Source organism: Vulpes vulpes, unplaced genomic scaffold (assembly GCF_048418805.1).
Source record: "Vulpes vulpes isolate BD-2025 unplaced genomic scaffold, VulVul3 u000000899, whole genome shotgun sequence".
NCBI lineage: Eukaryota > Metazoa > Chordata > Mammalia > Carnivora > Canidae > Vulpes > Vulpes vulpes.
Window position 1 is genome coordinate 3,213,604 of NW_027325780.1, and position 288,358 is coordinate 3,501,961.

Consider the following 288,358-nt stretch of genomic DNA (forward strand, 5'->3'; position numbering starts at 1 on the left):
ATAAATAAAAAAAATAAAAAAAAAAGATTTTATTTATTTATTCATGAGAGACACAGAGACAGAGAGAGACAGAGACAAGGCAGAGAGAAAAGCAGGCTCCATGCAGGGAGCCCAATGTGCGATTCCATCCAGGGACCCCAGGATCACACTCTGGGCCAAAGGGAGATGCTCAACCGCTGAGCCACCCAGGTGTCCCTAAATCCTAACTTTTTATATAATGAATATATACTAGATGCCAGGCATGATACTAGGCCTCAGGGATACAAAAATAGGTAAATAAAACACAGTCTCAGAATATGTCCTGGTACATCTGAGGTGTTAGGGCAAAAGCTGACTTTGAGTCCCAGCTTTCTTACTTACTAGAAATAGCACCTAAAATACCTTGAAATATGTGAATTGTCCTGAACCTCAGTTTTCTAATCCAAAAAACAAATGGGAGGTGATAATCACCAGGAGATCATTGTTTCTTCTTCATATGCAAAGATTAAATATAAACATTTGTGGGCAGCCCCAGTGGTTTAGCGGTTTAGCGCCGCCTTCAGCCCGGGGTGATTGGTCCCGTGTCTGGTTGCCTGCATGGATCCTGCTTCTCCCTCTGCCTCTCTCCTCTCTCTCTCTCTTCCTGTGTCTCTAATTAATAAATAAAATCTTTTAAAAAATTAAATATAAACATTTGTTAAAGCACTTTTACTATTTATACCTTTGCTTTTAGGACTTGCATAATGCTGTGACTTCTTGAGGAAAAAGAAGGGACCATCTCTAACTTTATCAAAGGAATTTGGTAGAGTGCAGCCCTGAAAGGAAAGAACCTGAGGATCAGGACTGGTAAAGCTGACATAATGCTACATTCCCTCTTCCCCTCCATTCACTATCTGGCTCCATGCCTTGGTTATTTTCCATCATTGAGGTGTTTTGCAGACCGAAGTTTGTTTAGATTAACCTTGCTAGCAGAACCTGGCAAAGGGGACAGGAATGCTTGCTGGAGGGAAAGGAACAGGGCGAGCATAAACTAACCTGGATGCCATCTTGAAGTGATTCAGCTTTTTAATTTTTTTTTTCTGAACTTGAAAGAATGAGATGATTTATATGCAGACAATTAATCCTTTTCTTCAAGCAATCAGCAGAATAAATGAGTGAACATTTTCTATATTCTGCTTTGTGACTTTCTCATGGACAAACTCCAAATCTGAAATTAGCAAATTCAACATTTACAATCTATTTACTATATAGATAGCTTGTTATTGGTGTTGTCAATGATGAAGTATGTTGTATCTTTCCAAGGGAGTGTTTATCTGTGCAAGGGCTAGTGATCTTCATAACACAATTAATTCCCAGATAGTGATGTGCTTCGCCTTGTAATTGTGGGACTTACCCAGAGAGACCTTCTGAATGAGCACAGCAGGTTTTCCAGCCAGCCAGGTTAGGCCCTCCCAGTTCTATTAGCCTGCAAGTGAGTTAGCCTTATACAAACTATCTCTGAAACCCTTGAACTTAGTGCATTTGACATCAGTGTTCCAATTCATTACTTTAGAATTGACAACTCTTTCTGTTATGCTAAAACTTAACTGAAATAAATGGAGTAACTTTGACATGGCATCAAGAGGCTGCTAAAGGAATATGCAACAGATAATATGACAGTTCTTGAAATCAGAGCCAATTATCTCAAAATGGTGGGTCTGTCCCAAAGCAAATAAATTTTAAGTGACCCAGGCTGCATTTTGAGACATTGTACATGGTTATTTACATAACACATTCTTCTTTTATGATATGTTCTGAGAACCATTAACCTAAGTCAGATATTTCCTGTCTTTTCTTGCCATCACGGTGCTATGGGAAGAATCATTTAGGAGACATCTGCTGAATATATCATTTTAATCCTAAAGGAAGTTTTCATTTTCTGTGAAAGTAATTATCTCTTGTTTTGATCTCCAATGAAAAGGCAATTGGCATTTAAAGTGAGATGAATAAGTAATATAAGCTTAAATTTTTCTTTTGTTAATATTTTAAAGTGTCTTCAAAATGAAGGGCTTTTTTCAATTTCTAAAAAGAAAGATTGCATTATTTCAAAGATCCGTGGGTCTGCCTAATTGCATTTATTAGTATGCTATTTAACCACATTCTGAATAAGAAATTCTGGCTACGTGCAAGAACAGAACCAGATTTTTAAGGAGGGGTTAAAGCTTTATAATTGAGAGGAGTTTTCTCTAGCAAAAAGAGTAGAATTAACAAATATGAAATTAGATAGGAAAGTGAATATTTATTTAACATGAAGCAAAACAAGAAAAATTGTAAATTTTTAAAAGTTGACATATACTGTTCCAATTATTTATCACTGTGAGGTAAATCACCCTAAAACTTAGTGACTTAAAATGACAATCATTTTATTATCATTACTCACAGCTCTAGGATTGGCTGAGCTCAGCAAGGCAGTCCTTTCTCAGGGTCTTTCATGAAGTTGCATTGAGATGGCACCTGGGGTGGAGTCATCTTGTGGCTTGCTTACTCACATGTCTGGAGTTGGTGCTGACTGTGGGCTGGGACCTCAGCTGACGCTGGTGGCCAGAAGGCCCATGCATGTGATCTCTCTATGTGGTCTTTCTACTTCCTCATGGCATGATGACAAAGTTTGAAGAAATCTAGGTAAACACTGCATCTCCTTTCATGAACTATCCTTGGCAATCACATAATTTCTATACTAGTTTCAAACTGCTACTATAACAAATTACCACAAATTTAGTGGCTCAAAACAACACAGATTTATTATCTTATATTTCTAGGGGCCAAAATTTTGAAATGGGTCCTACTAGGCTCAAATCAAAGTGTTGGCAGGGCTACATTCCTTCTGGATATTCTATGGAAGATACATTTCCTTGCATTTTCCAGCTTCTTGAGAACACCACATTCCTTGGCTCAGGGCCCCTTTCTTTATCTTCAAAGCCAGCATCGTAGAATTTTCAAATCTTTTTCAACTCTGACTCTTCTACCTTCCTTTTCCACTTAAAAAGATCTTTGTGATCTTTCTCATTCATAGTATGAGCTGTAAAACGACATCATTGGAAACTGGCCATACTCCTTAATTAGCTTGTCTGTTTCCTTATTTCAGAAGCATATTTGAGTTTTATGTTGTCTTTGTTAAGGTCAATATTTTATATCAAATAAGCAAGAAATTTTTATTAATAAACTTAATGCATGGTTATAAAATTTTTTGCCGAAGTTAATGGCTTTAAATTCTCTGATTATGTCCTCACAAGATTACAATATTGTAATATAATTTCCTATATAATTTCTTAAAATGTAGTCTTTCCTTTAGCATGGCTTATTTTAAAAAATTGTTGGTACCTTAAAACATTTCTTTCAGTTTTACAACTCATTATGGGTATCATAATATATGAAAAGATTGGATAAAGCTTTTCTTAAGTAAGACATCAATCCTAATGTATAATATTTGCATGTTTCCAAATTTCAATTAAAATGGTATGTCCCCAGATCAATTTCCCCTTAGCCAGATCTCAGAATATGGGTAGATAGATACTCAAGTACTTCCAAATACAGTAGAAAATGGTAGAGTAGAATTTGACATGGAGAGAGACGGCAGCCTCAACTGACTACAGTTAAAATATCTACTTTTGCAAATCTAAAAAATAATGTATGTGAACATTCTGCTACAGCCCATCTTGAGACCTCAGAAAGAGCCTGTGCAAGTGAGATACCCTAAAGCTACATTTCATTAGCTTCACAATAAATCCACACTTGGTAACCCATAATTACCTGTCAAGCATTATACTAAGTGACTTATATATATTTACATAATTTTAATGCCTATAACACACTCAGATGCAGAGATAGAGAGTAATTTGATCCCAAGCTAGACAGTGGTAGATTCAGTGTTTACTAGCAAGCAATCTGAATCCATGACCCACGCTCTTTTTTTTTAAGATTTTATTTATTTATTTATGTATTTATTTATTTGCTTATTTATTTGCTTATTTGTTTATTTATTTAAGACATAGAGAGGCAGAGACATAGGCAGAGGGAGAAGCAGGCTCCCTGCAGGCAGCCAGATGCAAGACATTATCCTGGGACTCCAGGGTCATGCCCTGAGCTGAAGCCAGATGTTCAACCACTGAGCTACCTAGGCATCCCCATGACCCACGTTCTTTTTTTTTTTTTTTTTAAGATTTTATTTATTTATTCATGAGCAACACAGAGAGAGGCAGGGACATGGGCAGAGGGAGGATAAGCAGGGTCCATGCAGGAGCCCAACGTGGGACTCGATCCCGGAACTCTGGAACTACATCCTGAGCCGAAGGCAGATGCCCAATCGCTGAGCCACCCAGGCATTCCTATGACCCACAAGCTCTTAGTATATGTGTTGCTGAAGTGAGCACTCTGTGACCCATACTCTTAACCACTATTCTACATAGTGATTCTGGTATCAGGAAAATGGACTAAAACTCCCAAATTGGACATAAGCTTGCTCCATTTACTGTATTTCCTTCTTTAAAAAAATATTTTATTTATTTATTTATGTATTTGAGAGAGAGAGATAGAACATGAGTGGTATTGAGGGGCAGAGAGAGAGGGAGAAGCAGGGAGCCTGACACAGGACCTTGGGATCATGACCTGAGCCGAAGGCTGACGTTTAACCAACTAAGCCACCCAGGCACCCTATTTAGTGTATTGCTTGTTAAATTCATAAATAATGGTTGCATCAGTAGCTTAGGTTAGCCTAAACCAAGGCATTTTGGATTTGGATGTTTTATTAGGATAATTAATCAGTAAATTATTCACCTGCATACTTACATAATATGTTTCTCTTTTGTTGATGTCTTTTTTCGTAAATAGCAAGAGAAATCTGATATTTCTTTACCAAACTAATCTGAAAAGAAATTGTCCAAATAGAGACCAGGCCTACCAGGATTAACCCTCTACCCTGGAGTTTTGGATTAATGTGTTTCTAACAAAGCAGGCCAACTGTTTTGAGTACAGTCCTTACCACTCAAATCCCAGGAAAGCTAATAAGAGAAGAAAAAAGGTGTTCTTTTTTTTCTGCCTTTCTTTAGACATTGCAGGGAGATGTCTGAAAGACTTGAGACATCATATTAGTATGTCATATCAATAGTTGGCAAATGCTTAGGTGCTAGAGGGACATTACTGCTGTATTTCTATTGGTCCTAATAAGGGGCTATTTGCAGACATTTGGGCTGTTTTCCATCTTATAACATATAAGTATTTTTTTGTCTTTATAACAATAGATTGTAATCAGCAAATACTCTGATTACCCTACCGTGGTTGGTTATGCTTGCCTATTTTCAGAATCTGTATATGGAAGTTAAGCTCTCTGATCGTTAATTGCTAAAAATAGCAGTTTTGAGCCTTATAGCCTGTGCAGGACAGAAGGAAGGTGGAGACAGGAAAGGGTAGCACAAATACAATATGTGGAAGATACTCCTTTTGACCTGAACCCAGAGGTTACCAATTTATTGTGCTTATTGTATTGTGCAATGTTTGTAAGTTTTATGATAGGCATAATAATATTATCTATAGATCTTATATTTAAACTTTATGGAAATTTATCAACTCATCCTGCATGAAAATTAGCTTACTAGAATGTTCAGGTTTGTAGCCATGTGTTTTATAAATGCAGTCCACATTGCATTTTAAATTTTTGCTGCTTCTTTGTTCATTTTAATAAACATCAATCAGGCAGCTGCTCTATTGGAGGCAGAGTGGTGGAAATAAAAGATAAAAAGTGACTATGATTAGACACTTCTCACAAGAAGGTCAGAGCCTAGGAGGGGAAAGCCAAGTCTATAAAGAACAATATTACTATGTGATTTGTACAACTCTAGGACTATGTACAAAGTATAACAGCAAGACCTAGAAAGAAGTTGTATCAGGAGGAAGAAGGGAGATTAGATAAATCTGTACAGAGGAGGGGCTATTTGGTTGCTTCCAAAAAAGTTGCATCTGCTATGTGACTATATCTTCTTCCTTCACCCCAAAATGTTACATTCATTTTAAAAACCAAGCTGTGGGATCCCTGGGTGGTGCAGCGGTTTAGTGCCTGCCTTTGGCCCAGGGCGCGATTCTGGAGACCCGGGATCAAATCCCACATCGGGCTCCCGGTGCATAGAGCCTGCTTCTCCCTCTGCCTATGTCTCTCTCTCTCTGTCTCTCTCTGTGACTATCATAAATAAATAAAAATTAAAAAAAAAATAAAAACTGAGCTGCTTTTTTCTTAAGAACAGATTAGCAGCAGCCGAACTACCCAAGTGTACATGTTAGTAGAAATTCCACCTTCAGGGTGGAATTTTAACACTGATGTTTCTCAAATATTTGTGAAATTCATTATCTTAATTAAAACTACTTCAAGTTGCATTTTATGATTTATTTAGGCTAAGTCAGAATACTGCCATTTGCCTATAAATGGATTCCTTTAATGTATTTTAATTATGAAGATAACAAAAACACAATTCAGAAAGTGTAGAAAAAGGGATCACCTATACCAACATAACTAATGTTACTGTGGTGACATAAAATCTGTTAGTTTCTTTTCTGACATTTTTTTAATTGTACTGTGAAATAAACATACAAGAAAGAATATATAGTTTACACACAATTAAGACCATTGATAAAACAAGTAATTATATATCCACCACTCAAATTTATAAATATAGAATATAAGCACCCCCATCTGGCTCCATGCTCAGTGGGGGAATTTGCTTAAAGATTCTCTCTCTCTGCCTCTCCTCTGATATGTACACGTGTGCACACATCTCTCTCTCTCTCTCTCTCAAATAAATAAATCCAAAACAAAGAGAGAAAGAGAAAGAAAGATTCTGAAACCTGGAACCAGCACACTTAGCTTTGTATATTGTCCTTGACACCAACTAGCTAAGTTCCCTCTCAAAGTCTCCATTCCCACATTTGTAAAAATAAAATAACTCCTGACTATCTCCCTGTCTGGGGAGATTAGGTGAAAGAATAGATATAAATGCCTTAGTAAACATAAAATGCCAAACAAATGTAAGTTATTATTATTATTATTATTATTATTATTTTGGCCTCAAACCCCAGCTTTATTGTTTATTATCTCTATGACTTATACAGCAAGTGACTTAACTTTTAAAGCCTTTTTTCTTATTTGAAAAATCAGTTTTATGAAGATTAAATGAGATAACGCATTGGAAAGCTTAAGCGCAGAGTGGATGGTGAGAACTTAGCAAGGGTAACTATTATTTCTTATTGTAACATATTACCCAATCAGGAGAAAAATTGCTTTGAGTCATTCTTCCAATAATTGCAATAGATTATACTGAACTGTCCACATGATCAATGACCTGCACTTGAAAGAGACCTAAATTGGACAGCACCCAAGCTATAGCAAAGGAATAGATCCTTTCTCTCTATAGCACTAACTAGCCATATGAAAACTGACCTTTGCTCTTATTAGTTAACTGGGTGAAGCAGCCGGGACACAAACTATATAAACAAATTTCATGTGCAAAGAATATTGTTGCAAAGCCCAAGGATCAACATCACTATAATTGATGACCATTATACTCATAAAATGTTTGGATAAGAATTAATATTGCTTGCTTATTTCATATAAGGACAATTCAATCATGACCTATTTCTTTCTTATTCAGGATACAAATCTGTACTCTGTCCTTCCTTATTGCCCATTTCTACAACCAAATGGCCTGGGCTGTCTCCACCCAGCTGTCATTTTTTCATGTTTTTTGAGAGGTGGACAAAGTGGATAACCATGGAGAAAAGCCATGTGCTACTTCTCACAGGCTTAATTCACTTTCCCCTACAGCCCTTGAGGTCAGATATCTCCAAGAAGATTATGACCCAAATTCAGATTAGCAATGTGCTAGGGAAAGCAGACAGTTGTAGGGGACAATTCTGCTTCCAAATGATGCTAAACTTTTATGTGATTCCATTAAAAACAAAACCAGAAACAACCCCTAAAGTGATATACAATTAAAAAGTATAAAACTTTGGATGTATTGTGCTATGCAGCATATAGAATAACATCAATATACCCAAGTAGATATTGTTTTATTTCTCCATAGATATATAGCATGGTGTGTTCCCAGAAGCCACTGAATCATGGTCACTTCTGATCTTATCTCAACCAGTTGTACAGGTACCGGGAAACAAACACCTGTTTATTTGTTAATGCAACTGAAGGAACTTGATCTTTGGGTTTCAATGACTCTAAAGTATACATACGCATTCCATTCCAGACCAAACACCATATTTCCTTTCTTTTTTATTTTATTTTATTTATGATAGTCACACACAGAGAGAGAGAGAGAGGCAGAGACATAGGCAGAGGGAGAAGCAGGCTCCATGCACCGGGAGCCCGACATGGGATTCGATCCCGGGTCTCCAGGATCGCGCCCTGGGCCAAAGGCAGGCGCTAAACCGCTGCACCACCCAGGGATCCCCTTTCTTTCTTTCTTTCTTTCTTTCTTTCTTTCTTTCTTTTTTTTATTTATGATAGTCACACAGAGAGAGAGAAAGAGGCAGAGACATAGGTAGAGGGCCATATTTCCTTTCATATAAGGGTTTGTTACGATAATTTATTTGAAAAAAAATAGTGTGATTCATATATTTGCCTCACTGCTGATGATAACTCATTGTTTTTGTTCTCAGGAAACAATAATTTTTTATGAATATTATCGGCCAGTTTTTAAGAATTGTATATGGGGGGAGCACCTGGGTGGCTCAGCTGATTAAGAATCTGCCTTCAGCTCAGGTCATAATCCCAGAGTCTTGGAATGGAGCCCTGCATCAGGCTCCCTGCTGAACCTGCTTCTTCCTCTCCCTCTCCCTCTCCCTCTCGCTGCCTCTCTGCCTACTTGTGCTCTCTCTCTTTCTGCCAAATAAATAAATACAATCTTAAAAAAATTGTATATGGTGTCAATAAATGACTTAGCATGATTTTGGGGTGCAAAACAATCAATTAAATGCACTTATATCACATCATATCCTAATATTGGAAATATATTAGCATACACACTATAAATTAGTTATAGACTCTGACCACTTCAATTTTCTTTCAGAAGAAGGTTTTCTCCATTGCCCAAAGAGAACTTGACTAGAACCTGCTAGGAATGGTACCAGTATCCAAAATGCACTTGATATTCTCTTGGTTATATACTAGTTGCTATTCTGCTACTTCTGGAAGAGTTTTCTAAAATAGCACAAAAAAAATTGATGAGGAAAACATTCAACTCCAGCTCAGTGAGTACTTAATGAGCAACTACTGTGCACCAGGTACCACAAAAGGCACTAGAAAAAAAAGAGATACACCCTTCATAGTTTGGTCAAAAGGCAGGCACATAGATAGGCCATTCAAATAAAATATAGTAAATGCTATAATACAGGTGAGCACAGGACCACGGAAGCACAGAGAAGGAGCTAAAATCTTCTTCTCTGAATTTCTGATTCACTAATCCAACAGCCTACTGGATATCATTAATTTCTCAACATGTTCAAAACAGAACTCAGAGATTGTCCCATTCAAGTAACTTTCAAGTAGCAACTCAGACAACTCAGAGATTGTCCCATTCAAGTAGCAGAAGCTGCAGGTGCCCTGTTCATTTTCTTTGGCCTTCAGAGTTGGCTCAGGCTGTACGGAAGAACAACCCTCAACCAATGACTGAGCAGGTGGATACATAACACAGGTAGGATAGCTCAGAGATGGGATATTTCTCAATGGTCCCATTGAATCTCTACACAGTGAGGACGATTATGGTAAAAATGAATCAAGTGGAAGGCCCTGAAAATTCCCATCCTTAGTGGGATTGTAATCTAAAAGCAATGCCTCATCCTTGATGAAACTTCAGAGATTAGCTTACTATCAAAGATCTGACAAAGAGTAGGTGTAATGGGACCTATAGAATCCCCATGTACTATACCTTGTTTGACCTATAGGGAAGTTGGATGGATGCCTGCAGATGACTGTGCAGTATGGCAGACTTAGGGACCTTCAATTGCAGCTGCTATGTAAATGAGTCTCCGGCACCTGGTGTGTAGCTATTGATTTGAAAATACTTCTTTTCCCATATCAATTTGTACCAGCCACCAGAAGCTGTTTGCTTTTACCTGATGTTGCCTCAGTACTATATCAACTTTCCTGCTCTCTGCCATAATATAGTCAGCAAAGATTGTGATTATCTTGACAGTCCACATGAAATTGTACTGGTCTACTGCATTGACGGCATTATATTGGTTGCACCTGATCAGGATCTGAAGAGGAAGTAGCAGGGGATCCCTGGGTGGCTCAGCAGTTTAGTGCCTGCCTTTGGCCCAGCGTGTGATCCTGGAGTCCTGGGATCGAGTCCCACATCGGGCTCCCTGCATGGAGCCTGCTTCTCTCTCTGCTCTGTGCCTCTGCCTTTCTCTCTCTCTCTGTCTTTCATGAATAAGTAAATAAAAATCTTTTTAAAAAATGAAGAGGAAGTAGCAGTTATTTTCTATGATTTAGACAGACATAGGTGGGTCAGAGAATTGGAGATAAACCCCACAAAAAGTCAGGGGCTCACTACATATGAGAAGTTCCTGGGAATCAAATGGTACAGAACATCTCAATATATACTTCAAAGTAGAAGATAACTGCTGCATCTTGCACAGTCTATCTCTAAAGAAGAGGCACAAGGTAGACTTTTTTGGATTTCAGAGGTAATATATGCCATATTGGAGTGGGCTGGTTAGGTCCTACTTACAAGTAATCTGCAAAGCTTCCAGTTCTGAGGGAGACCAGAGCAACTAACTGCAGGCTGAGGAGAAGAGGCTCTTCTTTGTAAGCCAGCAGACTCAATGATACTTGGACTGTCTGTGGCAGATGGAAGGTGAATGAAGTCTCTGTCAAGCAATAATTGGAGAATCAAGTGTAGAACAAAGGTTTGGAAGCAAATCCATACCACTTCTGCAGATAAAAGTCTTTAGAAACAGCTTCTAGTGTGATATTGTTACTGAATGTCTTACATATATTCTCCATTTCCTATTATGAACTAGGTGACCTTCCTAGCCATAAGGTTAGGTATACACTGAAGCAATCATCATCAAATGGAAATAGTATAGAAGAGATTGAGCCCAAGCAGATCCAGAGAAGCACAATTAAGTTGCCTAAGCAGTTGGCTTCTATTCTTTCAATATCGACTTCTGGCTCTTCCTCAATCCATATCTATAGCCACATAGGGGAGTTTCTTATCACCAGTTGAATGAGGAGGAAGAAGCTCAGTCCTGATTTACAGATAGCAAGACAATATAATGGGACAAACTGGAATAGACAATTGCAGCATTATATTCTACTCAGGGGTAAAGAAAAATGCACTCCAAAGGTGGAACTTCGAATAATACATTTGGTTGTCCACTTTTTCTGAACAGAGAGATGGCCAGAAGTATGGATTTAGCTTAGTTCATGAGTGATTGATAACAGTTTGGTTAGATGTTTAGGGTGTTGGTTAAAAAAAAATTGGAATAATGACAAGAAGGGGTCTGTGGAAAAGATGTGTGAATGGATCTCTCCTAATAGGCCCAGAGTATGAGGTTATTTGTGAATACCCTCCAAAGAGTATCCATCACAGAAGAGGCTTTCAGTAATCAAGTAGGTAGGAAAAAATAACAGTCTGTATATATCCATCAGCTTCTTTCACCAGCCATTGCAGGGCTTGCTCACTGGGCCCATGTAGAACATGGTCACAGAGGTAAGAATGGAGGCTATTTGTGGACTTAACAACATGGACTGATCTAGCCACTGTTAATGACGAGTGTGTAATTGGCCGATATAAGGGATGAACACTGAGTGCCCAATACAGCACCATTCCCCAGGAGACCAGCCAGCTACCAGATGCAGACTAATTACAGTGGTTTCTTACATTATGGAAGAGGCAGAGATTTGTTCCCACTAAAATAGACATGTATTTTGGATATAGATTTGCCTTCCCTGGTTGTAATGATTTTGCAAGTATTACCATACTTTCTGAATGTTTTGGACTTTCTGATCTTTTCTGATTTTTTCAGATCTGGACTTTCTGAATGTTTTATTCGCCATCATGGCATTCTGTACAATGTTGCTCTTGGTCAAAGAATTCATTTCACAACCAAAGAAGTCCAGCAATGGGTTTGCCCATGGAATTCACTGGTCTTACCACACAATTACCACTCAGAAGCAATTAGCTTCCAGGAATGATGGAATAGCCTCCTGCATTCACGATGTCTACTAAGGGATGGGGCTCTAGCATACAAGATAAAAAAATACCTTAAATCAGCAACTAGTACATAGTGCTGTCCTTCCCATAACCAAAATACATAGGTTCAGGAATCAAGGAGGAAGTGAAAATGCACCCCCTCAATATTACAATTAAAGACCACTCCCAGAAGTTCTGCTACCCCTCTTTGTAATTTTCAGTTCTGTTGCTTTGGAGATCTTGGTTGCAAAGGACAGAATATTTTTGCCAGAAGATACAACAATGATTCCAGTGAATCAGAAGTTGAGATAGACATCTGACTCTTTGGGACTCTTTTTACTACTGGCTGAATGTATACTTTAGACTATTGGAATGATACATTCTGAGTACTGAGGTACAACTGAATTGCTGGTTGCACAATGGACATGGGGAGGTGGGTACTGTGTCTAGAACCCAGGGAGTTCTTTGAGGAGCCTCTCACTGCTTCAAATTAATGGAAAATGTCAGCCATAAAACAAAGTCAGGACAATATTCCTGATGCTTCAGTACTAGAAGTTTAGATTATACTATCAAGCAAAGAAGTCACATCAGCTGAGGTCCTACCTGAGGACAAATGAAAAATAGAAAGGAAGAGAGAAATTATTAAAACCAACTATGGTCCTGTGATCAGTTTTAGAAATAAAGACTGTGGCAGCTTTGTACATTTTCTGCCTTGCTTATTATGAATGTGTGCATATGTGTATATACAGAGAGAGAAAAAAAATCAGTTTCATTCTCTGTCCTTCTTACCCTTACTATTTTACACAAGTCTTGCTGGAGGTTAACTCTACAAGTTAGTCTTCGGTAGAACATTCAGGTGAGACTTTTACTGAATTTGAGGAAAACTTGACATGTTCCAGGCATAGGTGGTTGACCAACTCCCAGAAACTGATTCAATGATTATTAGTACTGTGTGTCTCCTCAATTTGACAAGAAGGGAAAAGTGTCTTCATTCATGCAAAGAATAGTTGAGTCTTGCTAAGTGGAAATCCTTCTTTTCACTGTCAGATGGAGTACCAAGGTAAGTATGGATGCTGTGTAGCCAAGGATAAACTGTGTCAGTCAGCAAGCTATTCTATCTCAGCTGCAAATGTACCCATCCATACTCTGTTTCATGATGCTGGTACGGGAACTCCCACATTTCTGCTTTGCCAGCTGGCTTCCTATTAGCCTCAGCCAATGAGGTATTCTAGGACACGGCAAAGCTGGAGGAGGATGAGGGGAATTGCTACATGATTACTTTCTGCCTGCTTTCTGTGCCTGGAAACATTACCCTAGCATCATTTCTTCACATTAGCAGCACCATTTCTTTTCCTCCTAGATCAGCAGCTTAACTCCATTTGCAATTTTTCCTATACTTGTAGAAACATCCTCATTTTGCTCTACTTAGAGACAATAGCAGTCAGTGGGCATCTCTTCCTCAGAGATCTGGCTTCCAGCCCAAAGGACTCCTCTTCTAAACTTGAGAGCTACCAGCACCCACTGAGCAATACCTCAGGGTCTGATATCTAAATTTCAGCATCATGGGGCCCCACCCAATCTCCTAAGTGTTAATAATTCTAATGTCTCTATTCCATCATCTTTGGAGTGGTAGCTGCTCCCAGCAATAGTCGCTTCCCTTATAATTTAGTGTTTTCCTTCTGTCTTTTTGGTTCCCTAGTTAACAATTGTGTACCTGGTTAATGATTCCTTGTGTTAAATTTTGGTGTGGTTTTTATCTTCTGACTGGAAGCTGACTCATACAGACACCTTCCCAGGATTCCCTCACCTCCTCCCATCCCCTACTCTAGGCCGGAAATTTCCCTCATTGTACTACCATTAACAACTCCTGGCACAATAATTGTCATATAATTTTGTGGATATCTGTTTTCTTATATCCCTCCTAATGGGGAACTCTATATTTCAAATTATTCATCTTAGCATCTCCATTTCTCAAGACAATGCCTAGAAAATAGGGATATTCTATGAATATTTATTAAATGAGTAAAAGAATAAAGTAGAACGTTTCCCCATAGGAAGATGACAAAGGAGAGAGAGAGTAACCACCAGACCAGTAGCTCACTAAGATTTTGATCTCAGGATTCATTTGGAGAGTAATATACTAGTAAATGTTGAATAAATGGTGTTTAAAAAAAAAAAGAAAGAAAGAAATGCTCTTTTGTAGCATTTGCTAATTTTTGTTTTATAAACACTTCCTCCATGGCCAATTTCAAGCTATCAACATGATGTCATTGAACACAGAGCTGGAAGGAGATCCACACAACAGGTTCTCATGAGCCAGTGCCAGCCAGCTCCAACACACTTTTAAATGTATTGAGGACCTTAAAGAACTTTGGTTCATGTAAATTATATCTACAAATATTTATTTTGTTTAGAAATTAGAACTGAGAAATTCTTAAAATTTTTATTTCTTAGCTCTATTAAAAATAACAATAATCCCACTACTTGTTAACATGAATAACATTTTTATGAAATATAACTATACTTTTCAAAGCAAAAAACAATTAGAAGATGATCAAATTGTTTTGCATTTTAGCAAATCTCTTAATGTAAGAATTATGAGACGATAACTGGATTCTCACATCTCCTTCAACACTCATTCTGTTGTGATTATGTTTTTTTAAATATATGAAGAAAATATAGTACCACACATATGTTATTTGAAAAAGGAGGAAGAGTGCATATTTTAATAGCCGTTTCAGATAACTGAGGACATTATTCTTTGATAATATACTAAGACTCAAAAAGTGGCAGTTTCTTTGAGGTTAGTTATAATGCGGAATCTGAAACCACACAACAAATTTTTAAACTCTATTACAAGAATATCCATTGGTCTATCTTGCATGTTGAGTGAATCTTTTACCCAGCATAATTTTGTAAAATAAAACATTGGTTATTTGAAAAGTATTGCTTCCCTGAGTTATGCTGATCTTCCAAATGTTGACATGTTTCATTATATAATGTCAAAAATTATTTTCACTAATCTCATTAGTAAAGTTTTTACATACTGGGAAACTATCAAGCTCACTGTGGTAGAGACAAGTTTCCCAAAATTCTAATTTTCACTCCTGTTTTTCTCATTGGCAAAAAGCACCATCGGTTGTTTTTCTGTAAGTGACAGCTTCACTTCCTGCATTTTTTAAATAAAATGTCTGCCAATGCCCAAGTCTAAATAACCATCGTTTTCTGTCAGCCATTTTTTTCAAGAGCAACTAGTTCAGGTTGCACCTCAAATAGTTGCACAAGTGCTTTTACTCAAGACAACTATTGTACTCTTCTCTGTACAGAAATGCTTTATGCATATTTCCCATTTTTTACATAGCCAAGTGCCAAGATTAAATACAATTTATTTTACTATTCCATCAAGGACATTCTTAAGGAAGACTGGCTCACTTGCTTGCTTGCTTGTTTGTTTTGCTTTCTTTCTTTCTCTCTTTTTTTGTTTCTTTCTTTCATTCTTTGGTTTTTTACTTTGAGTGCATGGCAGTGAGAAAATACAATGACTCCTAGTACAATTTGGTGCCGCTGCCTTTGGTGAGATGCTAGCAGTTTTAACCACCATTGCTTTATATCATTAGTGTTAATGCTGACACAGAGAAACAGTATTATAAGATTGTACCATCTTAATATTATGATAAAGATAATTTAGACCTTACGGACTCCAGAGAGGATCTCCCCAGAGATTGATCACATTGACCACACTTTGAGAAGTATTACACAAGACAACTGAAAAAAACATTTACGCACAATTCATCCTCTGGGAAGTTTGCATATTATAAAGACCATACAAATGTGAAAGATTGAGCATTTCTGGAAAGATGTTTCCCCAGTCATTATACAAGAAAGAGAGAAAAAGAGAAAAGAAAAGAATGATCTTATTGAGAGCTATATGAAACAAATGAATCATGTCCACAGTCTCTTCTGAGAGAGAATATCTCTAGGCTGTCATGATGTACCATAAGACCATACAGCTCTTTCATAACATCTGGCATCCCTACTATTATCTAGTTATAACTTCGTACTGAGGGCACCAAATATAGAGTCTCATAGCAACCAGAATGTTTAAGGACACTAATGCAGGGTACCTGGGTGGCCCAGTTGGTTGAACATCTGCCTTTGGCTCAGGTTGTGATCTCAGGGTCCAGGGATCAAGTCCTGCATTAGGCTGCTTCTCCCTCTGCCTATATTTCTGCCTCTCTCTCTCTCTCAGTGGTCTCATGAATAAATAAATAAAATGTTTAAAGATTTTTTTTAAATCTTATTTATTTTTATATTTAAAAATTTTATTTATTTATCCATGAGAGACACACAAAGGGAAAGAGTTAGAGACACAGGCAGAGGGAGAAGCAGGCTCCACACAGGGAGGCTGAGGTGGGACTTGATCCCCGGTCTCCAGGATCACACCCTGGGCTAATGGCGGTGCTAAACCACTGAGCAACCCAGGCTGCCCAAATGAAATCTTTAAAAAAAAAAAGGGGGGGGGGGGATCCCTGGGTGGCGCAGTGATTTAGCGCCTGCCTTTGGCCCAGGGCGCGATCCTGGAGATCGAATCCCACATCGGGCTCCCGGTGCATGGAGCCTGCTTCTCCCTCTGCCTGTGTCTCTGCCTCTCTCTCTCTGTGACTATCATAAATAAATAAAAATTAAAAAAAGAAAAGTAACTGCTGGCCTTGCTGGGGTCCCACCTCTCTTCCCCAAGAACAAATGGCACCAACTTCGAGATAGGTTTTTTAATGTCCCCCACTGACTTCCCAGGGCTGGTCACTCAGTCTTTGGCCTTTGGGGCATCCCTCATACTGTTCTAGATGTGGCGAGGGAATTGAGAAGCCCCTTCTCTAGCCCTGGTCATAATAGAAGTACATAGGAGAAACCCACAAGGAACCCTGAGCTCAGGGGTTTGGGAACTGCTCAGTCAGTCCTTACTTAGTTTGGAAGTCAGCAGTGGTGGTCACAGAGCCCATACACTTTACCATCTAGGCCTTCACTTGGCCTATGAACTTTCTACCCATGTTCTTAGTTACTGGTTCACTGGTCCCTCAGCCCATGACAGATGAGAATGAATTATATCAAAAAGAAGGGAGGAACTTCTGAGAGTTTGAATGCCTCAGAGAGCCTGGCTTAGTGCTGGGCATTCTCTTGAAGAGGTTTCACAGAACAATGAGATTAGTACTTTCAGTTTTTATTTTACAGAGGTTAGAATAGACTGTTAAGGGACAGCCAGGAAGGACAAGAGAAGTGACAGCCAGAGGTTGAGAAGGGCCAGAGAATCATAAAAGCAAACATATATCTGGCCACCTCTTTGTAACATGATGGTTCTTATCACAACTCTGAATCAAAAAGATTAGTTTGGTTTATAATGTTTAATTGTTTATAATGTTCAAAGAGAGTGGAAAGGAGGGTAAATAAAAATTTTGGTGCCTAAAAAAGTAATAATAATAAATAAATAAAGACATTAATGCAAAGGCTCTTCTGAAGCAGAGATTAACTAGAGATATTAGACTTCTTCTCTCCAAAATGTCAAAGTAGTCAAAGAATTTGTTATAAACTGCAGGAGTATCTCATATAAGCTTAGAGAAATGCTCCGCCTCAGAAAGAGCCACACCTGGATTTCTTCTGCATCCCCATCCTATTTCTTTATGTGTAAACACTGCAGTCTCTGTCCAGGCACCCTACCTTCCTATCTCCCCATCTCTCTGGCAGAGTAAGGCTAGCCACAACTCCTGAGTTGGCAGATCACAGTCTACTTCCCAGGGAAATTGAATCCATTTCCTCCTTCCTGGCCTTCTTCATTCCTTCTACTCTTCATCCGCCTCAATTCTAAATTTGTAGAAAAAGTACTCTGATTGGTTAGCTAGGGTCAAATATTCATCACTGGTAAATGAACTGCAACTGACTGGCAGAGTCAAGGAACCACCTTCCACAAAATGAATAGATAGTGGAATAACATGGGGTTGGGCACTGTTTGGTTTTATCACCATGGACCACCACATGTGGCAACTAGGTGAGACGTGATGCTTGTTATGAGTTGGCTGATTCCAGCCGATGTCCACTACAAATGATGAACTATATATCACCACCACATAAGCAAAACAACTTTTAAGTGATTCCAAATTGATGAGGCCCCATCACATGGCTTTGGAAAAGGCCATTCCAGATCTTCCACCCTCAAAAAACAAACTATAACAACAAAAACCCACTTTATGACACCCAGCAATAATGTCAAAATATGATATGAGAACTGTCCCTTTGCAGACCCCCCTACCCAACTCGTTTGCCTTATGCTTCACTAGACCTGGGCTGACCATCCCCCATGCAATACGCCACATTCCAGACCTGTTCTTTTAATTCCTTTCACCCAAGTATTACCTATCTGTTCCATATTGCAGCCTTTTGCTCCATATAACAGCTGGAAAAGTAACCGGTGTTAGATTTTAATGGTCTATACAGTTAAGCATTCTAAATAGGATGAATGCTTATTAGATATATGTAATTTCTCATTTTAGAGAAGTGGTTCTGACAGTAGCAACAACCTGGGCCAATTTAAAAAAAAAGGAAACATTAAGAAAGGAAGCCCATCAATGTGCTACTTATAATGCAACCCCTTTTTCCTAAAATGTGGAACTTGACCTTTCCTTCTGTTTGCATTCCAAACAGTAGTCTTGTTTTCTAGACCTACTTTGTAATTGTTGTGTCTGTGTTTGCACATCTTAGCCATCACACTGTGTTCTCTACAGGATAAATAATATTATAAACCAGAGGCACTGCATGCAAAGTCCCAAGGAATCTGTGTCTGTGTAATACCTTCTAACATCATAAGGAATGAACAAATTTGGTTTTTAATGAGCCCTAAGAGAGTTTTCAAAGATAGGAGTTTTCCAAAATTTGCAGTTTGTCCTCTTAAAATGCAAATATACAAAGGTCCAGGAAGAACTGGTTTTTTAAAAAAGAAACATTGGTGTTTACATGCATTTTAATAAGTATTATCCATACTTTTGCATCCTTCTCACTTAAGTAAATCATCTTAGAAACTGATCTACTAAATCTAAAATTCTGTCTGTAACTTTGGTACAGGAACCAATGAAAGGAAATTATACATTACTCTGTCAGAGCTTCCAGCTCATTCTGTCAACTATAAAATCTCTTTGCAGATTGTAGACTTCAATTCTATTTATTTCTAGCACAAAAAGACAGTATGTCTTATTAGTTGGACCATGGACTCATAATCAGGCTTCCTAGACTTAAACCCTTCAGTCAATAGTTGGGAGGCTTAGGGAAAGTTACTTAAACTCTCTGTGCCTCAGTTTCCTCACCTGAAAAATGGGAATAATAACATTATCCACTCATGATTATTGTAAAGATTAATTAACATTATGAAGCTCTTAGAATAGCATTGGCCATACTAAGGGTTAGTTATTATTGCACTAACTGTATAACCTCCACTGACTCTTGGTTACTGCTGATGAAGACTCCTTGACCTAATTTTAACCAGCTTTCTATAAGTTCTCTGCTGGACCAGACCTTGGTTTCCCTCTTTGTCCTTGTAGAAGAATCCAGTTTGAACAAGAATTCTGCTAAATCTCATACTGATACCTTATTTCCTGGGCCTGGCTGTAGCAAGAATTCTATTGAACCTGCTAGCAAGACTCCTACTTAACCCATAATTTGCCACCCACTGACTCCTTCACCTTCCTTGGCTTGTCCTTAATGGAGTCAGAGTTGAGTCAGATCTATCTCCTCTACTACAGACCTCCACTGAGGTCACTCCCACTTAGGTAAAATCTACCTTCCTGTCTCTAACAAGTGTCAGGAAGAGTTTTTTTCCTTAACATCATCCTGTTTTTGTCTTTAAATAATCAATCGTCTTTGTGCAGTGTGGGAGAAGAGACACATTTCCAAAATGCCTCTAATTTCATTTGTCTCTGATAATTTAACCCAACTTGTTAACATTTAGGATTTAGTAGTGCAATGGTTATACCTTAACTACATAGAAACTTGAAAAGGAGTGTGTGATTGCTTATAGGGACCAGCCTGTGAGACTTAGGAGAATGGATAGAAGGAATTACCTCCACCAGAAAAAACTGGCAAAATAAAAATAATTTTAATTTTAATAAAGTTTCCATTGATACTGTTCTTTATCATGGTCACAAACTCATCTGTTTGAGATGCATGAATAAGGAATACAATAGCTAAATTCCTCAATACCTTGTTAGAAGTTTTCTAAAGATGATTGCCTCAGTAGGAAGGCTACCAGTTTCCCCCTAGAGGCTTTATTCTATTATTCTGTAAGGAGCATGGAAAAATATTTCTTGACTGAATGGCTTTTAATGACCACACAATTGTGGGAAAGTGCTAAAACACATATCATTCAGGTAGATACATACATATTTACTGTTCTGTTAGATCACTCCCCAACGAATATCTCGAAGTACCAAAAAATATTAAAAGGTCAAATTGAAAAACTAGACTGTTTAGAAGAAAAATAGAGGGGATGGGATCCCTGGGTGGCGCAGCGGTTTGGCGCCTGCCTTTGGCCCAGGGCGCGATCCTGGAGACCCAGGATCGAATCCCACGTCGGGCTCCCGGTGCATGGAGCCTGCTTCTCCCTCTGCCTGTGTCTCTGCCTCTCTCTCGCTCTCTGTGTGACTATCATAAATAAATAAATAAAATTAAAAAAAAAAAAAGAAAAATAGAGGGGATATGAGGCAGCATGTTAAATTTTGGGGTCTCTATTAAAACTTTACAGACCTACATAATGTCACTAATCCTACCCTAAACAATGCATCTAGGAAACTATTCAGTACCTAAAACACCTTGGGTTTTGTAGATGCACACCCTGAGAAGGGGTTCTGATATGTATAGTTTATTGAGTGGATACTCTTTAGGAAAAACCTGAATGTAAGGAGGGGAAGAAGCAGTATAGAAAAGACCTGAATAAGAATATGGTGCCAGGTTAAATCTAGGAAAAGTATGAAAGAGTGAAAATGAGTCAGTCTTTGATTACCCTTGGAGAAGGGAGGGTATAACTTCTCAGGAGTCTCCAGTAAAATAGCCCTACTTAGCACAGGTCAAGTCTCTGGAGAAAGTCACAGCTATAAGCTATTAGCAAAGGCACTCACAGTTGAAGGATGGCTGCCCCAGCCTATACAAAGGGGAACTGGGGGCACCTAGGTGGCTCCATGGTTGAGTGCCTTTGGCTCAGGTCATGATCCCAGGGCCCTGGGATCGAGTCCCACATCAGTCTCCCCACAGGGAGCCTGCTTCTCCCTCTGCCTATGTCTCTGCCTCTCCTTCTCTCTCTGTGTCTCTCATGAATAAATAAATAAAATCTTAAAAAAAGGGGGGGGATCTGGGCACATCTACCTCATTGTTCTTTTTTTTTTTAATTTATTTATTTATGATAGTCACACACACAGAGAGAGAGAGAGGCAGAGACATAGGCAGAGGGAGAAGCAGACTCCATGCACCAGTCCGACATGGGATTCGATCCCGGGTTTCCAGGATCGCACCCTGGGCCAAAGGCAGGTGCCAAACCGCTGCGCCACCCAGGCATCCCTACCTCACTGTTCTTCAGTGACGGTTTGCAGCACATGACAGTAAGGGGCTTCATTTTGTGCCTGCTTTGTATCCCTGGTACTTATCACAGTGCTTAACTATGGAAGGTTTTTAATAAATTGTTTCATTGATTTAAATTATATAGTGAGAGTAGCCTATCGAATTTATAAAGCAATGTCTTAAAAAAGTCATTTAAATTCAGATTTTATTTTGCACACTTGCTAAGTAACATTGTGGTGTTTCCTTCATGTCCTTGTTACCACCCCAGTTGCTGACATTTCATATTGCTCTCTACATATCAGTAAGAGAGGAAGGAAATGTGGTCTTGTGGTTGGAAGAGTAACTTGAGAACCCAGAGATTCTAGCATTGCCTCTCTTTTATTGGATGTTGATGAACCTCTCAAAACCTCCAGTTTTGGGAAGGGAGAGTAATAAATCCTTAAAATGATCTGTTTTACTTCAGATTAACTACATCTTTCGAATGTCCCTTTTATGTTAACCCTTTTTATGTTATACACCATGAATGAGAACTATTTTAAACACCTTTCTACAGAAGAGAGGAGTCTAGAAGCTCTAATGTTTAGAAAACACATTCCTGGAAACTTAAAATATCTTATGTGTTCTCTGTTGTGGATAGAGAAGAGCTAAGATGAGCTTGTCTTTGCTTATCCACCTTAATGCACATGGACAAACTGGCTTCATTCTGTATGTATATATGTAGAGGGCAGGCAGAGAGATCGGAGTCCTGAATCTGATGAGGTTACTGCCAAGGAGGCATTGTTCCCTCACTAGCAAGAGCACCGGGCCTCTTAGACTATGCTTTGGGTTTTGTCCATCCTCTTTCTTAGACCTATAGAAACTGTCTGGTGATCACTTTCTCCCTTTCTATAATCATCTGACTATGCATGCCTACAGAGTGGGGGGCCAGATCACATTCAAGAAAGTCCTAATTTTTTGAGGGAATGGAAATAGGCTGGGCAAAATATTGTGGTACAGAAATTATGTAACTGAAGGCCTTAAATCAGAGAAAATTAGGGAATAAAGGCCAACCAGAAAAGTACAAATATCTTATTGCATAAGATATATAAACCCAAATGCTAATGGAATAGCCTAATTAAAATGTTTGCTCATAAATTACACCTAGATTAAATTATGAATTAATAAAGGCTTCTATAACCACAAATTATGCCAAACATTTAACTCAAAAATCATCATCTGGCTTCACCAGGGCTGAGGACTTGCGGGTAGAAACACAGAAGGCTTTGGAAACTGATTTAGAGAGAGAATTTCTGAAGTTGACTCTGCATATTGTGTGTTTTTACTGCAAGTGTAAATAACTGCATTGTGAAGTCAGAGGGAAAGCTAGGTTTGTGGAGTTAGGGGTAAATAGAAATAGGGTACTTTGCAAGCAAGAAAACAAAGTTCTTACATCTCTAAGCATTTCAAAAACTTTCCTATACTGTTGTCTATTTTCCTCTCACAGACCAAGTAGAAATCAGATTTTCCTCTCTGGAAATTGATGCTCATGGGAGAAAACTGAACAATTCCATCATTACACAGTGGTAGGGTCAGATGGAGAAATCTACTACCCCATTATCATACCATGATAGGGCTAGATGGCAAATGAGTTTGGGGCAAGGAAAATTGGTTTCTACTGGTTTCTCTCTTCTCAAACATGAGAATCTGATCCACGGAAAGATTTAGTTCCTCACATATATCACACCCAGTGTCCAAACCCTCTCCTTCTTTAGCCTCTAACCTGCCTCAGATAGTTTCCTCTTAAGGATAGTCCTCAGGAATGGGTATAGAAATTGCTACAAACAAGTTGAGGACATTTGGGGTCATCACTGTTATGTGCCCGGGTGCTGGGATAGAAGAGACATTAGGAAAAGAGAAAATATGGTAGGACCTTAGTAGTGCTCATCATAATTAGTTTCCCTCTTGGTCTTGGGCATACAGAAACACTTTCCAGCCTCCCTTGAACTTAAGTAGGGGCCTCGCATGAGCTCTGACCAATGAATTGAGTGACTTAATGTTATTTCCCGTCTATAGCAGTTAATAGCACACATGTGTTCTCACTTTTGCTTATCCCCTGCTTCGGTGTTGCTGGAGGTCTTGTGTTTCAGGTAGAGCAGCTGTAAGATAAAAGCAACCTGATTCCTAAGTCTTCACCTGGAGGGGAGCTGCCCTGAAAAGTTACTGGACCTACAGTACAGTTTGCAGGAGTGAGTGAGTTGAGTGAGGGGTTAGGGTTTGTTTATTGCTGCAACACGTCAGAGCCTCTCCTCACTCAAAAAGAAAAAGATGAAGAAACAGATGCAAGGACGTATCTATACCCAGTCCTGCTCTCTCCACCACTTTCCAGAGCCACAAAGAAAGGGCCTCTATTCTAGAAAAGGCATAAAAATTCTTCAGTGAAGGTGGACTTCAATATCTGTTTGCTTTTGTATTTTTACAGTAAAACTGTACTTCCTCTGCAACTTTAAAAATAAAAAGTTACCCAAAAAAGTCTCTGGGCAACTTTATGAAGGCTTCATAATGAGGAATTTGGAAGACTTCCACATCCCTCAAAAATGTTTCCTCCACTTAGAGAAAGATTTATTTGGGTTACCAAGTGCCCATTTAAAAAAAATGACTCAGTGAGGCAGTGTAAACAAAGTGAGTTCCTGGATTGGTATGATTTGAATCACAAAGCTGGTTTATTTGTCCCTCAGCCTCGGGTGTACTTCATTTGGCAGGTTGATGATGTAGAAAACTTACTCCATTGGTTGACTCTGGCTTTTTGTTCCCTCACAGTGATGAGCACCGAGACCTAAAACTTCTTAAGCAAAATGAAAGGACTTACATTGATAAAGTGTACTTCCTGATAGCGGCCTAAAATGCCTTGTGGAAGGAGGTAGGATATAAAATAAAATAAGATCGTACCTACTAAGCACTGCTGAGTTGTTAAAAAACTAGGATTACTTTTTGAGTAAAGCCCAAGAAATTAGAGAAGTTAGTTTGAATGTATTCCATGAGACATCAGTTCACTGGACCCTGTGAAAATGACCTTCTGTGTTAATACTGTTGGTGGGGATCCCTGGGTGGCGCAGCGGTTTGGCGCCTGCCTTTGGCCCAGGGCCGGATCCTGGAGACCCGGGATCTAATCCCACGTCAGGCTCCCGGTGCATGGAGCCTGCTTCTCCCTCTGCCTGTGTCTCTGCCTCTCTCTCTCTCTCTGTATGACTATCATAAATTAAAAAAGAATAATAATAATAATACTGTTGGTGGCATTAGCAACTGAATAAGACAATAACATCAGCATCATAAATTCTGCTTCCCAGCCTTGGTAGCACTAGCTTAGAGGCAATACTCCCAAGTTTCTCACATAAAAATACCTTCACAGACACTTTTATTCGTCAGTAAACATTGAAGAGACAGAGGCCCAGAGAGATGTGAACCCTGAAGCTCTCCTTCCTCACCTCTGCCCACTAAACCTCTCTGCTGCCTACGCTGAATTCCATCTTCCCCAAACTATGCCAACTTCTCTAATCAGTCATTTCTTCTCTCCTTAGTTGATTAACTACTCACACTAAGGTAGGAATAAATTTCTCTCAGCAAGTTACCACAACCGGGAATTTTCCCTGTAAGTCCTTTATCTCTACTTATATGGAGCCATAAAGCTATATGACCCATTAAAGGGATTTTTACACATCAATATTCAGAATGTTTGGGGATAAAGGGCCTATGAAATCATAAGGGATTATTAGTAGGGTGGCCCAGAAATGGGAGGTAATCAGGATCATTTCATGTTTGTGGGGTGAAGGTTTAAAAAAGATCACAGCTCTGGGAGTGCCTGGATGGCTCAGTTGGTTGAGCTCTCAGAGTGGAGTCTGCTTGAAGATTCTTTTTCCCTCTGCCCCTCCCCCCACTCACGCATGGGAGCTTTCTCTCTCTCAAATAAATAAAATAAATCTTTTTTTTAAATCACAGCTCTGTGAGTCTCCCCTTAAAAGGCACCCTACTCTCATATCATACATAAAGATCTGATAGGCTTCTGGGAGACCTGTCCCCAGGAGTCCTCAGTGGTAACCAAGTTTTCTCCCCACCCTGAACCCTGCCTTACCCTCATGTGATCTCTGTAGAACACCCCTTCTTCTAGCTCCTGGACCTCCCCTCTCTGCTGGCTGAGCAGGAGTTTCCACTGCCTTCCCTATTTCCAAATGTTAACATGTCTCCTTCCTATGTTCTTAAGAACTGAGATGCAGTTTACTTTTTCTAGGAAATCTGATTTTATTTTCATTTTGGAAATATATTATTATATATTTCCTGAAATTTCTCTTTTCTGAAATTTTGGAATGCTCTGACTTAATAAAGAAATGTCCTAAATTACTAAGAATATAGAAGAATGAGATTGTTATATATTTTTTTAAGATTTTATTTATTTATTCATGAGAGACAGAAAGAGAGAGAGAGAGAGAGAGAGACAGGCAGAGAGACAGGCAGAGGGAGAAGCAGGCTCCATGCAGGGAGCCTGATGTGGGACTTGATCCTGGACTCCAGGATCAGGCCTTGGGCTGAAGGCAGCGCTAAACCACTGAGCCAACCCCAGCTGTCCCAGATTGCTATATTTTTTAAAGCCTCATTTGAGAATCCATTATTAGAGGGCCTAGAATCCCAGAATTCCCCAAACAAGTGTGTACATGTGTCATCACATCTTTTTCACATTAAAATTGGTCCTGGTACCAATTTCAATGTGTGTGGGTTCCCCAAATGCCAACAAGCAATTTTGCCCTACCTACCTGGAGACAGCATCAGATTCCAAGTCCTCTGAGACTACCCTTCCCACACATGTGCCAATTGCAAGCCTAGGTAATTACCTGTACTTCAGATCCATTGGCTACAGATTGGAGATTCCCACAATCCTCCCCTTGAGTTCCATTAATTTGCTAGAGTGGTTCACAAAATTCAGAGGAACATTTTATTTACTAGATCACAGGTTTGTTGTAAAAAGATGTAACCCAGGATTAGCCAGATGAAAGAGATGCAAAGGGCAAAGTGTGGGGAAAGGAAACAGAACAAACATGCCCTCTCCAAGCACAATGCTCTCCCCAAATACCTGTGTGTTCACCAACCCAGAAGCCCTTTGAGCCCCATCCTTTTGGGTTTTTATAGAGGCTTCCATATGTAAGTGCAACTAATTAAATCATTAGCTATTGGATTGATTCAACTTCCAGCTGCTCTCCTGGTGGTCAGGGCATGGAACTGAAAGGTTTGTGGGAGGTTTTTAAATAAATTTTATTTTATTTTAAGATTTTATTTATTTATGAGAGACACATAGAGAGAGGCAGAGACACAGGCAGAGGGAGAAGTAGGCTCCATGCAGGGAGCCCGATGTGGGACTCGATCCCCCGACTCCAGGATCATGCCCTGAGCCAAAGGCAGACTCAACCACTCAACCGCTGAGCCACCCAGGCATCAGGGGACTGAAAGTTTTATGCGTCTAATCACATGGCTGCTTCTCCTGGCAATGTACCTCTTTCCTTCAATACTTTCCAGAAGACGCTTCATTAACATAATAAAAGTCACCCTGATCCTTCTCAACACTGAGGAACTGACAAGGGTTTAGGCAATTGCAGGAGCCAGGAACTATGGAAGACCAAACATATATAAGAAATATATTTTGGGGATGCCTGGGTAGCTCAGGGGTTGAGTGCCTGCCCTTGGCCCGGGGGTGATCCTGGAGTCTGTGGATCAAGTCCCACATCAGGCTCCCTACATGGAGCCTGCTTCTCTCTCTGTCTATGTCTCTGCCTCTCTTTCTCTGTGTCTCTCATGAATAAATAAATAAAACCTTTAAAAAAAAAAAAGAAAAAAAGAAATATATTTTGGTTATTCAGATGACCAAAATATATTTCTTATAAGTCATAGTATTACACACATGTTGTGAAGACTACTATTTCATTAAGCCTGAGTAATTATAATGAAGTTAAACTGGTCTGAAAGAACAGATACTGTGACCCACTTGGTAGTTAAACCCCATTCCAACTTACTTTGCTGAAACAAGTATTTGCTTTTGATTCTTCATCTGTTTCTGTGTTACATCTTATTATTTCTAAAAAATAATATAAAATTTTTAGAAAAGCCTGCGTAAGATTTCCATGGAGAAGGATCCCTGGGTGGCGCAGCGGTTTGCCGCCTGCCTTTGGCCCAGGGCATGATCCTGAAGACCCAGGATCAAATCCCACGTCCGGCTCCTGGTGCATGGAGCCTGCTTCTCCCTCTGCCTGTGTCTCTGCCTCTCTCTCTCTTTTTATCTCTGTGTGACTATCATAAATAAATAAAAATTTAAAAAAAAATATTTCCATGGAGGAAAATCCATTCATTGCCTGTGTTATAAAATTTGAACTAATTTAAGTAATAAATGATTCTTCCAAATTTTCTAAGTACTTATTTTTGGAACTAAAATTCCAAAAATTGGATGGACTAATGGGTGTTTTTTTTTTATTTAAAATATCTGAAAAATACAACTACTTGTTATAACCACCCTGATGGTTTCCCTGTTACAACTTTACTTTGCTATATTATTTAAGTAGCTTAAAACCTATGAATCTTGGGCAATATACAATATACTGTAGATGTTAAAAACAAGACAATAGGCCCAGAATGGAGTCACTTAATGCCAAGCCTCATTCACCAAACTGACCCTTAGAGTTTTAGCTCTCCCAGAAATAGAATCTCAAACCAATCAAATAGAAATCACTTGTTAGGTAATCTGCCTGGTAGAACCCCGCCATCCCCTAAAGGAAAGTGAACTTGCCATAACCATTAGCTTTTTTGTCTAGTATAACCTCCTAGTTCCAACTCCCATCTGTCTGTAAAAGTCTTTCATTTTGTAGAGCTTCTCAGAGCTCCTTTCTGGTTGCTGCTCAATTTATGAATTATTAAATAAAGCCAATAAGTTTGAAAACTGACCTCTGTTTCAGAGCCAAAATAAAACTCGACTGAGTTTGGGATAAAGAGGAACAATAGCTTTTTTGCTTTGCTGGGCAAAGGAGGCTGTAGTAGGCTATGCCTTCAAAAATTGCAAGCCCACCCAGAGGAATGGGCTGACAGGTTTTGTAGGGAAATACAGGATCTAGCTGGTTTCTAAAGGAATTATGTATGTGTCCAGCCTGGTCGGTCATTTTCAGGGTGAAATGGGGTTCCTGAAACAAAAGGCTAAGAAGGGAGAAGGGGAGGTTTGTGGAAGAGAGGAAAAGGGTTACTTTAAAATCAAGCTTTCCTGAAGCATCAGTGATTTGATTTTTGATTTTTGTTCAACTTTATGCTGTTAAGCAGTTTCAGTTTTATCTTTAAAATTTACTCAACTGAATTTTGTTTTTTCATAGATTATACATTGACCTATGTAGTGTCATTTATAATGAACAGAACAAGAGGCTGTATTATTAAAATATGTGGAGTCACACCGAATAGTAGACTTATGTAAAAAACTTGACCTGGCCTAAAATTTTCTCCCTGCCCCCCAACATCACACTAATAGCCTAAGATGTGAACTGGAAAATACAACAGAAGAAATGGGGTTTTCTTGCCTCTGTTTTCCTCTTATATGGTACAGGTGAGTGTTGAAGAGCAATGAAATGGTCAAAAGGGAGACAGCAGAGGAGAAATCAGAAGAAACCCTGAAGTTTCAAAAAAAACCCAAATTCAATAATCAGTCACTCAATAAATCATGATGCTCTCAACTATTGATTAAATAAATGAATGGGGAGTAGTTCCTGTCTTAGTCTGCTAGGGCAGCAACAGCAAAGTATGACAGACTAGATGGCTCAAGCAAGATTTTCTTTTCTCACAGTTCTGGAGGTTAGAAGTCTGAGATCAAAGTGTTGGCAGGGTTGGTTTCTTCTTGAGGCCTCTCTCTTTGGCGTGTAGATGGCTGTCTTCTCCTTGTGTCTTTATATCGTCTTCCCTCTGTACGTCTCTGTGTTCTAATTTTCTTTACTTTTTTAAATTACGTTTTTATTTTTAATTCTAGTATAGTTAACACACAGCGTTATGTTAGTTTCAGGTGTACAATATGATGATTCAACAATTCTATACATCACTCAGTGCTCACCGTGATAAGTGTACTCTTAATCTCCCTCACCTATTTCACCCATCCTCTTACTCATCTCCCCTTTACTAATCACCAGTTTGTTCTCTATAGTTAAGAGTCTATTTCTGGGTTTGTCTCTCTTTTTTTCCTTTGCTTTTCCTGATTGAACTTACTTTGTTCAGCACTATACTGAACTCCATATCATTGCAAATGACAAGATGTCATCTTTTTAATGGGCTGAGTAATATTCCAGTGTGTGTGTGTGTGTGTGTGTGTGTGTGTGAGTGTGTGTGTGTATGCATGTGTGTGTGATATCTTCTTTATACATTCATCTATCCATGGACACCTGGGCTGCTTCCACAGTTTGGCTATTGTAAATAATGCTGCAGTAAACAGGGGTGCATGTATCCCTTTGAATTATTGTTTTGGTATCCTTTGGATAAATACCCAGTAGTGTGATTGCTAGATTGTAGGGTATTTCTTTTATTAACTTTTTGAGGAAGCTCCATACTGTTTTCCAGAGTGGCAACACCAGTTTACATTCTTACCAACAGTGCAAGAGAGTTTTTTTTTTCTAACAGCCTCACCAACACTTGTTGTTTCTCATGTATTTTATTTTAGTCATTCTGACAGGTGTGAGGTGATATTTCATTGTAGTTCTAACTTCCTCTTCTTAAAAGGGCACTAGTCATGTTGAATTAGAACCCATTCTAATGGTTCATCTTAACTTAGTCACCTATTTAAAGACTCTATTGTCAATTACAGTCATGTTTTGAGGTACTAGGGATAAGGACTTCAACATATGAGCTGAACTGTGTCCCCCACAAAATTTATAACAAAGTTCCAAGCAAGCCACCTGCGGAAAACCACCAAAAATTCCATTTATAATATGCAAAGCATCCTTTCATATGCATCAAGGAGCTGAGAGAAAAAATAGATATTTAAACACACAGGCCAAAAACTAAAGTGGGAAACTAGGTAAATAAAGGGAGCAGTAAAACTGGATTCACTTTGAGAGCACTTGCCAAAACCTGGTGAATGTGTCAGTTTTTTGTTTTTGTTTTTTAATTTACAATTTAATTTTTTAATTTACAAGAGCAGAGAACAGGAGATGAAACACAAGACCTACCCAAAATGAGAAACCTAATAAAAGCTCCCTTAAACCAAAGGGGTAAGCATTCAGTGTAAGGGTGAGCTAGAAATAAATCTGTTCCCTACCTATACCATTAAATCATGGATGGGACCACATGGAAGCTGCCACTCTTGAACCATGATATTGAGCAGAGGGGGAAATATCTCTTCTACCATCCTCAAGCAGTTTTGTAGCCAGATTACACTATTTGTGTTGCCCAAAAAATTCTAAAGCCTAGAATTTAAGTTAATGTCTTATATTAGTCTTGACCCAGGTATCCGGCAGAAGTATTCTGGTCATTGATGGCTGATGAATAAGAACCCACACTCCTCCAAATTTAGTATTATACTCATGGATTCTGTGGATCAAGAATTTGGAAAGTGCACAACAGGGACAACTTGTCTTTGCTCCATTGTGTCTGGAACCTACCTGAGAAGACTTTGAGATCAGGAGGTCATTCAGGGGCTGGAACCTGGAATTAGCAAACTAGTTTACTCTCCTGTCTGGTGGCAGATGCAGCCTGTTGGCTAGGACTTCAGCTAAGGGTATCAGTAAGAATACTGCATATGGCCTTTCCATGTGACTACATGGGCTCTCTCATAGCATGGTTGCTGGTTCCAAGGGCAAAGCCTCCCAAGAGAACCAGAGGGAAACTGTCTTGCCTTTTATCTCCCACCTTTGGAATTTCCAGAGAATCACTTCCACTCTAGTCACAAGATCTCCCAGGTTCAAAGAGCGAGAACGTAGACCCTGCTTCTCAATGGGAGGAATGTCAATGTCACATTGTAAGAAGAGTATGTGGGATGCAAGATACTATTGTCATACCATCTTTGGAACATACAATCCAGCGTCCAAAAGTATATGCAAATTCTTTCCAGAAGAGCATTTTCAACTCAGAATTTAAAGTATTTCTCTAGATAAAGTTCCAAAGAATAGCAGGACCAGAACCACAAAATACATAAAATTTATTAAAAAAGGCATTTTATGCAAGAACTAGCAGAAACAACCAACAGAAGAATCAGACCCACAAACTGTCATATACTGGAGTTATTAGACACAGGAAGTAAAATATGTTTAATGTGTTCAAAGAAATAAAAGAAAGATTTTAAAATATGAAAATGGAAGAAAATACCATTTAAAGTGACAAAGCAGATTTGAAAAGGAGCCAATGAGAATTTCTAAAAATGAAAAATATGAGCATTAGAATTTAAAACTCAATGGGCAAGTTAAACATCAAATTAGCCACCATTAAAAAAATCATAAACTGGAAAACAGATTTGAGGAAACTATGGAGAATTTAACACAAAGAGTTAAAGGAATGGATGTGAAATATAAAAGAGAGATCAACATGAAGGATAGAGGAAAAGCTCTAATACATATACCTATTCAAAAAGGAGAAGAGAGAATAAGGTAGAAGCAGTATTTGAAGTGATAAAATCTGATAATTTTATAAACCAATGAAAGACACCAATCAACAGCTTTAGAGTTATCTATGAATCCTAAGCAGGATGTATATGAGGAAATCCACACCTAGACATATCATAATGAAACTGCAATTTACAGGGCACCTAGGTGGCTCAGTAGTTGAGCATCTGCCTTTGGTTCAGGTTGTGATCCTGGGGTCCTGGGATGGAGTCCCGCATCAGGCTTTCTGTAAGGAACCTGCTTCTCCCTCTGCCTATGTCTCTGCCTCTCTGTGTTGTTCATGAATAAATAAATAAAATCTTTAAAAAGAAAGAAACTGCAATTCACAAACAAAAAAATATTTTAAAATCTATCCTTCCAAGGAATGACAATTATGCTGAGATCAGACTTCTTAACAGATATTCAACAGATAAATGAAAACCCTAAGTCAATAGAATACCCTCAAATATGTCAACCTAAATTTATATATCTAGCAAAGGGTGAAATTAAGACATTTTCAGAAACAAGAAAATGCAGAGTTTATCACCAACAGATCTTAAAAAAGAATGTTCCAAAAGACTAAAAGAAGGAAAGTGATTCAAGGTGGAAATTCTAGAATACAAAGATGAATGGTGAGCAAAGAAAGTGGATAAATCTAAATAAGTATTGACTATATGTTATAAACAAATGTAACTATATATTTAAACATATTATAAATATATAGTTATGTTAAATTTAAATTTAACATATACAGACAGAAAATAACAATAATAATGTGTTATTGGGTTAAAAATATTCAAAAATTGTATATAAGTCAGGAGAGAGGTAATCAGAGCAAAAAGTGTTCCAAAGATCTCCCCATTGTTTAGGAGTAAGTTAAAGATAGTATAAATTTCTAAAGTAACCACTAAAGTAATAGAGATGGAATGAATGAAATGAGAAAAAACGCTCAAATAATCAAAAAGTAATCATGGCAGAAGAAAAGAAACAGATAATGTGGGACATAAAATCTTAAAAATAAATTACAAGTAATCTCAATAAATATAAGTAAATTAACTAAATGCGCCATTAAAAAGAAAACTATTAGACTGGTTTACATGTGTGCTGGCTCTTCTCTACTCTTCTCTATCTGGCTCAAGTCCTAGCTCTATGCTCTGCATTCCCAAACTCCTTTGCTCTCTAACTTCTGGTTGAGTTTGGCCAGTAGCTGATAGTGGCAGGAGATCATGGGGTGGGAGGATAGAGAAATAGAGGTGTTAATTCCCCCAGTTTCCCTCACTGCTGGGCCAAAGTTTTTAGTGGTTGTGTTATCTCTACTAAAGATCACAGATCCTGTAGGTGCCCCCTTTACCAGCAACAGCTTATGTTGGGTTCTACTAACAATGTTCCCTTTCTTTGACCCTTCAGCATATCCACCCAGCTTTGTTCTGGAAACTCCAGAGAGGGCTGGAGCTTGACCCATCTCAGGGAATGTTGCCCCTGGGCCCTGGCTTAAGGCTATACTCCTGATCTCTTTGCTCACCCCAAGGGCCCTCTCAAAGCCCACTGCCCCCTCTACAACTCCTAGGAGGTACCATTCTTCTCACTCCAGGTCCTGCCCCTGCCTAGCAGTGTCCTAGCTCTCAACAGCTTAGGGAAGCTCTACACAGAGTAACCTGGAACCAGGCACAGGGAAATTTGGTATAACTCAATCAGTGTCTCTATGTAAGCAATAAGGTCTTAATAAAGTATTCTGGGGTGCAGGTTCTGCAATTGACAAAAAAAAAATCAGTAAATGCTTTTCCCTGTTTCTAATGTCTATTTCACCATCTCTTGTTGGTTCTCTTAATGCTGTCTATACCTCTCTAAATAATTTCTTATTAAACTCTCTTCAGTGAACATTTTGGGTGCATTGTCCATCTATTTCCTATCAGAATCCTGACTCACAATAGGAGACACACCTAAAACATAGTAACACTGAAAGGCTGAAAACAAAAGGCTGAAAATGGTATAGCATGCAAATAACAACAACAACAAAAAAGCTGATGTCACTATACTGAAATAGACTTTAAGATTAAAAAGCAATATTAGAAATAAAAGAGACACTTGAAAAATTCACTTCACCAGTAATATAACATTATTACCATAGCTTCAAATTACATAACATGAAAACAAATTTGAGAGAATTAGATAAATCTGTCAACATAACAAAGTAAAAAAGATAAGAATGATCTACAAATAAGTATTTTTTTAGAAGTACACCATATATTAGAATGGTTTTATAACAGGCCATTTGTATTCCAAATTTTATGTTTTCTAGATTAATTTTACCTTTAGTTTGCTTAGAAAATACTGATTGGGGGACCCCGGTGGCTCAGCGGTTTAGCGCCGCCTTCCGCTCAGGGCGTGATCCTGGGGCCCCTGGATCGAGTCCCGCATCAGGCTCCCCACAGGGAGTCTGCTTCTCCCTCTGCCTGTGTCTCTGCCTCTCTCTGTGTGTCTCTCATGAATAAATAAATAAAAAGAAAAAGAAAAAGAAAATACTGATTGGCAGCAGAGAAAGGCAAGTACAAATGTAGAGAGTGGCCAGAGGAAGCTAGTTATGGTTTAAAAACTAATCTTGCAATAAATATGATTAATTTTTAATATCAGGGCAGGCCCGGTGGCACAGCGGTTTAGCGCTGCCTGCAGCCCGGGGTGTGATCCTGGAGACCCGACATCGAGTCCCATGTCGGGCTTCCTGCACGGACCCTACTTCTCCCTCTGCCTGTGTCTCTGCCTCTCTCTCTCTCTCATGAATAAATAAATAAAATCTTTATTTATTTATTCATGAGAGACACAGAGACAGGCAGAGACACAGGCAGAGGAAGAAGCAGGCTCCTTGTGGGGAGCCCGATATGGGACTCGATCCCCGGACCCCGAATGACAACCTGAGCCGAAGGCAGACGCTCAGTCATTGAGCCACCCAGGAACCCTACTTTGTACTCTTCTAATTCTGTAAATTCTATTAGAACATAAGTACTATTAGTATCTCCATTTTGCAAATGAGGAAACTAAAGCTTACGGAGGCTACATAAATCTCACTTAGCTATTGAAGAGCAGAGCTGGGAAATGTAGTACATATATCTGGACAACTCTGAAACTCATGTGCCAGATCATTATGCAACACAATGCTCCAATATTATCACTTAGATTGTATTGTAATATTTTAGCTAACATAACTATTGCTCCCCTGGATTAAACTCTTTCAGAGACTGAATCTTACCCATCTTTGTATTCCATCCTTTACACAGTACCTGGCAAATAACAAGGGCTCAGTATTTTCTTCCAGGATGAATAAATAGTAATGGTACATATATCAGTTAAATAAAAATTTAAGGTGCTCCATAACCGAATGTGAAAGTTAATGTTGCAGACAATAAGTGGTGTTAGAGGCTCCAAGAAAAGATCCAGATGCACTATAGCATTTGTGAAGACTTCATTGTGCTCTGGAGTGAGACCTTAACTCAAGAAGAGATTTGATTTGATGTCAAGAGAAAAGCTACAGGTGCAAAAGTAAAGGCAAACAATTGAAATGAACATGCTGTGCTTAGAGTGTATTAGTGAATTCAGTGTAATATTGAAATAAAAGCTGACATTAGCTCAGAAGAGTAAGAGCAATTTGTGGCATGCCTTAGAAATCATGTTGAGGAATGTGGATAGCACAGGAAAAAGGGTTAAGAGTAGACTTCTAGTTTCATGTGGAGTTCCCATCCCAGAACCACCAGTAGTTGGGTGATCTGGGAGTTTTCTAAATGTTCTAAAATTCTTCCTGCCTTACAGAAATGTTCTAAAATTCTTTCTGCTATCATTCCTGGGGTGCCTGTGCCATCCAGCCGTACTCAACCCTACCATGTTCTCTGATGTGGCATCGATGGCAAGCTCTGGGGCTGTATTTCCTTCTGGTCATTTGCAAACGAATTTCCAAAGATAGCAGAAAACTTTCATGTTGTGAGCACTGGGGAGAAAGAATTTTGTTTTGACAGAAACAAAATTCTGGGTTTTATGTGCCAGGTGGTGACTTCATTTCATAATGGCACTGGAAGTAAGCCCCTCTATTGGGAGAAATTTGATGAATAGAATTTCATCCTGAATCGCACTGGTCTTGATCTTGTACATGGCAAATGCTGAACTCAAGACAAACCAACTTTTCATCTGTACTGAGACTGTTTGGATGAGTCTTTGGCAAGGTGAAAGAAAGCATGAATACTGTGAAAGCCATGGAGTGCTTTGGGTCCAGAAATGGCAAGATTAGTAAGAAGATCATCATGGCTGACTGTGGACAGATCTAATAAATTTGAATTGTAGAGATAAATAAACAAATACATCTTCCAACTGTATAATTATATATTTATAGGATTCTTCTGAGGATTAAAATAATCTGTGTAAAAAGAATTTAGCGCAGTGGGCGGCACCTAGCGAGTACTCAGTTAGTTTTCGGTGTAATTATTAACTGGAATCATATTATAACACCTCATGACATTAGCAATATTCTAGAAATATTAAATCTGTGTAGGAATGGGAGAACCTGGAATCTGAAGGCAAGTTAGGTGACTATTGGAATAATTTTGGCCTAAAATATAAAAGACATTGAATAGAACAGTGAGAGTGAAAAAAACAAACTCTGAGAAATTAGTTTAAGAAAAAAACCATAGGGGATCCCTGGGTGGCTCAGCGGTTTAGCGCCTGCCTTTGGCCCAGGGCGTGATCCTGGAATCTCAGGATCGAGTCCCAGGTCGGGCTCCCTGCATGGAGCCTGCTTCTCCCTCTGCCTGTGTCTCTGCCTCGCTCTCTCTCTATGTCTATCATGAATAAATAAATAAAATCTTTAAAAAAAAAGAAAGAAAAACATAGAATTTAGGAAGTAACTGCAGTTGAGGGGCACAAGAATATTTTAAACTCTTGAGCCCAAAAGAATATAAAAACCATTAGAAACAGATATAGGAAATGGCAGAAAATCCAACTGAGGGGAAGGTGAGAGGAAGGATGAAATGATATTGCATTTGAGGAAATAATTGGAAATCCATGTAAATTATTTAAAGTTTGATTGGAGAGTACCAGAGTTTAGTTAAACAAATAGGAAAGCAAGTATATATTTGAAAAATTATTTGAATGAAAGTGACAAAGAAGTACAAATTGATAAGTTTTCTTCTTTCAAAAAAATTTTGGGACATCAAAATTTGGAAACATCTGGAGTTAAAGTATGCAAGAAGAGCCAATAAAGGAGAAAAATTCCTTTTTTAAAAATTCTGTTATGGGGCACCTGGGTGGCTCAGTAAAGCATCTGCCTTCAGCTTGGGTCATGATCTCAGGGTTCTGAGATCAAGCCCCATGTCAGATTCCCTGCTCAGTGGGGGACCTGCTTCTCCCTCTTCCTCTGTTAATCCCCCTGCTTGTGCTCACTTGCTCTCTCTCTCTCTCTCTCTCTCTCTGTCAAATGGATAGGTAGAATCTTTAAAAAAAATTTAGTTTTTCAAGGACTGAATAGATATGATGACACTAAACTCATATCTATCAATAGTAACTCTAAATGTGAACGGGCTTAATGACCCCATCAAAAGGTGCAGGGTTTCAGACTGGATAAAAAAGCAGGACCCATCTATTTGCTGTCTACAAGAGACTCATTTTAGACAGAAGGACACCTACAACCTGAAAATAAAAGGTTGGAGAACCATTTACCATTCAAATGGTCCTCAAAAGAAAGCAGGGGTTGCCATCCTTATATCAGATAAATTAAAATTTACCCCAAAGACTATAGTGAGAGATGAAGAGGGACACTATCTCATACTCAAAGGATCTATCCAACAAGAGGACTTAACAATCCTCAATATATATGCCCCGAATGTGGGAGCTGCCAAATATTTAAACCAATTAATAACCAAACTGAAGAAATACTTTGATAATAATACACTTATACTTGGTGACTTCAATCTAGCTCTTTCTACCCTCGATAGGTCTTCTAAGCACAACATCTCCAAAGAAACTAGAGCTTTAAATGATACACTGGACCAGATGGATTTCACAGATATCTACAGAACTTTACATCCAAACTCAACTGAATACACATTCTTCTCAAGTGCACATGGAACTTTCTCCAGAATAGACCACATACTGGGTCACAAATTGGGTCTGAACCAATACCAAAAGATCGGGGTAGTCCCCTGTATATTCTCAGACCATAATGCCTTGAAATTAGAACTTAATCACAACAAGAAGTTTGGAAGGACCACAAACACGTGGAGATTAAGGACCATCCTGCTAAAAGATGAAAAGGTCAACCAGGAAATTAAGGAAGAATTAAAAAGATTCATGGAAACTAATGAGAATGAAGATACAACCGTTCAAAATCTTTGGGATGCAGCAAAAGCAGTCCTGAGGGGGAAATACATCGCAATACAAGCATCCATTCAAAAACTGGAAAGATCTCAAATTCAAAAGCTCACCTTACACATAAAGGAACTAGAGAAAAACCAACAAATAGACCCCACCCCCAGCAGAAGAAGACAGTTAATTAAAATTCGAGCAGAACTCAATGATATCGAGACCAAAAGAACTGTGGAACAGATCAACAGAACCAGGAGTTGGTTCTTTGAAAGAATTAATAAGATAGATAAACCATTAGCCAACCTTATTAAAAAGAAGAGAGAGAAGACTCAAATTAATAAAATCATGAATGAGAAAGGAGAGATCACTACCAACACCAAGGAAATACAAACGATTTTAAAAACATATTATGAACAGCTGTATGCCAATAAATTAGGAAATCTAGAAGAAATGGACGCATTCCTGGAAAGCCACAAACTACCAAAACTGGAGCAGGAAGAAATAGAAAACCTGAACAGGCCAATAACCAGGGAGGAAATTGAAGCAGTCATCAAAAACCTCCCAAGACACAAGAGTCCAGGGCCAGATGGCTTCCCAGGGGAATTCTATCAAACGTTTAAAGAAGAAATCATACCTATTCTACTAAAGCTGTTTGGAAAGATAGAAAGAGATGGAGTACTTCCAAATTCTTTCTATGAGGCCAGCATCACCTTAATTCCAAAACCAGACAAAGACCCCACCAAAAAGGAGAATTACAGACCAATATCCCTGATGAACATGGATGCAAAAATTCTCAACAAGATACTAGCCAATAGGATCCAACAACACATTAAGAAAATTATTCACCATGACCAAGTAGGATTTATCCCTGGGACACAAGGCTGGTTCAACACTCGTAAAACCATCAATGTGATTCATCATATCAGCAAGAGAAAAACCAAGAACCATATGATCCTCTCATTAGATGCAGAGAAAGCATTTGACAAAATACAGCATCTATTCCTGATCAAAACCCTTCAGAGTGTTGGGATAGAGGGAACTTTCCTCGACATCTTAAAAGCCATTTACGAAAAGCCCACAGCAAATATCATTCTCAATGGGGAAGCACTGGGAGCCTTTCCCCTAAGATCAGGAACAAGACAGGGATGTCCACTCTCACCACTGCTGTTCAACATAGTTCTGGAAGTCCTCGCCTCAGCAATCAGACAACAAAAAGACATTAAAGGCATTCAAATTGGCAAAGAAGAAGTCAAACTCTCCCTCTTCGCCGATGACATGATACTCTACATAGAAAACCCAAAAGCCTCCACCCCAAGATTGCTAGAACTCATACAGCAATTTGGTAGCGTGGCAGGATACAAAATCAATGCCCAGAAATCAATGGCATTTCTTTACACTAACAATGAGACTGAAGAAAGAGAAATTAAGGAGTCAATCCCATTTACAATTGCACCCAAAAGCATAAGATACCTAGGAATAAACCTAACCAAAGAGGTAAAAGATCTATACCCTAAAAACTATAGAACACTTCTGAAAGAAATTGAGGAAGACACAAAGAGATGGAAAAATATTCCATGCTCATGGATTGGCAGAATTAATATTGTGAAAATGTCAATGTTACCCAGGGCAATCTATATGTTTAATGCAATCCCTATCAAAATACCATGGACTTTCTTCAGAGAGTTAGAACAAATTATTTTAAGATTTGTGTGGAATCAGAAAAGACCCCGAATAGCCAGGGGAATTTTAAAAAAGAAAACCATAGCTGGGGGCATCACAATGCCAGATTTCAGGTTGTACTACAAAGCTGTGGTCATCAAGACAGTATGGTACTGGCACAAAAACAGACACATAGATCAATGGAACAGAATAGAGAACCCAGAAGTGGACCCTGAAATGTACGGTCATCTAATATTCGATAAAGGAGGAAAGACTATCCATTGGAAGAAAGACAGTCTCTTCAATAAATGGTGCTGGGAAAATTGGACATCCACATGCAGAAGAATGAAACTGGACCACTCTCTTTCACCATACACAAAGATAAACTCAAAATGGATGAGAGATCTAAATGTGAGACAAGAGGCCATCAAAATCCTAGAGGAGAACACAGGCAACACCCTTTTTGAACTTGGCCACAGTAACTTCTTGCAAGATACTTCCACAAAGGCAAAAGAAACAAAAGCAAGAATGAACTATTGGGACTTCATCAAGATAAGAAGCTTTTGCACAGCAAAGGATACAGTCAACAAAACTAAAAGACAACCTACAGAATGGGAGAAGATATTTGCAAATGACGTATCAGATAAAGGGCTAGTTTCCAAAATCTATAAAGAACTTATTAAACTCAACACCAAAGAAACAAACAATCCAATCATGAAATGGGCAAAAGACATGAAGAGAAATCTCACAGAGGAAGACATGGACATGGCCAACAAGCACATGAGAAAATGCTCCGCATCACTTGCCATCAGGGAAATACAAATCAAAACCACAATGAGATACCACCTCATACCAGTGAGAATGGGGAAAATTAACAAGGCAGGAAACAACAAATGTTGGAGAGGATGCGGAGAAAAGGGAACCCTCTTACACTGTTGGTGGGAATGTGAACAGGTGCAGCCACTCTGGAAAACCGTGTGGAGGTTCCTCAAAGAGTTAAAAATAGACCTGCCCTACGACCCAGCAATTGCACTGTTGGGGATTTACCCCAAAGATTCAGATGCAATGAAACGCCGGGACACCTGCACCCCGATGTTTCTATCAGCAATGGCCACAATAGCCAAACTGTGGAAGGAGACTCGGTGTCCATCGAAAGATGAATGGATAAAGAAGATGTGGTTTATGTATACAATGGAATATTACTCAGCCATTAGAAATGACAAATACCCACCATTTGCTTCAACGTGGATGGAACTGGAGGGTATTATGCTGAGTGAAATAAGTCAATCGGAGAAGGACAAATGTTCTCATTCATTTGGGGAATATAAATAATAGTGAAAGGGAATATAAAGGAAGGGAAAAGAAATGTTGGGAAATATCAGGAAGGGAGACAGAACATAAAGACTCCTAACTCGGGGAAACGAACTAGGGGTGGTGGAAGGGGAGGAGGGCGGGTGTTGGAGGGGAATGGGTGACGGGCACTGAGGTGGACACTTGACGGGATGAGCACTGGGTGTTTTTCTGTATGTTGGTAAATTGAACACCAATAAAAATTAATTTAAAAAAATAAAAAAAAATTAGTTTTTATTTTAATTCCAATACAGTTAACATAGAGTGTTATATTAGTTTAGGTGTCCAATATAGTGATTCAACAATTCTAGTGCTCGTTTCAGCAGCCCATGTACTAAAATTGGAACAATACAGAGATTAACATGCCTTCTGCACAAGGATGATATACTCAAACTCATGAGGTGCTCCATATGAAAAACAGATAAACAGGAACGCCTGAGTGATGCAGTTGGTTAAGCATCCAACTCTTGGTTTTGGCTCAGTCATGATTTCAGGGTCATGAGATTGAGCCCCATGTCAGGCTCTGTCCTCAGCGTGGAATCTGCTTGAGACTGTCTCCCTCTGCCCCTCCCCACCTCACTATCTCTCTCTCAAATAAATAAGCAAATCTTTTTTTTTTTTTATAAGCAAATCTTTTAAAACAAACAAACAATTGTATACATTATGCAGTATTCCTCATGTTAACTATACTCATCCGTCCCCCACTGACCTCCCTCTGGTGACCATTCGTTTGTTCTCTATAAAAAGTTCTTAGAGGAAAACAGGGTGGAGCCCTGCCATAAGCCAGATGTGTTAGGTGCTCTGAGAGGTCAGGAAGGATTAGAGGTGACAGTGGGCCATTACATGGACTACCATTAGTAAAGGGATGGTACACAGGCTTTTGAGAAATGCCAAGAAAGCTGATAGAAGAAGGCCTCAACCTTCTCAGAAAAGCTAATGAGATAAGGCCATTTGCTAAGAGTGATTGGAAGAGGATGAAGTTGAATGCTTCCTTGGGACCTTGGAAGAAAAGACACCAAGCACTGGAATTGGATAATTTGAGGGGAGTTAATAGAGTTGTGTGTAAGGATTAAGAAGAACAAGGGATGGTGCATTGCCCCAAGGCTCGCATCCCTAGGCCTGAAGGAGCAAGGTGGGGGTGCAGAGACAGCTGCTTGGAGAAGACTATCTGACTAGAACTGTGGCCTTTATGTAAAGGGATATAGCCCACCTGCAGGGAACTGGTAAGGAGGGTGCTGGAGAGTAAATAATCTGACCCACTCTACTCCCACCCTCTCTAGATCTCAGCTAAAACCATTAACTGAACCCAAATGGAAGCCAGAGGGGAGGGAGCCAGGTTGTTGCAACCTCATAGTTTCCTGGATGCAGAGCAGAGTTGATAAAGTGGGGAATGGATTCAACACAAAGACTTCAGAAAAGCGGAAGAGGTGGCAATGACATGGCAAGGAAAGGGATGGGAAGCCAAGAGATGAAAAAGAATTGCCAAGCTTCTCTAGAAGATGTTTGATTTAGTCCTAGTCTGTACTTTAAAATAAAGGTATTTCTCTTTATCTGATTATAAGGATCATATATAGTCATTGTAAAATATTTTAGGAGTATTAAAATCAAAGAAGAAAATGGAAATTACCTCCAAATCCCACTCTCCAATGGTAATCATTTCTAATATTTTGAATATACCTTATTTCTTTTCTATGTGCACAAATAAACTTTTCAAAACCAAATGAGATTACATTTACACACCTGAATAATCTAAGTTTCTTCAAATTTAAGCAATAGAAAGCAAATCAGATAAATTTATGATTAATTACTTTACTAATTCAATATTTATTGACCACTTATACTGTATAAGGAACTTAACAGCATTACAAAATGGATAAAGTTTATGATTTCATGGAATTTACATTCTAGTAGAGAGATATATACAATAAGCAAATTATCAAATTACATATAATATTTTAGGGGGTTGTAAGTGCTGTAAAAATATAAAGCTGGGTAAAGGGATAGAGATGGGAAGCTAACACAGTTGTCAATATGAGAAATAGTGGCTTGGAGTAGGAAAGTAACAAGGGAGGTAGTGAGTGAAAGTTGGATTCTGGATGTATTTCAAGGTAAAGCAGACCAATTCGCTGATGAGAGTGCGTAGAGATTATCCAACTGCCCCTTCAGATCTATGCACCATTCCTTCCCATAGCCTGGAAGTCTGACCTCCACAGACCACACACCTGGATTCTCCTGTCCTCTTCTGCTTAGGTTCAGACAGTTGGAGATTGGAGGGCAGGAGGAGAACAAGGCCAGGATATTTATTCTCCTGGCTCCTTCCCTGCCCACATACAGCTTAGCAATGACTACCCTTCTCTACCAAAGGCCACAGCTCCTATTAGGCAATGGTCTACTATAGCTACAGCTCTTGCAGGCATTGGCAAACCCTCCCCATCCCAGACTCCTTCCAACCTGGGGTAGTAAAGTCTTCCCACTACCTTTTGGGTGCTTCACCATCTTTTATTAGTTTCCCTCTACTGGACCACATATTTCCAAACAATCTTTTGTATTTTCCTCAGATACCCCTTTACTGTGCCATTTGTATCCTGTGAGGACCCTGAGAGACATAGGATGTGAAAAAAAAAAAAAGAGGATTGAAAGATGACTCCAAAGTTTCTGGTCCAAGCATCTGGAAGAATGGAAGTGCTATTTACTGAAGGGAGGGGAATCAATAGTATAAAATGAATTCATTAGAAGGATATGGGGTAGCTCACAGAATAGGTTAAAAAGCGGAAATGTAAAGCAGTGGGTTGAAGCTCCTGGTTTGTGGGGAGCTCAGGTTCTAAAGTTGGCAATAATTAGGTTAGGGTTCCTAAAGGAAAAATGGGCTTACAGTATTCCATTTAAGGGAAGGTGCAGATCAGCTCTTACTGCTTGAAGGGAGAAATAAAATAAAACAAAACTTGTTAACTACAGGGATGCCTGGGTGGCTCAGCAGTTGAGTGTCTGCTTTCAGCTCAGGGTGTGATCTTGGGGTCCTGGGGTCAAGTCCCACATCACGCTCCTTGCGAGGAGCCTGCTTCTCCCTCTGCCTGTATCTCTCCCTCTCTCTGTGTGTCTCTCACGAATAAATAAATAAAATCTTAAAACAAAACAAAACAAAACAAAACTTGTTGACTACATTTAGCAAAGCTTCAGGCCTAGAGGAAACCAGATACTGCTAAGCATCCTTCAATGTAGAAGACAACTTTCAGCAAAGAATTACTTAGCCCAAGGTATCAATAGTGCGGAGGTTGAGAAACCCTGCTCCCCATGAAGGCCACCATATGCTTCAGTTTCTATGTCTTGGGGAGACAAATCAGATCATAGTATTCCAGATCCAAGGACTCAAACTCTATTAGGAACCAACTTTAAAAGTAGTGGTGGGGCTCCTGGGTGGCTTGTTGTGCCCAAGATTGCAAATCTGAGAAACCACCAAGATGCTGACCCCGAGGTTAAGAGGCTTAGCAGTTTTATAGGGGCCAGTGGCCGATGAGATTGTAACACACAGAAAGTTGCATAGTCATGTCAGTCCACACGCAGGTGGCCAATTGAATTACAATTTACCCTATAGTGACCGTTTGAACTAGCCTATCACTCTGGTCAGAATTGGCGTGCAGGTTTGGTGGGGCAAAAGGTGGGGTTTACATTCTTTGGCAGTTAGGGGTTCCGTATTCCTACATGAGCCTGTTTCCGGTAAGGGTGTGCTCAGCGGCTTGACGAGGGTGGGGGAGTGCCTTAAGCAATAAGCAGGTCATGTGGGGGTCATACAGGAGATGGTGGGTGTAGCACAAAATGGAGTTAGTCCTGCTCTGCTTGTCCAAGGGTAGGGGATTTTTGTTAAATTCCTTGGGTCCCACAGGCTCAGTCAGTAAGTGGACTCTTGGTTTCGGCTCAGGGTCATGAGATCAAACCCCAGATGGAGCGCCAGCTCCAGCTCTGCACTCAGCAGGGAGTAGTCTCCAAGATTCTCTCCCTCTGCCCCTCTCCTAACTTGTGCACACATCCACACGTGTGCTCTCTCTCTCTCTCTCTCTCAAATAAATAAACAGAATCTTAAAAAGAAAAAAACGTGGTAGTGGTAAATAAATGTAAATGAGGCTCTGCAGGAATAGGCACCACATCTGGAAATTGTTTGAGCCTAGAATTTATGTTTACAACGTTATATAGCAAACTGCATCTACACAAAGGAATACAAACCCCACTCAGTATAACGTAGGTTTATTAGTGGTTTAAATAGAGCATTGTGTATGTGCTCAAGTTTGCAACTAAAGTTTTAATCAAGTTGTAAATCATGTAACAACTTTACTAGTCACGTGGGAACCTTTCCCGGAAACACAGAGCTATGGTATGGTCTAATGACTGGTTCTGAAGCAGGCTTCAGACAAGGTTGCTTTCATCAGGCACAACATGCCTTCTGTGTCCCAAGGATCCTCTTGAGACACATGGATGTATGTGGAGAATGCAGTGTACACTCCAGACATGCTCTTGTCATTAGCACAACAGGAGAACTGAGCATTTGAGACTGGCACAGAGCCAAGGGAAGGAGGCACAGAAAGCAGATGAAGAAGGGGAACTTTGCAAATGAGCCACAGAGCCTCAGGGCTTGGACAACCCCGTTGTTTCCTAACATTCTGGCAGAGACACATTTTTCATCAAGAATGATTTTTCTTTTCCATTTGGAGCTAGAAAGTTTTGTATCTAAAATAAACATGATTCATGTCCCAAGAAAGCTCCATTCTAAAAAACTCTGTATCCTTGGCTGACTTATACCTCTCCAACCACATAGAATCTGATTTCTGATTCCCAACTCTGAGAATACTTCTGCCCTTTATTTTCAAGGCCCAAGAGGAACTGGACCCTCAGTCTACCAGAGTAGAAAGTTCCAGGAGTTTGACTTTCAATTATCAGAAAAGTGTGATCATTCTCTGGTTTTCCCCTCATTTTGCTACCTCTGGAAGTCCCCTCAGTTTATTTAACAGTACTTTCCTGAAGCTCTAAAGAAAGACTTTTTTTTCTCAAATCAGGAATGTTTTGATCGTAAATATGAAATGCACGGAGATTTTGCTAAAGTATTACAGTTTAGGCTGTCAAATTAGTTCAGTAATGTAATTTAGTCAACTCCATTAACTGATTCTTTTTCTGTCTCAAGTAAATATAAGTCTTCTCTTCAGATGTATATATTTGAATGTTGTGCATATTTACAGTTAATGTGGATCCATCAGTAATTAATTCACTCGAAATATATTTTTTAAAGATTTTATTTATCTATTCATGAAGGACACAGAGAGAGAGGCAGCAGCATAGGCAAGGGGAAAAGCAGGCTCCATGCAGGGAGCCTGATGTGGGACTTGATCCTGGGACCAGGGGATCAGGACCTGAGCCAAAGGCAGATGCTCAATCACTGAGCCACCCAGGTGCGCCTCACTCAAAATATTAACTCATAAGGTTAACCAAAATATATTTATAGTATGATTAAATCCTTGTGTGTGTGTATGCTTTATACATGTATTATAAATATTTTGTACTTTAAAAACATATTCAATATTTGTTTCACAATCATTATAGCATTTGGAGTAATTTTTAAAAGTTAATCTCATTTTTCAAAAAAGTTACATTTTTAGTATTCATTTGTTTATTTTACAGTTTGGAAAAATGACGGGGCATTTTTCTCCTCCAATTAATGTAAACATTCTGTGAAATATTATGATATTCATTGTCTTCTTTTGAAGCTTCCAATTGGCTTGTTCTTCCTGGTTAGAAAACAGATAAATTGAAATATAAATTTATGACAACTTCCTCTTAAGATCTGTATACAAAATTTGTGTTCTTTCAGACAGTGATAATAATCGGAATCTCCAGTAAATGTACCAAAAAAGAAAATATTAATCTTATTAATTCACTACAGAGGTCACTTAGGTTTATCTCAAAATGTGGTCTTCAGACTACCTGAGAATGCAGCTGCTAAAATACAGATTCAGGACTTCCTCTCAGAAATTCTGATCCAGTAGGTCAGAGTTGATCCAGGAATCTGGGGGTTTTTGTCTTTTTCTTCTCAGTGTAGCAAACAAGCAGCACGCTTACAAACGTCATTTTCACATGTGTGTTTATTCAGCTTTATTGAGCTATAACTGACAAAATTGTAATATATTTAAAGTATATAAAGTGATCTGATATATGTATACATTATGAAGGATTCCCACATTTGACTTAATTAACACATTCATCACCTCACATATTTACCTCTGTTTGTTTGAGAACACTTAAGTTCTACTCTCAGCAAGTTTCAATTATATAATACAGTATTAAGAACTATAGTGACCAGATTATATTTTAGATCCTCAGACTTTATTCATCTTATAACTGAAAGCCTGTGTTCTTTATCAATCTCTCCCCATTTCCCCCACCCCCACCTCCTGGCAACCACTATCTACTCTGTTTATATGAATTTGATTTTTTCTTTAGTTCCATATATAAATGATACCATGCAGTATTTGTGTTTCTTTGTTTGACTTATTTCACTTGGCACAATGCCCTCCATCAAAGTAACAAATGGCAGGATTTGTTTCTTTAAAAAAAATTTTTTTTTAGAGATTTTATTTATTTATTCATGAGAGACACAGAGAGAGAGAGAGAGAGGCAGAGACACAGGCAGAGGCAGAAGCAGGCTCCATGCAGGGAGCCCAACGTGGGACTCGATCCCGGGTCTCCAGGATCATGCCCTGGACCAAAGGCAGCGCTAAACTGCTGAGACACTCGGGCTGCCATGTTTCTTTTTAAAGACTGCATAATGTTCCTATAAATATAATATATATAATATATATATTAGATAGATAGATATCTCCATCATCTCTCGATGGACACAACATTTTTTCATACTTTGTCTATTGTGAGTAATGTTACAAGGAACATGGGAGTGCATATATCTCTTCAAGATAATAACCACGTTTCCTTGGAATATACATACCCAGAAGTAGGATTGCTGGGTCCCATGATAGTTCTACTTTTAATTTTTTGGGAACCTCCATACTGCTTTCCATAGTGGCTGTGCCAATTTATATTCCCGCCAACAGTGCCAAGGGTTCCCTTTCCTCTACATCTCCCCAGGAGTGGGGGAAATGGGGGAGAGATTGGTAAAGATAAGAGTCTTTTTGGTAATAGAGATCCTAACAGGTGTGAGGTGATAACTCGTTGTGGTTTTGATTTGCATTTCCCTGATGATTAGTGACATACTGAGTGTTTTTTCAGATGTTGGCCATTTGTATGTCTTCTTTGGCTCTTTTGTCAATTTTAAAATTTTTTGTTTTTCATTTTTTGTTGTTGTTTTGTTTTCCTAACTAGTGGAGTTCCTTATATATTTTGGGTATTAACTCCTTATTGGATGTATGTTTGCAAATATTTTCTCCTATTCTGTAGGTTTTTTCATTTTGTTGATCAATTCCTTTGCTGTGCAGATTTTTATTTTATGAAAACTTTTCTTTAAAAGATTTATTTCTTTATTTGAAAGAGAGAGAGCGTGCACACAAGTGAGGGAAGAGCAGAGGGAGAGGGTGAAAAGCAGACTCTCCGCTGAGTGTGGAACCTGTCTACAAAGGCAGGGCTCGATCTCATGACCCTGAGATCATAACCTGAGCCAAAAATCAAGAATAGGGCACTTAACCAACTGAATTACCAGGCACCCTGCTGTGCATATTTTTAGTTTCATGTGGCCCCACTTGTTTATTTTTGCTCGTTTCCTTTGTTTTTGGTGTCAAATCCAAAAAAATCATTGCCATGACTAATGTCAAGGAGATTTCTCCCTGTCTTTTGTAGTTTTATGTCTTAGGTTCAAATCTTTAAACCATTTTGAATTGATTTTTGTGTATGATGTAAGATAGGGGTCAAGTTTCATTCTTTTGCATGCAGTATTGAAGAGACTGTCCTTTCCTCATTATATGTTCTTGACAACTTTGTCAGAAATTAACCATATATGCATGGGTTTATTTTTGGCCTCACTATTCTGTTTCACTGATCTATGTGTCTGTTTTGTTTGTGCCATACTATTTTGTTTACTGTAGCTTGAAATCAGGATGTTTGATGCCTCCAGCTTATTTTTCTTTCTCAAGATTTCTTTGGCTATTCAGGGTCTTTTGGGATTCCATACAAATTTTAGGGCTGTTTGTTCCATTTTTGTGGAGATGCCATTGGAATTTTGATAGGGATTGCACTGAATCTGTAAATTGCTTTGGGTAGTATGAACATTTTAACGATATTAATTCTTCTAATCCATGAACACAAAATATCTTTCCATTTATTTGTATCTTCTTCACTTTCTTTCATCAATGTTTTATAGTTTTCAGTGTATATATAGATCTTGCACTCCTTGATTAAATTTATTCCTAAGTATTTTATTCTTTTTGATGCTATTATAAATGCAATTATTTTTTTTAATTTTATTTATTTATTCAGAGAGAGAAAGACAGAGGCACAGGCAGAGAAAGAAGCCAGCTCTAAGCAGGGAGCCCAATATGGGACAGGATCCCACCCTGGGCTAAAGGCAGGTGCTCCACCGCTGAGCATCCCAATGCAATTGTTTTCTTAATTTCTCTTTCCAATAGTTCATTGTTAGGATATAACAATGCAACTGACTTTTGTATTTTGATTTTGAGTCCTGCAACATACTGAATTTGTTTACTAGCTCTAACAGGTTTTTTTTTTTTTTTTTTGGTGGAGTTTTTAGGGTTTTCTATATATAGTATCATGTCATCTGCAAACAGAGATCATTTTACTTCTTTCAGATTTGGATGCCTTTTATCTCTTTTTTCTTGCCTAATTACTCTAGTTAAGAATTCTAGTTCTATGTTGAATAAAAGTTGTGAGAGTGGTCATCCTTGTCTAGAAATTTATATATATATTTTTAAGATTTTGTTTATTTATTCATGAGGGACACAGAGAGAGAGTGTGAATGAGAGGCAGAGACACAGGCAGAGGGAGAAGCAGGCTCCATGCAGGGAGCCTGATGTGGGACTTGATCCCAGGACTCCAGGATCACTCCCTGGGCTGAAGGCAGGTGCTCAACTGCTGAGACACCCAGGGATCCCCCTAGAAATTTATATTTTGATAAAATTGCTATGATATTTTTATGCCCAATGAAATGTAGCACAATTTATTAAAAAGATATCTCTTGTATTTCCTATTTCATTTGAAATAGAGGATCAATTTCATACCTAATTTTGTCTTGATAATTTTATATTCTTTTTTCTTTAAAAATGACTTTAAAATTGTATAAGATTCAACACCCACAGAAATATCAATCCACTCCTACTGTAGATAAATTTGTAATACATATTTTTGTGTCTCTAATGATACCCACAGATCAGGTTATTCAAAGGAACATGATAGAAATCATGAAAGATTTCAAAAGGAGATATGAATAAGTCGTTTCCAAAATAAGAAGGAATCCTGGTGTTTAAATGCACCACATTTCTATAAGCTGAGACCACTATGGAAGAGTCTGAAACTGCCAATTCTTGAGCATAAGTGGATGAAGGCAAGAGGAAATAGTGCCTGTAGTCCCTTTAGGGGACCACCCTTTGGTACTGGTATTTGGTCAGATGGTATTTTGTAACTAACCAGAGGTTTAACACTATTCCAGGCCCAACTCTGCTCAGCCCATTTTGGACTGGGATTAAAAATATATCTAATACAGGGATCCCTGGGTGGTGCAGCGGTTTGGCGCCTGCCTTTGGCCCAGGGCGCGATCCTGGAGACCCGGAATCGAATCCCACGTCGGGCTCTCGGTGCATGGAGCCTGCTTCTCCCTCTGCCTGTGTCTCTGCCTCTCTCTCTCTCTCTCTCTCTCTGTATGACTATCATAAATAAATTTTAAAAAATTAAAATTTATATATATAATACAGATATAATCTTTTTATTTATTCATAGAGACACACATAGAGAGAGGGAGGCAGAGGGAGAAGCAGGCTCCACACAGAGAGCCCGACATGGGACTTGATCCCGGGTCTCCAGGAACACACCCCGGGCTGCAGGCGGCTCTGAACCGCTGTGCCACGGGGGCTGCCCTATCATCTTTTTAATCAGTCATCTTCCCACTCAAAGCCTATTCTAAGAGCTTTTGGTCATGCCTATTTTAAGAGAATCTGCCACTTAACCTTTGGTCATGCTTGTCTCAGGTGTCTCTGCTTTCCTGGATACAACTGATTGAACCAGGGGTAGACATCTGACTCAGCCTGAGCCAATTAGATGTTCTCATTTCAGAAGTTGAACCAAAACACAAAAATTGAGGCTATTCAAATTGTGCAGAGGACTTCTTGGCCATGGGAGGATTGCGGACAAACATGATACCATGGCAAATCAAAGTCTCAGATAAGAATTGGAGGGGAGCAAATCTCAAAAGCCTTTGAAGGATCAGAAATGGATGGGTAGAGGAGATGGAACAAATGGACATACCAAGAAGAGCAGAGATGAGAGATCATCTGACACCAGAAAAGTAGTTTTTGGATGGCTATCTCTTTCCCGTGAAAGAACACTCTATCTTCTGAAATTAGATTCCCTGATATCCCCTGAATTCCTTCAATAAGCAGCCATTCCACCCACACTGATACACTTGGGTTGAGGAGTTTTCTGTTCCCATCAGGAGAGATCCCCAATCAAGACAATCTGGACTTATCAGCCACAGTTTTCAGAGTAGTTAAGGAAGGAAGTGCACATCCTGTGGAATGTGCTAAAGACTGCAGGGCTTCCTGTGGGATGCACGTAGAGTGTTGAAGCTCCGCCTGATGGTCATCAAGGAAGCAGGAGACCAATAGAAGTAGATCAACAGGGCAAGAAGCTAGGGGGATGAGGATCTCAAACAGGCAGACTCCTTACCTACAAAAGTAAAGTGAAGGGCATTTGAAAGTTGAGATTTTAGCTACATAGGAAAGGGTTACATTCAGCTCCATAGTCTTATTTGTATTAGCGATATCTTTAACATATAGCGTTAGTGTACACTCAAAGTGAGGTGATCGGAGTCATAATGTAATCTGGCTCTTTGTGACACTCAGTGCAGAGGTTACACTTTTTGCAGTGACAGTCAGCATAGGTATACTGCTGCACTGTGGGCTGAGATCAGGTCTAAGTTTTTCTTTACTGTTTTCTTACTACCTCCACCCCAGTACTCTAAATACTAATAAGAATCTAAAGGAAACTAGGATGGAAGTGATGTATTAGCCAGACCACCAACTGCTAGTTGTTGTTCTTTACAGTCAATTTTTTAAGAGATCCAGATCATATGAGTGTGTGGTGGACTTTGCTAATTGTCCTCTCAATATCTTTCATCTTCCATACTAATGATAGTTTAAGCTAGATCCAAATATAGCTAACGGCCGTGTAGTAAATGGAATGTAAGCCAAATGATATGTGCAACTTCTGTGTCAGGTGCTTCCTTCACTCTTTTTCCTTCAAGGGAGCTGGAATCAGGATGTGGTGGTGAGCTATTTTCGGGCACAAAAATGAAGCTAATTCCCTAAGGATGGAAAAGTCACAAGATGGACAGAATTGGGTTCTCTATATTATAGAGTCGCCACTTTGTTATCTGTATTTTTGAGTCTTTTGACAACATAGGCACTATCCTGATGTAGGGCCATCATTGCGCAGACCTCTCAGATGATTCTTTTTCTGTATTTTGGAACTTGATATAAATCTAAGAGAAGAGTACAGAACATGTTTGGAGAGATGGTAGATGTACCACTGCACAGTAAACCTGTATCAGGGGCAATAAACAGAGCTCTGGGAGATGAGATACATCCACTAAGATTTTACCAGGATCTTAGAATAAAAGAAAGTGTTTAAGAATACTTAGGAAAGTGGAAACTAAGTATTTCATCAGAATACATAGAAAAGTTAGACAAAACATTTGCATAGCTGTTGTCAGGTTTCCCTTAAAATTACAATCACTTCACATTTCCCCATTAGCATACTTGTGTTTGTAATATTTTTTCCCTGCTTTTGTGGTTGGCTTCTGCTCAGCTTAGAATTTTAACTAAGCCCAAGGCCTTGTACACAGTTGGTGCTCAATACACATTTGGATATTTGTTTATTGAGTCAAATAGAGTCCCATATAACTGCAGCTTTTACTAGTAAATGTGGCTTGCAAAATCAACTGACATTAGTGTCAGTTTGTACCACACAATGTACCAGGTTGTGTTTAAATATGCCTTCAAGAGTTTATTGAATTCATTTTTTTTAAAGATTATATTTATTTATTAGAGAGAGAGAGAGAGGCAGAGATACAGGCAGAAGGAGACGCAGGCTCCATGCACGGAGCCTGATGTGGGACTCGACCCTGGGACTCCGGAATCACGCCCTGAGCCAAAGGCAGATGCTTAACTGACTAAGCCACCCAGGTGCCCCTACAAAATGGTTTCTGATAAGAAAAATAAAACTTAGAAAACTGAAAAGATTGATTTCAAATATAATCTTTAGGTGCAAGGATTTTTCCTTAACTTTCATTGATCTAACCATAATATTACATGAAGAGTCATATTATTATTTACATTAACATTCTATGAATGAGTAATTATAAGTATATTATAAATAGGTTTTTATGTTTCTACTCCTTTTTGGCAGAAAATGAATTTTTCTCTTAAAAAGTAAAAGTTAAGTTTAACATGGGGGCTTTCTCTACTTATGCACTTTAGAAAGTAGGGCCACCAGAGGCTCTTATGGATCTTGAGAAAGAGATGGGAAGAGAGTCAGAGACCTGGAGAGGAAGAGAAAGAGAATACATTGGAACTTACTGTGTTCTCCATAGGGATGGATCAGGGAAGACAGAGAGACTGCCTCCTAATTTCTTTAGGGGTGACCTAAAGTAGGCTGGGAACTCTGAATAGTTGTGATTCAAAGTTCCAGATACTTCAGGAGTTAAGTGGTATCACTTTAAATGTTATCTGATCCAGTGCCACAGAAGTTGACGACAGAGCAAAAGAGTTAAGAACCATAGGACATGTGTCAATGTAAAATTTGACACTATGAACTCTATAAAAGTGGAAAGCAAGACCACTCCATTTAGAAATTCATTGAAAGGATTATAACAGGGATGCCTGGGTGGCTCAGCAGTTGAGGTTGAGCGTCTGCCTTTGGTTGAGGGTATGATCCCGGTGTCAGGGATCGAGTCCACATTCTCCCCCTGCCTGTGTCTCTGTCTCTCTCATGAACAATTAAATCTTTTTTTTTTTTTTAAGAAAGGATTATAACATCAGCAAAGACAGAGAAAGTCCCCCAGTTGAGTCCATTCTCTCTTTACCTAGAATAACATAGATATTGAATACAAGGGACTTAATCCTCTATCAGCAATGAGGGGGTGATGGCTGGTAGGCACAAACTGTGAGGCAGTGACCCCTAGGTGTCATACCAAGGTCATTATCCATCTGAAGAGTGCCAGCAGGGCAGCTATGCCCGAAGCAACCAGGCAGAGAACAGAGATGAAATTCTTTCAATGGCTGTCAAGCGGATCAAGTTTACTCTTCTAGGACCTGCCAAGGGAAAGGAGAAAGTTTGAGTGCTAGAAGGATTGGGGTGCCAGAATTTACACAGGGGATGTTCAGAGCCAGAAATTCCTGTTGTCATGACATCTACCTCTTGGGTTATGCTGTGGAAGATGAGGACGTGTGTTGCTTGCAACAAACCTTAATGAATTTTTAAATGTAAAATGGTTAACTCTTAATACAAAAAGAAAAAAAAAAGCCTTCCACTCAAAAAAGCCTTTTGAAAATCTTTTCTAATGTTGGCTTTTACTCCAATTTAACTGCTAACATTAGGGGTAATTTTAGTATTGTGATAAAGGATCCTGGCTTTGTTAGCACAGAAATTGTATTTTGCCTTGGTTCCTTTGTTTAATGTGTATCAAACTTATAAAAATCAACAGCTACTACTTGACAATAAAAGTTTTATAAATTGAATTCAGCAACTAATGAGAACTTAGTGAATAACTAACTCCTTGGGTTTTGAATAGTTTTTGAAACTATAGTACTAATATGTATTAAAGTCAAAGGCAAATAGCAAGATTCTATGTATAAATATAAAAGCAATATTATTAATAACATGGATAGCCTTGTTTTTTTCATATAGTCAAGATCTAGTTTCTGTGGCCTTAAAGGTAACTTTCTACAGTAAGGAACATGGTGCATACATTATAACGTATGTGGGAGTAGCTGTCATAGGAAGTCTGTTCAACAATTCTCTGGGTGGAAAAAAAACTTACTTGGCATTCAAATCAGTCATTTAATATTCATTACCTATTTATATGTATATTGTAAATTCCTGATGGTGGCCAGGCGGCCAAGTTCCAATGGACCTATAAAAATTGATCAGTGGCCATCTCTGAGAGGCATGATGGAGAATATTTGATATTGTAGGAGGAAGGGAAGGTCCTATAGAATACTGGTTTCTTTAGCACAAAGATTGTTTCTTCTCACCATATTTCTGCAGCATTATTTTTCCTCCTTACCAAAGTTATCCTAAGCATTCAGAAGACATTATGGATTCAGGAATGGAAATTATCTTATACAGTAGTGAATTTGGGGGATATATATATATATATATAACTTTAAAATGCAAGTGGTTATAAATATAAATAAGATTTAAGTCAGAATTAGCCAATCATTTTCTACATGGGTTGATTTAAAGAGTATTTTTATATAGTTAGATTTTAGGATCTTAATTTCTGGTATCACACAGTTTAAATGAGTAATATATTAGGAATAGCCTCCTGAAATATGCAAAGGAACACAATTAAAAGGAGAAGAATGTTCCTTTAGGTTGGATTACTTACAGCATTTATGGAATACCTCCAGTGGCAATCTTTCAAGGTAAATTAGGAAAATGATATTTCCAAGATGGTTTACATTTAATTTCAGTTTAAACTATCAAAACCTCCTTTATTCATTGACATAATATTTGTGTTGATATGTTTGAAAATAAAAGAAACTGATTTTGGTAAAACCTTTGTTTCTTCATGCTATTAATGATGCCCCTTTTCCTATAGCACTAAAGATGGAAATCACACTTAGTTGGGCTTGTAGGATGATCAGTAGCAACCAGGGGCTGGAGGGGGAAAGAAAAAACACAGAGTAGCACTAATGCATCAAATGTTTCTTTTTTAGGAAACTAGCATCTCCTTCAAAGGCTGCTGTCTTCTTCACTCACCCACAAAATCTGCTCATTTAATAGAATGTGCCAAACTACCTAGTGGTGTTATCCACCCATGGGTGTTTTGAAACTCGTAAGTTATATAACACTGTGTTTAAGAGGGAAAGTGAAAAGTGGGCTATATCCATAGAACTAACTCCCAAACTCTTGCCTTCTTTTATGCTGTACCACCAGGTCTCTGCCCCCACATATTGTGCAAGTCCAGTTTGGCTTGCCTTCCAGCTTGTTGCATCTTTTACTCTGCAAGGTTATCTAGACCTTGCTTCCTGTTCTCTCCTGCTATGGCAGGATGTAACCACAGACCTATAATTCAGATCACTTCTGAGTGGCCTCACAAGACTCTCTTGCCCACCCCAACTGTGTCTTGTCCTCACTGAGGACCCAGAATGGAGTGAGTGGGCTGAAAGAGCAGGCTGGGACCACTATGACTTTAAATTCTGAGGCTCCAAGAAAAATGTAAAGAGTTTCCTGCTCTATGTTAGCTACAAAGGGAAATCTCTCCAGCAGTAAGGATGAAACAGCTTTTCATGCACCCTCTGCAAAGAAATCATGCTTGAACAATATTTATACTTTTAGAACCACAGAGGCCAGCTGGTATACAAACTGGGTTCTTTTTTTCCACCTACATTTTTGTCTTCTTTCCTAATTTCACATTTCACTCTGGTAGGAGCATGGCTAAAAGGAATCCTTGAAATAAAGCACAAAAACAAAAGAAAAAGTTAAGAGAAAAAAGTCCAAATGGGGAGAATAAATAATACAAATATTTTTTAAATGAGTAAAACATTTTGAAATATGTGAAAGGCCAATTACTAAAATTATGAGGACTGGAAAGGAAAATATTGAAAGGAAAAAGTATAATGTCAATAAAACAAATTTTTCATTGGTTAAAAAAGTACTGATAATGAAGCATGATAGAAAAATATTCCAATATACATTCTCTAACAATTATTCTATGGGAAGACTCCATCAATATCAGATGTTCAAGATCATGTGTGGTTAGACATGACAGCCACGAGAGAGCCACTGGTTACATTCAACAAACGGCTGAATGGTACATTCAACAAACTGCTCAGTTTGACATTTGGGGCCTTTTGCAATCTGAACCCCAAATTATCTCTACTATATAGGATGGTATGATGATTGATTTTATCATCTCAGCTGGACTGTAGTGCTTAGATATTTGGTCAACAATTATTTTAGATGTTTCTGCAAAGGTGTTTTTTTTTTTTAATTTTTTTATTATTTATTTATGATAGTCACAGAGAGAGAGAGAGAGAGGCAGAGACACAGGCAGAGGGAGAAGCAGGCTCCATGCACCGGGAGCCCGATGTGGGCTTCGATCCCGGGTCTCCAGGATCGCACCCTGGGCCAAAGGCAGGCGCTGAACCACTGCGCCACCCAGGGATCCCCCAAAGGTGTTTTTTTTGGATGAGATGTAACATTTAAATTGGACTTTAGGTAAAGCAGATTACCCTCTATAATGTGGGTGGGCCTCATCTAATCAGTTGAAGGCCATAATAGAAAGACTGACCTCTCCCAAGCAAAAAAGGGTTCTATCAGCAGTAGCCTTTGGACCTGAGTTGCAACTCTTTTCTGGATCTCTAGTCTTCAGCCTACTCTGGAGATTTTGGACTTACCATGTCTCCATAATGATGTGAGCTAATTCGTTAGACTAAATCTCTTGTTCTCTCTCTCCGCATAGATATAGATGCAGATATAGACATAGATGCATCCTTTTGGTTCCGTTTCTCTGAAGAACCTTGTCTAATATAGGTAGTGATAAGATCTGGATTCTATAACCAGAATATATGGGTTCAGATCCTGGCTCTGCCCTTTACTATTTAACACATGATGGGAAAGCTACTTTACCTCTCTGCTTCTGCATCTTTAAAATGGGAAGAACAAAAACTCCCTCAATTCCCTATTCTTTTGTTTCTGCTATTTCCTCACTTGTCATGAGTTTGTTCCTGTCGACTTAGCTAATCCTTCCTTTACCTTCCATATCTGTGGTTTTAAAAATACATTCACTGATACTCTTCCCTTCAACTTTAATTCCCCTCTCCTTGGTCTAGCCTAGACTCAGTTGGGTTGCCCCTAATGAGTAGAACATAGCAGTGATAGGACATCATTTCCTGGATTAGGTTATAAAATGACCGCAGCTTCCATCTTGACATTCTGTCTGTCTCTGTCTCTCTCATCACTTGTTATGGGGGAACCAACTGCCTGTTCATAAACAGCCTTTTGGAGAGGCCCAGCGGCAAGAACTGGACCCCCCTGCCTATAGCCACTTTACTGAGAACTTCAAAGCAGATTCTCCAAGACCTCCATGACTTCAGCTTCAGCCAATGACTTCATTGTAGCCTCATTAGAGACTCTGAATCAGAACCATCTAGGTAAGATACTCCTGGTTCCTGAGCCTCAGAAATTGTGTAAGATACTAAATACTTGTTTTGCACAATTAAGTGTAATTTTGTAGATTTGATACACAGCAAATAATTAATGCTGCATGCAAGTCTATAAAAGCCCCCATCTGATCAACATAATTTTGTCTTTGTTTCCCATAGCATTCTGCATGTAACTATTATAAAACTTCTCATGTTATATCAATGTTAATGTGTTTGTCTCCTTTACAAGGCTGAGAGCTGCTTGAGGGTGGGCCATCCTTAACTGTATTAAGTGAAGAAAAGAAAAAAAAAAAACAAACTCAAGCCTGGCACATAAAAGGCTCTTAGAATAGGCTAACAATTAGTGTTTCCTTTGTCCTATCTGTGTTGTTCTAAGGCTTTTACAAATCCCATTTAGTCCTCATAAAAACCTAGGGGATATATTATTACCCTCATTTTACAGATGATGAAACTGAGGTCAAGTTATAGAGAAGCTGATTAATTTGTTCACCCGTACACAGCTAGTAAATGTTGCTGAATTACAGAAGGAATGAGTGAATAAATGTCTTACAAATAGGACCATCTATGACTCACATTCTAATCTCTTAGCAGTGCCGAGCCCCGTATGCAATTGGGACTCAGCATTTACTAAATCACTCTCTGGAAATAAAAGTCTCTTTTATAAGTAAGTTTCTCTTACTTATGTGAGAAAGAAGTCTTGGAACCCCGAATTGTGGATTATTTAAATTGATTCCCCAAACAGTTCTTTTCCTTTACTCAGAAGAAATAAGGGTTGCAGTAAACATCTGTTGTAATGGGACTAAAAATATACTTTGGAAGATGTTTACCTTTCTCTCCATACATCCCCCATAAATGGTTGACAAGAAGCAAAGTGTATTGATAGTTTGATTATGTAAGATATATTTTAAAAGATTTTTTCTGAATTTACTAAATTTGGTGGTTTAGGAATTCAAAACAGTCTGTGAAAGGGTAAAGTGGAATTTTTTTTCATGGTATATTGTTCTTCGAACAACAATAAGAGAATACAATGTTTCTACTGAAGACCTTTTGGTTTACAAATTTCAAATAGGTCCCTGCTATTTGACTTCTGAGGCCCCTCACCTGGCTGAGGTCTTTCTAAAAAAGCACCTAATGAGAAACCCAAAGCCAGCTCACATTCAGGGTTGCTCAAAGTCTGGAAAGCAGCTTGTGGCTTCTTATTTTAGAATTTTTTACTTTTTTTTGCCGAAGCACTTCTCCGCACCTAATAGTAGGTATGAGGTCTTTCTACTATTTGATAAATGGGGACTATTTTCCTCTTGATGTCTATTTGGGAGATTTACTCCTCTTAAATTCTGTCACTGTAACGATTAATGAAAACATATTTTGGAAGCTGTAAAAATGATCTTTAAATGTAAGCAGATGCTAAAGATAAATGATTACAGTGACAATAAATCATTTCCTTTGTTCCTGTAGGCCTTGGTATTTCTCCTACTAGACAGTACCTTCATAAATTGTCTGCTGGGAACATTACCCTTAAATTTCATTTAAGACAAAGGAGACCAGACATTTCTGTCAATAAAGATTTAATAGCCTTGCCTTCTATATTCATAAAAATGTAAGCAGTGCACTTCTAATTATTTTTCTTGAAAGATTAAGGATGGCAAACCACTTTGTGCTCATCAACTTGACTCCCTTTAGTTGTCCTAGATGTTCCAAGGGGTCTCACTTTGCTCTATTTTTGCATTTCAGAACAGATCCTTTCTTATGACAGTAACACTGCTTCTTAGGTGTTTCCTTACTCTACCACTCGCCATTTGAAGCAAGGCATGTTTATTATTTCAAGATTCAATATTCCAGTTATGGAATAAAACAAGTCTAAGAAAATTGAATAACCCATTTTTAAGTAAAAATCAGGTCTCTAGAAACACAAATATAAACTGCTAACTAAAACCTTATAACAAAATTTTTGTTCTAAGATTAAAGGCAATACAAAAATAACTAGAGGGTATTTTTGTTCAAAGATTTAATGCAAGCCAGAAATACTCACAGGGTATTAGGAAAGGGTAGTAATTGAAAGCACACCAGGCTCTGGATTCAGACAAGCTAGGTTTGCATGGTGGCTGTGCCTCTCCAAGCTGTGTGACCAGTCTTGCAGATTTATTTGACCTCTTTATCTTCTGTAAAATGGGGACAACAAAAGTTACCTTCTATAGTGGAGTGCTGTGGAGACAAAAATGAGAGGATGCAATAAAAGCGCCATGCCTGGTCCATAGTAAGTAATCAATAAATTTTGGTTATTATTATTTTCAAGTGTCATGTAGAAAGATATTTATTTTTTACTACTAGGATAAAAGGGAAACATTTCTAAAAGAATTGAAAAAATCTGAATTCCCTACCATTACATGGATCTTAATATATTTTCTTCGTATGCCTTATTTATTTTCTCAGGGAACCTCAAACGCCCCCTCCCATTTTTTTTTACAACTACAACCATTTGTAAAAGCAATATCACAGTTACTAAGAAAAAAGAGACGATGATTAAAAGTAAGTTCTTATGAGTGAATAGTGTAGAAAAAAATGTTGATAGCTTTTGTTAGGACAACTGGAACTTGTTCCTTCCCACCTATTAATTACTTGAAATTACGGGCAGCCTGGGTGGCTCAGTGGTTTGTCGCCGCCTTCAACTCAGGGCGTGGTCCTGGAGACCAGGGATGGGGTCCCTCCTCAGGCTCCCTCTGCCTGTGTCTCTGCCTCTCTGTGTCTCTCATGAATAAATAAAATCTTTTTAAAAATTACATTTATAGTACTGTAGGTTGTCACTCGCCCCCTCACAGACAGTAAGATAGCTTTAATAAACCTAAACTTCAAAAAGGTTAAGTATATAATGAGCTAGAAGCTTTTAAATGTCCCCAGTTACATTTTAATTGGTTCAACCCCTCTGCCAAAGAAATAGGCAAATTGGTATTCAACAAAAGACATAAAACTGTAAGTACCTTTGGACCCAGGAATAATCGAAAAAAAGGTTAGGAATGACAATTAATTGGATTGTTTTTGTTTCTTTCATTTTTTGATAACAGCATTATTGATATATAATTGACACTACATTCAGTCCAATTAAGTGCACAATCCAATGGTTTTTAGTACATTTAGAGTTGTGCAACCATCATCACAATCAATTTTAGAACATTGTCCTCAAAAAGAAAATCAACATCCTTTGGCTATCATCCCCCAATTTCATCTCTACACCCAGTGCTTAGCAACCACTAATCCTTTCTTATCTTTATAGATTTGCCTATTCTGGACATTTCATATAAATGGAGTCATTACTTTAATTGAAAGAAACCAGTCACAAAGGACTATGTTTTCAAGGATCATCCATGTTATACCATTTACCAGTACCTCCTTTTTATGGCCAAATATTCCAGTTTAGATATATCATATTTATTTGTTCATAAGCTGGTGGACATTTGTGTTGTTTCGCCTTTTGTCTAGTATGAATAATGCTGTTATGATCATTCACGGATAAGTTTTTTTGATTTTTAAAATTTTTGTTTTTTAGGTAACCTCTACACACAACATGGAGCTTAAACACAACCCTGAGATCAAGAACTGTGTGCTTTATCGATTGAGCCAGCCAGGTGCCCAACATGGACAATTTTTTGCTTGGACATACTCTCATTTTTCTTGGCTACGTACCCAGAAGTAGAATTTATATGATTCTAAATGATCAAAAATCATGGTCCAACAATGTAATTATACTGTATTCCCAAAGATATTATGTAAAAATGCTATCCTCTTAAAAGTATTCTGCAGAAAAATGTTGGCCATGCAGAAGGAAAACTACATAATAATATGGAAAAAGACTACATGAAGTGGAAAGAGGACAAAACCCACTTAAAATCTTTCCTGGGCTTCCCATTCCCTGCTCTGTCCTATGGACCTAGGGACCTCAGTTCTCTCCCTGTCAGTTCTCAGGACCAGCTATGTATACTACCTATCAGAGATTTTTACATCTCAGCTTCAGGACTTTTGTTCATGTTGTTTCCTCTGCCTGTATCACTTTTCCCCCACTTCTTTGCCCAATGGTTTCAAGTCTCATCTTAAATGTCACTTCCTCAGAGAAACCTTCTCTGTTATCCCTGATTAGTCTAAGGTTAAGTGTTTCCATGGCAGTCTGCAATTTTCCATCTTAAATACTTTTGATACTAGTAATACTTTATTCAGTCAGTAATCAAATACTGAGAGGTATTACATGCAGGGATACAGAGTGAAACAAAACACACAAGATCTGCCATCCTAGACCTTGTATTCTAGGAAGGGTATCCATGCACATTTTACAAATCAATGTACTGGGTAATTTTATTTCATTTTATTCAAATGTAGTTAACATGCAGTGTTATAGTAGTTTTTGGTGTGCAATATAGTGATTCAACAGTTCCATACATTATTCAGTGTTCATCAGTTAAGTGTAATATTAATCTTTTTCACTTATTTCACCCATCCCCCCCACCTATCTGATAACCATATATTCCCTATAGTTGAGTTTGCTTTTTTTTTTTTTTTTTTTTTTTTTCCCTTCGTTGGCTATTTTCTGTCTTCCACAATGCGTGATATTGATGGGGGAACACAGGGCTAGTTGAGGACAAGGCACGAGCTTAGGGCAGCACACTGACTAGTCTTTGAAAGAGGCAAAGGGACATTCCTCTCCGGACTCAACTGCCTTGATGTTCATACTTTGCTAAGGGCAAAAGGCAATCTTAGCCTGACTCTCAGGAACCTGTAAGTCTACTTTAACACATAAAAATTCCTTTAGAAATTTCCCTTTATCTCTAAACCCCCAAGATATGTGTTAACAATCATCCCCCAAGCACATGGCCCACCAATACACATCTGAAGGGTCTCAGGACTCAGGTTTTATTAGACCCTAATAAGTGACCTTTCTCCAACAATAGCTGGCCCCCTCAAGGTCCTGGAAACCTTGCTTCCAGAATTCCTTAGAGAGTAAGCTATCCCCAAACCCCTCCCGCTCCCAGGTATCAGCTACCCTTCACAGGCCCGGGGCAGCAGCTCTTCCTGCCTGGGAGACCTGTCCCCGTGCTTTGGTTATTAAAACCACCATTTTGCGCCAAAGATGTCTCAAGAATTCTTTCTTGGTCATCGCCTCTGGACTTTACCTATAATTCCAAAACTTCATCAATATCATTTATTTTTCTTTCTCTGATAGGCTTATTTCACTTAGCATTATACTATCTAGATCCATCCTTGTTGTTGCAAATGGCAAGATTTCATTCTTTTAATGGCTGAACAATATTCCATTATATATATGTATACATACCACATCTTTAGTCATTCATCTATCAATTGATACTGGGGTGCTTCCATAGTTTGTTGTAAATTATGCTGCCATAAATATGGGTGTATATATATCCCTTCAAATTAGCGTTTCCGTATTCTTTGGGTAAATACGTCCGGTAATTTTAGGTAGTGATAATTAGCTTAATTAATGTTTGGACTGTACACTCCATGAAAGTATAAGGTATTTGTCTTGGTTACTTCCAGTTTGCTAGAGCTTACCACGGAGTCTGGCCAGCTAAATAAGCTCAATACAAATTTTTTCAAAGACTGGTAAAATAAGCATATAAAAAACAGAAATAGAAAATACAAAGGAGACTATTCCCGTAAATGGTTGAGTTTGAGGTTTTTTCTCCCCTTTCCTCTTTCAAAACTTTCTGTAATTCTACATCCTATTTCTATAATTAAAACAATTAAAAGATGAGCCAAAAATTACCATAGGTGAGTAAAAGAACCTCAAATAAAACACATTTATACGTCACCATACACTCGTTAAAGACCTGGTAATAAAACCTACTCAAATACTCAGACGTCTTGGTTTGGTGAATAGAATTCCCTCAGCGCATGACCAAGCAGGTTCCCCGCCACCAATAGCATAATTTACCGTTTTATAAGGGCTTTAACACCCAAGACGGTGCTTGGGCTGGATGGCCGTCTTCCTCCATCCATGTGTGTCACCACCACCCATACTATTTATACGTAATAATTTTTTGCGAGGTCAACAAAGAATACAAGATCTTTACACAACAGCACACCGGCCCCTTCCCAATAAATCTTTCTTCCAAGCCCTAAAGACGTATCAGGTGGGATAAGCCCAGGTGGCTTGGCGGCGGGCCAGGAGCGCATCCCGACGGAACCCCCACCCCAAGCGAAACCCTCCGCCGCGCCTTTCTCCCTCGGGGCGCATGCGCAGCGCACCCGCCGGCCACCGCTCGCCTCTGCCAGCTAGCGGCGGTCTGACGTCAGCGCGAGCGGCCTGTGCCCTTCCGCCTCTCCGAGAAAACGAGTCCGCGCACCTTCGACTCTCCTTATCCCGCGGGAAAGGTCTTCCCTTCTTCCACCCCGGTACTGGAGACTTCCCCCGCCTGTCTCCAACAGCCTAGCCTTCTGCCGGACTCCTCTGTACGTTCGCCGGGCGGTGAAGGCCACGAAAACGAAGAAAGGGGAGGGCCGGAGAGCAGTTCAGCGCTGTTTACAGGGAGTACGGCGGCCTGCGAATCGGTCCGCGAGGGCGGAGCCAAGGAAGCCGGACCTTCCCCCCCCCCCCCCGCCTTCCCCGCGAGCGGACGCGGCGGCGTCTCGGTCTCGCTTTTTCTTATTTTCCCCCCTTTCCCCCTTTTTTTTCCTTTTCCCTCCCCCCCCCCTTTTTCACCATTTCCCCTCAGAGACGCTTCTCCCGGGCAGGGGCAGAGCCGGTCTCACCCCCCGCCTCTCCCCGGCCCCCGCCGCCCTATGGCGAGAGGGAACCCCCCTCCCCACCCGGGCATTAGCGGCGGCGGTTGGAGGAGCGGGGCCGGCGGTGGCCGCGGCAGCCTCAGGTCGGGGGCAGTCATGGAGCTGGTTCGCTGACCCGCCGGCCGCAGCCGTGCGTCCCGCTCGATCGCCTGCACCCCCACCCCCGGCCCGGCTCCCCCTCTTCTCCCTCCTCAGTCGGTCCCGTCCGCGTCCCGCGCGCCCAGCCGCCGCGCGCTGAGGAAAATGGGGTGGTAACGGGCCCCCGGATGACCCCGCGTCACCACTGTGAGGCCTACAGCTCCGCCGGGGAGGAGGAGGAGGAGGAGGAAGAGGAGGAGAAGGTGAGGGGGCGGGGGACTCGCTGCGTCTCCGCGCCGCGCGCTCGCGCTCCCGCTCCCGCTTGTCGCCCCCCTGCCTCGCGCCGCCGGAGGAGCTCCCCGAGCCGTGCGCTCCTTGCCGCGGCCCGGCCCGCGCCTCCGCCTCCGCCTCCAGAGGAACCTTGGGGACCTCCCCCACTGCGGCCTCTCCTGCCGGAACACTTGGGCACCTGCCCGGCTTTCAGGCGGCCTGCCGTGTACCCTTTGGGGCCAGTTTCCCGTCAGCGACTAACTTGTTTGTAGCCCCAGCAGATTGCCTACTCGTGCACATTCGAGGCGCCGCAAGCCTGTGTGGTACACGAGGAAGGGGACACACCCCCACCCTTCGACTTCACGCTTTTGCGGGGGCCAAAGGAAGATGATTTGCATTGCAAAGCGGAGTGAATGCCAAACGGCCCGTGGAACGGCCAGTGCCGGTGCTGCGGGGGTTTGGGGGAGGGGACGTTACCCCAGGGGTGGGTGGGGGAGTTTGGGGAGGAGGTGAGATTTGAGTCGCACCCTGAAAGGCTTGTAGAAAAGTACCGGAGTTTTGAAAACAGGCCAGAAAGGTCGTCTCTTGAGCTGGAGGCTCCATTGCAGGTCACTGGGCAAGAGTTGAGAATTGGGTAGCAGAGTAGTGGACTCACAATTGAAGGATTGGCAGGAGAAATGTGGAACTATCAAAGTTAGAAGTGTTGGATATGCCAACCAGGAGATGCGTTCCTGAGGAGGCAGAATGGAATCAGACTGAAGATCTTTGAATGCCAAGCTTCAGTATTTAGCTTTTATTCTGTCAGTGGGAGCGCCTCAGCGGTGGAGCAGCGTGTGCTGTTGACACTTGTTGAAGGTTTTTATCTGACAGACATTGCAACTCATTGAGTCCTCAGAGACTCGTGAGGCAGTTAGTTCAGGGGTCTCGTTTCACAGAAGAGGAAAACGGAGGGTCCGCGAGAGGAAGTAATTTACCCCATGGGTGACTCAGCTAGAGGCCAGCGGCCAGAATTCAAACCGGAGCTGTCTGCTAGATAATCTCTATCCCAAAAATGAATTTGTTATTTGCTCCCAGCTCTATGAAAAAGAAGGGAGTGGACAAAAAGATTAGGAACGAATGAACAGATGAGTGCTTCTGAACTTCTAGGATAAAATTGTTAATACTGAGGAGGAGCAGACTCGTTAGAATCAGCGTGTGTGGGGGGGAAGGCGTGGTAGAGATGATTTGCAGTTACAGATAACAGTTTGTGAATCACTGTGACTCCTAGTAGGTTAGAATGGAACTCTGCAATGTCAAAATCGGAAGCTGAGCATATGTTTTATTCTGATTCTATAACACTTTAAAAATGAAGATATGGACCTGTGCATGTTTATTTAAAATGGGCTTAATAAGAGTAATGCCAACTTTATAAGGTTGTATAAGGATTAAATGAGTTAATATGGCATAGTACTTTGAACAATATCTGGCCAAGTAATAAGCACTCATTGCTTTGACTTCCTAAGAACTTCAGTGTAAGCTATTTGTTAGACATAGTGCTAAACTCTGGAGAGTGTTGCCATCAAAGAACTCATGGTTAGTAGGAGAGACAGATCTACAAATAATTATCACAGAGCAATTAAATGCAAAGGTAGGATTATGCCCAAGTACAGATGTAAGAAGGCAGGGTACTAGTCACAGACCTACACAAATGATAGCTGTGTAAGAAGGGGAGTGCCAGCTGGAAAAGGACAGACAATTCAGGTTCAAAGGACTGTATGGAAAGGCATGGAGCTAGTGAAACAAATAGCAGGTCGTTTTGGAATTACAGGCATTCACAGTTCATTATTAGGTTAGGGGCATGAAGTCAAGAGATTGTCACATTAATAAATCCCTCTTTTAGAATAGGAACAAAGATCCAGTAGTCAACATCAGTAGAAAATTATTAATGCACTTGGTGTTATGGTGATAATATAATTCTGTATTAATAAAGTTGTTTCTGTTTACCTAGCACTGTGCAGTACTTTTTCTTAGAATAGTAGGAGGCCCTGTATGTAGATTTATAATATAGTTTATGCTGTACAATAACCATTTTATAAACTATTCACTCATTAAGTTATTTGATAAACACGGAGAAAGAAGCAGAAGTAGTCATTGAAAGATTGGCAGGGGAAATGTGAAACTATCATAAAGTTAGAAGTGTGTGGAATATGCCAACCAAAATAAACTTTTTGATTCTTAGTTCCTAGAGACTTCTAAGCATTCAAAGTTCTGGATATGACTAATGGCACAAAATAATAAGATACAAGTATAAAGTTCTAGTATTTAATACAGTAAAATTATATTTTGTTCAGCAGATTTCATTTTATGTAAGTATTTTGCGTGTAGAAAAAAGGATTGTGTGTTATCATTAAGTAAAACACAAGTAATGCTTTCTTTACTGTATCATTATCTGTCTTACTAGTATCTTTTTTTAAAAGATTTTATTTATTTATATGAGAGAGAGCATGGGGGGAGGCACAGAGGGAGGAGACTCCTAACTGAGCAGGGAGCCCAGTGATGCTTAGATGCAGTGCTAAGATGCAATGCGGGCCTCAATCTCAGGACCCTGAGATCGTGACCCAGGCGGAAGGCAGACGCTCAACCAACTGAACTACCCAGGCCTCTCTGTCTTACTAGAATCTTAAAAAAGGAGTATAAAAGGTATCCTGGTAATATGAGCACTTCCATAATTTGTGTCTGGGGTGGGGCTTTATTCTTGTAAATAAAAAGAAACTCGTTAACATTTCACCCCATTTATCATTTGTTCTCTCTTTCCCATATACTGCATATATTCTGGCCCTTTGCTCCTCTAAATATTTTAGTATGTATTTCCTAAGAATAGGGATGTTCTCTTACAGAATCAGAGTAAAGTTATCAACTTCAGTAAATTTAACTTTGAAACATTTACTTTGTCCATGTTCCCATTATGTCATTATAACATTTTATCTTCCCAGTATAGGATTGAGTCTAGGGTTAGATACTGAACTTTCATTTTTCTGTACCCTAATTTGATCTGGAATATTTCCTCCATTCTTTTTTCTTTCCCTTGGATTATTTATATCTTATTTTTGAAAGATAAAGGAAATCTGAGCTTTTTATCGTTTGTTAACATTCCCCTGCTATGAGCAAAGAATGATTCTTTTTATTTTCTAAAATTTATATGGTTTATTACATTAATTGATTTCCTGAATATTAAACCAGTTTTGCATTCCTGGGATAAATCCCACTCAATTGTGGTATATAATCCTTTTTTTCTTTTTTTTTTTTTTTTAAGTTACCAGATTCAGTTTGCTGGCATATTTTGTTGAGGAATTCTGCATTTGTATTTAGAAGAGATGTTCTCAGTGGCTGTTGTCTTTGCTTAACTGGCCTCATAAAATGAATTGAGACGTGCTCCTCTTCTACTTTTTTGGAGAAGTTTGTGAAGAATTAAATTTTTCTATGGATGTTTGGTAGAATTCAAATCCCTTGGGCTTTGGCTTTTCTTTGACAATTGTTTACTAATTCAATTTCTTGTTATATGAGCTTCAGCTTTTCTATTTCTTTTTAAAGTCAGTTTTGATAATTTGTGGTTCTGGGTATTTGTCCATTTCATGCAAAATTGTCCAATTTATTTGCAAACAGTTCAAAAAATTCTTTTATAACACTTTTATCTCTATAACATAAGTAGTAATGTCTCCTTTTATTCCTGAGTTTAGTGCTTCATCCTTTCTGTTTTTTCTTGATCAGTTATAGCTAAAGGTTTGCCAATTTTGTTGATCTTTTCAAAGAACCAACTTTTGGTTTCATTGATTTTTCTCTATTTTTCTATTCATTAATTTCCACTCCAATATCTGTTTCTTCTGGTTTGCTTTATAGTTTGCTCTACTTGCATCTTGTAAATTTTGGTATGTTTTCTTTTTCATTACCTCAAAGTATTTTCTAATTTACCATGTGATGTCTTCTTTGACCCAGATTCCTTTGTTTAAAAAAAAAAAATGTTAAAGTATCTAAATATTTGAAAATCTTACTAAGGGTCTTATCTTCAGGGGATTGGAGAACAGGAATCTCTTAAACCTTATTCTTTTTTCATGTATTTTCTCTGTGTATCTCTCTCTGTTCCCCATCGATCCTTTCTAAAAATAATCTTCAGGGGAAACATTTTGAGGGTAGAGTAATCACCCAGGTAGCCAGCCACCCACCCATTGGGGTATGTTGAGAAGGCTGGGGGAGCCTGGGGAGCCCAACCTGTTGGATGTAGCTAATGGAATGAAATAGTACGGTAGGTTTCAACGAGTTAATAAATTACAGACTAAAATTAGATATAGAAGAAAGCTTAGAACCAATAAATCAAGTTTAATCTTCATCCAATATAGGTGTTCTTTCTAAGTATCTCTTGACAGGTGGTCATCTAGTTTACACTCCGTTTCTTTTTTTTTTTTCTTTTTATTTTTTTTACATTTTTAATTTAATGCACTCCATTTCTAAGGTTAATATTTGTATCTGGTTTAGACGAAGTTATATTGAGTTTATCTAGTTATGGAAGATCTGAAAAAAGTACCAAGGCCACAAAAGTGGAATTCAGAACATCTCAGCAGAATGTCACAGTAGATGGAATCTAACAAGATGACCCTTTTTTTTTTTTAAAGAATACATTTACAGTCCTGAACAAGGTTGTCTCCTTTTCACTGCAGAAAAGAGGGCACCAAAACTCCGTGCACAGTTGGGGTGGGGCAGGTGGAGAGGGAGTACTGTATTTAGAAGAGCAAAAGTCACGTCATGTCAGGAAATCTTTTTTTTTTTTTTTAAGATTTTATTTATTTATTCATGAGAGACAGAGAGAGGCAGAGACAGGCAGAGAGAGAAGCCGACTCCATGCAGGGAGTCCCAATGATGTGGGACTCAATCCTGGACCCCAGGATCACGCCCTTTGCTGAAGGCAGGCACTTAACCGTTAAGCCACCCAGGTGTCCCAATGTCAGGAAATCTTGAACAGTTCTTTGAAGCTGTGAAAAAAATGAATGGGTGGGCATGCTAACCACCTTCAGATATTTCAAGAATTGGCTTATGTAAAGTTTAGACTTGGGTTTGTTTTGTTTTTGGCTACAAAGATTGAAACCAATCTTTGGTTGAGTCCCTGTTTCATCAAGATTCTATGAGTGATAAAAAGATAATACTGGTAGATATATTTTCCTAATGTTTATCATTTCATATGGGAAATAGTGGGAAGCTCCTTTCAGAAGGGAGAGAAATCATACCAATTTAGAGAATCAAGAGTTCTTAGAAGTTAATCTTTGAAATTTTTTTGGGGGGGGGTTAGGTATTATTTCTTTCCCCTCTCTGTTATTTACTTTTTCTTGGTATGAAAAGTACTTAATTCTCATTATAGGAAATTTGCAAAAACTCAATTGTTTAAAGAAGCAAAATGAAAAAAATACAATCCAGTTAACCAGAGGTAGTCTGCAGTATGTTGAATAGCAAGCAAGTAGGCCAAGTATGTGAAGTGATGAATAAGAAAGGGATAGTACCTGGAGTTGGGGTGGGGGGGGTGAGGGCACCATGAAAATTGAAGTTTTTTTTTAAAAAAATTATTTTAATTAATTTTTGAAAAGATTTTATTTATTCTTAAGAGACACAGGCAGAGGGAGAAGAAGGCCCCCTGCAGGGAGCCCAATGTGGAATTCCATCCCAGAACCCCAGGATCACACCCAGAGCCAAAGGCAGACGCTTAACCACTGAACCACCCAGGTGTCCCTGTTACCTTTTTTTTTTTTTTTTTAATTGTAAATTTTACTTAAAAAAATCAGAGCTTTTCATTTGGAAAATGTAGTTAAATGAGGTCTATAATGAAGAACAGCATTCTGCTGCTGGACTTTCTAACCCTTTTCTCACAGGTTAGCCTCTGAGTGCTTATCTGTTTATCTTGTTTAAGATCATATTTTCAAATAATTTGCCCTACTGTTTTTTGATATTTCAATTTTAGGTATTATTTATGGTTTGCCAACTGTGACATGTAAAGATGTGATGCTCATTCTACACCTCTTAATCATCTGACACCTCTCATCTTCCCAGTGCGGGTTTTTTTTTGTTTGTTTGTTAAAGCCCTTATTCAGTATTTTCATTATCACTGGTATGTAAATGTCATGGTATATTATTACATTTGCCTTCTTGCATAATCTTTTTTTCTGAAGTTAATGACATTTTCAGTTCCTTACCTTTCATCACCTCTAGTTGAGTCTTGCTGTATCTTCAGCTTCTCGATCCAATTTTCTACACATGGTTGTACCTCTCAAATCTCTAGTTTTTCTTCTTCTTCTTTCTTCTTTCTTCTTTCTTCTTTTTTCTTTCTTCTTTCTTCTTCTTCTTCTTTTTTTTTTTTTTTTTAAACCTGAGGACATCTCTCCTGGACTTCAGTTGTACCGCAACAATCTAGATAGACTTGCCCTTTAGACTTGCTCATTTTAGAGGGCCCTTCACCTTATTGTTGAGTTTTCTAGATCAACACTCTCCAGTAGAACTTTCTGCAGTGATAGTGAAGAAAAGGAACGTTTCTATCTGATGCAGTGTCTACTAACGACACATGGCTATTGAGCATTTGAAATGGGGCTGGTGTGACTGAGGAATTGTATTTTAACTTTATTCAGTTCTAATATAGCCATATGTGTAGCTAGTGGATGCTGTATTGAAAGCACAAAGAAAGATGGTTTTATACTGATTATATGGGAATGGGTGGGATTTAATGTAATGTAGTAGATGTAATTTTTTTTTAATGAAGGAAAAGGTTAGTATCTTATCTGATTTTTAAGAGGAATATTTGGGACAACTACTAAGAATTGCTAGTATAAAAAGCCCATGATTTAAAATTTGTTGACACAGTGTGAGAACTTAATAATGTATTTTCATCAGAGTCTATAAGTTCTATCAATTATATGCTTCATGTTTTTATTTTCTTTACAACTGAGTTTCAAATTTAAAGCAAATATATTTAGGTAACTGATTATTATTGTAACATTTTAATATATGATGTTTTAAAGAGCTGTAAAATCCTATACTGCCTCATAACATTCTTATTTTGTTTTATGACTTGCTTAATAAGAACCAACATATTTATGCCATGCCACATGTATTTTATAATTAAAGAAAAAAGCATTTTTTTATGTTTGATTTTATAGGTAGCTACATCAGGCTGGGAGGCAGGCAGATCCAAAGGATATCATGAAGTTTCCAGGGCCTTTGGAAAACCAGAGATTGTCTTTCCTCTTGGAAAAGGCAATCTCTAGGGAAGCCCAGATGTGGAAGGTGAATGTGCCAAAAATGCCTACAAATCAGGTAATTTTTCTTATCACTCTAGATAGATGACTTCTTTTAGAAATAAGCGACCTACTGTCATATAGTGATATCTTGACACCGCGTTGGAGAAATATATACCATTAAAGGATATGTTCTATTCTTTATTTGAGAAGCTTCTCCTTGTTTCATTCTGAAACAAACGAATAAATTTTTTGGGTTTGTTTGCTTATTTTGTTATCTGAGTTACAGCTTTAGGAGATAAATATGTTCTTTTTTTGTAGTCCAGTACTAATGGTAGTAAACTTTCTCTTTTTTTTAGATATATAGTTAGCTATGGAAGTTGAAATTATCTTTAGTAAACAAAAAATTGTTCTGTCTGTCTTGCATATTTATAACAAGTTCAAGTAAGCTACTAAGGGTAATGCCAGTGTTGGACAATTCTAGGGAGATCGCCGGCTTACCTCTCAATTATTGTTAACTCCATGAACTTTTAGAAATTTTTATGCTTCTGTCATATAATCCTATCAGTGTTACTTTTGACAAATAACAAGTTTATGCACTCCCAAAGCTTATTGTATAAGCTCTTTTTAATCCCTAGTACCTAGCACTGTATTTGGGATAAAGAATAGTGGTCAAGAAAATTTTGACTTTTGATTTATAGGTAAATGAATAGCAAATATCTAAATTCCTTCTTTGGTTTAGGTTAACCTTTGTTCATAGGTTATTGAAATCTATGCATTTTCTACTAACCTATTCTGTCATTCTTTCTCATAAGCTGATGAAATATGTTTTGCATTTACTGTTACTTACTTGTCATTTAGCAGATTGAAAATTAGTTAACCTGAGTGAATATCTGTTAAGTTAGGAGCATTTACATATGCTGTCACATTTACTATCTTATTATATCTTTTGAAATAGGTAGTAGTCCCACTTTGCTCAAGACTTTAGTAGAGGTATAATTTGAACCTGGGGTAATTGTCTTTCCATTATACTTTGTTTTTCAGTTTTTATTTTTCTATGCTTGTGTGATTTTTTAGATTACTTGGAAATTCAGTCATTTAGTAAATGTTCATTAGGTATATGCTATCTTCTGAGCACATCTAAGCATTGGGGATATATATACCAGTGAGAAAAATAGAAATTCCTACCCTTATGTTCTGATATTCTGGTAAGCCTCAAAGCTTTAAGACAGAGCTGGCTTAAAGAACCATTTCTTTCTTTCTTCTTCTTGAGTCAGCATGTAACCAATGATAATATTCTTTTACAACATGGTCTTTGAAGGTGATACTCTACCAAGATTATAGTACATTGCTATATTATCACTTAATCTGGCCTATTTCTGTTGGTGATTTAACAAATATTACTGGGTTAATACCAGAGAATAGAACAGTATTACAGTTTCCAAGAAGGAACTCCTTAAGGGTTTGCCTTTAGTAATGTCAAGTAGAAGCCAAAGTTAATTCTGAAAAATGTGGGTGGGTTTGTTCTGATGGGGATAGATGGGGATAAGATTGGGATGAGAGTAAAAAGCTGTAGGAGGTCAAACCGCTTGCTACAATAAACCCCAAGGACACTTGTCTATTACTTTCCTATTTTAGTTCTACTTTCTTTATTTTCTTTTGCCACTTTCAGAGACTGGCTTTTCTATTTCTCTTTCCACTATTGCTTCTAACCATGATTTCCCTCCTCGATTGCTTGCAGAAAAAAAAACAGTCTTGTCCTTAAGCCATATACATACTTCTCTAGCTTTCCGAATATTTTTTTAAGGGCTTGTAAAAATGGAAAGTAAAATGTTTTAAAGCTTTCTGTTAGGCTTCTTTCCTTCAATTTCCTTATCTTTCTTTCTCTACCTAAGCTCTTCCTTTGGATCATTCTCTCCCAATTCTCTTTTAATTTGTATCCCCCCGTCTTCAGGTTTAGGACAGAGAGGTCACACAAGAATATTGCATACTTATCACTCCCTTTCTGGATGCTCCCACAGTGCACTCTACTTCCTTTATGATAACACACAGTATTATAATTTCCTGATGATTTGATGGTGAGTTCCCTTGGGATTGGGTTGTATCATTTTTGTTTACTGGCATATAATAAAACTTCCAGTAAACATCTGTTAAATGAACGTTACCATTTCTTTATAATTAGTCCAGGTTAGATAAGTTCTTTGATATAGTAGTGCTTTCAGGTACACAGTGATTTTTATTATATGGATTTGGGAGAAAAAATTGAAGGCTTGTCAAAGTGACATACACTTTGAAGATATTCTATGTTTGGGATGCCTGGGTGACTCAGCGGTGGAGCCTCTGCCTTCCGCTCAGGGCATGGTCCTGGAGTTTCCGGATCTAGTCCCACATGGGGCTGCCTTGAGGAGCCTGCTTCTCCCTCTGCCTATATCTCTGCCTCTCTCTGTGTCTCTCATGAATAAATAGATAAAATCTTTAAGAAAAGAAAAAGATACCCTATGTTTTGCCTAAGGTGCTTTTGATTTGCAAAAGTAAAACTCTGTTTCAAGCTATTAAGATGGTTTTCATTAGAAAGAAACCATCAGATGGTTTCATTAGAACTCTAAGGAATCTTGAAGGCCAATTATGTGGTTTCGGAATACAGGATCTCAAGCCTCTGGGCTACTGAGGGCATCAGAATCACTCAGGAGGCTTCTCACAGAGATTCCATGCCTCATCCAGACCTGTTAGGTTGTGGCAATTGTGGAAATTTGTATTTTAAAAAGCTGCAGGGCAGCCCAAGTGGCTCAGCTGTTTAGCGCTGCCTTCAGCCCAGGGCGTTGTCCTGGAGACCTGGGATCAAGTCCCATGTTGGGCTCCCTGCATGGAGCCTGCTTCTCCCACTGCCTGTGTCTCTCATGAAGAAATAAATAAAATCTCAAAAAAATTAAAAAAGCTGCACTTTTTATTAATATGCATTAATTTTGGAAGACACCGATTTACTCTAACCACACAGTAGAAGAGCTCTTCTAACATCTCTCTCTGATGAGCGATTCTCTACTTTGGTTACTTTGTCTATTCTACTGTAGGAAAACTATAAATTATGGAAAGATTTTCCTAAATTTAACCGGAAAACTGCTGCTTTCTAGTGGCCACATATTCTAGTTTTGTCCACTGGTGCAATACAGAATAAATCTTTAAATGGTAGCCCTTTACCTACTCAAAGATGTGTTAAGCCCACAAAGTCCTCTCTTTTCCGATTGAACATCCCTTGTTTTTAACCATTGACAAGATTTCTCTTTTACTGCCCTAGATTTTTTTTTCTTAGATACACTCTTTTTAGCATTTAAGTTGTGACATTTCATTTGTAGTCATTAATGAGCAATGAAGTGAAACTATTACCTCGCTTTATCTTGGCTTGATAATTTTGTTGAACTAGCCCCAAATTTTATTATTGTTTTGGCAGCAATGTCATGTTGGCTTACTGAACTTGTTTTTAAAACCTTGTTGCCTCAAGTTTTAAGCAAAGTTTCCTTTGTGCTATATGTACTTTTTAGGTTTTGACCTGGGTATGGTGTTATTATTAAATTTAAAATTGTTGATTCTGACCCATTTTTCTAGCTTTAAAATTATGATTGTTATCTAATATGTTGACTTCTGTCATTTTTGTATACTGTGGATTTGGTAAATAAATAAATCTATTTACCCTGCAGGATGGTTTCTCTTTTTTATTTTCTTCAACAGTTTCTTGAGGTGTAATGTACAGAAAAGTACATAGATTGTAAGTGTACAACTGTAAAATATACCACTATATTTGCAGAAGGCTCTTTCTGTCCTCTTGCAGTTACTACTATCTACTCCCCCACACCAAGAAAACACTGTCCTAATATCACAGATTAATTTTTCCTGGTTTTGAATTTCACACACCTGTATATTGAATCATAGAGTAAATACTGGCCTCTTATTTAATATTTTTTCTGTAAGATTCATCTATGTTACTTCGTGTAGCCATAATTAATTTATTCTCATTGCCATGTATAATTCTTTGAATTAATCGCTTCTGTTGATGGTCATTTGTGACATCTTCTTGTGCATGTCTCAGTGGGAAAGTCCTCTTCTTGTGCATGCACATATGTGCATTTTGTGTATGTGGGGGGGTATATTTCTAGGGATGGAATTGCTAGAACTTAGAATATGTGTATATCAGTTTTAGTGCATAACCACCAATTGTTCCAGAGTTGTTATACCACTATTATCCCATGGGTTTTTAATTTTTATTTTTTTTTACTCCTTCTAGCAGAGTATGAAAGTCTCAAGTTGCTCTACATCCTTCTCAACCTTGGTATTGTCTTTTCATTGTAGTTATTCTGGAAAGTGTATTATAGTATCAAATTGGGTTTAATTTGCTTTTCTTGAATAACTAAGGAAGTTCAGCTTTTCATATGTTTATTGGCCATTAGATTTACTCTTTTGGTAAAATGTCTATTCACATCTTCCATCTGGGTTTATACTGAGTTGTCTCTATTTTTGTTAATTGTTTTATAGGAGTTCTTTTGTTTGCAGACTGTGCATTACACATGTCTTCAACTGTGTTGACTTTGATGAATAGAAAGAAGTTCTTTATTTTTAGGGACCAAATTATCAATTTTTTTCCTTTTTTAAAGAAGTATTTGTCTAATCGATGTAGTGAAGATACTCCCTTGTGTTTTCTTCTGCAAAGTTGATCATTTCATCCTTTGCATGCATTTAGATTTATATTCCAGTTGAGATTTTTTTTGGGGGGGGCGGCTATGGTGTGAAGTAGAAATCCATCATTTTTCTTCATACAGAGAACCAACACCATTTATTAAAAAGACACTTTTCCCCACTTCCCTGAAGTGCACTTCTGTAATAAATCAAGCGACTACTGTAAACCTGTGAGTATATTTGTGTGTCTGTTTCTTGCCTCTTGTCATCGGACCATTTGCCACTCTTTAAATAACCATACTGCCTTAATTATTATAGCATTATCATAAGTGTTTAGGCATAAATTTTATTCTCTTTTTCAGGATTGTCTTGGTTATTCTTAGCCCCTTGCTCTTCCATATATATTTTACAGTATACTTGTCATTTAAAAATGGTATTATTGAATCTGTCAGTCAATTTGGGGACAATTGACATGTTTATATGAGCCTTCCAATTAATGAACATAGAATATTTCTCCATTTTCTTTTTTTTTTTTTTTAATTAATTTTTATTGGTGTTCAATTTACTAACATACAGAAAAACACCCAGTGCTCATCCCGTCAAGTGTCCACCTCAGTGCCCGTCACCCATTCCCCTCCAACACCCGCCCTCCTCCCCCTCCACCACCCCTAGTTCGTTTCCCCGAGGTAGGAGTCTTTATGTTCTGTCTCCCTTCCTGATATTTCCCAACATTTCTTCTCCCTTCCTTTATATTCCCTTTCACTATTATTCATATTCCCCAAATGAATGAGAACATACACTGTTTGTCCTTCTCCGACTGACTTATTTCACTCAGCATAATACCCTCCAGTTCCATCCACGTTGAAGCAAATGGTGGGTATTTGTCGTTTCTAATTGCTGAGTAATATTCCATTGTATACATAAACCACATCTTCTTTATCCATTCATCTTTCGATGGACACCGAGTCTCCTTCCACAGTTTGGCTACTGTGGCCATTGCTGATAGAAACATCGGGGTGCAGGTGTCCCGACGTTTCATTGCATCTGAATCTTTGGGGTAAATCCCCAACAGTGCAATTGCTGGGTCGTAGGGCAGGTCTATTTTTAACTCTTTGAGGAACCTCCACACAGTTTTCCAGAGTGGCTGCACCAGTTCACATTCCCACCAACAGTGTAAGAGGGTTCCCTTTTCTCCGCATCCTCTCCAACATTTGTTGTTTCCTGCCTTGTTAATTTTCCCCATTCTCACTGGTGTGAGGTGGTATCTCATTGTGGTTTTGATTTGTATTTCCCTGATGGCAAGTGATGCGGAGCATTTTCTCATGTGCTTGTTGGCCATGTCCATGTCTTCCTCTGTGAGATTTCTCTTCATGTCTTTTGCCCATTTCATGATTGGATTGTTTGTTTCTTTGGTGTTGAGTTTAATAAGTTCTTTATAGATTTTGGAAACTAGCCCTTTATCTGATACGTCATTTGCAAATATCTTCTCCCATTCTGTAGGTTGTCTTTTAGTTTTGTTGACTGTATCCTTTGCTGTGCAAAAGCTTCTTATCTTGATGAAGTCCCAATAGTTCATTTTTGCTTTTGTTTCTTTTGCCTTTGTGGATGTATCTTGCAAGAAATTACTGTGGCCAAGTTCAAAAAGGGTGTTGCCTGTGTTCTCCTCTAGGATTTTGATGGACTCTTGTCTCACATTTAGATCTCTCATCCATTTTGAGTTTATCTTTGTGTATGGTGAAAGAGAGTGGTCCAGTTTCATTCTTCTGCATGTGGATGTCCAATTTTCCCAGCACCATTTATTGAAGAGACTGTCTTTCTTCCAATGGATAGTCTTTCCTCCTTTATCGAATATTAGATGACCATACATTTCAGGGTCCATTTCTGGGTTCTCTATTCTGTTCCATTGATCTATGTGTCTGTTTTTGTGCCAGTACCACACTGTCTTGATGACCACAGCTTTGTAGTACAACCTGAAATCTGGCATTGTGATGCCCCCAGCTATGGTTTTCTTTTTTAAAATTCCCCTGGCTATACGGGGTCTTTTCTGATTCCACACAAATCTTAAAATAATTTGTTCTAACTCTCTGAAGAAAGTCCATGGTATTTTGATAGGGATTGCATTAAACGTGTAAATTGCCCTGGGTAACATTGACATTTTTACAATATTAATTCTGCCAATCCATGAGCATGGAATATTTTTCCATCTCTTTGTGTCTTCCTCAATTTCTTTCAGAAGTGTTCTATAGTTTTTAGGGTATAGATCTTTTACCTCTTTGGTTAGGTTTATTCCTAGGTATCTTATGCTTTTGGGTGCAATTGTAAATGGGATTGACTCCTTAATTTCTCTTTCTTCAGTCTCATTGTTAGTGTATAGAAATGCCATTGATTTCTGGGCATTGATTTTGTATCCTGCCACGCTACCAAATTGCTGTATGAGTTCTAGCAATCTTGGGGTGGAGGCTTTTGGGTTTTCTATGTAGAGTATCATGTCATCGGCGAAGAGGGAGAGTTTGACTTCTTCTTTGCCAATTTGAATGCCTTTAATGTCTTTTTGTTGTCTGATTGCTGAGGCAAGGACTTCCAGAACTATGTTGAACAGCAGTGGTGAGAGTGGACATCCCTGTCTTGTTCCTGATCTTAGGGGAAAGGCTCCCAGTGCTTCCCCATTGAGAATGATATTTGCTGTGGGCTTTTCGTAGATGGCTTTTAAGATGTCGAGGAAAGTTCCCTCTATCCCAACACTCTGAAGGGTTTTGATCAGGAATGGATGCTGTATTTTGTCAAATGCTTTTTCTGCATCTAATGAGAGGATCATATGGTTCTTGGTTTTTCTCTTGCTGATATGATGAATCACATTGATGGTTTTACGAGTGTTGAACCAGCCTTGTGTCCCAGGGATAAATCCTACTTGGTCATGGTGAATAATTTTCTTAATGTGTTGTTGGATCCTATTGGCTAGTATCTTGTTGAGAATTTTTGCATCCATGTTCATCAGGGATATTGGTCTGTAATTCTCCTTTTTGGTGGGGTCTTTGTCTGGTTTCGGAATTAAGGTGATGCTGGCCTCGTAGAACGAATTTGGAAGTACTCCATCTCTTTCTATCTTTCCAAACAGCTTTAGTAGAATAGGTATGATTTCTTCTTTAAACGTTTGATAGAATTCCCCTGGGAAGCCATCTGGCCCTGGACTCTTGTGTCTTGGGAGGTTTTTGATGACTGCTTCAATTTCCTCCCTGGTTATTGGCCTGTTCAGGTTTTCTATTTCTTCCTGCTCCAGTTTTGGTAGTTTGTGGCTTTCCAGGAATGCGTCCATTTCTTCTAGATTTCCTAATTTATTGGCGTACAGCTGTTCATAATATGTTTTTAAAATCGTTTGTATTTCCTTGGTGTTGGTAGTGATCTCTCCTTTCTCATTCATGATTTTATTAATTTGAGTCTTCTCTCTCTTCTTTTTAATAAGGTTGGCTAATGGTTTATCTATCTTATTAATTCTTTCAAAGAACCAACTCCTGGTTCTGTTGATCTGTTCCACAGTTCTTTTGGTCTCGATATCATTGAGTTCTGCTCGAATTTTAATTAACTGTCTTCTTCTGCTGGGGGTGGGGTCTATTTGTTGCTTTTTCTCTAGTTCCTTTATGTGTAAGGTGAGCTTTTGAATTTGAGATCTTTCCAGTTTTTGAATGGATGCTTGTATTGCGATGTATTTCCCCCTCAGGACTGCTTTTGCTGCATCCCAAAGATTTTGAACGGTTGTATCTTCATTCTCATTAGTTTCCATGAATCTTTTTAATTCTTCCTTAATTTCCTGGTTGACCTTTTCATCTTTTAGCAGGATGGTCCTTACCCTCCACGTGTTTGTGGTCCTTCCATACTTCTTGTCGTGATTAAGTTCTAATTTCAAGGCATTATGGTCTGAGAATATACAGGGGACTATCCCGATCTTTTGGTATCGGTTCAGACCCGATTTGTGACCCAGTATGTGGTCTATTCTGGAGAAAGTTCCATGTGCACTTGAGAAGAATGTGTATTCAGTTGAGCTTGGATGTAAAGTTCTGTAGATATCTGTGAAATCCATCTGGTCCAGTGTATCATTTAAAGCTTTCGTTTCTTTGGAGATGTTGTGCTTAGAAGACCTATCCAGGGTAGAAAGAGCTAGATTGAAGTCACCAAGTATAAGTGTATTATTATCAAGGTATTTCTTCAGTTTGGTTATTAATTGGTTTAAATATTTGGCAGCTCCCACATTCGGGGCATATATATTGAGGATTGTTAAGTCCTCTTGTTGGATAGATCCTTTGAGTATGAGATAGTGTCCCTCTTCATCTCTCACTATAGTCTTTGGGGTAAATTTTAATTTATCTGATATAAGGATGGCAACCCCTGCTTTCTTTTGAGGACCATTTGAATGGTAAATGGTTCTCCAACCTCTTATTTTCAGGTTGTAGGTGTCCTTCTGTCTAAAATGAGTCTCTTGTAGACAGCAAATAGATGGGTCCTGCTTTTTTATCCAGTCTGAAACCCTGCGCCTTTTGATGGGGTCATTAAGCCCGTTCACGTTCAGAGTTACTACTGATAGATATGAGTTTAGTGTCATCATATCTATTCAGTCCTTGTTTTTGTGGATTGTTCCACTGAACTTCTTCTTAAAGGGGAATTTTAAGAGTCCCCCTTAAAATTTCTTGCAGAGCTGGTTTGGAGGTTACATATTCTTTCAGTTGCTGTCTGTCTTGGAAGCTCTTTATCTCTCCTTCCATTTTGAATGAAAGCCTTGCTGGATAAAGTATTCTTGGTTGCATGTTCTTTTCATTTAGGACCCTGAATATATCCTGCCAGCCCTTTCTGGCCTGCCAGGTCTCTGTGGAGAGGTCTGCTGTTACCCTAATATTCCTCCCCATAAAAGTCAGGGACTTTTTTTCTCTTGCTGCTTTAAGGATTTTCTCCTTATCTTTGGAATTTGCAAGCTTCACTATTAAATGTCGAGGTGTTGAACGGTTTTTGTTGATTTTAGGGGGGGATCTCTCTATTTCCTGGATCTGAATGCCTGTTTCCCTTCCCAGATTCGGAAAGTTTTCAGCTAGGATTTGTTCAAATACATATTCTGGCCCTCTGTCCCTTTCGGCGCCCTCAGGAACCCCAATTAAACGTAGGTTTTTCTTCCTCAGGCTGTCATTTATTTCCCTTAATCTATCCTCATGGTCTTTTAATTGCTTGTCTCTTTTTTCCTCAGTTTCCCTCTTTGCCATCAACTTGTCTTCTATGTCACTCACTCGTTCTTCCACCTCGTTAACCCTCGTCGTTAGGACTTCTAGCTTGGATTGCATCTCATTTAATTGATTTTTAATTTCTGTCTGATTGGATCTAAATTCTGCAGTCATGAAGTCTCTTGAGTCCTTTATGGTTTTTTCTAGAGCCACCAGTAGCTGTAAAATAGTGCTTCTGAATTGGCTTTCTGACATTGAGTTGTAATCCATATTTTGTAACTCTGTGGGAGAGTGGGCTGTTTCTGATTCTTTTTTTTGAGGTGAGGTTTTCCTTCTAGTCATTTTGCTCAGTGCAGAGTGGCCAAAAACAAGTTGTATTGGGAAAAGGAGAAAAAGAGAGAGAAGGAAAGAAAAGAGAAAAAGAAAAAAGAGAAAGAGGAAAAAAAAGGGGGAAAAAGAGAAGAAAAAGAAAGAAAAAGAAAGAAAGGAGATAAAAGAAAAAAAAGGGGGGGTGGGGCGGGGTAAGCAATCAGAAATCAAGAAGAAAGAAAGAAAAAAAAAAGCACAAAACAAAACAAACAAATAAAAAAAAAACACACACACAAAAAAAAACAAAAACAAAAACAAAAAAAACCAAAAGCAAAAACCACGGGGAGTATCTTCCGATTCTGTGTACTTTAAGTCCCTTGACTTCCCTTGGAACTGGTCCGTCTCGCTGGTCTTCTGGGGGAGGGGCCTGCTGTGCTGACTCTCAAGTGTTAGCACTTGGGGGAGCTGCTCTGCCCCTGCCTGGTGCAGGGCTCAGTGGGGGTTGTTCACCCCGTGAGGCCCCCGGAGGAAGCCACAGTGGCGGGGGCAGCTCTGGGACCCTGGGGTCAGCTCCCACAATAGCTCCGGGTCTCTCCGGCTGCAGGGCCTGGGGGCTCCCGGGCGGGGCCGCTGATCTGCTCAGTTCCAGGCAGGAGCGTCCTCGCTGTCCCGGGGGGAGGCCGGATCCTGGGCTGTGTCCCGGCGCCCTGTGCTCCGGGGCCTGCGCTGTTGGATTCGCGCTCCCGCCCCGCAGCCCCCTCCGCGGAGCCGCCGCCCGAGCCCCTCCGAGCTGTTCCCGGAGCCGCGCCGCCCTCTCCGCGGAGCTTCTTCCTCCGCCCGAGCCGCCGCCGCCCAGCTGTTCCCGGAGCCGCGCAGCCCCCTCCGCGGAGCCGCCGCCCGAGCCCCTCCGAGCTGCTCCGGGTCCCGCCGAGCGCTGCAGCCCTTAGGGAGCTCGGCGCACTCTCCCGGGGCGCAGTTCCTCTGTTACTGTCCCCGGGAGCCCGAGGGCATCCCCGCCTTTCTGGGGATCCTGCTCCAATTCCCCGGGAGGCCTTTCCCCCGGGAAGGTCGGTGCAGCTCCTGCTCCTCCGGGACGGGGCTCTCCTGTCCTGGGGACACTCGCCCCGGCCTCAGCCCGGCTCCTCGCGGGCCCCCTCCCCCTCGGAGGCCTTTTGTGTCTTTATTTCTTTTTCCCCGTCTTCCTACCTTGATAGAAGCGCGAACTCTTCTCACTGTAGCGTTCCAGGTGGTCTCTCTTTAAATCTCAGGCCGAATTCGTAGATTTTCAGGATGATTGGATGGTTTTCTAGGTAATTTGTTGAGGACAAGTGACCTGGAGACCCTACTCCTCCGCCATCTTGCCCCTCCCCCCTCCATTTTCTTTAAAGTTGGTCTTCAGTTTCCTTCCTTTTCCTTTTTTTTTTTTTAAATATTTTATTTATTTATTTGAGAGAGAGAAAGAGAGAAGAGGAGCAGAGGAAGAGGGACAAGAAGACTCCCTCTTGAGGTTGGAGCCCATTGTGGGGCTTGATCCCATGACCCTGAGATGATAACTTGAGCTGAAATCAAGAGTCAGACACTTAACCGATTGAAGTACCCTAGAGCCCTGGTCGTCAGTTTCATTTATAATATTTGGTAGTTTAGGTTTATTACTAGATATTTGAATCTTACTGAGGTTATTAGAAATAGTATTATAGATTTTTCATTTTTTAATTTTAATTTTTATTTAGATTTTTCATTTTTTTAATATGCTGTTTCTATAAACTGGTATATGGAAATAAAATATTTTTATATATTGACTATACTAAATTAGCTTCCAGAATCTTTTGTATTTTCTGTATATTACATGTAGACATGTTAACTGTGAATAATCATGGTTTTATTTCTTCCTTTCCAGTTCATAATACTTTTTATTTTTCTTGTTTTATAGAATTAGCTAGGGCTTCCAGAACCCCATAAATGATGGTAACAGGTGTCCTTGTCTCAGTTTTAGTTTGAGGGGGAAGTTTTCAGCATTTTACCATCAAGTATAATATTTGTTATATATTTCTTAGATCATCTTTATCAGATTATCTGCCTTAGTTTGTCAAGAGATTTCTTTCTATAAATAGATGTTACATTTTTTACATCATTGGATTTTGTTAACATTTTGCTTAGGATTTTTGCAATTGCCTTCATGGGTGAGATTGGTTTGTCCTTTGTCAGGTTTTCATAATAAAGTATGCTGGCTTTGTAAAATGAGTTAGGAAACATTCCTGCTTTCTTTAAAAAGCTTTCTTTCCGTTTGTTTGGGTTGTTACTTCTTTCTTAAGTGTAGGAAGGTTCCACTGTCATGCCTAGAGATTTATTTGTGGGAAAGTATTTAATAATTCAATTTCTTTGGTAAATGTGAGACTAATCAGGTCTTTATTTAAATCTTATTTCAGTTTCAAAAAATTGTTTTTTAAGGAATTTATTTCATCTAAATTGTTAAGTTATTTTTGTAAAGTTATTTGTAATACCTCTTTAAATCAAAAAAGTTTATCACTATGAACCTTAGTTTTCATTTCCTTAGTTTTTCCCAGTTTTACATTTGCCTTCTTTTTAAGTTTTGCTCTTGTTTTCTTTATCTGCTTCTGTTTACTTAGTGTAATTTGTTGTTTTTATCTTGTGGTTAATGCTTAAATAATTGATTTTCCACTTCTTATATTTTATAATTTTTTTTTAACTTTTTTTTTATTTATTTATGATAGTCACAGAGAGAGAGAGAGAGAGAGAGAGAGGCAGAGACACAGGCGGAGGGAGAAGCAGGCTCCATGCACCGGGAGCCCGATGTGGGATTCGATCCCGGGTCTCCAGGATCGCGCCCTGGGCCAAAGGCAGGCGCCAAACCGCTGCGCCACCCAGGGATCCCCACTTCTTATATTTTAATATATACATTTAAAACTAAGTTTCCCTCAAAGTATAATTTTCCAACTATGTCTGATTTATTGTTGGATCCACATATTGGATTCTTAATTTCATTACTATGTTTTTCAGTTTTATAATTTTTTAGATTTTTTTATAGGTATCTTGTCTTTAGTTAAATTCTTCATCTTTTCATCTCTTTTCCCACTTTTCTTGTGCTATATGTTAAGTCCTTTTCTGGTATTCAAAGATCTAGGTCGTTTTTTTTGTTTGTTTTGTTTTGTTTCTCTTGGTTTTTGGTCACTTAGTTCTTTTGTCATGCCTGGTTAATTTTTTGGTCTTTTTGTTGTTGTTGATTTGTTTTCTTTCTATTGAAATTCGATTTGCCAACATATAGTATAACACCCAGTGTTCATCCCATCAAGTACCCTCCTCATTGCCCATCACCCAGTTACCCCAACCCCTCGCCTCCCCTTCTGCAATCCTTTGTTTCCCAGAGTTAGGAGGCTCTCATGGTTTGTCTCTCTAATTTTTCCCTTTCAGTTCCCCACCCTTCCCTTATGGTCCCTTTCACTATTTCTGATATTCCCCGTATGAGTGAAGCCATATGATTTCCCTTCTCCAATTGACTTACTTCACTCAGTGTAATACCCTCTACTTCCATCCACGTCAAAGAAAATGGGTATTTGTCCTTTTAATGATTAATATTCCATTGTATATATAGACCACATCTTCTTTATCCATTCATCTGTGGAAGGACATCGTGGCTCCTTCCACGGTTTGGTTATTGTGGACATTGCTGCTATGAACATTGGGGTGCAGGTGTCCCACTGTTTCACTACATCTCTATCTTTGTGGTAAATCCCCAGTAGTGTAATTGCTGGGTCATAGCGTAGCTCTATTTTTAACTCTTTGAGGAACCTCCACACAGTTTTCCAGAGTGGCTGCACCAGCTTGCATTCCCACCAACAGTGCAAGAGGGTTCTCCTTTCTCCGCATCCTCTCCAACATTTGTTGGTTCCTGTCTTGTTAATTTTCACCATTCTCACTGGTGTGAGGTGGTATCTCATTGCGGTTTTGATTTGTACTTCCCTGATGGCAAGTGATGCGGAGCATTTTCTCATGTGCTTGTTGGCCATGTATATGTTGTCTTTGGAGAAATGTGTGTTCATGTCTTCTACCTATTTCATGATTGGATTTTTTTTGTTTCTTAGGTGTTGAGTTTGATAAGTTCTTTATAGATCTTGGATACTAGCCCTTTATCTGATGTGTCTGTCATTTGCAGGTATCTTCTCCCATTCTGTAGGTTGTCTTTTACTTTTGTTGACTGTTTCTCCTGCTGTGCAGAAGCTTTTTATCCTGATTAAATCCCAGTTGTTCATTTTTGCTTTTGTTTCCCTTGCCTTCATAGATGTGTCTTGCAAGAAGTTGTGGCTAAGTTAAAAAAGGTTGTTGCCTATGTTCTCCTCTAGGATTTTGATGGATTCTTGTCTCACATTTAGATCTTTCAACCATTTTGAGATTTATCTTTGTGTTTGGTGTAAGAGAATGGTCTAGTTTCATTCTTCTGCATGTGGCTGTCCAATTTTCCGAACACCATTTATTGAAGAGACTGTTTTTTTCCAATGGATATTCTTTCCTGCTTTGTCGAATATTAGTTGATTGTAGAGTTGAGGGCCCATTTCTGGGTTCTCTATTCTGTTCCATTGATCTATGTGTTTTTGTACCAGTACCATAGTGTCTTGATCACAGCTTTGTAACACAGCTTGAAATCTGGCATTGTGATGCCCTGGCATCGGTTTTCATTTTCAGTATGCCCCTGGCTATTCGGGGTCTTTTCTGATTCAGTACAAATCTTAAGTTTATTTGTTCCAACTCTGTGAAGAAAGTCCATGATATTTTTGATAAGGATTGCATTGAACCTGTAAATTGCCCTGGGTAGCATAGACATTTTCACAGTATTAATTCTTCCAATCTATGAGCATGGAATATTTTTCCATTTCTTTGTGTTTTCCTCAGTTTCTTTCAGAAGTGTTCTATAGGTTTTAGGATATAGATCCTTTACCTCTTTGGTTAGGTTTATTCCTAGGTATCTTATGCTTTTGGGTGCAATTGTCAATGGGATTGACTCCTTAATTTCTCTTTCTTCAGTCTCATTGTTAGTGTATAGAAATGCCACTGATTTCTGGGCATTGATTTTGTATCTTGCCACACTGCCGAATTGCTGTATGAGTTCTGGCAGTCTTGGGGTGGAGTCTTTTGGGTTTTCTATGTACAGTATGTCATCTGTGAAGAGGGAGAGTTTGACTTCTTCTTTGCCAATTTGAATGCCCTTTCTTTTTGTTGCCTGGTTGCTGAGGCTATGATCTTAGGGGAAAGGCTCTCAGTTTTTCCCCATTGAGAAGCTGTGGGCTTTTTGTAGATGGCTTTTAAGATGCTGAGGTATGTTCCCTCTATCCCTACTCTGAAGAGTTTTGATCAGGAAAAAATGCTGTCTTTTGTCAAATGCTTTCTCTGCATCTATTGAAATGATCCTAGGATTCTTGTTTTTTCTCTTGTTGATATGATCTATCACTTTGATTGTTTTATGAATGTTGAACCACCCTTGCATCCCAGGGATAAATCCTACTTGGTCATGGTGAATAATCTTCTTAATGTACTGTTGGATCCTATTGACCAGCACCTTGGTGACAATTTTTGCATCCATGTTCATCAGGGATATTGGTCTATAGTTCTCCTTTTCGATGGGGCCTTTGTCTGGTTTGGAATCAAGATAATGGTGCCTCATAAAACAAGTTTGGAAGTATTCCCTCCCTTTCTATCCTTTGAAACAGCTTTGATAGTTTAGGTATTGTTTCTTCTTTAAACGTTTGATAGAATTCCCCTGGGAAGCCATCTGGCCCTGGACCTTTTGTTTCTTGGGAGGTTTTTGATGACCGCTTCAGTTTCCTGATTATTGGCCTGTTCGGGTTTTCTTTTTCTTCCTGTTCCAGTTTGGTAACTTGTGGTTTTTCCAGAAATGCATCAATTTCTTCTAGATTGCCTAATTTGTTGGCATATAGCTGCTCAAATGGTTTTTAAAATAGTTTGTATTTCCCTGGTATTAGTGTGATCGTTCCTCTTTGATTTGTGATTTTTTTTTTAAACATTTTTTTATTATTTATTTATGACAGTCACACAGAGAGAGAGAGAGGCAGAGACACAGGCAGAGGGAGAAGCAGGCTCCATGCACCGGGAGCCCGACGTAGGACTCGATCCTGGGTCTCCAGGATCCGGCCCTGGGCCAAAGGCAGGCGCCAAACCGCTGTGCCACCCAGGGATCCCTGATTTGTGATTTTTTAATAAGGCTGGCTAGGGATTTTTCTATCTTATTAATTCTTTAAAAGAACCAACTCCTGGTTTTGTTGATCTGTTTTATAGTTCTAGTCTCTGTTTCATTGAGTTCTCCTTGAATCTTTATTATCTCTCTTCTGTTTAGGGTAGAATTTATTTGGTTTTCTTTCTCCAGTTCCTTTAGGTGAGAGGGTAGCTTGTGTATTTGAGTTTTTTCCAATTTTTTGAGGGAGGCTTGTATTGTGATGCATTTCCCTTTTGCAAGATTTTGAACGGTTGTATCTTCATTTTCATTAATTTCCATGAATCTTTTTAATTCTTCTCTAATTTCCTGGTTGACCCATTCATTTTTTTAGTAGGATACTCTTTAACCTCCATGTATTTGAGTTTCTTCCAAATTTCTTCTTGTGATTGAGTTCTAGTTTCAAAGCATTGTGGTCTGAAAATATGCAGGGGACAATCCCAGTCTTTTGGTATTTGCTGAGATCTGAATTGTGACCTAATATGTGGTCTTTCTGGAGAAAGTTCCATATGTACTTGAGAAGAATGTGTATATTCAGTTGCATTCAGGTGGAAAGTTCTGTATGTATCTGTGAAATCTATTTGGTCCAGTGTATCATTTAAGGCCCTTGTTTCTTTGGTGATGTTCTGCTTAGAATATCTGTCATTTGCTAAAAGTGCTGTGTTGAAGTCTCCTACTATTAGTGTGTTATTATCTAAGTATCTCTTTACTTTGGTTATTAATTGATTCATATACTTGGCAGCTTCCACATTAGGGGCAGAAATACTCATGATTGTTAGGTCTTCTTATTGGATGGACCCTTTAAGTATGATATAGTGTCCCTCTTCATCTCTTACTACAGTCTTTGGTATAAACTTTAATTTATCTGATATGAGGATTGCTACCTCAGCTTTCTTTTGAGGACCATTTGAATGGTAAATGGTTCTCCACCCCTTCATTTAAAGGCTGGAGGTGTTCTTATATCTAAAATGAGTCTCTTGCAGATAGCATATAGATAGGTGGGTCTTGCTTTTTTATCCAGTCTGAAACCCTGCATCTTTTGATGGGATCATTTAGACTATTTACGTTCAGAGTAACTATTGCAGGATATGAGTTTAGTGTCATCATATACCTATTCAGTTCCTGTTTTTGTGGATTATTTCCTTGGGCTTCCTCTTTTTTTTCAGATGGTTCCCCCTTAATATTTCTTGCAGAGCCAGTTTGGTAGTCACATATTCTTTCAGTTTCTGTCTATCTTGGAAGTTCTTTATCTCTCCTATTCTGAATGACAGCCTTGCTGGATAAAGTATTCTTGGCTGCATGTTCTTCCCATTTAGTACCCGAGATATATCATCCCAGCCCTTTCTGGCCTGCCAGGTCTCTGTGGAGAGGTCTGCTATTAATCTGATATTTCTCCCTATATAAGTTAAGAATCTCTTGTTTTGACCTGCCTTAATAATTTCCTCTTTATCTTTGAAATTTGCAAGTGTCCTTATTAAATGTGGAGGTGTTGAACGGTTTCTATTGATTTTTGGGGGAAGTGGGTCCTCTTATCTCCTGGATCTGAATGCCTGTTTCTCTCCCCAGATTAGGAACGTTCTGAGCTATGATTTGTTCAAATATACTTTGTGGTCCTCTTTCTCTTTCAGCCTCTCCTGGAATCCCAGTTACACATAGATTCTTCCTTCTGAGGTTATCATTTATTTCCCTAAGCCTTTCCTCATGGCACTTAATTATTTTTCTCTTTTTTCCTCAGCTTCCTTCCATTCCATCAACTTGTCTTCTGTGTTACTGACTCTCTCTTCTATCTCATTAGCTCTAGCAGTTAGAACATCCAGTTTGGATTGTATCTCATTAAATCTATTTTTAATTTCGGCCTGATTAGATCTCAATTCTGCAGTAAGGAAGTCACTAGAGGCCTTGATGCTTTTTTCCTGAGCCACCAGTAGCTTTATAATTGTACTTCTGAATCGAATTTCTGACATCATATTGAAATCTAAATTCTGTAACTCTGTGGCAGAGAGTATGTTTCCAGTTCTTTCTTTTGTGAATTCTTCCTTCTAGTGATTTTGTCCAGTGCAGAGTGGCTGTATCAGCGGGCTGAGCCAAAATATCAACCATGACCTAAGTAAAGTACACCCTAGATCATTTCAAACAGGTCAGAGACCGGAAAATAAAAGAAAAAGAAGAACAGAACAAAATAAAACAGAAGGACCACTAAAGTGAAAAACAAATTTTAAAACAAAGTAGTAAAAATAAAAAGCTAAAAACAAAGAAGAAAAAGGAAAAAAGTAAAGAAGAGAAAAAAAGGGGGGATGGTGGTGACGAAGTGGTAGTGGAGAGAGAATGTGGTCTACCTGAGGGGTCCTAGAGGATGATCCTCTTGGTTCTGAGTGTATTTTGTTTTGTATGTTAGAAGATGCTCAATCCCAAATTCATATAAAGCAGCAATACTTATAGAAAGCCCCAACATTGACCACCAAAATATTAACAAGAAAAAGGAGGAAGGAAGGGAGAATATAATCTCACAAAATGAACCAACATAGTGTTCCACTTGGTTCTGGATGTTGGTCGTGTTTTAGAAGGTACTAACTTTATTGTAAAACAAAACAAGGCAGAAAAAAACAACAAAAACCTGTATCTCATATATCTACCAAAATTAAATTGAATACGTTGAAGTGAATCCAGAAGTGAAAAATATATCTAAGATCTGTAATTGTAGAAATATGAAAGTCAAAAAGGAAAAAATCTTAAAAATGAAGAGCTGGTAAAATATTTTAGTTAAGGTGGGAAAAGGGAAAATATATTGGAAATTTTTAGTCTGATATAAAAACAAGTCCTAATGGGAGAAAAAAAAATGACCCTCTAGTTTTATATACTATTTTCCCTCAGTCTTGGAGCTTTCCAGCGCTGCTCCAGAACTTGCTCTTCTGTTCTCCCAGCTGGTCTTCTGGAGGAGGGGCCTGCTGTGCTGATTCTCAGGTGTGTGTACCTGGGTGGAGATGCGCCCCCCCCCCCGCGTCCCCCCGCCCCCCCCCACCAGGTGCCGGGTTCAGTGGGAGCTGTTTACCCCGTGAGGCCTCTGTTCCCTGGCAGCCCCGCCCCTCCCAGGCACAAGGTGACACAATGAGGAAAACCAACAATGGCAGCCACCAGATCTCCAGCTCTGGAGTCAGCTCCCCATGAGTAACTAACTACAATCTCCCAGTCTACACTGGCATAGGGGACAGGGGCGCTGACATGCACAGCTTGGGGGCACCCAGTAGCAGGAGAGTCCTCACTGTCTTGTGCCCTCCCCGCCTCTACCTGACCCAGGGGGAACACAGAATCGCTGGCTTTGTCCGTTTGAGCTCCCTGGGATCCAGAGCCCTGCACCCCTGGATCCGTGCTCCCTGGGGGCCACCCCTCCCAAACGGGGGAGGAATGGGGAACAGCTACCTCCCTCTAGAGCAGGGCTCTAGAATAAAGGGAGCTCCAGAGCCATCCTGCCTAACCGACTGGCTTCTCCCAAATGCCCTGAGAGCTGTTCCACTCCAGCCCTTTTTTCTTTTTATTTGGGGGGGGGGGGGTCCAAGTTTTATTCAAGAAGTCAAAGTATTTGAGATAAATGAGTTTTAATCCTCATCTTCCTCGTTCTGTTTAATCTGGAAGTAATGCAACTCGTAACTCTCCTTGCTGTTAGCAACTACGTACAACCAGTCACAGAGGTGGTTATTTTTCAAATATTTTTTGGTGAGATATTTCAAATACTTTTTGGAAAAAGGCACCTCAGAAGTTACCCCTTTGCCACAAGCTTTTTAACGGGCACCATGGCGGCAGCAGGGCGGAAAAGCTCCACTCCAGCCCTTTACCAAGATTGGTCCACGGTTTGCAGTGAGCTTTCTCCCAGGTGCCCCTCCTCTTACAGTGACTCCGGGAATCTTGAGGCTTCACTGTCTCCCCTGCGACTCTGCCTGATTTCTCTTAGGCTAAGAACTTTTCTTTCAGAAAACTCTGGCGTGGATTTTTAAAGTTACCACTTCTCCTGGGCTGGGCTTTCCTGGCTTGGAGGCTTTTGCAGCTCTGCTTTAGCCCGGGTCCTCGTGGAGCCCTTCCCCCACTTTATTATTTTTTATTTTTCGCCTTCCTACCTTGTTAGAAGCAAAAATTTTCTCTCTGTAGCATTCCAGCTGCTCTCTCTTTAAATCTCAGGTAGGATTCGTAGGTGTTCAGGATATTTTGAAAGTTATCTAGGTAAGTTTGTGGGGCCAGGTGAGTTGAGGATCCTTACTTTCCACCATCTTGCCCCTCCCACCTTTTATTATGTTTTTAATTTTAATTCCAATATAGTTAACATAGTATTGTATTAGATTGAGGTATACGATATAGTGATTGAAGAATTCTATTCATTACACAGTGCTCATCATGGTAAGTAATGGTAATCCCCTTAATGGTAATCCCCTTCACCTATTACATCCATCGTACCCACCCCGCCCCCCCACCTCACCTCTGATGACCATCAGTTGTCTTTAATTAAGGGTTTGTTTCTTGGTTTGTGTCTCATTTTCCCCCTTTGTTCGTTTTGTTTCTTAAATTCCACATGTGAGTGAAATCCTATGAGATTTGTCTCTCTCTGACTGACTTTGCTTAGGATTATACTCTCTAGTGTGCCCGGTAATTTTTAATTGAATGCTGAACATTATGAAAAATTGTAAAGGTTCTAGATATTATCTTGCTGCAGAGTGGTTCAGTTTTCTCTTTATTAGGCGACCAAGTAGGAGATGAACCACTGTAACCCAGTGAGGGGTGGTGCTGATTGGAGTCTGGGCTGCACTTGGGTATGACTTCATCGGCCTGTCGTGTGCCCCACATCCTGGAGTGCAGCCCAGGATTCAACTTGAGAACTTGATTAGGGTACAGAACTCATTCTTGCTTTTCAGAGGCTTTTGCTTAGCTTATTACATCCCTGTCCTTTCCAACTTCAGAATTTCATTCTGAAATTGGGAAAATTACTTGAGTGTCACATTCAGTTCTCTGACTCTTCCTCTACCCACTTGGCTCCTTAAGTCTCCAGATTTTGTCTTTAGCCCCTATGAAAGTCTCTGAAGCTCTGTAGGTTTCTTTGCCCGTACTCTCAGCTTTTTGCCATACTCAGGATGGGTAAGTGCTCTGAAGGAAAAGCTACAGAATGTTGACTCCTCTCATTACAGGTTTCCCTCATTATTTGAAAATAGAGCATTCCTGTGAAAACTTCGTAAGCTGAAATGGTGTAACAGCAAAGTAGCAATTATTATGAATTTGTAAGGGAAACTTTGAACATTCCCAGACCCTCTCTTTGGCTTTTCTGATACCTTAGGACACATCTTGCTAACAGATGGACAGAATAAATCAAGATAAAGCACTGATGCTCATAGACAACAGATCAAAGCCATGGTGGCATGATGCTGAGGTGCTGCGTGTAGTTTTAGGGTAAGGAGATGGGCAGTACTGATTTGCTGCTCTGGGGGTGCTGCCGTCACTGTAACAACTTGTTGCAAAACAAATGCTGAATTCTATTTTTACTTTTTACCTTTTTCATAAAAGTGAAAATCTACTTCAGATTTTTTCAGATACTAAGGTAGGTTTTTAGTAAAAGTGACATAACACAGACTTTTGAAATCAGGGGATAAATATACCTCTTTTGCATAATCTTGGTTCTGCAAAGCTTGGTTGTCCTAGCAGTTCTCATGACTTCAAAACAGGTGGTGGTGGTGGTGGTTGCTAATAGCTTTTTTATAGCCAAAAGCAGAAATGTAAATTTTTTTTTAATATTGAACTTTACAGGTGTGACAAGAGGCTGTGGGTGCACAGGAAGGTACTTAGCCCAACTAGACTTACTAGGAAAAGTGTGGTAAGGAGTGACCATTGAAATAGCTCTTGAAGGATAAATAATTAGGTAGGTAAAAGAGAGACGGATGTGTTCCGACCAGAGGGAACAGTATGAACAGAGGAGCAGTGATGTAATAAAACTGCATGGCAAGAGCAGGGAAGGACATAATTATAAATACTGCTCTTCCAGTATGAATTTTAAGGCAGAGGTGATAGGAAGATGAGTAGGCTAGAGAGGTAGGTCATTGGGATTTGTACGCCATGCCTGGGGGATTGTACTTAATCTTTTAGGTAATGGTGAGCCTTTTAGAGTTTAAAGCTGGAGAGGATTTGTATTTTAAGGATCAGAATAGTAGCATGTGGAATATAAAATCCTGTGTTTTACTAGGTTGAATCAATCCATTCCAAATTCTCTTGAGGATTAGTTATTCGACTTAGTGAACTCGCTTAACCCTATTTGAGGAATCCATGTAAAAGAAAACAGATTCCTTGACCAGGAAGTACTGTCTGGGGTGGGCAGCCAGTTCTGCTTTCCTTTCTTCCTCCCATTCTTCCTCCTGAATCGGACTACTTAGTCATAGAACTTAATTTCTGTAAAGCTATCCTGATAATATTACTCTTTAGTACATGTTTTAATTGATTTGAAAAGGTGATTTTAGTATGACTTCCTAAGAGTGAGTCTTAAACTGTTAAACTTGTGGGGTTTTTGCTGTTGCTGCTGCTGCTGTTGTTACTGGTTTTGATTAGTGAGATAATACTAGCCATGCAGGAATGCTTTCTTGGCCCTGGCCTCATATTTTAATATAAGGTATAAAGTCCAAAGACTAGCCATGATCTCTTTCATAACTAGTTGTATTATAATTGATTTAAAATAATTATTTGTATGTAATATTTTTAAATTTGCTTTTTTCTGGGATCATTAGAACAGCAAGTATTTTTAGAGGTGGGAAAGAACAAAACCAGTATTTGAGTGCCTTTTGTATTCTATGTGCTTTCTGTAAGTTGAATCATTTAGTTACAACCATGATATCGAACTCTGTAGGTAACTGTGTTCCCTATGTTATATACTTTTATAGCATATTTTGTCCATCTTTTGTGGCACTTCTTACAATTATATGTTTGTTATTTAATGTCAAACACCAAATAGACACATTATATATAATTTGTCATTTAGGGATCTTTTTCTCAACTCGATCCCCATTGTATGGCTTTCTGAGCTGAAGGTGGAATTGATGATGTTCTTGTTCCCTGTTGCTACTCTGGATCATTGTTCTTTCACATCCTTTAAGCCTCCCCAGTTTCATCAGGTTCGAGCACCATCTATTTCTCCTTCTGCAAATGTATTTCTTTATTGATTTGTTTGGATGGCTTGCTGAACATTACTTTTTTATTTGTTTTGGCATTTTAGATAAAATCTCATCCTAGTAGGAATTTAATTTCTCTTGAATGCATAATTCTCTCCATCTAGAAATGTTGTGACTGCCTTTATTCACTTAGTTCCCAGGGACTTTTAGGAGCCCCCAGTCCAGAACTAGATCTTAAAGTAGCAGCTCAGGGCTCTGTGGAAAATGATATATTGTAGAACCAGTGACCCTGCTAACAGCTCTTTGACTCAGGGCCTATAGTTGTCAGTCAGTGTCAGCTTTCTCTCACTTTTCCTGAAAAGCCACAGCTCCAGACAATAATGTTTTGCCACCTTTTTCAGACTCTCTGCGTGAGAGAGAATTCAGCTCTGGTTCTAATAACCTAACTCCAGTTTCCTCTGTCATGTTGAACAGTATAGTCTATGCAGGACATAAATTATTTTGCTACTCTGTGCACCCAGAAACTGTCAAGCCCACAGCTTCAGTTTCATGAACTGCCTATGTTTCCTTTAAAAAAAGTTTTTTAAATATATATTTTTAAAGATTTTATTTATATATTTGACAGAGCAAGCAAGAGAGAGTGCAAGTAGGGAGAGTAGCAGCGGGGGAGAGGGAGAAGCAGGCATCCTACTGAATAGGGAGCCCAATGCAGGGCTCCATCCCAGGACACTGGGATCGTGACCTGAGCCACTCAGGTGTTCCCTGTATTTCTTTTTGATTAAATAATACCACTGATTCTCAGATTATCTGTTTCTTTTCTTTTCTTTTTTTTTTTTTTAGATTATCTGTTTCTAACAGTCTTTTTCACCCACCTTGATTTTATTTGCAAGTCAGAAGAGCTTGACAATAGGTTATTTCCTCCAGGTTGACTTCATTCCTATGCTTTAAAGTTCATGGGCTTTAAAAAATGTAGCTCTTTTCAATGTCTTTAAAATGATTACATCCTCTCCTCACTTTTTAACTTTTAAGGTACACATTCATTACTGTCTTCTATAAGAAGCTTTCATTCTGCTTCCACACAAGACCAAGTGCCTTTCTAGTGTGTTCCTTTAGCACTGTATATGCCTCTCTTTTACACTAATCATTGTTTATTGACATTTTCTGATTGTTTGCCTCATCATAGGACTTTAAGTTTTGAAGTTCAAACAGAAAGCTTTTTATTCATTGTATTCCCAGGACCTGCCGTATGATAGACACTGAATATTTATTAATATGAACTGTTTTGGTTGTCAGATGTTTTCAGATTATTGTTCATAGTCTTAACACCAGTTTGGTGGTAAGATGTTAATGTGAGAGGTTGTAAATTTTTATCTCACTTTCTTGGCAGTATTTTTTGTGCAGTAGTCTAGGATCAGTCTTTATTTGACAAAAAGAATTGACTAGAAGGTAGATACATGGCAGTTAACCTTCTGAAATACCAGTTATAACTGAGTTTACAGCTAGATGTAAAAATGACATGTGTGATTAGTTGGTTTGGCCAACATTAAGAAATACTTTACTATGTTATGCCAAAATGAAAGAGGAATTAGAAAAAAAAAAGAGAGAAATTACTTTGCCAGTCCAGTGGCAGATTTTAATGAGCACCAAGTCATGTATTTCTCACACTAAAGAAAACCAAGGGGAGGAGAGAAGAAATTCCAACTGAAATACTTGTTTGAGGAGATACATTATGAAAATATATAGCCCTCCTTGCTTTCATAACTCTTAATGTATCTCTCTGTGATAAAAGAATTTCATAAAATTGACCCATAGTAATCAGGTAAGAGGTTTAAGCTATGATCTCTCTACTTTCTAAGGAATGAGATAAATATATTTTAAAGGATTTCCATCTAAAATGGTTATAATTACAAAGATTGCAGTGCTTAGATTAAGCACTTTACTTGTCTGGAACCCTCACTTACTGAAAATACTTTTTCCCACTAATCACAGAGTCATTTCTGTACTCTGTTGTATTTACCTGGTAGAGGTAGTTCTCATGGATCTGTTTAATTTATTATAAGTAGATTATTATTAGGTTTGTTTTATTTTGTATTTTTCATGGTGCCTGCAAAACTTGACAGTAAAGATATCTAAATCATAATTGCTTTAAAATGTGTACCTTCTAAAAATTAAGCCTGTACTCAGCAGTTTAATATGTAGGAAGCAGTAATGTTATGTGTTTGTATAATAATCTCTCCACTGGTAAATTAATGCAGGTGAATTTTCCTTTCAATATTCTTCCATGATCTTTAAATGTGTAATTCATCTGGTTGTACCTGGTGTTTTTCATTTATTTCTGTTGACTTTAGTTTTTGTTTTTAATGGGCTCTCATTCTATTACCATACTCTACTTATATTTCCTAAGATGGTTTAATGGCTATTTGGTGCCTTAGAAAGAAATTCACTGGGAAACTTAATTCCAAACTACTGTCAGTTGATACTAGTTACCTAACCTTTAAAGTGTTATATTCCCTGAACACCTTAGTTTAATTAAAATACAGGACTGTGGTGACATGACATAGTGAAGATTTTATTTAATAAAAAAATAAGAGAATATTGGGTATTGGTAAATGCTATGACCATTACATAATGTTTTATCTTCGTTCATCTCAAGTTTGATAGATTTTGAGTAAACTTAAAAATGTTTTTGACATATAAATGTATTCCATAGCATTTGCTAACCTTTTAAGAGATAGTTCATTCTTGATGATAATTTGAAATGTCACTTGTTCTCTTATTTTTATTTTATCTTTTAATTGTTCCCTTATAGAATGTTTCTCCATCCCAGAGAGATGAAGTGATTCAGTGGCTGGCCAAGCTCAAGTACCAATTCAACCTTTACCCAGAAACATTTGCTCTGGCTAGCAGTCTTTTGGACAGGTTTTTAGCCACTGTAAAGGTAAATATTTTAGGATACACTTAAACACAATGCCTTGTTTGAGGGTTTATATTTTAAACCAAGGGCAATTTGTAAACATTCTAGAAAGTGACAGGGAATGGAAAACCTTCTTAGACATGATCTGTGCCCCTGTAATAAGGCATGATGTTTTCTATTATTGCTGTAAATTTTTAGAAATGTTTTGAATTGTAATCTGTAATTTTCTTTTTGCTATCAGTATTCATAACTTATACTTAACCTATAAAGTTTTTGATTTCCTTATTACAAACCATATATCATCAGAATGTTTAGTCATCTTTTAATATATTGGTGTACTAGATGTTAACAGTGAGGTAGATTAGAAAAGTATAAGCCTTCTACACATTTTTTTCTTCTGTCACTGCTTATTGACTATCCGTAGTGTTTTAAAATACATAAATACTTTCTATTCGGAGTATAGCATACATTTGGAGTATAGCAAGATGAACTGAACATAAGTGGTATATTTTTGTTGAATGACAGCATATGAAAATAAATGAATAAGTTTTATATTGTCTCTGTTGCTATATATCATTGGCTATATTATATGAAATTGGTCATAGTAGGCTCTCAATTGATTTAAATCAGAAAGTTAGCATTTATTTAATGGCAAGGCATAAAAATTAGAAAAGCAATTCATTTGTTGTCATTTGTATGCCTGGGAATATATAAACTGGGGGAAGTATGAATTTAGTGCTGAGGATACTGTACTGTGTTATTAAGTATGAAAAATAGAAGTTAAAGAAGTATGGAGTAGAAGAATTTGGATGGCCATTCAGTTACTTTTTTTTTTTGTTTCACACTTGAACTCTTAAAAGAGACTTGAAGAATCTTTTATTATGATACTAATTGCCTGCAATCTAGGTTATCTGAGATGTCTATTTAATCTTACTATCAAGCCTCCCCTACTAGAGCTAACCTCCCTTTCACAGAGAAAGATGAGTTTAAACGTAATGTACTTTCTTGGTTTTTTGTTCTTTACAAATTAATAACCTTATTTTAGCTTTTGTCATAGAAAAGATTCTTATGGGCAGCCTGGATGGCTCAGTGGTTTAGCACTGCCTTCAGCCAAGGGTGTGATCCTGGAGACCCGGGATCAAGTCCCACGTCAGGCTTCTTGCATGGAGCCTGCTTCCCCCTCTGCCTGTGTCTCTGCCTCTCTCTCTCTTTGTCTCTCATGAATAAATAAATCTTAAAAAAAAAAATTAAACATTCTAAACAGATTTGGAGAAGTTACTGGATCAGTTAAAGAATAGTGCCAAGTATCTCATTTTCTTCATAATTCTTTTTTTTCTTCATATTTCTTACTTAATGGATCCTGTCATGTTATTAGCATAAGATTCTCTTACTTAGATGGTTATCTATACTGAAAAAATTAACCTAAAATGTATTCATAGTTTGAATACAGTGACTTAAAACAGACCATATAAGGCTGCTCCAATGACTAGAGCCTCAATCCTAGCTGTAGCTCTTTTAAAGTATGGACTCTGAGCCCTATCCCAGAGCTACTGAATCTGAATCTCTAGTTGGTAAGATCTGGATGTCTTTATTTAAGGAAGCAAAAACAAACTACACAGATGACTGATGTATATCCAGGAATGAGAACAACTCTTTGAAAAAAAAAAATCACACTTGCTATTGGGATTCTTTTTATTATAAAATTTTTTGGTACCCTTGACTTCCGAGTTGCATTACCTACCTTGAGTTGTTAATTGTAGGGCTCCTCTTGGGAGTGAACTCTAATTACCTCAAGGATTTGACTTGTATACACTTGGGGGGAAATAAAGGATCCTGGAAAACTCTTAGCCACAAGATCTGCCTTCACTTCCTAAATCACTTGTGTTGTGTCCTTAACTTCTGAGACATAATAGACATGATGGTATTTTTAGAAGTGCTTTCTAAACCATAATGTCTGATTAATGTTAATGATTACATAAAAATATTGATAGTATTGGATCAGCTTTTATTTTTCATATAGGCAGAGGACTAAAAGGTGCCTAGATAGTATGCTACTTACACTGAGGCATTGGTCACCGGCATGCTTATTCAATAAGTAATTAATCAAGGCCACATCAGGTCATTAGAAAGTTTCCCCAATTTTAGAGGAATGTAATATTTCAGTATAAGATAAATGTCAAAACATGTTTTCTTTGTGTAATGTAACTTAACTCTGTGTCATTCAATGTAATTTGATATAATTGTTCTGGTTATTTAAAACTGAATTCTGATGCTGGATTTGGCAAACCCTTATTCTATCAATAAGGAAAAGTAGGCCTACTTTTTTTCCTTATAGATAAGGAAAAGTCAAATTCAAGCCTTCCTATGCATGTCAAACCCTTTAGAAAGTTTTTTCCCCTACTAATTGATTCTGTGTGAATTTAGGAGCCTTTCATTCTCGCCATGGAACCTGAATATGTACATGTTTTTGTGGGCACTTAATTAGAAAATTTCTACTTATCTGCTAACAGTCTATATTTAGTTTTTTAAAGCTGGAATAGGGGCAGTCCGGGTGGCTCAGCGGTTTAGCGCCGCATTCATCCCAGGGCCTGATCCTGGAGACCCAGGATCAAGTCCCACGTCAGGCTGCCTGCATGGAGCCTGCTTCTCCCTCTGCCTGTGTCTCTGCTCCCCCCTCTCTCTCTGTGTGTGTGTCTCTCATAAATAAATAAATAAAATCTTAAAAAAAAAAATAAAGCTGGAATAGGTTTATAGTCTTTTTAATGTCTTCTTTCTGGAATAGGTTTATAGTCTTTTTTAAAATGTTGTTTTCTTTCTCTTTAATTCCCCTAACATCTAGTACATTAATATTACTGATATGACTGGTAAAGAGAGTAAAACTAGCTAATAAAATACACACATGCACAAATAGATTTTTAATTTTTGGAATTTTATTTATTAAATAAATTGTCTTCTAAAATTAAGTTCTTCTCTACTGGGTAGAAATTTAACTTTGGGTAACTAACATTGGTTGAACTTTTACAATGTAATATCTTAGTGTTGTCATAGAATATAATTATGGCTAGGGTTGTGAAGTTAAAAGTTAGTCCTGATCCTAGAAAGCAGTAGGTAGGAATCAGATTAATTATTCCTTCGAATATTGTGCATACCTGTCTCACATGCATATCTAGTTTTTAAAAATAAACTCTTTGAGCTTTTTGAAAATCACTGAATTGCTTTTTTTCTCTTCAAAATTTTAGGCCCACCCAAAATACCTGAGTTGTATTGCGATCAGCTGTTTTTTCCTAGCTGCCAAGACTGTTGAGGAGGATGAGGTATTTTCCTTTAAAAATTAGTTGTGCCTGTTTCTTGAAAATTTCTATTTATTAACTTGCTTTCTGTTCACCAGAACAAAAACTGAAAATTAGTTTATTTTTTTCTGCCCTCTTCACTCTGCCCTGTTCCCCTCCCCTCTGCTTTGGATAGAGAATTCCAGTACTGAAGGTGTTGGCAAGAGACAGTTTCTGTGGATGTTCTTCATCTGAAATTCTAAGGATGGAGAGAATTATTCTGGATAAGTTGAATTGGGATCTTCACACAGCTACACCATTGGATTTTCTTCACATTGTAAATATACCTAATGTCTCTTAGTTTCCTATTTTAATATGTAATCTTATTTTAGTAACTTAAGAAAGTAGATTGCCCACTCATTTGTAGTGATTTTTAGGGGGAAAAAAAATAGAAATTAGGATATATGTCAAATTTAACTTAAGAAATTAATACCTGAGGTTATGTCGATTTCTGTACATAATTTACCTAAAACTTTAAGTAAAACCAGTGTGATGTTCTCATGATTTTTTTTTTTTTTTTTTTTTTTTCAGTTTCATGCCATTGCAGTGTCAACTAGGCCTCAGTTACTTTTCAGTTTACCCAAACTGAGCCCATCTCAGCATTTGGCAGTCCTTACCAAACAACTCCTTCACTGTATGGCCTGTAACCAACTTCTACAATTCAAAGGATCCATGCTTGCTCTGGCCATTGTTAGTTTGGAAATGGAGAAACTTATTCCTGACTGGCTTCCTCTTACAATTGAACTGCTTCAGAAAGCACAGGTAGGTGTCAGTCAAATTAAGTGTTCATTTTCAGTTCTTGTCTTATTGGGGATACGTAGGGCTACTGGATGGTTGTAAAATTAAGAGACCTTTCTAATTTTTACTGGCAAACCACTTTGAAGAGGAGATAAGAGTAAAGTAATAAATACCTTAAACTTACAGGCTAGGTGAACTTTTTTCTCTTCTAAAGCTTAGATAGTATTTTCTTGCTTTTCAACCCTTCTTCTAGGTTACTTAAAATCTTTAAGAGTCTTTAAAAAGTAGTAAGATTCTCTATATTGTCCTTTTGTTTTGTATGAAGAACCTTCCTAGCTATATGTGTAGGTTTAATCATAGTACTTCTTACTGTATACTTATTTTGTAAAAGATAAATTAAAAACATAAATGGCTAGAAGTTGCTTTTTAGACAAGCAAATAATTTATTGTTGGCTAGAAAGTCAAGTATTTGTACTAGACTTTGGCAAGTAGAACTTATCTTTCTGAAAGAGGTTTTGTCCTGGTAGTTCCTATTATTGCCTAAGATTATTCCATCACTTCTATCTGCAAATTGACAGAAAATGTTATAGGCCAGTTTATATAGACAGTTATCGACTGTCTATATAAAATGTACCAGTTTTGATGGAGAAAATTCTCATTCAAATGGAAAAGTTAGTAAAGGGTGCTACATGTTGGCAACTACTTTGGATAAGCTTATTGGTTGTATTCATGTCATCAAATAGAACTTAAAGGTTTACATTTGCTGTAAACCATACCCCTTGCCAACTGAATCCATAAAAGACTGTGAATAATGTACTTTCCTTTTACATATCCCTATTTATTCTTATTTGGTGGTAGTTATTATTTATTTTATTGGATTGTCTTTAGAGAAAAGACAGTTAAATTCTGAGCTTACATAATTACATTTTGTAATAAAAAAGAACTAAGTTTAGCAAAGAGCTGCAGTTATTGAACTTAGAGTACTGTAAAAGAGAATAATACTTGAATTTGGTGTTTTATAAGATGCTTAATAGATCTCATGGATGTGAACTGTAAAAGTTAGCACACATGTAAGAACCTCAGTGCTACCTCTCAGCTCTGAGAGTTTCAGTTCCTAGTCTGTGAGCAGAGAAAGATTAAAGGCCTTTTCATAAAAAGGTTGGTGATCAGAGCAATATATTAGCAATACATTAGACAAGGCCCATGCCTCGTCTGTGTGCTTTGTTCCACTGTTTTTAGCATGGCTCCGCTTGTTCTATATCCCTAGGACAGGCATATGATGTTAGTTGTAACGCAGGCTGTTTCTCCTTTACAAGGGAGATATGTTCTCTTATTATTAAATTTTTTTTTTTTGGAGATTTATGAGAGAGGCAGAGACCTAGGCAGAGAGTGAAGCAGGCTGCATGCAGGAAGCCCCATGTGGGACTCGATCCCGGGACCCCAGGATTACACCTTGGACCGAAGGCAGGCTCTCAACCACTGAGCTACCCAGGTGTCCCGATATGTTCTCTTAATGGCATATCTTAGATTGTTAAAATTGAGAAGTATTTCTTTCCATTGAAATAAATGCTATCATGAAAATAAATTCTAGGAGATAGTTGCTATTTAGTGGGAATTTTTAGAAATTATCATAAACTACCATATAAGAATAGTGTGGCACAGGAAATTTACTTTGCCTACCTATGGTGTTGGAAAGTGAACTTGAATATTAATCATTTACATGAGACTGTGGGAGTAGGGGAAGGGATATTAATAGAAAACTTCTACATTCCATTTTTTATTTTTTTATTGGAACAGTTGACATCTTTATTTTTAAAAAATATTTTATTTATTCATGAGAAACAGAGAGAGAGAGGCGCAGAGGGAGAAGCAGGCTCCATGCAGGGAGCCCGACATGGAACTCAATCCTGGGTCTCCAGGATCACACACTGGGCTGAAGGCGGTGCTAAACTGCTGAGCCACCCAGGCTGCCCCTGTTGACATCTTTAAATGCTCTAACTTGGTCTCTGTGCCTATTCCCAAAGCTAGTAGAGAAAATTTACTATATGAGGTATTACTGTCACAAAGAAAGGATAGACTCTCAAGCATAAATAGTAAGACTGTTGTAAATAGCATTTGTATTCTCTAGCTTTGAGAGCTTGTTCTCTACTAAAAAAAATACTGGAGAATATGCTTATTCTCTTTCATAAGTCTTCTAGTGTTGGGTGCTGTAAGAAGAATGTTCACTGAAATTTGTTCCTTTTTATTGAAGGAGTATTACGGATTTAGAACTTGAAGAAATCTTTGAAATCATTTCATTCATCTGTATATCTTAAACCTGCAGTCCAGGGAACTTGGGACTTTCTTAGAGGCATACAGGACTGCTTAATAAAGAACCAGTGCTTTCCCATGCACACCTTAAAGATTTAGTTCAGTGGTTTTCAGAGTTTCTTTTAGAACTGGAATCCTTCCCTTGACTCCAACAAAATCTTGTACACAATCCCAGAATATAAAGTAGGAAAATACTACTTTCTAATATGTATTTGGGGCAGAGACCTGTTGGGTACAGTCTCACTCAACATGGCCTCTCCCCTTCTGCAGGCTGTTAGGACATAGTTTAAAAAACATTGTTCCGTTCTCTTATGTGAATAGTTATAGTCCACAAACATGTATTGAAAAATCTGTGATCTAAGGCACTGGGGATACAGTGATTGTAAAAAAATGAAAAAAGGTCTCTGCCCATATAGTATTCAAATTATAATGGAAAAGATAGTTAAAAACAGTATCACAGACTTTGGGACTTGGTCTAAACAGTTCTCTAAAACCAACTGGGACTGATAGCCAACATATGTGGCCCAAACCTGATGGATCCTGATTCTTTAAGGCTCAAGACTGTCTTTGCTGCATTCACTTGTGTTTAGGTAGGAGTATCAGGTCTAATATCTTTGTAATTAGACGTGTGATAAGGCCATGTACTATCAAATATTCTCTCTGCATTCTTGGTTCTAGCATAGGAAATTTTTGCAACGTATTGGTGAGATCATGCCAGAATTACTTCTGACGTGTTTCCCAGTGTCCTAGTTTGAGGGGACTACTGATGTCCATCATAGACAACCCCATACTGTGAGGAGACCACTCTCACTGGCTCTGTCTTTATTCCCTCTGACTGCAGACAAAGTACAGTGAGTGTTCCTGGTTTGAAAGGCAAGCTTCCTTCCTAGTTGCCCAACCCTGCTTCTCTTAGCTCCCATGATACCTGTTGGTCACCTTTCTGGAATGGCTACACTTCTTTCTCTTATCCCTTCTTTCATTGTTCTACCTATGTAGCTACACTCACATTCTCCTTTTTCTGATTAATGTGACCCACTGAGCATTTCAGGATGTTAACTCTACTGAGTTGAGTGAGTGTAATCATCTCCCTCATCCCTAGCCCGGCAGTAAAGTAGCAGGCCTTCCCCACCAGGGTCTTGAGGGTTCGTAAGGCCAGACTGCTGCAGCAGGTGTTTTCAGTGCTTCGTGCTGTCCAGCAAACCTGGGGCCATCTGAACCTGTCATGTGTGTTGTGTTCTTCTGGTCAGTAACCCATCTGGCTGTCTGCCCTATAGACTTTCAATGCTGTCTGCCTCACCTTCCTTGGTGAGCTACATTACAGTTGTGTTTTTCTTGCAAGGGTTACTTAAAAATGGTTCCCATTATTTGAAATTTGGAAAGATAGTCATGAAAACTATCACTCAATGTCCACTTAACATCCTGCAATTAGAATGAGTTCATTTTATATCTTTTTATTACAGTTTCATTAAAGGACTTGTCTGGTGTCTGAAGTTATTATGGTAATTCCAGTTTATGTGCTTGTTTTGTCTTCTCTACTGGATCTCAACAAATCATACTTGATTTGTTTCCTTAGAACAAATTCAGGTAGTAGATTAGAAGGAATTTCTTTTGATATAGGATTTAGTTGGATGGAAATAGAGTTTACATAGATGATATTGGTTTGAATAATGTCTTTATCATTTTTCAAAATGCAGTTGACTCTTGAACAACACGGGTTTGAACTGCACTACAGTACACTACTGTAAATGTGTTTTCTCTTTCTTAGGATTTCCTTAATAACATTTTTTTCTCTGGCTTTATTGTAAATATAATACAAAATATCTGTTATTTGACTTTATGTTATTGGTAAGGCTTCTGGTCATTAGGTTATTTAGTAAAGTTTTTGGGGAGTTGAAAATTAGATGCAAATTTTTCGACTATGGGAATTGGTTCCCCTAACTGCTGTGTGTTGTTCAGGGGTCAACTGTATAACTTTCTGTTAACTTTTTTCACAGAGAAAGATTACAGTGGCATAGTTTTCCTTTTACTTAAAATACATGTCCTTTTTCAAACCACATGTCTGTGTGAACTCTGTTTTGTAGTGTTCTGTGATGTTAAGCCCAGTGATCAAGGCATTAGAATATTTGTGATACTTTTACCTTTCTAGGCCCCTAAATATTAGTCATTTGCTAAAGAACAGTTTATTAAAGTAGTAAGTACTTTTCAGAAGTAATTTTTATACTATAACCTTTTCACTTCCCAATTTCTTTCATTTCTGTTATCTCCCTTTTGTTTGGCCTTCTTGAAATACTGACAGAGGTACTTATCTCCTTAACCATAAACCCCCATCCTTCTTCTGTGTTTTTGTTCCACTCTTTTTATTATGGCTCAGCTTGTTATGCATCCCTGGGACATGATAAGTCGTAGCCTACAGTTGTAAGCTTCATAGTTGGGGACTATCTTTAAGTATTATGAATTCTTTTAAGGGAAGAAAAAAAAATTCTAAGACTAGCTAGTAGTAGTATTCCCTTAGGGTGCTATCTAGTGTCTTTCAAACAAGGGAAAAAAATTAGTGAACCAAATGGTAGAAATTAAAAATGGTCATTTTTCTGTATTGTTTCTGAAGAGTTTAGGCATTTTAACATTTGTACTGTGATAACACCTGCCTTTCATTCTTCTTTCCATTTATACTTTTCTGGGTACCAAGTAATGAATATTTTTAATGATAAAACCAGTCTTGTGACCAAGTGTGTTCGTTGTTCTTGCAGATACGTTATTTTCCTTTATTTTCTCTGTGGTATTGCAAACAGTCATGCTGTGTACTGTAGGTTATATAGGTATGAATAAAATGTGGTTAAGAAATATCCAAAAATGGGCAGCCCCGGTGGCCCAGCGGTTTGGCACCGCCTTCGGCCCAGGGCGTGGTCCTGTAGACCCTGGATCAAGTCCCACATCAGGCTCCCTGCATGGAGCCTGCTTCTCTCCCTCTCCCTCTCCCTCTCCCTCTGCCCCTCTCTCTCTGTCATGAATAAATAAATAAAACCTTAAAAAATAAAAAAGAAATATCCAAAAATACTTATAAAATACACAAGAGTGGAAAGTTGATCCCTGATAGGTAATAATCTAGTAGGCTTCCTGGAGATGGTGACAGTTAGCCAGACCTGGAAGGAATAGGTAATACAATTTCAACAGGTAGAAATAGGGTGAACCAGGGGTAAAGTAAGAGGGCAAGCTGTGCGCAGACTAGAGAGTGCCAGCCTGTTTGGCAGAAATGGGGAACACAGCGTAGGATACACCAGGAGATAAGACTGAAAAAGAAGGTTGGGGTCAGATTGTGGAGAGTCTTATGCCAAGCTAAAAAGGTTAGCTTATTTCTGGTAGGCACTGAGGGGGCCGCTAAAATATTCAAATAGGGGAGAAAATGTATGTTGTTAGAGGAAGATTATTTTATTTATTTTTAAATTTTATTTATTTTTTTAAAAGATTTTACTTATTCATGAGAGACACAGAGAGGCAGAGACACAGGCAGAACAAGAAGCAGGCTCCATGCAGGGAGCCTGATGTGGGACTCAATCCTGGGACTCTGGGATCAAGCCCTGAGCCGAAGGCAGTCGCTCAACCTGTGAGCTACCCAGGCATCCCAGAGGAAGATTATTTTAACTACTTATAGGGAAAGTAGGACAGAGAGACTAATTGTACTCTTTACCACAGGTAAGATTTTGAAAGCCTTCCATGTGTAGTCATTGTACTAGAAAAGAAACTTAGGGAATAAAGATGAATGTGATGCAACACCTGCCTTTTGGGGGCTTATAGTCTATAAAGGAAAAGCTTAATGGTTAAGCAGATTATTTTTTTTTTTAAGCAGATTATTTTAATACAGTGTGATGTGAGTATGGTGACAGGCTGAAATAGAAACAGATTCTGGAATTTGGGTGTGTGAGGCGCATGGGGGAGTCAAAGGGTAGCTTCAGAAAGGATACCTGAACTATCCTGAAGAATACGAAGGAATTAGTGAAACCTCCAAATTAAACAAAAACAGTTCTTGTTCATGTTGTCAAGCCTACTAATTTCTACAAAAATATAATTTATCAGAAGTTCTCATTGGCTATTTAAAAAAAATACTTAAATTGTTCTAAATTATTGGCTATTTTAAAAACAAAATTGTTCTAAATTCTTAGCCAGGTGATCTTCCCCATCTCTTAAAATTTTTCATGCCTCTGGTTTTTTTCCCCTAAATTCTTAATCAAGTTTATGTTTATCTGTTCCTTGGTCTTCGTGAATAGATTAGAAGAGGCAAAGAGGGTGGGGTGAAGGGTCATTTAGCCAGGGGGAGTAGACTGCACAAAAGTAGATGTTAGATTTATATAGTGAACAAAAGAGAATAGTTTCTGTTTTCATGAAGATGTTCACCGTATCATTGCAAATACAGAATTTAAGTTTCAAAGAGTCTGACATTAGAAGTACAGATTTGGACATGTTCCCTAAGAAGATGATAGGGAGGCTGGAGAAATAGAGGAGTTTCAATTAGAAGGTGTGGGGAGAGAAAAGAAAGCTGGGGAGGAGGGAAGGTGGTCAGCAAAATGAGAGTAGTCTATATTAACTACATGATCAACTTTGTGGGTTTTTTTCCCTCCTGGCCCAGATGGATAGCTCCCAGCTGATCCACTGTCGGGAGCTCGTGGCACATCACCTTTCTTCTCTGCAGTCTTCCCTGCCTCTAAATTCCGTTTATGTCTACCGTCCCCTCAAGCACACCCTGGTGACCTGTGACAAAGGAGTGTTCAGATTACATCCCTCCTCTGTCCCAGGCCCAGATTTAGATTTCTCCAAGGACAACAGCAAACCAGAAGTGCCAGTCAGAGGTGCAGCAGCCTTCTACCATCATCTCCCAGCTGCCAGTGGGTGCAAGCATACCTCTGCTAAACGCAAAGTAGAGGAAATGGAAGTGGATGACTTCTATGATGGAATCAAACGGCTCTATAATGAAGATAATGCTTCAGAAAATGTGGGTTCAGTATGTGGCACTGATTTATCAAGGCAAGAGGGACATGCTTCCCCTTGTCCACCTTTGCAGCCAGTTTCTGTCATGTAGCCTCAAGTGTTACCTTTAAGTGCAAACTAAGGTAGACTACTCTGAGAATGGGAACATGGAGAACCATGGAAAGGCTATATAAAGGTATATACCTTATCAGGCTGATTTGAAGTGAGCCAGAAAAAAAAAAAAAAAAAACATTTACTTTTGTGGGAAATTATAATCAACATTATTTAAGCATATAAAGACCAAAAGAAAAAAAAAAGTAAAATTCAGAAGATCCAATTTTTTTTTTCAAGTAAAAATGTTTTTGTAGTGTTTGTCAGTTCCATCCTTTCTCTACTAAAATGTAATGGAGATTGTACCCATATCAAAAATTCATATTCAGTGTTTTTTTTTTAAGTTCCAAAATTCATAGCTGGCACACACCCTGTCTCCAGCATCCTGATTTAATTTTCCTCGTTTTTGTTTGCTGCTTTATTGACTACTTAATGAACTTTATGCATGTTGATCTGTATAGCCTGACTTCCACTGATTAGGAAACCCTCAAAATTACTATTTAGCAATTTAGTGAATAAATTATTTCAGTCTGGCAGCCATGTTTAATCCACGATTCAGATTGATCCAAAAAGGGTTCTTCAAAATTGCCCCATGTAAATGAGAGGTGGGAATAGAAAAAGGACTAGCATTACCACATTGATTTTGTGTTTGTCTCATTCCAGTTCCTGGAGTTCAGAAACAAAATTATTGTTTTCATTTTTATCTTAATTTAGAACTTAAAAGTGGCATGTAATTATAATTAGGGCACTGTTAGATTTGTTGAAAGCATATTTGACATTTGTATAAAAGAATTTGTGATAAAGTTAATATATCCAGGTGCTCACCAAAGAAATATCAAATGATTATGGTTTTGGTTTCTTTTGTTTTTGGTAACTGGTCAGTTTTCACTCATTTATAATCAGTAGGAGAGACTCTCTAGATATTGGAACAGCTCTATGATTTGGGTCTGTAACATGTAATAACTGAATTCAGTACCCTAGATTTATGTTAAGCTATTAGTATTTTCTTGATGAAAATTACCCTACCTGTATTTCTCCTAATTTCTGGATCCTGGGCTCCTTGTGCAGTCTGAGGAAGGTATTGCAGTCAGAACCGTGTACTGATGATAAAAGCCTCTGGTAGCAATAAAGTTGTCCTTAACCTTTGTATCTTTAACTTTTTTCTGCTTGCAAAGAGGTACAAGTTCCGATTGCTTAGGCACTGCTATTTCAACTACAGAAACTATAAAAATCCCAAATACATGGTCACAGAAAATAAAACATGAAGGGGATTTAAATGTGACTGAGGATTAGGTTTTGACATAAGAATTTTTCTTCTGTATCCTTCTCTCACCTTCCAGACAGTGAATTTTCATCTGAGGGAACAGTTTGAGAGAGCACGCTAGACCTGCATCTAGATAATGTCATTTTAAGCCCACTGGTTTTGTTCCAGGTTAGCAGAGCAAGAGTGTTCTCAGGTCAGCATTTGACTTGTGGTAAGGTGGACTGCCTACCTACTTAGGACGTTAAAATCCATTCAAATGGGAAACTTTTGCTTACATGTAAGTACAGGAAGTGGGAGAGAAGTTTTAAAAAATGAACTATTTATGGGTGAAGATAGCAGGAGATTGGCTTTGTAGATACACATTTTTAAAAATCCCCCTTATCCTAATTTTCATCTGGTCGGTTTCTTAATTCTCCTGCATTGTGGGAGCTCTGAGAAATTTACAACTACATATATTCATCATTTCTACAGAGTAAATGGCACTTAATCCCTTCTACCTCCATTTAACAGATAATGACTACTTTTGTTGTATAAGCTAGTGATAAAATTGAGTCTAGGGTCAGGAGGATGTTTCTAGTCAGCTGCTACAGATTGAATAAAAGTTAGAGGGCAGTAAAATTTCAATTGGTTGATTTGGAGGTTTTCTAATCTTACCAAAAATTGATGATGAATCAGTTTGGAACATGGTATTTTTTTCATGGGAAACTGAATTGGGATGGGTGGGCTGCTAGCTCTAATGCCTCAAACCTGTTTAACCCATAGTTCAATTAAATGATGGAACGCTGGGGACCAGACCTTCCTGAGCACTATTTCACTTCACTGTCCCAAAGACCTGATCTACCATGGGGTCTTGGCTCTGAGGGGCCTGAGCTCATGAATTTAGACAGAAAAAGCACAGTTTTCTTGAACAGCATGGAATTTCTCATTAAGAATGCTCCTGTTCATTGTCTCGATTTTCTTTTTTTTTTTTGTCTCGATTTTCTTGATGAAAATTACCCTACCTGTATTTTTCCTAATGACTTCTGGATCCAGACTTGGGTGCCTGCCCCCTAAAGTAGTATTTCCTTTCTCTTGCGTTAGAAACAACATGTATGTGTGTCCTCTGTAGTCTACATACCTGGATTTATAAGCTTCCTAATTTACAGATTCTGGAGTTCCTGAAATAAAAGTCAGTCATGCTTGAGCATTACTGCCCAGAGCAGGACAGTGGCCTTTCACTTAACAATGTGATTAAGCTGCTGGCACTTGGCCAACATGGTGAGGCGCTTATCCTTATCCTTAAGGTAGTTTGTACGTTTTCATCTAGAAAAGGGAAGGTATTGTGCCAGATGTTCTCACAACCATCCTGAAAGATCGTATCCCTGATCTGCATTAGCAAGTTGAGGGTTAGAGAATCGTCTCATGCCACATAGCTAAGAATTTTTAACAAGGTTCAATCTCTCACTTCAATCTTTACCCATTGTATTTGTTAACATGAAGTTTTTTTCTAACATGATTGTTATCTCTGAAGCCTCCAAAACTCTAGAAATTAGCCTTTAAATGTTTGAGAGGGTCTCCTATCTATGCCCAGTATTAAATAATGTCTTGAGCTTTGACCACTAGATGGTGCTTCTAGAAAAACAAAGCATCTTTCTAGAGTTTTGGGGAAAAACTGAGTTACTTAGGTTTACTGTATGAGAATGAGCAGTAGTTGAACACTCGTCCCGTTGCGAAACATTAACATTTGCAGTTGCAGAATCACAATTTAAGGCACGGGAGTCTTGTATATCTGGGACTGAGGGAAAATGAGCAAGATCTGCTGTAGTATGGGACAGATTGTGTCTAGCTAGGTCTCATACCAAAACCCAAAACAGAACCAGTCTTACAAAACGAATCCTAAATTTTCCAAGTTGCCTAGCCCTGCAAAGTAACCTAGAAATAAAATGGAAGACTTGTTCCCACATCCGTGAACCTTGCTGCTTTCAGTTTGAACTGTATTTGACCCAATTCATTAAGACAGAAAAGATGAAATACGGGCATATATAACATTGGTTGCATCAAGGAATTAAAAGCTTTCTCTCACCATAATAAATTTAGTGGCCATATAAAATGTACTATTACCTTACTATCTCTGGATTATTGAAAAGGCATAGTAAGAGGTAACCAAGAATGTCTTACCAGAGAAATTGGGGAAGAGTTTATAGCTCATTTTTTAGTTTCCAGGAGCTTCTGAGTAAAGGGTAAAATGGGAAAAACCTCTCCCTTTCTCTTGACTATAATCAGCGCATCAAATGTCAGAATTGTTGATCTTACTGTGTTACACAACAGTACAGTAATAGGAAAGCACAGGCCCAGTGAACTGGTTTCTCATTTCTCTGAAACAGCTTATTTTGGTAGGCAAGAGGACACTCTAGAATGAAGAGCAACCTTAAGCAAGCAACCACTGAGAGGCAGTCTGGGCAAGGTGGGGGAGGAGAGGGCTTCTGCTTTTCAGAATACAGTCTGTCTTTAGCAGTTTCGCAGAGAAAGGGCTTACCTTTTCTTTTGCTCCAAAACTTTTCTGTGTTCATGAGCTATACAGAGACAAGTGCAATTCATAGTGTTTGGCTACATCCCCAGCATCTAATGTAGGCCTGGTACAGTAAAGCAAATGAAGTATTAGGGAAGGGAGAGAGGAAAGGGGTAGGGAAGGTGGATGGATGGATGTAAATAGCAAGGAGAACTGGAACAGCACCTTCACAGATCTGAGAGCATCGTGCAGAGGGTACACAGTTGAACCAAACCCCAGCACTTTATTCTGTACTCCCTTTCCCATATACACACGTACATGCATGTGTGTGTTGGGGGGGGAGTGGATAGGGACCAACTTCATTATAATAGTCTCTGCCTTCTCTGATCTAGGTGCTGTAGTGTTGAAAAAGTTTCCATAGTGGGCTGAAATGCCACTCACAGCACTGTGGTAACCGATTTGAGGCAGACATGACATCTTCATTTGTGCCTCACACTATGTTCTACTGACTACCCAAAGATCTCATTCGTGTACAGCTACTTGTCAGAATAGGAAGGTTGGAAAGGGAGGAGTGGACTTGTAGGCTCAGAATTAGTCTTTTCAAATGAACATATTAAATCCCTTCACCAACCGGGGAGTTTCAGCTACTTGGTAGAAACTGATCAGAAGGCCAGATGGTATCCATCACAAGGACTAAATGGCATGGTCTTAAGAACTCAAGTACAAGGATCTTCAAAGCGATCCACATTGACATCACTGTCAGTCTCCAGGATGGAAAGATGACAGTCATCTGCAAAGCAAAAGGTTTTGTGTAGAAGCATTTAAATACAGTGAAAATTATGTACTTAGTTTTTCAGATATTTAGGAACAGTTTACTTATAATCCGGGCCAATAGGCAAAAATGATCAATAACTAAGAGGAAGGTTTCATTTTATAGTTGTCAGGAATTGGCGGAGGGGAGAGTTTGGTGAAGCATATTGGGAAGATGACCTAATTTTTTTCTGTCCCAGCAGCTCAGCAGATACTGATTCAGAAGATTTCTCTTTATATGTGGGCTGTGCCAATCTCAAGTTGACCATCTAGACTACACTTGCTGAAAGTAATAAGGCAGTCTATATCTGAAATCAAGTAATGTTTTTATTTTAAAAGACTAAATGAAAAATACCCGTTACCAATGGAAACCGGTTCAGATGACTCAGTTCTTGCTCTGCTTTTCCACAATCTAGCTTGGGATAAGCAAATAATTATTACTGATAATAATTAGCCCTGGAGTGTTTTCACAGCTCTTAGGTTCTCAAGTTCTGCTGGATGACCAACTATCTGTTTTATCAACACTTGAGAAAAGGAACCAACTAGGGTAAAATGCCAAATCAACGGAGAGGACAGTGCACTTGATCAGTGGTGTCCATGATCAGCTTGCCCTAGGTAGCTGAACAGAGGCCAACCTAGAGTAACCTGTTCCCCATACTTCCTCTAACCTGGCCATAATGGGAGAAAAAAGGGACTAGCAACAATAGACTACACATTTCTTTACTTAAAGAATAAAAGGTGTCTGATCTGACTTTTAAATGTTGCTCAAAAAATGTCTTTACACCTTGATGCAGAATTTTTAAAAATGAGTGACAGGGTTAATTAAGTTCATATTAAAATATTAAAAATAAAATCAATTATTATACTTAGTGCTTACAGTGGTTACACGTTATAGGGTGTTTGTGTTTGACTTACAAAACTGATATGTCATGCTCTGGCATCAGTTAAAGGAGTAGGGACCCACTTATCTACCCCCAAGCCACTGGTGACATCACTAGCAGATTTATACCTTTATCGATTATAATGTAATATGGAGGGGAGGATGGCTCTTGACGCTTTTATTTTGACCATGTAGTGGCTCTGATGCATTTGACTTTATTGCATTTAAATGTATCTAAGAAAGCCTCTTGCCAACATGCTCATCCAATTGCTCTAAATGACCTCATTCCAAAAAGTAAAGGACTCAATAGGCAGGGACTTTTGCTTCATCATTTCACCTTTCAACAGAAAACCATGTTACCATTCTCAAATAGAGGGGAACACTCCTAAAGATCTTTACCAAACGCAGCTCATGCCACCAATAGTTTTTATGGTCTTCCCTATAGGGGGCTGAAAAATGAGGAAATAAGCTAAGACTGTGGACCAGTAATGAAATTATAAGGTAACTTAAAATGCATGTTCATGGTCTAAAATAGAAATGAATTTGAAAGTTGTCCCTTGATTATGAACACTGCCCCTTAGAGGTGACTGCTAATAAAGTAAAAGTAGCCCTGCCTCTCTCTAGCCCCTCACAAATGGGTCAGCATTCCAAATCATAGCCTCAATGGCTGGAAGTGTGTGTGTTTCTATGTTGGGGGTGTTTTAAGTGGATTCCAGCAAAATCTATTTTCACAGCCATGGTAGAGAAAACCATCTGAGTAACTTGGAGGACAATGTGGATCAGAACCACATTGTAATGATGCTGTCACCTGGGACAGGTTTTATCCTTCGCTGTTCCCATGGACCGGGACACAAAAACTCTGGAAACAAGGTAAAGCACAGCTTCACAATAAATAAAAAGGCAAGGATGCGCCAGAAAGTTATTTTAAGGTACCTTTAAGTATAAATTGAGTCCTAGAGGGAAAAGTCCTCTGCCCAACACTGGCACATTTTTAGCATGATTACGACTTGGAGGTCAAAATCCCAGTGACAGCAGAGGGATTTCTTTTGGTTGTATCTGAGATGAGATATTCTTAAACAGAATTGTGACTTAAACTTCACTTGAATTTCCCTTTAAAAACTGGTGTAATTTTGATACCAAACTAAGTTTGAATAATCAATACATAAAGCAGAACTGGCTAACTGGAAAAAAAAATTTTTTCCCCCCAAAAACAGAATCCCAAACCCAAAACAACTTATATAAGAGATGCAGGTCACAGAAAAAGAGTTAAATAAAACAACAGTGGTTCCTGAATTTAAAGGAAGGATGCCCACTTCTCTCTCTCAAGAGGCAGATGGTCAGCTGAAAAATAAAAACATTGCATCAATAGAACACTCCAAATAAAAAAGTTGTAGCCATCTGTTCGTTCATGCAATATCAAAAGTTAAAAAAAAAAAAAGAAAAATCCCAAACTCCAAGACAACCCATAAAACTAACAAAAGGGAGAGTGTTGCCCAGATCTTATGACCTGATTGACAGTTGAGGGTCCTGATGGGGCTGCTCAAAATGTTGCTTATGGGACAGAGAAGTCGAGTTAACATGACATTGAGTTTGTGGGGCCTGGAGGTGGCTGACCACCTCTGAAGAGCTGTCTTCGTCCGTGAGTTCTCGGATCAGCAACTTCAAGAATGTGACAGCTAAGCGAGAGGATCCCAACACATGGCTACCTTGGGTCTTGACCCACGTTCTCTTTTTCACTCAATTTCCTTTTAAGCATTATTAAGTATTCCTGGTTTTGGTAGTGAGAAGTCACTTAGGTAACCACCGTAGGCAGTGGTTTGTAAACAGACATTGACAAATACAAACAGCAATGCGGTATTTGACCCGGACTTTAAAAGAATAGGAGGCGATGGTGGAAATGAGGTAACTCTTCCCCAACACGTGTGAACAGACAGCTCCTGCTCTTCTAATGCTCTATGTCCATTAGGAGAGAGTAGGGCTTGTCAACAGGATGGTTACATAAAGAAGAAGCTACAGAAGAGAAAAAAGAAAGATTCAGGTTCAAATTTGATTCTTCAAGTTAAAAAAAAAAAAAAAAAGGAGCTTTTCTACAACAACTGGGAAAGAACAGCAGCGTGTCAGTAAAAGGGATGACTTCCGTGAGCAGAGCCAGGAGTGAGCAGCCCCAGCAGCGCTGACACCAGAGGCCGGGGAAGAAGAGGATACCTCAGCTGGGCCCGGGGACAGTGGGGTGCCAGGGACAATAATCAGGACAGAAGGGGAGGGGGAACAAGGGAGAAAGGGTGGCAGAGACCATATGTGAAGTACAGGATACCATATGGCAAGTGTATCGGAGAAGTTGCTGCTGCCCAGACAGTAGCGTTTGAAATCCACCTGGCTGGAAAGCATGAGACTCTCATTCCAATTTCTTTTATCCAATATAATAATCATGTGTACATATGCATACCAAACACTGACTAAAAAGAACTCACAAAAGGGCACACGTTGTTTGGGTAAAAATATATTTTCCCCCACTTTGTGTCTTGGCACTAGTGATATATGCATAGATTACCTGTCCACCACTCTCCTACCTTAACAGACACCAAATTACTGAGCATATTTGCTAAGTGATTACTTTCTTACTTGAAAAAATGATATACTTCATATTGATACAATTATTTTAGTTTTTAAAAAAGACAAGTGTCTAACATGCAGCTTACATATATGACAATTCTGCATTAACACCAAAGGTAGATTACACAACACTTTTAGAAACACATTGGTTATTTTCAAACAGCAAAATGACAATGATCTACAACTACAGTTTAAGGCATATCAGCGTATTTTAAAATTAAGAAATAGACAAAGTTCTAATGCTGTTCACAGCTTTTATTTAGAAAATTCCCTTCATACCTACGTACAATCTAGACTTTGTAGGTCATAATTTCTACTAAAGAGTCATCACTTATGTATCCTGTCAATGGAACCAAGACTTCTGGAAGCAGAGACTTGATGATTTCAGACACTTGCAAATGGCAAAGCAGAGGGATCTGAAAGGACGGTTTGGAAGGACTACACAGACAGTATGACATGGGTTGGTAACAGCTGAAACCCAAATTCAACAGTCTGTATGTGAAACACTTATGGATATGTCAAGAAAGTGAAAAAACTCAATCCATTTGAGGTGCACAAGATATGAAGAATAAGTGTTATTGCTGGTGATATTACAAAGCAGAGAAGGAAGATAATAAGTAACCTGTGCCCAGTGCGACATTAAATGCTCCCCTGGTTGAGATGCATTTTCTGGACAAACTGACCAATAAGGAGCCTAGGCTGGGAAAACATAGTCTCTAACTGCCAGAAAATTCTCACAAATGCTTTTCCATCACATTCTACATTCTATACAACTGTTACAGGGACCTGAAGTCCAGAAGCAATGGTCATTAAGGTTGAGCAGAAACTATGGGGAGAGGCTAGTTAGAGCTTCTGACTGAAAAAAAAAAAAGTGTTCACTGCCAGCAGTTAGCAGGAGGGAAAACCATTAAACCAAGATCATCAAAAAAGCAAGCAGGCATAAAGGCTATCTAACATAAAAAATATTATCCTCTTGGATTTCTGCAAAGGAAAGTTGGTAGTTTTTTATACTAACTTTATTACAAACTCAGAACCAAGGGCCCTCTGTAGTATCCAGTGATGCCCACAATACTGTGTAGGACACAGCCTGGGAAGAATAATTTCTGACTTTCATACTGGTATCAAGGAAAAGTTGAATTTCTTGTGGAAAAGGTACAAATGTGGCTACTTTAAATATATTGTCTTTTTTTAAATAAACAAAGGCTACTCAAACCATTACCTCCTTACCTCCCTCCAAGAAGGAAAAAAATAAAATCCATCTATCCCATTTGTTTCTCTAATTTAAAAAAGAAAGATCCCAAAGTTTTCTTACTACTGTACTTACATGCAAAGGCGAAAGCACATCCAATTAGATTTGAGGGTATCATTTATTCCGTGCAGAGCCAAGGACTACTGTGAAAAAAGGCACAGATACAGAAAGAAGAGAAGGGCAGCAACAAACCAAACGGGGCCAGGGAGTGGGGGCAGAAGAAGAGTTCAGAAGCAACATATTAAAAAAAAAAAAAAAAGCTTCTAGAACTTTCTTTAGACTTTTTATTCCCTGACTCTCCATATGGTTTATTTTGTTGTGAAAATTTTCACGGGGGGGGGGGGGGGGGGGGCAATCAACAATCTAGGAATCAAAAAGTCAGCTGGATGCCTTTCACAGCAAGGCTCACTTTTGAAAAGGCTTTAGTGATGCATTAAAAATGATAATTTTAAAGTGACCATTTTTGGACTTTAGAAGTGTATGTTCTGTTACAAGGCACAAAAATGCTTACACAAGCAGCGGTTGGGACAAGCACACAAGTATTCAAGCTTTTGTCTGGTGCACAGCATATGAGCAAATTCAGCCATGGTTAGAATCGGCATGCCATCTAGTATTTGGCTGCTCCAGTACTAGTGTTGGACTAGAATAATTAAAAAACAAAGCAAAATAAAACCATTAGTCCACTGGCTCCTAAACCTGTCTTTATACCCCCACTGCTGCTTCTATTTGGCAGTTTCAAGCTTTGGCCTTCAGTGAAACTGAATTTTTACTTTGCCTAATTATAGGTCAAATCAATTCATGAAAAGTCATAAATTCTTTCCCCGAAAAGCATGGTTGAGGATGAGAAGGGAAGAAAACTTGATTGGAATCAACTAGAGACTTATTTAAAAAAAAAGGTATGTGTGTGTGTGTGGGGGGGTAGGGTACAGCATATTCCACTCTGTTTACCGAAAGTACAGCTAGTGGTGGCCAGAAGGAAGTGCAGATGTGAGCAGCAAGTTTGTGAGATGTATTATTCTTTCAAGTGAGAAGCAGGAGACTACAGAGTTAGGAGGCGGCACAATCTTGTTTGCAGAGGGGGAATCAAGATGATGAAAAGCTAAGCCTCACAAAGGAATAGAGAAGGCAGATTAAACATGCCCCCCCCCCCCCATACGAATGTGGTATATAGTCTGTCACGGTGTGTGCGTTGGCCCTAATCCCTGTGGCGGGACGATGCTTGGATGCAGAGATCGGGTCGAGCTAGTCATGGTGAGTGAAAAGGGGAGGAGATTCCTTCAAGACAACTGGATTTGCAAGGTCAGCTGTTCTATTGCTTCTTCCCTTTATTGCCAAATATGGGAAGGAGTCCATGCAAGGATGCTGGATGTGCAGCTGAATTTCTACCTTTTCCACTCATGGGCTTGTGTTATACATTCCTTCCCATGCCTACCTGGAACTGACAAGGTCCCCTCAGAATTGGTGCTGCAAATGATACAGAGTTTATAACAAATTTTCTATTTAATATATTTCTGAAAATTGTCTCATGATTATTGAAAAGTATTATCTGAAATTCTGATGTCCTAGAATCAGCTATTGCCCACAGAGAGTATGAAAGAGTGCTTACTACAAGCAAAGGGAGGCTGTGGGCAGCCCACTAGGCAATGTTACCTATGTTGACCCTCTGAGAGGGTCAATGTGCTGATAAAAGGGAACATGATCAGCTTTCTCATTGTGGTCCAACTTGGCCAGGATCTGAGGGGAGGGGGGTGGTGGTTCAGAAACATTTTTAAAGCTGTAAGAGGGGACAATCTGATGAGACCCACAACACAGGTCAAATAATGTTATTATAGTAATGAAAAATCCATGCAAATGTCAAAGTCCTAAAAAGTTGAACCATCATTCTGCCTACATACGAAGCTACCTTGGGTTGGGGTAGGTGTGGAAAGAGGCAGAGTGAGTTCAGGGCTTCTGCCACCATGGAGATGAGAAATCAAGAAAGGCAAATTGTTGTCATGGGTATTCGGGGTTCTAGTTCAGCTGCTGAGGCGGTGAGAAGTTCTCCTGACAGACGTACATGGAGCCATTGACCCTCCGTCCCTCGGTCCAAAGCAACATACAAGCAACAGGCATGCTTCCTGCTGCCACTCTGAACAGGCATAAAAGGCAAATCATTTACTTTCCAGAAACAAAGTCCAGCTGCACATAGCTGTTGGTGTTATTCTCTTGTTCTACCATTTTTCACTACCCAACAACATTTAGCGAAATGAGTTAATAGTTACTGGTGTCTGGGGAAGGGTAAAAAAAAAATAAAAAGGACACAGATGGCAGAGATACAATATTACTGCAAAAGCAGGTGAATGCGGGACCATCCTTGGCTTGCCAGGCTTTATGTGAAGCTTGCACTGCAAGTTAAAAAACAAAACAAAAAAGTTAGAAATAATAATAAATAAAAAAGAAAGGAAAATTAGGAGCTCCAGCACCAGCATTCGGTGATGGTGAATACTCATGCAATGATTATGGAATTGACAGAAATTAAAACCACGAATCTGAGTAAGCTATTCTACACAACAAGCAAAAGCAAAATTTTAATACTGAATTAAAGAACATATAGTTAGTTTCCATTTGCCTGTAATTTAGAATTTCTGAGTGATTTCTTGAAACCACTCCATGTTATAGTAGAAGGATATACTCTTTGATTTTCATTTTCTCAACATAAAACTATTAGATTTGGTCATCACATTGGTATTGAATAGGAGCCACATCTTTCCATTTCTGAGTGGCTGGAGTCAGAGAATAAATCTACAACAATGTCTTTGAACAATTAACCTGGGGACTGGAATACAGTGGATGGAGGGCATGCTATTAATCCACTTGGAAAGGTAAAACAGGACAGTCATTCTGGGTTACAGCTACAGCAGTGCCAGGAGCCTTCCCCCTCATTTAGGTACAATGCAACACCAAACCCGAGATCCACAGGTCTCATTTTAGCTGAGTCCAAAACATGCAACCTCATTCATTAGCGAGAATCAAAAATAAAAGTTTTCTTTTTAAAAGATGAGTGGATGACTATATAAACTATAGTTATCAGATGCCAGGTACAGTTTTAAAATGATGGATTTTAAAACCTTCTTTGGGGATGGATGAAACGTAACCACCAATGCCTACTGGAAATTGTGCAAAGTTTTCAGAAAAGAACACTGTCCACTGAACAACTTACCCTCGGGCAGTCCCACCGTGCGGTGTAGCCGCTGACAAGGAAAGTGCCTTGCTGGCCAGGGAGGGCAGGAGATGGGGTCCAACTAATGGCAGTGCCAGGGTTAGTTCTACTTTGTAACCTTAGGAAATGTTATATGCTCTTATGCCACTACAGGTCAAGAAGCATAAAGCCTTACCTACGTTAAAAAGGGAGTGTGTCATTAGAAAAACAATTTAAAACTATTAGAAAAACTAAGTTAATTTTCAAGGTGGAAGCAGAGCAAGCGAATAAATAAGCATCTCTTTTATAAGAATTTTTTCCCTGAAACGCCAGCTCCTGAGCGGCACATATGGGGCTTCGGCATCTCCTCCAGTTAGGTGAGGAGGCAAGAGTCTTCCGTTTGTTTTCAAAGTGCTGCTCTGGTGACTCTGGTAACTGTCTTTCTGTAGTCCTCTCTAACCAAAACTCTCCCTTGGCCCTAAGAGGGGGAGTTCTTCAACTTTTACACTTCAGGCCCCCAAGTGGCAGTAGCTTTCAGTGTTCAAATGAGAAAGGTGTAGAAAAGGTTAAGAACCTAACAAAAAAATATGTGCCATTGTCAGGTACAAAACCTGGTCACTACAGTGCACCAAATTAAGCCTAATTCTATTAATAATACATGAGAATGCATAAATAAGGCTAAAATTGAATTTACACATACTTCATGTAAACTTGAAAAACATTATATATCGCTAAGGCCCAAGGTTGGGATGAAAAGAACCTAAAATGCTCAAAAGGGCAAGGAGAAACCCCCCTACACTGGGAAGTCTGTTACTACATGGACTTTGTTTAGTGGAGGCACAGTACGGATCAGCTCATGGAACTTGTATTGCTTAAAGGCACATCCAGCGGACAGGAAATATCCTTGGATATTTTTGGAACATTGCTGGTCTTTTATAGACATCTTTAATTCTAAAACGTGTACCTTTATGCACATTAGCACTTCAGGGTAAGAAAAACCTAACTTTGGATTTCCTAAGCTTTGAGTCAGCAGTTTTTTTTTAAATTTCATCCATGCCTATAGATGTGGATGGACGGACACACACACACACACACCTATTTTTATCTTGGGTTAGTTAGGATCAACAAGGGTATGATGCCAAATGACTTTCATTTCATCTTACTGCATTCACTAATCTCTCAATGTTGCCTGGGGAGTGTCACCACAAGTGACTGATGCTCCCCCAACATGCATTGTACAAAGCACTTTTCTGAACTGGATTATAATCTAGGCAACTGTTATGCTCAGAATTATCCAGCATAACTAAAATTTCAGCCCTTGGAGTTCTTGATCACTTGAATCTGTACCAACCCCATGAACATCACACCACACCCACACCAACTACTTTTAATTGTTTAGAAAATTTGCTTACTTCTTGGCTCTCCTGACACATTTTCTGCTGTCTCAGAGCTTGGAAAGTCCAAGTTTATAAGGTATCGTTTAAAACTCCGGTGTCACTATGGTGCCACGTTGTGACCTCTGCCTACAGGCAACACAACAATATTCCTCAGGGGTGAGTCTATGTGTTCACCAAGAATATGAGAACACCACCACTGTGCTCACTTCCCCGTGACAGGTCTCCACTACTGTGCAGATCCAACCCTATGCTCTATTTTTTAAGATTTAATTTTTTGCCTCCAATATCTGCACTGTTCACTTAATCGTCAGTTTTTCCTCTGGAAGCTTGGCACCTCAGGGTAAAGAGGAAGGATCCTGAAACACAGTCTGAGCTGCCTCATCACTGCCCTAAGAGCACTGCTCGTTAAACAGACCCAGGAGGGCCGCCACCCAGCCGCCACCGAGGCTCTACTATCTGGTTTCGTACGGACCGCTGAGCCTACTGTCAGATCAGAAGCGATGGTCATAAGACTGCATTCTCGAGGCATGAAGGTGATCTGCTGTAGAGCTTCCAATCATGAGAGAATGTCAGGGCAGGCCCCCGCCTCCCTCAGGCAGCCGCTGTTGAGTACTGAAGGAAGCGACTAGCTTACGAGCAGAACTGGACCCTTTGGCACATTAAATCAAGGCCATATCTTAGAATATTCTTTTGTGTGCTTTGAGGATTGGTAGGGCTGCCTTAACTGGAAGGGTGTTTTGATCCCATTTCCACAATGAAACAATTCACCACCTTGTGGAATTTAGGGGAAAACTAGTGGCCACTGGTAGGTTGCTCCAATCTCCCATTTTGGAAACAAGACTTGCAGTAACTGGCTTATCAAGCCTCACAACGCAGAATAGAAAAATTTTCACAATCATCATTTTAGGATGCCCTTCATCACGAGGCCTGAGGACTGTCTCCAGAGGGCAGTGAAGAGAAACAGACCGTCTTCTCCAAAGTCCTAGTGTTGATGCAGAAGACACCACTGGAGACAGCAGGTTCCTCCAGCCCTGATTGCTTGGTCATGGGGTCAAGTTTTATAAATTAATGTTTGTGTGCCCTTTACAAATACTTTAAAAACCTGTAGTATCTTCCCTGCACTGTAGAGAAAAGACTTGCTTTTATCTCTCTGGTAACAGACCAGTTTCCAGTCTGTAAATGGGAACGTAGAAACATGCAAAAGGAATAAATTATTAGAGGGCCCCAGAGCATGGTGGGGGACACGCGCTTACTTTTTCTTATCCTTGTCTTTCTTGGTTTGTTGGGCCCCAGACTGCTGTGCCTGGGACTGTAGTAGCTGAGCTGCTGCTTTCTTCTTCTGGAAATTGTTCACCTCCTCCTCCAGCTCCTTCTTCTTGTCTTCCACTTTCTTCTTTTCTTCCTGGTGTGTCCGCTTCAGGAGGTCAAACTTCTCATGGAGCTGAGGAAGAAAAGAGGAGGGTAAGCTTGGTGAAGGCCATTTGGATCTATTCAAAAACAAAATGGGCTTCATGCTGCTACACGTGCTGTCGACCCACTGCTGTCGCCCCATGAGGGAAGCACCGTGTGGCGCTCCTTGGGGGAGCCAGGCTGAGCTGGCAAAGGGCATCCTTCCCAGCCCCACTCCACACCTTTGAGACTTGGATGCCTGGCACTAAAGGGAATCCTGTTCATTTTCACTGATAATAAATACATAGTCATTGTAAAAAGCATAAAGAAGAAAATTAAAAAGTTATCCATACTCCTAATTAGAAATTCACCTGAGTGGTAAGAGTAGATCTTTATTTCTGGTCCTTTTTCAAAGTGTGAAATATACACTTACTTACAGACATACACAGTGACCACAGATGATATAGGCTACTCAAATAGTATGTTGAGAAGTTTCTGGCAAATTTCTTGACAAATTGAATTTAGAAAATTATCACGAGGCAGAAACAAAAGCAAGGAGGAAGGGAAGGAGATGGAGGGAGGAAGGAAGGAAAGAATTAAGGAAAAAACTCTTACTAGATAGTTTTAGATTTCTATCCAGCATCCAATGATATGGACCAATGATAAATAACCCTCAACTTTCTCTGCAGCAAAACTATTTTGAGTGCTTAGCTATTTAAATAACCTTTAAATTTCAGTAGTATTTCTAAAGATAAAGGGGAATGATAAGGAAATTATGTAGACATTTTGGAAATGTACAGAACTACAGGTCAAGCACTTGAGATACTCATTATGTACCAAGAGAGACAAATAGATTATTCTGTCTCCCTTGCTGCCTCCCCCCACCCCTGCCTCAATGAGATGAGTGTTACAGCAGAAATCTATGTGAGCTTCTAGGAGGCAGTTCACTTGGCCTGGTCATGGGCAGCAACACGGAGTCATAAGGACCCTGGCACAGCGAGTATGTGCTCACAAAGCAAGAAGCACATGTACAGACATGATGTACAGAGAGACCATAGCCCACCAGCTTGCGCACAAGGGCCCCTCCACAGACTGGCTGACAGACAAAAAAAAAAAAAATTATAGTCCCAGAATCCCAAATCTTATGTTGCAAGAGTCCTAAGTTGAGGAAATATGGAGCCACAGAGAACACGGGACCACATCTGAAGACCTAAGGTCTAGTTTTAGTTTCAGCTCTGCTACTAGGTATGTGACCGCAGAAATCACTTAACCTCTAGGACTCTTGGTTTTATCATCTGTAAAATGGGGATAAGAATACCTGACCTGCTGTCCTCACCACATTAGTATGCTGCTCGTGTGAAAAGATCCATGCAAAAAGTACCGAGGAGAGCATGAAGCTCTATCAAATGTGATGGATTAAGGACATACTTGGCCTGCCTGCCTCTGCCCTGAAGGAAGACAGATGGCTTACCTCTTTCTCTGCCTCTTTAAGTTCAGCTTCTTTCTCCTTCACTCTCATCACAAACATTTGCCTCATTTCTTCTTCTTTCTTCTGAAGTTCTCCCAGAAATTCATTTCTTTTCGCTTCATAGGTCTCCTGAAGACTATTTAAAAGCCACAAACCAAGGAGAGTGTTGTGAAGTTGAATAGGAAATTTCACTTCATATAATTTCTACTCACTGCTTCCAAAAATACAGCCAAGGCTGCCACTTACTGTATTAAAGGACACATAAAATAGCACACCATCTCCTCTTTAGTTATGCAGTGATCAGAAAGACAGGCACATGGAGCATCGGGGAGGAATCACTGTGCACAATACAGCATGACGGGTATGTCTTGCCACGTTTGTACCAATACACTCACACAGGGAAAGCCCGGGTTGGGCTGGCCGGTACCCTCCAGATCAGCAAACAAGGTAGACAAGTAAGATGGAGAATTTAGAAGAGGAAGGCAGCATGGTGTAGGGAGAGAAGCAAAGGCACCAGGGCCTCACAGACCAGGGATTGGATTTGGCCACAGCAATTTACTGGCCAATCTTGGGAAGGGCACAGTCCCTAAGCCTCAGTGTTCTCTGTATCAGATGTGGCTACAACAGTGCTTCCTTCTCAGGATTGGATCGTGGTAATTACATGGGGGCGATGCGAGGGCAGGATTCAATCGTCAGTGCTTAGCAAATATCGCCCCGCTCCCGATCACCTCCCGCCAGTCCCCGATTCAGAAAACAGACCCAGTGAATCATCTAAACAATAGTATATCTAAAGATACTAGAGAAAATTGCTACTTTTCATGTTATATTGCCAATTGTAAATAGAGCAGGCAGGAGTTTTATTTTTATCTTAAACCCCATTCTCCTCCTGACTCTCTACAGAACTCTGAGCCCAATATTTTATTTTTTTAAAGCTTTCATTTATTCATTCATGAGACACACAGAGAGAGAGGCAGAGACATAGGGAGAGAGAGAGAAGCAGGCTCCCTGTGGGGAACCCAATGTGAGACTTGATCCCGGGACCCTGGCTGGGATCATGACCTGAGCCAAAGGCAGACGCTCATTTGCTGAGCCCCCAGGCGTCCCTGAGCCCAATATTTTAAATTGAATGCCAGACTCAGCTTTACCTCTAAGAACAAATACATTGACAGAAAAATTGCTTTTGGTAACACAATTTAAGAAAGCACACCCTCATACACCTACAGAAACAGAGATTTTGGCTGACCTGATTTTGGCTGAGGTCATGAGCTCACGGTCATGAGATTGAGCCCTGCGTCAGGCTCCATACTGGTCATGGAGCCTGCTTAAGATTCTCTCTCTCCTTCTTGCTCTTTACCACCACCCCCTCACCACTCTTGTGCTCTCTCACTCTCAAAAAAAAAAAAAAAAAAAAAGTTCTCTTACCTTCAAAAGTGTCAACACTACCTGTTAATGAACAATCAAGTACTTTGAGGTCTAGAGGTATATTTAGCTTTCATATTATCTTTTGAAACAAAAACGATTTTGGCCAATGTTGATATTGGCTAATATTAATAGCATGGGAGATACTATTTTGAGGGAAACCTTCTTATGATAATGAGTGTATCTCCCACTTCTTTCTAACAAGGAGTGGAAATAGCTTTTACAGAAACAGTACCAAGAAACACTACTCAAAATGTGTTCCAGAGATCACTAGTTTCAAGAGATCTTCAAAAGAAGGCTTCCCAAGGCAAAAGAGTCAAGGGAAAATGCTGTGTGATCTCCAGTTAAGAGAGTCAAAGTGGTTCCCAAGACCAGCAGCAAGTCAGGATCAGCTGGACATGTTTTATGGGACTTTTCTAAACTGTGTTCTAATCCCACTCCTGTAGGGGCTGATTCAGGATATCAGGCAAAGACAGAATAACCTGTATTTTTTTAAAGCTTTTATTTATTTATTCATAAATAAGAGACACAGAGAGAGGCAGAGACACAGGCAGAGGAAGAAGCAGGCTCCCTGCAGGGAGCCTGATGTGGGACTTGATCCCATGACCCTGGGATCACACCCTGAGCCGAAGGCAGATGCTCAACCACTGGGCCACCCAAGGGTCCTAACCTGTATTTTTAAAATGCTTCCAGGTGATCTGATGTAACTCATCTGCCAACCACTGCTTGTCTTAAATGCTCTAAAAGTCCTCACATACATGAACCTGTTTAAGTTTATTAACTTAGTGCTCCCCAAATTTGTTGATTCATGGAAACTTTTTAAAGTAACCCACAGGGAGAATGCAGTTTAGGTAGTGTTACCTACAACATGAGAACCCTCAGGATGACTCTGCCCTATCCAGTCCCAACCACAACCTAGTTTACACTCCAGTTTCTGGAGATACATTTTCAAACTACAGGTCATGACCCAATCGAGGGTCTTAACCAATATGTTAAATGAAAATGTTTAACAGGATAGGATAGAAAATACCAGAGTGCACTGCAAACAAGAAAAGACAAGTGTACTTCAAAGTCTATATACTGGATCATGATGCAGAACACATTTTATAGTAAAGGTTGCCACCCAAAGTCAGAAAGCCCACGTCCTAGAAAAAGATTATCAAGCAACCAGCCAGATGGCCTCGGCCAGGAGACACAAAGTAGCCTTGACATCTGGGCTGCAACAGCAAAGTGGCCTCGACAAACGCTACTTATGCCATCACTGTGTCCTGGGATATGAGCCAGGCTTTGAACTCTGACCCTGGAAATGATAAGCAACACTTAAGAAAACCTAAGACCCTACTCCCAGGAGTCATAACTATAGTGAGATACTTAGAAACGACTTCAACAACCACACATTCACGGGGCTATAGTCCTCAGGAGCCTCTGCCACTTGAGCCATAAATGAGATACCAGAAACCTTCACTAATGCTTCCAGTCGGTAAACACAAGTTGAAAGGAACTGGTTCTACAGCACCAGGATGACATCTTTGGCAATTTTTAGCTCTTTCAACTTAATTTTTAATCATAGTTATTAACACCCTATTCTCATTGAGAAATGTGCAATTTTTTCATGAGGTTTTAAGCTAGTCTGAAGCTGCAGGTTTTACCTTCTTGTTTTCTCACTTTTTTAAATAAGATTTTATTTTTAAGTAATCTCTACACCCAATGTGGGACTCGAACTCACAACCCAGAGATTAAGAGTCACATGTTCCTCCGATGGAGGCCAGCCAGGCACCCCTCTTCTTGTTTTCTTAACAGTCCTAGGCGGAGGTAGGTTTTCCTCATGGAGATCAAGGGAAAGAAGAATTGAGTAGAGGTACTCAGTTCAGACTTCACTCTAATCATTGACAGAGCATAATCCTCTCTCTGTCAAAATCCCCAGGAACCATCTGGTGAAGGGCATGCCAGGAAGAACACATCACCAGTGTTTATGAAGCACTTTATACACAAGAATTCATTCATCCTCACAAAAACCCAATAAGATGGGTATTTACTAGCCACCTCCCACTTTAGAGATGAAGAAACGTGGACACAAGTGTTGGCAATCTGTCCAGGTCACACAATGAAGGGTGTGAAGCTCACTCTGTCACTCAGGCCACCAAACTGAGACAGGAGCTCTGCCCACTGCACCACACAGCTGGTGAGCCGGCGTCTACGTGATCCCCCCCAACATACACATGGGTCTCATGGACCTGAAAAAAACATTGTGATCTTTTAAGAGGATGGTGGTAACGAAGACCTTTTTCTGACCTGATAGAGTCAAGAGAAGTTACAGGAGACAGAGTCCTGTTACTGTGTTCGCCCAGCTCCCGCTTTTGTTTGGACAGGGACTGTTGAGGAAAGGGCAATGGTGTCTCAGGAGAAAAGCAGCAGGAACAAGATCGGCCCAGTCTCTACCTGTATCCTACATCCCTTCCCCTCTTCTCCAAACACCAACCCCAAAGCAGCTGAGGTGTGGGGAAGGGGGACCAGGGTCCTGAGAAGGCACGGTGGTCTAGTTGGGTTGAAGGCTATAGGGCAGCAGGTGGGAAAGGCAGGCACAGGAGAAAGCAAGCTGACACCTTGATAGGTAGGTACAGAGATTCTGCTAGAAGACAAGTCTGAAATGAGGCAGGTTCGAGGACACCACCAGGGCCAGTCTCAGTTAGCTCTAGGGCGTCCAATGTACTTCCAAGCCTTTAATATAGCCTGTTACTGTGCAGGCCCAGCTCCTACTTTTGTTTCACACCGTACAATATATTTGGGTAATGGCTGCCCCTTACTAGCCTTGGCTTTAGAGATCACCTCCTGCTTTATAAACACAAGAGGGGCTTGGAGGACACAGGATGCTCAAAGGGAAGGAGGGACTTCATTGTACACCCACAGATGAAATTCTGGGGAACCACTCAAATCAGCTGCAGCTTTGGCTTTACCTCAATTGTGTCATCCTTCATGCAGGGTCCCCTCACTGCATCACCCCTCACAGTGTGGCTCCAGGCTCACAGAAGTGCTGGGGATGCTGGAAATGCCTCAAAGGGAAAGTCTGAGCCCTTTTTAAAGTAGTGGTTCTCAAGAAAGGGAAAACTAAGTTAATTTCACCTTCCTATTTGCTAAGACAATTGATTCAAAGCCAGCTTTTATTCTCCAAATGATCTTGCTCACACCACAACGGACAGCTGGGTTTAAATGAGTGGATTTCTAAGAGGACAGACCATTTCCAGTGTTCCCAGTAACTGAGATGATAGCAAGTATTTCAGAAGTCTACCTGTTCTTATTTTTTTGTATAGGGAAAAAAATAAAGGCTTTGGATGTATATTTATTATATATTCTCCCCCCTTTGCATTATCAAAAAGGAAACCTCAGTCCCATAATACTTTATTTTCACTTTTGTTTCCCTTGCCTTAGGAGACAAAAATCAACAAAATGTTGCCACAGCCAATGTCAGAGAAACTGTCTGTGGTCTCTTCTAGTTTACGGTTTCAGGTTTCACATTTAGGCCTTTAATCCATTTTGAGTTTATTTTTGTGTATGGTGTAAGAAAGTGGTCCAGTCTCGGGATCCCTGGGTGGCGTAGCGGTTTGGCGCCTGCCTTTGGCCCAGGGCGCGATCCTGGAGACCCGGGATCGAATCCCACGTTGGGCTCCTGGTGCATGGAGCCTGCTTCTCCCTCTGCCTGTGTCTCTGCCTCTCTCTATCTCTCTGTGACTATCATAAATAAATAAAAATTAAAAAAAAAAAAAAAAAAAGAAAGTGGTCCAGTCTCATTCTTCTGCATATGGCTGTCCATTTTTCCCAGCACCACTTGCATCTCCCCATTGCATATTCCTGCCTTCTTTGTCGTAAAGTAACTGACCACATAAGTATGAGTTTATTTCTGGTATTTCTATTCTGTTCCACTGATCTCTGTGTCTATTTTTGTGCTAGTACCACACTGTTTCAATTACTACAGCTTTTTAGTATATCTTGAAATCTGGGATTGTGGTACCTCCAGCTTTGTTCTTCTTTCTAGATACGTTTCCTCAGGCAAAGGATACAAAAGCAAAAATAAACTATTGAGACTACATCAAAATAAAAGGCTTTTGCAAAGCAAAGGAAACCATCAACAAAACTAAAAGGCAACCTTATAGGCAGCCCGGGTGGCTCAGCGGTTTAGCGCCGCCTTCAGCCCAGGGCGTGATCCTGGAGACCTGGGATCCAGTCCCATGTTGGGCTTCCTGCATGGAGCCTGCTTCTCCCTCTGCCTGTGTCTCTGCCTCTCTCTCTATGTGTGTGTGTCTCTCATGAATAAATAAATAAATTTTTTTAAAAAAAATTTTTTTAAATAAATAAAGGCAACCTTATAAATGGCAGAAGGTATTTGCAAGCTGATAAGTGGTTAATATCCAAACTACATAGAACTTATACAACTCAACACCAAAAACAATCCAATTAAAAAGTGAGCAGAGGCTCTGAACAGACATTTTTCCAAAGAAGACATACAACTGGCCAACAGACACATAAAAATATGTTCAACATGACTCATCATCAGGGAAATGCAAATCAAAACCACAATGAGATATCACCTCACACCTGTCAGAATGGCTAGTATAAAGACAAGAAATAACAAGTGTTGGTGGGGATGTGGAGAAAAGGGAACCTCATGTACTGTTGGTGGGAATGTAAACTGGTACATCCACTGTGGAAAACAGTAATGGAGGTGCCTCAAAAAGTTAAAAATTAGAACTACCATATAATCTAACAATTCAACTACTGGATATGTACCCAAAGAAAACTAAAATTATTAGTTTGAAAAGATATATACACCTTATGCTTACTGAACATTATTTACGATAGCCAAGATATGGAAGCAACTTAAGCATCCATCGGTAAGTGGATGGATAAAGATGTGGCATATATAGGCATATATACATAATTACTCAGCTATAAAAAAGAAAAGAATTAGATCTTGCTATTTGTGACAAGAGGAATGGATCTGCAGGATATTACGCTACGTGAAATAAGTCAGACAAAGACAAATACCATATGTTTCACTTATATGTGGAATCTAAAAAACATAACAAATGAACAGGGCTGCCTGGGTGGCTCAGCTGGTTGAGTGTCCAACTTGGTTTTGGTTCAGGTCATGATCCCAAGTCCTGGGATAGGCCCCGTACCAGGCTCTGTGTCCAGTCTGTTTGAGATTCTGTCTTCCTCTCCCTCTCTACTCTCTTTCTCTCAAGTGAATAAATCTTAAAACAAACAAACAAACAAACAAACCCAAAACACAAATGAACAAAGTAACAAACCAAAACCAAACTCTTAAATACAAAGAACCAATTGGTGGTTATGAAAATATGTGTGTGTGTGGGGGGGAGAATAGGTGAAATAAAAAAGATAGATATAAATAAAGGAAGACAGAAACAGGAGTGCCTGGGTGGCTCAGAGATTGAGCATCTGCCTTTAGCTCAGGTTGTGATCCCGGGGTCTTGGGACAGAGTCCCGCATCGGGCTCCCCCAAGGAACCTGCTTCTCCCTCTGCCTGTGTCTCTGCCTCTCTCTCTGTGTCTCTCAAGAATAAATAAATAAAACCTTAAAAAAAAAAAAAGGAAGATAGAAACAGATAAAGTTTGTACCTCTTAAAGGTTATAAAATAAACAAGTCATGGAGATGAAAAGTACACCATAGGGAATACTGCCAACGATATTGTAGTAATACTGTGTGGTGACTACACTTACTGTGGCAAGCACTGAGTAATGTATAGAATTACTGAATCACTATGCTGTACATCTAAAACTAATAATATTATATGTTAATTATACCTCAATAAAAAAGTGAATATAGTGAAATATAAAAACGAAACAAAACAAAAAAAAGGAAACCTTAAGCCAGAAGAAATGGAACCAAATGGGGAGCAGAAGGCATGTGAATAAAGCATATCCTCTACCAGTCAAAAGGCCTGGACGACATCTGCCACCATCCTGAAGTCCCTGAAGTCAAGAAGGCCAGAGCAGTAGGCTGGACCTGGCTCCACCAGGCCTTCCAGAAGCCCTGCTGGAACTATACAGCAAACACCTCCTCCCGGTGGGCAGCTACCGGAGGCTTGCTGGAGGTATTTTAATTTAAATGCCAAAAGCAGAGGCAGCAGAGGAGGAAACAGTCTTTTCCAGTGGAACTTTAGCCCCTAATCCATGCCCAGAAACACCTCACATCACCTCAACTGAAATCTTCTTTGAGACACTGTATAGGCCCAGGCTGGACAAAGCAATCCTCTCCTGAGCCCGGAGGAGGCAAATCTGGCCTGGGAGCCCCACCTCCCCTCACAGCTCTATGGCCCCACGACTAAATTCTGACAGTGATTGGGCCTTTGGAAAGCCACTAATTCTACATTAACTTTGATAGTCTCCCCTTCACATGTCACTTCTCCATCTCCACCTATGGATGATGTAAGAAAATACACAAGAAATTTTCTACAAGTTATCCGCTTTGTCTCATTAGTTGTTAGCATCATACTGAACTACTAAGGGCCTTGGGAAAGGAGACCCAGCTGGCAGCCACGAACACAGCACACTGCAGTGAGCAGCCAAGCTCTGTAAGTGCCCGGCCAGGCTCTGTGCCTCTGTGAGTGCAGTGGTGCAGAGCAGGGGTTCATGGCCTCCTAACAGGACCTGGGCTATGTTACTTACACTTTCAGCACCTTAGTGTCCTGACCTGTACAATGAGGAGGATAATGACATCAACTACATTGCTTAGTTGAGATAATGCCAATAAAGTGTTATCACGATGCCTGGCAAGTATGCTAGTAACGTGTCCTCACCAGGTCCTTCTGTCACTTATATCTTATTCCACAAGCATTTATTTTCTTTTTCTTTTCTTTCTTTCTTTCTTTCTTTCTTTCTTTCTTTCTTTCTTTCTTTCTCTTTCCTTCTTTCTTTCCTTTCTTTCTTTTCTCTTTCTTTCTTTCTTTCTTTTCTCTCTTTCTTCTTTCTTTCTTTCTTTCCTTCCTTCCTTCCTTTTCTTTTCTTTTTTTTTTTAATATTTATTTTAGAGAGAGAGGGAGAGAGAGAATGCACCCTTGCAAGGGAAAGGGCAGAGGGAGAGAGAGAATTGGAAGCAGACTACCTGCTTAGTGCAAAGCCCAATGTGGGGCTTGATCTCACCACCCTGAGACCATGACCTGAGCGAAAACCAAGACTCGGCTATGTAACTGACTGAGCCACGCAGGTGCCCTAGTCTGACAAGATTTTGATGATACATGAACATATCGCTCAAGCCACTATCTGGGAAACAGCTGATTGGTAGGTGCCCTCTTACCTGAAAGGCTTACTGTCAGGGTCAGTGTCCTTGAACCCCATCTCCTCGAGCTTACAGCGCCGATACAGTTCATAATGGCGGGTGTGAGTCTGCTCTCGCAAATCTTCCATGTTCACACGGATCAGCATCTCTCGAAGTTTCACAAAATCACAATGGTTTTCATTCTCAACTGCAAGAGAGAGGAAAGTGGGGTGGCTATTAGCAACCATGTTCCTGAAAATCTGAAGTGACACTTTCAAGAGGTTATCACCATTGCTCCTGAAATCTCTGAAGTCTCAAAGCCACCTGGACCTTTACTGAATTCACCTCACATACACAATGAGGACAAGATTGTTGACAATGCAGATCATCATACTGATGACTACAGTAACTGTAGCAGGCCTGCTCAGGGCAGGACACTGTGGGAGGAACTTTATAAATATTGTTTTTAGCCTTCAGAATAATTCTGCCAAGGAGGCATTGTGACTCTGGCCTTGTAGATGCAGAAGCAAGGCTTTCATAAGCACGCTCACCTCCTGAGTAGAGGCAGCGAAGTCTACATTCAAGCACCACAACATCTGGCTGCAAAGCCAGGTCTAATTCTTCTACTCCATGCCCCCTGGAAGCATACCAGGCAGTTTCTATATGCCACTTCCTAAGTTTTATCAACACTATGAAAAAAGTTTTATTGTAGAGAAATAGGTAAGATTCACAAAAATTTTAATTTTCCTAGAGATCCCAAAGGTGTCATTTCTTCTCACTTCTCGCAGATTTATTGTCTTTATTCAGAACAAAAGAAAAAGGAGGACTGATATGAACCAGGGAAGGAACTTTCTATAGCGATCCTACTTAACGTATAGCATTAGACATCCTCCTTCAAAACGCACAAGGGCGGGTAACAGAGTTCTTGCCCATCATAGTGATGTATGAGTCTCTTTAGGTCAGAGACTGTCGTCACGTCCTACAGTGCCAAACGTAGGTCGGACGGTCTTATAATTCTCCGATATTTACCGAGATAACACTTAATTGGAAGGCAAGTTTTCCAGAGATAATGGAGAAACAAATATCCTCTAATTTACAAGAAACTTTTTGTAGCTTTCTTATACCCTGCTGATGAAACTGGTGTGAAAGTGGCTGACACTTTTAGGGAAGAACTCTTCTCTCAGCAATGTATACTGAATTTGCCATATAAGCCAACATTCTTGAGGGGCTGCTTCATTGGCATTAGAGCCCTGCACTCACTTCTCCCCACTGTCTACCTACCTGGTCTTCATGTCTCACTTCCTCACTTCACAACTGTCACATGCACAACCCTGCTGCTCCCTTCCTCTTGCCTGTAGCTGAGGACCTCCCTAAACACAGCAGGGAGGGAGGAAACCTGGTCACCACAGGGGTTAAGTGTGAAAACGCCCTTCCCTGTTATGCGCACGTACCCTGCACCACACCCCAGGGGTACTGCCGGGCCTTTGCCATCTTGTTGCCAATCTTCACCTCCTCGGTGCTGCCGACCACAGCAAATGGGAGATGGACCTGTAAAGCAACACAAGGGGACAACAGTTACCTTCTCTCCCTTCTGCAGGCCTCACTTAGCGGCAAAAGCAAACGGGGAGGGACCTGGCAGAGGGCCAGGGCTCTGCAGGTCCCTGGGGGAAGGGGCTGCGTGTACTCCACCCCTTCTGCAACCAAATACAGGATATGTGAAATGAGCTAGAGTCCAGGGAAACCGTGGGAGTCTCTGTACCACGAAGGATGCTTCAGACATATGTTGTACATGACCATAGCCACTAACACATGTGGCCACTGAGCACTTGAAATGGGGCTTGTGAGATTAAGAAACTGAATTTTTTATTTGATTTACTTTTAATGAATTTACATTTCAATTTAAAAACGTAAGATTAAAAAAAAAAACGTAAGATAAAATATTTTCCCATTAACTAAAACTCTGTTGTTTGAGGACTGCACTTCATTTTGCTCAAACTCAAATCTAAAAAAAAAACCCAAATAAAACAACCACTTTGTTCAACATGGATGCAAATGTTGAAGGAAAATTATCTTTTGGTACTTATCTCATACTGAAACACTTTCAAGTATGTTAGGAGCAACTTGAGTATGCATCCAAATTGGGGTATGCTTTAATTATAAAATAAACATTGGATTTCAAAGACTTACTATGAAAGTATCTCATTAATTTTTATATTGATTACATGTTGAAATGATATTTTGAATATATTCAGTTAAGTTTTTCAATTATTTTTACATTTCCTCTTTTTTTATAATGACATTTCTACCATTTTTTTTCAAAGTTATTTATTTATTTATTTATTTATTTATTTATTTAGAGAGCGAGAGCGAGAGCAAGCGAGCAAGCTAGCAGAGGGGGAGGGAGAAGAAAAGGAAAAGAATTGAAGACTGCTGTGCTGAGCACTGAGCCCAATGTGGGGTTCAATCTCATGACCCTGAGATCATGGCCTGACCCCAAACCAAGAGTCAGACACTTAACTGACTGGGCCACCCAGGCACCTCCCTTTTATCACTTTTAATGTGACTACTGGAAAATGTTAAATTACTTGTGTGGCTCATATTTTATTTCTATTGAACAGCATTGCTTGAGACAGTTGACCATTGTGCAAAATTCAAATCAAAAATACACTTTAGCCCAAATTCTGGCCTAAGCCTTGCAACCCAGATTTATCTTAAACAGAGGTGGTGTTCAAGACAAAGGACTATTCCACATTGGTTTATTTGGTAGCTACGGCTACATTCTAAGAGTGGGGCAGGGGGTAGGGGGATAGTAAATCTTTCTTTTTTCTATTAGCATGTAAGAATAAGAAACTGCGAAATGGCTGTTCTGAAAATGATTATCTTGAGTTCCTTGTTCCACTGCTCTTACACTGTAGAGAAGTTGAGAAAAACGAGAATTTTTTTTTTTTAATACTTTACTTATCTATTCATGAGAGACACACAGAGAGAGAGACACAGGCAGAGGGAGAAGTAGGCTCCATGCAGGGAGCCCGACGCGGGACTCGATCCCAGGTCTCCAGGATCAGGCCCTGGGCTGAAAGCGGCGCTAAACCACTGAGCCACCAGGGCTGCCCACGAGAATGTTTTAAAGCCGAATCATAACCCACAGAAGGCATAACCTTCAGCCAAGGCTGCCCAAGGGGTATTTCATCTGATGCTCAAGATATTTCTATTTTCTGGTTCGTCTCACATTCTATAGGATGGAAGAAAGCACATTCTCTTTTTCAGACTCTGAGTCTGGAACTGTTCTCTGAAGTTGAGGAGCAACAAGACCCTTCCGACCAATATTCTGAGGTAATGACCCAAGGAAACTGTTTTCTCCATTCACAGAGTGACAAGAGCAACTGCAAAGTTATCTGTTTTCCACCTATCTTATGGGATTTCATTACCAAAAACTGTTTGCAATGGAGGGCCTAAAAAATATATATATTTCTCATTGAAGAATAAGATTAATTTGGGACTCTCAACTCGATTAATCTGATAAAGAGAGAAAGAGTCAAGATTCAGAGATATTTCCTTTCCAAGAAATTTAACACAAATTTAGTTGCATGACCATCCAAAATGACTTAAAAGAATGGGGAGGAACATAAAGAGAAAATTAGTTGATATTCATTCATGTTATTTCTCAAATCCTACACTGCCATCTCAAATGGCAGTTCTACAGCAGAACAAATAAGTGCTAGCCCAGCCCAAGCTTTTAACAATGCTGTACAAGAAGCCTGCTGCTCTGCTGGCATTAGAGCCAAGCCGCCTGCATTCGCATCCCACCTGCCCTGTGCCACGTGAAAGGCCAGTCTGCAATCTCCCCCAGGTGAGGTAGAAAATAACAGTATCTACCAACGGGATTGATGTGAGGACTACACGTAAATAAAGCCTCGCACAGTGGCTGGTGCACAGTAAATGCTCCATAGATAGCAAAAATGTCAGTTGCTATGATCATTAGGAAGCTCTCAGGACCCATGACCAGAGAGTTCTACATGTGGATGAGGCCTCACACACTACTGGTTTTGATCATGCTTAGGAATTCCTTCTACAATAGCCCTTCTAAGTGAGCTAATACAGAACCTGCTGTCCTACCTGTGATGAGAACATGCACCTTCAACGGGATGTGTGCTACACTGTGGTGACCCAGATGGCCAAATGTTTACCTCACTGCCCTTCACCTACCCATTAGTTTCAGCTGTCTTTTTGAATAAGAGCAGTCCCTCTCCCCTGTGACAACCTTCCTTTCACACCCTCTCAGGCCATCTTCCCAGGAAGAATCTGCTCTCCAGTTTCCAGAAATTTACTATCTGACTACAGGAGCCTGGCAACCAGAGTGGGTCACACAACTCAGAGTGTGGCCAGACTGGAGCAGAGTGGAGCTGGACTACCTTTGTTTTAATGAGTTCCTAAATTTTAAATTCATACAACAGCCCCAGGGAGAAGAGGAGTTACATTTGCTCCCAGAGTCCTACTCATATTGGGAATAACTTAAGGAAGAAATTCCTCCTGGAAGGATAACAGTACTATAAAGAAAAGTCCATATACTGAACTGAAGAAATAAGAAATAGTTTTGTGGAACAACCCTGTTCTCCTAAATTATGATGTCAAACAACACGGATGTGGGACCAGGGTTGAAATCTCAGTGCTGCCATTAGTTGGCTTTGACCAAGTCATTTAATTCTCCAGATGAGCTTCAGTATGAGTTCCCTTCATATGAAATGTCTAAAATAGGCTAATTTTTTTAAAAAGATTTTATTTATTTGAGAGACACAAAGAGAAACACAGAGAAACACAGAGAGACATAAAGAGACACACAGAGAGAGAGAGGCAGAGACACAGGCAGAGGGAGAAGCAGGCTCCCCATGGGGAGCCTGACATGGGACTTGATCCCGAGACTCCAGGATCATGTCCTGGGCCGAAGACAGACGCTTAACCGTTGAGCCACCCAGGGATCCCTAGAATAGGCAAATCTATAGAGGTAAGAAAGTAGAGTGGTGGTTGTCTAGGGCTGGGATGGTTAGAGGGTTGACGGCTAAAAGGTACACAATTTCTTTTTGGGGTGATGAAAAGTTCTAAAACTGATGGTGGCAATGGTTGTACAATTCTGTGAATATACTAAAAACCATGAAGTGGTGTGCTTTAAATGGGTAAATTGTACAGTATATCAATTATAACTCAATAAAGCTGTTAATAAAAAAAAAAAGAGTATCTTTAGTGCATTTAATAATGACCTCATTAGACACTTTTCATGACCAGATCTAGGGAAAGTAGAACATAGCTCACCCTACCACAATTCAAAAATCTAGACTGTCTTCTGCTGCCACTAACATCTTCTGAATCATTTTTTAGCATGTATTCAGGGAAAAGCAACTTATTTAATAACTTCTAATTACTTTTCACTGAAGCTAATCCACAATTTTAAGAATTCCAAAAACCATCACTAGGCATCTACTATGTGCAAAGAATGCTACTTTTACTGAAGTTATGCATTTCTAAATAGAAAAAAAAAAGTATAGTAATTGTGGCTCAGAGATGAGCCATGGCTGTGAGATACAAGAGGCAGTGGGAAAGATTTGGGTATCCGCGGGCAGCCTGGAGGCTCACCATGAGACATCTTATTGCAGCCACACTGAGAATTGCTGAAGCTCGGGCTTCTGGGTGGCTTAGTTGGTTAGGCATCTGCCTTGGGCTCAGGTCATGATTCCAGGGTTCTGGGATCGAGCCCTGTGTCAGGCTCCCTACTTGGTGGAAAGCCTGGTTCTCCCTCTCCCTCTGTTGCTCCCCCTGCTTGTGTGCCCTCTCTCTCTCTCCCTTTTTTGGTCAAACAAACCAAACTTAAAAAAAAAAAAAAAAAGAATTGCTGAAGTTCTATTCCTTTCTCTTCTGACCATCCTGCCTGTGAGGTGGAGAAATCATACCTCAACTGCCAGTTAACCTAATGATTCAGGAAACGGTAGGAGAAACAGAAAGGAGGGAAAGGCAGGAACCCATCACAGAAACCAACATGAGGCAGGTGAACATATTTCTGCCAACAGTGATAGAAACACACAAAAATCTATTTTTTTAAGCTGCTTTGTGTGAGATGGTGCCAAGCTGGCATTCCCTTCCCACAAGATCTGCCGTAGAAATCTTACCTGTGGGAGCAGGAAGGAAACCAGAGGTCAGCTGGCTTCACTTTCCCATTTGATAGATGGCGATACTGAGGAGCAGGGTGGGAAAATGACTTGCCATAGTGGCAGGGCTGGGCCACACTAGAGTCCAATTCTCAGTCCAGCGTTCTAGTCACTCTACAATGCTGCTACCAAGAAAAGCTTTCAGGAAAATTACTGGTAGGTGCTTCCTAACTTGAGAACTTACGCTCATTGTTGCGTTAATCTCTGCCACTGTTTCTTCATCTGTGGGGAACTGATATATCTGGACTCCATTGCTGACTAGTTCACTCATGATCTTACTCTTGAATTTGTGCAGTTCATTTTTGGCAATAGTGTCAGCTTTTGCAATTATTGGAATGATGTTCACCTATAAAACAAACACATCCATTTTTACACAATTCCAATGTAAGAATCATAAGACAAATGAATGAAATATAAATAACAAAAATTATAAGCCTTCACTTAAAAAAAAGAGATAATACTGAAAATCAGACTTTCTGCCCAGAAGCAATATTAAGAAGATATGGAAAAAAAAAAAAAAGAAGAAGAAGATATGGGGTAATCTTTTCGCTCCATCCGTGAACACTTTTACTTCCTCCCATCCGGCACTGAGAGCATACTTGTAATTTCCAATTCTGTGCGACCTCATTTTTTTGTTTGTTTGTTTAACGGAGTAGAAGGAAGAGTTATTCTATGACAGTGATAACAAAGAAGTCTATTCTTTGAATAACCAACTGCTCCTTTTAGACCCCTCCCAGCTACTTTAGGAGGTTGATTTTTACATGTTCCTAATTTTATAATAGCCAAGACCATGTTAGTTAGAATAGTGGAATATCCAGCTCCTCACAGGATAACATCCTCCCTTTTTCTAATGACTGCTAGGATTGGACAACCTATGTATTAATCAAAACAAAAAAGGTTCCACCTACTTTTAAAGTTTCAAAATCACACCAACTAATTCTTTTGAAACACCAGCTTCTATCACTGCTTTATGCCAGAATGAGACCCAGTACCAAAGACAAGGCTCGCCCTCAGAACATGGGCTACAAAGACCAGAAGGCAGAGTTTGACAACCATGGCAGAAAGCCCAGCATGAGAGCCAGGGACACCATTAGGTGCAAGCCCCAAACTCCAACGTGGGTCATTCTTCCAACTTTCCCCAGCATTGTCCACATAAGCAATTTTTAAAAATTCCCTTTTTAAGATTAACTTTCTTCCACTCCATGGTAGGTACAGAGATTTTAGGAAGATACTACTGACATCTGATACCTGGGAACTTCACTCTCCACCCAGCTCAGGGGAAAGGGGGATGAACTCGGTGAGAAAGCCGTCCTAGCAAGAGAAGAGGGAGTCTTTAGGGAGGTTTTCTTGGTCATGTCTGCATTCCTTTGTTCCTCCTTTTATTCCAAGACCCAAATCAAAATCCCTGATATACCACAATGAGAAGACATGTGGAGAGAAAAACCTATTCCTCACCTATTCCTCCATCTACTCCTACCTTCATCATGCTTAGGCTTATCCAGCAAGTCACAGACAGAGAAAAACACTGGTGGTGTCTGGGTCAGGACCTGAGGAACAAAACATTTTCCTGTTGTTTCCTGTTGTTCTTACTGGCTATCTTTTGTATACACTTAGTACTCAGTTAATATCACATGGACAAAATGGCAGAGGTTCATAGTTTCTTGGGCCAATTTGATCAAAGTAGATAGATAAACCAAGCAATTTAGATTAAAAATCTTTTTCCTTGGTGGCAGGTGCTTGAAAATCTTTTCTGAAATTATCATATACTTATGATATATACAGCTAAGAGCCTTAATGCTTCACTTTACTCGTGTCAACAAACCTTTTTGCAAATACTGTTTTCTGATGCTATCCAGCACTCCTGGCTCTACAGCAATAGCAATTCTTTGAAAGCAGTTTAACCTGCTTTCTGGGAATTTTTTTTTTTCCTCAGCTGTGTTTGTTTTGCCTTATTTTCTTTCTCTTTTTAAACTAACTCTACTAAGCATCACCCTCTTGCTGAATATTAGCCTGGCTTGGTCTACAACCATGGCCTCTGTTGGACCCTGCTTCCATCTCTGCCCTTCCCCCAGCCCTGCTGCAAGGACATGAGGGCACTGGGGAGCCTGCCTCACAGCCTACATACCTTCACCGGCCCAGGTTAACTGCAGCTGAAACAATGCATGAAGAAGGGTTTCTATTTGTTCTCCTGAGAGTACTCCAGCTGCAATAATCCCTTCATGCCATTAGACTATTTTTTTCTGCAAACCAATGTGTCTGCGCATGCTGGAAGCCCAAGGAGCCTGGCTCTGCTTCAGCCACTGCAGGCACTTTGGCAGCCAGTTCAGATGGGGACCTTGGGGACAGGCTGGTCTTCTGAGTGTTTTCTATCATGTTTCTCTGGAGAGAAAGCATCTTTCAAACACTGATGTTTAGACCAAAAATAACACCCAACAAAATCCTCTCAAGATGATAAGACTTTTTACTGAACTCAACAAGGAGGCTTAGAAAATACCACAGATTTTTCTGTGGCAGCTCCCACTGTCATTTGAGTCTTTGTTTTCAGAATGTACTGGTTTCCATTTATTTCAAAATGAAAAACCAAGTTAATTGTAAAGCAGATCACTAAATGTTATCAAACTTATCAAGACCTTCCTTCCAATGTTGTGAGAGGGAGAGGTTATTAATGTGGAATGCTCAGGTGTCCAGCTGAAACTACTTTTTAAAAACACGTGGGTGTAGTTCAGTTTTATTTTATTTCATTTTATTTTATTTATTTTTGCAGTTCAGTTTTAAATCTCAGAAGCTGGACTGTCCTTATCACCTAAGTGAAAAAAAAAATTAACACCTTTTTTTTCCCATTCAGAACTTCTTATTAAAGCCAAACTTTTAAAAACCTTTAAAAAAAATTTAGAAAACTTTTAAAGAAATAAACAAATTGTGACTTCATATTGCAATCTCCCTAAATTTAACCCTTCCTGTGACCATTTAGGTGTCTCCAGTATATAATTCTCCAAACCTCATCAGAGTATCCACTGGTGCTAATTTAAGAACTAAAAATACTTGGTAAAGAGTTCTATGGTTTTATTTGTTTGTTTGTTTTATTTTGTTTAGCCTAACATCCAGAGGTTTGGAAGCGTTTTTCTCACATTGCTAAACCCTATTGTTCTGTAAGCCAGAAAAGACAATTACGGGGCTGGAGGAAGGGGGAAGGATGAATAGGCAAGAGCACAAAGGAGTCTTAGAGCAGGAAAACTTGGTCTGTATCCCGTAAAGATGGATACAGGTCTCTATAAATGTGTCCGAACCCACAGAATGTACAGTAGTACCAAGAGTGAACCCAAATGTAAACACTGGACTTGGGCGACTGATGAGTCACTGAGGTGCATCAACCATTACAACATGCCCATCGGGTGGGGGTGTTGCTGTGGGAGCAGGAGAATAAAGGAAACTCTGTACCTTCCTCTTAACTTTGCTGAGAACATAAAACTTCTGTGAAAAACACTCTTGTAAAAACAAAACAATATAACCAAATTACATTAAAAGGAGAAAATAAAGCAGGGCCTTCAGATAAAGGTGATCTAAAAGGAGAGTAGATGGTAACCAGAGCAGCAGGGAGTACCTTGCTGTCCAGCTTTTTCATGGTGACTAGGTCCAGAGACTTCAGGGAATGGCCGGTGGGGGCAATGAAGTAGAGGCATGCATGGATCCTGGTGTCGTGATAGTTGAAGAGAGAACGTTTGATCTTCAATTCCTCTTGCAGGTAGGCCTCAAATTGAGCATCGATATATTCCACTATTGGCTTATAGCTAGAACACAGAAGAATGTTTTTTAAAACACATCTTCAAATCAGCCATGTTTCTCTAGTCATAAACCTCTTGGGCAGTTCAGTATGGGACAATCTTTCAGGAAAGTCTTCAATGGCTTCCTTCCCTAAGAGCTGAAGCCCCAGTGCCTTATCTGGGCCTCCCAGGCCTTCCATGATCTGGTTCCTGAACATGTCTCAAGCTCCTCTCTCCCACTCCCTCCCTGGCTCACCATTTCTGTCCCAGTCACACACACACTAAGCTCTCATCTGTCTCTACATCTTTGCTCATGCTAGCCCCCTTACTTGGAACAGTCTTCTTCCTAGTATTCTCCTGGCTAACATTCATCCTTTAAAACAGAGACTATAAATATGTGAACTATGCTGTCACTTCCCACGGAAGATCTTGCTAAGAGATTGTGGCATTCTTTCCTGCTGGGCCAAATCAGAGTCTCAAAATCTGTCTCAATAAAGTGATTTTGACAGCCTCTACTTCTACCAGCAGATTGGTTTTGGTGCACAAAAAGCAAGTGGTTTGTGATTTCTGGCAATGGCATCACCCTAGTGGGAGGTTTCCACTGATGGTTTGCCTCCTTCCACCAGGGATGAGGGGACTCTCTATGCTCTTATTTAACCTCTTAGCCCTATGCTCCTTCTACAGCTTCATCTACGAACTGAGGAGCCTGGGAGATTATGACCTTCAGGATTACTTCCAACCCTGAAATTTTATAATTTGAAGGTAAACTCTATAACCCTTTCTTCTCACCAAACCAGAATTCAAATCTATGGTCAGTATTCTGTTAACTGACCATAATCATGAATAACATATCAGGAACATGCATTTGATAAACCATATATTCTCCAGGGACTCAGCAAAACATGAAGTAAGTCATTGTGGAAAAGCTATAAGCTTTGAGGTCTCTAGGGGACTGCTCAGAAGTCAGTGTTAGCTGCAATGAGATTGGTCTACTAGGAACACAATGGGTTACTTCTCCCCAAACTTACTACCTTGCTGAGGAATGACTTAGGCTTTAAGAAAAATGAAAACCCTTCAACATTCAACTCCCCTGATTCATATTAAACTGAAATCCTTGAAAGGAACTACAAGTCTTTGATTATGTGGATGATAGCAGACACCCTAAGAGAAAAAACAAACAAGCAAAACAAAAAGCACATTTATAATCAAAAACTGAAAGCACTCAGAAAAAATTTGGTATTTTTCCTTGGTGATTCATCACAATACACTGATTCAATTTGAGCAGACAAAATCTCTAGTGGTTTAAAGAAAAAGGATCTTCCTCAGTAATAATATAGTTCTAAATATGACAACAGAAATCCCAATATATTCTAATAGAATGAACAAGTGGTAAGTTTCTTCTATGTTTTCCACTTTAAAACACAGGCAGGGAGGTGCCTGGGTGGCTCAGTCAGTTAAGCGGCTGCCTTCGGCTCAGGTCATGATCCCAGGGTCCTGGGATGGAGCCCCGGGTCGGGCTCCCTGCTCAGTGAGGAGTCTGATTCTCCCTCTCCCTCTGCCCCTCCCCCTGCTTCTCTCTCTCTCTAATAAAGAATGAAATAAAATCTTAAAAAAAAAAAACACAAAAACACAGGCAGGTATTACATAACAGTACAAATAACCAATATTATCATAGGATAGTGCTCTTAGAGGCCTGGATTCAAGCCAAACCAACTCCAACTTCACAATTTACTACATATGTGACTTTGAGCAATTTACTAACCTCTCTGTGTCTCAATTTCCTCATAGGTAAATCAAAGACAAAAAAGTACCTATAGCAGAGAAGTATTGTGACAAGCCAATATATGTAAAGGACTAGCATATAAAAGTAAGATATAACTATGTCACAATAATATAGTAGAAAATAATTCACAACAAATAAGAGCAAAGCAAGCCTGACTTTTTAGACAGGGGGTGTGGGAGGAACCCTACAGTCGCCAGATTCCATGGTAACTATTCTGCTACTGAGCTTGTGCTCTGTAGGGAAGAGAACCAGGCCAGTCCCCTGAGGTCCACCCAGGCTAGTCCAAGGCCTGAATTTTTCAGTCTCCTGACACAGAGGCACATGTTTGGGGAACCATGATCTTTCTCTAAAACCCTCTTAGGAAAGGAAAGGAAAGGCAGCTCACAAGCTCTTGCTCCTTCCTGCCACACCAGTTCCTGATTTTTAGCTTCTCAGCACCTCCTCCCCAGCAGGGTAACAAGTACGTTTCTGCTTTCTATTAATTCCCCTCTTGCCTCTGGTGTTGATTCTGATCCTCCAAGATTATGGGAGGCATTATATCTCTCCTTTTCCATTCAGGAATGCTTTCTGCCCTGGATTCAATATATCCAAAGAAACCTTCTGTTCTCCACTGACATCTAGGGCTTCTTTCTGCCTTCCCCTGTCAGGCAGTTCTGGCTAATATTCCAATCTCGTTCTTTTCCCTTTATGTGATCACCCTGAAAAATCACATCTATTCCTGTGTTTGCTTACTATCTAAGTAATGATAATTCATAAATCTCTGTTTGTAGCCCAGATCTTTCACCCAAGCTTCAGCCCCATTCATCCAACTGCTTATGAGGTATCTCCATTGGCTCTTCTAACTAAATGTGTCCAAGATCGGACTTCCTCATCTTGCCCCCAAACCCACACTTCCCTTCATTCCTTTGCTTGGTGAATGGCACCTCCATCCACATACCCAGGGACCTCCTCTTCTACTCCCCCCCAACTAATCAAGCATGAAGTTCCACCAATTTTACCTTCTAATTGTTATAAACAAATTTAAAGAAATGCATTCCAGGAGAACCATTTACCAAAAATCACTATTCCTTGTGTTGAAGTCAGCCAGTAGTTTTGTATTCCCCTCATAATCCTTTAAACAAAGGATCTGCACCTCTTCTCCTATTCCTTTCTACTTCTTATCTACATTCATGGTCATAAAGATAAGGGAGTTTAATCCCAATTTTGCCTTTTGCTAGTTTCCATTCTTAGGGAAAGGATACCCATTTATTTTCTGTTTGGCCAATTCCAACTTCTCTGGATTTTAGTCATACCCAGCAGAGGAAAGTGAAGGAGGGCAAATCAAACCTACTCCTTACATTGTCACATCACTTCCTTTTAAGGCATGGGGATAGTCCTTTTTACCCACAACTCATTTTTTTTCATATACCTCCAGCCACAGAATTCACAATAAAATACAGAGGTTGACCCTGAAACTGATGGAAAAATGTTTTATACAGTCTTTTCTATCCACCCCAGATACCCATTGCTCATTGCAAAAGAACCAGTGCCATTGTTCAGGGACCAACTCTCCATTTCATATATGGCCAGATACCTACCATTTATTTTTCTCTATCTTGCTGCAAGTCAACATTAGTTTTCCTTATCTTTCAACTCCCTCCATCAGAAAGCACAGTAAAACAGAAATTAAAGACCAAATGGTCCACTTCACTACCATTTTATAACTCTGATATAAAGATTTGGGGACTTTGAGGATTTCAATTATTTATGCTTTTCAGGGCTGATCATCATTACAGTTAGTGATACACCATTGACATTCTATCTCCCATCCCCCAAATGTGGGGCAAATCAATCATTCTATTTCCAGTTCTATGACAGACGTGATTTACTTTCTTCTCCAGACCCCTTCCCTTCTTCACTGAAGAGTACAGACAGCAAAACAAAGGAGCCCTTAAACCATGAAGAGTTAATCATGCTATTAAACATAACAGGAAATCTCACCAGATCGCTCTTCCTGCCTCCTTCTAGCTAGCCCAGTCCCAGGCAGATACTCATGCAGGAATGCTGACATGACTGAAGCTTACATAAACAAGGCAGGACATTCTTGAAGTCCTGTATTCATGGCAGAAAAGCTTGCCTCGTCCCCAAAGTAGTAAAAAATAATTATGGGTTTAGAGAAACAGCATATTGCTTCCCATGTGGTTACGTATCAATGCAAAAATGCATAGCTCACTTCCAATTCTTTGATGGAAGCGAAGAGTCCAAAAAAAATTTTTTTGAAACAATATTCATTTGGGTTTAGAGTCACAGTGTCAACAATACCTTCTGGGGCACAGAGTTCTAAATGCCATTTAAAGAGGTTATGCAACAGCTGTCAAGAAATTTCAGAAGAAAAAAAATATTTGGTATCTAGGTTAGGTTAATATCACACTTCCTCTCTTCTAAATCTCCTTGGAAACTATTATTTGACCCAAATGAGTCAGATAATTTCTTAAAGAGACCTCCAACTGCAAATATGAGAATTGGTATTGTAGTAGCCACTTGCTGTTTGGTGGTGGCCAGTGAAAACCACCAGGCTGAAGGACAATCCCCACCTGAGGAGAAGCAATTCAGTGGCAGTACCAAGGCAACGACTCTCAGTGGGAAGAGCACATGGAATCTTACCAGAAAGATACTGGAAGATGGTTCTCTCATTCCTGATGAAAGGATCCTGAAAAGGTGCAGTTAATGCCTTCCAATCAGGGAATGCACAAGCAGGACATCCTCCAACCCCAGGCGGGTCAGAGAGATGGAGATATGTCTTGCTCTGACTGCCCAATGACAGGGAACCCCTGGCTCTCCCCCTGACCCCCAGCTCCCATGAGGCATCTGTGCTGATTATTGGGCCAAGGCTTTCCTTCATCTCTTTCACTTGGCATCACAAACAACCTTCAGGCAGTAATCTCTCCATCATTCCTTGGTATTGAGGTAAATTAAGAGCAAAAGCCCAGCTGCAGAGTCTGAGCTTAGTTGGCCCCCACCCTGCACAATGTACAGATAGTTCATTTTGACCAGATGTGAAATTAAATCCTTTTCACTACATCTAACAATTGCTCCTGTTATTACAGGACAATGTTTATTGAAGAGCATTTAAATTGCTCTATAGATAAAATGGAGCTCAGTGCTCAGCTAGAGGATGAATTAAATATTTCTTCCTATTTACTATGGTGCTTATATATATATATATATATATATATATATATATATATATATATCAGGATAGTTTAAATATCTCTAGGCAATATACATTCTAGATAAAAATAGTTCAAGTTCCTCTTTATAACGGTTTTGAGGAAAAAAAATGTTTAAATAGAAAGAAAAAACCCTGGTACCAACAAAATTGCTGAGCCCTAAGCAGACACAACTTACTGATTTGGTGTTTTATTCCCATAATGTTGTCACTGCACTAAAATGTCTCTGGAAGCCCCCTTCTAGAATAATCTTTGGACCTGGGACAATTTAAATTTCTCTAAGTTCTTTTGAAAATGAATACAGTTTTTAAAGTAGTCATAAAATATTTGATGTTAAGAAAGATGAATAGGATAGGTGATCTCAAGAAGGAATGTGAACAGTATTTTGGGACTGAGGTTAACATATGGATTGAACACCAGGAAATTTTAAGATTAACAGCTTCCCTCAAATAAAGGCATCCTGCAACTCATAGACACAAGAGCCAAACCTACTTGGTTTTATAAATTGAGTATGTGTTTTATAAAAATGAAACCTCACTGTATTTTATAATTATATCTTCCAGTTTCTGTGAACTGGTATGTATGTATGTATTTTAAAGATTTATTTATTTATTCATGAGAGACACATAGAGAGAGAGAGAGAGGCAGAAACACAGGCAGAGGGAGAAGCAGGCTCCATGCAGGAAGCCCGACGTGGGACTCGATCCCAGGACCCGAGGGTCACACCCTGAGCTGAAGGCAGACGCTCAACCACTGAGCCACCCAGGTATCCCTGTAAACCAAACCGGTTTATTTAATGAATGAATATATTAGACTGACTTACAGGTAGTAGCCTCTATCTACATACAAACTGCTGGAACAAACTTCTTAGAAATTGTTTTATTTCTTAAGCAGGTTAAACATGTTCTTTCTTCCACATAGCTAGTTTATTGTGTATATTACTTCATTAGCTTAACAAACCCTACTGGATAGAGAGGGAAAGTTCAATCCAGTTGACCTAAATCCTCATTAGGTTTCCTAACTGAAGAAACCACCATCATTCAGACTCAATTTGGCAATTCTGCACCCAGTGTGCTGCCCACTCCACTACCAGTGGCCTAGAGGAAGACCCAGACACTTCACAAAGGGACTCAAAATGCCTCACACCAAACACTAACATCAACAGCAAGATCCAGTCCCAGCTGGAAATCAAGATTTTTCCAACAGATCTTCCATAGAAATGTCTTCTTCACTTTGAAGTTTTTAGGAGCTAATACCAAAGACTTTAAAATCCAGGATGACCCTCCCTCATGACCACACCCAGGCCTTGCCTTTCACAGTGTCCTTCTCAGGCCTCTAAGAATAGGGCTGTACACAGTATCACACACTGGAAGAGACTTCAGATAACGTCTAGTGACATCCCCTTAAAGTGAGGTAAATTGCCACATCCAATAGCTTGTCACTGGAATCCAGGCTATAACCCAGGTCTCCTAAATCCTGGGGTGAGGCTTCTTATGGAAGATTCCTCATCACCTCTCAGCTTTCATTCAAATCTGTAAGAATTTGGGGATTAAGTCAAATATCCCAATCTGCCACAAAGACTAAGAGAGTGTGGCAGATGCTCACTCCAAATTCCTTTCTTATTTTGCAGAGTTGCAAAAACCAAACAAAAACCACATTTCCCAGATTCTTGCAGCTAGTGTTCTAGATGTGGTTTAGTTTCTATCAAGCAGATGCAGCCATACGAGACCTGGAAGCAGGGAATGGCCAACACACAGCAGAGGCTACACACAGGCCACATTTGTTCTCCTTGCAAGTGATGCTAAAGGCATTTGATGATTTGGGAGAGAAGTGGTAGAGGTTCTAGGGACGTCCCCCCAGCCCCCAGTGTCACAGGTACCAAGTTATATGAGGTGACTGGTGGTAGGGGCTTCTGCCAACTATCCTGTAGAGTTGCTGGGTGTTTCCCTAGATTGCTTTTCCTGTTGGGAAAGCCCCCCAATCCAGTTCCATGACTGTCCTGGAAAAATGCCATAAGCCAACTCATTCCTTCTAAGAAATCCCTTTTTTTCCTTACCCTAGCTGGAATCAACTATGATGTCTGGTTCTGACCTCAAAGAAGAACATTCTAAGAACATTTCTCAGAGAATAAGAATGTCTTATCTTCTAGGCAACAGAAGACCAGCCCCATAACTAGTGAACAATTTAGCCTTTGAATTTACCCAGGACAGATCCTGCTATCTCCTGATCGATTTACATCCCCATGAAATCCCAACGTGTACCTGTCATCTTTATTTATCTGGTCTCCAAATCCCACAGTGTCAACGATGGTTAACTTCAGCCGTACATTGCTTTCCTGAAGCTCATAACTTCTGGCTTTTAACCGGACACCTGGTTCATTGTGAGTAGCTGGGTCACTTTCAAATTTCGTGTTGAATAAAGTGTCCATTAACGTGGATTTGCCGATGCCTGTCTCACCTACATGACCACAAGGGAGACATGAAAGAATGTGTCAATGCGTCTCAGACATCAGTTCAATTTATCAGGAATTTCTCATACTCATATTTGTAAACTTTTGTAAAAGTTTCACCAGAAATCCCACTACAAAAAGATAGTTCTTTGCATGTGTGATCTACCAAATACCTCTCTAAATATATTTTAATGAATTCCAGAAACCAATTAGCATAAAAGATCTTGCACTTATAGATTGAGATGCTCTTCTTAACCTCTGTATAGAGAAAAAGAACCTTTCAGCTTGCCTTTGCATCTTGTATATTACAAAGACATAAACCATATCTCTTCCTCCCCTAATCATTGGTGTGTAAAATTACATTACTTTAAAAAAGTTTTCTGTTTCTGTTCCCAGCAAAAAAAAGACTAACCCTATGTTGTATTATCTGATACCATCTAACATTGTTGAAAAGAATTACATTTTTCAAAACAACAAATAACAGCAATAATAACAAACCCAGCTAAAGCAACTGGGGGTTTTGTGGCATCCCCTGCAGCAAGGACTTCCAATGCATTATCACATTTAAATCCTACTACTATTCCCCATGAAATAGGTACTATTGTTTCCTCCATCTCACAGATGGGGCAGTAAGGCCTAGCTATGTTTAAGTAACTTGTCTAAAGTCAAACTGTTATGTGGCAGAGCCAGGGTTTTCACCCAAGTTTGTGTGGTTCTAATACCTACACTCAAACAACACAGCATCCTAACTTTACTATTATAGAGAAAAGCCATGGCCTGATTTTCCAGTTATAGTTATGCATCTGTGTGACTGCTCCATGTTACTTCCATTTTTCTTTCCCTATTCAAGTGGAATGAAGATGGGAAACATTTATTAGATCGTTTTTCCAGTTTCAGGGTGATATCTGTAACAATGAAAGTACATGAGGTTAAACAACCTGCAACAATGGCCTTGTTATTTCACATCAGTAATTCAAATCAGCATTTACTGAAGCCCTAATGTGCAAAAAAGAGTGGCAGGGACCTGGTACCACTACAGTAATCAAATGATAAGACCCAAATGTGCAACAACAAAGAACGTTAGCTAGACCTCCAAAATAGTGTCAAGCAAAACTCTCACTTAATCCTAAGTCTTATGTTGAACCAAAAGTAGCTGGCAATGAGAAAGAACCTACCCGTGTCGTTGGTGGTGGTGGCGGTGACTGAGTCTGACAGTATAAAGAGGGAGGCAGAAATCAAGAAACGTTATCCATGAGAAGGCTTTTGTTTTTCAAATCTGGAATATTTCCCAATTACATTTCTAGTTCAGTTTAAACATGCCAATATGTTGCAGCTCTTTCTATAAATCCAAATCCCATGATATTCCTCTTCTAAAGGGTTGCTACCAAGACTTTTAGGCTGGTGACAATTCTACAAGAGAAAGAAGGGCTCTGGGATTTGTAGCCTTAAAGCAACTGTCCCACTGCAATGACAGAATCCACTTACTAATGAGAGGGTCTCCAATACTCACTACTTTCAAACACATGTGAAAGTGAAGTAGGATGGAGCCTTTCTGGATTTGAGCTTTCTCTCCTTAGCAGCTTTATGTTTCTTACCACTGGCTACAATGATTCACTTACAGGATAAAAACTCTGTAAGTACATTTGCCTTATACTTTAACCTTTCCCAATAGACCCCTGATACATCTAAGATCAAAGAATGTCCTCCTTCATCAGGCTTCACCCAGCCATTGCCTCCCACGCGCCAAGCTCTGTGCCAAGTTCTGGGAATGCAGCAATGAAATAGCTTGATGTGGTACTCTCCCACTGCTTAGAACCTGACCTGGAACATGACTGAATACCTGTTAGACTCTAATTTAGTACCCTGGAATGATAGTCTAAGTGTCTGCCATCTACATTCCTCTTATGAACAAGACCATACACTGTGACCTTGCTAGTGACCATGATAACTGGACCAGGGCTAGCCCCCTGACCAAAGGTACCTATAGCACCTGATCACTATGCTCTAAGAGAGTGCTCTATACTGGATAGTGACCTGTCCATCCAATCAGAACTTCTCTCTTTGGGAGATACACAATCCACACACAAAGCAATAGCATGGAAAAGATATACAGAGGGAAGTGAATGAGCAGAGACCTAGATGCAGAAAAGGCTGTAAGTAAATAGAAGATGTGTTGCTGATAATTAGTTGGAAATACAGGAGAAAGAGAGCTGATAGATACTGTAGAGCTTAGTATCTGAAATTTATTCATTAATATTTAAGTGTATACTATGTGACAATTACGGGTGCTGGAGACAAAATGGTAAATAAAAACAGACAACTGACACTGACTGAACTTCTGTAATGTCCCGAATGCTATTCCAGACTGCCACGAAGTCTGGATGTATAATGGTTCAGACTATTTCCTGTCTTCCTTACTTTCCTGAATATTCTTACAAAAGAGCCCATCAATAACAGATACCTAAACCAGTCTCTGCTCCCTAATGTGATAGAGCATAACAGCTGATATCCATGATTCATGGCTTAACAGAATAACTTCCAGCAAAACAAAGTTACTGTGTAATGGATACAGAAACAAGTAGAGCTCTCACTCTTGGATACTTAGAATCTGGCAGGCAATTCAGTACTGAAGGCACTGGAGTCATTTTAAGTATCTGCTATGTGTGTAATTTTCACAAGTGCAGGAAAGTTCTTTTCCAGATTTACCCATTTTTCAGAACATGGACAAAGGAACAACAGCAGAACTACCTTATAAAGGTCTCTCCGAGGGCACCTGGCTGACTTAGTGGTTGAGCGTCTGCCTTTGGCTCAGGGCATGATCCCAGGGTCCTGGGATCGAGTCCTACATCGGGCTCCCTGTGGGGAGCATGCTTCTCCCTCTGGCTATGTTTCTGCTTCTCTCTGTAGGTCTCTCGTGAATAAATAAATAAAATCTTTAAAAAAGGAGGGGGGGTCTCTTCACAAGGTTAAAGTTTCTCTCAGTATAAAGTGACCTATTTAACTTTCATTGCTTTCCCTAACAACAATGAAGACTTCAATTTACATGGTAAGGATTCTTTTTTTTTAAAAAAAAAAAAGATTTATTTATTTATTTATTTATTTATGATAGAGAGAGAGAGGCAGAGACACAGGAGGAGGGAGAAGCAGGCTCCATGCGGGGAGCCCGACGTGGGACTTGATCCCGGGACTCCAGGATCGCGCCCTGGGCCAAAGGCAGGCACTAAACCGCTGAGCCACCCAGGGATCCCCTATGGTAAGGATTCTAAGTTACCTAGATAGGACTGAAATTACCAATTCATTTTACTAGGTTGAGAAATAGTTAAGCACATGTGAATCAGGAATATCATGCCCTTTTTTTTAAGGCAAGGTAATTTTAATTATCATTTACATTAAGGTGGAGATTATGAACAATTAGCATTCCAGGCACTACTTATAGCATGGGGTTAATCAATGGGTTGGAAAAACCACCATTCCTCTAAATTTCAGAGCGCTTTACTTTCCATTTCTATGCTCTGTGCTTCTAAGGGCCATAATTAGACACAGCTACTCTAGCAGCAGCGTGATTCACCAAAAGCAGTTGAGAAGGAAATGACAGATTTGGGAATAAAAGGAATTACAGAACTAGGGGAGTTTTGAGTGCATCAGTTTGTGAGGCCTCTCTCTCTATCCTCAGAAAGCAGGGCATCTTCTAGAATTTTGAGATACCCAAAAGAACAAAAACGCTTCATTCTAACTGAGTAACTAAAAGCCTACTGGGCATAGATTTGGATTCAAACCCAACAACCATAACAATATTTTGAGAAAACAAATGACTAACACCAACTTTGAAGCATTTCAGAACTCCCTAGCAGACTATCTGGCACAGACCAGGCATTTATTAAAAGTTAATTGAAGGAAAAAATGATCATGGTGATAATTTATACTGAGATTTGCCATTTGGGTAGATTTTTCTGAGTTTGTTGTTTATTCTGTTATAAATACATCTGCCTAACATTCCGTTGTTCCAGTAGAGGTTTAGTCTTAAAGTGCTATCTGTGGCTTCTGTTTTTCTTCCTCCTGCCAATGCTGGTGAACATGACACCCACATCACAGTAGAAAGCAATGCTACCTCTTCCATTCTATTGTCAGGCTTATTTAAACCACAAGCTCTAAGCTGGACACTTAAAAAGAAGAAGAAAGAGTGGTGCCTGGGTGGCTGTCAGTTAAGTGTCTGCTTTCAGCTCAGGTCATGATCCCGGAGTCCTGGGATTGAGCCCCATGTCAGGCTCTCTGCTCAGCCCCTCATCCTCCTTTTACTCTCTCTCTTGCTCTCTCTCTCTCTCTCTCAAATAAATAAAAATCTTAAAAAAAAAAGGAAGAAGAAAGAAAAAGATAAAAAGACGCAGAAGGATTGTATTATTAATTAGAAGGTAACTATAGATTGATCAAAGAGCCAATCCATGATTCAGCATCTTTTACTGATTGCCAAGTCTGGCAACCTATATAATTATCCAAATAATTGTGCATGAAGGTCTGCCTGCCTCCTCTAAATATCCTAGATTTTATTTTTGGATGAAGGCAGATAATCAGAGAGCTATGTACCTAAGCTGTGTTGTTTTAACTCCTCTTCGGATCACCTTTGATGAAACAAGCTTTGGCTAATACCACCAGCCTACATGACAGACTTGAAAGAACAACATATGATGCTTGGCATTGCAGGGATCAACTTCAAGGATCTAGGGAATACTTGGGAATCTAGACCTGACTGTAGTGATATGTACCATATCTCTTCTGAAAATCCACAGGAGAGATTTTTATAGGTGAAACTATTTCATCTGGAGCAACTATTTTTACTTTGCAAATACTATAAACCTGTCATTGTTATGAACTTTTAACTTCTGTTTGGCACATAATGTATGCTAAACAAGTATCTTTTGGATGAATGGATTCATTCTATGCTCTGACCACTGGCTGAGAGACAAATGTACCCCTGATAGAATTAACTGCTACAGACTGACTTGATAGCTTTGAGTTCTGATTCTATTCTTCGCTTCACTTTATTTTCTGGGGTTAATCTTATCTTTATTCATTTACTCATTCATTTCACTCTGTAAATCATTTCATATTCTTTCCTGGAAAAGCAAAATGGGATAAAAATGTAACCTGAAACTAATGTAACATTGTGTCTACTATACCCAAATTTAAAAAAAATTAATAGAATTCTTGAGAAAAAAAGATTTAAGTGTAAAATTCCAGTTTATGTTCACACTATAGTCTTGGAGAAAAAGGTCTTAAACTTGGGTGGTTTCTATTCCTCTTCTGTCATCCTCTCAAAAAACTATGATTGGATTAAAAGAAAGATTTCCATTTCCAAGACATATTGTTAATTTACTACTATTAAACTCATTGCTCTTCAAAAGCAGGGATATTACAGTATTTTATCCATCTTTGTATATACACAAAGAACTTACATACTTCTGGATCAATGTTGAAACTTCACATAGAGCTAATGCCATTTTGAAGAACAAATAAGGTCTATAAATTTAAAATTATGAAGAAAGACAATAATTTAGATTCCCTAGAGAAATACAGCCTGGCTAAGAAAAAGGCTTTATTTAAATACAATTACAACTTTGGGGGTGATTTAGTATGTTGCAAGCAAGATGGAGAGGGGGGCGCTCTGAACTCCTGAGTGTTCTGGCACCCAATTTAACATGGAGAATTTTTTTCCCTGTTGACTGAACACTATTCCCTTCTTTTTTATATTTCTTTACAGGATTCAATAGAGATGGGTTCTAATACCAGACACTTAATTCATGGCCTCTAAAGATACACTAAGCTCATGCCAGGATTAGTTTCTGCCCTGGTTTGTTTCCCCTTTTTGTAACCTAAAAGCTCCTGCCACAAAACAAAATTAAAATTCCAAGACTTTTTTGCTAAACATGATCAGTTTCCTTACTGGAATCATAACTCTTTTTTTAAATTCTCAATTCCTGGGGCACCTAGGTGGCTCAGTTGGTTAAGCATCTGCCTTCAATTCTGGTCATGATCCAGCGCCCTGGGATGGAGTCTCACATTGGGCTCCCTGCTCAGCAGGGGGCCTGCTTCTCCCTCTCCCTCTGCCTGCAGCTTCCCCTGCTTTTGCTCTCTCTCTCTGTCAAATAAATAAAATCTTAAAAAATAAATAAAATTCTTGATTCTCTCCCATATTTATCACATGAAAATAATGATGCTATAAATACCACACATGTGCATACTGTGTTAAAAAAAATACGAATGGGGTGACAAGGTGAAAACAAAGTACCATGGATATGCCTCAATTAAATGACACCTACTCCTCTAAGTGGCTGTCAAAATATTTTGATCAAGTAGAATACTTTTTCATAGACTCTTACTTTAAAAATAGATGGACCATTAATTGGCAGTGAGAATTGTTTTTTTATACAGATATTTTGCTGTAAAATATTTGTGACAACAGGATTTGATGTGTTCTACCGTCTGTGGATAAGTATGCTTAATACTTGATGCTGACACCCCTGTGTCCCTTGCTGGCTCCAACCAAAGGGTTCCAAAGAGTCAGGGAAAAGAATCTGGACAGCTAGATACTGGCATGGAAAGACAGCCAGGACTTGCTGTGGAGTTTTAAAAAAAAAAAAAAAAAGAAGGTGCAGAAGAATATGAACAGCATGATCTCATCTGTGTAAAACCAAAACATAAAAGTACTTCTATAATTGTGAGGGAGCTGTTCATCTCTGTCCAGTGTGTGTCTCTCCTATGCCCAATCTTTCTGATCATGCCTTCTTTATCACAGGGAACCTCTTGTGTTTTGCAGTGGACTAACCCATTATCCCACCCTGAGTGGGCATATAACTCAGGCCTGCTCAATCATAGATGTCCTGTGTCTGTTCAGCGAGACTTGTCAGGAACAGCTGCTGCTTTCCTGCACTGCTAAGCCAGCAACAACCGCTGGAAGCCATACTAGCCCTACAAAGAAAAAGCCTGAGCATGAAGCCAAGCAGAAGCAAGTAGGATCAAGAACCAGAGACACAGCCTCGAAAACACTCTGTGAATCCCTAGAGCCAGCTGTTCTTAATTACATGATTCAATATATCACTTTTTTAGTGTGTTTTGGAATTGCAGAGGCCTCTTAATGGGGTTTAAACTGGATTTCTGGAATGCTCTGTCGAAATTTTCCAAATACAAAAACCATCAGAGAGAAATACAACACTGCTGGCCTTGAAGATGGAGGAAAGGGTCCGTGAGCTAAAGATCCAGGTAGCCTCTAGAAGCTGGCAACAAAAAGGAAACGTCATTCCCCTAGAGATTCTAGAAACAAACTCAGCCCTGAGGATGCCTTAATTTTAGCCTGGTGAGACACATATGGAACTTCTACAGAACCATAAAATAAGTCAGTGTTGTTTTAAGCCACCAAAAATCATTTTAAAGTACATAAAAATGTAGAAGATTTCTAGAAGGATTCTACAGTGCTACCTCTATGGAATGGAAATGAGGGCAGGAGGGGGAAGGGGGTAGAGGAGAGCTTACAATATTTTAAACAACAAATTTGTATTATTTTAATTAGATTAAAACATTAATTTTAGCAGATCCCTGGGTGGCTCAGTGGTTTAGCGCCTGCCATTGGCATAGGGCATGATCCTGGAGTCCCAGGATTGAGTCCCACGTTGGGCTCCCTGCATGGAGCCTGCTTCTCCCCCTGCCTGTGTCTCTGTCTCTGTCTCTCTCTCTCTGTGTGTGTGTGTCTCTCATGAATAAATAAATAAATAATCTTTTTTTTTAATTTAATTTTAAGCATGTTTAAGAAGGAGCCCAGAATAAAAATCTAAAAATCTTAGGTATATCACCTACCCAGGAGAGTCAGAACAGCAGCCACTTTACAAATCCATCGGGGCAGTATGGATGTAGCACGTGATAAATTCCAACTAGCATTATAATTGTGCTACTTAACACACAGGGTCAGCCAATGAACCAATACACCCCACTGCACACCACACACTGGGTCAAACCACGTCCTTCCAGCAAGCCCAATCCCACTGAAAGGCTTTATCCTACTTGCAGGAGCTGGGACATAACTCTCACATGTATTCTTAAAGCTGATTTTGGAGACAGAACTGGTAGAAGCAGGGAAGAGAAGCCAGAATAGTAATTGGCCTATAATTTAGCACACTTTTAAATAGAAAATCAACAAATTGCCAACAAATTGCTATGCTAATGAAGAATTGCCCTGCTCTGCAATGAGCATTTACCCTAAGAGAAAAGACAACTCATTTATGCCACTCTGTAGAACTAGCTGCCATTCAGGAGCTCCCCTGCTGAATCTTAAACAGCTTTGTGTAGGGAAAAGGGGAATGCACGACAGCTGGCTGCTTTTGTCATGTTTCTCTCCAGTTATTCTCATATCCAGTGCTAAAGACATAATGTCACAGTGTGAGCTGGTCTAGAGTACAAGTCAGTTGTGGCTTTCTACAAATGAACACCCAGTACAAGAGCTACATTTAATATGTTCAAGTTTTTTGAAAAAGAAGATATCTGTCCCTTCCCCTAATAACTAACAAACTTTTTAAATGATGGTTCTTATATGCAATGCATGCCTTTTTAAAAGTCCCTTCATTTTACTTGGACAAGAGAAATAAGTCTGGTAAATTCTGCCAAGCTTAGGGGAAGGATGGTCTACTTGGCTTTGTATGGAATTTCTTCTGGTCTATCTCAGAGTGATGTCTCAGAAATATACACCCAGGGGACAATGGCAACAAAACAATGCAGCTCAAACCACTTCACTGCTCTACAACCTGGCCATTTATCAGGAGTGACAGTGAAGGAAAGACCATTATCTCTTCCAGGGGCATTTCTGCTTCAAATAGAGTTATACTTCTATTTTCCTCGTTTTTTCCTACCTTCCTTTGTATCTTTCCTTCTCTTCATTTAAAAACAATATGGCTGGAGGGAAGAAAAACACCAAGGCCAGAGGCTTAATCTAATGTACATGTACAAGATATGAATCAAACATATTGAGGAGACAGATAAATCAAGTCTCTTGGGTTTTTTCCCGTTTATCTGCCAGGAATAGACCAAGATCAATTTTAGATTCCAATTTAAAGACAAAAGTTTGATTTGATAATTTGGGCATAAAACTTATTTCAAATATAAAATAGAATTTTAAATTCTTTCGCTCTAAAAAACAAAAATGTAAATATCAAGTTTATTAAGGAAGTTAGAGTCATTTCAAGTTTTATTTACATTAGGTAATATATCTTTAAAAAACACTTCAATAGAGGTTACTATTGCCCTGTAGTCAGAGACCCTACAAATAAATTCTAAAAATGTTTTTGCATGATCTTACTATGCATGTTCATATCAGCTCCTTCTTTCAACTTCCAATAGTCCAGTTGAGATCTAAGTCCCTTCCCCTACCAAAAATTAAAGTAAGTTTTAATTAACAATATTGAACTGACCATTTGACTATGTGGCACAAATAAAAATAACAATTTGAGTAACATCAGGAAGCTTATGAAACATTTACCAAATATAAGTCTCAATCTTTGTAACTGTGTGACATATATAAGTGTGTTATTGCCCTACTTTACTAATGAAGAGAGTAAAAATATCATTCCCCTATTTCCCCAAAATGTGCCCCTCTGACAGTCACCTGCCAACATCTAAGGATCAGACTTCTTGCTCAGCAGCAAAAGATGAGTCACTTACCAACACACAGGATGTTGAAACAGAATCCTTGAGAAGTAGACTTATTGACCAGCTGGTCAGGAAGACTGTCAAATCCAACATGTCCAGAAAGGGACAGGTTTCGAAGCTCTTCATTCTGTAATTTCAAAGGTGAAATATTTGAGAATTCAGGAACTATGCCACCTGGGTTACCACATGTTGTTAGGTATTACCCTCTCCCTCCCTCTTTTCTTGACCTGCACGAAAAAGAAGATTCCTTCTGTACCCACATCCTCCTTGGCTTCTACGCATCTGAAAGAACTAAAAATTCCAAAGCCCTGCTCTTTTCACAAAACCACACTGACTCCCAAAGCAGACTCTCTCCCAAGGTATCTCACTTCTGGTTACAAGTGTACTGGTCCAGGGAATTATGAGCTTCTAGAGGTGGCTATTTCAGATATGCATTAAGTGACATAAAAACAACCGTGTTGATGACTTCAAGAATTCAAAAAGAACTTTCAATTTCCTTTCAACCCAGGGTGAAAAATAAATAACACTCTTTCAGATAAAGAAAGGGATTTTGAGACCCTCAGGGAAGAGGATACATACTCGTTACAATTATAAAAATTGTGTAACCACCACAACCAACATATTAAAAACTACTCAGCACCTGAATTGGTCTCAACTCCACCATTAACCGTATAGGCTTTTCTTTGCGTTTCCCTGCAGAGCACCCAACACAGGCTCTGCACTTGCTGGGCCTTCTCAGAGTTTACTGAAGGAGACTGGGGTAAGGTAATCATCACATACTTAAAGAGTTGGGTGATTTATGTTATTTTATAATGGCACTGACTACCTCCATGACTTTGAATGCATCTCGTACGTATTGGAGGTAATCTGTGAAAACCTTCTTTCCCAAGAAAACAGAGGTCATGGTATGGTTTGGGATTCCAGAAACTAGATATTGAAAGCCTCCTTGAAAAAAAGACTCTTGGTGTTCTTTCTGGCTCTGTTACCAATGATCCTTATATGCAAAAACTGAAGTTTGAGTGAGAAAATGAGCCTCAAAACCCTATTTAAAAAGAAAAAAAGAAAAAAGAAAAAAAGCTTTGCACAGGATCATTGATATTTTTAAAAAGACTGGTTCATTATTCTTCTATTTGTTACATAATGATGACAGTGATTTCTTTTAATAATCAAGGGCTGAGACTCCATTTCCACGTAACTACATAGGCAGAGAAATAGGACTCCCTAAATATAATGTTTTTAAAGGAGTGTTTTATGAACAATATAATGGCTAAGGTCCTTGCTGCTCTAAAATTCTAATTCTGTGAAATAAAACTAAAAATCAGCACACTGCCTTAATACCATGGTGGCAGCTGCAGGTTTGAGGTCAAAGGGGCAGAGAGCAGATGCCTAGTCTATGAATAGTTTCCTTGAAACCTGCCAACACTGAATAGGAGACTCAAGAGTAGGCACTCTTCCTTGAACAGGATGGCATGGTTGACAGCTCCACAAGCAGCTTTCATAGCAGGCCCCTGGGCAGGAGGCCCAGTAGCTGGCCAGGCCTCCTCACACTACCACATGGACCTAATTCTACCACCTGCCCCTTCCCCTTCCATACCTCAAAGGTTCAGACGCAGGTATTTTTAGGCTGTTTACCACATCCTTCAAGATGTGGGGGAGGAGGATTTGAAATGAGTCTGGGTTATATTTAGAACTCTTTCCGCCACAGCTGCGCAGTGGCTATTGTGCATCAGGCTGGGAGATGCCACCACACCAGCCTTTGTTTGAGTTGTACCTCTGACCTGAACAGTCAGTGAATGGCCTGAAAGGAGGCAAGACAGGGAAAAACCATCTTCCTATGCTCCCCCTCATTCCCACCACAACAGTTCATTTCCGGGGATGGGAGGGGAGTGGATTATTACTGTAGATTCCACATTGTTGGGTTTTTAGATTCAGATCGATATCCACCCATAAGCCAATCCTGGGAAAGAATCAGAGTTAGTAATTATAGCTCTCATACCAGAACCCCATGCACAGCATCTCATATTCTCACCATTTCCAAAACACGAGAAACCACCCACACACCCACTGAATATTTTTATATCCACTGAAAACCACATACAAAATGAAGGGTTATAAAACAGTTTGGTCTTGAAATTTTTTTAATTTAAATTTATTTCTTCAGAGTCTGTCTTCTGACTTTGTAATACAAAATATGTAAATTTTATATGGCCATTTTAAAATTCCATAATTGGAGCTTAATTCTCTGCCCAATATTAAAGTAACTTGGAGGGTTACTGGCCATCAGTATGTGACTGGAAAAAGGGAAGTAGGAAGTTCCTCCTGTGGTTCATGAGCAGGCTTAAAACCTGGGAAGTGCTGTAGGAAAAGCAAAGGAGAGGCTCTAAGCCACACAATATAGCAGCTGAATTCCTATGCTCCAGGATTTTGTCACCATGTTTACTGCTTCTTGCCTTAGCTGTCTCTCCCCAAGAAGTATAGGATCTCTTTGAAGTCTATGGATATGGTCTTTAGGAATTTCATCTATTTTCATGTCCTTAACCACTACTACACATCTGGAAATGACTCTCAGCTTTTTATCTCTAATACTCAACTTTTTGCCTGAGTTCTAGTTCTGAATTTCTATCAAAGGGATGGTTCTCTTGGGTTGTCCCATCTCAAACTGCTGTTCATGAAACCAAAATCTATATATTTCTCTATCCCAAACCTTATTTTCTGTTAATGGCACTTAATTATGCTTGAGAGCCTCCTACTCCTTTCATAAATTCCACAGTGTTATCAAGACCACATCCTCTTCCTCTTTATTCCTACTAACTCAACCACCTTCCAGCTGGTCCCCTTACCTCCACCCCATTCCCTCTAATCTTTCCTCTCTCTACTTTGCTGCAAAAGGGACCTCTGAACTCAAAGGCCCCCAATCCAAACTCCTTGGCCTGCCATCTCAGGGCCTCCATGAGCTAATCCCAAATCTCCGACCTAATCTCTCACTTCTCCCCATAGGACACCTTACACTGCAGCTAACGTGAATTACTATTCCTGAGACAACCACACATTTCTCCCCATCAGAGTTTATTCACATCATTTCCTCTATCTGGGAAGACCTTATAGCCAATGTTTTCATATCCAAATCTTTCAGATACCACTGAAATTTGATCTCTAACATTATCTTTACTATTAAATCTCAGAGGGAATTTCAATAAACATTCTCCTTAACAATGAAAGGAAAATAATGACTGGATAAAGATGGGTCACGTCATTTGGTATTCCATGACCATCATAATAGCTAATGTTTATTGACCATTTCCAGTGTCCCAGAAAAGCCTTAATAATGAACTAATTTATCTTAACAATTCTGTAAGATGGTTACTATTATTACCCAACCTCAACTTTAGATGAGAAAACAGAGACACAGAAGTTTAGTTACTTGTCAAAAGTCACACAGCTAGTAAGCTGAGGGGCTGAAATCTGAGCCCACAAGTCAGGTTCTAGAATCCGGAGGCCTTGCACTTAGTCACTGGTATGGCAGGATGACCTACTAAATTCTCAGATAGTCCCAGACAATATAAATGGTTTTAGCTGCTATTAAAATCCAATATGTTAAAAAAAAATCCAATATGTTAAAGTAGGAAAAAAATTCTTGGAAGTTATAATTCTTTGGCAGCCATGAGAGATAGAAGTCGAGAATTAGAATTGGCAAAGTAGCTCTAAATATATTTTCACTGGTCCTGGCAATGCCAAGGCCAGTCTTTGATTTTTGCAGCCATAGCACATGAAGCCAGTACTGTAAGGCTTAGTTTTGACCATTCTTTAAATGAAAGTACCAACACAGAGCCACCAAGTAAGTAACTCAAGACCTTAATTGATTTAGTCCTCCATTTGCTATCTACAGAGGGATTTGTACTTACATTTTTATGCCCACTCCATCTTGAAATGGGTTGTGATTAATTCTATGGTATAGAATAATTTAACAATTTCATTTTTCTCTTTTCAGGTCACCTCCACATGGACACAATTATTTATTTGCTCATTCAAAAATCCTCACTGCTCAAAGCACTAAGGGAACAGATATTTTTTGTTATTCATTGATAAACACTCTTCCTTTTTTTTTTCTAAAGATTTTTAAAATTTATTTATTCATGACAGACACACAGAGAGAGGCAGAGACACAAGCAGGCTTCATGAAGGGAGCCTGACGTGGGACCCGATCCCGGGTCTCCAGAATCACACCCTGGGCTGAAGGCGGCGCTAACCACTGAGCAACCCGGGCTGCCCTCTTCCTGCTCTTAAAAGGTTTTCCAAAAAAAAAAGGTTTTCCATTTAGGGGTACTTGGGTGGTTCAGTTGGTTAAGCTGTTGACTCTTGATTTCAGCTCAGGTCCTAGGATCAAACTCCCACATCAGGCTCTGTGCTCAGCAGGGAGCCTGCTTGAGGATTCTCTCTCTCTCTCTCTCTCTCACTCTCTCTCTCTCTCTCTCCGCCCCCTCCCTCCACTTTTGCACTCACATGCTCTCTCTCTAATAGATAAATATATCTTATGGGACAGGGGGAGCAGAGGGAGGAGAGAAGCAGACCCCATGCTCTGCACAGATCCCAATTTGGAGCTTGATCTCAGGACTGAGAACCCCAGCCAGAACCAAGAGTCAGACCCTTAACTAACTGTGCCACCCAGGTGCCTCTAAAATAAATTTTAAAAAATTAAAAAAAAAAAAAGAGGTTTCCCATGTAGCAGTAGAGACAGGACATCAATTAATAATACCACTAAGGATGAAAGTGATAAACACCATAACTTTATGGTTAGTATGAGGAGAGAAGTAGCTTTTGGCTAGGGAAATTCAAGGAACACCTTTTGGAGGCCAGAGCTCCCCAACTCTACCAGGGGAACAAAAGTCCAGCTTGCAGAAGCCTCCTAGATAAATGCTGTCTATGCACAACAGGTCACTTTACTAGGAATGTATACTCTGAAGTTTATAATTGACAAGTTTTTTCAGAATATGCCCTGGCTAAATTCATCATTAAAATAATTATAAAGTAAATTATTTAAGAATGTGTGCCAACACCTACATTCTGAGTGCTGCTTTAAAATAAGTTCCACAGGGTCACCAGGGTGGCTCAGTGAGCTGGGCATCTGACTCTGGATTTCAGCTCAGGTCATGATCTCGGGGTCATGAGATTAAAGCCCTGCATTGGGCTCAACACTGGGCATGGAGTCTGCTTGGGATTCACTCTCTTTCTCAGCCCTTACCCGCCCCCCCACCTATGTATACTCTCTATCTCAAAATAAATAAAATAATAAAATAAAGTAAAATAAAATAATAAATTCCACAATTCCAACTCTTGCTTAACCAGGAACAGTATGGCACAGGGTTTGGAGTAAGACAGCCATGGATTTGAATCCCAGCTTTGCTTCCTACTTTTCTTAGTCTCTGATGGAGCACTTGGCAGGGTGGTTGGGAGGAGTTAAGGAATAAGTATGATAGTGCCTGGCACTTAACAGGTCCTCAGGAAACCTGAGTTTCCTTTCCCTAATTAGGTGGGAAGAAGAGATAACTGATTTTCAAATCTGAAATGAGACAGCTCTGCACTACTGCTGGGCAAGCCAGGAGAAGCTGCTGATCAACAAAACCCTCAGAACTAATCAAGAAAGAAAAATCACAAAGGGAAGAACAGAATGAACAAAAAGGAAGCAGAGGAGAGAGACAGGATCTAGGCAGGAAGAAAACTCACCTCAACCTGGAGAACCATTTACAGAGCTGAGGGAAAAGCCATAGAATCACATTCCTATTTGCTGGCATCAACATCCTCCACTGCTGGAAACCATTCTGGAGTCCCCTCTTCACTTTTCCCTTTATTTTAATCCAGCCCAGAAGCCTCCTGAAATTAACTGGATGTGCCCAGATGGGTTCTATTCACTGCATTCAAAGTGAAATGATAACCCCTTTCCTTGCTTTTAAAACTGAAGACTTGGGATCTCTGTGTGGCTCAGGCATTTAGCACCTCCTTTCAGCCCAGGACATGATCCCGGACTCCCGGGATCGAGTCTCACAAGGGGCTCCCTGCATGGAGCCTGCTTCTCCCTCTGCCTGTGTCTCTGCCTCTCCATCTGTGTCTCTCATGAATAAATAAATAAAATCTTTAAAAACAAAACAAAACTGAAGACTTCAGGAGGTGTAGGTAGGTCATCTATGGCTGCTGATCCTTATCAGCCAGCGGAAGCGGGGTGCATGTTACCAAGGTGATATATGTTTTAATGTATGTTGCAAACAATTAGACTTGATTTTTACCTTTACAAGTAGATATTACCATTTAAATTTAGAAAGATCTCACCCATTTAAAATGATATATTTTTTAAATTTAAGCAATAATGTTATACATTCACTTAGCTGGAGATTTTGTTGACAAGAAGTGGCAATTACATTCTTCTCAAAGCCTCATTTTATAGATAGTAAGTTATATTGACCCAAGTCAAACCCTGGGCTTCTATTTTCTCATTGGTAAATGAGATTTAATCAAATGGCCTCTAGGCAAAGTCTTTGGTTATAATGCTAATTCCAAGGTTTCTTGAATCTGGAAGTCACAGATACATAAATCCAATTCTTGAATCTGGAAGTCACAGATACATAAATCCAATTCTTAAAGACAGCCAACAGGAGGTGAAAAATTCCTGGTAGTATATTTTCTTTAGCCAGATCAAGACAGCTCAATTTTTAAATGACACTTGAAAGTGAGTTTTTATGGGTTATCCTAGGAAACTCCAAACGTAATAGAAATCTGTGTGTATGCCTCTGTTTTCCAGCTTAACTTTTCATTTTTGCTTAACTCTAATGACTTAAAAAAGTCCATCCTTTACAACTGCCTTGCTTTAAAACATTTTTTCCTTCAGCTGTATCTGCAGTCTTCCACAAGATTTTTGAAAAGTGGATTTATAGCCTTGAAACAAACAGGAAATAACACTTCTATGTAAGTGTTAATCATCCATGTTCAAGAAAAAAAAGGAAATTTTCATGCTTTCATTCACTCATCAAATATTTATTGAGTACCAATGTGTGCTAGATACTGTGCTAAATGGTAAGGAAGTGATGGTGAGAAAATAAAGCATCCCTAACTCATGGACCACTCACAGACCATATAGTCTAATGGGGCACATCGATGTTAATCAAATAGTCACAATATACAATCATAAGGTATCCAAAAGTACAGGATGCAATGCATCCTTACAACTCATGTGACTGGCTGTGTCATTTTTCCAGTGAATCCACCAGCCTGCAGTAGTAAAAACAGTGTTAGTCTGTAGCATTGTTGGATATTAATTCAGTAGACGGTCCTTAGATAATTGATGTGCAAGTTTCATGCATTCAAATGAAAACAAAGAGTCTTTCTGACCACCACTGCCTGATGGGAAGAGGTAGAAAAGATTGAGACTCAAGTCTTAAGAAAATGAATGTCCGGGGATCCCTGGGTGGCGCAGCGGTTTGGCGCCTGCCTTTGGCCCAGGGCGCGATCCTGGAGACCGGGGATCGAATCCCACGTCGGGCTCCCGGTGCATGGAGCCTGCTTCTCCCTCTGCCTGTGTCTCTGCCTCTCTCTCTCTCTCTCTTTATGACTATCATAAATAAATAATAATAAAAAAAAATTTAAAAAAAAGAAAATGTCCAATTTTGAATGACATGCTCCCTTTGCTCTCTTTCTTCCCCTACCTCCATAAAGAAGATGCCCACTTGGAGAAAAGAGGAGGTACATGTCCCTTCTTCATCTTAGGTAGATGTTTTGAGGTCCTGTTTCAGTGTACCGATAGATGCCACCTACCTGAAGATAGGCAGAGAAGAATATGCTATTCCTTACATGAAATCCTTGACTGAACACCAGCCAATATTAGAGAAATCCTGGCCTCACAAGAAGTTTTACCCAAGTGCCTGATGGGTCATTTTCATAAATACACACTCTTATCTAACTACATTTTAGAGATTTAGAAATGGTTTCATATTCTCTTTTAAAGAAAGAAAAGTTGGTGGGAAGATGGGAAACGCCCTTAGTTCCCATGCAAAAGGGAAAACATTGGAATGCTAAATATCCCAAACCACAACTATGAAGTCCACATGGGGATGTTTTCAAAGCTAGGCATTGCTGGGGTAATTTCCATAATATAAAATGTCTGAAGCATCTCATTACCAGTGAGGATCGCGTTCTTTAAGGATGACCTGGAAAACATTTATGATTCTGCTTGTCATCTATACCATGAAATCTCAAGGTCAGAGCCAAGAAAACCACCAAGGAAATTGTCTCACACAAGCAAGCAGCAGAACAGAGAAAGCCAGGAAGAAGAGGGAACAGGAGGAAAACCATAAGAGGAAAGAACTTGAATGCAACCCAGCTAGGAATGGTGACTAAGAAGGAGTATCCAAGGGCCAGGCCCCAACTCAGCCAGCCAGGTAGAAAGATCAGCTCTGACCAACAAACCCAGGGAGCCACCCTTGAAAACACCACCAAATAACCAGAAAAGATCTGGATTAAAATTGAATAATTGCCTTAATTTCAAGTGTGATTTCAAAGTAAGTCTCTCCAAAAGACTACCAGAGAAGGAACGCATTTTGTTTCTCCAGATTCTTGCAAAATTAATGTGTAGGGGTTTTCTTTGGGAAATGTGTATGACTATAGGGGAATTTTACTTTCTGAGTCTTATAGTTCTATATTTGAATTATTGCAAAACACCTTTTAAACAAAATAAAAGATTTTAAACATCAGGGAATGCTAAAAATAGTAACAAATAATAAAAATCTTTTTAAAGGAAGTAATGCTGTAATTTTTATTGCAGCTAATAGATGGATGATAGGATAAAATATACAAGTATCTATTTTTTTCTCAGAACCAAACCACACTGAAAGTGATAAAAGTGAGCAGAAAGGTAGAACAATGCAGTGGAAACTGCTTGATGGGTGAAGTCAGAGGACTCAGGGCAACTCTGCCATTGTTTAGCTGTGTGACCTAGGGTAAGTCATTTAACATTTCAGCCTCAGTCCTGTCAACTTTAAGATAAAGTACTTTACAGGGATATTGCAAGAATTAACATAATTCGCTATCCTCAGCTCAGTTTACACACTTTTCTCAGATGACTTCTTCCTTGCCCACTTTAGTGACCTTCCATAGGCTAATAACTGCCCAGTCATAACTTGGAGCCCCTCTTCCCTCCTGCGCATCCATGGTCTTCACTATGCCAACATCTCCTAAGTGGAACTCATCCTATTCCCCATTCTCAAATTTAATCTGTCCTCCCTCACTTTTTCTTTTATCAAATGGCAACATCTAGTTCAAGGTATCAGAGAGTCCCCTAGAATAACATCAATTAGCATACGTATTGCTAACCTTGATTTTAAAAATGTGCATAAATTTATAGGCTTCCACCCTCTTGCAGGAAAAAAAAAAAAGTCCACTGTATAAATCATTAAATGCCTGCTGGCCTCTGAATTCTACAGTCAAGGCTTCTCGAGGACATCTGTACCAAGCTGGCTTTTCTCCTCTGTGCCCAGATGTAACAAACACCTACCGTGCCTTTTTTAGCCAAATCTTTCCCACCCAACCCTTTAACAGACTGAATCCAGTCTATCAGTTGATTCATTACTTGGATAGTCCCCTTCTCCTAAAACTACCCCCATTAGACTTCACCAAAATTTATATCTGTGTGACATTTTACACAATCATATTCTCCAATGGCCTCATTTTCAGATAAGGAGGCAGGTGCAGTGGCTGACTGGTTTTCCCTATAAATTGGAACAGGTGGAGGAGAGACAGGGCCACAGTGAATACCTAGTGCCCTGGCGCCTGATCCAACCTTCTCTCCATTACACTCCGGCTCACTTTGAAGGTAAGAATTCATACTGGTTGCTATCAGAAGCCTGATACCCAAGAGCTGGAAACAGCACTGCCTGGGTTCCTGTTCTCCTCCATCAGTGCCCCTAGCTCCTATCCTCTCTACATCCTCCCTCCCATCAAACAGTAATAGCCCACACTTCCTCCAAGATCTGCCTGGCTTGTCTGTGATTAGAGTCCCACCTTGGACCCAACAGAAATTAGATTTCTCACATAATTAGGAAAAATTCTGATTAAAAGCAGTCCCCAGAAATGGGTACCTGAACTGAAGAGAGCCCCAGCAGCTGCTTACCACCCTGGATCCTGAGGGGACAGGTGGGGGGATGGGAGAGGTAGAGCTGAATTACTAATAAATCAGACATTTGGCAATCCAAAAATTGTAAAAAGTGGAAGGATGCACTTTTTTTCTTACAGACAGAATGTTTTTCTAAAAGTCTATGTAAACTCTGAGAGGCAAATTTAACTGCATGCCAAGAATTAACAACAAAGGCATTTTCTTAAGTTTCCAAAGACTACCCTTTCTTTTTGAGTCAAAGTGACTAATGCCTGCAACAGCCTAATGTTACAAAGTGTAGATCAGAAAGTCTCCCTGTTTGAGAATGACAAGGCCCACCTGTGCATTCCAGACACAAATGTTGCAATGCTCAGAGGAAGAGGAGGTGGGAGGGAAGCAATGTGACAAACAGTCATGAAGTATTTATAAAGGCACGATCCAATTAGAAACAGATGCTACAGCTGTTCTCTTGCACTGCTCGACATCCTAGAGATGATGAGAGGCTCTTCCCATGGCTAGCCACCCAGGAAAGTTAATGAGGAAACCATGGAAGAGGTTCATAATCATCTTAAAACCCTCTGGCTCTGCAGTGGGGTCCCAAATAACTGGATTCCATTTCAAACATATCACCTATCTTGCAGAGGAGAAGACCACCCAAATGTCTCACAGTTGCTCATTTGCCCTGTCTCTACAGTGTGGTATAGGTTCCACATAAACTTTTTCAGAACAGTGATGAATAGGAGGTCAAAGATTATTAAGAGCCCTTATCAGTTGGAAGTTTCTCCTTCAACTTCTTATGTACAGTTGTACTCCTCATATTCACACATCAACTCCTTAGTGCTTCCTATCTGAGAAATCTCATGGCTCAATTCACGTATTTCTATTCACGTATGCTGAATGCATTAATCTGCAAATAATGAAATATGGATGGGACACTTCCTTCCCTATGCCACCATTTCTATCACCGGATATAAATTAGCCACTTCCTTTTTGAAAGATATAATTTATTTGTCCCTTTCTGATAATAGAAGAGGATTTCAGTTACGGTAATGACCATGTAATAGTAGTCCCTGAAAAAGAAGAAAAATCCAAACCAGCTCTAAGGCAGTCCATAAACAAAAGCACCAGGGATATTTCAGTCCCAACCTGGCTACTCAAAATAGTCATATTCAGGCCATATACAGTTCCTAAACCAGGCTGGCCTAGAACATTTCTGAGTGCAGTGATAGATTTCCAGCCCCTGAAAATTGAGGGGTTATACCAAAAATGACCAAAGCCATGGTAAATACATTCTTAGGAAATAAATTAACATTTTATATCACTCTGCAAGTATTATTAAACAATCCTGGCCAAAATTCTCAAGCCTTCCTAAGAGTTCTACTTCATCTTAATCTTAGCCCTGGATGAAACACTATCAGTGTGAAACAGAAGTTGTTACATACATTTGGCAGCATTTATTAATTTCCTGTTGCCACGTAACAAATTATCACAGACTCAGGGCTTGAAACAACACCTATTTATTAGCTCTTGGTTGTGAAGGTCAGAAGTCTGGGTGTGGTGTGGCTGGGTTCTCTGCTCAGGATATCAAAAGGCTGAAATCAATCAAGGTGGCAGACAAACTAAGTTCTGATCTGAAAGCTCTGTAGGTGAATTCCACATCCAAGCTCATCTGGGTTGTTGTCAGAATTCAATTCTTTGCAGCTGTAGGACTGAAGTCCTTTTCTCCATGTCTGCTACCCACCAGGGAATGACACAAAAGATCACCCAGTTACTAGCCATGTGACCACCTCCTCTTCACAGCCAACACAGAATCCCTCATGTGCCTCTTCACATTTCAAATCTTCAAAAAGAGACTAGTTCCTTTTAAGGGACTGACTAGGTCAGGTCCACCAGGATAATCTTCATATCTTAAAGTCAGCTGTGTCATAACAACTTAATCATGAGTGACTACCCCATCATATTCCCAAGTTCTGGATGTTATACGGGATGTGTTCACCAGGGAGCTGGGATTTGGGGGCCATTTTAGGGTTCTGGGTTATAATATTCCTATATTTTTCTGTGTAAATTTAGGATAGGATTGATAATATCCTATGATATGATAATAGCAAAAAGACAAATTAGTAAAAGGATAGAAAACTAGATCTCCCTCAAGTTACCAAGGCAAGTTACCACTAGCTAGCTAGAGAGTCATTTTGCTTTTGGAGGAAGCCTTCCAATAATGGAAGTAAACTTTCCAAATATTTAAGTGACTCTACATAATAAGAATTCTAGGAAATGCAAAAGCTTTTAAGGAACTTAAGCCTTATTAGGAGGAAAAAGCATTGAGATAAAACAGAAGTGCCAAATGTTTGGTGATGAAATATGGCACAAAGGTTATCAAGGTTAGTCAATGGAGATTGACATGGGCCATAGCAAAAAAAGTAAGGCTTTCTTAGAGGAGGACAGATCTGGCCAAGGTCATGATAAGATAAAAATAAGATTCAGACTATTGTGGGGAAGGAATGGAGACAGGAGGAGAGAAAGAAGTAGTATGTCAAGGGAAGCAGCAGGAAAACAAAGAGATCCAAAGGGCATAGAAATCAATGAACTGGAAAAACTGAAGAGTAATTAGGAGTAGAGGATATAAGACTAAAACTGGTTTGCATTTCAGCTTACTAGAAATACTCCTTACAGTATTATGAAGATACATATAAGCAATACATAACTAAATACATGCCCAGGCTTTGTCACTGGGGGCTCAAGTGTTGAATGAGGGATGGGAGTTAGGAACAGTCACTGAGCAGTCACATCATATTTCGTTTCCTACCAACCAATGCACTTATGAACATATCTTCTCACCAGAGCAGCAGACCAAAGAATCTGAAGTTTAAAGAATGAAGAAATGAAGAATTGAAATCTGAAAGAAGTGAAGAATCTGAAATCTAGCCAAAGTTTTAACCCAGATTACAAACCATTCAAATGGTAAGCTATTTCATGCAAGCTTTCTTTAAAGCATTAAAAAAAAAAAAAAAAAAAAAAAAAAAGCATACCTTGCAGAGACAAACAGATTGACTCCATTAGTTAGGACTATAATTTCGGCTATTTTTTTTTTTTTAAGATTTTATTTATCTACTAGAGAGACAGAGAGTGAGAGAGAGATTGAGGGGGTGGGCAGAGGGAGAAGCAGGCTCCATGCAGGGAGCCCAATGTGGGACTCGATCCCGGGTCCCCGGGATCACGCCCTGGGCTGAAGGCGGCGCTAAACTGCTAGGCCACCGGGGCTGCCCAATTTCTGCTATTCTAATCAAGCTAAAGCTTTCTTCTTTCTTACTCTGTTCTTCTGCTCAAAAATAGAACCAATTGACCTCTAAAAAAAATAAATACATACTCCCATCAGGAGACTAGACAACTCTGTGCCTTAAAGATGTTAACTGCATATTACAGAAGCATACATCCAGCTGTACAAGAAAGTTGGTTTAAGGGTTTTCCCATACATATTGGTGTGCTTAGGGAAGTAGACCCAAGGGATTATAACTTTCCTCTACTCTCAAAGGTTTGCTATTGATGGATGGTTCTGGATGCTGGCTCTCTTGTCTTGATCAACTAATGCAAAACAAACCTTCTTTTCACATGCTGCCACAGAAGAATGTTCCCACAGTCCCCTCTACCCCCTCCACTGTCTCTTAAAGAGGCATTTTCATTATCATTATTATCACGGTATTTCTGAATAATCAAGTAAAACCCAAGGAGGATACTACATACAAAATCTGTTATAAAATCCCATTAGCTCTTAAAAATAATATGTGCAGCAAAAAGCAGAGGCTGCATATTCTTGCATGTTGTTCCCACAAAGCACAAAGGGTTTGGGTCTACAGCCCAGATTTCTCACTGAGATGGTGTCAGGTTCCATCTCAATGCTCCTAGATTAACAGATTAAAAAATAGGGGATATGTGAATGGGAATATGTTTCTGACATAGCATGATTACAGGGAGGCATTAAGCTGAAATCCAAACTTGAAAAATTACAGCTTGGCTGTAATTCATATATTCCGTATGAAGAAGAAACTGAGAAAGTTAAATGGGATCCAGTGTAAAAGAAAGTCTTAGGCATCAATCCAAGTAGTTGCCTTTAAACTCTTCCAAAGCCTAATGGTTCATTAGAATAATTATTATTCACATAGTGAAATGAAAGGCAAGGGGGAGGGGTGGAAAGTGATCTTTATACAGGCAAAAGCAAGAAAAGCAACTTTGGCCATTTGGATTTGAGAAAAATCCAAGGCTCAAATCCCTCCCACATAAAGACGGTCAGACCATATATCTTACTATAATCATGGCTACACAGAGTTAAACCCCTTTTGCCACAATTGCACCAACTGTACATAGTGAGGTTGGTTATTACCAAGAGTGGGTTTTGTGCATTGTGGTAGCTGCAACCACCAATGTAGGGAAACCAGGCTTGGCATCTTTCCCCAAAATGCCTGCTCAAGCCAACTACCTACACACTCTTTAGCCCAGGTATTAATAATTTGGAAGCTAATGTGACAGCCACAAGTCATCTGGCTACTCACATGCACAAAAACATCAAAGCGTAATCACTAATTATTAGTGAGGCTTCACTCCTTATGGAGAGTAAAGCATTAATAAATGTATTTCATATTCTGGGCTCAAGGTAGAAAAGTAGATTGATATCTTTTATTTTTTTATTTTTTTAAAAGATTTCATTTATTTTTTCATGAGAGACACACACAGAGAGAGAGAGAGAGAGGCAGAGACACAGGCAGACAGAGATGGTATCTTTTAAAGGTATCAAATCAAAGTTGCCTGAAGTACCTGAATAATGGAGGTTAAAATACTCAGAGTAGCAAAAAGAGGGAACAGGCTCTACCACTTTCTTAGCCAGGAAACTAAGAAAGGGGGGAGGGGGTAATATTTCCCTTGATTGATCAACTAAGAAGCAATAGCTGAAGATTTATGTAAAGACTGCAATGCTAAGTGTGGTTTAGCAAAAACAAGATACTCTGAGACTACCATGTGTGGTCTCTTCTTTGAGCATTTCAGTATTTTCCTCCTTCTACAACCCTCTACATAAATAATGGTTCACTGGATGCTTTTGTGCCACATACAATACCTGGACCTTTATATAAAATCTTCCCATTGGGGTACCTGGAGGCTCAGTCAGTTAAGTGGACAACTCTTGATTTTGGCTCAGGTCATGATCTCAAGGTCCTGGGATCTAGCCCTGGTCAGGCTTTGCACTCAGTAGCGAATCTTTAAAGAACTCTGTGTCTCTCCCTCTCTCCTTCTCCCTCTCCCCCTCCATCATCTTCACATGCACACGCACTCTTTCAAATAATAAATAAATCTTTAAAAAAAATCTCCACTTAATCCTAATAACCCTGTGAAATAGATATTATTGGCTCCATTTTATAGATGAGGAAATAAATCAAAGCTCTATTAAATGACAGAACCAGTATTCAAAACCAGTTCTGCCAGATGGTAAGTCCATTACCACCAACACCTAAAGCTGGACCACTTCTTTTCGAAGCACACCCACCTCTGCACAGAGAATGTTTCCCTCTCAACTCTACCCGTCAAATCCTTCTCATCCTTAAAATTCCAGCCAAAAATTCCCTGGTTCTTGAATTACACACCATTGTTCTCTATGTTATAAGTGTTTAATTCACTGTGTTTGAGCCACTCATCACATCCAGCATTTGGCACTACACTTCTACACTTAGCTTTCCACTGGTCCAGCCCCCAGAAGAATGTGGATTTCTTTAAGGACAGAAAACCTGTTTTGCCCATCTTACATTGAACCCTACCGCAAGGTCACATGTGCCAGTGCTGTATATTTAGGGTGAATGAATACAGAGACTCAGTTCTCACACAGTTAACAGTCTTCCTCTGCCTCCTTCAACAAAAAATAACTGCCATAGAAGAGTGGCATTATTCTGGGCTAAAAGCCTCAAGATATGTTTGATGGAAGAGATGAGGTTTCAGAGGTCATTGGAAAATGGAGAATTAATGCTTCAGCTGCATGCCTCAGTATGGTCACTTCCCAATACCAGAGGCAAGCAATTGTGCCTAGTTTGAGGTCAAAAATCACAGAGGCATGGAAAAATATTCCATGCTCATGGATTGGCAGAATTAGTATTGTAAAAATGTCAATGTTACCCAGGGCAATTTATACGTTTAATGCAATCCCTATCAAAATACCATGGACTTTCTTCAGAGAGTTAGAACAAATTATTTTAAGATTTGTGTGGAATCAGAAAAGACCCCGAATAGCCAGGGGAATTTTAAAAAAGAAAACCATAGCAGGGGGCATCACAATGCCAGATTTCAGGTTGTACTACAAAGCTGTGGTCATCAAGACAGTGTGGTACTGGCACAAAAACAGACACATAGATCAATGGAACAGAATAAAGAACCCAGAAGTGGACCCTGAAATGTACGGTCATCTAATATTCGATAAAGGAGGAAAGACTATCCATTGGAAGAAAGACAGTCTCTTCAATAAATGGTGCTGGGAAAATTGGACATCCACATGCAGAAGAATGAAACTGGACCACTCTCTTTCACCATACACAAAGATAAACTCAAAATGGATGAGAGATCTAAATGTGAGACAAGATTCCATCAAAATCCTAGAGGAGAACACAGGCAACACCCTTTTTGAACTTGGCCACAGTAATTTCTTGCAAGATACATCCACGAAGGCAAAAGAAACAAAAGCAAAAATGAACTATTGGGACTTCATCAAGATAAGAAGCTTTTGCACAGCAAAGGATACAGTCAACAAAACTAAAAGACAACCTACAGAATGGGAGAAGATATTTGCAAATGACATATCAGATAAAGGGCTAGTTTCCAAAATCTATAAAGAACTTATTAAACTCAACACCAAAGAAACAAACAATCCAATCATGAAATGGGCAAAAGACATGAAGAGAAATCTCACAGAGGAAGACATAAACATGGCCAACAAGCACATGAGAAAATGCTCTGCATCACTTGCCATCAGGGAAATACAAATCAAAACCACAATGAGATACCACCTCACACCAGTGAGAATGGGGAAAATTAACAAGGCAGGAAACAACAAATGTTGGAGAGGATGAGAAAAGGGAACCCTCTTACACTGTTGGTGGGAATGTGAACTGGTGCAGCCACTCTGGAAAACTGTGTGGAGGTTCCTCAAAGAGTTAAAAATAGACCTGCCCTACGACCCAGCAATTGCACTGCTGGGGATTTACCCCAAAGATTCAGATGCAATGAAACGTCGGGACACCTGCACCCCGATGTTTCTATCAGCAATGGCCACAATAGCCAAACTGTGGAAGGAGCCTCGGTGTCCATCGAAAGATGAATGGATAAAGAAGATGTGGTTTATGTATACAATGGAATATTACTCAGCAATTAGAAACGACAAATACCCACCATTTGCTTCAACGTGGATGGAACTGGAGGGTATTATGCTGAGTGAAATAAGTCAATCGGAGAAGGACAAACAGTGTATGTTCTCATTCATTTGGGGAATATGAATAATAGTGAAAGGGAATATAAAGGAAGGGAGAAGAAAAGTTGGGAAATATCAGGAAGGGAGACAGAACATAAAGACTCCTAACTCGGGGAAACGAACTAGGGGTGGTGGAAGGGGAGGAGGGCGGGTGGTGGAGGGGAATGGGTGACGGGCACTGAGGTGGACACTTGATGGGATGAGCACTGGGTGTTTTTCTGTATGTTGGTAAATTGAACACCAATAAAAATTAATTAAAAAAAAAAAACATTGAAAGAGCGCCCAGCACATATTAAACATAACAATTATCTAATATATATTTATAGCTAAATTTTAGCATTTATTTTTTTACCATGAGTATTAATTACTATTCAAAATTTACCATACTGGGGTTCTTGGGTGGTTCAGTTGGTTAAGCATCTGACTCTTGATTTCACATCAGGTCATAATCTCAGGATTGTGAGATAAAGCCTCAGTGGGGAGTCTGCTTGAGATTCTCTCTCCCTCTCCCCCATCCAGAGCCCCCCCCCAATAAATAAATAAATCTTTAAAAAAAATAAAATAAAATAAATAAAATTTACTGTCTTTCACATAATAAAAAAAAAATCACAGAGGCTCTTGCTCTCAGGACACAATTATTCTGCTAAAGTTAAAGTTAACACTTATAAAGCACTTGTGAATGCTCTCACACTCTCTCTATATATATTTATATGCATATGTCAGGCATCAACCTGGATACTTTACATTGATCTGACTTATCATCACTTCTGAGGTATGTACTATTACTATTCCCATTTTAGAGTTGAAACTCAGAGACTGAGCTGCTCAGGGTCATGCAGCACACATCAGTGGTTCATGGGTAAAGAGGCTGCCTCCAAAGCGTATGCTACAACATTAACAAGGCCTGGTCAATCTGGTATACACCAGAGTGATAGGTGTGTCTTGGCCATCAGGGTACATCCACAGCTTCCACAAGTGCATTGCACTACCGAAGTCACCATCTCCCAAGGCCAGAAATACTAGAAGCTCTGCCATGCACACCAACCCTAGGCTGCCATGTGGGAGGATGCAAGGAAAGTAGAGGCTAAGGGGAGTGTGGAAACAAGCAAGAGAAAGGAAGAGTCTAAGAGGTGCACTTCTACCACCAACTGCCCAAATTGACTTCTTTACTTCTCACACAGAAGGAACATGTCTAACCTAAAGATTATAGACTAAAGCTGAGCAGCCGACCATACTCACTGGCTCATCTAAAAAGCAAACATATCAAGCCTCTTTTCTTATTTCTCTCTGGCAGGGCTAGGAAAACCAGTCACAAAGAAAACTCAACCAAAGCTCTTACAGAAGATACAAAGAACATGCATGCATCAGACAGAAGAGTAAGAAAGGCAGTGGCTGTCCTAATTAAAACCACATTACTAAAGCATCAAGTATCCTCACTTCTGCCTTCGTGATTCACATACCACTGAGGAGCAAAGACAAATACAGTTGTGTTTCCCCTAAAATTTCCAGTAGTAAGGGCTAGAGAAGAAGAAATATTTTCTGTACCCCTGCCTACTGTGTGCAAGGAACTGGCAAGCCATTTTATCAACTTAATTCTGCTAAACAAATTCACCTTGAGATGCAAAGACATCTCCAGATTCATGACCTCATCCTGTCTAGAGGAGAAGGTTTAAAGAGATTTATCACTGGGATCCCCGGATGGTGCAGCGGTTTGGCGCCTGCCTTTGGCCCAGGACGCGATCCTGAAGACCCGGGATCGAATCCCACATCAGGCTCCCGGTGCATGGAGCCTGCTTCTCCCTCTGCCTATGTCTCTGCCTCTCTCTCTCTCTCTGTATGACTATCATAAATAAAATAAAATTTTAAAAAAGAGGTTTATCACCCACAACTCTAAGACTAAAGAGAAAATAAGTATCTGTTGATATACAGATGGAGCACCATTATCCACTTCTTCTGAGTTTATATTACAAACTAGACCTTTTCAAACTAGTAATACTGTCACCCTCAGGGTGACTAACATTCCTAATCCTAAAGCTCACCCTGAGCAAGGCATTACTTGGCAATTTCACTTATGTTGTTTCATTTATTGTAATATGTATTCAGACTCCCATCTCTAAAGGCATTTTACTTGCAATAACATTCCTTTACATGAACTTCTGCAGCTTACAATTTGTGCAAATGTTCAAATTACCAGCCACTGTGGCACTGACACAAATACGCATTTTTTTTCCTTAACAATCTATGAGGCAATTACAGTTTACTCAGGCCCATGGAAACCATATTCAGATTTCACCTATTTAGGCAATATTTTTGCGTGGGCAACAAATGGCAAAGCCATCTAAAAATCAAACTTCAATAAACCTGAAGTTACATATTATTGAATACCATTTTCTTCTCCTCCAATAAAAACTAGTAGTTGGCTTTCTCCTGAATTTTTCCTATGGTCTAAATTTCTCTCTCATCCAATATGCTGCCTTCAGAATACTCTCCTCTCCACCTAATTCCATATTATATTGTGCAGCTCCACTAATCCATCTTAAAGCAAATAAGCACACACACATATAAAACTCCTTTAGCCATTACATTCCAAAGCTAAAAATCCTCGAAGGCTTCCAGCTCTATTCCAGGTAGGATCTACTTTAAATGACATATACTACCATTCCCCTGGGCTTCAGTTTCATCATCTATAACACAGATAGATAAGAGGAGAGGAGTGGTTGAGGAAGAGTATATGAATAATGTCTACTTCTTAAATTATGGGACTCTGTAACTCACAATGTGGTAAGAGAAGAAAAGTTGCCAGAGCCTACATTAGAGTAACTATCAGGCTTCAAATAAAACCTTACTACAAGTATTCAATCACCAAAACAAGTATAAAATATTAAAGCCAAATGTGAAGATACAACAGAGGGATGGATCCTAATGCAAGTCAAATAGTGGGTTGCCCTTTTCAAGAAGTACAACCTTAGTATAGTTTTGAAACCACAAAACCAGCCTATTTTCTGGCAGAAAGCAAAACAACTAACCAGCCTTTGTGGACCTGTATTAATGAGACACCAAAGGCTCAAAGCAGTGGGAGGCTTTTGTCATACCATTCCCACATCAAGAGAGCTCAGGATTCTAGCCCCCTATTTCAGCTTGAGAATCTCTAATTTTGTTTATTCACACAATGAGAGAATGATAAGCCTTAGGCCTTGTGTTAATACCTTGTACAGGAAGTGAAAATAGACTGATGGATATAGTTATAATTCATGTATCCAAACAGGTTTTTTTTTAATTTTTATTTATTTATGATAGTCACAGAGAGAGAGAGAGGGGGGGGGGGCAGAGACATAGGCAGAGGGAGAATCAGGCTCCATGCACCGGGAGCCCGACGTGGGATTCGATCCCGGGTCTCCAGGATCACGCCCTGGGCCAAAGGCAGGTGCTAAACCGCTGCGCCACCCAGGGATCCCAAACAGGTATTTTTTAGACCTAGAAAGATTCAGAGGATCCATGCAAAAAAAAAAAAAGAAAAGAAAAGAAAGAAAGGATTAAATGAGAAAAAGAACAGATTCATTGGCTTCCTGGGTACTAGAAACCAGAGCTTTCTTTAAATATGTCTGTAACATACCCTTACCATGTAAAGAAAATATAACAAACACTGGTTTGTACCCAGTACCTAGCACATGTAACTGAAGATTATTGAAAGTTTTGATGCTCTATGGTACTTTACATGATGGCACCCCTGTCTCTCATGTCCACCACCAGACGAAAACACTATCCTTATTTGCATTAAGTCATTTCTTGTTTTTCTTTACAGTATTAACTTATATACCCCCTCAGCACACTCACTAAGAGTCCTAACTTCAAAATAATAGAAGTGCCCACTTCCTCCTACATGCCACCTATCAGGAAACCCAATGCTCTTCACTACAGGGGAATGAATGGGGAGACAGAGACTAGGAGAGTTACCTTATTCTTTTTTTAAGATTATTTATTTATTTATTCATGAGAGACAGAGAGAAAGGCAGAGTCATAGGCAGAGGGAAAAGCAGGCTCCCTGTAGGGAGCCTGATGCAAGACTAGATCCCAGGACCCCGGGATCATAAGCTGAGCCAAAGGCAGACTGTTAATCACTGAGCCACACAAGTGCCCTAGGAGAGTTACTTTAAAGGAGTAGTTATCAAAGTATGGTCAGAGGTTTGCTGAGGCCTCTCCAGGAACCTATTAGGTGTATGTAAGTTCTTCCTTTTCTAACTATGTGTGAGGCTAGATCTTTGTGTACTTCAACCAAAACAATATAGACCATTAGATTAAATGAAAAGCAGATCTGAAGACCCAGCTGTCTTTTATTAAGTCAGACATTATTTTTTTATTTTTTATTATTATTTTTTATTTTTTAATTAAGTCAGACATTAAAAAGAGCTGCAAAAAGGTAAAACAATGCATCTTATTAATTTTTTTCTTTGAAAAATGTGATTACATTTCATAAAACCACAGAATGTGATTGTTATTTTTAATAAGTAAACATTGTTAAAACTAAAAAAAATAATAATAAATTGATGTAACAAAAATCCCTTGGGAAGAATGGCTATGGGACATACTTTCTTTTGTAAAGTATACCAACTACCCAAAATGTCCCAAACTGACATTGTCCCAGTAAGTACTTTGGTATGGCAGAGAGAGCTTCCAAATGGTGTTCTGTGCTGTCTCTAAGTCACTGGTTACTCTTAATTCTGCAGGCTAGAGAGAGCGGCATACACAGGCAGAGCCAATGGTAACCCAACCTATGTTACATAAGACTTTTACAAGGGCTCACATTTTTTACAAATGGTGGCTGACTATAAATGTCTAAGTGCACTAAGGACCTAACTAAGTTAAACTCAATTCATAGCATCTGCAACCCAGCTCTGAAACTGTTGAGATATTTTGCATCATAAATCAATAGGTGACCAGCATCCTAAACATGACATAAGAGACTGGAAGGGGATTTAGGTTTTCTCCATTGGGGAACTAGAAACCACCAAAGAATCTGCTGACAAACTACCTATCTAGAATGCCTCAGTTCTACTGTCCTTGGATTTGTAGTATAAGCAAAAGTCAGGGAATTTGGCTCCAGTTCTGAGTCTATGGGCTAAAGCAGGTCACTTACTCTCCCGGGTCTTGGCTTCCTTCTCTGTAAAATGAAAGAGCTGGATGAGATTATTCCTTTTAAAATCCTTCCTGCTCAAACACTCTGTGAAAGCCTGAGCAACAAAAACCTGAAGTGGTGCTCATTTTGTCTCCACAGCATCTAGGACAGTGTGTGGCAGAATGTTAGTGATCAACATGGGTTACTGAGCTGTAAACAGTTGACAAGCACCACAGCTAAGGGCTAATTTTAAAAAGGAAGAGGAAGTAGGGAGCGTCAACATGTGACATCCAGGATGTTTTAATACAGACTTTACCTACTGGGTAGAAGGTGTAACCACCACCAATATTAAAGGAGAGAGAACCCAATTCTTAAGGCTTAAATGGGCAGACTACATCTGAGTGATCAAAAGAACATGGCCATGGTGAAAACAGAGACCCAAAGCCAGAAGTAGTATTCCTGGGGCTCAAATAAACCCTCCTTCTCTAGAAACCTCAAGAAATGCCTTTATCTACAAGAGGAGGTAAAAGTGCTATCAATTCACCCAAACTAGCAGAGATAAGAATACAAAGATGTCCATGAAGTGTACTGGAACAGTGCAAGGACCCCACTCCAGAAGTAGTGGCTTATTGCTTTAAACCTATAAAACTTGCTAACATTCATACAGTTGTTTATATCTTGGACACTACTTTACTTGCATTAAAGTATTATGCATCCTCAAAGCCTGTAAGAAAGATACTATTATCTGCATTTCACAGATGTGGAAATTAAGTCACAGAGATATAAAGAAACTTGCCCAAAGTCTCAGAGCCAAAGTAAGTAATGAAGCCAGAATTTTTAAACATGCTTTATCACTATTTAATTATTTCAGTGATTTACTTCAGCATTTCTTCCATATAAACAAATTTTGGTTTCTGCCCTGTTTGCTTGATACATGTCACATTTCCACTGAAGTGGGAAGGTTAGGTTTAGGATAGTCTGACAAAATACATGCCAAGTTGGGGAGTTAACTGTTGATAGAGAAGTCCTGGGAAGATAGCCATGCTCTAAGCACCAGTAAGGGGGCTGTTTCCCACATGCATGCTCTGTGTGGCTGCCTCACACACATGTATGCATCTCATAAAGCCACAGCAACAAAGTCCATCCAATCCCCTTGCACCACAGCAATATGGAGGCTTGCCTGTGACCTGAGTGAAGGGTACAGAAAGCCAGGCCACAGCTTAGAAGGAGACTGGCCCATTCCTCACTTGGGCAGAAGGTAGCAAAGCCAGGGTAGAAAAGTGGGACTTTGATTTGTTTTTAAAGGTTTCAAATAGGGATCCCTGGGTGGCTCAGCGGTTTAGCACCTGCCTTTGGCCCAGGGCCTGATCCTGGGGTCCCAGGATCGAGTCCTGCATCGGGCTCCCTGCATGGAGCCTGTTTCTCGCTCTGCCTGTGTCTCTGCCTCTATCTCTCTCTCTCTCTCTCTCTCTCTCTCTGTGTGTGTGTCTCTCATGAATAAATAAATAAAATCTTTTTTTTTAAGATTTTATTTATTTATTCATGATAGTCACAGAGAGAGAGAGGCAGAGACACAGGCAGAGGGAGAAGCAGGCCCCATGCAGGGAGCCCGACGTGGGATTTGATTCCGGGTCTCCAGGATCGCGCCCTGGGCCAAAGGCAGGCGCTAAACCGCTGCGCCACCCAGGGATCCCCAAATAAATAAAATCTTAAAAAAATAAAAATAAAAATAAAGGTTTCAAATAGTGGGATGCCTAGATGTCTCAGTTAAATGCCCAAGTCATTCATTCATTCATTGGAAAGAGAGAGACCACAAGTCAGGGGAGAGACAGCAGGGGAGGGAGAGGCAGGCTCCTTGCTGAGCAGGGGATCCCACTTGGGGCTCAATCCCAGGACCCTGGGATCATGACCTGAGTGGACACTTAACTGGCTAAGCCACCCAAGTAGGCACCCGACTCTTGATCTCAGCTCAGGCCTTGATCTCAGGGTCATGAGTTCAAGCCCTGACCTGGGCTCCATGCTGGGTGTGGAGCCTACTTAAAAAATAATAAAATGAAAAATAAAGACTTCAAGTAGTGAAGTCCTACAAAAACTTCTCCAAGTAAGAGCAACTAATGCAAGGGCAGGACAACAGATCTTGAGAGAACTTAATTTTCAAGTAGAACAGGCACAATCATCAACTTCAAGGACTCATCATATAGTATCTTCCCAAAACCTTTTTTAGTTTTAAAAAATGCATAACAATCACATTTGGAAGGCTTGGAGTTCAGAAAGATTTGAATTTAAATCTTGATACCATTTTACTTACTAGCTGTGTGACATTGGGCAAGTTATTTAACCTTCTAGAGCCTGTTTTTCTTCTGTAAAGTAGCATACATATAAGTTTGACTAAATGAGATAATGCACATAAAGTGCTTAGGCACAGTGCCTGAAGACAGTGTCCAATATTAGTATTATTACTAAGAGAACTTTAATCTATAAACCTGCAAATAACCCACTTGAAAGGAGTGTTAAAAGGGGATTTCTCCACTCCCCCCCACCCCCGCCAAAAACAACCATTTAACTTAAAGACCCCATCACTAACCCAAGCTCCTCTGCTTGTTCCTCCATCTAGCTCTAGTTCACTGTGTACTCAACTGCTAATTACAAGTTAGGTATTAATTATCCCATAAAAGTTTCTTCAAGTCCCAGAGCACTGAATGTCCGCATCTCCAAAAAAGGCTGGATTCTTGAGCTCTGTTATTTTTCGTGTCCTGGGTTCTTCTCTTTCTGTCTCCTCTTTGAGTTGTTTCTAATTTATTATTTCAGGACATCTCACACTGGATGAATGGACTCTGTTTCTTAACAGTTGCTACATTCTTGTCCCCTCTAACCACTGAGCAAAAGACAAAAACAGTTGTTAACCATAATTAAATGAACTTCAGTGAAGAGTGAACTAGATTTCTAAAACAAGACCCAAAATACATGGGATCCCTGGGTGGCGCAGCGGTTTAGCGCCTGCCTTTGGCCCAGGGCGCAATTCTGGAGACCTGGGATCAAATCCCACGTTGGGCTCCCGGTGCATGGAGCCTGCTTCTCTCTCTGCCTGTGTCTCTGCCTCTCTCTCTCTCTCTGTGTGTGTGTGTGTGTGACTATCATAAATTAAAAAAAAAAAAAAAATCTTAAGACCCAAAATACAAACCAAAAAGAAGATGGCACACTTAAAACTTCTGTACAAAACACCAAAAACAAAAGTAAAGACACATGGCAGACTGGGAGAAAATTATTTGCACATATAAAAGGATGAATGTCAACAAGATAGACAGAAATAGCTCAGCTAGGGGTTGGAAATGAAGGGAGAGCAAGGATGTGAATAGGTTATTGATAGTAAAATAAGTACAAACGGCTAATGACTACATTAAAAGATGTCCAACCACACCATCATCATGGTAGCGAGATATCATAACTACCTAAAGTTTGCTGTATCTTGCAGAGCCACTGACCATCTTAAGAATTGTGACTTCAGAAAAGTAATTTACATCCCTATATTTTAAAAGTCCTATTTTTTAAAGATCATGTAAAGCTGGACAGAAAAGAGGCACTGAAACAACTTGGCATTTCATACCCACACTCTCACTGGCTTATTCCAATATTCTTTTAAGATGCGAACTGTTATCACTGGATAAGATGCGCACTGTTATCATTGAATAGCCCCAATGTCACATCCCTGTCAAGGTGATTTCTTTTCCCCACTCTCCCAAGCAAATACTATACTGTTCTAAAAAGGTCATAAAAGTCTTGGTATAGTCACAACTGTTGTGCTACCTGCAGACAAGTTTCAATGATCATAATTAAGGAATATTTAGCTAAAGTAACTAACTTCAATATTCTGTTCTAGAACAATGCATAAAGTGACTTAAGTTTTAAGAATAATTTGTGTTACCTTTCACCAACACACACCTCAGGCAGGAATGCATGAAGTCTCTGGTGCCGTTTTTAGATTTAATCTTTAAATATCAATATCTTCAGTGACAGGCTTGAAAAAAAGTATCTCTGAAATCAATATAAAACACAAAGCAAAAACAAAAAACAAAACAAAACAAAAAAAACATAGGGATCCCTGGGTGGCGCAGCGGTTTGGCGCCTGCCTTTGGCCCAGGGCGCGATCCTGGAGACCCGGGATCGAATCCCACATCGGGCTCCCAGTGCATGGAGCCTGCTTCTCCCTCTGCCTGTGTCTCTGCCTCTCTCTCTCTCTCTCTCTGTGACTATAATACATAAATAATAAATAAAAATTTAAAAAAAAAAAACATAAAGCAGCATGGAACAGTGTTCTAACCAGTGGCTGCAAGTCAATCCAGAGTAAAAAATTGCAGCTCTGCAACTTTTGGGCTGAATGACTTGAGGCAGGTTATTTCTAAGTCTCTTTTTCTTTAATTGTAAAATAGGGATACTATCTATATTACAGGCTTGCTATAGTTTCAACTGATATAATAGAAAGCCCCTGGTATAGTCTTGCCCATTTTAAGCAATTTTCATAATAGACAATATTTAAAATGTTTTTCTCTACCAATTTAATGTTAATTTTGCTAACTACTGAGTATGTTTATGTGAGATCTACATATCATACATAAACTTCTAAAAATATTCTAAATATTTATTCTTGCCCTGAATGCTGTACCCTCACTTCCACAGGATACCTACGAAAAACCACTTCTCATGCTATAATTTATAGTATTTTCACCAAGCATGTTCGGAGTTCTCTGAAAGATTTTAAGTAATGAAAATACTGAAAGCAGCACATTAATTTCCACACATAGGGGTTGTTGCCACACATAATTTCAATAATTAGGAAAAATAAGCCCAGGGAAGGTGCTGAATACAGCATCAAAGAGAACTACAACGTGAACTACCTTTACCATTTCCTGAGGCTGCCTCACCTGGTCACTCTACAATTTTCTGATGAAAAGGAGCAAATAATCTTATGCTCTGTCAACTCCAGTTCTTATGGTCTGAACAACCTCAGGCTGAGAAAGCTTGGACTGAGACAAGAAACAGATGAAATGAAAATTAAATCTTCAGCCCCACTACATTTGTGTTCATCTCTCAGCCCTCCAAAGCTCCCTCTGTAAACCATCAAATAATGCTAAGAATTCCTGGGGAAATTTAGCAGATCATTAAATTCTTTGTTCTGTAATCTCCTTCTAGGATGTTATGCCAATTATTTTTACCGATAAAGTCCTCTACATATGCAGAAACTTGGGCCAGCACAGTTATTTTTTATACATTTATTGAGGAACTCCTTTTGCCAGGCACCGTTCTTTGCTGGATGTACAATACAAAAATGAATAAGGCATGAGCACTATTATAGTTCTACAAGGTACTGCTTATTCTAAGAGCCTAAGATAAATGGGAATTCAAGAAGATAGTTCTCCTAACTATGCCCAGGGGTGGCGGGAAGCAAAGAGGCCTGTAAAAACTTGAGGATGAGTAGCTGCAGAAGGTGGGAAGAGGCCAGGAGAAAGGCACTGACATGAGGTGCAAAGGTAGAATGTGAAAGAAGGGGATGTATGGTGCCTACTGAGGATTATGGAAAGAAAGGCATCAAATCATGAAGAGACATACATGCCATCCTGGGGAATGTGAGTCTTCATCCTGAACAGAGAAGTAGGGAAAGGCATTTTTGCCAAAATAAATTAAGAGAGGAGAAAACAGATTCAGCCTGTCTCATACTTTTTTCCTTTGGAAAACCTTTTATCTCAATAAAAAGGCCCTTGAGTTCTACAGTTTAGTTCTACAGTTCTTTAAGAACTGGAGTAAAGCATTCAAATTTTAAAGTAATAGTCAAAAGGAGTTTAAAATGTCAAAAGTGAATTTCTAACTAACCCCCCCTCGTTCAAAGTAGTACAGAAAAATCACATTTCCAACTTGCTGTTTGTGATGACTCTTTAGTTGTTATTTATTCAACTGTGGTGCACTAAAATCTCTACAAATCAGGAATTTTGTAGTTTGGCTTTCTCCAATTGACTGGATTTATTTATTTTTTTTTTTTAAAGATTTTATTTATCTATTCATAGAGATGCAGAGAGAGAGAGACAGAGAGAGAGAGGCAGAGACACAGGCAGAGGGAGAAGCAGGCTCCACGCAGGGAGCCCGACGTGGGATTCGATCCAGGGTCTCCAGATCACGCCCCGGGCTGCAGGCGGCATTAAACCGCTGCGCCACCGGGGCTGCCCCCTAATTGACTGGATTTAGAGTGGATTTCTGTTTTCTAATTTCTTAAGAAAAATGAGCATGCATATATTTAGTATTAATTTCCATGATGCCTAAAATCAAAAGATTTATTTTATTTGGTCAGGGGTCTCAAATATGATTCAGAGGTCATAACATCCTTCAAATAAATTTTCCCCTATCATAGTTAAGCGCAAATGCTTCTTATTTTATACTTAATTTTCGGAATCTCCAAAATGCTAAAATGATACTTCTTTTACAGAAGTTGTTTTGACAAAGCCAACATTCAGTGGATTCAATTCAGAAAACTGGAAGGTGTAAAGTTTACGACATTTATTTCTGTGGGCTCATTTGCTCCTTCTCACCCCTCACCCAAAACACTATTAGGGTTCAATTACAATAACAGGGCAATGTTTTCAAGAGTCACAGATCCTCAATTCAGGGTTTAATATTAATATAACTGCGTATCAAACTATTGTGCTGTTGACCAAGACTGAGAATGAAAATCATGCCCATTCCAACTTGCTTCCGTTGGCCTGAAAAATCAGAAACAAATACAGCATCTGACTTTAGCGCGGTCATCTTTTCTTCAAGGCAAGGAAGGCTTTTTCAAGCCAAACATAGCCAGTGGAAGGAAGACTGCTCCATGTATGCACATGGAGCTTTCAATTCCACATGTTTTAGTAAAAAGATGCTCTAGCATAACAATGTTTGAGCAGGATAAATTGAGAAGGCCTGAATGGTCAATGATCACATAAATGCCAACAATGAAAGAAGCTAAAGAAGCTTCTCAGTACTCAAAGAAGCTACCTCAGTACTCATAACCCTTTTGCTCAAGCTACGATCTTAAATCATATGAAACTAACATTTTTGTACTTTAGAAATAGCTGAAATCATCTATTTCACGTGGTTCAATGAAACTCTACAGAAGGATAATAAATTGCTACATTTTCCTGTCAAATAACTGGTTTTTTCCTTTCTAAAAAATAATATGGAAGAGTAGGCTTTTGGAAAGAAGCATATCAAAACTCATAAAACAGCAACAGGGGGAGCCTGGGTGACTCAGTCAGTTAAGCATCTGTCTCCAGTCATGATTGTGGGGTCCTGGGATTGAGCCCCAAGTCGAGCTCCCTACTCAGGCTCCCTGGTCACACAGAACCTGCTTCTTCCTCTCTCCCTGCTCATGCTGTCTCTCACTATCTCTCGCTCTCAAATAAATAAATAAAATCTTAAAAAAAAAAAAAAAAAAGTAACAGAAATTTTATCAATAAAAAACAAAGACAAGCTAAATCAAGCTCCAGGAAGATCTTTTCTAAATATTCAGTTTACTAAACATCTTTTTTTTTTTTTTTAAGATTTGTATTTATTTATTCATGAAAGACAGACAGACAGATAGACAGACAGACACAGGCAGAGGTGGAAGCAGGCTCCCTCCAGGAAGCTTGATGTGGGACCCAATTCCAAGACCCTGGGATCACACCCTGAGCCAAAGGCAGATGCTCAACCACTGAGCCACTGAGGTTCTCGGACTTCTTTGTTTTTCTGAGAGACTCTCCAATTCCTGGCAGATACATTTCCCTATAGGCAGGAAGAAGAGAGCGAAGGAAGGGAGAGGGCTGGGCAGGGAAGAGTTAATGGGAACTTTCAGCCTCAGCTGAAACTTAGGCTTCAGTTTCCTCATCTTAAAGGAAGGCCCTGGATTAGATGACCTCTGAAGTCCCTCCTGGCTCTAGCACTAACAATTTATTGGGATTTGGTCACGGACTGTATTCTACCTATCTCCACTGGTATTTTACATCATCCTACTGTCAAACTCATAAATAATTTCACAGCCTGTAAGGAACAGTCATTAACTGTCATTGGACCTAAACCAAAAAGAAAAACAAAAAAAACCACTATATATAGCACATGATTTTGCAGAGGACATTGGCACTGGACACCATACACTCAGGAGTGCCTTCTGCTCTCTCTGCTGTGGGCCTTCAATACTCACACAAGGTCCTGCTTCTCCCAATCAGATCTCCTACAGTGCAAACCTGTTTGGAGATATCCTGTTAAGGAAACAAATTTCAAGTTTTGATACCCCCCTCCAACAATCTAGACACTGTCATTTCAGAGTTCAAGTAATGGCTTCACTTCTGTTTTTAAAAACAAGCACATTTTCTACAAAAAGCACTTTATTTATTCAAATGTTAAAGCATTTAAAAAGACATACCAAAAAAAAAAAAAAAGAGTTAATGGTTTCTTTATTCAAATACAAGAAAAATAAACAAATTACTTTCAGTGGAAATCAGATTACAAGTTGGCAGTTATAGCCCACGAACATGTTTATGTGGCCCACACAGTATTTTAAAAATATTTCACTTTACTGCCAACATTTTTAGGTGGGGAAATTTCACCTCAAACTCTAAATGTCCATTCCATGTTCTCCTGAAAAACTGAAAACTCTGGTTCTGCTGAGGTCCTCATTTGCCAGGCAGAGATAAGGGGCACATGCTTGCCCAATTACAATGGTTGAACCAAAGAATCTGAGAGTTATCTTTTTGGTATTATTTTTTTCCCCTCCAATAAATGAGCCAAATAATGAAGCTCACTCTGGTCAAAGATGGTTTATGTTACCATCTTTGGTATTTTACTTTACTATTTTACCATGCCATAACTAAAGCAATCCAGAACCAAATAGGCCACTGAAAGCTGTGAAAAGCCATTCATTAACTATTTTAAAGAGAATACATAAGATAAGCTTCTATTTCTTATTAATGTGATGGCTACATCAAGTTCTGCATTTTTCTAACTGTAATAAAGTGTGATCATGAATTGAGGCCTAGATTACATGAATTTACTTTCTTTTTCAAGACGTGTTATTGCTGAGTTTAAATTTGAAGTTTTTCAAAATCTATAAACTTAATAAAAAAAAACCTGCTACTCATACTAATATTTCACCCTCTTTGCTGAAAATAGGTCCTGTATTTTCCTAATCAGGTGACAGTTCTGTTATAAGCCTTAACAGGTTGTCTTTACCCTTCATGAAGAGGACAATGCATGTGATTTAACAGAAAGTTTTCCTAAATCTTGTTCGTAGCCCTAATGTGGATTCAAATATTTGTCATGTGGAGATAAGAAAGCTCATTTCACAGGAGTATTATTTGCAAAAAATGGCACAAACCTTGAGTTGTAGTAACGTTAACATGCAGGGTATTAACCAACTATTCACTATCTCTAGGAACCATGCAAAAAAAGTAAGTTGGACTAAGCTGCAATGTAGATGATAAGATGAGACATTGCTCTTCCCTCCTTCCCAGGAATGTGGTTAACAAAAGCCCAAGGAACACAAAGGGCAGATTCTATTGGAGACTTGACCATGGAAGAGGAATGGCATCCTATTGCAACAGTAGGCTTGCAGTTGTTCAGAACGTTGCTGAAATTCTTAATAGCTCTTATTCTGAAGCATATCATCTTTTTCCATCAATAAAACAGCTGAGCCAAGGCCTGGGAGTATTTCTGATGACACAAGAACCTTTTACCATCACAAATTCATTCCCCTTAAACCCTGAAATCCTAAGTAGAGTTCCAAATTTAGAATATACATATACTGCAGTCTATCATAAGGAAGAATATCATTATTAGCTCCTAAATCAACTACAAAAGAATAACAATTCTTGCTTTATGTTATGAACTAAAAATGCACTTTTAAATATCATCAATACAAGCATTATTTCCTTCAATGTGTCTACATGACCAAAATGTGCTTGCTACACGGTAACTTTCTTTCATAAACAAAGCACAGAAAGTAAGCAGACATTTTCCACAATAATGTACACAAGTAACAGGCATAAATTCTCAAAAGAAAACATTTTATGTTACTTACAAAAACATTTCTCTCCAACAAGAATATCTATAATACCTCAAATAGACTTAGGAAGAACATGTCTGCTCTAAAAGAGGCCCTAAAAGTCTGCCATTTTAAAAAGTAGGCAGGAGAGACTTCGTGCTGCAGATTTTAACTCAGCCAATTAGCTGATCTGGCAAGTGTGGTATGACAGTGCTGGACCACTAAAAGGGAGCTCAGAGCAAGCTACTGGGATTAGGCATTCTGAAGAGACTGGGCTAAAACAAAAAATGACCCTCAGCTTGCTTTCCACTGTTAAAGATCCTATGACTCTACCAGCACTGCTGGCATTAAATAAAGCTCAATGATAAATACTGCATATGAACGTTTCAGTGTTTAGGGACACCTGGGTGACTCACTGGTTGAGTGGCTGCTTTTGGCTCAGGGCATGATCCCAGAGTCCAGGAATCAAGTCCCACATTGGGCTCCCCACCAGGAGCCTGCTTCTCCCTCTGCCTTTATTTCTGCCTCTCTGTGTCTCTCGTGAATAAATAAATAAAACCTTAGAAAAGTAATATCCATGAACTCAAAAGTTCAATAAAAGCATATGTAACCAAGCTTGGTACAGTAACTGTCCCATCTATGGGCTCATGCTTAGCATTTCATGATGATGATGATGATGATGATGATGGGGATGACGTATCTTAAAGATATAGAATATTTTTCATCTATATACTCATTACCGATCTCTGTCAAACCGTAACTTTTATCATCCATACACTTGAAGGCTTTTTTTCTTTTTAAATCACAAATCCACTTCAGGGAGATCTCTGAATACCTCTTCCTGATGCCATGCTCCTCCTAACCCCCAGGTTGTCAGCTTAGTTCTTTAAAGATTTTTTATTTATTTATTAGAGACAGAGAGACAGAGAGAGAGAGAGAAACAGAAAAAGGCAGAGGGAGAAGCAGGCTCCATGCAGGGAGCCCGACGTGGGTCTCAATCCCGGGTCTCCAGGTTCAGGCCCTGGGCGGAACGCGGCACTAAACCCCTAAACCACCGGGGCTGCCCATCAGCTTAGCTCTTAAAATGAGATCAGATAGTACCTGGGATTTACTTCAAAATAAATTTGGGGGTTGAGGGGCACCTGGCTGGCTCAGTTGGAAGAGCATGCAACTCCTGATCTCAGGGTTATAAATTCAAGCCCCATGTTGGGTGCAGAGATTACTAAAAATACATAAATAAATAAACAAACAGGGTGGTTGGCTGACTCAGTTGGTAGAGCATGCAACTCTTGATGTTAGGGTTGTAAGTTCAAGCTCCAAGTTGGGTTTAGAGATTACTTAAAAAACAAAATCTTGAAAAACAAACAAACAAACAAAACAATTTGGGGGATTTGGAGTAGGGAGAGAAGAGGTCAGAGAGAAAGGGAAAGAGATGACCTAAGATTGGCCTACGTGATGGGATAGAAGGGTTCATTATACCTTCTCTTTTTGTATAATGTTTGGAATTTTTCTTTTTTTTTTCTTTTTGGAATTTTTCTTAATAAAAGTTTTCTAAAAAACGAAAAAGAATTATCAGATTATAAATACTTTTAGACCATACTCTTAAAGCTCACTATTCAACATGGTAGCCACTAGCTACATGTAGCTATTTAAACTCAAACACAAATTAATTATAATTAAGCAAGACAAAAAAATCAAATTCTATACTTGCACAAGTCCCATTTCAAGTGTTTAATAGCTATATATAGCCGGTGGCTACCATATTGGACACTGAAGTAATAGAACATTTCCATGATCTCAGAGAGTTCTGACAGCATTATTCTGCAGGTTGCAGTGATATTTCCATTTGGAAAGAAGGTTGTATAATCAATAGAAGACTTGACCTTAAGATCATTATTGTTTATCTGGGAAAGTGTGAGTCATGATTCATCAAAGAGGAGCTGAAGGGGTTGATTAGTATCTAATCAAACTATGAGAAAATTGTGAAGATCAGTGTTTACCCACTGAATCTAATCCCCAGGAAAAATGTATGGAATTGTACAACTTCAGTTAGGACATCACTGCAGTGGGTGCAATGAGTTCGGTGGCAAAGAGAATGGACAAATTAGCAACAACATTCCAAATGTGTGTATTTTTTTATTAAAGATTTTATTGATTTATTTAAGAGCAAGAGAGAGCACAAACCAGGCAGAGGGAGAGGGAGAAGCAGGCTCTCCGCTGAGCAGGGAGCCAGATAGGAGACTTAATGCTAGGGCCTTGGGATCATGACCTGAGCTAAAGGCAGACGTTTAACGGACTGAGCCACCCAGGTGCCCTCAAATGTATATTTAAAGAAAAGAAAAGGAAGGAAGGAAAGAAGGAAGGGAAGAAATCTGAAAAATAATTCCAGCTTTAGTTTGAGAAATGGAAAAATCACACATTTCGGTATTGAGTTTAAGTTTTCTCCTCCTACTCCCTTTATTTTGGAATTAAAAAAAAAAAAAAAAAGACTGGAAAAGGCTTTGCAAACAAAGAGGTATGTAATAAACAATCACATTATACCAACAGGTGGAAGTACAGTCCTATATTACACACCCCTACAAAAAGTCAAACCAAACTTCAGAGTGAGAGCAAAGGTAACAAATTTTGGGAAAACTGAACAATGAATCTGTTTGGCCTGTAGTGTTTCCAAGCATGTCTCCTACATTATCAGAAATGCTTCTGGCGGGGGAGCCCAGGTGGCTCAGGGGTTTAGCGCCACCTTCAGCCCAGGGCCTGATCCTGGAGTCCCAGGATCGAGTCCCACATCAGGCTCCTTGCATGGAACCTGCTTCTCCCTCTGCCTGTGTCTCTGCCTCTCTCTCTCTTTGTCTCTGTCTCTCATGAATAAATAAAATCTCTAGAAAAAAAAAAAAGAAAAAAAGAAAGAAATGCTTCTGGGATAGGCTCAAAGTGAAGAGATGATTTGAACAACTCGGATGAGCTGAAGAATTCTCAGGCAGATACTTAAAAGTTTACCTGGGTCCTTTAATTGCTCAACATTATTACCTCACTAAAAGTTGCTTCAAAAATTTTTACCTCATTTTTTCCAATCAATGCAGTGTAAGCCACAAAATTTCTCTTTTTCAAAAATAGTTTTAAGCCTTGGCCCAAGTTTACAATTCATATATCAAAAACATATTTCCCCTATATACTCTGTACCTAGTTTCTAGATTATAAGATATGTAATTGACTTGAAATGGGTAAAGAAGTTACCGAACAAAGTACACAACAAAGTAGGCGCTATACACTCAGAGACAAGCACTTCTATCCTGAGACAGTGTGGGTTCCACTCCAAGGAAGCGGAAATGAAAATCATAGAAAAGATTAGATGATGTATCCAGTTTTTCTCTTTTCTGAACCTAGCTTCTGACAACAGTCTGAAGTCTTCCCTCCGATAAATAAGACTCTGATTAAAGAAAGATCAGTTTGTTCTCAGCATATATTTTTTTAAGTCCAGAGTAATTTGGTATGTTACAAAGTGACACTCACATTCCCTCATTTACATAAGGTAAAAGAGCCTTGAACCAGGAAACAAGGTGTTTTCATCAAAATGCAGGGTTCTCCGACAAGGGCTCGCATACATGCAGCTCTTTGAGGAAGTGATCCAAAAGAGGAGTTGGGACTGAGGAGGATAGAACAGAGAGAGGCACAGCCATCCTAAATGTATATACATGGAGCTAATCACCCGTGAGGACTGGGGCTGGGGACCATATTGGACCCTCTGAGGAGCCATATATATTGGGCCTGTCAGTTGTCCAAGTTAGTTACAAAAGGGAGAAGTATTTGTCCACCAGCTTCCATCCTCCATCAGGCAAGTGTTGGCCCATGGGATGGAAATGCCCTTGGACATCCAGATGTGCACACAGGTCAAAATAACTAGACAGAGCCCAGGTGGCTACAGCAGAGAAACAGAAAGCTACGAGGTCTACACGTGCCTAAAATTCACATAGCAACAGTTTGAATCAAAAGGTGAACTGAGGGGACGCCTGGGGGGCTCAGCGGTTGGGTGTCTGCCTTCAGCTCAGAGCATGATCCCAGAGTCCCGGGATGGAGTCCCACATCAGGTTCCCTGCATGGAGCCTGCTTCTCCCTCTGCCTGTGTTTCTGCCTCTCTCTCTGTGTCTCTCATGAATAAATAAAATCTTAAAAAAAAGGTGGACTGAGATGAAGTGGACTGGCACAACTCTTCCCCAAAGGATTAGTTTTCACTCAGCCACATGTTTATTAATGAGGAGTGTACCTCACAGTCTCTTCCCTTATATCTGGTAATACAGGCTAAGAATTCATGAATATAGTTGAGGCTAGCAGAACAAATGCTTGTGGAAATGAGATTTTTTTTTAATATTCCCTACTACACTTGATCATTCTTATTTAAATAGGAACTTAAAGTGGCGGTGGTGCAGAGACTCCAGAACACTATTAGGGCGATAGATGGGTGCTGCAGGGAATCACTGCCGCAGGAATTCAGAAAAAGAAAAATAACCAAAAACGGACTGGCGAGTTGAGGCTTCAAGGGGGAGGGTCTATTGGATCTGTGCCTCCAAAGTATGCTCTGATTAGAAAAAGGGAACACTGCGTTTCAGGTGGGTGAGAGACGGGACAAATGCTCACTCCCTGCTGGGGTGGAGTGGATTGGCAGTTCTGCTTGGAACTCAGTCTTTGGTATAAAGACACTATTATTTCCATATTAATTTCTTTTTTATTGAGGATGAATGTTTCATGTATCACTGCAAGCACTTTGTGGATCTTAACTTATTTAATCTTATAAATCTTTGAGGAAGGTACTATTATTGTCTTACAGCTGATGAATGTGAGGTGCACAAGGTAACTAACTTGCAAAGGTGGTTAAATGGCAGAGCTGATACCCTAGAACCCAAGCAGTCTGGCTCCAGAGCCTATGTTCTTAACCAAAATGGGATATAGTACTACTGCCTCTCAGTGAGAGAAAACAACAAGGAAAAGAAAGGTGCCATCTGATGCATCTGCATTTAGGGGCAGATGGGCCGGGAAAGGACAGATTTGGAAGCATCCCAAGAGAAATAATTCTGTCAAGCAGCTGGAAGTCCTAATGGCCTCAAAACCATTTCCCAAAACAATCCCAGAGCTGGGGCCACCAGAGAAAAACACAGAGGTCTTTCAGAAGGTCACCACCCATCCCTTACTTAGTGAGGATGCTACTGGAAGCTCACTGTGAGTGAACAATAGGAATAATCACATCCTCTGCCTTCAATTCATCCTGGCTGCTTAACACATACACTTATCATTCTACTATGTCCAACTGGAATCAGAGTAAGGGACAAAGGGAGTGAGAAAAATCATATGGATTGGGAACAATTTAAAAAATAATAATAAAGACCCTTGCCTCTATAGTAGATACCCTACTAGTACGGTTTGGTGAAGTCTTATTATTTAAAATGTTTCCTGCTCTCTCTAGAAGAGGATTTACTTCCCCATCCCATGGCCCTCAAGCCTGGTCAAGTGACTGGCACAGCCACTCTTTGCAGAAGGATTATCCACCTCATCTTGTTGAAGTTAGGAATGACCAATTTACTTTGGCCAATTAAGTTTGTACCAAAGTGATCCATCTAAGAACTTGATGCTTCAGGGTTCAGTATCTTTTTCCTCTGCCACCAAACTAGCAAAGTCCAGACCTACCTGGGTCCTGGAGTCATCACAGCATGGAGATCTCAAAGGATGGAACAAAGACTATGGGTAAGAAACAAACCTTTGCTGTGTAAGCTACCAAAATATGGGACCAATGTGTTACCTAAGCAAAACCTAGTCTAAAAGACACAAATGGTAGGTCTGTATATATGGTATATAAGGTATAAGACCTTAGCTCTAAAACCTAGGCCTCCCAGTAATTGGCCGTACCACATTAGTCAGCTCCCTTTTCCTCAGTTTTCTTGTCTATGTCACTTCTTGGGAATTTTAAGTATAAAGTGAGATGAATATCTTGACAGTTTAAATAGAAATTTAAAAATCAAGATACCAAGAAGGCTTTCAGTGCACAAAGGTTTTTGGTTTTTTAAACTGAATTATAGTTGATTTACAATGCTATATTAGTTTCAGGTGCACAACATAGTGATTCAACGACTCCATACATTAAGCTATGCTTACCAAAAGCATAATTACCATCCGTCACCACCCAACACCATTACAATATTATTAGCCATATTCCCTGTTTCAAGTTTCATCCCTGTGACCTATCCACTCTGTAACTGGAAATTTGCCCCTTTACATCTCCTTCACCTATTTTGTCCATCCCCCATCACTGCCCCTCTGGCAACCACATTTGTTCTCTGTATTTATGACTGTTTAGTTTTTTGTTTATTTGTCTTTTTTAGATTCCATATAAGTAAAATCATACGGTGTCTTATTTCACTCAGCATAATACCTTCTAGGTCCATCCTTGTTGTCAAAAATAGTAAGATCTCATTTTTTATGGCTGAATAATACTCCATTGTACATATATATGCCACATTCTTTATCCATTTATCAATGGATACCTAGGTTGCTTCCATATCTTGACTACTGCAAATAATGCTGCAATAAACATAAGGGTGCATGTATCTTTTTGAATTACTGTATTTATTTTCTTTGGGTAAATATCCAGTAATGAAACTACTTGATCATACAGTATTTTTAATTTTTTGAGGAACTTCCATACTGTTTTCCACAATGATCACACCAATTTACATTCCTACCAACAGTGCATGAAAGTTCCTTTTTCTCTACATCCTTGACAAAACTTGTTATTTCTTATCTTGATACTAGCCATTTTGAAAGATGTAAAGTAATACCTCACTGTGATTTTGATTTGCATTTCCCTATGATTAGTGATGTTGTGCATATTTTTATGTGTCTGTTACCTATCTACATGTCTTCTTTCAAAAACATCTTTTCAGGTCCTCTGCCCATTTTTGAACTGAGTCTTTTTTTTTTTTTTTTGGTGTGGAGTTGTGTAAGTTCTTTATATAATTTGGATATTAACCCCTTATTGGCTATTTCATTTGCAATAGGTTGCCATTCAGTAGGTTACCTTTTAGTCTTGTTGATGGTCTCCTTTACTGCGTAAAAGATTTTTATTTTGGTGTAGTCCCAATAGTTCACTTTTGCTTTTATTTCCTTTGCCTCAAGAGCCATATCTAGAAAACTGCTGCTAGGGTCAATGTACAAAAGATGTTTTCCTTAAAGAGTTTAACGGTTTCAGGTCTCTCATTCAAGTCCTTAATCCATTTTGAATTTATTTTTGTGTATTGTATAAGAAAGTGATCCAATTTCATTCTTTTGCATATAGCTGTGGTTTTCCCAATACCATTTATTGAGAAGACTGCTTTTTCCCCATTGTATATTCTGGTCTCCTTTGTCGTAGATTAATTGGCCATATAAATGTGGGTTTACTTCTGGTTCTTGATCCTGTTCCATTAACCTGTGCTTATTTTTGTGTCAGTACCATAACATTTTAATTACCACATCTTCACAGTATATCTTGAAATGTGAGATTGTGATACTCCCAGCTTTGTTCTTTCTCAAGACTGTCCTGGCTATTTGGGGGTATTTTGTGATTCCATATGACTTTTAGGATGATTTATTCTAGTTCTGTGAAAAACACTATTGGTATTTTGATAGGGATTGCATTGAATCTATAGATTGTTTTGGGTAGCGTGGATGTTTTGACAATATTAATTCTTCCAACCCATAAGCATGGTATATCTTTCCTTTTGTGTCGTCTTCAATTTCTTTCATCTTTTAAAAATTAAAAAAAATCAAGATGCTGAGCAGACTTTCTATGCACAGAGGGTTTGAGCTAAGCCTTTTTCTTTCAACAGCAGGTCTGAATAAACGTAATGGGCACACTTAATGAGACTCACAAAATTTATATTGACATCAAAACAATACACAAAGGGATGAAGAGAATGAAAAAGGTGTTAGGTCTTGGCTTTTAACAGACTTTTTTCCTACTTTCACAGAATCCAAAGGATTTTTAATTTTCTTTATGGAGAACACTGACTGACACTTGCAGTCCAAGGTAGGAGTCCTGCCATATTCCTACCCTTTAGGACTCAGTTGCTTCAATGTTTTAGAAAACAAGAATCTGTAGTTCTACATCAATGAAGGCCTCAATAAAGACGACTATGCTAGAGATGTCACTGGAGCCCTCCTCCTCTTTGTGTGCTTCCTCAGTCTTCACTTACTTCCTCTATTCTTAAGGGCGCAATTTGGTCATAAAAGGAATTAGTTATCCTTTCTCATCTTCCCTCTATTCTACTGAATCCTGAAGAATTCATACTCTACATACTTTCAAAATCTTCCACCAATCAATTCCAAAAATCTGGAGTTATCCTTAGTTGGGGAACAGGAGTGGATAGGATATAAAATATTTTAAATTTAAAACTGTGTAGAGAGGCACCTGGGTGGCTCAGTTGGTTAAGTGCCTGCCTTTGGCTCAGGTCATGATCCTGGGGTCCTGCTTCTCCCTCTTCCTCTGCCTGCTGCTTCCCCTGCTTGTGCACTCTCTGTGTGAAACAAATAAATAAACAAAATCTTAAAAAAAAAAACTGCATAGAAAATATGCACTTTTTATTTTATAAATTTATTTTTTATTGGTGTTCAATTTGCCAACAAATAGAATAACACCCAGTGCTCATCCCATCAAGTGCCCACCTCAGTGCCCGTCACCCAGTCAAGAATACACTGCATGATGTGGTCTCCCCCCACCTGCTAGAGTCACATCTGTCCACTTTCCCTACTCAACCCTGAGTGCTGATGTCATAGCTGGATTTCCTATCCAGAGCTTTGCAAACACTATCGCCTTGGCTTAGCACACTTTTCCACCTCACCTTCCTTACTCATCCTTTCACTTCCTCACTCCTCCTACTGCTTCCTCATCCTTCAGAGAAATCTAAAGAGAGCATCAGAGATCAGTATTTGGCATCTCAAATACTCAACATCATAACTTCAATATCTGCTAAGAGAAAAGGATGGAAAAAATATCTGATGAAGCAGATAGATTAGGAAGCTAACCATAATTACTGATGTGTTTAGGTTGCTGAGGGTTGTTTTGTTTTTCAATTTCTAAGCTATCTGTACTATTGTGATTCTACTTCTATAAGAATAAATTATGAGGAAAATCATAAATTCATCCCAAAGTAATGTTACTTAATTATCAAAACAGGTATACTTTATTGGGTTTTGCAGACATAATTCCTTTGTAATTAATACGTGCTAGAAAATGGAGTTTGACATTACTTACAATTATAATCAACATTCCCAGAGGCTGAACATCACAGACATATGGGTGTACTATCACTACAAAATGTCTTTACTTCACAAGTAGTTTTAAATTTTAGCTAAGAAGGTCAGTTACCAGAGCCAAATTTGTTCTGAACAAGTAGAATTTTTACATCCATTCAATCAAAGAATCCCCTACATCTTTCTGGGCCCATTCATTTGCAGATAGTAGAAATTGTAACTGGGTTCTTCATATCATGCATTCACAAGTGATGCCCTTCTTTATATCCTAATTTCTTTAGGATAAAAGGTGTGACTCACAGCAGGGCCACATAAACAAGAAAGTTCATATGGTGGAGATCACATCCTCATACACCTTTCCTTCCATCTCCTTAGGGTCCAGCTTCTGCGCAAGGCCCTTAATTGGGAACATCTCAGCTTTGCTTCTCCAGCCTCCAGCTCCCACACTCTGCTCTTCTCTTCTCTTCTCAGAGGCTTATATTTTATGTTATGTATATTTTTATAACAATTTTTAAAATAAAAAAAAAGAAAGAAAAAAAAGGAGGGAGGTATGACCAAAGCTGCTTCTTGTTGGGTACCAAAGATAATCTTTTTGGAGCATGAAGCCTTTCCAGCCTCTTCACCTCAGCCTGCCCCCTCCATCAACACATCACCATCCCATACAGTCACGGTTCAACAGGTGGAGAGAATGGATCCACCAGGTAAACTTCCTGAACCCTTTGACTGGAGTAAGGCACTCACACTCACTGACATAGATCCTAAAAAAAAGATGGTTCTAATGCCTGGATTCCAGTCATATGAAAGAAGAGACTCTGGATTTCTATCTCGGACCAGGCCTGCAATGATGCAAATTTGATTTATCACCCAGCAAATTCTTTTTAGAAGCCTGTCTCTAGCACCTTGGCCCCAGTATTGTTTTTAAGTTTTACAGTGGTTGCATTGATGGGCTGCCAGCAGGCCTGAGTGGGTCAGGGGTGTTACTGTTTAGTTCGAAGGGAGTTTTCTGTCAATCTGGATTTTAAAAACAGCAACAACAACAAAGGGGGTATCAATTATATTGTAAAGTAGGTCTCCTTGGGGGAACAGAGTAGAAGCTTTAGATCTTCTGGGTCTTTGTCTAAATAATGGTTCTGCTTCACTGACCCCAGTTGAGACAGGTCTAACTAGCACTATCAAAGAGTTTTCAATAAATCATAAAATCCAACAATTGCCCCTATACACCCCACCCCCAATCAAGTTTAAGGTCCTATAAAGAGAAACTAGTGGCACAGAAAGCTCTGATTGTAGCCTGCCCCACAGGGAGTCTAAACCCAAAGATCATTATCAGCTGTGGCATCATCAGTGGACATACACACTAGATCTTCTGGCAATCAATCAAAGTAGGACATCCAAATCATTCATTCCTTTGTCTAGACACAGGGTAGCCCCTTTAAAAGCACCGAGCATCTGTTTCCTCTATTATATGAGTGTCCAAAAAGACAGTGTCTACTGGGCACACAGTTTGGTTTCTAAGTTGCAGCTTATACGAGATGAGTTATGCTTACCTATGCAAATCTCTCGTAATCGATGAAAATACACTAACAATCTATGAGCTCTTATATCAAGATGGTGGGATATGGGTAGTTTTGTTCTTTTAATCAGTTCTGTGGGTCTGTTTTTCACTGTGATGTAAACACATCATTTTAAAAGATTAAAAAAACCCTACAGCTTTCAAAAGATTTAAGGAAAGATCACCTCAAACACTTCCTTCGTTGCTTAATAATTGCTTTTAGAGTCTCAATATGTATCATTTTTACCACTGAATAAAGAGCTTTAGTTTTTAAAAACCTCCCCCCAGGGAGGTCTGGGTGGCTCAGAGGTTGAGCACCTGCCTTTGGCTCAGGGCTTGATCCCGCAGTCCCGAGATGGAGTCCCACATCGGGCTCCCTGCATGGAGCCCATTTCTATTTCTCCCTCTGCCTACATCTCTGCCTCTCTCTGTGTGCCTCTCATGAGTAAAAAAAAAAAAAAAAACTTTTTTAAAAAATAAAAAAATAAAAAATAAAAACCTCCCCCCACGACAGCACCTTTATCCTTTAGATAGCCACCCCCAGGACCTTTCTCAGCTCCATTAATTTTTCTCCAGGTACAAAAGAACCAGAGCCCCTCCACATGGAAGGCTACAACCTCAAGATGTAATTGGCAAACTTACAACAGGAGAAAATAACATTTCATTGTCAGTCCCCAGCCTCTTCCTGGTGAAAACAGACCATATCTTCATGAACTTCTCTAATGATTCCCAAGCAAGATCTTTATCTGCATTATAATTGTTGACTCAGCAAGAGGCATGTAATTCCCTTTCTTCCTAAATGGCTTACATACTCCACTGAAGTTCATCACTTTTATACACATGGACACTAAATCTCTCAGAAAATAAAAGCTCCAGGTGAAAAAAGAAAATTTCTGTCTTGTCCACTGCTATAATCTTGGCTCCTAGAACAGTACCTGGCATATAGGAGGTACTCAATTAATGGTTTTAAATGAGTGAATGCATGAACTTGGTTTTCCATTTCTTTTGGCTCAACAGAAAAAAGAACAATTAAACATGTCTCTTGAAGGAACTCTCCACCACCAGAAAAGTTTAAACACATACCTTCTTACGGATAAAGTAGGAAATACTTCTGCATTGGGAAGAAGGCTGAACTGAATAACCTCTAAAAGTTCCTTTCACCTCGTAGACTCTGTAACTTGAACATCACACCTTAAGAGAGTGGATCAGCTACAGAAAGCCTCATTCCCAGGTACAGTAAATTACCATGCTCTGTTTAAAATAAAGATAATAGCTGTCCTGGGATTTGGATGCAAAAATACTAACTCATCCAAAATGTGGACACATCCCTAGGGGAGAACACTCTTGCTAATCATTAGTTATATTCTGGGAACAGCAGATATACTTCAGGATCTTCTCTGACCAAGACCATCCACGAGAAAATGGAGAATCTAGGGGTCGAGATTAGAACAGAAATAAACAGTACCACACTAACCTGAAGCCTTTATGTTTTCCAGCCGACAAATCTGCTTTAGAAACATCTGAATTCAGCCTTAAGGTTTAAACGTTTGTAAGTGAATGTAACCACTTCATAAGACAGAAAATATTCCATCTGACATATAAGGAATTTTCTGCAGTAAAATCTCGTATTTACCTAGGATATCTCACTAAGATGTTCAAGTTAAGAATGCCTAAAGTTAAGAGCAAATTATTCTAACTGAACTTTCTTTCAATCTGGATGGGAGAGGCAGTTTGTAGGGAAAGGAGTCTGTTCATGTTTTCCTAAACACCTTTTTTACCAAAAAAAAAAAAAAGTCTAATTCTAAAGGAGTAACTAGGGAAACTCCATTCATACATAAATCAACTTCGGAATGATTCTTTTCTCTCAATATACCCTTCCATTTGTTCAAATCATAGAACAGATAAAGGCACAGGAGGGGTAGAGAATTCTAGGATGGAGAATGTAGTTAGTGTTGATCCCTTGGAGCTGGGTTTGGAGAAATATTCTGCATTCACCAGGGTTGTTTTGAAGACATGACTAAAAGCACCACACTTAAAACAAGAACTGAATGAACAAAGTGAAACAATTCAACAATTCCTTGGAACTATATGAAAAGACTTTTCAACTCTGTAGTCAACTCTTGATGACCCATTCCACAACGCAGTCCAAAAAAAGTCTTGTTTTTAAACTGTAATTTAATCTTAATTCCAACAGGGAATGTGCGGAGACAGCAGTTACCTCCTCTGTACACATACACTTTTTAAAATCTCCTCTATTATTTGAATAAGAGAGGTCTTACACAAGAATTCTGTGGGATTAAGCTCACATCTGGTTAGCAGACCTGGTGTTGGATATGATTGTGGCCACACAACTAAATCTTAAATCCACATACTGTTCGCATTTAACTGACGTATATGAACTAATTCATAGAAAATGTGCAACAAATTATTTCTTCCACATCCCCCAAGCCTCAAGAATGCACCAGCAATAGGTGTTACTGAACACTTCCCTCGCCCCAAATTTGCATTCCTAGATGCTCTCCAATTATCTAAAGTAGATGGTTGTTAGTTATTGGAATCTGTGCCCTGGAAATAAGTATAGCGTAGGGACAGGGGAGAGGGGTGGGAGTAATTTACTCAGATAAACTTGACCTTGCTGGACCTCAACTTCCTCACCAGCAAAATGCACCGTGTAATTCCCTCGGTAACAACAATCCCTGACCACTAATTACCAAGAAGACAACCGTGTGCAAGAGGAGACCTGGGCTCTTTACCGTATATCATTAAATATTAGAGTCTAAAACCCCTATAGGACCCACCGTTACACTTCAATAGGACCGACCACAGCACACTGTGACTGTGGGGAACGTGTGTGGAAACACCTCGGCAGCGGGGCCAGCAGCCTGCGTGAGAACACGCAGAGGGTCCCCACGAACCCCCTGGGCGGGGAGGGGCGGGGAGGGGCGGGGGGGGCGGGGGGGGGCGGGGGGGGGCGGGGGGGGGCGGCTGGGCTGCCAGGGGCGCCGGGTCCTGGAGTGGACCCGTAGGAAGAACTGGGCGTCGGGGCACAGCCGCGCACTCCTGGGGCTTCAGAGCTCCCAGGATCTCCGACTTCCGTGCGTGACCGTAAGACCCCTCAAGCCACCGCCTGCAGCTACACAGCTGTGGGCGGGAGGGGAGAAAAGGAAAAGGGGTGGGGGAGAGGGGAGCCTCGCTCGAGGCGCCCCAATACCAGCGGTGAGAAGGTGGACCCTGAACACCGACAAAGAAACGGGGTAGGAGGCGGCCTCCGCGCGTCCCACCCGACTCGGCTCGCAATCGAGGACGCCCCCGCCCCTCCCGCGCCCTCCGCTCGGGGATGCCGAGCGCCGGCCCCGCCGGCCCCGCCGCGCCCTCCGCGCCCTCCGCGCCCCCCGCGCCCCAGCAGGCGCGACCCCTCCGGCCGGCGGGCTCGGGGCGGGGGCGTCCCTCTTCCGTCCTTCCCGCGCTCCGCGCTCCCCGCGCTCCCGCCCTCCCTTCCTCTTCCTCGCGTCCCCGCCTCCTCGGCTCGCCGCCCCGGTCTCCCCCCACGCCGGGGGCCCCGTGGAAACTTGGTGTGTGTCGGGCTTTCGTCCCCTTCCCGGGCAGGGCCGGGCGCGCCGGGGGTGTCCGGGGTCTCCCGCCAGGGGAGCCGCCAGCGCAGCCGCGTGGCCGCGCCCCGGAGACCGAGGACAGCGCGCAGTCGGCGCCGTGTCGGCCGGCTCGGGAGGGGGCTGTGCGCGGCGCGGGCAGGCGGGAGCGGCTTTAAAGGGAAAGAGCCGGGGTCGTCTCCCCGCCACGGACTGGGGCGCGGCCAGGCGCGACCCTGTTGCATCCCGCGGCGCAGCCTCCGGCCTCCCGGCCCCCGCTCCGGACTCGCGCCCACCGCACGCACAGCCGCGGCCGCCGCCGCCGCCCGGAGCCCCGGCCCGGCCCCCGGCCCCGCCCGCACCCGCCCGCACCCGCCCGCACCCGCCCGGGAGCGCGGACCCCCCAGCGGAGGAGCCGCGGCCAGGGAGGCGAGGCCCCCGCACTCACAGACGGTCTCCCCACGGCTACGGCCATCGCGGCTGCGGCTGCGGCTGCGGCTGCGGCTGCGGCTCCGGCTGCGGCTGCGGCTGCGGCTCCGGCTGCGGCTGCGCCCGGGTGCTCTCCCCCGACGCGGGCTGCTGCTCGGGCTGCTGCTCGGGCTGCGGCTCCCGCCCCGGCCCCGGCCCCGGCCCCCGCTCGCCTCCCCCGCGCCTCCCCCGCGGCTGCGCGCTGCTCGCACGCGGCTCCCGCTCGCAGCCGGCGGCATCTGCTCCCCACGCCGCCGCCCCTCCCGCTTTATCCGAGCAACATGGCCACCCGCCTGGGAGGGACCATCTGCGTCCCCAGGAGGGGGAGCCTGCGCGCCGCGGCCCGGGGCGGGGAGGGGCCCGGGGCGGGGAGGGGAGGGGAGGGGCCCGGCCAGGGTCGGCGCGCGCAGGCCGCGGGCTCCCGTCGGCGCAGCGGCCCGGGCCCCCCGACCCTCTCGGGCGCCGCCGAGACTCCCCCGGCCGCACCACGTGCCGGCCCGAGCGGCGTTCTGGGCGCCGAGGTCCCCGCCTCGGGTCCCGCCGAGCGCTTCGCGTTGCGGACGTCCGGGGCGGCCGCGGAGCGGGCACGGGGCAGGTCGGCGGGAGCGGCCGGGCGGGAGCGGCCGGGCGGGCTGCGGGCCACGGGGGAGGCGCGGGCGGCGGGCGGCCGGGGTGGGGCCGGCGGACCCCGCCGAGGGCACGGGTGGCCCCTCCGCAACTCTCCTCTTCCCCAGGGGAGACCAGGGCGGGCGGCTGGAGGCCGCGGCCGCCGCGCGCGTCTGGGCGGGAGCACAGGAAAGGGACGCCCGGAGCGCGGGGCCCGGGCCCCCGGGAACGCGAGCTCTCGCCGCTCGCACGGGGCTCGGCCGACCGGAGGCGCGCGGGCCGGGGCCGCGGGGCCGCGGAGTCGGGGCCGGGGGCTCCTCGGCGGCGGGGAAGGGCCTTCGCAGCAGCTGCGGGGGCGCTGCCGCGCGTGGCGAGCAGAACGGCGGAGCCGGAGGCCGTGGAGCCCGCGGGGCGCGGGAGGGCGCGGGGCGAGGCGCCCTGACCGCCGTGACCGCCCCGCGGTGGTGCCCCCGCGGCCCCCGGGCCCCCCGAGTTCGCTGAGAGGCCGCGCCTTCAGGTTGGGGCGCCTCCGAGGCCGGCCCGAGCCCGAGCGCGCAGGTCCCCGGCCTGCGGCCTCCGTCCCCCGCGGGCCGCGGGACCCGGACGCGCCGCCTCCGCCGAGGGTCAGCGGGGTCCCGGCGGGGTCCGGCCGCGGACTGCCGGGGCGAGGCTAGATGGTGGAGCAGGACCCCACCTACAGGGGTGGGAGCGAGACGGAGACACTGCGGGGGGGGGGGGGTCTGCGGGCGGGCCCAGACTTGGGGAGCGGGAACCTCGTCAGCTTTGAGCACTATCTGCCCCACCCCCACCCCAGACTTCAAAGCCTTTGAACACGAGGACCAATATTTGTGTCAAGAACACGGTAGACACCAGGTGTTGAATTAAGATTACCATGGGGGGGGGCTATGCAAAGGGCAGGGGAGGGGAGAACTACTTTGATCTAGTTCCAGGTGTGCGGCCACTTGGTTCCTTCTGCCCTAGGGGGGATGGAGCCGCAGCACTGACGGGGCCAGCAGGTCTCGCCCAAGCCCTGTGGGAACAGCGCTCCGCAGGCTGCCAACCGGGTGAAAGGGCCATTGGAGACCAGCGCTCCGTGTTGTGTTATATTGACCAGACCAGATGGCAGGATTTAATTAATCAACTGTTTTTATTTTGATTTATGTCTTTGATTTGTAAGTGTTTATGTTGAAAACCTTTGGTTAGATTAGAAGAATATGAACTCCCCGCCTTGGTGGGTAGGCTAGCTTAGTCTCAGTCACAAAAGCTTAAAATCACTTATTCCATCATCTGTTTGAGGAAACCCTTGTAGGACAAAATCATCGCAATTTACCCCACGTCTGCGTGAATTCTTTGATGGACAAGAAGTAATGCCTTAAATTCCCTCCTCCACGTGCTTTTTGTTTGTTCTGGCAGATAGGCATAACTATATTTAATAAAAATACAATATAATTACTTTTGGCCAAGGAAGGCTAGTTCAGAATGTCATTTCTTATCATGAAGTTATATATTATCATTCTACAACCAGACTACCTAGGTTCAAAAATCCTGGCTGTACCACTTCATAACTATGTGACTTTAGGCAAATTACTTAGCCTTTCAGCACTTTAATTTTCTCATCTTAAAATCTGTTTAATGATAGTTCCTCCCTAACAGAGTTGCTAAGGGATTAGAATCACCTTTTGAGATAGCTCGATGCCTAGCACTGTGGCAGGAACTAAACATTTTTAAATGCAGGTACCTCTCTGACTCTTAACCAGTGTGCACAGTCTGCTGAGAGACAGATGTTCAAACAACTCTGATGGAGAACACGAATCCTAGAAAAGATATATGAATTATGGGATTAAAGGAACTATCCACTCTGCCTGTCATCAGAACAGGAAAGGCTTCACCAAGGAGGTGGAACAGGAGAGCAAGCAAGGAAGACACTGCACGTTGTTCTTTTAGCCCCGGGAATCGTAACGGCTTCTTAAATGTTACTAGTTTTGGGGTGCCTTGCCATCTCATTGTCCTAACTTTCCCTTCTTCAGTGCTTCTCCAATTTTAGTACCTATGAATCACTTAGAGATCCTGTGTAAATGCAGATTCTAATTCACCAGGTCTAGGTGGGTCCTGAAAGCCTCCATTTCCATCTGGCTCCCAGCAGAGGCTGATACTGCTGGTCTGGTAATCATACTAGACTAAGAAGGGTTGGGATCCCTGGGTGGCTCAGCGGTTTGGCGCCTGCCCTTGGCCCAGGGCGTGATCCTGGAGACCCGGGATCAAGTCCTACGTCAGGCTCCCTGCATGGAGCCTGCTTCTCCCTCTGCCTCTCTCTCTCTCTCTGTGTGACTATCATAAGTAAATTTAAAAAAAAAAAGGGTTTACAGTCGTGAAGCAGTACTTTTATGTAAGTTTCCTTGTTTGAAAAATCTGCATTAAGTTCTTTTTTCCACTAAGACCTTGACAAATATAAATGGAAACACAAAAAATTGAAACTCTCATTCATGAGCTCAATTGCTTTTCCTATTGCTAAAACATTTATTTAAAAATTCTTTCAAGGGGCACCTGGCTGGCTCAGTCAGTAGAGCCTCAGACTCTTGATCTCAGAGTTGTAAGTTCAAGCCCCACATGGGGTGTAGAAATTACTTGAAAAAAGAAATTTTCATTCTAGACATTGTAAATTTACCAGTGATCCTCAGGCTCTCTTGCTTTTTATGCTTTTTGAAAATTAAAGCAGTATTTGCCCCTATTTAATCTTCTGGCATTTATCATTTTTCTCTAGCTCCTCGAAGGTGACCAGTATGGATTCTACAATCACTTATGCAAAGTCTTTCAAGAATAATTTATTTAGGCCTGGAATGTTTAACTCAGAACAGTTGGTTGCTCATTTACCACATTGGATTTCAGTAGCCTTTTAATCATTAAAATATTTTTAATGAAAAATTATTTTGCCCCTTCCTTTTTTTGTCTTTTGATAGCATTACATCATCAGCACCCAAATAGTAGCTTTCATCCTTTCTTGTTCACAGTCTTCTGGCAAGCATTACTTGAAAAACAACAACAACAAATTCTGAAAATTCCTTGGTATTCTTTTTAAAAGCAAAAATTACTTAAGCCTACAAGAAAGTATCAGTCCCTGTAGGCTTGTGCTATTCTTTAATGCATGCTCTTTTAAATTCTGATCTTAAGAAACACCCTGTGAAATGACATGCTCCCTGGAATATGAGGACTTGGACTCTGGCTACTCCCTTTGGCAGCCAGCCTTGGAGTGTGGTCTATAATTATCAGATAATTCCTTTTTCCCTGTGGCCATTGTGATGCCAGTTACTATTTCTCTTTGAGAGCCTAAAAAAAAATTATGTAGTTGAAGTCCCTCTGGCTACTAGACATTGTCACTGGGAAGAGAATCATACATACACACCTGTATATTCTGACAGAAATATCACTTCTATATTCTCACTTTTCATCTCAACCTATTCGCTAGCTACCATTCTACCATTATCAATTGCCACCAGCTGGATAATTCTAGTGCATGGGGCTACACTGCACTACATTTCTTGTCTTGTAGACTTGTTCCTTCTAAATTAGGTAATACTTCCTTTACTTATTTCAGTCATAAGTTCCTTACAACTTCATCTACCAATATCTATTGGATTGTGTTCATTTCCTTCTGTTAATTTCTCCAAGTTCAATTTGCTTTGCCATTAATTCTCCTTTTCCAACCTGACTTCAAAAGTCACCAGCATTATATTTCAGGTTTCTTCTGTTTCATTTAGTTCACCTGGATCAACTTCTGTTGAAAAAAATCTGTTGGCAGATTTTTTTTAAAGATTTATTTATTTATTTATTTATTTATTTATTTATTTATTTATTCATGAGAAATGCAGAGAGAAAAGAGTCAGAGACACAGGCAGAGGGAGAAGCAGGCTCTCTGCAGAGAGCCCGACACGGGACTCGATCCCGGGATCGAGAATCATGCCCTGAGCCAAAGGCAGACGCCCAACCACTAAGCCACCCAGGCGTCCCAAGTTTTGGCAGATTATGTTTCATGCCTCATCATTAATTCTCTTTAGAAGAATTAAATTGCAGTTGGGGTATAGGCTATTTCTATAATAGAAACACCCCAAAACTCAGTGACCTGAAAAAGACTTTTCTCATGAAAAGTCCAGGAGGTGGTAAGCAGTCCAGAGGCCTGACAGGTATGCTTCTTGAGCATGTCATCCAGGAGTCCACATTCCTTGTTGCTGTCTGGTTGCTCCATCAAGTTCTGATCATTACCTCATCTACTCTGATCAAAGCTGGTTTACCAACACCATAGCCATAGTTTAGCCCATGGGAAAGATGAAGAGGAAATGGAAGGGAAGCAATTTCCTTTTAAAGAAGTGACCTAGACATAGCACACATCACTTCTGTTTACAATCCATTGCAAAACTCAGTCACATAAATGTACTCAGCTCTAGGGGAGGTTAGGATATATAATCCCTCTTTTTTTTTAAAATCTCTTATATGGCACCAAATGCCATACTAAAAGTTGGGTAGAGGACCCTATTTATAAAAGGAAGAAATGAAAAAATTGATACTGGGAGAAAATCAGTCTCAGAAGTAATATATTTATATGGTTAAAAAAAATAGTATAGGGATCCCTGGGTGGCACAGCGGTTTAGCGCCTGCCTTTGGCCCAGGGCACGATCCTGGAGACCCGGGATCGAATCCCACGTCGGGCTCCCAGTGCATGGAGCCTGCTTCTCCCTCTGCCTATGTCTCTGCCTCGCTCTCTCTCTCTGTGACTATCATAAATAAATAAAAGTTAACAAAAAAATTTAAAAAAAAATAGTATAAAATTGTATAGAATGAAGTTTCCCACTCCAATAACAATCTGTCCAGTCCCCATCCCTTCCCTGAAAGATAATTGATTAGTGTCTATTGTATCTTTCCAGAGTTTTCTTAAAGCAACTTCAAGTAAATGTAAATATATATTCTTATTTCCCACCCTATCCCATGTTTTACATAAAAGAAAAACCATGTGTATCATTCTGCACCTTGTTTTGTTTACTTAGCACTGTATTTTACACATCCTTTTATATGAGTGACCAGTTATCCTCCTCATTCTTTTATACTGTTGCCTAATACTTTTAAAGATGTATCATCTATTTAACAGTCCCACTGATATATTCAGTGTTGTTTCTAAACTTTTGCCATTACAACCAATGCTGAAATAACCTTTTGCTTGTCATTTTGAACATGAGAAAGCATATCTCTAAGATACATTTCCAGAAATAAGATTAGCCAATCTTATGATACTGAGCCAGTCTTTTGATCTCATTGAGTCCCATTTTCCTATAAAATGAAGCTCATACTTACATCATAGAAAGGGTCATTATGATAATGAAATAATTAAATATAAAGCTATTGTAAGACAGGATCAAAATCATAAAATAGAGATACATTTATCACAATATGCACAAGCTTTGTACCGTATATAACACAGCTGAGGGTAGCCCCGGTGACTCAGCAGTTTAGCTCCGCCTTCGGCTCAGGGCGATCCTGGGGACCCAGGATGGAGTCCTACATCGGGCTCCCTGCATGGAGCCTGCTTCTCCCTCTGCCTGTATCTCTGCCTCTCTCTCTCTGTGTGTGTGTCTCTCATGAATAAATAAAATCATATATATGTGTGTGTGTGTGTGTGTGTGTGTGTGTGTGTGTGTATAAAACACAGCTGAGACAAGTTAAAGGAAGAGATATACCATCTTCATGGATTAGATGACTCAATATTTTAAAAATGTAATTCTCCCCAAATCAATCTATAGATTCAGTATAATCACAGTTGAAATCCCAGGGAGCATTTGTAATAGAAATTGACAACTTGATTCTAAAATTTAATGCAGAAACACAAAATACCTAGGATAGCTAAAATAATTTTGAAAAAGAACAAAGTTGGAAGGGACGCCTGGGTGGCTTAGCAGTTGAGAGTCTGCTTTTGGCCCAGGGTGTGATCCCAGGATCCAGGTTCCAATCCCACAGTGGGCTCCTTGCAGGGAGCCTGCTTCTCCCTCAGCCTATGTCTCTACCTCTCTTGTGTCTCTCATGAATAAATAAAATCTTAAAAAAAAAAAAAAAGAACAAAGTTGAAGAATTCAAACTACTTGATTTCAAGGCTTACTAAAAAGCTAGTTATCAAGACATTGTTGAATTGGCAAAAATACAGTCATATAGTCCTTCAAAAGAGCACAGAGTATCCAAATATATACTCACACATGTCTGGTGAATTGATTTTTGACAAAGAGGCCAAGGTAATTCCATGGAAAAGGATAGTCTTTTCAAGAAATCACACCAGAACCATTAGATGTCATATGGATAAAAAACATTAAGAAAATTGTCCAGTGTCCAATCATCATTGTGACACCAGTAAGAAGCAGAGCCAAGATTCACGTATTCATACAGATACATGCATATGACTGATTTTACTTATACACAAAGCTTAAATCCAAATGGATCATAAACCTAACACTTTGAGGTGCCTGACTGGCTTAGTAGGTGGAACATGCAACTCTTGATCTCAGGGTAGTGAGTTTGAGCCCTATATTGGGCATAGAGATTTCTTAAAAAAAAAAAAAAAAAAGTAACACTTCTGGAAGAAATCATAGGAAAATCCTAATGACTTTAGATTAGACAAGGATTTCTTCAGACACAGAAAACACTAACCAACTGGATATCATCAAAATTCAAACTTTTGCTCCTCCAAAGACACCGTTAAGAAAATGCAAGCTACAGACTGAAAAAAAAATCCGCAATTCTTGCAAAGAAGTTTTCTTAATGGGCAAAATATGTGAATACACACATCATAAAAGAAGATATATGTTTGGCCAATGTGCATGAAATGACACTCAACATCATTGTCTTTATGGAAATGCAAATTAGACCATAATTAAAGTTACTAGAATGATGAAAATCAGAAAAACTGGCAATACTAATTGGTAGGTAGGACGTATTGTACCTGAACTCTAATGCATTGTTAGAATATTCAACCACTTTGGAAAACAGCTTGGCACCTTCTTATAAATACCTATCTACCATTTAACTCAACAGTTCCAATCAGTTATTTACACAAAAGAAATGACAACATGCATCCACAGAATGTTTATAGCAGCTTTATTTATAATAACCAAAAAATGGAAATAATCCAAGAGTGTCAATTGGTTAGTTGATAAATTGTGCAATTTCTATATAATTGGACACTCAATAGTAAAATTTACTACAGATACATGCAACATGTGGATAAACCTAAAAAATATGCTGAGTGAAAGAAATAAGACAGAAAAAGTATATATAATATGATTCCATTGATATGAAATTCTAAAAACATAACTATAGTTACCGAAAACAAAATAGTGATGACCTAGGCAGCCCCGGTGGCTCAGCGGTTTAGCGCTGTCTTCAGCCTAGGGCCTGATCCTGGAGACCTGGGATCAAGTCCCACGTCAGGCTCCCTGCATGGAGCCTGTTTCTCCCTCTGCCTGTGTCTCTGCCTCTCTCTCTGTATGTGTCTCTCATGAATAAATAAATAAAATTTATATTTAAAAAATAGTGATGACCTGGGGTCTCAGGTAGAGAAGACTGACTTGAAAAGGGTACAAGAGGAATTTTTGGAGCAAGAAAAATGTTCTAGGATTATGATAGTGATTATATAGGTGAATTAATTTGTCAAAGCTCATTCAACTGTATACTTAAAATGTATATTATTATATATCAATTATATATCAATAAAATTTATTTTTAAAATTACTGTAGTTGCTTTTATATCAAAAACTCTAAACAGGTCTCTTTCTCTAGAAGTCATCACATAATATCAAACTTCTGTTTAGACTTACTGAAGGCTTACTCTGTCAGGCACCATGTAAGATATTTTGCATGCATTTCATTTAATCATCACAACAAGCTCTCTGATATCTCCCTATTTTACAGATGAGGATAGTGAAGCACAAAAACATTAAGAAAATTGCCCAGTGTCCAATCATCATTGTGACACTAGTAAGAAGCAGAGCCAAAATTCAAATTCAGGTTTGTTAAACTCCTTCATCCGCATCCTTCATCATGCTATGCCTTTCCTCAGCACTTGCATCATTCTTAACGCACTTCTTTGGAGTTTTACTTACCAAGAAGAACTTCCATTATTAAAATAGTAACACAAGCTTTATTGTTTGAAGGAGAATCTTTAGATGTGAAGAGATAGCAACCAAGCAGATCTAATTTGATTTTTACTGAGTATATGTTTGGCACAACATGGAACACAGGAGGCACTCAACATACATTTGGTATTACTGTTGTTCTGTTATATTAGTTTACCTAACCTCTGAGATTCTCTTCCTTTCTGCTACCACTATCATACAGACACCCAGGGTCCGCTGATCCCATTTAATGCTCTGGCCTCACTCTAGCCAGACTACCCCATTTCCCCCTTAGCCCAATAGAAATTGGCTGGAACCAAAAAAAAAAAAAAAAGAACAAAACAAAACTTTAATGCTAGTGAAGTAAGCAAAGTGAACAATTAGAATAAAAACCATCTGGCTTACAAAATATATCTTCTTACCATTTCTTAAACATTTACGAATAATGTACTACACAAAAAAGCAAAATGTGAGACAATATGCTACCATTTCTCTAAAAAGAGACTAGAAAGAGAAGGACTCCTAAAAATGAATATGCATAGAATATCTTTAGGACGCACAGGAAACTGGCAGTAGTGTTTGCCTCTGTGAAAGGGCACATGGGGCTTCCCGGACCGGCTGAGCAGGAGGTGCCATCATGCGAGTCGACATCCGCCACAACAAGGACCGAAAGGTTCGGCGCAAGGAGCCCAAGAGCCAGGACGTCTACTGAGACTGTTGGTCAAGCTGTACAGGTTTCTGGCCAGACGAACCAACTCTACTTTTAACCAGGTTATGTTGAAGAGGTTTTTCATGAGTCGCACCAACCGGCCACCTCTCTCCCTTTCCCGGATGATCCGGAAGATGAAACTGCCTGGCCGGGAAAACAGAACAGCTGTGGTCGTAGGGACCATAACGGATGATGTGCGTGTCCAGGAGGTGCCCAAGCTGAAGGTGTGCGCACTGCGCGTGAGTAGCCGTGCCCGGAGCCGCATCCTCAAAGCTGGCAAGATCCTCACCTTCGACCAGTTGGCCCTGGACTCCCCCAAGGGCTGTGGCACCGTCTTGCTCTCCGGTCCACGCAAGGGCCGAGAGGTGTACACTTTGGCAAGGTCCCAGCAACCCCACACAGCCACACCAAACCCTACGTGAGATCCAAGGGCTGGAAGTTCGAGCATGCCAGAGGCCGCAGGGCCAGCCGAGGCTACAAAAACTAACCCTAGAGCCTGCCTTGTTATTTAAAAGCTTTTGAATAAAAATAAAAATAAGGAAGAAGAAGAAGAAGAAGAAGAAGAAGAAGAAGAAGAAGAAGAAGAAGAAGAAGAAGAAGAAAGGAAGAAAAAAAGAAAGAAGAAAGGGCACACGGGCCAGGTGTGGGCCAAGGTAATAAACACTGGATGACTCAACCATACCCATTTTATTCAAATGCATTTGGAAGACTGACTTTTTCTCCAGGGAGGAGATTGGTATAAATACGGTTCCATTCTCTTGAAAGTGACCTGGTATGAGTGACCCAATTCTGTCTAATGAAATGAAAGGAGAGGTTTGCTGGAAGGTTCTCAGATTTATGCTTTCTCACTCTTATGAGAAATTCACAGGACGTCAGCTTTTCTCTCTTCTGTTGGATGCAAACAAGGAAGCATGAAGCCTAAATGTTTTCATTTTACAACTATGAAAGAAATTCAGCCTTAGGCTAAAGCCCATGGACTAGAGAGCAGACAGACAAAATACTGTTAGGCTGCTAAATCAACTAACTGAGCCCTATCTCCCACCTCTGATAAATAAACACATTAATATTTAGTTCATTTATCTAAGCCAGTTTTAGGTGTCACATTTCTGTTACTTGAAGCTGAAAACAAATAAAGCAGGTAAGAGACTTTTTTTTTCTTTTACATACTTGCTGTAATTTGCTTTCATAATCATGTGCATGTACATCTTTTTAAAAGACTTAAGAGTTCATTGTGTTCCAGGCATTGGAAAATAGAGAGCATTCAAAGAAAATTCCCTTTAATTTTAAAGATTTTTTTCTCAAGATGTAATTTCTTTTTTTTTTTTTTAAGACTTTATTTTTAAATAATCTCTACACCTAACACAGGGCTCAAACCTACAACCCTGAAATCAGGAGTTGCATGCTGCACTGACTGAGCCAGCCAGCCAAGTGCCCCTCAAGATGTAATTTCTTAAGAGACTTGCTTCTTTCCTCTAATGAGCTCAACTGTCTCCACTCCTTTACAAGGAGCCTGTGGATTTACCCTTATAGAGTCAATATAAGTTGAAGTATAGGAAGATTTATATGTCAGAATAGTCAAATATTGACAATTTTATAGTATAAATTAGTAACTAGAGGTTCACATAAAAGAAATACATATGTTAGTACCAAGGGCATCAGTATCCCCTACCAATGCCCCAAATATTCTGGCCCTTGATGACCTTTTTCCTTGGGCTTTCCCCAGTTGCTGACAATTTGCATCATTTCTACTCCTACACCACAGAACTGATGAAAAAAGAACAGAAAAGAGTCTTGTAGATCAGATCACTACACATTTGTGCTATCTACACAAATAGCACTGTTTTTTTGTTTTTTTTCTATTACGTGATATTTCCTTTAGCAACTATTCTATGCCTCTTACCTAGAGAGAAAACCAAATATTCCCACAGAATAAGTGTATATGTGCCCTTATACACCCTCAGGTACAACTTGGCACATGTTTCTGTAGCCCTCAACATCCCTCCTCATTCCAAAGATGCTGCCCTCAAACCCTGTCCTCTCAATTGTCTGGTGTTGGAGAAGACAAAACAAAAAGATGCTAATATATTATGATTTCAAATACTGGTTAGATATTGCTGTATAAGAAATTACCCCAAAATGTAGTGACTTAATAAACAGTGATTATCTCATAGTTCCTGTGGGTCAGGAAATCAGAAGCAGCCTATCTAGGTGATTCTGGGCTCAGCATCTCTTGATGACATTGCAGTTAGAGTGTTGAGGCTGCAGTCACCTGAAGGCTTGGAGGGGTAAAGGATCTGCTTCCAATGTGGCTCACTCAGATGCCTGAAAACTGGCACCAGTTGTTAGTAAGAGGATTCAGTTCTTTTACCATGTAGACTTTACAATAGGGCTGAGTGTCCTTATGACATACATGGCAGTTGATCTTCCCAAAACAAAGAAAAGGGCAAGATGGAAGCTTTTACAACCTAGCTTTAGAAAATTGCACTGTATCATTTCTGCAACATCCTATTGATTATCAAATTAACCCTATTCAGTGTCAGAGGTGACTACACAGGGGTGTGAATAGCAAGAAACAAATGCACTAGAGACCCTCTTGAAAACCAACTACTATGTATAGCATAGTATTATTTTCTTCCTTTTATAGATGAAAAAAACTGATGCTTGTAGAGTATATCTATGGGATATGTCATATCTATGGGATATGTCAAAGGAAGTGGCAGAGACTGATGGGAAGCCAGTACAATTTGACTCTTCAGTCCATACACTTTCTACTGTTATCCTGCCTCTATTGTGGTGGCGTACTGTCCTGGAATGACTTTATATCATTGTTATTGTTTAATAACAATAATTCTGGGGCAGCCTGGGTGGCTCAGCAGTTTAGCGCCGCCTTCAGCCCAGGGTGTGATCCTGGAGACCCATGATTGAGTCCCGCACTGAGCTCCCTGCATGGAGCCTGCTTCTCCCTCTGCCTGTGTCTCTGTGCCTCTCTTGCTCTCTCTCTGCATCTCTCATGAATGAATGAATAAATAAAATCCTTAAAAAAAAAAACAATAATTCTGGAATGACCATATTTTGTGATTTTTCATTTTTCTTAAAAGGCCATGCATAAAAAAAGATTAAAAAAATTTAAAAAAAAGGCCATGCATATTGTAGGCATTCAATAGTTATTTATTCATCCATCCAATAAATTAACTTTTAAAAATGGAAGAGCTAGCACGCTTACAAAGTTTTAATGTGGCTACTGTGCATTCCTGGTTGACATTCTAGTTTCAGTAGGAGCAAATTATATTAATAATAATGATAGTAATAGAAATAAGGGGAGTTAGAAGAGTGGTCGGGTATGAATCAAATTGGCCCCAGCAGAGGTGATTGGCAGAAAAAAAGATGTCAAGTCCATTTATTCTTTTTAGGGTTAATCCCAAACTGGATCTGATTACCTCTCTCTCTCTCTGATCCTTCTTATCAACATCCTCCCCAGTCAGATGAAACCAGCTAATCAGAAAGGGATTGAATTTAAATGTGTAATACTCTTTCTCTGGTCTTATGCAATAACAGGGTTTATATTTGTGTCTAGATTCAAAACTTTTTTTAACTTTTATTTTGTTTTTGTTTAGATAAATTATATATGTGTGCATGTTTGTGTGTTTATTTGTTCATTATTTATGCATAAGAATATTAGAATCTTTAATAATCTAGGTTCTTAGAAAAAAGCACATTAATATGCTGGTGCATTTTGTTCTAAAATAGTGAATATTTTTATAAAATTAAGGTGATACTAAAAATAGTACTTTATTCCTTTTTCTACTTAACATTATTTTTATATTGTTGAAGATCCTTCAAGAGTATTACTTTTTAATAATCCACTGATTATTTCTTATTATAGATGTACCTCTGCAAAAAAACTGGAAAATTTCTGAAAAACATAAAAACCAGGATCACTCATAATCCTACCATTCAGATAGCTGCTGTCAATATTTCTGCATATTCATTTCTAGATTTTTTCTATGTATATTCACATATACAGATATAGACATATTTGTAAAAACAAAAATGGTATTTCATTTTACCATCACCTTATTTACTTACAGGTATACAGAACATCTTTTCATATTAATACATATAAGCCTTTATTACATTTTTAATGACCATAACTAATACCTAGATTATTTCTATATTTCATTCTTTTGAAGATTTATTTGTTATTTATTTTGAGAGAGAGAGAGAGAGAGAGAGGCATAAGTGGAGGGAGGAGCAGGGAGAGGGAGAGAATCTCAAGCTGACTCCCTGCTAAGCAGGGAGCCCAATAAAGGGGCTCCATTTTACGACCTGGAGATCATGACCCAAGCCTAAACTAAGAGCCAGATGTTTGACTGAGCAACCAGGCACCCCTATATTTCATTTTTACAAGTAACTCCGGAGTCAACAGCCTAGCACATACACCTTGCACTGCTTATTTAAATACTTCCTTAGAAGAAATTCCTGAAGTAGGATTGGTAGATATTGTAGGGACTTGAGAAAAATCCTCACCTTTAGCTACCTTGCTCTAACTGTCCTCAATACTTTGTAATAACTCCCTCCACTTTTCAGAAGTGTACAAATAGTCTTTTTGTGTTTTTATTTTTTATTTGGATATAGTTGATACACAATGTTACATTAGTTTCAGAGTGCAACATAGTGATTCAACTTCTCTGTACAGTAAGCTTTGCTTACCATGAAGTGTAGCTACCAACTGTCACTACAAATATTCTTTATTTCTGTGGATTGCTATGTATAAAGATTATTAAGTAAAAATATATCCACTAGGGTCATATTTTTTGTTGTTATTGTTTTTAGTTCAAGTGAAAGAAACACTGGCTAAAATTGGCAAAACCAATATTCATTACAAGGATCTGGGTAGCTCAGAACAGTCAGGCCTCACATAGAAGAGAAGCATCTCTTTAGGCACTACATCACCTATGGTGGGATTCAGCTTCATTTCCCAAATTGCAGTCACTCTGCTAAAAATTCGAATGCCTGCGTGGAAGTCTGGTTGGCCTATTTTAGATCCTTATGCTAGTGTGCATGTACATGTGCACGTGTACCTTCATAGATTCCACCAAAATCCCAAGGCATAGACATTTTTAGTTCCTAAAAGAAAAAATGGAAATACTCTTTCCAAAAGAAGAATTTAGAGCTGCTGGACAGGCAAAAGTTGTGCTATCAGGATGCTATTTGTATCAGAATATGGGTATGAAATTAGGATATAAGTCCATGTCTAAAAACGTCTTTAAATGATAACAGAGAAGGCATTAAGTAAATATGTTTCAATATTTAAACATAAGTTGGGGATCCAGCTAAGGCTTAGAGGGAAATTATTTTTAATGCTAAATAAAAGTCTTCTGTTAAATGAGGAGGCTCATGATTGGCAGAGAGCAACCTGGGAGCAGATGCTAAACTAGAGTTTGGAGTGCAAGATGTTTATTAGAGATAAAACTTGTAAAAAGAAGTGGGATGAAGCAGGATTGGGCACCAGGGGAATTTGAACCATAATATAGACCCAACAAAGTAAGGAGTTCTAGAGCAAATACTGGAGAGTCAGCCAATCCAGTTAGGAGTTCTAGAGCAAATGCTACTCATTAGAGTTGTCCATCTTTAGGCAGAAATGGCCATGACTTTACACCCACCTTGTTCAGTCACTAGATGGGCTGCTTCTGGAAGCTGTGACCTTATAAGAGTCATCTCTTTACAGTTAAGGAAAACTTTGAAGGAGTGGATACTTGAGATTGTTTGCTAACTGCACTCCCAGTGGCTAGAAAGCAAATCCTCCCTTGAAAGGGATCTGTGTTGTGTATTTATTTACTATAAGCCACAGGTCCTTTTAATTTTTTCCCAGTGTAGAAGCTATTTTTTTATTGGCTATCATTTTTTAAAAATAAAATTCTATTAAAAATGTTTCTGTGTTTGTAGAAAAATTGTAAAGATAGTATACTTTATATAACCCATACTTAGTCTCCCCTATTATAAAGTTTTTTTTAATTTTTTTATTTATTTATGATAGTCACAGAGAGAGAGAGAGGCAGAGACATAGGCAGAGAGAGAAGCAGGCTCCATGCACCGGGAGCCCGACGTGGGATTCCATCCCGGGTCTCCAAGATCGTGCCCTTGGCCAAAGGCAGGTGCTAAACCGCTGCGCCACCCAGGGATCCTAGTCTCCCCTATTATAAACATCTTATATGAGTATGGTACACTTATTACAATTAATGAACCCAAATTGATAAATTATTATTAGTTTAAATCCATAATTTATTCAAATTCCTTCAGTAGGTTCAGATTACCTAATGTCCTTTTCCCATTCCAGGATATTTAGCTATAATGTCTTCTCAGGCTTCTCCTGGCTGTGACAGTTCCTAAAACTTTCTTTGCTTTTGATGACCTTAACAGTTTGGAGGAGTACTGGTCAAGTGTTTTGTAGAATGTCTTTCAACTTCCATTTGTCTGATATTTCCCTCAAGCTTAGACTAAAGTTATGTGTCTGTGGCAGGAAGATGAAAGAGGTAAAGTGCCATTCTAATTACATCATAGAGTGTGGAAACTTGACAAACACTACTTCAGCCATACAACTAAGGTCAGTGTCAACAATGAGTTATGTTGATAGTCTGGTATCCTTGATAAAATGTAATGAGAATAGATTTGGGAGCTCCTTCAGTTGGCTACTAAGTCCCTTTAACATACCCCATTATTGGCTTTTGTTTTTGTTTTTGGGTGTGTTGAGTTTGTTGTTTGTTGTTGTTTTAGCACTTTCTTAATTCTGACACTTACAAAATGCTTCAGGCTTATCTTGTATATTTTCCTCTCCAGGCTTAGAATCTGCCATTTCTCTAATGGGCTCTGGTTTCTTTTACTGGAGAATGGTATTAGAAACCAAGATCTGGGCATTAGGTGTGCTCATTGCTTATTGGAATGTGATTGCTTCGAGGCTGTTAGCTGTCCGAGTAAGGAAGTATGTGTGTATAGGAACCAATGTTTTGGCACATATCTACAAATATTTCTTTATGTAGTGATTTGTATCTATATGAAGATAAACATGAGTGCATACGATGTCTCCAATTCAAATCCATTAGTCCTTAGAACATCCTAGCTTTCCTCCTTGTTTGTCTGTCACCTCCCACTCCAGCAGTGAGAAACTGGGCTCAGATTATATCCATCACTCATTTACTTCACTGTTCAATCTTAGTTTACATGTTCAGCAGTTTCAGAATTGTTAACATATACCCCATAAGAAACAACTGTATCACTTGGAGCACGATGTTTATTATGTGCTCTGCATTGTGTACAGTTTCTTTTCACTTTAATCTTTAGACTCCATTCATTTTCAAAGCTACTCAGGTCAGCATCTTTCTCCTACTACCTCTTTAATGACGATATTTCATATCATTTGTAATACATTTAGATTCTTTTGTCACACTCTGTATTCTCTCCTGGGATCCCCAACCTTCTAAATTATTTTTTTAATTTGCATTCATTAAGGTTTACTCTTTATGCTGTAAAGTTCTATAGGTTTTGACAAATGCATAATGTCATGTATTCACTACATATATGATTCATTATAGCATCATGCAGAACAGCTTCACCACCCTAAAGCATCTTTAGTATTATACCTATTCAACCCAAGTATTCTACCTATTCAACCTATCCTAAACCCTTTGCAACCACTGATCTGTTTACAGACTTTATAGTTTTGCCTTTCGCAGAGTGTCACAGAAATGGAATCATACATTACGTAGCCTTTTCAGAATTACTTTCTGCCAGATAGCAATATGCCCATACTTCCTTTTTACCTTTCATTCAATATCTAACTACCATTGGGTGGAAACAAGCTCCTACAAAGAAAATTTTAAGAAATCTTAATTAAGCTATTATTATTATTATTATTATTATGCACATTTTGAAGCTTTTGATACATACTGATGTTTTACAGAAAGGCATCGCACACTGCTGAATAGTGGTTACCTAAGGATGAGGAAATTGGGGAGAAGTTGTTTAAGGGTACAAGCTTGCAACCAGTAGATAAACAGGTCCTGGAGATCTAATGCACAGCGTAGTAATTATATACACCAATACTATATTATAAACATCAAAGTTGCTAAGAGTTTCATCTTTATTGTTTCCACCACAAAAAGAAATGATAATTACATGATATAATTGAACAATTGAACCTTAAACTTACCTGATGTTGTATGTCAATTATATCTCAATAAAAATAAATTTTAAAAAAATAGAAGAAAAATTATGCCTTTGCATGCACCTGGCACTGCCCAAGGGATGCCCTTCTGCTCTTGGAACAAGCCCAGAGAATTTAAGCCTGTTCAGATAAACCCAGAAGTCTTACAGTGGTCTTTTTAGTTAGCATGTGTAATTAAGAACTTGTTGTATTGACATACCTACACCTGCTTGTTACAAGATTCATTCTATTCCATTTCATCATTTTTTAAGAACTACCAAATAAGCAAAGAATGCATTTTATTTGTTTTGTTTTAAATAGGTCCCACATCCAGCATGGAGCCCAATGAGGGGGTTGAACTCACGACCCTGAGATCAAGACCTGAACCATGATCAAGAGTTGGATGGGAATGTGAACCGGTACAGCCACTCTGGAAAACTGTGTGGAGGTTCCTCAAAGAGTTAAAAATAGACCTGCCCTACGACCCAGCAATTGCACTGCTGGGGATTTACCACAAAGATACAGATGCAATGAAATGCCGGGACACCTGCACCCCAGTGTTTATAGCATCAATGTCCACAATAGCCAAACTATGGAAGGAGCCTCGATGTCCATCGACAGATGAATGGATAAAGAAGATGTGGTCTATGTATACAATGGAATATTACTCAGCCATTAGAAACGACAAATACCCACCATTTGCTTCAACGTGGATGGAACTGGAGGGTATTATGCTGAGTGAAATAAGTCAATCGGAGAAGGACAATCATCATATGGTTTCACTCATATGGGGAATATAAGAAATAGTGAAAGAGGTTATAGGGGAAAGGAGGGGAACTGAGAGGGAAAAATTAGAGAGGGTGACAAACCATGGGAGACTCCTAACTCTGGGAAATGAACAAGGGGTAATGGAAGGGGAGGTGGGTGGGGGGATGGGGTGACGGTGATGGGCACTGAGGGGGGCACCTGACGGAATGAGCACTGGATGTTATGCTATATGTTGGCAAATCGAACTCCAGTAAAAAAATTTTTTTTTAATTTTTATTTATTTATGAGAGTCACAGAGAGAGAGAGAGGCAGAGACACAGGCAGAGGGAGAAGCAGGCTCCATGCTCCGGGAGCCCGACGTGGGATTCGATCCCGGGTCTCCAGGATCGCGCCCTGCGCCAAAGGCAGGCGCCAAACCGCTGCGCCACCCAGGGATCCCCTCCAGTAAAAAATTATATAAAAAAAAAAAGTTGGATGCTTAACCAAGTGAGCCACCCAGGCGCACCCCCCCAAAGAATGCATTTTAAATTGAATGGGGACATACTGACCACAAACAAGAGCATATTTGTTAAATACAGTTAGTTGTCTAGGAAAGATATAGACTAAGAAATAAAGAAATTCAATCCTAGTACTGAAAAAAACACAAAGTTTCTAGCATTCTTCTGTAGAATTGTCATGTTAGATAAAGTCAAATAAATGAACTTTTCATGATTAAACACTTGTGGAATCATTGAATAGTCGTCAAAAAATTATATTTATACACAGGCTGTTTCTATTATTATTAATACTATTCTGGGATCCCTGGGTGGCGCAGCGGTTTAGCGCCTGCCTTTGGCCCAGGGCGCGATCCTGGAGACCTGGGATCGAATCCTACGTCGGGCTCCCGGTGCATGGAGCCTGCCTCTCCCTCTGCCTTTGTCTCTGCCTCTCTCTCTCTCTCTCTCTCTCTCTCTCTCTCTCTGTGACTATCATAAATAAATAAAAATTTAAAAAAAATACTATTCTACTTATTTCTTCAAGGAAATAGTACTCAATTTATGACATTTCACATAGAAGTAAAACAATGACCTCAATATAGAAAGACAATGAAAAGGAGAAATGAGAAAGTGAAAAGAAAAGGAAAAAATCCTTACCAAATATTATTTTTCTATACCAGACTTTTTTTTCCCTTTTTGTTAAGTAAGCTCTACACCCAATTGGGGCTTAAACTCACAACCCTGAGATCAAGAGTCACATGCTCTACCAACTGAGTGAAGCCAGGCACTCCCTCTATACCAAATTTTTAACCTAAAGTTTCACCACTTACAAAATTTTCTATGCATTTTAGATAACCTCATAAAATTATGTAAATACACTTTAGCAGGATGTCAACATTGGCTTAACTGTAGAAACACAATCTAAGCATTGCCTAGAACCATGAAATTCTTTTGTTGTTTTTTTTAAGATTTTATTTATTTAGTCATGAGAGACATGGAGAGAGAGGCAGAGACATAGATAGAGGGAGAAGCAGGGAACTATGCAGGGAACCCGATGCAGAACTCAATCCCAGGACCCCAGGATCATGACCCGAGCCGAAGGCAGATGCTCAACCACTGAGCCACCCAGGCGTCCCTGAAATTCTGTTTCAATTGTCAGATATAATAATAATTACAATTTGTTAGCATCTTAATATAGGATCTAGTAGATGCTATACATGTGTTCTCAATTAATCATACAGCAATTGTGAAATGGGATTACTAAAAGCAAGACCTGAGACAAGAAATTGTGTGCAAATAGATTATTTGGGATGTGAGCCCAGGAAGTACAAAGCAGATGGTGGGAAAAGTGAGACAGGTAGGTGAGGTGAGAAAAGCTAATACAGGGTTGATTGATGAGCTAGGTAAACTGTGGGGAACAGGGGCTCAGTCTAGTTGGAGACACACTGAGGAATTTGTTAATGTGCCCCAAATTGCCCCACTGAGAGTCAGGAAGACTCTGTCTCTCACTGGTGGAGGTTTTCACTTGGAGACATTAACTCCCTGTACTTCTGGGCTGCGCAAGTTCTTGAGTGTCAGAAAAAGCCCAGGGGCAGCAAAGGAGATGGAAGCAGGCCCAGAGGTGGGCAGCTGACAGGGCATGAGAGCTATACCATACAGCAGCAGTGGGCTGAGGGGCAATGGGCCAAGGCATTAACAGTGTCTGTTATAGTATTAAAGTTAATAAACTGGAAGCTTATAATTAATAAGCTGGAATTCAGAAAGGTTACTTGCCTAAGGTTACATTGCAAGTAAGAGGCAGAACTGGGGATCCATTTAGTGTGACTACAATCCCATGCTCATTACAACTCCTACATATGTTAATGTTGTAGGCACACCCTAAAGATTATGGAATTAATCACAGAAATTTGGAGCCAGGAAATATATTAGAGACTCTTGAGTATGTTCTCCAGAAAAAGGAATCAGGAATCAGGAATGCTACATTAACTTATAAGTCTGAGATTATAGAGCTGGATGGTTTCAGAGTACAATCATACAGCAAATACCTTAGATTTCCATTCAGTGCTCCTTCCACTATAACGCACAGCTCTTTTTGTAAATATATTTAAATCATTAAGAAAGTAAAAAGATACATATGTATTTTTATTACAAATATATGTTACATTAGAAAGTTAAAAATACACAATGGCCTCATTCCCTCTAAACAGTATCATGAGCCCCGCCTGATGGAATCTTAAAGATTATTACATATTTGATTATTACTCTTCTTGTTGCCTAATACTTTCTCCTGTGAAGTCTTTTCCTAAATAAAAGTATTGGAGCTGAAATTAAATTTGCAATTAAAAATAAATGAACTACTTACTTGCTACAGACTCTAGGAACCACTTTGGATGAACTAAAGTGTTATTCGATTAGCCAACTAAAAATTGTCTACATAATTTTATTCATGTTCACCATTTCCTCAAGTTGCTCTGAACAGAGACTCCAGTAGTTTTAAAATATTAGGAAAGTAACAAAAGATGTTTCCTCTAGTACAAAGGCAACCCATCATAAGACTGTAACTACAATTTTTTAAAATGAGAAAAAAATGTTTTATACCATTTTTATCATGATTCAATGAATTACTTCAATGAAGTAAATATTCTCACTCTGAAATAACAAGAAAACCACTGATTGTGTCTAGGGGAGAGACAAATCTTTCACTATAATTTTAGCTTATGAATTAATGCCATATGTGGAGATTCTGACTTAGTAAGATTAGTCACACATATGATAATGATATGATTCCTCATAAGAAAGACCCTGTGTTCGCATACATCAATGAACTATTTTCTGCACTATTTTTGCAGTTGCAAATTTAAAAAGTCCTCTCATTATTTATATTCATTTTATAAATATTTAGCTTACATTATGCCACATATATCGCTTTGAAGCTTAGAGTGGTGCCTAATTTTTTCATAATTTTTTTCATAATTAACTGTTTCTTCTCCCTTTAAAATTCTGGAGCCTTTCTGCCATTGTCTATATTAATTACTAAGAATGGCCTTCTCCCTATCTGGGAGTGGATGGTACAAAAGGAAGAGAACAAAGAGGAAAGGAGGGTGCAGGCCAAGTACGGACATAATCAACTTTCCCAAAAGAATCAATGGAATAAAATATCTACTGAAAGAAATATGTGTGGCATTCAGACTTACTGGGATAGCAGCAGCTGTTTGGTTTCAAGATCCAGGGAAATTCCTCCTGATGGAAATACATCTACTAATATTGCTAAAAGAGAGCCCTGATTTCATCCTTTCACCTTTAGACACACCTGCCACTAAATAATTTTGGGTAAAGAGGCTTCTATATCTTTGTAAAGGTTGATAAGCAGAGAAGTGTCCTTTGAAAAGTAGCGCAATTTCCTCCTTCTGTCTATATTCAAAGTTTAGTGCTTTTGTACTAAGTACTCCCCTGTAGTGTTCTCAGACCTTTTAGATAATGGCCCACTTAGCAAATACTACCTTCCCTGGTATAATCCAACAATTCTCCAGCACCAAATGGGCCAGGGGGCTACCTGCTTTCAATAGACCAGCCTGAATACAAATTTGCAGCTTCTTATGATCTCCCCTTCAGGATTCAAAATTCACTAGAATAACTCCTAGAACTCAGGAAAGTACTGTATGTTTAGTTACTGTTTTATTATAAGGAATGCAACACAGGATCAGCTAAATAGAAGAGACACATAGACAGGGTCTGGAATGGGAAAGACTGGATGCTTGTGCCACCCTCCTAGCACAATTGATATATTCACCAACCCGGAAGCTCTCTGAATCTCTTTACAGTTTTTATCAAGGCTTCATTATTACATAGATATGACTGCTTAAATCACAGCTAGATGATTGGACTGTCTCCCCATACAGTTAGTAGTCCCTCATCATTCCCGCCTCCCCCAGCCACCTACCTATGTCTCTGTGGATTTGCTTATACTGCATATTTTGTATAAATGCAATCATACAGTATATCATCTTCTGTGATTGGCTTCTTGCAACTAGCGTATTTTCAAGGCTCATCCATGTAGCAGGAATCATTACTTCATTCTTTTGAGTAATCATATTCCATTCCATTGGGATATGTCACATTTTGTTTATCCATTTATCAGTTGATGGACACTTGAGCTGTTGCTGCTTTCTGGCTATTATGAATAATATTGCTATCTATGCACATTCAGATACAAATTTTTGGTTTTTTTTTTTAATATTTTGTTTATTTATTCATGAGAGACACACACAGAGAGAGGCAGAGACACAGGCAGAGGGAGAAGCAGGCTCCCCGGAGGAAGCCTGATGCGGGACTCGATCCCTGGACCCATGGATCACAACCTGAGCCAAAGGCAGTCACTCAACCACTGAGCTACCCAGGTGCCCCTGGGTACAAGTTTTTATGTGACCACGTTTCCTTTCTCTTGGGTATATGAGTAGGAATAGAGTTGCTGTGTCACATGGTATCTCTATATTTAACCTTTTGAAGGGTCGCCAAGTTTTTTCCAAAGTAGCAGCACTGTTTTACATTCTTACCAGTAGTAGTATGTGAAGAGCACTAGATTTTATCTCTTCACCCATGAAGAGATTAAAACTCTTACTCTAGCTCTATTTTTTTATTGAAATATAGTTGATACACAATGTTACATAAGTTTCAGGTATATAACATAGTGATTGACAAGTCTCTACATTTATGCTTCTCCTAGCCTCCAGAGTCTCTACCATCTGTCACCATACAATGCTATTACAATCCCTATGCTGTACCTTTTATCCCCATGATTTATTCATTCCATAATTGGAGGCTGATATCTCCCACTCTCCTACATCCATTTTACCCATTCCCCCACTCCTGCCCAACTGACAGCCATCAGTTTGTTCTCTGTACTTATGGAGTCTGATTCATCTTTTTGTTTGTATATTCACTTGCTTTTTTGCTAGCTCCAGTTTTTAAAAACCAGGGAAAAGATTTTTATTTGGCCTGGCACGGGTCAATTCTTGCTTCCTGCCAGCTGGAATGCAGATGTGATGGGTGGTGCTAGAAAAGCCATCTAGATTATGACATAGAAATCCCATTCCAAGTGAGACAAGATGGGAGAATCGTGGATATACGATAATTGCACACTGTCATACCAACTCTGGACTGCCCATGTCATGTGTAAAGAAAGAAACTTTTGTCTTCAGTCACTGCGGCTGGTCTTCTGATACTCTTAGCTGAACTGAATGAATCCTAACCGATAATCATATACTACGTGCTGGGTGCCTTCTCTTTGTGCCCAGTACCATCCTGTCAGTACATTCTATATGCCTTAACTCAGTGATTCCTTTTTTTTTTTTTTTAAGATTTTATTTATTTATTCATGAGAGACACAGAGAGAAGGCAGAGACATAGGCAGAGGAAGAAGCAGGCTCCTTGCAGGGAGCTCGATGTGGGACTCGATCCCAGAACTCTGGGATCACACCCTGAGCCGAAGGCAGATGCTTCAACCACTGAGCCACCCAGGCGTCCTTCAGTGATTCCTCACATCAAACCAATGAGATAAGTACTCTTACTCACCTCCCCCACTTTTTGAGATAGAAAACTGAGGCTCAGAAAAATGAAATAACTTGCCCAAGTTCCCACAGAGTACAACACAGAGGACACTGCCTCCAGAGCTCATGCCTAGAACTATCCAGCTGACGACACTAGCAAATTAATGAACCAAGAACAAACTGATAAGGATAAAACTAAACTAATAGCAATTACAATTAATAAGCAAGAAGAACTATAATCAGAACTTCAGCTACCTCAATATACACATGATGATGCATAAGAAATTGGTCTTTTGAAATCTAAGGGGAATCCAACTATCTGCATTTGCAAAGCATTTGCCAAGCATTTTTGTGGCTGCCAGCCTTTTTAGTAGAGAGCTAAATTGGAATCTTTAGCACTCTTTAGATATGTGTCAATTATAGTTTATAAACATCAAATTTTAATAATTCATTTAGTAGATTACTAAATATCCCTTAGCTGCCTGCAAAAATAAAAATCTGTGGAATTACACATCTTTCACATGTAATGAATGAAGATTGACATTTGTTAAATTCACAGCCTGTCAGAAGGACCTACAGACCATACCTTGAGAATCATCCTTATAAAATACTGAATGTGAAATTAAGGCTCTTGCTTTAATTTCAATCTGTAGCCCTCTGTTTCTTGTTTCTTTATATCTCATATGTATCTCTATATCTCATATTGTTTTGAGATTTAAGATAATCAATGTTTTGAGATGATTAAATTCAATTAACATTTGCAACCCCCACTAATAGCAGCTGTGTGGCATTAGGGACAAATGATGACTAAGTACGATTACTTCCTTTCTGGAGACTCACAATCCACTAGGGAGATCCTAACAAAGTAAGTATAACACAAGGTGAGATGTACATAATAGAGGTAAATTCTAGGGATGCCTAGGTGGCTCAGTGGTTGAGCGTCTGCTTTTGGCTCAGGGCGTGATCCTGGATCTGGGATCCAGTCCCACATTGGACTCCTTGCATGGAGCCTACTTCTCCCTCTGCCTATGTCTCTGCTCTCTCTGTCTCTCATGAATAAATGAATAAAATCTTAAAAAAAAAATAGAGGTAAGTTCTAAAGGAATAGAAAGGAAAGGGATTATTTGTGCTTCTGGATATTGGAGAAGTCTTAAACAATCATTAGGGCCCTGCCAAATGGAGAAGACAGAAGCCAGACTGGAAAAAAAAAAGAGTAACAAAAGCAGAAAGCTATAGGAAAAATGGAACAGGCTTAGAGAATAATAAGTAGCCCAGGATGATTTATTTATTTACAACTATATGCATGTGCTACTGTACTAATGTACATTATAAAAACAAATATAAATTATAAGGAAAAAATAAGCAATTTTAAAGAGACTGCTATTCATGACCTTGGTGAGCATTTAGTTAGAAACAGCAAGAACTGAAAGCTCATGAATTTGTTTTCTAACTTTGTAATATCTAACAATATGAAACTGAGCAATTTATTTTCGCTTGGCTGGGTGCTTTACTTTTCCAGGAGAGAGATTCTAGGAAAGGTTGTGAGAGCTAATAAAAGCACAATACTCTACTTGGAATATTTGTGAACCATCCTTTTATAAACACAAAAATTATAGTCATATTAGACTCTACATGTATGTTGCCAAAAAAGAAAAAAAAGATATTGCTAATCATGATAGCTTTTTTAACACTATCATCAACTAACACTTCAAACTCCGATTCATACTTAAGAAGTAGCTCATTATTTAAAATGGGGAATAGAAATCTCGGTTTTAAATGTTCTTTACTATAATCTTAAATCTGTGGGCCAGTTCTTGTCAGATGAGGTTAGATGGCTACTATTTTAAGGCTAAGCCTGGTTAAGGCTCATACTAGCTCATAATCCCAAACTCTCAGGCTTAAAATTTAGTATTATCTTTAATTTGTAGTTTCTTTTGAGAATTCTTCTAAATCATTTGCCTTCTTCGTGAAGGTTGGCAGTCGGGGTGAGGGAAGTGTTTGGGATTAATTCAAGTTGTCTAGTTTGGATGCCTATAAACTTGATAAATAGGAAGAGTGTCTTTTGGGGGAAGGAAAGGATAATGAGGGCTGGTCTGGACATGCTGAATTTAAGCCTGGAGAGACACAGCAAAAAGCTGGCAATGGGAGACTAGAGCTCGGGAGGAAGGCTCAGATGGAATGATCTATTTTGAGGTGATAATTAAAACAATATTTGATGATGAGATTTCTCCCAAAGAGGGGATATATCTGAAAGAGGAGTTCATCCTATCACTTCTCAACCTTAAAACTACTTGACATCTGTGATCTAAAACGTGAAATCCAAATGTCTTAAATTGATACTCAAAACTCTCCTTGTTCTATTGCCAACCTATCTCTTGTTCAGTCTTTTATTCAACCCACCAGGCTTTACAAAGAGCCATAGATGTGCCATGGTGTTTGCTGGGGACAGAGGGAAAACTAAGTCTTGGTTGATGGCCTGGAGGAGGTGTACTGAGGAAGAGGGACAGTGAAACAGAATATTTGGATTCAGTAAAATACAGATAGTAATGGGGACTATCTCATAGGGTTGTAGCAAGAATTAAGTGAGTTCTACACATAAAACACTTAAAACAGTGCTGCATATGTAATAAATATTATTATAGAAGGGGCATGTACTGGGCCTAAGAGTGTTGGTCCCTCAATTGGGTAACAACTGAGTTGAATCTTGAAAGAAATTTAAGTTAGCCAAAATAAAGGGAGAAAAGGTAGATTTGGAGAAAAACATTCCAGAATTTCTTCCTGTTCCCTTGTGTAGTAGGTTGAATGATGGGCTTCAAAAAGATACATCCAATTCCCTGCAACCTGTGGATGTGAAAAGGTGAAGGTTTGCAGATATAATTATAATTAATTAAGGATGTTAGGACTAGATTATACTGGATTATCTGAGTGGCCCCCAAATCCAATGACAAATATCCTCGTAAGAGATAGAAGAAGAGAAGGCCCTGTGAAGACAGACCCTGAGATTGGAATGATGTGGCCACAAGCTGAAGAAGCCGAGGAATGTGGATCATAACCAGGAGATGGATGAAGAGGACAAGGAAACTAATACTCCATGTTATTCTGAGTCCTCGGCACAACTAACTCTGTGCTAGTGGTGAACAAGATGCGGTCTTGGTCCTCATGGAGCCTGTGTTCTGGTTGTGAAAGCCATAAAAAAAAAAAAAAAAAGAATAAATATGTAAGTTCTTTCTTTCTTTTTTTTTTTAACTTAAGGTCTTTTTTTTTTTCAAAGATTTTTAAATTTATATATTCATGAGAGACAGAGACAGAGAGAGAGAGAGAGAGGCAGAGACACAGGCAGAGGGAGAAGCAGGGTCCATACAGGGAGCCCGATGTGGGACTCGATCCTGGGACTTCAGGATCATGTCCTGAGCTGCAGGCAGAGGACAACTGCTGAGCAACCCAGGCACCCCTGTAAGTTATTTATAATAGTGAGTATTAGGTGCTCTGAAAGTTATGCTCTGAATTCTCTATTCAATTGCCCACTTGCCATCTCTCCTTGAATGTCTTAATGGGCATCTCAAACTTAATTTTCCCCAAATAGAGATGCCTGGTGAAGCATGGAGGTAGGATGCTGATCTATGCAAGGTGGTCAGGAAAGACTCTGGGGGAGGTGACCTATACAGGAAGATGAGTGTGAGCTAAAACAGTTCCAAGCAAGGTGCTTGTTTTTGTTGTTTTTGTTTTGTTTTAGGGAGGAAAACAGCCAGTGGAGGTAAAGAGAGGGAGAGGATGCAGATTCAGGGCAGAGGGGTTCAGAAGGAGTAAAGTTTCAGAGGAGTCAGAAGCGCTATGAGGCAAGAGTGAGAGAGCAGTGTAGGAAGCAGGGTCATTAAAGGGAAATGGTTGGGGCTCAGTGGTTGAGCATCTGCCTTTGCTCAGGGGGAGATACCGGAGTCCCAGGATTGAGTCCCACATGAGGATCCTTGTATGGAGCCTGCTTCTCCTTCTGTCTGTGTCTCTGCCTCTGTCTCTCTCTGTCTCCCATGAATAAATAAATAAAATCTTAAAAAAAAAGAAAAAATTAATTAAAAAAATAAAGGGAAACGGTTAAGTGCACAGTAGAAGCTAAATGATGTCGGCTCCAGATCAAAATCATCTGAGTTTGAATCCTAGCTCCGCCACTTAGTGGTTAGAAACAAGAAGGAAATTAGATTTTCTGGAACTTCATTTCCTCAACTATAAAATCAGCATAAAAATAGCTCCTACCTCATAGGAATTTGTTAAAAGAATTAAGTGTATTAATGTGTTATAAAATACTCGGCTTAGTGTCTGGCAAAGGATATGCCACAAATGCCATTATTAAGATTATTAAAAGTAGCATCAGGCTTAGATCAGAATATGAGCACTGGAAGGAATCACCTAACTGATTTCCTCATTGTACAAATGGAGAAACTCAAGCCCAGAGTGTTTGTAAATTGGCCAAGTTTAAAGAAAGAGTGGGAGGCAGAGACAAGACTAATCAATTCAAAGTCTGTGCTTTCTCCAAGTGGGCTTCACCTATAAATTTGGAAATCAAAAGAATAAAAGTGGTAAGTGGATCTGGGAACACAGTCAAAGTAACTCAAGTAGGGACGCAGTGAATGAGCAGAGAATGTGGAAAGAAAATATGGGAGGAGCTAGCACAGGATATTCAAAGAGAAGAATTAGAGAAGAGTAATGAAGCCAAGACTGAGATTTCAAAGGGAAAGAATAGTCAAAAAAAAAAAAAAAAAAAAAAAAAACCAATGGGAGAAGACTTCCCACCTGGGGAGGAGTAGCTGGACCTTAGTCCAGACCCTGAAATTAACCTCACCCCTGTGTCTGTTACACTCATGTCTGCTGCAGCCACAACCAGCAGATAGGCCGGGGCGGGGGAGGCAAAACATGGATTTTACAGTTTCTGTCTTTGCCATAGTATGGCTAAGACAGGTTATAATATTAAGTAAGATACTATTTAAGGCTGGACCCCCAACATCAGGGCTGGTCATGGAACTCTTTGTTTTTCTTTCTAAATCTCCTCTATTGATAAAGTCATCACATCCATTAGCTTTAAAATACTATTTCTTAAGGAGGGCACATGATGAGATGAGCACTGAGTGTTATACTATATGTTGGCAAATTGAATTTAAATAAAATTTAAAAAAATACTCTCTCAGTGGTCAAGACTCTCAAATGTATATTCCTGTTCTGAATTCACTCCTGAGCTTCAGCCTGACATGTCCAATGGTCTACTCCAGATCATTACTTAGATGTCTAATGATCATCTCAAACTTAACCTTTCCAAAAGGGAACCTTGGACTTCTTGCCTCCAGTCCAGGTCTTACCCAAGTAGTCACAATCTTGGTAAATTTTAGTCAGCCCACTAGCACATTCTCCAGGTTCTCCCTCCAGAATGTTTTCCAAATCTCAATCCTTCTCTATACCTGATCCTTGTTATTGCAAGCTAACCACTGTCTCTTACTTGGCCCAATACAGTGGTTTCCCAAATGGGTTTTCTGCTTCTACTTTAGCATTGTCTTTAATCTATTCTCCACAGGGTAGCCAGATGAGCTATTTAATGAGATGTTATTCTCTATATTATAAACCTCCAGGGGGATCCCTCGGGGGCTCAGCAGTTGAGCGCCTGCCTTTGGCCCAGGGTGTGATCCTGGAGACCCAGGATAGAGTCCCAGGTCGGGCTCCCTGCATGGAGCCTGCTTCTTTCTCTGCCTGTGTCTCTGCCTCTCTCTCTTTCTGTGTCTCTCATGAATAAATAAATAAAATCATTAAAAAAAAAACAACCCTCCAGTGGCTTCCCATCACACTGAGATTAAGACCCAAACCCTAGTAAGCCTTAGAAGATCCAGATCATTGGACTTCTTCTCACTTTACACTTCTCTCTCTCTCTCTCTCTGTGCTCCAGCTTCCACTCCTCATTTGCTCTCTGCTCCTGAAACATACCACACACCACACTCATTTCTTTTTTTTTCTTAAGATTTTATTTATGAGAGTCACAGAGGCAGAGACATAGGTAGAGGGAGAGAAGCAGGCTCCCTACGGGGAGCCTGACTTAAAAGTAGATCCTGGGACTCCAGGATCATGTCCTGAGCCAAAGGCAGACGCTCAACCACTGAGCCACCCAGGCACCCCACCGCACTCATTTCTGATGTAACACTAGCTATTCCTTCTATGTGGCATGACTCTCTAGCCTGCTCCCCTATTCTCCATCTTCACTTGGTTGTCTCTTCATCACTGAGGTCTCTGCTTATTGTCATCTTCTGAGAGAGGCCCTCTCTGTCCATCCTTGCTACAGTAGCTCTCTACTGATGATGCTATGATGGTCAGTCTCCATCATATCTGTTGGCTTTTGTATCTGACCACTTGTCACTAGTGATATTTTCTTGTTCATTTTTATGTGTATCTCTTCCCTAGTGGAATGTAAGTTTCCTGAAAGCAGAGATTTTTGTCTGTTTGGTTACCACTGTGTTCCCAGCCTCAGAAAAATGGATATGTATGGTAGGCCCTCAATAAATACTGATACAGAAACAAAGGCAGGCAGGCTCAAGACAGGAGAAGGAAAACACATGCAGAGAGCCCTGTATCATTAAATCATCTGACTCAACTTTACCATGAAAATGCCTTCCCATTGCCATTTCAAAGTGCCCTGAGGAGTACCCAGACTGTAGTGATTGAATGAGAGAGAGCGAGAATGACAGAAAGGAGGAGGAGGAGGAGGAAAAGTTGGAGAGAAATAAAGAGGTAGCAGGGCACCCTGGTTTACCTTTGTGCCTTTGTAAGGTTCACTTTAGCTCTGGTTTCACCTGGAGATCTCCCTACCCACCTGGATGGTTGACATTGGGCAGTTCTACCTTCTTGGATGGAAATGCAATCTTTTACCCACAGTAGAGGTTTGGACTGAAGGCAAAGAATAAGCACATCAGAATATATCCCACAAGAAATATGATCATATTAATAGCAGGGAGAGCTACTTTCTGCAAGGTAATGGTCACTATTGTACACGCTTCCCACATTGTTCTGAGGATCAGATAAAGGAGAGTGATCTGGAATGTGACACACACGTGTAAGTCACTATACTACACTGCTGCATGTATCTGTTGATGAGCAGAGTGAGTACTACAGGCAAAATGCCATCTGTGTTACTCATGCCACAGTAGTGGGGATTTACAAAGATGATCTTGGTGTCCTCTCTATCCTAGATGACTTCAGTATCTCAGCACCCGCCCCCAACCCCACAGTTCCATAATGTTACAATGCTCTCACTTCCACTATGCTTCATCCACATGGTCACACTCTGAATCTTATCCTCAAAATGATTCCACTTTGGAAACCTTCAGCCCCAAGACGTAAGAATATTTGATGTTCTACTCATAATATCCCCACCTTCCAGCTCTTGTATTCACTTATTCCCATTGTACCTGCTTTCCAACCTCACTATGGCTTCCTCAAACTTTTCCTCCCCATCTCTTAGCCCTCCAGTTAGCCTCCCCCCCCCCCCCCCCCCCCCCCCCCCGCTTTCTATTCTCACTAGAAAAAGTGGCTCTCTTCGGCCAGTTCCCGAGGAATTTCTACTGGAACTCTGGACTCTAGCCCCACCCCCAACTCCTAATTTATCAATTATTTACTCTATCCTCTAGGTTTTCAACTTATCTTTCTCTGTTGGGTTTTCCTCTAGCACACTAGACATGATCATATCTCGTGAAAGAACTACCAAAAAAAAAAAAACAAACATGATCTGATATTCTCCTTATCTAGATTTCTCTCCTTTCTTTCATGGCCCAGTCTCTCACCCACTGTTACCCCACACACTCTTCGCCCCTCTGAAACCTGATTTCTGTCCTCCCCACCCTTCTAAAATTCTTCCTGACCAGACTCCAGTGACCTAACAGGCCACAATGATCCTATTTCACTTCTTATCAGATTTGGCGCCATCTCTAGAAAGCTTTTCCTTCTTCTGCTTCTGTGACACCCACTCAGTGGTGTTCCTCTTCACCTCTAGAAGCTCCTTCTAAGTCTCCCTAACAGGATTCTTTACCTCCTTCTCCTTGGTAAATCATGAACCTCATTTCACCCTCCACCTCCTTCCCATCCCACTGCCTGTACTTCTCTCTCTAAGCAATTTTGTCATTGCCTAGGGCTTCAGTGGTCATTAACATATGCTAATCTCATGCATTCTTGGAACCTCAAACCTACATTGCTTTCTGGATATTCCTGTTTTTATGGCCCATAGGCACCTCAACCTTAATATGCACTGAACGGAATTTATCATCTTTCCCATTTTCAAAACCAACTCTTCCGTTCTTTCTATGTAGATGATAAACATCCATCCAGTGACTCAGGCTAAATGCATAAGAGAAGCCAAGCGTGTCCCTCTCCCCTCTCTGCTCCCCCTCCCCCATCCCAGCTCCTCTGGCTCTAAATCCTGTTGAATTTACCTACTAGCTATATCTCCTCAATCTATCTGGTCATCTCCTGTTCTTTAACACAGCTGAACTCAGAGCTTTTGCAACCTTTTTCTGGATCATCTCAATAACTTCTGGACTGTTCTCCCTGCTAAGAGCTTCATCTCCCTCCTCCAGCCTAAAGACTTGATACTGTTTTTTTCTTTTTCTTTAAAGATTTTATTTATTTATTCATGAGAGAGAGAGAGAGGCAGAGACATAGGCAGAGGGAGAAGCAGGCTCCCGGCAGGGAGCCTGATGAGGGACTCTATCCCAGGACCCTGGGATCATGACCTAAGCCAAAGGCAGCCGCTCAACCACTGAGCCACCCAGGAGCCCCTGATATTGTTTTTTTCTTTGGCATTGTTATTCATTTATGTCTTTTTTTCCCTTTCATGTCTTTTTCTTTTTAGGATTTTATTTATTTACTTGAGATAGAGAGCACAGGGAGGGAGAGTGGCAGAGGGAGAGGGAGAAGGAGGCACCCCGTTGAATATGGAGCCTGACTCAACTCAGAGCTTGACTCCAGAACCTTGGGATTGTGACCTGAGACAGAAGGCAGATGCTTAACCAACTGAGCCACCCAGATACCCCTTTAGTGTCTCTTTCAAACTAAAAAGCAATATACTTTTATTGTAAAATAGTCAAAAAGTTTCTAAAGCTATATGGAAGAAAAGTCACCCTGATCCAGTCCTCAAATCTTATTCCCAAATAAGCCTTTTCCCCCCTAAAAATGTTATTAAATATGATGTATTTCTTCTACTTTTTTTTTAAAAGATTATTTATTTAGAGTGAGTGCATACAAGCAGGCGGAAGGGCAGAGAAAGAGGGAGAGAGAATCTCCAGCAGAATTCATGCTGATCTCAGAGCCAATGTGGGGCTCGAGTCCACCACCCTGAGCCAAAAATCAAGAGCCAGAGCCTCAACCAACTGAGCCACCCAGACGCCCTTCTATTTCTTCTACTTTAAGAGGCACCTTTCCCTCCCTCACATTTAACATCTCTGAAACCAAAATGTATCATACAACCCACGGCATCTTAAATTTGGTTAAATGCACTACAGTTCTGCAAAGTGCTATTTTTACTTGTTAATATGGGTCAAGATTCCAAACCAGCACTGCCTCCAGGCTGATCTTTGTAAAGTAGGAACCTGGTCTGGTCACTGCCTTCCTTCCAAATTCTTCAAAGCTCCCCCTACCCCATGCTGGCTCTCATTCTCTGACTCTCCCCTATGCTTTCCAGCACATCCACACACACTGTCTCCCTTAAAGCCAAGTAGTTCTATTTGCAGTTAGTTCCCCAAATACACCATGCTAAGCCAGCTCTATGTGCTTTTATCCAATATTTTCTCAGCCTCTTCCTCACCTCTTCTACACAAAGTTGCTCTGACTGGAAGATTGCCTGCTCCCCCAGGCTAAGCCTCGGTTTTCCTTTGCACACCACCCCTTACCTCCTTCAGCATTTGGTGCACATCTCTGTGATTTCTCCAGAAATCACTTAACACAGGTTCACACCATTTCTCTTTTTTGTTGCTCCCAGCAGATAGCAAGTTCTTGAGCAAGCTTTCTTCTTTACATCCTTTCTTCTTTACATCCATTTCTAGTAGCTCCAGAACAGCATGGCTGCTCCATAAATATTTTTTGAAATAATGGCCTGTACAGGAGAGAGGCATTAAAATGCTCCTGAGGTAAGCTGAGGAACATTCGAATTAATCATCCTGGAACCTGCGATCTGAAAGAGAAAAAGGAGGAGAGACGATCTGGATGCTAAACCCCTGTGCACCCAGAAATCTAAAGTAATTTGGATTTTTTTTTTCTTCTCTTTCCCTGCATCTGCTCCTCAGACCTACTAATTCCACCCTTGACTACAGATAATCTGATTCCAACAACCATGCCTTGATGAGCCCCTTCTCTCTCCCGGGTTCTTTTAAGCGCTTCAAGTTCGTATTATTCCTCCTTGTTGCCACAAGACCTCTTTTTTAAACAGAAAGTTTGAAAAATACTAAAGGGGTTAAGAGGTTCTTTTCACTTGCCATCTACAATGCCCACCCAAGTTGACCACTTGGACTCCCTCCTGCCCTAGGTATGGACACACCTCTCAATTCCACCAAGACCCCTCACCAGGAAATAAACACAAAAGGAAGCTGAAGCTTAATACAAAATTTATATTTTAATAACCATCCTAAAATCTTGATGTTAATGTTCCACCTCAGCAAAAACCACTATCCCGCTCTCAACCCAGTATTGGGTTTGAATTAGAGAAAATGAAAATGACAGAAACAGACACAAATGTTTCCCAATTCTTCTTTTTGACCCAGATCATTCAAAGCTAAGGATTCCAATTCATCCATGGAAAACTCTCAGGGTGCTACTGCAGACTTAAGATGAAGCTCAGCTAACATGGTCCATGTGACAGGCACTAGATTGGTCAATGTTGACAATTGTAGGGCCAACATACTTTCAGTACTCTCCCCTAGAAAAGGACAGGGACTCATGAAGCAACCAAAAATAGAGCAGAAGGAAAAGTGTTAGGATAAGGGGAAGTATAGGAGAGAAAAGGGGTAGGATAAGGCAGGAGAAAATAAAGACTTTATGATAGGCAATGTAGCTGAAGAAAAGAATTGGGGAGGGCAGGGCACCTGGGTGGCTCAGTGGCTGAGCCTCTGCCTTTGGCTCAGGTTGTGGTTCTGGGGTCCTGGGATCCTCCTCTCCTCGAGGAGCCTGCTTGTCTCTCTGCCTGTGTCTCTGCCTCTCTGTGTGTCTCTCATGAATAAAGAAAATCTTAAAAAAAAAAAATGAGGGAGGGCATGGAACCATCTGTAAACAGGTAGAACAATAAAAGTAACTTGGGCATTGGAAACAGGACCTCAAGTCAAAGACCTCAATTAAAGAAAGCGCCAGGCCAAGAAGTGGACGGATCAAATGAAAGGGGAAAGCAGCTGGTAGGAAAAGCGCTGTGACTCTACAGTCTTGAGGCCAGTGAAAAAGACGGCTCCGGTCTACAAATGGACCCTCCATTCTCAATGGAGAATGAGAGTCAAGGGGCCATTGGAAGGTCTGGAGTAGTGGGGTCAAATCAGGTAACCTTGCAATTTGTTTCCCAGCGTGCGGGGGTGGGGTGGTTGGGACTTTACATCCGGAGAGAAAAAACCCCAGGGCTGAAGCCAACACAAAATGCACTGCATAAAAATCTCTTCTGTTCACAAACTTTGAAGTAAATAAAAATGAAGTAACACCAGACAGCAGATCCCCTCACTGCATAATCCCTGTTCCTTTAGAGCTGCTGAGGCGATCGACCATCAACCTGATTTTCCTTAAGGTGAGACAATTCCTAAGAGAAAGAAAGGCCGAAACCACCCCGCGCCTTGCAATGATTTCTCTCCTCAGGGCCCGCCGGGGCGTAGTTGGGTCTTTTGCGGCCCGGCGGGGGGTCGGGAGCAGGCCCGGCGGGGGGTCGGGAGCAGGCCCGCGGGGGGTCGGGAGCAGGCCCGCGGGGGGTCCGGAGCAGGCCCGCGGGGGGTCGGGAGCAGGCCGGCGGGGGTCGGGAGCAGGCCCGCGGGGGGTCCGGAGCAGGCCCGCGGGGGGTCGGGAGCAGGCCCGCGGGGGGTCCGGAGCAGGCCCGCGGGGGGTCGGGAGCAGGCCCGCGGGGGGTCGGGAGCAGGCCCGCGGGGGGTCCGGAGCAGGCCCGCGGGGGGTCGGGAGCAGGCCGGCGGGGGTCGGGAGCAGGCCGGCGGGGGGTCGGGAGCAGGCCCGCGGGGGGTCGGGAGCAGGCCCGCGGGGGGTCGGGAGCAGGCCCGCGGGGGGTCGGGAGCAGGCCCGCGGGGGGTCGGGAGCAGGCCGGGGCGGTCGGGAGCAGGCCCGGCGGGGGGTCGGGAGCAGGCCCGCGGGGGGTCGGGAGCAGGCCCGGCGGGGGGTCGGGAGCAGGCCCGCGGGGGGTCGGGAGCAGGCCGGCGGGGGTCGGGAGCAGGCCCGGCGGGGGGTCGGGAGCAGGCCCGGCGGGGGGTCGGGAGCAGGCCCGCGGGGGGTCGGGAGCAGGCCCGCGGGGGGTCGGGAGCAGGCCCGCGGGGGGTCGGGAGCAGGCCCGCGGGGGGTCGGGAGCAGGCCGGGGCGGTCGGGAGCAGGCCGGCGGGGGGTCGGGAGCAGGCCGGCGGGGGGTCGGGAGCAGGCCGGCGGGGGTCGGGAGCAGGCCCGGCGGGGGTCGGGAGCAGGCCCGGCGGGGGGTCGGGAGCAGGCCGGCGGGGGGTCGGGAGCAGGCCGGCGGGGGGTCGGGAGCAGGCCGGCGGGGGGTCGGGAGCAGGCCGGCGGGGGTCGGGAGCAGGCCCGGCGGGGGGTCGGGAGCAGGCCCGGCGGGGGGTCGGGAGCAGGCCGGCGGGGGGTCGGGAGCAGGCCGGCGGGGGGTCGGGAGCAGGCCGGCGGGGGTCGGGAGCAGGCCCGGCGGGGGGTCGGGAGCAGGCCCGCGGGGGGTCGGGAGCAGGCCCGGCGGGGGGTCGGGAGCAGGCCCGCGGGGGGTCGGGAGCAGGCCCGCGGGGGGTCGGGAGCAGGCCCGGCGGGGGGTCGGGAGCAGGCCCGCGGGGGGTCGGGAGCAGGCCCGCGGGGGGTCGGGAGCAGGCCCGCGGGGGGTGTCCGGAGCACGGCGGCTTCCCCGCCCCGGCTTCCCCCGACCTCGGCACTGCCCGGGGGGTCTGGAGGGCGCGGCCCAGAGCGCCGCTAGGGCCCATCCGGGACCCGCGGGCCAGCGAGTCACCCCTTCCTCCGACCCCGCGGCTTTCGCCGTAGCTCGCGCAGCACAGGGCGAGGGCACGAGCGGCCCGTCCGCGCTTCCGTGTCCCGCGCGGCCAGACCCGGAGGGGCCGCCGGCTCACCCGCCCGCTCACCTGCCCGCCGCGGCCCCGCCCCGCCCCGCCCCCCCCGCGCCGCGCTGCGGGCTCCCGCGGGCCGACGCTCAGCCGGGGCAGGGCGGGGGAGACCGGCCTCCGGGCGGAAGGACGGGAGGAGGCGGGCCGGGACGCAGGTGCAGCGGCCTCCGGCCTCCCCGGGAGCCTCCGCGGCGGGGACTGGCTGATGGAGGCGGGCGGCGCCGCCCCGGGCGCAGGTGACACGCCCGGCCGGAGCTTCGGCTGCTGGGGAAGCGCGGGGACAGGGCAGCGCGGGCACCCGGGCGGCACAGCGAGGTAGGATGGCCCGAGAGCTAAGCCAGGAGGCCCTGCTGGACTTCCTGTGCCAGGCGGGGGGCAGCGTGACCAACGCCGCCCTGCTGGGCCACTTCAGGAGCTTCCTCCGAGACCCCGACGCGCGCCCCGGCCAGCACCAGCGCCGCCGCGAGCTCTTCAAGGGCTTCGTCAACTCGGTTGCCGCAGTGCGCCAGGGCCCCGACGGCACCAAGTTCGTAGTGCTCAGGAGGCGGTACCGGGACCTCCTGGGGGAGGAGGCGCCGCAGCGACCCCGCGACCCGCCCGCGGCCGCCGCCGCCGCCCCTGCGGCAGGACCCGCGTCCGGCTCTCCGCGAGGCGCGCGCGGGGGGCAGCGGCGCGCGGGGGAGCCCGGGCCGGAGCCCGCAGGAGCCGCAGCCGCAGCCGCAGCCGCAGCCGCAGCCCCAGCCCCAGCCCCAGCCCCAGCCGCGCGCGCCGCTCGCAACGGACTCGCAGCCAGAGGCGGCCCCGGCGCCCGGGCAGCAGCGAGGTGCGCGGCCGCGGAGACGCGAGGCCGCCGCTGCGGGGAAGGCCTCGGAAACGGCCTGGAGGGACTGCCGGGGCAGCCGGGGCAGCAGGGGCAGCCGGGGCAGCAGGGACTCGGGGCAGCCCCGGACGCCGCCCGCCCCGGGGACAAGCCGGCGCGTGCCCTGCGGGCGCAGGATGACCCCGGGGCGGCCGGGCGGGGGCCGCCGGAGCCCGCTGAGCACGCACCGGGGCCCGCAGCGCCCTGCTCGCCTCCCGCCACCGTCGAGGCCGTTGGCAGCGGGGCTTCCCCGCCCGCTCTCCTGTCGGGTCCCGTCGCCCCCGGAAGCCCCCCGGAGCTGCCGACCCTGGGCTCTCTGCCTCGCTCCACCCTGCAGCAGCGGCGGCGGCGCACTGGGGAATGGGTGGCCGCGCATCCCCAGACACCCAAGGCCCGTGACCAAGGCCCCATCCGAGCCTGGTCAGTGCTACCGGACAACTTCCCCCAGCCACCCTCGGAGCTGACCTTCTGGGTCGGGAAACCTAACTCGGAGCCTGCAGACCCCACTCTTTCCTCTCGTCCTGCCCTTCCTGTTGTTCCGGAATCCTGTCCCGAGAACCCTCCTTTGACAGTCTTTCGTAGTATTCGTTGTCAGCTGTCCCTCCAAGATCTGGATGACTTTGTGGACCAAGAGAGCCATGGCAGTGAGGAGAGCAGCAGTGGGCCCAAGGAGTCTCCTGGGGATTCTGAAGGGGGGCTGCAGGCTGCTCTGGGAACCCCAGATTGGAGAAAGCTCAGGAACCCAGCAGGAGGTCTTTCTCCAAAGGAGGGCAGCCCAGGCAGGAGCCCTCAGGGCCTCAGGAACAGAGGGGATGGTCACACCTCTCAGCAGGTCTCGACAGAGGCTAATGGCCTTGCAGGCCACCCCCAGGAGTCTTTACCCTGGCCAGCTCCCAAGCTAAGGAGATCCCTCAGGAGGAGCTCTCCAGCAGGGATAGCCAAATTATCTTCTTCTGATGAGGAGTATCTTGAGCACGACTTGCTTAAAAGGACTCGTCGCCCACCACGATCCAGGAAACCCTCCAAGGCAGGAGCAGTGTCCAGCCCAAGAGTGGATGCTGTTTTGATACCAAAGCCTGCAGACATGAAGGCTGCTGTTGCTGAGTGGGGTTGGCCATACACCTCCTGGGCCCAGGCTGGGGTGGAGTCTACAGCCTTGGTCCCACAAAGACCTGAGCACAAGTCATCTGTGATCCCCCTAGATGCCAGGGAGCATGAATGGATTGTGAAGCTTGCCAGTGGCTGTTGGATTCAGGTGTTGACTTTGTTTTGGGAGGACCCCCAGCTGGCTCTGCACAAAGACTTCTTGACTGGGTACACTGCGTTGCACTGGATAGCCAAACACGGTGACCTCAGGGCCCTCCAGGACTTTGTCTCCAGTGCACAGGAAGCGGGGATTGCTCTTGATGTGAATGTGAAGTCCAGTTGTGGATATACCCCTCTGCACCTTGCAGCCATTCACGGCCACCAGGGGGTCATCAAATTGCTAGTGCAAAGGTTGGCTTCTCGGGTGAATGTCCGAGACTGCAGTGGAAAGAAGCCATGGCAGTATCTGACCAGTAATACCTCGGGGGAAATATGGCAGCTACTAGAAGCTCCTCGGGGCAGGCCCATTTTCCCCGTCTATCCTTTAGCCCGAAGCTCTTCCCCCACCAGGAAGGCCAGGAGCCGGGAAATATCTAGAAATATCACTCGCAAGACTTCCTTTGCTGCACTACTCAAAAATCAGCACAGCAAGTGGAAATTGGCCAACCAGTATGAGAAATTCCCCAATCCAAGAGAAAGGGAAGAGTACAGTGACTGAAGTGGTCCTCTCTTTCCAAATATGCAGCCACCACACCGTCATCCTTGAGATGTTCAGTGTGAAAATTCAAGGGCAATAGAAAAATTGCAGAGGTGTTGGTAAGGAAAAGATTGATCATGTGAGATGGCCTACCTTGTGTTCACCTGCCTGGATTTTATGTCATCCAGGTAATGGATGTAAGGAGTCATCCAGGCTTTCTGGCAGCTCAAGTCTCTGGGCCAGTGAAACCTAGACATAGAGCAGAGTCAAGTGTTTAAAACCCAGGAGGTGTTCTTCCTCTTTCCTTGCCACCACAGATCTAGGCACAGTGAGCCACATTGTTTTCCGAAGCAGCTACCCCAGGCCTTGGCTACAGAGGGAACAAATATCTAAGAGAAAGGGAGGCAATTCAAGGGATTAATGAAGCACCAAATCTCTCTGGCTAGTAGCTCTCTGGCTCCTATTCATTTGAAGGCTAAATCTTGGCTGAGAGTGGAAAGCACCAGGTTTGAAATCACATGGTTCTTGTATCCTCATTTTTCTTGTTTCCTTTCCTCCTTCTTTCCTTCCTTCCTTTCTTTTTTCTTTCTCCTCTTTCTTTCTTTCTTTTTTTTTTTTTAATATTTCATTCATTTATTCACGAGAGACACAGAGACAGAGAGAGGCAGAGAAGCAGGCTCTATGCAGGGAGGCCAGTGCGGGACTGGATCCTGGAACTCCAGGATCACGCCCTGGACTGAAGGCAGTGCTAAACCGCTGAGCCACCCAGGCTGCCCTTTCTTTTCTTTCCTTTTTTTTCTTTTCTTTTCTTTTCTTTTCTTTTTTCTTTTCTTTTCTTTTCTTTTTCTTTTCTCTTTTCTCTTTCTTTCTTTCATTCTTTCTTTTCTTTCTTTCTTTTCTTCCTTCTTTTCTTTCTTTCCAAATCAATGAAAATGAAATTATTACTGAGAGTAGAACTTGATTTAAGAGATTCCTGGGCCCTGTCTTCCAGTCTTCCTTTGAATGTAACCTAAGGTGGCTAATGTGTGAAATGATTAGTGCCTTTTTGGGTCTCTTCTCCACAATCAAAGAAGCGATTAGGTAAGATCCAGTTATGACTGACATTTAAGCCTTTCTTAAAAAAAAAAAAAAAAACCTAAGGGAAACTTTCCAAGTGTAAAAGCTGTTGGTTCATTTGCATAGTTGCTGAAACCATCTTTCATGGAAACTTCCCGTGTAACAAATGGCAAAATCAGCATTAGTAGTTTTCAATAGGATTGAATGGCTACCATTGATGTTCTGGGGAAGCAGTAAGGGTTAAGAGGTAAATACTACCTCACCAGGAATTTTCTAGGCTGCTAAAAATATCGTTTTATTTGCACTAAACTTATTGCCAATTAAGATGAAATATTAGCCTTGAAGTGTTGTATCTCTAACAGGAAGTGGTCCTTTTAATTGCTTGTGATGGTTTTGATCTTTGTGGGTCCATGGAATTCTGTATGTTGCAGGAGACCACTGAGATCTCAGAACATTGATCTCTTGGAACATAAATTCAAAGACGGCTGAAAAATTAAATGTCCATATGGAGATTGTTAATTTTTTATGGAATGTTTTCATGTGCTAGGGGAAGGATGCTGTATTTTCACAGTATTTTCTTGTTTCTTCTGGATATTTTTCCCCATTAAAATATCAACAAATCTTTATAAATTATTGTACTTACGCTGATTACTGTTAATCTCTTCTTCACAAAATTATGTTTCAATGAATGTAAAATATTTTTCTTTCTTTGTAGTTTTACATTATAATTTTGCTGAAATAAATAGATTTCTGTCCTATTAGAAAACAAAAGGTATAATTAAGTCTAAGGGTTGTTTCTTCAAAAAAGACCTATATAAGAGATGAAGCTTTAGCAAATCAAATCAAGAGAAAAGCAGCACTCACGGACAGTGGGGACATGGTTCCAAGAGATGAAATTTGAAAGAACTAAAGATAAACAATTATATAAATACTCTAGTAAGCGAGTAATTTTCAAGGAAAAAAAATAAAATATCAACTGCCTTTAAAAGTCAAAGAATGTTTTTAATTTACCATATTTTCATCACAGCATCAATTTATTCAACAAATATATTTTGCCTAGTGCTGTGGGATTTACAAAGGTGAGTGGGATGTGACTTCCTGAAACTTAAAATCTGACAATTCATCTTAACTTAAAATCATTGAGATTTGTTGCTGGTTTATTTATACCTTATCTTGCTCCCAAGGTGCCTTTTAAAGCTGCATTGTGTTAGATACAAGCTTTTAAAATGAGACAGAAAAGAGGCGGTACTAGGAATGAGGACAAAGCTACCACAGTGCAAGAAAAAATTTTCAAAGTATCCTAAGTACAAAATTATGTCCTCCAGAGAATTTCATAGGAGGGATTTCCTTGGGCTGGGAAAGTCAGGGAGGGCTTCACAGAGGTGGGGAATGTTCAAGTGAATGCTGCTGACTTTCCAAAGAAACCAGTTTTATTGGTTCTACCACATTCTTGACATCTGCTCCAGTGTGTGATTTGCATAGCAAAATGGTGCTGGTGTTGACTGAATGCTTACTGGTTAGAAAACAGTATGGATCTCAAGTTGATTCTCATGAGGGCTCAGGTCCCTTTTGCCTTGGTCCACACATTGTACCTATGACTTTGGTCAACTCTCTTACATGGTCAACATGTATGTTAGGAGGGGGCAGGGTGGAAGATGTTGAGAACAGAGTAAAATACAAATCTGATTGTGTCACTCTCTTGCTCAAGTCATAAAGACCACGCTAGGAGGGTTGGCAGGCCTAGCACATTTTTCTAGCCTCCTGCCAACCACTCCCTGCCATGAACCCTACCACTGAAGCCATACCAGACCCATTGGAGTGCTAAGGGCCCCACCCTCTCAGTTTCTGTCTTGGTGCTGAATCCCCTTGGTTTAGAATCCCTTTCACTGTTTAACTGGTGACCTTACACTTATTTATTTTTCAAGGGTCAGCTCAACTGTCAATCCTCTAAGAAGAGTCCAGGGTAAATACCTCCAAGCCAGAAGATGTATAGTTCTTTCATCAGAATTCTCATAATACTGTGTACACACCTCACTTAGAGTTTTTGCCACATGGTATTTTAGTAAATTGTTTGAACGTTTTATTTTTCCTGAAGACTTTGAACCAAATTGGAAATTGGAGAATGTGTTTTCAATTCATCAAAATTTAACAGATATTTATGGCACATCTACTATGTGATAAAGATATCATTCCTGCCTTCAAGAATTCCTAGTTTATTGGGGAAGGTGGGTCACTGAAAAATAATTTCACTAGTGCAATGTAGGTGGATAGATGTGTGCATCTAGACTATGAGAATATGGAGAAAGGGATATTTATGGAGAATTTTCTTTATACTAGTCTCTACGCTTATACTGGAAATTCAACATGCAATAAGATGTATGCGTTTCCTGCTCTTGTGGCACTTTCCTGGACCAGGGAAATCACGAATATAAGATGGACGTTAGATGGGCTTTGAAGGACCAATTGGAGAAAGGAGGAAAGAATATTCCAGAAGGAAGGAGCTTGAGTAAAGCTGCAGGATGTGTTTGGGGGATACTTGAACACTTGTGGCTGTGGGGAACACACAGCCACTGCTGTGTGACAGAAGCGAGGTGGTGTGGAAAGAGACAAAGATGAAAAGGTCATTTAAGGCCAGGTTGAAAACAAGGGTCTTTTATGCTATGTAGAGAAATATAGGCATTTTCCAGGAAGCCAAGGACTGTCAAAACTCCTCCAGAGAACCTTAGTGTTACTCCAAATACAGATGTTTTCCTAAAGCTTTAATATGAAGACAAAAAATAGATGTCAATGTTTTAGATAGGATGTACTCAAAAGTTTCCCTTTCAAAATTTCCTTATGTCTTCAGTGTTGTTAATGCCTGTTTGCTATGAAGTAGTGGTAGGCAATAGAATAATTTGACAAATGGCAATTTAATATTAAAGGCAAACAGCAGAAATTGTTGATAATCTTAGCTCAACAGTTGCCTTTTTTTGTAGACATAGTTGTAAATTAGTGAATTTCAATCTTATATATGGTATATACAATAGTCTTGCTTCCTGCTGTAAAACTGCTTATGGTTCAACATTTCAGGATGTTACACATAGCATGCCGAGACTTCCATATGCTTTTGATTGTAAATTTTTAAAAATACCATTGAGATGGGTCACCTGGGTGGCTCAGCGGTTTGGTGCCTGCCTTCGGCCCAGGGTGTGATCCTGGAGACCCAGGATCGAGTCCCACGTCGGGCTCCCTGCATGGAGCCTGCTTCTCTCTTTCTGCCTGTGTCTCTGCTTCTCTCTCTATATCTCTCATTAATAAATAAATAAAATCTTTTTAAAAAATACCATTGAGATACAATTCACATACTATACAATTCACCTACTTAAAACATACGATTCATGGTTTTTAGTATATTCACAACCATTACCACAATAACTTCCTTTACAAGTTTGAGAACCACTGACCCAGGCAAAGGGGAGCCATTGACAGTATAATGCATAGGAATGATACACATTTTTTTGATCACATCATTTTATTACTGTAAGTGAAAGTCTAGTTTCACGGTAACACTAATCTAAGAGTGTGAAATTCTGTACAGGCTGGTTAGTACAGCAGTGCTGGTGTGTGTGCTTGTTTGCTCACATCAAGCAAATGATTAAAAATGTGTAATGAAAGCATAGGAAAGTACAGTAAGATCATGACAATGAAACTAGTTTGCCTTGGGTTCCTGTCCTGGCTTGGACAAGACCTTCAACTTCACAATTTTCTCATTTTTAAGATTTTTTTTTTTTGAGAAAATCAAGTAAATTAATACAAAGCCCTTAGAAAATGCCTGGCACATCATAAATATTGAATAAATTAGCTGTTACTATTTTTAACACCCATTCAAAATATACTGATCACTTTAAATTTCCATCTATGCTAAAGACAAAAATTCCTTTAGTTGATTAAAAAGATGGGATAAGAACAAGATTTGCTAATCAAACATTTTTCCTTATGTTCTTACATAAAAAGTTGCTTGTGTTTCTCATTTCAGATAAAAAAGTCTATTTTATTATCCCTTGTGTGTAACAATCATTAGCTATTATGATATGTCACTAAACAGAATTATGTCTAAATGAAGTCACATAAACAAATATTTGTCAAATTAGCAGCTCTGTTCTGGCCTGGAACTAAAACCCAGGCAGAGGTCCGAAGGGGTGAGTTTGTGGAGAGTTGAGCGTATGGGTGTGTGAAGCCACTGTCACTGATGAAATTTAAGATATCTAAATTCAACTATCCAGTAATCTCTATCAAAATTCCACTAACTTGGTCAAAGTGAAGTCTCACTGAAGTGGATTAAAAATTATTGACATTGGGGCATCTGACTGGCTCAGTCAGTACAGCACACAGCCCTTGATCTTGGAGCTATTAAGTTTGAGCCCCATGTTAGGTAGAGATACTACTTAAAATCTTTGAAAAAGGGCACCTGGATGGCTCAGTCGGTTAAGCATTTGCCTTCTGCTCAGGTCATGATCCCGGGATCCTGGGATAGAGCCCTGCGTCTAGCTCCCTGCTCAGCAGGGAGTCTGCTTCTTCCTGTCCCTCTGCCTCTCCCCACTGCTTGAGCTCTCTCTCTCTTGCTGTCTTTCTCAAATAAATAAAGAAAATCTTTTTTTAAAAAAATGAGAAGTGAATATTCATTCAATTGATGTGACAACAGCTTTGCCTGAATTGATGGTCCAGGGAGTCACATTTATTTATTTTTTTTCTGGAAAGAACTAGAATACAACCACCTGCATAGGACTAGCTATTACTTTAAAGTGTCTGGATGTTGAGTGAGTGTTCTTAATTTTCACCTGGTGTGATCTAAGTGGTTCTCTGCTGAATATGAAATCCCTGTGAGCCTTGATTTTTGTGAGGAAAGGAAAGGGGAAAGAAGGAAAAGATCATCAAGCTGGCCTCAGGTCTTCAGGATGGAAGGTGCTAAAATGTGCTTTACTAGGCAGCAGCAAATGCGGGAGGAGGAACCATAAAAGGCCAATTTTGCTTTACCCTGAGGCCACATCTTCTCGCTGTAGTGATTTTAATTCTGGATTTCTAAGGGGCGTATGACTTAAGTTTCCTAAGGGTGTATATAATTAGCCAACTGGCAGAGCCATCTTTCTACACATTGTGAAGAGATCACAGAATATTGCCCTGGATTTCTTGGGCAAGATTCCTGATGTCTGTCATAGATGCTTGGAAAACCTGAATCCTAAAACCACTTTTCAAAATTGAGGTAGAGGGCAGCCCTGGTGGCGCAGCAGTTTAGCACCACCTGCGCCCAGTGTGTGATCCTGGAGACCTGGGATTGAGTGCCACGTCAGGCTTCCTGCATGGAGCCTGCTTCTCCCTCTGCCTGTGTCTCTGCCTCTCTCTCTCTCTCTCTGAATGAATAAATAAATAAATCTTTAAAAAAAAAATTGAGGTAGAAACATTTTCAGGAGCCCTGTGAAATCCAGGGCAGATGATTTTTCACAAGCATTTTCTCTTCTGATCTTTATTCTTGGCCAGCTACCGAGTTTAGTTAGGGACTAACCAAGGGCTGGAAACTCAAGACTACTTGTTACTTGTTAAGATTTTTGAAGTATTTGAAAATATGAATTATTGGCATTATTGATATCCTATGTTACCACCCCCACCCACCCATCATATATATTCTAAAGGGGCATAATAGGAAAGTGAATTGGTTGTATCTGTATTCTAACACCACAAGATTTGTTGTGTCTATTTAAGATATCTTCCAGATTATTAGTAAAGGAAACATCTGCATGAGGCAGCTAACCCAGAGACTAAATCCTAATCCTGAACAGCCTGTGATTCTTTTTTTTTTTTTTTTTTGAGAAAAGGATTTATTCTTTAAGTACAGGGCAAAGACACACCTTCTGTAGGCAGAAGTTGTGTCACGTGCTACCTGACCATAGCTCTCTCCTATATGTGTGTCGCCTTACACCGTCTTGTGGTCTCTTGGGTCCAGGTGTTTTCCTGCTAAAAGCTTCTTCAGGGCCACCTGGAAAAGAGAGTGGCAGAACAGGTGGACAAGTATCACCTGGCAATCCCATCATTTGGGGCACAAGATGGCTCTTATTCTGACCATAGTTCATATTTTCCTTTTTATTGTGGTACACCTCTGACTCAAATTCTGTTTTGGAGGTTTTTGTGTGGTATTTCCTTCAGTTCAAAACTCCTTATGCCTTTATTCATGTTCTATGAGTTGAAAAAAGTTGAGGAAATCCTATTCTCTATTCATACAAAGCCACGGCATCTAGATCCTAGCTTATGATGGAAAATGGCTTTGAAGGAATGGATTGTTGGTGTTCATAAAAGGAAATTGAAAACTTTTTATGAGGAGATGTCAGTGAAGCACTGTATTTTGTGATGTGGGATTGGTACCACAATAAAAATTCCCATTGTCTGATAGGTTTGGGAAATAGATTGCTTTGATTGACAAATTATTCTAGTTAATAGGGGTTTCTCACATATGCTTTACATGATTAATAGTTTAAGATAACTGAACTACAATTAAATATACTCAGCAGAACTAAATACCAAGTAATCTATGTGTTTCAAAAAGCCATGCAAATCTTTAAGTGCTTTGTGTTTATCATTATAAATATCAATTATATCTTCATTGTAGATGCACAGAACAAAAGTTAATTGATGAAGTGTTGAGTTTTATAAATTTTACATCTATTTGTGTATTTTAAGGAATTTAAAAATTATACAATACATGTATACTGTAAAAAAAAATCAGATAACACAGGTAAAAAGAAGAAAAGAAGAAAAGAAAACAAAAGCTATCCTCAATTCACTACCTTAAGGTAATTACTGATAATATTTTGTGTATATCCTTCCATAATTTACAACAAAAATGAAACCATGCTATACATAGTAGTTTCCAACGTGTTTTATTATTTAATGTAATGTTATTTTTCCATTTGAATTAGGTATTAAATGTGGAGTTCGAGATAAAAGAAAAGTTTATGTCCTTAGATGACTGAATGTGGGGCAGTTTAGAATTCATTTGTAGGCCAGACATTTGCTTCAAAGTCATTTCCTTTCTCTGGCAATTTGGGGGCTGTATCCCAAATGTATTAAGTGCTAAATTATTTAAAAAATCATTACTTGGGGCTCCTCAGTCAGTTAAGTGTCTGCCTTCAGCTCACATCCTGATGCCAGGGTCCTGGGATTGAGCCCTACATCTGGCTCCCTGCTCAGTGGGAAATCTGCTTCTGACTCTCCCTCTGCCCCTCCCCCTGATTGTGTGCTCTCTCTCAAATAAATAAATACAATCTTTTTTTTTTTAAGTCATACTCTGCCTTCCTTCAAGTAGAAGCAATAATTTTCTTTTGTTTTTGCCCAGCTCCTTTGCCCATTGTTCTGGGTGCCTGATTTTTCAGGCAGCAGGCCCCTCCTCCAGGAAACTGGTTGCCGGCTCCCACCCATAGAAGGAAGACAAGAGGGAACTCCCAGCTGTGAATGCCCATCTCACACCTGTAACTTTTCTGTTTGCTAATGGGGCAGCAGGGCAGCAGAGACCTGAGACAGGTATGGGCCAGATATGATTGAAGAACAGTACTATGCTTGATTACAACGCAAAACAGGCTAGATCTACCAGTACACTTGTCTAGTTTTATCTTTATTTTTTCTGAAAGTTAGGGAGAATATTTTGGAACTACTGTACCACTCAACGTAAGGATGCGGAAGGGAGTATAGGAATCTAAAATATTTTTATCTTATATAATATATCTTATCATTCATAGATCTTTTACTTGAAGCTTTTTTGGAGAATGAAAAATCGCTATAGTTTCAATTTTCTAATAATATATTTTTTAAAGATTTTATTTATTTGGGGGCAGCCCCGGTGGCGCAGCGGTTTGGCGCCGCCTGCAGCCTGGGGTGTGATCCTGGGGTCCCAGGATCGAGTCCCACATCAGGCTCCCTGCATGGAGCCTGCTTCTCCCTCTACCTGTTTGTCTCTGTGTCTATGAATAAATAAATAAAATCTTAAAAAAAAAAAGATTTTATTTATTTATTGATGAGAGACAGAGAGAGATAGGCAGAGACAGAGGCAGAGGGAGAAGCAGGCTCCATGTAAGGAGCCCGACGCTGGACTCGATCTGGGGACCCCAGGGCCACGCCCTGGGCCGAAGGCAGGTGCATAACCGCTGAGCCACCCAGGGATCCCTCTAATAATTTTTTTTTCTAATAATATTTTTTAAAAGCAATTCAGACATACTTACAGAAGATATCATCTAAGGAGTAATAAATTCTAATAATTTCCAATCCTTTAAATTCCCTTTTAACTTTGGGTTGCCTAATTCTAACCAGCTTGCATATTGTATTTTGCTTTGCATTGCTTTCATTAACAGCATATTCCATATATTAAAACAATTTTCAAAACAAATGCAAACAATTTAGTTTACATTTTTGATAGCCAGAGGCATATCACTATGTTAATTTACTGTTTGACATTTAGGTCATTTCTCACTTTAACAAATAGTACTAATATAGATATCTTTGCAAAAAATAATCATGAGGTTTTTTTTTTTATTTCTTGACTATTTTCCCAGGTGCAATTTTATGTTTTTTGATACATTTACCAACTTGTACTTCAGAAAGATTGAGTCAAGTTAAAGTGACACCACCAAGGAGAAAAAATTAAGGAAATCTGAATAAGCCGTAGACTTTAGTTAATAGCAATATACTATCAACATTGGTTCATTAATTGTGACAAGTACTATACCCATGTAAGACGTTACTAATAGGGAACCTGGTGGCGGGAGGGGGCAGGGGCAGTATATGTGAACTGTATGTACTATCTCCTCAATTTTTCTGTAAATCTGAAGTTGTTCTCAATAAGCCTATTAATAGATAGAAAGGGAAGTACAGAGCAGAGATGGTAAAATGTTAACATTTGAGGAGTAGTTCTTTGTACAGTTCTTGCCACTTTTCTCTAAGTTTGAAATTATTTCAAACTAGAGAGTTAAAAAATACACTACTGACCATCCCTTTCTTTTTTAAAGATTTTATTTATTTGTTTTATTTTATTTTATTTTATTTTATTTTATTTTATTTTATTTTATTTTATTTATTCATGAGAGACACAGAGAGAGGCAGAGACACAGTAGAGGGAGAAGCAGGCTCCCTGCAGGGAGCGGGATGCGGGACTTGATCCCAGGACTCCGAGATCATGACCCAAGCCCAAGGCAGATGCTCAACTACTGAGCCATCCAGGCGCCCCGTGACCGTCCCTTTCTTGAACTCCATCTAATCTAAATGTCCACCAGGAGCGATTCCTTCCATGTAATAAGGGGCTGTCGCCAATACTGTTAAATGAGGTTAGTGACAAACAAGGAGAATCTCAGCTGGTTGTTACCGGGCAGACTCCAGAACTGGAGAGTGCAGTCCAGGCTCCCTGCAGCAAGGAAGTGGATAGGGCTGATCGGGGGCCACAGGCTGTTTCCTGCCAAGGCAGTGAAGGTGCAAGAGCCATCTGGAAGTCTATCCAAGCGACCACTTGAGTTTTAAAAGGGTATCTTGAGTTCCTGTCCCCTCTGCTGGTGGCTTACCAAGGGCTCCAGGGTCTTCTGCTCTGGCCGCTCCCCCACTCTACCAATTTCATAGAGGTGCCCTCTGGAGAGGGGAAGAGGTAGACATATACACCAGCACCAACCCCTTAGCCCAAGGTAGGGGGGAAAAGGGAGAAATAAGGAAGAAATTAAATTGTAGAGTATAACTACAAGAGCAGCACAGCAGTTGAAGGATCTGTTGAAGGAAAAAATTGCTTTTCCTTATGAGCAATTTTTTTCCTTACAAGAGTTACTTTGTGACTCAGACTCTTAAAGAATCATTGTGCCTTACTTAACATGCCTGACAGAGAAGTAGAACTCAGCGCTGGCTGCAAATGGAATAAAATTCCCTTTAGAAATAGGTGAAAGCTTCCAGCAGATTTCCTTTCCCTTCCAGCAGTCTCCAAGCAGTTGGATATATATTTGGCAAATGCTGGGATGGTGATCGAATAGAATGTGGGGGTGTCCTGCTTTCTCACCTCCAGGGCATCCCTGAGAGAGCAATCCCTGCCAGACAGCCAGACTCTCACTTCACTCTCCCAGTTTTAAGATGATAAAGTTACATTGAAACACTGATGAGATATTATCATTGTTTATCCAAAGTCCAAGTCCAAAAAGTGACTGAATAGCAGATGTTCTTTGAATTACAAAAGAAGGTTAAAATAATTCTTTAGCTTGTTTTTTTATATTAATGGACCTGTCAAAGGGGCCAGTTTAGAAGTAATAAAAGTGATTGCTCACCTATTATTATCCCAAAGCGACAAGACATGAGACACTGGTTCAAATTTAAAGCATAGGCATTTTCTTTCTCTTTTTTTCTATTTTTTTCCTGAGAACCAGCAAACTAATGTGAAGTGCTCTGTAAAACTTCCAACTTGGGGTTGCAGGTGTCAGCTGTGCTGTAGGTTGGTGAAATTTGCAGAATTTATCTTCCATAGCAGAGCTCATTACAATTGGCCAATTCTGAATTAGAAATAGGACAGAGGCACCTGGATGCTCAGTCATCTGAGTTTCCCACTCTTGATTTCAGGGGGAGTCATGATTTCAAGGTTGTGAGATGAGCCCCGCACTGGGCTCTATGCTGGGCGGGGAGTCTGCTTGAGATTCTCTACCTCTCCTTCTCGCTCTCTCCCTCCCCCCACTTGCATTCTCTCTCTCTCAAATAAATAAATCTAAAAAAAAAAAAAAAAAAAGAAAGAAAAAAAGAAAGAAATAGGTCAAGACCTCGGAAGAGAAAGGAAAACATGTTTTTCATAATCTTTAGTCTGTGGTTCATCCGTATCAGTATTTTGCTTGTTAGATAAAAATGGCAGATGCCTGAACTCCAACCCAGATTTAATGAGTCTGAATCTCTGGGGCCAGGGCTGGGGAATCTCATTTAATCCAGAGGTTCTGGTTGTTATTCTGTTCATTGAAGTTTGAGGACAGACTTCTGCTCCACATTCCTCAGGCATTGTATAATAATTAGAAATGTGGAAAATTTTAGATAAGACTACCAATATTTCTGGGAGTCTTAGAACTACATGTTTTCTGAATTGCCAGTTGCTCTACAGTATCTCATAATGCATTATAAATCTTTGTCCCTGTACTCTCAAAGTGAAAGTCCTAAGCAAAAACCTCATCAGAGACACACATTTTAGTCATAGGAGCTTTGAAAAAACTTTTATGGGGGTGCCTGGGTGGCTCAGTGGTTAAGCATCTCCTTCAGCTCAGGGCATGATCCTGGAGTCCTGGGATTGACTCCCACATCAGGCTTCTTGCAGGGAGCCTGCATCTCCCTCTGCCTGTGTCTCTGCCTCTCTTGCTCTGTGTCTCTTATGAATAAATAAATAAAAATCTTTAAAAATAAAAAAAATTAAAAAGAAAAAGTTTTTTGTATTATTTGCTCCAATGTTTATTGTACTTTTAGAAAAACTATAATAGTAATTAAATCACATTTAAAATTTAGAAAATGGAATAAAGGGAAAAATCGTAATATTGTCCCACCATGTAAACCATACCATTTCACATTTTAATTAATTTCTACTATAGGTTTGGGATTTTCTTCCTCTTTAAATAGTTGTAGTCACAGTATAAAGAAATTTCTACCACACTGTTCTGGATTCTTCTTGAACACTATTTTTAATATTCATAGAATTTATGTAGCTATCCCTCTATTACCTATCAAGGCAGTTTGTTTCTCATTTTTAAATTATTTATAAATCATCCCTCACTCAGTGCTTTTATGCATAAAACATTTCCTGCATTTAGAATTATTTCCCTAGGCTTTTCTTTTTTTTTTAATTTTTATTTATTTATTTATGATAGTCACAGAGAGAGAGAGAGAGGCAGAGACATAGGCAGAGGGAGAAGCAGGCTCCATGCCCCGGGAGCCCGACGTGGGATTCGATCCCGGGTCTCCAGGATCGCGCCCTGGGCCAAAGGCAGGCGCCAAACCGCTGCGCCACCCAGGGATCCCCTCCCTAGGCTTTTCAAAAGTAAAATTACTTGGCCAAAAAGTAGTAATTATTTTTTTGAAACATTTGTACCAATTAATGAAATTTCAATCTGAACATAACAGAGGGACCCTAAACTTTATTCTTGAAAACTTAAAAGAAAATCAGCCACCAAGATAATTAGTCATGAACATTAATGATATACATATGTACATATCACATGTATATAAACATTTCACTAATTATCATTTTTCAATGATAGCTCCATAAATAAATGTATGTAGGCTTTTGTTAGTGGAAGAATCATGCAACAGAGGCCTTTGTTGCTTTGAATAGAATATATGCTGTGAGCATTCAATATAACCATTTGTTTCTCACTGCATGCCTCCCAGATTTCAGGCCCTGATATAGAATGATATTGCCTCCTAACAGAATTCAGAGACTAGGGTGTGTTTGTAAAGACAGAGAAATAAGCAAACACAAAATAATATAGTGAGTGCTAGAATAGTATTCTCTACCTCAGATTTTAAGGATATCTCATTTCAAGTGGTCAGGGAAGGCTTCTTTGAAAAGTAATGTCTAAGCGGGGATCTAAAAGGATGAATGGGGGAATCCCTGGGTGGCTCAGCGGTTTGGCACCTGCCTTCAGCCCAGGGCATGATCCTGGAGTCCCGGTATTGAGTTCCCGCATCCGGCTCCCTGCATGGAGCCTGCTTCTCCCTCTGCCTGTGTCTCTGCCTCTCTCTCTCTCAGTCTGTGTCTCTCATGAATAAATAAAATATAAATAAATAAATAAATAAATAAATAAATAAATAAATAAATAAAAGGATGAATGGACCAGACTAAGGAATGACACATTTAAAATAGTCCCGGGGGCCAATAAAAATATCCTGAAGAGAAAATAGTTGCATGGTTTCTTAAAAAGTTATTTAATGAGTTACCATATGAGTTAGTAATTCCACTCTTAGGTATATGCAAAATAAATGAAAACATATGTTCACATAAAAGACTGCACACAAGTAATCGTGGCAGCACTATTCATAATAGCCAAAAGAGCAGAAATAACCCAAAGGTATACCAACAGATAAATGGATAAACAAGGGATGCCTGGATGGCTCAGTGACTGAGCGTCTACCTTCGGCTCAGGGTGTGATCTCAGAGTCCTGGGACCAAGTCCCACAACAAGCTCCCCATGGGGATTCTGCTTCTCCCTCTGCCTATGTCTCTGCCTCTCTCTCCGTATCTCTCATGAATAAATAAATAAAATCTTTTTTAAAAGAATAAATGAATAAACAAGATGTGGTATATTCATACACTGGAATATTATTCAGTCATAAAAAGGAATGACATATTGATGCATGCCACAACATGCATGAACCTTGAAAACATTATGCTGGGTAAAAGAATCCAGATACAGAAGGCCGCATATTGTATGATTTTATTTCTATGAAACATCCATAACAGGTAGATCCACAGAGAAAGACAGTAGATTAGCGGTTGTGGAGAGGGGAGTAGAAAAGAACAGGGTATGACTGCCAATGGGTGTGGGGTCCGTTTCTTTCAGGAGTGATGGAAATGTTAGGTAGTGGTGACAGTTGCACAACGTGAATTATACACTTTAAAGTGGTTGAAGCGATGAATTTTATCTCAATTTTTTAAATTGAAAAGCAAATTCTGAAACAAGAGTACACCATTTTTGAGAAACTTAAAGAAGCTCTGAATTACAGAAACGCCTGGAACACAGAGAGTGAATGGAGAGTAATCAGCTATGAACATAATGAAGTAACTGGGTCAGATCTTGGAGGGCCATAGAATCTGTTAGAGAGTTTGGCTTTATCCTGAAGACACAAAGATGCCATTGGAGGAGATTCAGTAGGGTGGTGACCCGACCCGATGACATGTGTTTTTTCCAATCTTCTGACTACAAAGGAAGGAGACAGAGAGGTTATTTTACCCACAGGTTGTCAACCTGTTCAGGACTATTGCAAACTCACCTGAGATAGTTTGGTCATGTACAACACTTAGCTTCTGTTTTTAAGATGACAATAACTGCTCAAGAAATTTAAGGTGGGAGAGACAATTAACTACCTACCCACTGAACTCAAACATCATCCATGGATAATGGGTTATAATAAATGTGAGCCTCAGACCAAATTCTGCTGCTTGTTTTCCTTTCTTTCTTCTTTTTTTTCTTTTTTTGAAAGATTTTATTTATTTATTCATGAGAGAGGCAGAGACATAGACAGAGAGAGAGGCAGGTTCCCTGTGGGGAGCTGGATATGGGATTCGATCCCAGGACCCAGGATCACGACCTGAGCCAAAGGCAGATGCTCACCCACTGAGCCACCCAGGTGCTCCTGCTGCTTGTTTTTCAAAAGAAAAATCAATAGCAAGCAGAATTCAGTTTATACCACAAGCTCTGTAAGCTCAATTAACTTCCCAGTTTTCTAGGATTTTCAGGTGTGTCAATCTACTTGAAAGGTTCTCTTGAGGTACATGCACTCTCCTTTAATGGTAATGTCTTACATAACTACAGTATATTTTAAAGTAAATTATAAGAATGTAAGTAGTTTTCAGGAGACATACATGATACCTCTCCTAATAACAATCCTGCAATTTTTAATTTATTACTAGTGTGTTTACTGTTGGCATTATACTAAAATATTCCCAAAGGCATCATTGTAATTTTAACTCTTTATATCATTATTTATTATATTATAAATCCAGCCATAAAATTTACTCCCATCTATAGTTTTATAATTTTTTTATTCTTAAAACTTGTCATACATGAAAAAAACTTGTCATACATACAAAAAAATAACAGAATGCAGGCACACATATAAATATTGTTCTTGGAAAATAAGGGGCTTTTTGTTTCTCATAAAGGAGCTCAGATTCTTTAGTGGTGGTTGATGGTTTGCAAGATGGGAAAATTTGAGTGTCCTGATAATCCAGCTTCTTCACTTTATAAATGAAGAAAAAATGTCTTGTCCAAGATCACCCAAACCAGAAATTGACCCATCTTCTGCTTCCAAGCCATGGCTGGACAATCTGGCTCATTCTTGTCAATTTACCAATTAGGTGCTTTTCTGTGTACCTCTCATTTTATCTAGGTCTAGATCTAGATCTATATAAAATGCCAACACCATTCTAAACATTGGAGATGCAGTGGTGAACAAGACATACAGAGTGTCTGCTCTCATGAAGCTTATATTCTGTTGGGAGGAAAAGGCAATAAACGAAAAATACAAGTAGATAAAATAATACACAGTATGTTACATTTTCCTAAGGAAAAAAAAATGAAGCATGGATGAGAGTAGAGAGTATTAGGGCAGTGTGGAGGTTTGTATTTCTCTCTCTCTTTTTTTTTAAAGATCTATTTATTTATTCATAGACACAGAGAGAGAGAGAGAGAGAGAGAGAGAGAGAGAGGCAGAGACACAGGCAGAGGGAGAAGCAGGCTCCAGGCAGGGAGCCCAACGCGGGACTCGATCCCGGGTCTCCAGGATCACAACCCGGGCTGCAGGCGGTACAAAACTGCTGCACCACCAGGGCTGCCTGAGGTTTGTATTTCTCAGTGGGATGATCATAGAAAGCCTCACTGTATAGTACAAGAGACTGTAATCTCCTTGATGCCAATGTTGACCATGTCCTTTATGTATTTATACATTATTTTTACCATACTCAGCACAGTTCTTTGAACATAGAAGGCATTCAACACATATATTGAATTGAATATTTTCATATATTGACACTTGAAAAAAAAAAAGAAGCTTCCTCCTCCCCATTTTTCCCTAGAAGAATGCAAAGATTCAGAATTTCCATAAAACTAGAAAACCCCTTAATTATGGAACAAACTTTGATCTTTAGTTATTGTTTTCATTATTTTAATTTTTTGTTAAGAGTTTCATTTTAACAAATATGGTACTATATATATATATATATACGCTTATATTTATAATTTGCTCAAAATTAACATTAAAAGGAGAGAAGCATATTTTGATTATTGGCAGAGTAGCTCCTCACACAAACATAGCTTAGGTTGAATTTCTTTTTTTTTTTTTAATTTTTATTTATTTATGATAGTCATACACACACACAGAGAGAGAGAGAGAGAGGCAGAGACACAGGCAGAGGGAGAAGCAGGCTCCATGCACCAGGAACCCCACGTGGGATTTGATCCCGGGTCTCCAGGATCGTGCCCTGGGCCAAAGTCAGGCACTAAACCACTGCGCCACCCAGGGATCCCTAGGTTGAATTTCTTGTGGAGTTTTTTGGAACTCTTATGGAGTTTTTTTGAAACTCCATTAAATGGGTCATTGTATCGTACTGGAAATAAGGGAAGAACTTTTCTCAGAGATTAATTTAGAATGAACCAGATACACCATATGCACAGGAATATTTCCAACCCAATTTCTTTTCAGTATTAGAACCACCAGTTTACCTGCTTCCTTGGTGTTTTTCTCATTTTTACTAAGCATTCCTAGGTAGTAAAGGGTGACAATTACCAAGAATTCATTAAACATATCTTCCCAATGAGATTTTTCTAGTATGGAAAAAAACCCGAATTTATTCACACAATTAGCAGATATTTATTAAGAGCTTACCCTGCTCAGGTCCCAGTGGTGAGAATCTAAGAGGACCACAGAAGGACTATTAACTGTCTTATAACTACTTATGCCAGTCATCCAGGAAAAAGGGCAATCTCCTTTCCTTTTGCATATTTTCATCTAACAGTGGTTGGTGATGGCTAACACGTTTCATTTGGTGTAGTGTAGCAAAGGGCCTTGATCTCACAGCTGGAATACCTGCTTCTTGGCTTCACCTTTATCCTATTTTTTTAATTAAAAATTTTTGAGACATAATTCACATATCATACAATTCATCTTTTTAAAGTGTACAATTCAGTGGCTTTTAAGTTATTCACAGGGTGGTGTAACCATGACCACTCTCCTACTTCAAAACATTTTCATCATTCCCAAAGGAATCCCCATCCCTGTTAGCAGTGACTACCATTTCACCCCAACCTCTCTCTTACTCTATCCGCTCACCAATCTACTTACAGTCTGCATGGAGTGTCCCGCTCTGGAAATTTCATATAAATGAAATCATGCAACATGTGGGCCTTTTGTGTCTGGATCTTTCACTGAACATCATATTTTCAGAGTTCATCCTTGTGGTAGCATGTATTGGTTCTTGTTTATGGTTGAATAAAATTCCTTGAACAAATAAGCTACATTTTGTTTATCCCTTCACCAGCTGGTGGACATTTGGACTGGTTTCATTTTTTGCTATTGTAAATAATGCCTTTCTGAACATTTGTGTACTAGTTTTTGTGTGAACATATTTTTAATTTTCTTGGAGTTGGAAGACTGTAATTAGAAGTGGAATGCTAAGTCATGTCGCAACTCGATATTTGACATTTTGAAACTCCAAACTGTTTTCCAAAGTGACTAAACCATTTTATATTCCTACCAGCATGTACTAGAGTTCCAATATCTCTACATCCTTTCTCACTAACACTGGTTATTGTCCATCTTTTTAATTAAATAGCCACCATAATGGGTAGAAGTAGTATCCAATTGTGGTTTTCCCTAACAGTTAATGATGTTGAACATCTTTTCACATGCTTTTTGGAGCTTTGTTTATATTCTTTGAAAAATATTCGTGCTTTGCCCATTTTTAAATTGGTCTTCTTATTATTGCATTGTGTAAGTTCTTTATATATTCTCAATATTAGTCTTCTATCTGATACATCATTTGCAAATATCTTCTCCCATTCTGTGGGTTGTCCTTTCACTTTCCTGATGGTGTCATTTGCAACACAAAAGTTTTCAATTTTGATGAAGTACAATTTATTTTTTTCTTTGTTGCTATGCTTTTGGTTATATTTAAGAAATAATTCCTTATGAGGTTCACTCCTATGATTTCTCCTGAGAGTTTCATAGTTTAGACATTATAGTTGGTCTTTGATTCATTTTAAGTAAATTTTTGTATATGATGTGATGGTTAATTTTATGTGTCAACTTGACTAGATGAAGAGATGACCAGAGAGCTGGAAAAACATTATATTTGGCTATTCTATGAGGGTGTTTTCAGGAAATATTAGCATTTGAATTGGTAGACTGAGTAAAGAAGATTGCTCTCACCAATGCAGGTAGACACAATCCAATTCATTGAGGCCCTGAAAAGAACAAAATGGTGGATAAAGGGTGAATTTGCTCTCTTGTTTGAGCTGTGACATCCATCATCTCCTGCCCTTGGACATCAGCATTCCAAATTCTTTGGACTCCAGACTTAGACTGAGACTTACTCCATTAGCCTCCAGGTTCTCAGACCTTTGGGTTTGGACTAGAAATATATCCTGGTGTCTCTGGGTCTCTAGCTTATGAACAGAAGATTGTGGGACTTCCTCCTTAATTGTGTGAACCAATGCCTCATAATAAATCTCATTCTATATTTATCTATCTATCTATCTATCTATCTATCTATCTATCTATCTATCATCTATCTATTATCTATCTATCTATCTATCTATCTATCTATCTATCTATCTATCTATCATCTATCTATGCCCTATTGGTTCTGTTTCTCTGGAGAGTTTTAACTAATACAGGTAATGGTTCAAACTATTTTTTTTTTTTTTTGCATGTGGATATCCAGTTGTCCCAACATCATGTGTTGAAAAAATTATTCTTTCCCCACTGAGTTATCTTGGCACCCTTATAGAAATTAACTGACTGTAAGTATAATAACTTATTTCTAGACTCTCAATTCAACTCCATTGATTTACATATCTATCCTATGTTAATACCTTACTGAATGGATTATTATAGCTTTGTAGTAACTTTGGAATTGGGAAGTGTAATTTTAACTCTGCTTTATTTTTCAAGAATGTTTTGACTATTCTGAGTCCCTTGTATTTCCATGAATTTTAGAATCGATTTGTCAATGTCTGCTAAAAAGGCACTTGGAATTTTTACAGGGATTGCATTAAACCTTTTGATCAATTTGGAGAGTATTGCCACCTTAACAATATTAAATCTTTGAATCTATGAACACAAGATGTCTTTCCTTTTGGTCAGGTCTTTCCTGGGCACTTACAGCTTACCCATTTTCATCCTTCTAGATTTTTAGGAATACATTGGACCTTTCTAAAGCTCCCTATGAATATCTCATTCACCAGCTTTTCCTTTCAAGGTTTTTGTTCAGCTTCTTGTTTGTCTCCATTGTTATCATTGATTCAGGCAGCTGTGGTGTTAAAGAATTGCTATTGATTATTTTTGACAAATGTCCCTGGGGAAGAAGTTCTGACTCACTTCAAATTAAAACAAGGCCTTAAAAAACAGAATTTTCCAGGAAATTGCCAGATATGTTAAATAATGACATTATCTGAGAATGGTGTTTTGGAGAGTTTTCAACCTATTCTGTCCCCTCCAGTGGCTACTAGGCTGCTAGTTTTCATTAAGTGTGGTGCTGTTTGTTATCAAGGCTTCTATAGAGCTGGGAAGAAGGAATGGTAATAAGCCAAGTGGAAATTCCACAAAATGCACTGTGCTTAGAGATTCAGCATTTTTTGGTAAACGCATGCTCCCCTTTTGTTAATTTCTAGAGTTCTGAACAAGTTGTTTTTGACATTTTTTGTCCTTATTCTTATTTTTATGGAAGATCACCTTTTCAGAGGTCCTTATGCCACCATTCTCACTATTGCCGTCAATCCTTCCACCTCTGTCTTGCCATTTATTTATTTATTTATTTTAGAGGGGGGAGGGTCAGAAAGAAAGAGAATCCCAAGTAGACACCACCCTGAGCATGGAGCCTGATGTGGGGGCTCGATCTCACAATGATGAGATCACTACCTGAGCCAAAATCAAGAGTCAGACACTCAACCGACTGAGCCATCCAGGCACCCTCTGACATTTATTTTTGAGCAAATAGTTAATTTCTCTGAGCCTTTGTTTTCCATTTGGAAATTTAAAAAGGAGACAATTCTTTGTAAGAGAATCATAAAGATCAAATTATACATACATACACACATACACATGCACACAGAGGCGCACTGAAAACTATAGAAAATTGTACAAATATGAGTACAATTGCTATGCCCCTCATCAGGGAGGATGTAAGTTCTCTACATTCTATCTCATGTCAATCTTAGTTTTTAAATCTTTCCTGGCTTATGAATTCATCTCATTATTTTTAAAGGATTACTCAAACAATTTGTAACTTTAGATAGTAACTTAGATAGATAGAAAATTTCCTCTCTTAATGGAGTCCAGATTAGAGAGAATTGGGAAACCTCCTTTGTCTCCTTTTGCTGTAGAATGAGGGATATATCAAGAATTTGAGACAAAGCAGTGTAAGTGATTTGTCTACAGTTACACAGCTGGTCTACAATAATTTGTAGACTCAGTATTAGCTCCCTGACCTGATTGACTGCCTATTTCCATTATGTCACTTGGTTTCCCAAAAGGCTAGGGAGTGGGAAAAATGGTCCTTTTGATACAACTTGTTCTTCATCAAATGTATTATTTTTAGAAACAGTAGGGAAAGATAATCTGATCCAAGGTCATAGGATAAAAATAAAATTTTATTTAGAATTAAAGCATTATTGGAACACCTGACTGGCTCAGTTGGTAGAGCATGCAACTTTTGATTTCAGGCTCATGAGTTCAAACCCCACATTGGGTGTAAAGCCTACTTAAAAAAAAAAGACTTAAAGAATGCTTAGCCCCAACTTAGTCAATGTAAGTAAGGAGCTTATTTGACTTTTCAAAAATTCTGTTTAAATAATTTGTTGTAGACTGCAGAAAGTGGATCAAGAAAATTTTTCAGGTCTATAGCTACTAAGCTAAGTTTCTATGAGCTACTATTACTTGCTTCCATTCAACCTATAAAGTGCAAATCATTGCACAAATAGTTCATATCATTAATGCACAGTTACCTTTGAGCTAGAATGACATTCATTGACCTTAATTTACTGGTCTCAGCATTCATCACTAGTCCTTTTTATGCCATGACCTTTCCACTATTAAGTTTAACTTATTTCTCGGTTTGCTGACTATGCCTTGGAGTAATTTTTTCAGAAATGCTATGAAGGTATAGCTTGTCTGGGCCCTTGAATAACAAAGAATGTATTTCTGCTGCCTTCATGCATGAACGAACTTCAAATCAGCTGGGCATAGACGCTTAGATTACGAATGTTCTCCTTTTGAAGATACAGATAGAGGTATAAACATAGTTCCATTTATTTTATTGTTTTTAAGATTTTATTTACTAATTCATGAGAGAATGGATAAAGAAGATGTGGTTTATGTATATAATGGAATATTACTCAGCCATTAGAAACGACAAATACCCACCATTTGCTTCGACGTGGATGGAACTGGAGGGTATTATGCTGAGTGAAATAAGTCAATCAGAGAAGGACAAACATTTTATGGTCTCATTCATTTGGGGAATATAAAAAATAGTGAAAGGGAATAAAGGGGAAAGGATAAAAAATGAGTGGGAAATATCAGAAAGGGAGACAGAACATGAGAGACTCCTAACTCTGGGAAACGAACTAAGGGTGGTGGAAGGGGAGGTGGGTGGGGGGTGGGGGTGACTGGGTGGCAGGCACTGAGGGGGGCACTTGATGGGATGAGCACTGGGTGTTATTTTATATGTTGGCAAATTGAACACCAATAAAAAATAAATTTATATAAAAAAATTAATGAGAGAGAGAGGCAGAGACATACTCAGAGGGAGAAGCAGGTTCCCTGTAGGGAACCCAATGCAGGACTCCATCCCGAATCCCAGGATCACTACTTGAGCCAAAGGCAGCCGCTCAGCTACTGAGCCACCCAAGTGCCCCTAACTCTGCTTATTAGTATGGAGTTACATTTCATGTGTTCTAGAGAAGGATCTGTACAGATTCTTAAAAGGATTGCACAGAAAGCCTCAGGCCCTGGTTTGGGTGTTTTAGATGCTTCTGAGGGTCTCTGCTGGTGTCTTACAGAAATCTAAGGAGCAATGACTCTGCACTGATGGGTGTGGACAGAAGGTTGAAGAAGGGATCAAATTCCATGGCAATGTGAGTCAAACCTCCCCAAATAAACTGTCCTTCCTTTGTTGCAATTCAGGTTCAAAGATTCCCAAAGTACAAAGAGGTCCTATGAACAATGGAAAGGCTTGGAGGCTGGGGCTCAGTCAGACCCAGTGGAAGACAGAACCCAAAGTTCATTAATCTTTGTGGCAGACAACCCAAGGCCAATAAATGCCAGGATAATGTAACAATCTGTATTCATTTCGATGAGTAACTAACACATATGGCTTAACCTACCACACTGTAATAATAGTAGCTAATGTGTTCTACATGTTTATACATATTAATGCTTTTGATTCTCACAGCAACTTTAAGAGATAGGAACTATTATGTCCTTTCCATTTTATAGATGAAGAAGCTAAGACAAAGAAAGGACCAATCATTTGCCCAAGGTTACACCCTTAGCTAGTGGCAGAGCCTACAGTACGACTGAGGCTGAAAGCAAAGACTTTGCTTCTCTTCATTATACCATAATGATATAATGACAGAGTAAACTTTATCGGTATAAATGTCTTTAAGTTACTATTGTATTATCTGTGAAGGAAAAAGAGTTTATTGATTCTGACTATAACGAGTATCATATGAAAACATGTAATGAACATGTGAATGAATACAGCCTTAGATTTTTGGCTTGGGATCACTGAAGTACTCTTCCCTGGGTTCAACTGGTTCTGCTACCTGCTGACTACTTTTGTTACCTGTGAACACATTTCTTAAAACAAAATGTACTGTGAAGGAGTTTAGATAAGATAATCACTCAGGTTTCTTTTGACTCTAAAATTCTGTGATCCTGTAAGAATTGTTAAAGCAAGGTGTTATGCCTATTAAAGTCATCAAAATAAATTGAAGTGATAAAAATATATTGGATATGCTGAGAGGAAACAGGTGCACTCACGTATTAGGTAGTTCATTAAATTTTTTTCTTGAGAGCAGTTTGAAAGTGTGTGTGTGTGTGTGTGTGTGTGTGTGTGTGTGTGTACATGCCTGTGTGCTTACAGCTATAAAAATCTGGTATTTCCACTTTTAGAGGGTTATGTCAGTTAGAAGTGCTTTTGGCTATAAATAACATAAAACTTGGTTTGATTTACAGTGACTTAAATGCATAGGGGTTTTCAGTAGCTCCTCCTTATTTGTAGTTTTGCTTGTTAGCTGTTTTAATTACTTATGGTCAGCTGTGGTCTGGAAGTAGGGGATCCTTCTTCCGACAAATTGTCAGAAGGTCAAGAGTAGCCTACTGCTATGTCATAATGTCTATGTCACTCACCTCATTTCATCAGATCACATAGGCATTTTATCATTTCACATCATCATCATAAGAATAGTGAGTACAGTACAAGATATTTTGAGAGAGAGATCACATTCACATAACTTTTATTACACTGTTGTTATAATTGTTCTATCTCATTATTTATTGTTGTTAATCTCTTACTGTGCCTTATTTATAAATTCAACTTTACCGTAGGAATATATGTAGGAAAAAACTTAGTATGTGTAGGATTTGGTATTATCTGTGGTTTTGGACATCCACTGGGGGTCTTGGAATGTATCCCCAGAGATAAGGTGGGGATGACTGTATGTTTCTCGCCTAGCAAGAAGCCTAGAGGTGGGTAGTTTCCGGCATGGGTTCAACAATCCAACCCTATTCAGGATGGATCTCTGGGGAGGCTCTTGGCCTTTCTCATTTGGTTACAAGATGTTGGCAGTTGTGGAAAATCACTACACAGATCTCTTGCTGCAGAATGAGAATTCAGAGACAGCTGTCCAGATCTGCCATGGTGTTCCTGCCGAGCTGTGACTGACACAGCAGGGGTTATAGCACAGGCCCATTCCTGCAAGATGCTGTAAAAGATTGACAGGACAGTTGGCAACATTTGTATAAGGCCCTTAGATTAAAATATAGTAACAAATCAAAGTTAATTACTTAATTTTGATAATTGTACTGTGGTTATATAAAAAAATGTCCTTGTTTTTAGGAAGTACACACAGAAACATTTAGGGAATAGGGAACATTATATCTACAACTTATCCTCAAATGGTTCAGAAAAAATATATACAGAGAGAATGGAAGGTAAACATGATAGGCGTTAATATTTGGGGAATCTAGTATACAGAAATTCTTTTTTTTTTTGTAACTTTTCTGTAAGTCTGGAATTGTTTCAAAATTAAACATACATAAAACAATACTCTGAGATTTAAACTAGGTCTCACAAATGGTTCTGAATTTGTCAGGTTTTATGGCACAAAAAATAGAGGGGAAAATGATACACCGTTACTAGTTCACCTGTCTTATATTTCCTTATTACTTAGAAGCTTCTGTGCTACTTTATCTAATACCAATAGTAACTTGCTACTTTTCAGTGTAAATTAAAAAGCAAAGCCAAAAACCAGTTTTTAAAGTCCTCCTTTTATAAGGAAAAAACAGGAGGAAGCAGAATTTGGTTGGTCAGGTGTAATTCTGCTGACTCGTCTGCCACACCCTTTCCCTTCCTGCTCACCTTCTGACCTTATGTCCAATCTCAGGGCTCCAGGGTTCCACCCTGGTTCCTGGAACCTCCCTTTCTTGGTTTCTATCCACCTGCCCCTTCAGTCTTTGTGCCTTGTTTTCACCCCAGGATTGGGGCCTTGAAACTGTTAAACTTTGATTCTGATTTCCCTGTGGTATCTCATATTTCCTTAAATAATATTCTTTCCAGAGTATTCTAGAACCTTTGGCTCAGCAAACTTTAACCCATTCTACTCTCCCTTTCCCCAACTGGTCAGAGATAAAACGAAACAACCAATTTATTCATCCCCTCAACAATATTTACTAAGGGCTTCCTAAGAACCAGGCACCATTTTAAGCCCAGGGAACAAAAAAGACCAAAACTATGCCCTCATATAGAACTTGCATTCTAGTAGAGGGAGGCAGAAAACAAAAGAAATAAGCCAATATATAGTTTGATAAGATAGGGATAGATTGCTACAGAGCAAAATAAAGCTTGTCTTATGTATCCTGTGGGTCCAGACTTGAAAGGCAGTGACTCAGAATAAGAAAAATCAGGAGGTAGAGGTTCACTTTGAATCCTGACAGGGGAGCAGAGAACACTTTTCTTGTAGGAAAAACAAATACCTATGACACCAAATCAAGTTGATACAGTCATTAAGTTCTTTCCAGGAAGGAGAATAAGCAAAGTGCAATTGGACCTTCTTGGAAAATGAGCGATGTGATCTTTTGATAGTAAGGATAAGTATCTCACTGAGAACTGGCATCCTGGTTTCCGGCTGGGGCAGCCTATGTGTGATATTAATAAGGAGCTTCCAGAGGCTAGGACCTCCAGGGTGTCATTTGCTGTCTTCACCAAAACTATGTCTGAGCTGCAGACTTTGGTAAATGACAAAGGCATTTACCATGTCCCGTGGCTGTTCTGTTGGAGTACATTCCCGGTGTTAGAGTCAGGCCGGTAGCATGTAATAGATTTTGGACTGAGGGGCTGCTACAGAGGGAAAGCTTCTGTGTTGCTGCCCCTCCTACATCACCCTACCCCAGCATCAGGCCCTAAATACCCCAGAGCTGTCCTTAAGTTACCCACAGCCTCTCAGCACACTCTACCTTCCTCTGGAGCAGGGAGAGTAGAGTCCCCTCCAAAAATGTCCTCATTCCATTACTTACCTTTCATTTAAATTTTAAAAATCCATTCTTTCTTGGTAAGAGATCTGAGAAACAAAATAATCTGATGAAACCATCTTACTCTTGGCTGTCTTCAAAGAGTATACATGGCAGGCATCTGGGGGAGCAAATGGAGATTCCTGGGCCCCAGGCCAGATCTACTGAGTCAGTCTCTGAAGTAGATCCCAGTAGCTGATATGGCCAGTGAAGTTTGAAAATCTCTTCTCTTTTCCATACCTTCCCAATGCCTTCATAAAACAGGCATCTGTTTCCCAAACTTTGCTTATAAGACATCCCTGGGGTGTTATTAAACAAACTGATTCACAGGTTCCATTCAAACCCCTGAATCAGAATCTCTAAGACTCTAAGCCTGAAAATTGTCCTTTTAATCAGCCCCTTGCACTTTTTTTTTTTTTTTTTTTTTTTTTTTTTAATCATCAGAGGAATCTGAGTGCTCCACACTGGAGGCAGAGGCTTCCCTAAAATGGTTGATTTTTTAAAAATAGGAAAGGGAGGGGCACCTGGGTAGCTTCATTGGTTAAACCTTTGATTCTTGATTTAAGCTCAGGTCATGGTCTCAGGATCTTGAGAGCAAGTCCCAGGTGTAGGCTCTGTGCTGATGGGTGGGCCAACTTAAGATTCTCTCTCTCCCCCTCCCCCTACCCTAGTCCCTCTCTCTAAATAAATAAATGATAAAAAATAAAAGTGGCCTATCTAAAATTTAAAAAAAAATGGAAAAGTGAGGCCACCTTCATATAGCAGTGTAGACACGACATAGATCAGCCATGGACTGGGTACACTTGGACTAAGTGTCCAGTTCCAATTCACCTGCTGTGGCCGGCTAGGATAGGGTCACATAGTTTAAAATATGATCCTTTATATCATGGAAAGGAATATTGGCAGTTCTGGAACCATAACAACAGCAAATAGCAAAGATGTGGCCTAACTTTTGAGTAAAGGCTTGAATAGGCTTCAATTTATTGTAAATGAAATTGGCAATTCCAGTATGAATAAAGCAAGAAAGGATGTGAAAGTAGAAGAGTTTAAGCTGCTGACAGCACACAAATGTGTCAGGGTCTGAGTTTTCAGTGGTAGCCTCCCTGTTCCTCCTTCCTTGAACTATCCTGAGTACATCACTGACTTTGGCAGCCAGAAGATTGCTGCTCTTATTGGAACAATTGCTCAGAAGGAAAGGAAATAATCTCTCCATATAAACTTAGAACCCACTCCAGTGATTGCCTGGTATGTTGGAAAGTTGTTTGGTCCTGTGGGCTGTCATGTCCTTCTTTAAACCACAGGTTCTCCAACTTTTTGGTTTTAGGACCCTTTTATGCAATTAAAAATCATTGAGAATTCCAAACAGCTTTTGCTTAGGTGCGTTCTATCTACTGATAATTATTATATCTGGAATTGCAACAAAAATCTTCAACATTTTTAGCTCTTTATTGATTTTAAAAATAATAAATGTGTATGTTAACATAAATATTTTTCAAAGATTTTGGTGGTATAAATACCACTGTTTTATATTTTTGCAAGTATCTTTAATGTCTGACTTTTTTTTTTTTTTAAGATTTTACTTATTTTTTTATGAGAGACACAGAGAGAGAGAAGCAGAGGGAGAAGCAGGCTCCATGCAAGGAGCTCTATGTGGGATTCGATCCCAGGACTCCAGGATCATGCCCTGGGCTGAAGGCTAAACCGCTAAACTCAGCTAAACCGCTGAGCCACCCAGGGATTCCCCTAATATCTGGCTTTAATAAAAGGCAACTGAATTCTCATATCTGCTTCTACATTTGATCGGGTGTGACATCAAATGTCATAAAGCCTCTAGAAAACTCTTTAGCACCCTCATGAGAGAATGAGAGTGAAAAAGTCCTCATAGACTCCCTGGAAGGGTTTTGGGGGTTCCAGATGTCCTCAAACACACTGGAGAATGTCCACTGTAGATATTACAGTTGGTAAAAATATATACCAAGCATTGGAAAACACAAATTATTTTTTATTCTTGAATGTAAACAATCTCTTGCTCGGCTTTTATTCTTTTAGTCTCTAGCTTCATAACTTTCTCCAGTCCCTCATCAAATTCATTCTCCGTTGCTATCAGCATCTTAAAATAATGTATAAACATTTTTTAAAAAGATTTTATTTACTTATTTGAGAGAGAGAAAGAGCACAAGCAGAAGGAGCAGCAGGCCGAGGCAGAGGGAGAAGCAGGCCCTCCACTGAGCAGGGAGCCTGGAGCTCAATTCCAGGACCCTGGGATCATGACCTAGGCCAAAGACAGATGCTTAACTACCTGAGCCACCCAGGCGCCCCGCATTAACATTTATTGAGCAGTTTCTCCATGCCTCGTCCTAGTCTAAACACCCTACATGCGTTATCTCCTTTCTTCTTTATACCACCTCGTGAGATAATAGAAAATATACATACTGGTCTCTGTCCCCAGTTTCTGGCACAGAGCTCCTAAAACCCTTGTAATATCCTAAGTGATAAGAGTACTAGGAGCATCTTTTGTTCTAATATTTGGTCTTTGACCCAGGTTCCTAAATCCCTTAGAATCTCCTAGGTGATAGCAGTGCCTTTGTTCTAAGGAGGGGACTCTTGCTAGGATCCTGGATGGGGGCTGGTCCCCAGAAAGATCAAGCCATGATTAGAAGCTTGGAATTGTCAGCTCCACCCTGCATTCTCTAGAGAGGGGCTGGAAATGGAATTAATAATTAATCACACCTCCATGATGAAGACTTCAGAATAAACCTGAAAGTGTAGAGTTCAGAGAACTGCCAGGCTTTTCCTTTATCATATCCTTTTATATATTGCTAAGCCATATGTAAACTGTCTCCTGAGTTTTGTGAGTTGCTCAAGCAAATTAATCGAACCTGAAGAAGGGGTTGTGGGACCCTCCAACACATAGTCAATTGGTCAGAAGCACAGATGACAAAGCGGACTTGTGATTGGCATCTCAAGTGTAGGTCAGTCTTTTAGGACTGAGTCTTTAACCTATGGGATCTACTCTATCTCCATGTAGATAGTGTAAGAACTGAGTTGAATTGGAGGGTGCCCAGCTGGCATCACAGGGAATTGGTTGGTGTGGGAAAACCCCTCACACATCTGGTGTCAGAGATGTCCTGAGTGTAGTAGTCACATGGTAGCAGAGGAGAAATGCAGGAGCAAAATGGAGGGTTTTTTTTAACACAAGCCCAGGAGGCAGGCAGTATCATTACCCTTATTTTATTGATGAGAAAAACAAGGCATGGAGCAATGCAGTAATATGACCCAAATCACAGAGCATGTAAGTTAAGAAACTGGGAATCTAACCCAGACTTCCTGCTTTCAATTGTTTGATCTTTCTAAATAGTAAGTAGCCCATTTCAAGCTCAAATATAATTTTGAAGTGAAATTTCTCATTTATGCATTCCATGTATGTTTTCAGTTTTTGAAAATTTAGCTCAGAAGATTACATATCTCTTGGGAGCCCTACAATTTGGAGTTTCCTTCTTGTCTGTATATTCATCAGGAGTTCTGTAGTTTGCCTCAGAAAGCTTTGAGTCTTTGACAGCAGAACGTTGCTTTTGGGCAATCCTGGTCTCAAATACATACCTTTGAGGTTTGATTGTTTGTTTGTTTTATCACCATTGTTGTTCTACCCATTTGTAGTGGGTTAAATAGTGTCACCCAAAAATTCATGTCATGGAACCTCAGGATGTGATCCTATTTGGAAATAGGGTCTTTGCAGATATTATTAAGAGAAGGCTTGAAATGAGATCATATTGGGTCAGAGCAAGCCCTAAACCCAATAAGAATCTCCTTAGAAAAGTCAGAAAAAGCAGCAAAAAAAAAAAAGAAAAGAAAAGAAAAGAAAAGTCAGAAAAAAACCACAAAGTGACACAGGAAAGAATGTCATATGAAGACAGAGGCAGAGATTGGAGTTGGCTGCCATAAACCAAGAAACAGCAGGAACCACCAGAACCTGGAAGAGGTAAGGAAGATTTCTTTCCTAGGGACTTTGGAGGGGGTGTTGTAGCTCTGCTGACACTTGGATTTTAGACTTCTGGACTCCAGAAATGTTAAAGAAAGAAATTTCTGTTGTGGAAATTTGTTACAGCAGCCCTAGGATGCTAATATACCATCCTTCAAGACCTCTCCCAAATCTACTCCTTTCCATGGCCTTCCCTCCTCACCTGAGTTAGAGGTGTTTCTCCCTCCTCTGAACTCCAAGAGTACTTGCTGTCTGCACCATTGCTGACTTCTTAGGCTTCTATTGTGCGTGTGTCAGCATCTCTAGAAGGAAAGTTCGTTTTGTAATCCTTCCTTGAGTCTCTGCTTAGCTCCAAACTGGGTAATATACCTACATTAAGTGTTTATTTATTTATTTATTTATTTATTTATTTATTTATTTATTTTTCATTAAGTGTTTAATACCTAATTGTTGGGTGTATGGTTTTCCTGATTCTTTTCTTTCCATTTAATGAATCCATTCACCAAATATTCATGGAGTGCCTATGATCCATCAGGCATTTTCTTCTTACCTTTAAGATAAATTCATGAACAAAAACCACAAAATTCTGTCCTTGTGAAGCTTACTTTCTAGTGAGAACGTCAGTTTATGCATTGAGATTCCCATGTCCAGCTCCATGTTTCAGACTCGTTTTTGGAGTTTTCCCTCTGCCTTTATTGTCTGGAGCCCCATTCCCAATGCTGGGGCTATTCTTTCAGAGCTTCCTCTGGACTGTCAGGGCCAAGGAGTGAAGTGACCTGAGGGCCATCTCAGTTCTCTCAGAATGATTCTCTCTCATAAGCCATCCTGTGTCCCAAAGTCCCCTCTACCCATTTAAATGTGTTTGTAAGCCTTGTTGGAGCCACTTCTAGAGACTGTGTTTATAAATCTGGACACAGGCTGAGAAAACAGGAAGGCACATGCAAATATGACCCCAGTGTTAGCTAGGACCAGTGCTTTGGTATAGTCCCATTCAGGTGGCTTTGTGCCACTTTTGCCAGAATCTGTGGCCCATCAGCTGTCCTCCATTGCTGCCAAAAGAAAAGATTCTTTTCTAAGTGGGGACAAGTGCTAGATAGCAGGACCGCATGTATGGGGATAAGTACATGTGTGTTTTTATAGGGGAGATGCGTAGAACAGAGAATGGTGTTCTCCAGTCTCATTTCGATTTTTCAGCCTTGAGGAAATCTAACTGATACAAGAGCCGATCTCTCCATAGCTAATTTGAGGAGTAGGGGACGGGAGGCAGTAAAGACAGAACACCAGTGTGTCAATCCGTCCGCAGTTCTTGGAGAGCATGGTAAAATAGCACCTCATAAACTGTTACTGGGAGGAAGGAAGGGAAATTGATATAAACTTTCTAGGGAGAATTTTGGCACCATGTTTCAAAAGCCTTAAAATGTTCATCCTCTTTCATCAAGTAATTTTATTTACAGGAATTTATCTTGAAGAAATAACTATAGTTTTACAAATACTTAGAAAATCTTTTCTGCAGTGTTCTTTAGAATAATGGAAAATAACACAAATGTTCAACAACACAGAATTGGTTGAATTAATAATGCTAAATCTATGTGTTAGAATATGTGGTGGCCATTAAAAATTATATTCAAAGATTGGAAAACGTGAATAATTTTTAGATTAAGTGATGAGTTGATGAAGTTCATTTTGACATTCTGTATACTTGGGGGTATGGTTGAAAATCTCCATAATAAAAATAAAAATCTCTTGGATCTCAAAGAATGTTTACATCTAACAGAAGATACGTACAAAGCATTATTAAGAGGAAATGGCAGAATTTCAAAGAGTATGTGTACATTTATGGTAGGATTCCATAGTATTCCAGTTTTGTAAAACAAACCTGATACACACACACATACACACATATATACACACACATATAAACATCATTATTATATTTTTATATTATGTTATATATATATATATATTAACAGTGGCTGTCCTTGGGTTGTACAAATGTAGAAACTGCCGGGTGCTGGACTGGCTCAGTCAGTAGAGCATGAAACTCTAGATCTTATGGTTGTGAGTTTGAGTCACACGTTGGGGGTAGAGATCACTTAAAGATAAAATCTTCAAAAGAAAATAAATAAAAATTTTGAAAAACATAGGAACTGTAGAATATTCTTTTTATACTTCATTTCTTAAAACATTCATTCAATAAGCATGCATTACTTTTATAATCAGCAAAAATAATAATTCAATATTAAAGGGATGAAAATCTTTTAAGAGAAGGGAGGATAGTCAGAATCACAAGGTCTGGTCCTGGTCCATGACTTACCAGCTGCATGAACTGGAGAAAGATTTGTAACCTTCCTATGCCTCAGTTTTGTATTTATAAAAAAAAAAAATTACCTACTTTATGAGGTTTATGTGAAGATTAAACAGGATGCTGAAAAAGCTTTGAACATGATATCTGATCTCCATCAGATCAGTAAGGGCTCAGTAAATGTTATATTAATAAAACTCAAGCCTGACATCTGCTGTGGTCATGATAGCATAACTCAGAGCTGATTAGACTTCCTGCAATAAATAACTAGAAAACCGAACAGAATCAGGCAACAGGAATGCAAAACTTTGATTCCAGAGAGAAGGAAAACAAACTTGGTGAAACTTCTGATTTCCTTGGGTTTCTGGACTATATTACTGGTTGGGCAGTGGGTTGCAAACAGAGCATGGCAGCCTCACTGAAATGAAGAGGCAAGTATAGATCAGAGATTGGGAAGGTTGAGGCAACTGGAATGTGTGGGGCAAGTTACCTGAAATAAAGAAGGTATTCAGAAAAAGGACTATGGAAGTGTTTCTAGGAACCCTGTGAGTATTTGGGTAAATAGTGGGCTGTATGTGGATATGGCAAGACTGCATAGACTAGACACATAAAAACATGGCCAGAGAACAAAAAACTACCAGGGATTTGCAAACTGAACAATGACTGGAGTTTGCAGAAGGTTGAAGGACATACTAGTTCCAACCAGCCAGATATTCTGTAGACTCCAAAAAGGCCACATCTTAGAAGTAAAGCAAAAGTGGTCCTAAAATGAAGCGTACATTAAACTCACACAAGAAAAGCTTGAGCATAAGCTTCATAAAGACTGATCTGCTAAAATAACCGCCTGCAAGTATAAAGCTCAACACTTTTTAAAGGAAAACAACAGGGATCCCTGGGTGGTGCAGCGGTTTGGCGCCTGCCTTTGGCCCAGGGCGTGATCCTGGAGACCCGGGATTGAATCCCACGTCGGGCTCCTGGTGTGTGGAGCCTGCTTCTCCCTCTGCCTATGTCTCTGCCTTGTCTCTGCCTCTCTCTCTCTGTATGACTATCATAAATAAATAATAATAAAAAAAAATTAAAAAAAAAAATAAAGGAAAACAACATAATATAGGAAGTTAACAATGAGACACTCACAGTGTCCAGAATCCAACAAATAGATTATCAGACATGTGAGAACACATGAAAACATGATTTTTAGCCAGGAGTCAATAGAAACAGATCCAGAAGGGCGCCTAGGTGGCTCAGTCAGTTAAACATCTAACTCCTGATTTCGGCTCAGGATCATTGGATTGAGCCCCACATCATGCTCTGCACTCAGCAGGGAGTCTGATGGATATTTTCCCCCCTGCCCTTCCCCACCCCTCCTGGATACACTCTCTCTCCCTAAATAAATACATAAATAAATAAATAAATTTTAAAAAAAAGAACGAGAGAGAGAAAGAAGCAGATCCAGAAATGACAGACATGAAGAAATCAGCAGACAAGGACTTTTAATGGGGCTTTTGTAAATATATTTAAGAATTTTAGGGGTACCTGGGTGGGTCAGTGGTTGAGCATCTGCCTTTGGCTCAGGTCATGATCCCCAGGTCCTGGGATCCAGTCCTGCATCAGGCTCCCCACAGGGAGCCCTCTGCCTGTGTCTCTGCCTCTCTCTGTCTCTCTCATAAATAAATAAAATCTTTAAAAGTAAATAAATAATCTTTAAAAGTAAATAAATAAATAGACTAAACACAAGAATTAAAAGCAAACCGTGTCAGATTGGAAGAAGACAAGATTCACATAGGTTGTTTAAAATAAACACACTGTAAATGTAAAGACAAGAGTTTAAAAATAAAAGAATGAAATAAAATATGCCATCAGTGGACTTCAGGACAAGGACTATTACCAATGACAGAGAGACATCTCCTAATGATCAAAGGGTCAATTCATCATAAAGACATAACAATTCTAAATGTGTATGCACTTAATAAGAGAATTTAAAAATACATAAAGTAAAAACCAGTAGAATTAAAAAGAAAAATAGACAAATCCACAATTAGCATTAGAGATTTTAATACTCTCCTCTCAATAATTGATAATTGGGTAAATAACCAGTAAGGTTATTGATTTGAAAACACCATCAATATGACCCAACTGGCATAGACATTATACTATACCAACAATGGCAGAATACCTATTCTTTTCAAGTACACACAGAATGTCTGTCAAGAGAGATCATATGCCAGGTTATAAGATGTCTCAACAAATTGAAAATGAATACTTGTTTGATAATGTAATTAAATGAGAAAACTATATCTGTAAAATCTCCAAATATCTGGAAATTAAACAAGACACTTCTAAGGAAACCATGGGTCAAAGAAGAAATTTGTAAGAGAAGTTAGCAAGTGTCTAAAGTGGAATGATAATGAAAATATAAAATATCAGAATTTGTGGGATTCAGTTACAGCAGTGCTTAGAGGGAAATTTACACCCTTAAATACTAATATGAGACACAAAGAAAATTCTAAAACCAGCATCTAAGCATTCCACCTTAAGAAGCTAAAAAAAAAAAGAAGAGGCACCTGGCTGGCTCAGTCAGAAGAGCATGTGATTCTTGATCTCTGGGTCACAAGTTCTAAACTCACATGAGGTATAGAGATTACTTGAATAAATAAAACTTTTTAAAAAAGAAGCTAAAAAAAGATCAAAATAACCTCAAATTTAAATGGAAGCTAGGAAATAAAGATCAGAGAATAAACGAAATAAAATTGGACAAAAATAGAAAAATCAAGTGAAACAAAAGTTGATTTACTCGAAGGGTCAATACAATTGATAAACCTTTGGGTACTAAACAAGAGAAAAGGAAAGAGAACACAAGTTACCAGTATCAGAAATGCAAGAGATGATATCACTATGGACTAAGAGAATTTATGACAATTTGGATGAAATTGAGTAATTCTTTAAAGGTATAAATAACAGATGTAGCAAGATATGGAGTATAATATTCAGAGCCTGGACTCTGGAGTCTGGCTGCTAAGATGTGAACCTGTGCTCTTTTA

General features: G+C 40.1%; 3 protein-coding genes, 1 long non-coding RNA gene, 1 other non-coding gene and 2 pseudogenes across 15 annotated transcripts; 4 read left to right on the plus strand and 3 right to left on the minus strand.

Moving 5' to 3' along the window:
* The first annotated feature begins 42,074 nt into the window (after window positions 1-42,074).
* Window positions 42,075-42,180, plus strand: LOC112919775 (U6 spliceosomal RNA). Its single transcript, XR_003234969.1, has one exon. It is a non-coding gene; the product is annotated as a U6 spliceosomal RNA (small nuclear RNA).
* A 4,830-nt stretch (window positions 42,181-47,010) lies between these two features.
* LOC112919718 (uncharacterized) lies at window positions 47,011-65,862 on the minus strand. 3 transcript variants are annotated; one of them, XR_003234950.2, is made up of 5 exons: window positions 65,724-65,862; window positions 61,403-61,575; window positions 55,173-55,293; window positions 51,749-52,648; window positions 50,203-50,777 (listed from the first exon to the last, which is right to left on the minus strand). It is a non-coding gene; the product is annotated as an uncharacterized lncRNA (long non-coding RNA). The 3 variants fall into 3 exon arrangements; XR_003234951.2 differs by lacking the exons at window positions 50,203-50,777; window positions 51,749-52,648 and adding an exon at window positions 47,011-47,535; XR_003234949.2 differs by lacking the exons at window positions 50,203-50,777; window positions 51,749-52,648 and having other exon boundaries at window positions 53,839-55,293.
* A 52-nt stretch (window positions 65,863-65,914) lies between these two features.
* Window positions 65,915-112,811, plus strand: CCNI (cyclin I). Of its 3 annotated transcripts, XM_072745427.1 has the most exons (8): window positions 65,973-66,503; window positions 73,680-73,836; window positions 93,045-93,134; window positions 100,113-100,241; window positions 103,457-103,531; window positions 103,683-103,823; window positions 104,078-104,308; window positions 111,216-112,811. In XM_072745427.1, exons 2-8 carry the CDS (start codon window positions 73,723-73,725, stop codon window positions 111,663-111,665), a joined length of 1,230 nt encoding a protein of 409 aa, XP_072601528.1. In that variant the 5' UTR covers window positions 65,973-66,503; window positions 73,680-73,722; the 3' UTR covers window positions 111,666-112,811. The 3 variants fall into 3 exon arrangements, with proteins under 3 accessions (XP_025854013.1, XP_072601529.1, XP_072601528.1); XM_025998228.2 differs by lacking the exon at window positions 93,045-93,134 and having other exon boundaries at window positions 65,915-66,503; XM_072745428.1 differs by lacking the exons at window positions 73,680-73,836; window positions 93,045-93,134 and having other exon boundaries at window positions 65,915-66,503.
* Window positions 112,812-116,535: 3,724 nt separating this feature from the next.
* SEPTIN11 (septin 11) lies at window positions 116,536-212,141 on the minus strand. Of its 7 annotated transcripts, none has more exons than XM_072745423.1 (11): window positions 211,823-212,141; window positions 164,190-164,304; window positions 154,303-154,498; window positions 146,890-147,076; window positions 143,473-143,634; window positions 138,543-138,639; window positions 137,131-137,299; window positions 128,404-128,536; window positions 126,797-126,984; window positions 121,044-121,108; window positions 116,536-119,116 (listed from the first exon to the last, which is right to left on the minus strand). In XM_072745423.1, the coding sequence occupies exons 1-10, from the start codon at window positions 211,847-211,849 to the stop codon at window positions 121,087-121,089; spliced, it is 1,296 nt and encodes a 431-aa protein (XP_072601524.1). In that variant the 5' UTR covers window positions 211,850-212,141; the 3' UTR covers window positions 116,536-119,116; window positions 121,044-121,086. The 7 variants fall into 7 exon arrangements, 6 of the variants coding, with proteins under 6 accessions (XP_072601524.1, XP_072601523.1, XP_072601522.1 ...); XM_072745422.1 differs by having other exon boundaries at window positions 116,536-118,447; window positions 121,044-121,111; XM_072745421.1 differs by having other exon boundaries at window positions 121,044-121,111.
* Window positions 201,675-210,673, minus strand: LOC140597307 (mitochondrial import receptor subunit TOM5 homolog; annotated as a pseudogene).
* Window positions 212,142-220,297: 8,156 nt separating the features above from the next.
* LOC112915623 (large ribosomal subunit protein eL18-like) lies at window positions 220,298-221,795 on the plus strand (annotated as a pseudogene).
* Window positions 221,796-249,684: 27,889 nt separating this feature from the next.
* On the plus strand, window positions 249,685-254,299 carry SOWAHB (sosondowah ankyrin repeat domain family member B). The gene has a single exon (XM_072745541.1). It carries the CDS (start codon window positions 249,925-249,927, stop codon window positions 252,265-252,267), a length of 2,343 nt encoding a protein of 780 aa, XP_072601642.1. The 5' UTR covers window positions 249,685-249,924; the 3' UTR covers window positions 252,268-254,299.
* Window positions 254,300-288,358: the final 34,059 nt, after the last annotated feature.

Excerpts from the sequence above, each read along its gene's own strand:
- CCNI (XM_072745427.1), top strand. The coding sequence starts at position 73,723 with ATGAAGTTTCCAGGGCCTTTGGAAAACCAGAGATTGTCTTTCCTCTTG. Across the intron at positions 100,242-103,456 it reads GGTTTTTAGCCACTGTAAAG|GCCCACCCAAAATACCTGAG; the intron begins GTAAATATTTTA and ends TCAAAATTTTAG. Across the intron at positions 104,309-111,215 it reads AACTGCTTCAGAAAGCACAG|ATGGATAGCTCCCAGCTGAT; the intron begins GTAGGTGTCAGT and ends CTCCTGGCCCAG.
- SOWAHB (XM_072745541.1), top strand. The coding sequence starts at position 249,925 with ATGGCCCGAGAGCTAAGCCAGGAGGCCCTGCTGGACTTCCTGTGCCAG.
- SEPTIN11 (XM_072745422.1), bottom strand. The coding sequence starts at position 211,849 with ATGGCCGTAGCCGTGGGGAGACCGTCT. Across the intron at positions 147,077-154,302 it reads CAGATAAATAAAGATGACAG|CTATAAGCCAATAGTGGAAT; the intron begins GTACACGTTGGG and ends TCTGTGTTCTAG. Across the intron at positions 138,640-143,472 it reads AGATTAACGCAACAATGAGC|GTCCATCTCCCATTTGCTGT; the intron begins GTAAGTTCTCAA and ends GTTGCTTTACAG.